At 48.6% G+C, this 288,358-nt stretch overlaps 1 protein-coding gene across 1 annotated transcript; it reads right to left on the bottom strand.

The window, feature by feature from the left end:
* Positions 1 to 77,441: 77,441 nt before the first annotated feature.
* Positions 77,442 to 207,430, bottom strand: LOC144773672 (NXPE family member 1-like). The gene is made up of 7 exons (XM_078658826.1): positions 207,266 to 207,430; positions 194,849 to 194,904; positions 130,326 to 130,471; positions 128,535 to 129,244; positions 118,183 to 118,244; positions 110,699 to 110,917; positions 77,442 to 80,188 (listed from the first exon to the last, which is right to left on the bottom strand). The coding sequence occupies exons 3-7, from the start codon at positions 130,413 to 130,415 to the stop codon at positions 79,650 to 79,652; spliced, it is 1,620 nt and encodes a 539-aa protein (XP_078514952.1). The 5' UTR covers positions 130,416 to 130,471; positions 194,849 to 194,904; positions 207,266 to 207,430; the 3' UTR covers positions 77,442 to 79,649.
* Between the last annotated feature and the right edge of the window lie 80,928 nt (positions 207,431 to 288,358).

Below are 288,358 nucleotides of genomic sequence, written 5' to 3'. Positions count from 1 at the left end.
AGTAAGTGTGCAGAGAGAGTGGTGAGAAATTGTATGGTATGCTTGATGCATAATCCTGGCAAGGGAATCCCCACACCTGCAGGTCACTTCGCTCCTCCTTCCTGCCCCTTTGAGGTGATCCAGCTAGACTTCATTCACATGGATCGTTGCAATAATCTGAAATACGTCCTAGTGGTAGTTTGTGCTTTCTCCAGATGGATCGAAGCATACCCACTGAAGGACAATACTGCCTTATCCACTGCCAAAATTCTTCTTAAAGAATACTTCCCCAGATACGGAATGCCACGGATTGTATGGTCAGACAACGGAAGTGAGTTCGTAGGGAAAGTTATGCAGAGTGTGTGTGCCGGCCTAGGGATTAGACAGAAGTTTCATAGTGCGAATCATCCCCAGTCCGCGGGTTTAGTCGAGGGTTACAATGGTACCCTTAAACTGAAACTTGCTAAGATACAAGCATCCACGGGTTTGTCCTGGCCAGACGCATTGCCTTTGGCTTTGCTATCAACAAGAGCGACTGTACATTCTAGAGTAGGGCTTAGTCCTTATGAAATAGTTTTTGGTCGTCCTGCAAATGTTTGGGGGGTACCTAGACCGAAAGAATTTAAGCAGCTGGAATACCCAATGTTAATTGATTACCTTTTCGACTTGACTGCTAAATTGAGTCTTATTCACCAACAGGTTTTCGATGCATTGCCAAAGCCACCGGAGAGTCCAGGCCATCAGCTGAAACCGGGTGATCAGGTGGTCATCAGAAATTTTGCAAGAACAAAAAATCTTCAGCCCAGATTCATTGGCCCTTTCCAAGTCCTGCTAGCAACGAGAACTGCTATTCGTGTGGCCGGAAGGAAAAATTGGATCCATACGACACATGCTAAACGTGTGCCTCTGCCACTTCCTTACGACAACTGGGTAAAGAAAGGAATCGGTGCCTCTGAAACGGAACAAGTCCCCAGGTTCATACCTTTCAGCGATGCAGAACTAATCACGGATTCACCAAATTCTGACTCTCCTCCTGAAACTGCTCTTTTGAACCCTGAACATTTGTCATCCACACCCAATGAACATTTGCCATCTGCACCAAAAGAACATTTGCCATCGGCGAACATGAACATTGCAACGTCAGCTGAAAATACATTGTTTCCAGATCAGACAGCTCCTGCAAAACTGAGATACAACTTACGTTCTCGCAATATGGACAAATAAAGCAGGAAACTGCCTATTTTCAGATTTGAATTTGCTATACATTGCCTCCAGCCAGGAAGTTTGCTAATACTTTGTATTGTTTCTTTTTGTTTTAAAATTGCCTTGCCGTCTGGGTAGCCGTAGGGTCGTGGCTGTGTGCCTAGTTGAATCTGCGGGGGTCAGACACAAGGTCGATCTTTCTGTTAGTTCTGGGAACTCCCAGGGCTGATAGAGGCATTTTCATCTACGTACACATCATCAGTGGTCGCGAACGGTCGTAGAAGATGGAGCTTCCTGAGCTACAACGAGAAAATGTAATTTATGTTCGCAGAAATAGACTGTACAGAATACTTCACAGCAGATGCTTTCTAATGCAATGTGCAGTTACATTTTTAATTGTTTTGATAACGTTGGTGGGTGGAATCATCTTTGGTGTACATTTGATTTTTATGCCAGTAACTACAGTACCTCCCCTTGATCCTACTACTTCTACGGTTTCTTCTATGCATTCTTTTCACTCATTTCCTGAACACGAACAAGCTCGACGCTCAGAATTTATTAACAATACATTTGTACAGCTCTTGCATCAACACCAACTGATAGTTAATACTACAGACTGCTGGGTGTGTGGCTTGATACCCCACACTATGGATAAAGGCATTCCCTATCTAGTCTTGCCTTTCAGCTATAATGGATCATTTCAGGCCTTTCAGACCATTTTTTCATATGCCCTTGAAACCTATCCTCCGCGTCCACCACGGTCCACTAAATACAACTCAGCCAACAAAGCTTTAGTCCAGGGAATTATTGACATGATTAAAGACGTCAATAATACTCCATCTTATCCTAGAGGTGAATTACTGGTGTATTTGAGTTGGAACTCTACAGAGTATCGCCTTAGTTTGGGAGAAAACAAGCGTAAAAGCTCCACTTCAGTTTGGGTCGTGCCTCACCAAGGGCAGGTCTGTTTGCAAGGAAATGGGAGAAATCCGAGAGCTCAGCTAGGGAGGAGTGAGTGCGTTGAGACTTACGTATTTCCGTCTAACTCCTCCCCTGCCTTTCTGACTGCTAGGGGTACCTACTTCATTTGTCAGGACAGAGCATATACATGGCTGCCTGCTGACTTTTCAGGTTCATGTTATATTGCTCGATTGTTACCCCCGACATACACTGCTTCTTCAGATTATCACAAAACCAGAGTAGCAAGAGGTGTCTTCAGCAAGGAAGATACCGCTGGTCAAGAAGCTGGAGACTTTTTCAAAGGTTTCCTTCCGTTTTGGGGGCCTATGGCTAATAGTAGAAATCTTCGTCAACTAACACGGGTAGTTGAATCTACTATTACAGAAACTGCAGGTGCCCTTAGTAACTTAACAGCTGAGCTTCAGGCGGATCGTCTCATGACGTTGCAGAACCGTATGGTTCTAGACGTAATACTTGCAGATCGAGGTGGGGTATGCAGAATGATCCAATCGAGCTGCTGTGTCTTTATTCCAAATAATGCTCCAACAGTCTATGAAGCAATCTCTAAGCTACATAAGATTTCCGACTCTATACACGTAGATAAGGGAAACTGGTCCTTCATGGAGTGGTTTTGGACTCTGGTATCAGCGTGGGGATGGAAGGTTCTGATGGTTATTGGTGTCATCCTAGTATTTCTGTTCTCGTGCTGTCTTATTATCCAATGCGGTCCCGCTCTGTGTAGCCTCTGTGCTGCAACCTGTTTCAGAAAACCACCTGCATTAGGAGAAAAGGCACGAGACAGGATGATGATACAACGACATGTCACTGACCTAATGAGCATAGAATTAGACTCTGACTCTGATATAGACTGAGTAATTGCCTATGTAAGGGCAAAAGGAGGGTCTGAGGTTCCGTGACGATTTTATTCGTGTTTGTAACATTGTCGTAAATACATAATTTTGGTATCAGTGAACCGCAAATGATCCATTTAGTATATCCTGGTGTTTTCGCTATGCTACGAGCAAGAGCACTCCTGTTACCAACACATTTGTGATTTACCCATGGCATCCATCTTAGAACACGGAAGCCATTTTGTATTCCTTGCCCTCACATAGTCAATGGACACGCAATGACTTCTTCTTATTTAAGGACACGTAGGCCTTAACCGGCGATTCACCTTGCGAGTGACACGTGCACCTTAGGCCAGCAACGCTGTAGCAGCATGACTCGGCAAGAACTGCCTCCCCAGCCTGAGGCCAGTCCTGCTATACTGGTTCTTGTGTTCGTTGGCCTGATCATGATTAGGCGGCCGAAGCTGGTAACCGTGCCCATTTACGACCCACAAACATTTCTTATCCTGTCTTTCTATCTTCTGCACCTGGCTCTGCTCCTTTCCTTCTGGGCCTTTATTAGGGGGAGGTAACGAAATTTACGATGAGGCGGTCCGGGTCTTGAATGAAGAATTGACATGGGATTATGATGGACTAGTGGGAACCCCTCATTCGTAATGTTTTGACATCAGATACTGTTGACGATTCCTGTGCAACGCCAAATATTTATTGTTTAAGACACGAATGTTTAGAACTGTGGTAACATGTAAAGAATTTGCCTGAAGCCCAATATTTAGTATATAAGGAGCAACCCTCTTTTTACAAATTGAACAGGCTCCTAGATACTGCCCATGTGTAGTTTCTGTGACTTCTGTGTCCCTGCAGTAATAAACCTTTGGTCTTTGACGCCACCATCGAGAAGCCCGTGTTTCTGTTTGTTTTGTGCACCGAGACAGGTGGAACTCCGGGGTCTTTGGGTGTTATCCCTGACACCTCTGGACGGAACCAAAAAGTCCAGAACTCCAATTGGAAGCACACAGAAGAGCCTTCGGTTCACACTTAGGGGTTTGGATAAAAAAAAAATGTCGATGAAAGCCAGAGTCCACGTCCGAGCACAGCCTTCTAACGGTCACTGTGCAAACATTGCAATCAAAACGTGCACCATAGCGCCTCTGGGAATATTAAAACCAACATTTTTGTTTAAGCTAAAAATGTATAAATAAGATTATTTGTTAGTTTGGGGGCTGGAAAACGGATAAACTTGAAGCAAAAGTTTCCTAAAGCTTCTTCTCAACCCCTCCCCCCTCGCCCCCATGCTCGGGAAACAAAATGCAGAGTTTGCCAACCTTTCATAGCTAAAAGTCCCTATGAAAAGCCCTAATGCCCTGCGAAAGGCGGCGCTGAAGGCGGGAGGATGCTGCAAGCCGTCAAGAGGGCAGTCGAACACCACCATCTTTCTCCAAGCTCATGCGGAAATGCCTCGGAGAAAGGCACCGTCATTTTGGGATTCGGCGTGTTTTTCTTTCTCTCCTCTTTCCCATTGGCTGGAATGTAAAATTCCATCCAATGGGAAGAGGAGAGAAAGAACATGAAAAAACATGCCCCCGAATCCCAAAATGACGGGGCTTAAACTGACAGACGCCCCTCTCCTCCAATGGCTGGCCTCCATTTAAGAAGCCAGCCAATGGAGAAGAGTGGCGGGTTCAAACCCCACTCTCTAAGACATAAAGTCTCAGAGCGAGACTGCGCAAGCGCAGCCATTCGCTAGCCGAGACCTAAAAAACGTAGTTGGATGCGAGGAATGCAACGGAGGAGGGAGGGGTGGGGGGAGCACACGCAGCATTTCCCTTGCGGGAGCGATCAAGGGCATCATCTGTTTGAAAGTTAATTACAAACAGATGGTGTCATAGCTCGCTCCTGCAAGGGAATTGCCAAATGTGCACGCGTTGCCATTGAAAGCAATGCAATGTGTGCATGTTTTTGGCCTCAAAACTTAATCGATTACAAGAGGTCTCCTCCTCTGCAATGCATGCGCACTGCATAGGCGAGACGTAAAAACATCACCTAACAAGTCAACTGTGATAACGTATCACAGACCAGACCAGCTGCTCTCACAGGAGCTGGAACAAGGTAAGCATGGACCTCTGGACTGACTCCCTCTGGCCCCCACCCCACACACTGCCCTCACGCGGGAGACCATCAAAAACTCCAACGCCTGGATCTCCAAGTGCGTAGGCGAGGTCGCCCCTCTCAAACCAGCCAAACTAGGCAAACCCACCAAGCACACCATCCAGCTCACCCCGGAACTCAAAGACGACGAAACACATGCAAACAACGAGAATCGATATGACGCGCCAACAAACAACCCAGCACCGAGCCATCTCAAAACGGGCTCTAAACCAGTAACCCACAAACCTTAAAAAAGCAAGAAAAGACACCCTTACAACTCGCCTCGAAGCCAGCTCCAACCACAGCAAGGATCTCTCAGTATCATCAAAGAGTTCTCTAGCCCACAAGCTTCCGAAAACCCCATCCCCCCTCCCCTCTGTGGCATCCTTGCAGAGTTTTTCTTTAACAAGATCTCATACTTTCAGAAACACTTTGACCCCCAACCACCGATCACCAGCATTTACAACCAATCTGACCTCACGGACTCCACTTCAACCCCAAGAATCAGAGCGTGGAGTCCACTCACCATCAGACCACCACCACCATCATGAGATCCATCCACTCAGGAGACCCCAGAGACCCCTGCCCCCACCACATGTCCAACCTGGGAAACAACATCATCAGCAAAGAGCCCACCTCAATCCTCAGGGAAACAACCTTTACAACGCAACTTTTACAACGCACTACCTTTACAACAAAACTTTTACAACGCAACATCCATTACATCACATGCCATTACAACGCAAACATTACAACGCATGACACTACAACGCATACCGCAACAACGCATGTCATTACAACGCATACCATTACAACGCATAACATTACAACGCATAGTACCATTACACTTTCCAACACTTACCCTACTGTTGCACCCCTGGAGTTAGAATAGTCATTTTTACCCCTACACTATCCAATACTTACCATACATGCAATGTAATGTTATGCATTGTAATGGTATGTGTTGTAAAGGTAGTATGCGTTGTAATGGAATGCGTTGTAAAGGTAGTTTTTTAAAATTCGTTGTAATGGCATGCGTTGTAATGGAATGCGTTGTAATGGAGGTTGCCTGTAAAAAATACGTTGTAAAGGTATGCATTGTAAAAGTATGCGTTGTAACGTCATACATCCCTTACGGAGTGTAGGCCCACAATCTTTGGTGCTAATGGTGCTCGGGGCTTGGACTACAAGTAGCCCAATGCACAACTTCGGGAAAGCTCAGAAAGTTGATGCACTAGCAAATGTGCACGGTGTCCAGGAGTTCTAGTCCCACATCACTCGTGAGGGCTGCTGGTCTCAGCTTTGCTGGGATCTCGTGTCAGCCTCTGAGAAGCATGGACGTCCATGTCCTGAGTCACACATACTTCGGAGTCCGGTGGGAGCTTCAAAAATGCAAACCGGCAAGATGCTTCTTTGGTGCCTGTTTAATCAGGGGAGTCACTCCTTGCCCCCAAGGGAGATTCTTCCGTCTTCTAGTCGTGTAGAATATCGAAGTTCCAGGATTCAGTGTTAGAGTTTTGTCCAGGTATAATCTAAAGTCCTGTTGCCAGGGGTTCCTTACTTATACTGAAGAAAGGGGTTGGACATACTCTGGAGACCCACCTATGGGAGGATCTAGGGAGAGGGGTGGCTACACCCCTTTCCCTTTGTCCAGTTTCACGCCAGAGCATGTGCCGAGTGTCCCTGTAACCGCTTTGAACTGGGGTATGCACAGGGACACCAAGTGTGCCCTGAGCACAGTCTGAAAAGCATTCTCTGAATGCACCCACCCAACCCCAATACACTGAAGTCTGTCTGGGAGGTGGTTACACCTCCCTGTGACAGGAAACCTATTGTCCAGGCCTCCCCTGCTGGAGTTTCATCCAGAAGCAGGAGGTCTGTGGCTGCAGCATCCATTTTGTGATGCTAGGGTTCTTTTAAACTATTACCGGTTAGGTTAGTGTGTACATGTCTCTCCCTCTAGAAGGATGGAATTCTACCCCGCTGCCAGGAGTGGCGGGGGGGGTAGGATTCCAAAGTGTTTGACACCAAACACGACATGTTTCCATGCAGCCATTCCAAAGTTAGCATTTACCGCGAGGTTATAATGCACTTAAGAGTATATAGTCTGGCTGCATCACAGAACAGCCTCAGAGAATAGGCTCCGAAAGCTGCAGACGGGTCCAGCTCATGCAGGGGCACCCTCTCACACAAAACCAAGCACTCTGCTTTCAGGATTGATAAGGCCTGCCATAGGAGTGACTTATAGGTTTATATGTGTCAGTGATTAAAGGAAGATATAGGTAAACTATATCTTAGTAAAGGGTGCATGCACCACCTTACCCAGGCTGAAGTAGCACAGACCTGTGGTTCCATTTTGGAAGGCTTCCCATGGGTGGCATAATACATGCTTCAGCCCCTGGTAGGCCTCTTGGGTACCTATGCCCTTAGTACCTAGTGTACCATATACTAGGGACTCACAAGGGTAACCCAGTAACCGATCTGGAGTGTACCTAGAGTACATGCAATCATTTTAGAGAGGAAGCAGCTAGTCTGGGGTCCTGGTTAGCAGGGCCCCAGCCAGACAAAAGTCGAGAAACAGTGAAACATCAGCAAAAAGTTGGGGTAACCATAGTAAGCTGATTCTACTCTCCTACAATCACCTCCGGCTTAATGAAGGCAAACGGCCTCCCCCAGATGGACAATGTTTGCTATGGGCCAGCCAGAGTATGTGCACACGGGCGCTTTGGCAATGTCTGACCTGCAATGGCAGGTCAGACAAATGTTTAAACTCACAGTCCATGTGAGTGCGCACACCGGTCTGCCTTAGCAGGTCAGACACGTAGGTGAACCATACCAATTGCGTAAGTGCACAACCCGGCTGTAAGGGAAGTCCTGACTTATGTTTACCAGCATCGTGTTTCAACCACTTCCTAACATGTGTCAGAAGGGCTAATGCACTTGCACACTGCATACAGTGGGAAAGGACCCAGAGCCTTAGGACTCCACTTGGGAACCAGCACGCACACCGGCCTGCAGTGGCAGGCCCGCCGCCTAGAACTCCAGGACACCTGTGGTGTCTATGCGCTATCCAGCTAACAATGGCAGTCCGGATTCATGTTAAGCACTTCCATGGTGCAAACGCTAGAACCAGCTGATGGCGGGGGCCTATAAACATCACTGGTGCAAGGGATAAGACTGACCAGTACTAACAGGGCGGACACAGGCCCAGCACAACCTTGGTGCTAGCGCACCCACCGCTTGTCATGAAAGGTGGACAATCCATTTCATCTCCTCAACTAAGCGCCGCTTCCTACGAGAGATAGAAAGGGCGCATGCCCTTCCACACTGCACCACATGCAGATAAGGGCTCTGGCCCTAGAGCCACACCGGGGCCTCAGAAACCTCTAGAGTTGTCCCATGGGAGGACCTGAGCTTCGAGGTAGGGGGACAAAAGGTTTCGGGGACGTTCCCCTAAGAAGCGCATGTCCTGCAACTCCGTAAGTGGGAGGCACAATGAGTCCTGCAGGTTCACTAGTAGCATTTAATTCACAGGCCCGGGGCATATGTAGTGCACTTTACTAAAGATGTATCAGTAAATTAAATATGCCAACTGGTGATGAGCCAATATTACCATGTTGAAGGGAGAGAGCAAAAGCACCGTAGCACAGGATAGCCGTTTTAAAGAGCACCGATGCCTAAAGCCAGCAAAAACAAAGTCAGAAAAGGTGGAGAAGAAAGAAAGAAGATTCGGGCGTGATCCTGCAGAGTGGGCCATTTCCAACAGAATGGCCGTACTGCTGCCCCCATAAAGGTGCCATCTCCCCCAGCATCAGCTGGGGCTTGTACAGTCCAAGTTTTTACATCAAATGAGCAGCGCTCCTGCGAAGTTGCTACAGTGGATCCTGAATAACGACTCCACTCGTCTGCGCTGCCACACTCCGGATGCAAGCTTCATTCCCCTAGCATGGTCCGGCCACTAGGTTTACAGTGATGAGGTCAAAATATTTATATATATTGTAAACGGTTGAGGCAGCTTTGTCCCCATCACCCGTGGTGGCATTAGTGCGCTGCACACGCAAGGGCCGATTCACTACGATTTTGAAACAAGGTTGCGTCACTTTTGTGGTGCAGCCCGACGCAAAATCATTTTTGTTATTGACTAAGTCATGCAAAGAGACTTTGCGTTGCTCGGCATGGTTTAGTAAATACAAAGTAACACGAGGCAACGCATAGCGCGATCTTGCTTCACCATGCTTTGGGAAGGCGTTTCATGAGTGGGACATGGACGTTCCCGCGCACCCACCCAGGGATTCTGCCTCAATACCAGATTTCGAAGGACTTGTAAACCTGGGAATGTATCAAAATGTTACGCCTTCCCCAGTGAAGCATAACGAGGAGAAACAGCTTTATTTCTCTTCATGATTTCTGTTTTCCACATTTGCTGTAATTTGCAGTGCACACACACAAAGATGAAAATGCTGTTAATAATTATTTTTGTACTAGAAGGTGTTCCTTCCGGCAGAAAAGCATTCCTGCCTCCAACTCAGGCGCTGCTGCACCCTGCTGCAATGGCGCCTGCATTGGCGCTAGGCAGCACCTAGGGCCAAAGTTATCAAAAAGCTGCGTACCCCTTGCGCCATGCAACGGGGCGCAGGAGAGACGCAACTCTTCTGCAACGCAGAGCGAATCGGTGCGTTGCGTTACTTTTCCCCAGGGAAGCGTTCCATGGGTGAAGCCTGCGGTTCCCGTGCATCCGCCCGTGGATTTTGGCGCAGTCGCAGATTTACCTTCAGTGGTAACCCTGCGAATGCGTCAACATTCTACGCCTTCCCAGGTGAGCCGTAACCAGGAGATATATCTGTAGTTCTCGTGGTTTTCCCTTTCTATGTGTGATGTATTCTTCAGCACACAGAAAAGGAGGAAGATACCTCAGGGGATTGTTTTTGTGCAGTAAGGAGTAACTTCCTATACAAACAATGCTGCTTACAAAGCAGCCACCCTCGTACAAGCGCCTGGATACCCTCACAGGTGACAAGCAGCGCTCTACAATCCCTCTAGCATTACATTACATTGCGTTAGCCTTAGCGGGGGTTATGTACAAGAAGCTTGTAGTGTATAGTAGACGCATTGCTTGTACCTTCAAACGTTGTCAGACTAGAGTGATTGGTCATTACGACAAACTTACCACGTCATTATTCATGCACAGTGCTGTCTGTGTGAAGTTCATGATTTTTTAATATAAACATGTTCACTGTATCTTTCTTTGGTCCTGTAAAAACAATATAAACAGTGTTTTTAAGTAGAAAACCCCCACGGGCCAGAGAAGAGGAAGGCTGCACAGATGTCATATTTCAAACCCCTTGAGGGAGAGAACCCTGGGTCCCCAATCACTGACGCGCGAGAACCCTCCTTATGAGTCGTGAGATCAATGCGGTCAGAGCGCGCTCATCGCAAAAGCCGTACAGGAATCAATGACCACATCTTTATATTTCATTTACTACACAGGTAGTAGTTCAGTCTGCTTGTTTGTAAGTGTTCATGTAAGAAAACAAAAGCATGAGTTGATAAGTTGTTTGCCCAAGATCACACAGTGTTGTGGGGCTAGGGAGAAGATATTAGAGGCCTCATTTATGAAGCCCTATCGGCACTTTTGTGCCGCCGAAGCATCGCTTTTTTTTAGGTTCCAATGGCGCAATGTTCCACAGTATATTTATAAGGCCACGTAAAGCAACTTTACATGGATTTTCATGGCACTATAAATATGTGCCCCTTTCATGCAGGAAACTGGGTGAAAGAGGCATCCCATGGGTGTTGCTGTGAGTGTTCCCACCCAACACTCATGGTGCCGGACACATACCCAGATATACGAGAAATCGTAAACCTGGTAATACGTCAGAACCCGATGCCACCCCAGGGGTGGCGTTAGGGAGGCGCAACGTGAGAAATGTTTTTATTTATCTTCGTGCTTTCCTTTTTCTATGTCTGCTGCATTCAGCAGCACACATAGAAAAAGGACATCACCTCTTGTGATTGATTTTATGCAGGAAGGCGTCCCTCTCTGCACAAAGTCAATCAGCACAGCATCGCAGGCACCCTGAGGCCATCGCAGGCACCTTTGCACCATGGCACAAGGGTGCCTGTGTTGGCACATGGCAGCCCTCTGTGTGCCGGCGAAAAGGACAGGAATGTGCCGTATCACATAGATACGGCGCATTCCTGCCCTTTTGTTTTCACGCAGGGCAGCGCAGGAAGATTCCTCGCGGCGCTGCCCTGCGCCAACACCACATAAATGAGTCCCTAGATCTGAGGGGCTTTTTTTTACACAAACAAATGCAGATCACCTCTCCCCTGCCACAGGGACCCAAGGGCGGGGGCTGCTAAAAGTTCTATGATTGACTTGAGTGGAGGCCGCCCATGTGGATTGTCCTGAATACCAATGCTGCCGTCATTTTGTCAACCTTTTGTTCTATGGAGGTTAAAGTTATGTGAGCACACGGCAACATTATTAGAATAACTTATTCAGGACATCAGGATTTCAGGGTAATTTGTGCGAAAAACTGTACTGTAAAATACAGAATTTAAACCAGTTTTTTTCTAAAATTGCTTGGGGGAAACCCCCTGATCCTCACTTAAACCCTCTAGACAAATTCAGCCTCACTGAATTATATATAACAAGGGTTTTTGCTCCGCACGACTTCCAAAGTCCACAGGCCACCAACAAAACCGGTCCTGGGATGCTTTTTTCCGGTCCAGGGAAGGCATGGCTTGGCAGTTCGGGCTGGACTGTTCCCATGAGGCACAGGGTCAGACTGATTTGCATATGGCCATGTCTGAACTGGGGTGGTGGAGTGAGCTAAAGAACTGTGATGGATTAAACCCAGATCTCTTGAAGGTTGGTGAATGTTTTAATTTTTTCTGCATTCCGTCCATCAATTGTGTGTCTTTTGCTTTCTGGACGTTGGAAGGGTAGAACAACAACCACTGGGCTGTTCTTCTACGGCAGCCGCATGCATTCAAGAGGTTAGATGTCCGGCCTCTAGCTATTCTTATAATGCACACTAGGACCAATTCTGCTCCCGGTGTAAAATGTTGACTCTGAAGTTTACAAAAGCGATGGGATCGAAATCTTAAATTAATCTCAGACACAGGTTATCACTCTGCAACATCCCAGTCTGTCGTTATTTTGCACACCGTGCCACCTCAATTTGGACCCACTCAGCCATGTGAAAATGAGTCTTGACCCCGGTCTTCATGGTAACAGTCCATCCCAAACTGCCAGACTAGGTCCATCTTGAACCCGTGGCCCCTGTGGCCCCAGCCTGCTCCCCGCTTGCAGCAGGAGCCCGCATTGCTCCTGCTGGTGGGAGCTGCTACTAATACAGGCTGGGAAAGTGTCTGCCCCAGCGGATGGAAGCATTTTCAAAGCTCCCGCCCACTGGGAGCAGACCTTGTGTTTGCTCCCACATGGCAGGAATTTTCAAAATGGTCTCACCGAGCGAGAGCAAACACAGGTTTGCCTGCTGGCACCGGTCCAGCAGGGAAACTGTTATGCCCTAGGGGTGGGCTCACCGGGACATAGCATTGGAGCGGGCCTCGGGGATAAAGTCCCTGGGCCATTAATGGCTCAGTGAGAGAGACAGCTTGGACCCCCTCCCTCAAAATAATCGCACCCGGTGAAGGGCTCACCAGGGCCTTTAACCCCATGGATGCTCAGCATATTCCCCTCCTGTGCTGAGAATTTGTAAATCCCTTTATTCATGACGAGCTGGGCTCGTCATGAGCGTGCGAGGAGGCTACTTCATGACGAGCCCAGCTCGTCATGAGTGTGGAAGGGGTTAAAGACCCCCTTACACTATTTTTCTTTTTTTACTTCAGGCAGCGGATGTCTCCCCCAAGTGCTGTAATGGCTGACAGCCACATTTTTTTCTCCTGCTGCTGGCAGCCAATCAGAATGCTCGCTCCTTTGGGAGTCTGACGAGATGTCCCTAGGAAAAAAAACGCTCCCTGAACCCAATCAGATCACTCCATTTTTTAGTTGGTGCTCCCACAAGACTCTCTCGAGCCTCTTGCGGACCCAACCATCCAGATATGCAATTATTTTGACCCTTTATATCTCAACAACTACTGAACAGATTTACATCAAAGCACAAAAACCACCGTCTGTGGACCAAGATCCAGCTTCCTGACAAATGTGGTGTAAATTCATTCAGCAGTTTGTGGTGTAGCCTTGTCTAACATAGTCTATGGATAATGCCTTTTTTCTCATCTCCTGCTTGACGGATTTCCCTGAAACTTGTCATGCAGAAACTCGTCAAAAAGTAACAACTTTTGGAAGGTTTTGTGGGGATTCATCAAACGGTGTCAAAGTTATTAGTGACACAAAAACACTTTTTCTGTGGAACAGCTGACCTAACTATAACTACCCAGTGGCCACAACATGTATTTTCTTGTGTCGGATACAGACTACTCGCCTTTGGTTTCATATCGGTCCTATGGCGCATGCATGAGTCTTTAGGCGAGGACTGTGGCGAGGAAGCCCCAGATCAGTGGTAATAAGGATGACCCGTAAGTAATACAGCGTTGAAGCCGCTTTTCTGGTAGCTGCACAGCTCCAGGCGTCGCAGAGGTCTTTTGTTCTCTCCCCCCCGCAGCAGGGGTTCTTAGTATTATAAAAAGAGACACCTAGTTGAGAGCCCGATCTCTCTCTCCACACATCGCACAGTCGGACAGCAGCAGCGGTTATCATACGCTGCCAGACCTGCAGCGCGTCGCTGTGCTCCATCGCGCAGTAGTAGCTCCCAGAGTCGTGGAAGCGGATGCTGCGCAGGCACTGCAGAGTTCTTTGTTTTAGTAATGCAGCTTTGAAGCCGCTTTCCTGGTAGCCGCGCAGCTCCAGGCTCCGCAGAGGTCTTTGTTCTTTTCCCCTCGCAGCAGGGGTTATCGTACACTGTCAGAGCTGCAGCACGGTGCTCTATCGCGCATTAGTAGCTCCTAGAGTCATGTACGTGGGTGCTGCGCAGGTACCGCAGAGGTCTTTGTTGTAGTAATGCAGCGTTGAAGCCGCTTTGCTGGTAGCTGCGCAGCTCCAGGCTCTGCAGAGGTCTTTGTTCTCTTCCCCCTGCAGCAGGGGTTATCGTACGCTGCCAGAGCTGCAGCGTGCCGCTGTGCTTCATCGTGCAGTATTTGCTCCCAGAGTCGTGGAAGCGGGTGCTGCGCAGGTGCAGTGAGGCGTGTTTCCTCCCCGTCCTCCTGGCTATGCCCGCTGCTGCTCCTTGACAGGATGTGCTGTACGGGGCATCCAGGGCTCTGATTGTACCACTGCAGGCTGTACTCCGTCCCTTTGTAAGTGCAGTTCAGCTGCACCGGAGCCCCTTCCAGGACAGTCACAGCGTCACCTTGCTGGACTCTGTACTGTCTCAGGACAGCTGTGGGAAGAGAGACAGGGATTCAGGGCAGGAGCATATCCAGGAGGGAGGGGTGAGTGCATGAGTGAGTGAGTGAGTGAAGGGGGTAAGAAGGGCAGAAGGGAGGCTGAGGTACTGGGTTTTTCAGAACCGGTGCCGAACCGGTAACCCAGTGGTGTCAGGGTACACCCTAAGACCTCGGGTACTTTCCTGCTTAGACCACAGAAACTCAGAGTCTTCTAGGTGAAGTCAAAGATCGAATTTATTGGCTGCAACCAAGTAACAGGCGTCCTAGAAGTACAACAACACGGTGTGTATATTCTCAGGAGACTGCTCCATCTTACAAAGCCAGGCTTCTCTTTTTATACAAAATATTAAGCTCCAGGCAAAATTTCTTAGATTTACAGTAGACTATTCACATATTTTCACTACAAAGAAAAAGCAGAGTCATGATGACAAACCCACATATCAGTTCGTCCAGCCCACAACAAATTATCCGGCAAGGCCCAACATTTTCATCAGATATCGGTGGACCCCCAATAAAAACGGGCACCTCCTCCTCGTAAAGCAAGACATAGGTAAAGAAACAGGGACAGGTGTGAGCAAGATTAGGCAGGGTGTGTGTGCGATGAAAAGGTTTATGGCATGTTGTGCCTTGATGCTATCTCGCTCGGCCACTGGGAGAGGAACTGAACGAACAGGTTTGGCCTGGGGCAATGGTTCCAGCTTGCCCAGGTCACAGAGAGGTCAATTAAGGTGTACGTGTCCTTTGATATCGAATTTGGCTGTAGTTATAAGCCTATGTGAGGGCAACTCACAAAATGGCTGTCGTACACAAAATGGAAGCCAAGGGTTCAGGACGAAAATGACAATTTCGAGGTGAAATCGTCACTCGAATATGCCGAAAATGCTTTTACATAGTGTACTAGCCATTCTCGGTCTTTTGATATAAAAATTATCATGCTACGACGAAGTTTATTACACGAGTCCAGAATTTTCAGAACCACAAGGGAGGGAGAGAAGGGGGACGGAGGGAGGGAGTGTATCAGTGAATGTGCTCCCTTCAGGTGCTGCATGTCTGGACTCAGTGTTCCACACATAGGCGTTCACAGCCTGGAGAATGTTAAATGGAGTCCGGTAATACACTGTTGTTATGTCGAAGTAGCAATAAACACCACTAGTCAGGTAAGACTGTTCAATATCCTGTCCACACCAGGATCCTTTTATTTAGTAATTAAACCCCACCCCCAATTAGTCAAATTGCTATCACGTGATAAATATACAACCTGTGGTCTGCCACTACCCTTTCCGGGTTGCTGACAATGGCGGGGACCACATCACACTCCTCCACAAAATCAAAGTGAAAACAAACAAAATAATACGTACGGCCTGAGTCCATTTCAAAAAGTTACATAGTTCTTCAAATTCTAACTGTTTGGTGTACTCCACCCACAAATCTAGATACAATATGGCACTTATGCCATGCTTTTGATACATAAAATGACCTGGACTGTCCCTAGGTGGGACAGGAACTGCTTCTTCTAACAGACCTTTTCTAGTTTTTAACTGACGTAACTTGGAAAACAATGGCATGACTGGGCTGGAGTCTAGACACAATACAATACACAATGAACACGATAATTACTGAGGAACACCACTTTCATACCACGACATTGAAATACATGAATGACATTTAAAATAACAGTTCGGACTGAATACTACCTGGAATACTGAAAACAGAATACATGAATTTCTCGAGAACAGAACGGACTAGAACAGAAACTAGATGCACTGCTAAAACAGTACGAAACTTACCGGTCTCATAAAGAGACACGTCAGGACCCGCATCCACCTAAGTGGACACTTCGTGTTGGATCTGTGTACCCAAACCCACGGACCAGAGACAATGCAATTGACCCTGTCTAGATACTACCCCAGCAACGGTACTCACCGGGCAGCAAGAACGGAAGGCCTCGGACTGGACTGGACGGCTACGACGCCGGACGGACGAACTTCGGACTTCAGTTACGGGTGGGCCTCCGGATACCTCGGACCTTGGACTCTCGGCTTGGGCTCTGGTCGGGACTCGCCGCGTTCCTCCACCGCCTCGTCTGGATGCTGGACCGCAACCTCCGTCTCCTCCGTGGGCCTGAGGGATACTTGAAGCAGAAATATCTGCACGTGCACGGTATGGTTCCGTCACGGCTGCAGAGGGTCAGGGGGCTGGCGTGGCTTCTCCGGCGCGTGGGGAAAGGGCAAGTCCCTATTCGGGCGCCATTATGTGGTAAATAAATAAATAATACCTCTATTTTTGACTAGACATACAATAACAGATAGCTCAATAAATAAGAGTCAAGATTCGAGGTAGCTGGAGTTTGCAGGTTTTAATACAGCATAAAGGACAGGAACAGGACAACCTGCACGGGAATAGGATGGCAGCTGCCGGGGGCAGGATCTGGGCAAGAGTGGCAACTTTTAATAACAGTGCACAAGTATATATACTTAAACAAAATACATGGTGTTCAATACAATAGGCGTAGCAGTGGGCAGGGCCTGTAGCAGTCGCGAAAGATAAGGCAGAAAGTAGGTGTAACGAGAGGCGTGAACAGGGCGTATACATAGACATGTGATGTAAACGTAACAGAATATGTCATAAATGGGGCGGAAACATGGAGGGGGCTACCTAAGGAGCCGGGACCTCTAACCTAGTGGTGCGCGCAAGCTGGCAATGACGTGTTACTAGGGAGAAGCTGGGGGCTATGACTTCTGCGCTAGAAGGAGAGACTGAAGTCTGGAGAGTCAGAGCGACATGCACCTAAACACTATCTAGTATCTGATGTTTAGAGAACATGTTGATAGAAACTAAAAGTTATCAGGGTAAAGGCTAACAGACATTAAGACTGGTGCATGCATAATTCTACATGTAGTGCGTGTTGAGGAATATTAAATGACCATTAATACAGTATTTCTCTCACATGGAGACGAAAAGGCTAGACGATGACTGAAACTATTGATGCGATTCAGTAGCTTAGGAATGCAAGGAAGGAGAGCTGGACTGATAACTAGAATCATAACATACTCTTGGCAGACTGGCAGGCAGAGCCAGGCCGAGCCGGGCACTGTGAGGCAGGAAGTAAGTGAAGGGTCAGGAATACAGGTGGGGGCTGTATCGCTCCTCAGCGAGGGTTCAGGAGACAGAAGCTGAATCTGAGTCCGGGCCCTTTTGAGGCCTAGAAACGGGGACTTTACAATGAAATAACGTGAACACTGTGAAACGTGGCAACGTAGCTTTACATAGGCCTAATACTCGTAGTTTTCACGAGAACTGGAAACTGGCATACTAGAGTTGGACACAACTGGAATTGCGTCTTTAATCGATCATAAGGGAATACGTATGCATATTAATCATGCACATATAACATAAGATGGGGAACACGTAGGGACACAGAACATGGCAAAATTTACTTTTCCACACAACAATGGAGCAAAAGAGCCGCAAGGGGCTTCTAAATCAGCCCCTACAGACTCAAGTCCAGTCCTTCCTTTGTACACATGGCGATAAGAAGAAATAGTGGTGGTGGATTGATAGTTTGAGTATTCACTGATCTGCAATCACGATGGACTTTGTCTGTCACTTCGCGTGCTGCGGACTGCTGCCTGCCAGTCCTAGGCAAACCTTTTTAGTAGTTTGTTTAGTGAGTTACATAAGAACTTTTCAAGTCGACGGTCCGCAAATCAAGCAATACTAATAACGTAGTAGACCACATGAGATCGGTCAATATATCCCGTGGAATAGTTGTCTATTTGCTATTTCGCCAAAATATTTTGTTATTGTTCTTTTGAAATGTTTGATTTGGCTGACAAATATCATCCATGTTTTCTGGTCTTTCTTTCTTTCATGTTGTACATCAGCTCCCCCCGGGGCAAGAGGACACAGGAGGAGGAGGAGGGTGCTGTTCAGGATGCAGGCCAGGATCGGGCAGGCGAGGCCTCCTTTGCTGGCCCCAGTAAGTTTTAATTTTAATATAGAGTACCTATTTTTTCCTAGGGTTCCTCATTCGATTTTTTCTAAATCGTCTTTGATCTTCTTGTAGACTGGATCTAAATTCTTATACTGCCTCGACTATGACTCCCTGTGGTATTACTAGAATATTCTTATTAGTCTGTCTGTGTAGCTAACTAAGATTGCACATTTGGCAATTCCATTGGACTCCCATTCTAGTCAGCAATAGCTCTATGCACTGAGTGCAGTCCTCTGGGATTGTCCATAATGTCTTTTCAAGTCTTCTAAATGTTTATGCTTTGACAATTGCCAACAATAAAAAGGTGAATGACCACCAAGAAAGAATAAGATACTACTTTACTTTTGGTTTGGATAGTAGGACAATCCATTCTACTACTGTTGCAGGGACAAATCTGCACAAACAGAACTATGGACACTAAATAATGCATTGCTTAGCTTATCAATTATAATAGGTGCTGTTAGACTTTCCACATACCTCAGTGATAACAGACTTTGTAGTTGAACCCCCAATCTCCTTACTGACTAGATAGTGTGGCAGAGTGATTTAGCTCCCAAAGTCACAGATGATTGATCCCCAATGATGATTAGATTATCCAACGCAGGACAAGAGTACGGAGTCAGAGTCAAGAAGTGTCAGAGGCACGGACTCATGCTTGCAAAAATTCCAAAACCTTTAGCTCATCCACTCTAGTCTGAAGGACCAAAAACCACAGAGTCTATTTAAGTTTAAAAGCTTTATTAAAAGTAAACACATCTATTAAAATCAACTTTGTCATAAAACTAAATGTTTAACTGAAAATGGAAAAGTGCTTAGTGCTGACGATTAATTGGACACATTTCTTGTGATCGAGCCGAGCTCTCACCTGGTTTGAACTTGATCCTGCTCGTGTTCTTAGAAGTCAAGCTTCTGTCTGTTAGGAGAAAAAGTGGTGCGTGTTAAAAATAAAAAGCAAGCATTCATCAGTTGTGCCAAAAAGTGCAGCAAGACAACAGCCTTCCCTGGAAAAAGGGAAATTTTTACTTTAGAGTAGAGACAGTCACAAATTATTACATTGTATTCTGTTTTTTTCACATTTCTTTATTCCTCCTAGACCAAATATTATATAGTAGTGAGTGGTGTATTCTAACATTCTTAAATGTACTTTGTAGGTGGAACATCTGGTGGCGGGGCCAGCGCGGAGGTGGTGGTATTGGACGAGGGGAACAACTCTGGGGAGGAGGCGGTGCAAGTGCCGGACGTGCCTGTGAGGGTTCACACGGTGGTGGCGGGCAGAGGTAAGCTATATATTCCTTACTTATTGAGATTGAAGACTGCAGAGTGTGCTTTCTGCACGAGTGTATTATAAATCAACCAGGTAGTAGCCTCCTCTAAATGTACTTCGACTTAGCTGTGAAGTTTTTGGCGAGAAGAATCCCAATCAGATCTGAGATGAACTTGATGGATGGGATGAACGAAAAGCGAAACAAGGGTGAAAGTAAGTGTGGAAGGACGAGAAATTTAATGATGACTGGCAAAGAAGAATGATATGTGTTTGCTTGGTCCCCGAGGTGGCTGGGAAGGAAAGAATATGGTATGGTGCATGGCTGGGTGAATGATGAAGCAAGGATGGGTGGAAGGAGAACAGCCTGGGTGGGTGAAACAGAAACTGTATGTGTGCATATACTTTGAATGGATGGATGCCTGGATCATGGTATTATCTGACTCTTAGATAGCATATGTGTATCTAGAGAGAGTAGACGGTCACTGGATGAACTAAGTGTTACTTTGAAGAGCATGTAACACCGCACCCGCACGTCCGTTCCAGTGTAGGAAAGGCAAGGAAAAGAAGTTGTAATTTTGTCCTAATACTACCATGAATAGTAGCAGTAGTTTGTATTGCAACCGCAAGCACAGCATATATCCGGTTATTACGGTGGACACTCCCTACCTCTCTTAATAACTTTAGTTTAGTAGTAGTACGTCATTCATGTGTGGGTGTATCACTGTTCACTCAATAATAAGCAAAGCACCTAAAGTCATCCCATATGTCATCAAATACATCCCATGTGAAGTGATAGATAATCAGATTATTTAGCTTCTTCATTTTCCTTTTCTAGTACTCATTTGCACTGTAGGGTGAAAGCTAAATTAATTAAGCAGTAGCCCTTTTAACAGAGTATTCTCAGTGCCACCCGTAATAGAAAAGTAAGAGCTTCACCACCTGCATGTACTGGACCGGTACAGTAACGCAAGTCTGTCTCACTCATCATGGTGTGCGTCTGTTTTTCTCGGGTGCAAGTTCACTGCACTGGCATTATGCTGGCTTGCATAAGATAACGTACCAATTTTCCTAAACAAGAGAGAAGAAGAAGAATAAGACTGGTGTACTGTCATAGTCGACTGTAATGGAAGTCCATAGTGCTCGTAGAATTTGTTCCTTAAACTCCCACTAATGTTAGAGCAAGGATGAAGAAGTGGGAGGTTAGATAGATACTGTCCTCAATAGTTATGTACTGTGCTTTCAATTTGCTACTTGTACTGTGACACAACTTTCTGCTCAATCATTTTGTGTTAATCTTAAGGAGCATTGGTTACAGACTATGTCTTTCTTTCTTCATATAGTTGCTCCTTCCAAATCAAACAGACCATCAAGGAGGGAGCTGGCTCGAATGGCCCGGCAACGGAGGCTGGATGCCACTGTCGCCGAATATCGGCGGCTGGTGGCCCTGGAGGAGGAGGACACGCAGTCTACCGGTACAACAACAACATCCACTGGGACAGCTGCATCCTCCTCCGTGCCCCCACGGGCTGCCAGCCAGCGCAGTGCTCCAGCGGTACGGAGCCGGGCTACCAAAGCCAACCGCCACCGCCGAGCAGCAAAGACAGCAGCTGCCCCCCACAGGAGTTGCAAGGCACGCCAGCGCCGCTTATGCCTCAGAGTGTCCTACCTGGAGCAGGAGGTGCATACCTATAAGAACTTGGTGGAGGGCCTCCGCTTCGACCATGCCACCCTCCGCAAGGAGTATGATGCCCTGGCCGCTAAAGTCAACAGCACCCTGCCGTAGTGTCCCTTGCCCCTTTTTTAGAGACTTTTGGGGGGTGGGAATTGGGAGTTGGGTTGTTTTTGGGACTTTTGAAGGACAATCGTTGGGGTTAGGGAGGGTCTTGCGGGAGATTATTTTGTTAGGGCTACAAAAATATACTTTTTGAAACTTTATCTGACCATACCTGTTTTTTACTGCTTTTGAGTCTGGTGGGTGGGGGTTTAACAGTAAGTTTGTTTTCCTGAAGAGTCCTAGGACTTTAGTAGTACTACCGTCAATCTCTCGTCTAGTCCTAATACTCCATTATACTACCTCCCACCAAACGCTTATCTTACCTGTAATTTGTGTTTGAAAGTAGGGCTAGGCCCAGGGCTGGCTCCACGGGAAATGGCGATTAAGGTTGGCAATCCTGGGCGGATGAAATGTCCTCATTGCGGTGGTACTAGTGGTGTGACACAGTGGCAGTTGCATGCCTATGGAAAAAAAGAAAATGAAACCTGGTTTGTCCTTACTGTAGCATTACAACGGTACGATAGAGAATATAGCAGGTGACAGTACACTAGAACAGTGCCACAATGTAGCCTAACAAATGGTAAAGTATTGAAAGTATAACTAGTACTTGCGTTGAATTTCTTTGACATTGGCTACTACTACAAGAAATAGTACTGAAGCTGAGTAAGTCTAGAATATATCCTCGGATTCCTTCACCAGCCTGTTGCTATGACCTTATCCTCCCCAGCAAGTGTGTGGAATTATTGATGTCATTTAGTCACACATCAAGCAAAACCACACAGCCCGGGGGAAGAGGGTTAGGGTTTGGAAAATGGATGGGAATGGGGGTTTCTTTTTGGGTAGGTTTTGTTGAGAGAAGAAAAAAAAAGCACAGCATGGACAAACAATAATTGAAGATAAAGAAATCTTTGGGTACAAAGCTAACCATAAATCTTTTAAGTGACATAAAGGAAGTGCATGCCCTACTGCATGCATTGTTACTGAAAAGTAAGTAGTACTAGAATGCGACAGTACAGGGCTGCAGCGTTTTCACTTGCCTATCTCTGCACTCAGAGAAACACTTCTTACATTAAATTAGGTTTAAAAATTAGCCGAAGTAAAACCTATAGAATGGCTGTAGGGATCAATTTAGAAGCAGAGAGAGATCCAAGAAATGCAGTCACACTCATAGAAGAAAACAATGGATACTGTATCTGTATGTTGTTGTAGTTGTCCTGTTGAATTTGGTAAGTAAATTGCATGCAGCAAACAATTCCTCTTATTAGCGGCACTCCTCCATTCCAGCTGACGCTTCGTCCATCAATGTTGGTGACCAGAAGACACCCTGTCCACTGCCTGCCTGGCGGATACTGAATTGCGGCTCGCTAATGTGAAGCCTGACTCCATCCTTTTTTCCCCCATTGCACAGACTGAAACCCGGCCTGTAATTATTGAACGAAAAACAGGAAGTGCTATTACAACACCACTGATAAATAAATATAAGGTATGTACGCTGTGTAGTGCAAAAAGTCACACTTTGATTTTCCTAATAGACAGTACAATATTTTTGAAAGTGCGTACTCTGTCTGAGTCACCTTTTGAAGGATAAATAAGTATGGGCAAATTAATTTAGCGGATCTTTCCCCTCAAGCTAGGTGTACTGTAAACTGTGTTTTAGAACAAAATTAGACCTTCCCAGCAGTGCTCCCACCCAGACCCTTACTAAAGCCAGTCACAAAAATGTAGAAGACCCCCAATCAGATCTCAAAAAACGAGGCCTAGCAGAAAACTGGTGACAAAACGTACTTTGAAAGTAAAAGTAGGCCCAAATACCCCCTTACCCACCGTGGATTGTATTCAAACCACTTGCAAGCAAGCAAAAGTATCCATAGCCAGCATCGCTCCAAGACTCGAAAACCCCCCCACCCAAACACATGCAATAGAAATACTGCTAACCCTAACGAGCCCTAAGTTAAGAATAGTGACAAAGGCTTTCTTTAACTATGCCAAATCCCCCCTTTCCCACCATGGATTTTCTTCTAATGACTTGCAACCAAAATTACACATTCTCACGAGTGCTCTAAGACCCCAGAACTCAGTTGCAAAAATCTAGAACACCCCGAAACACATGCAATCCTGCTGCTAGGGCTAACCCTAACGAACCCTAAGTTACAAAAAGTGCCAAAAGGCTTTTCCTTATGGATTTTGTCCAAACCACTTCTATCCGGTATTAGACCTTCCCAGGAATGCCCCAAGACCCGCCAACCCACCCGCAAAAAAGCACAACACCCCCAAACAGCCAAAAAGGAAAATCTCATACTTACAATATTTCTCGGCCTTCGGTCTAAACGCGCTGTGCAGCTAGGTCATAACTTCCGTTTTCCACCACGGATTTCCTGAAAAGCAAATGCAATCAAGATTAGACTGTCCCAGCAGTGCTCCCAGACCCCAAAACTCACCCACAAACACCCGGAACCCCGCCAAAGAGCACCTCAAAGGCAAGCAAGTCAGCAAAAACGGCAAATAAATTCCGCCTCCGATTTGGTCCAAACCACTTTTATCCGGTATTAGAGCTTCCCAGCAATGGCCCCAGAGCCGTCAACCCAGGAAAAAACTAGTAGAAGACCCCCAAACAGCCAAAAAGCAAAAGTACAAAAATGGTCACTTAGTCATTTTCTTGCCAATTTCCAAAGTCACTCCGCCCGCGCTCTGCAGCTAGGACCTAACTCCCCTCTGCCACCATGGATTTGCTTCAAACCTCTTGCAAACTAAAGTATCCATAGCCAGCAGTGCTCCCAGACCCCGAAACCCACCCACGAACACCAGGAAGCCCCCAAACAGGCCCCTGAAAACGCTACATTGAGCAAAATGTCAGAAATAGCACAAAAAAAATTCTGCATGGATTTTGTCCAAACCACTTCTATCCGGTATTAGACCTTCCCAGGAATGCTCCAAGACATGCCAACCCACCCGCAAAAAAGCACAACACCCCCAAACAGCCAAAAAGGAAAATCTCATACTTACAATATTTCTCGGCCTTCGGTCCAAACGCGCTGTGCAGCTAGGTCATAACTCCCGTTTTCCACCACGGAGTTCCTGAAAAGCAAATGCAATCAAGATTAGACTGTCCCAGCAGTGCTCCCAGACCCCAAAACTCACCCACAAACACCCGAAACCCCGCCAAAGAGCACCTCAAAGGCAAGCAAGTCAGCAAAAACGGCAAAAAAATCCGCCTCCGATTTGGTCCAAACCACTTTTATCCGGTATTAGAGCTTCCCAGCGCCGTCAACCCAGGAGAAAACCCAGGAGAAAACTAGTAGAAGACCCCCAAACAGCCAAAAAGCAAAAGTACAAAAATGGTCACAGTCATTTTCTTGCCAATTTCCAAAATCACTCCGCGCGCGCTATGCAGCTAGGCCCTAACTCCCCTCTGCCACCATGGATTTGCTTCAAACCTCTTGCAAACTAAAGTATCCATAGCCAGCAGTGCTCCCAGACCCCGAAACCCACCCACAAACACCAGGAAGCCCCCCAAACAGGCCCCCAAAAACGCTACATTGAGCAAAATGTCAGAAATAGCAAAAAAAAATCCTGAATGGATTTTGTCCAAACCACTTCTATCCGGTATTAGACCTTCCCAGGAATGCCCCAAGACCCGCCAACCCACCCGCAAAAAAGCACAACACCCCCAAACAGCCAAAAAGGAAAATCTCATACTTACAATATTTCTCGGCCTTCGGTCCAAACGCGCTGTGCAGCTAGGTCATAACTCCCGTTTTCCACCACGGATTTCCTGAAAAGCAAATGCAATCAAGATTAGACTGTCCCAGCAGGGCTCCCAGACCCCAAAACTCACCCACAAACTCCCAGAACCCCGCCAAAGAGCACCTCAAAGGCAAGCAAGTCAGCAAAAACGGCAAAAAATTTCCGCCTCCGATTTGGTCCAAACCACTTTTATCCGGTATTAGAGCTTCCCAGCAATGGCCCCAGAGCCGTCAACTCACCCGCAAAGAAGTAGAACACCCCCACAAGTGCTGAGTCTTTCTTCATTGGGCGTAATCCAGCCCTCAGCTTTGAGGGAAATAGGAGTCTGGAGGAGGAGGATAGAGGAGCATGTTCTTCTGAACTTGTGAACCTGAGGAATGCAGACTGCGGCACCTTCAAATCAATAAGCAAACAAGTGAAGACAGTTCTGCTGATGGGCTTGTTTTTGTGATTAGGTGATTAAAGTTTGAATTAAATTAACTGTGCAAAACAAAGAAAGACAGACACACAGGAATAAAAGTGAATAAGGACGAAAAAGAAAGTTATTGATTCATTGTCTCATTTTCAAGAGCTCGGTGTCAGGGAATAAGAATAAGAGTTCGCCATCATACTCTGCGAATTCAGGCAGGGTGAGGTCAGTGCCACCGAACAGAGAACAAATTCCCTCATCTACGTTGCTGTCCTCCTCGTCTTCATGCGGCGTGCTTTCTCGTACTTTGTAATCTGGTGGTATGAGGTGCTGATTCATCTTGATCATTGTTAACCTCTCCACATTTTTGGGCGGGAGGCGGCTTCGTTTGGGAGTTTTAATGCCACCAGCAGCACTGAAAACACATTCAGAAGACACGCTTACGAGTGGGCAAGACAAGTAGTTTATAGCCAGGTTGGAGAGCCGTGGCCACAATTCTTTTTTCCCATGCCAATACGCCAATGGGTCAGCATTAACATAGAACTCTGTTGAGTCATTCAGATAGTCCTGCACCATCGACTCAAGGTCCTCAAAGGTTCCTCCACTTTGCTTACTTTTTGCTGTGACCTTTTGAGAACCAAACCCAAGCCAAGTTAGCCAATCCTCTTCAGCATCCAATGTTACTGTTGTGTCTGGTGCAGATGATCCGGTTGCCGGTGTTTTTAACGGCTGAGAGGTCACTTGTGCCACAGGTGCAGAAGTGGATTGTTTTGACTGGGGATAGCCTGCTGATGCTGATGCTGATGTACTGCCTTTTCCTTCAATATCCTGCCGTTCTCTTTCAAACCTCTTGGCTGACAAGGCTAGCCAACCTTTGTACTTTGTAACATCTTCATCAGCAAAAGGAAAGAATGCTTGGCCTGCCAGCGCCTTTTTGTAGCGTGGATCCAGAATAGTAGCACAAATGTAATGCTGTTCTGAGTGGATCATTTTAAGACGTTCATCACCACGTAGGCGCTCTAATAATTTCTCCGCCAAAACAAAAGGGTCTTGTTTTTTTTCATCTTTTTGAAACACAGAAGACACCGCCTTCAGTTGGTGCTCCGGCATGCACAACAATGGGATAGCTTTTCCCAAATTACAGTCCTCCTTGCTGACTGCACGCGTGAAGACCTCAAAAGGACGAAGCATGTCTGTCAGGCTTTTAACTAGGTCCCATTGCGCCGCATCCATCCTCAGGTCTTTCTGAGCTGTACCCTGTTTTAAGAAATAGTGATCGAGTACCGTATACTGCTCATACAGACGCTCAAGCATGTAGAAGGTTGAGTTCCAACGTGTTGCCACCTCCTGGATGAGTGCTTTCACTGGCATTCGACGTTCATGTAGCAGGCTCCTCAGATGCTTCCCGGCCTTAAAAGAATGGCTGAAATGGTTGCACATTTTTCGGCAGGTGGCCATTACCTCGCACGCTGGACTGTCTTCATCACTCAAGAATTTTTTAACAACCAGGTTTATACAGTGCGCCAAACACGGCACTCTGAAATAGTCACCCAGCTCCATGGCCTTAACTACATTGGCGCCATTATCTGTGGAAACATAACCAATCTGGCATTTTTTTGGGGACAGCCAGTGAAAGACCTTTGTGTTAAACTCATCCAAAATGTTTTGTGCTGTGTGACGTTTCTCCAAGCCAAACATGGCTAGTGTTGCATGTTTCCGAGCAGCTTTAAAAACTTGGTCCGGGTCAACACCTGCATTTAGCTTTGCTTTAACCCCTGAAAAAAAAAAACAGTGTGTAGTGATGCACATGTAATCAGCGCCTGCGCCACTGGTCCACATGTCTGTTGTCAGATGTATAGTGTGAACAGCACTCTTCTGCAAAGCTGCCCCAATCACCTCCAGCACATCTTCATGTAGTGCTGGAACCGCAACTCTGGCAAAATAGAACCGGCTAGGAACCTTCCATTTAGGGCAGAGCGCTGCCACTAATTCTAGAAAACCAACCCCTTCTACAAAAGAAAAACGGAGAAGGTCCAGAGCTAGCATTTTAGCCAGCTTAGTGTTATACAGACGCGTCAGTGGGTGGTTGCGTTCATATGGCGCGTCTGAACAAAACATGGTTCTAATGTTGCCCTGGACCAAGCATTTACGGGATGATGATGACTTCTTTGACCCAGTTATGCTCGCTGATGAACTTTTTCGCATTGGTGTCTCACTCGCTCCCACACTCTTATTGTGGCTCACGGTGTACAGTCATAATATCGAGTCAATTATTTCGACTGGACAGAATATCGAGTAAAAAATATAGAATGGACATAATATCGACTAGACATAATATAGACAACAAAAATATCGACTAGAGAAAATTAATATCGAATAGAATGGACATAATATCGAATCAAAAATATAGAATGGACATAATATCGACTAGACATAATATAGACAACAAAAATATCGAATTTAAGGTAAGTTAATAATAATTTTTATTTTTTGTGTAATATAAGTCTGTAGCGGGTTGTGGGTTTATAGGGGAATAGGGTGGGAAGTAATTTAATTCTAATTAATTAAATATGTTAATTTATTTATTGATATATATTTAGAATTAATTGTTAATTAATTATTAATTGGTAATTAATTAAAATATAATTGGTAATTAATTATAATTGATTAATTGATAAATATTTTAATTTTAGTAATTTATTTTCTGTAGCGGGTTGTGGGTTTATAGGGGAATAGGGTGGGAAGTAATTTAATTATAATTAATTAAATATGTTAATTTATTTATTGATAATAATTTAGAATTAATTGTTAATTAATTATTAATTGGTAATTAATTAAAATATAATTGGTAATTAATTATAATTGATTAATTGATAAATATTTTAATTTTAGTAATTTATTTTCTGTAGCGGGTTGTGGGTTTATAGGGGAATAGGGTGGGAAGTAATTTAATTATAATTAATTAAATATGTTAATTTATTTATTGATATTTTTTAAAAATTAATTGTTAATTAATTATTAATTGGTAATTAATTAAAATATAATTGGTAATTAATTATAATTGATTAATTGATAAATATTTTAATTTTAGGGTTCAGGGTCAGTTTTCAGTTTTTGGGTAAAGGGGTATTTTTAGGGTTCAGGGTCAGTTTTCAGTTTTTGGGTAAAGGGGTATTTTTAGGGTTCAGGGTCAGTTTTCAGTTTTTGGGGTAAAGGGGTATTTTTAGGGTTCAGGGTCAGTTTTCAGTTTGTAGGTAAAGGGGTATTTTTAGGGTTCAGTGTCAGTTTTCAGTTTTTGGGTAAAGGGGTATTTTTAGGGTTCAGGGTCAGTTTTCAGTTTTTGGGTAAAGGGGTATTTTTAGGGTTCAGGGTCAGTTTTCAGTTTTTGGGTAAAGGGGTATTTTTAGGGTTCAGGGTCAGTTTTCAGTTTTTGGGGTAAAGGGGTATTTTTAGGGTTCAGGGACAGTTTTCAGTTTTTGGGGTAAAGGGGTATTTTTAGGGTTCAGGGTCAGTTTTCAGTTTTTGGTTAAAGGGGTATTTTTAGGGTTCAGGGTCAGTTTTTCAGTTTTTGGGTAAAGGGGTATTTTTAGGGTTCAGGGTCAGTTTTCAGTTTTGGGGGTAAAGGGGTATTTTTAGGGTTCAGGGTCAGTTTTCAGTTTGTAGGTAAAGGGGTAATTTTAGGGTTCAGGGTCAGTTTTCAGTTTTTGGGTAAAGGGGTATTTTTAGGGTTCAGGGTCAGTTTTCAGTTTTCGGGTAAAGGGGTATTTTTAGGGTTCAGGGTCAGTTTTCAGTTTATGGGTAAAGGGGTATTTTTAGGGTTCAGGGTCAGTTTTGGGTTTTTGGGGTACAGGGGTACTTTGTAAAAATAAAGTAAAATTACATTTAAATTACATTTATTTAATAAAATTAAATTATATTAAATTATATTATAATATTTTTTATTAATTTATATTCAAAAAATTATTATATACTTACCAATACTTATGTTGTAATGGTATGCGTTGTAAAGGTATATGCGTTGTAAAATCTTGCGTTGTAAATGTATGCGTTGTAAAAGTTTTTGCGTTGTAAAAGTTTTGTTGTAATGGTAGGCGTTGTAAAAGTATGCGTTGTAACGTCATACATCCCTGGAGTGGGAATAGTAATTTTAACCTCTACGCTATCCAGCGCTTTTCCTACTGTTGCACCCACTGGAGTGGGAGTAGTAAATTTTACCTCTACGCTATCCAACACTTTTGCTAATGTTGAACTCACTATAGTTGTAACAATAAATTTTAAACATTTTCTAAAATGTCATATATGTTTATTTAATAATATGTTTAAATATATATATATTCACTGAAAAAACCATAGGTTATAGACCATATATAGTTAGGAATTAGCATTTACAAAACCTTGAAAATTCACTGAAAAAACCATAGGTTATAGACCATATATAGTTAGGAATTAGCATTTAAAAAACCTTATTTTACTCACACAAAACCATTGAAATTCCATATATAGTTAGTTGCACTAACTATATATTGCGCACCCGCAATCCACTGCTGATGATGTCACATATTACATCATTCATGACATGGTCAGTGACATCACTGATGACATCACTGATGACATCTCAAATGACATCACTGATGACATCACTGATGACATCTCATTTGACATCAATGACCACATCACTGATGATATCATTCATGTGACAATACAATGCATCTCCTCACATTTTAATATAACCTCTGTTTCACCCAGTGTTAAAAACAGAGTATAATTTTTGAAACCATTGACACACCAATACTAGTTACTACATACGTACTCACTGATTCCTACGTCTACACACACATTCACTCATTCACCCATACAATCATTCATACATACAATCACTCATGTTTACAACACAATCATATGCACTCATACACCTATACAGACACTCACACTCTGCCACTCATCCATGGAGTTACTCACACACCTAGTCAGTCCTGTAAAGAATCAATCACACTTCCATTTTCTACTCTATACAGTTAAACATAGAGCACCTTACGTTTTCAACCATATACTAACACATACTTACTCTCTTATACAATCATTGATACAAGTACACATTGATCTGTACAGAGTCACACACCTCCCATCCAGCCACACACACACTCAGTCTCCCATGCAAATACTTGGGCAATCAATCAATAACCCATATAGTTACTCATATAGCTACTGATCAACACATGCAGCAGTTTACAGAACAACAGACATAATGATGCACAAATTAAGACAGTTTAGTCACTAACCCATGCACTCAGTGAGACACATTTAATCACTCACTCATACATTCAGTCATGCACCTACTAAATCCTTCGTCCAGACACTTATACATCCACTCATTCTTCAATATGTAAGACATATTTTAACTTTACAGAAACATAGTCACTGGATGTTGTCATCAGTGATGTCATCAGTGATGTCATTTGAGATGTCATCAGTGATGTCATCAGTGATGTCACTGACCATGTCATGAATGATGTAATATGTGACATCATCAGCAGTGGATTGCGGGTGCGCAATATATAGTTAGTGCAACTAACTATATATGGAATTTCAATGGTTTTGTGTGAGTAAAATAAGGTTTTTTAAATGCTAATTCCTAACTATATATGGTCTATAACCTATGGTTTTTTCAGTGAATTTTCAAGGTTTTGTAAATGCTAATTCCTAACTATATATGGTCTATAACCTATGGTTTTTTCAGTGCATTTCAATGGTTTTTTAATAGCAAATATCATAAGCTGTCGAATGTCAAGTACGTGGTAAGAATTTTTTTTTTTCGTGTTTATGCACACTGATCTGCTTTGATTGCTGCCCCCCACCCCTCATTTCTATTAGGAGTACTCTCTCTTTGCAGATAGTGAAGGGTAGTTAACGCAGCCCTTTCCCCCTTTGTAATCCGTCGTGCCTGCTTCTCTCTCCATTTGATTGATTGTTCTCTTTGGTTCATTCTCTATTTACAAACAAGCACAGAGTCGCAATACTCTGTTTAGTCTTTGCAGATAGCGAAAAATCGTGTAAAAAAACAAAAGGAATCGAGCAAAATCAGTAGGCCACTAATGGAATCTCTTTTGACCTCGCTAAAATAGAAACATTAGGAACAACCTGTTGAAAATAGCAATGCGTATGTATATAAGCGGCGTTCATTTGTGTTCACAGTACCCCTTGTTGATTGTTTCAATCGAGCATTGAATTGTTCGAAGTTAATTCTCTTAACGATCTTCTCTACCTGCAAACGAGGAAGAATAGGAATATTCTATCTCCCTTTGCAGATAGTGAAGGGTAGGTAACGCAAGCCTTTAACACGTCGTACCTATTTCATTCCTCATTGATTGATTGATTGTCCGAACATTGACTGTTTGGGAATTAGTTCTTTTTGGAGGTATTCCCTGTTTGCAAATAAACGTAGGAAAATCTTTGCAAGTAGTGAAAGGGTACGTAATGCGGACCGTTCTCCCCCGTTGTAATCTGTCATGCCTATCTACTCCCCACTGATTGATGCACCTTTTTCACCCGGACCATTTACTAGAGATACGTCATCTGGCCCGACCAGAGAGCACCCCTAGTGAAAAGGACATATGCAATAATAACGAAGTGATCACTGTATCCTGTTAACAGAAACTTTACCATGAAACAACCTGGAAAGAAAAAAATAGGAAAACGAAAATCAGTAGGCCACTGATGAACATGAACTTTTATTAAACAACGAACAAAGAAACGATAACATAACGTAATGATAAAACCTATTAATGTCCTAGAAACAAGAAAACGTTAAAATATGCCAGTGGTGAGAGACCAGAAAAACAGTAAGAGAAACCAAATCACCCCTCGCTGTCCCACCGCCTGCCACGCCAAAAAAATCGATAGACTAGGGAAAATGCAAGTCAGTAGAACATCCACCCCCACTCTGGAAACTTCCAAGGTGGGGCAGGGTTCCGGCTACGCCCAGCCGGGAGCAGCCCATATAAGGCAGGTCCTGCTGCCACGCCTCGGCCAGGAGATCCTAACGTAGGGTGTAGCCGGAGGAGAGGCCGAGACCAGCGGGACCCGGCCAGGGGATTGCCTTTACAACGCTGAACAGTTGCAGGGGGGGGGAATGTCTCCTCGACCCTCCCCTCTCTCTCCCAGTCCGGCCGCGGTGGCCCTTGAGAGTTGCAGGTAGTCCCGCCACATGCTCTTCCGGTCCGACCACCAACGGTCGGGGGGCCGAGGCCGACGGGATCCGGCTGCAGCCGATAAACCAAGAAACCCGTTCATGGGGCCAGAGCCAGGGGCGTCCGGCCGACATCCACCGGAAGCCCGGCCCGAAGACGGACGGGACACTTCTTTCTTTTATAATGGCTGCGACAACACTGGAGGGGGATGTCTTGCACATGCCTCCGACCCCCCCCTCGTCCTCATCGCCTGGTCCGGCCATAACAAATCTCAAGCGAGACGCCGTGGGGTGCACTGGGAGGGAGAGACGGTGCGAACAGGCCTCTCCCGCCTCCCCAGGTGGAGGCTTCCCAGCTGCACCCTCAGCGCTCCAGGCGGTGGCATCCTAACAACTACAGTGCTGCACAGTTTCGGAACGACCTAGATAACGGTTCTTCCACTGTGGCCATGCTGCAACGTCTCGCCCGGCAGGGTGGAGCCCGTCCGCTCATGTGACCCCGCGATCGCCGGTAGCTGCCGAACTCTCAAAATGGCGGTCGACCTGGCAAGAGCGGGCCCAACATAAAGAAATGGCCCGGTCACTGGTTGACTCCACCACCGTAGTCCTCCACGACCTTGAAGATTCTAGAGGAGCCGCGGGAGTCTCCGACCCCCGATGGGGAATGACTGCCATGATCGCCCGTGGAGTGACGAAACTGTATCCGCGGGACGTCGGCGCTCCCATGCTGGCGCCAGCCTCACTTTGAATTACTACAATCCTGCAGACCTCACTTCCGGTGAAAGCACAGTGTGACCCGGTAGGAAAAATTATTGCACCCCCTCCCCTTTTTGACTGATAGTTCAAACCACCGATCCTTTCCTTTGCCCTTTTAACGGAACTTTGGACTGCCTCCCCCTCTTTTACATTTTCTAGAGAAAACAAAACATTAACCACTACATTAGCATAACAGTTGACACCAGAACTGTTTTCAAATTGAAAACCAACAACATCTTCAACAGAATCCTTTTTGTTTCTGCTGTGACCCTGCTACAGCACAGGCATTGTCCCCAGCAGTAATTCTGCAATGCCGGTAAGAATAGCTGTGGTGCCTACTGGACTCACTCACCCCCGCGGCGCCCCACGCCGTTTTTTGCTGGGCGGCAACTTACTAGACATCACTTTCGTGCCATCTAGATTTCAGCGCGTTCTGCTGCCTTGGAACTATTCGCACAACAGACCGCTACTGACAAGAATATTTCATTATTGGTGCTGTCAATTTCAATAAATCTATTGGATAATTAAAAAGAAATTGCCACGGTCTCTTCGTTGTTTAAATGTTTTTACTGTTTTTGTTTTGTTGTATATATTTATATGTTATTAAAGTTTTATATTCCTACTACTTTGTTGGAGTGCTATATATTTTTAATGTGACACATAATTGTAAAAACTTTGATGTACAAAGAGTCATTCCTGGAATCTTCCGCTTCAGGCTCGGTCCCCTCCCCAATCACAATACAGGATGGTTTTCAGATAGTAGGAACGCGTGTGCTGTGACGGATCACATCGGGTGTGGGCCTTGATCTACTATAACTCCTTTGAAGAGGGGTGATTCTTTACAGCTGGGGCCATAAACTACATCTGCAGGGCTAGCTGATAGCCTGGACAATCGGACACAGAGGAAGAGGAGTGTCAGAGGGTGCGGTAGTGAATAGGGCGAAAGGGAGGTGTCGGGCGGGCACAGAGTGTGATTCTCAGGGAAGAGCAGCGCAGATGGGGGAAGGTTTATTGCCCATGCATAAGACAGAGAGCGGTGGTGACCAGTGCCTGGGGGAGATGCTTACGAGGGTGAGGAGCCATGCTACGAATCGACAGCGTGCAGAGAGTGGGTCTGGTCAAGACATCTAAAATGGCTGCCGTGCACGACAAAAGTGTGGCATTTCAAAAAAGGCAAGATGGCGCAGACAATGTTTTTCAACACTTCCTCATTTCCTTCGAATCGAATGTTAACAGACGTTGGGGCATATTACCAAAGTTAAGCGATATTTATCGCTAACGATGCTTACCAACCAATTTTTTACCACTAAGCATCGTCAGAAATTATCGAAGATAAACCTTACTATTATCAAGGTTTATCGCAAATGCGATAATAAACGGCCGCAATGCATGAATATCGCTAAAAACTCAGCGATATTCATGCATTACCGAGCTAATACTCTTAGCCATGTTATCCACCTCCCATTGGATAACATGGCTAAGAACTGCTCAGGGCAGGTGTTACTTTTTGGAGATATTCGCGCTTAGCGCGAATATCTCCAAAAGTTGGTAATAGGAGATAGATATCTTGCATGTTGTAATGCAAGTTATTGTGGTATATGGAACTCATACCATAATCTCTCAGGAAAGCAGAAACTGATCCTTTTGGGACCGCCTAAAAAGGCCTAGGGGGTGAGGAGTACTCTACTTTGCCCCCTTTTCACGTTCCGAACTATTTTATTTTACTCTCTTCTGTAATTACACAAAATACCAGCGATAAGATGCATCGGAGACACACACTGAGAGAAAGGAGGCCGGAGATGAAGAAGACATGTCAAATACACTTTGGAGATAATATAGTGGCAGAAGGGAAGTAAATATGAGTAAACTTACCATGTAACATAAAAATGTTGCACTCTATACTATAAGTCTCATTTTATACTACAATCACTTCGCTACAACCTCATAAATTAAAAATAAAAATAAATAATGTCTCAAACAATTTTTGATTTCTAAATATAAATTTATTCTTCAGAATTTTCTAAATTTGAAACAACTAGTAACATGTCCTCATCAGTAATTTCCTCTTCAATCATCTCATCTGGAATCTCCTCATTAAAAGTCTGCAATGATGATTCTTGTAACTCTATGGTCTCCAAACACTCGATAAATTCGCCATCAAGAGATTGATCAAAAAAATCATTCAAGTCATCTCCTCCTTCTGACAATATTTCATTATTGGTGCTGTCCATTTCAATCAATGTAGTGGAATCATTCAAGTCATCTCCTCGTGACAATATTTCATTATTGGTGCTCTCAATTTCAATCAATGTAGTGGAATCATTGAAGTCATCTCCTCCTTGTGACAATATTTCATTATTGGTGCTGTCCATTTCAATCAATCTAATGGAATCATACAAGCCATCTCCTCCTTGTGACAATATTTCATTATTGGTGCTCTCAATTTCAATCAATGTAGTGGAATCATTCAAGTCATCTCCTTGTGACAATATTTCATTCTTGGTGCTGTCCATTTCAATCAATCTAATGGAATCATACAAGTCATGTCCTCCTTGTGACAATATTTCATTATTGGTGCTCTCAATTTCAATCAATGTAGTGGACAATTCAAAAGAAATTGCCACGGTCTCTTCATTGTGAGCCATTTTATTTTGAAATTGCTTGCTGTAAATTGCAGAAAAAAATAATCACTTTCATTTATCGTTTTTAGTAATACATAATATAAAACTAACTTCATCAAGTATTTAGTATAACAGAAGGACTGCAAATAAATAACAGAAAACATTTTTCAAATTATCTTCAAGTGTACAACATAGTTCCCCTTACAAATTAACAACTCACCTTTTTAAAAGTAGCAGAAGTGTTAGTACTGTGTAAATCAAACACCAGAAATTCACCACCAAAAATTCCTCACAAATGTACCTCAGACAGTAGTATCACAAAATGGCTGTGGTTTCCTCTCATTTGACATATATACATAACCAATTAACTTTCATCACACACAAATACAAAACCAAAGTAACATTTTAATTGGTTCTAAATTTCAACACTTTCAAATGTGTTTTCCCCATGCAATTTTCCATAGGACATTTACATACGTCTACAGCCTGAATGGCTGAACGGAATTACACCAAACTTGGCAAAATGGTACATCAAACCTAAGAGGTCAGGAAGGATCTACTATGCCCCCTTATGGTCATTTCCCCCTTCGCTTTGGCCTCCTCTTGTCTCTCAATCCTACCGAGGGACAAGATGGCGGCCGCTACGGACTGTTTGGAATGTTGACAGACGCCGGAGAACCAATCAGCTTCGCAAAGCTCCGTAACGCGAAAAGTACGCGAAGCGGAGCGCTGTTACAGATATATATCTTTTTTTCAACGTTAATTTCTCAAAATCCACTGGAGCACATATATTGAGACCTAGCAAAGGCACATCGGGCTACCAGTCCCTAATATTTTGCCAAGTTTCGTGCAAATCCATTCAGCCGTTCGATTATTATTATTTTGTTTTTTTTTTGCCCCGCGGGGCCCTTTTAAAACCTCCACATCAAACCTAGGGGGTCAGCGAGGATCTACTATGCCCCCTTATAGTTATTTCCCCCTTTGTTTTGACCTCCTCTTGTCTCTCGATCCTACCGAGAGACAAGATGGCGGCCGCTACGGACTGTTTGGAATGTTGACAGACGCCGGAGAACCAATCAGCTTCGCTTCACAAAGCTCCGTTGCGCGAAAAGTCCGCGAACCAGAGCGCTAACCGGTCCGCTGTTACAGATATATATCTTTTTTTAAACGTTAATTTCTCAAAATCCACTGGAGCACATATATTGAGACCTACAAAAGGCACATTGGGCTACCAGTCCCTACAATTTTGCCAAGTTTCGTGCAAATCCATTCAGCCGTTCGGGCTAAAAGTGAGGCCAACCGCCCTATGGAAAACTCAATGTTAAAAACACGTTTTGGGACCCCCCTTTTTTCTCGGCCCCCACTGGACGAACCCCCCCCAAATTTTCAAGGGCTGCTCAGAAACAAAATGTGCCATTTTCCTGAAAATTTCAGCCGATTCCGTCCACAAACGCCAAAGTTATTAGACATAGAATTTTCAAAAAACCCATAGAGAAAAAATCCTAACTATATATACCTACTGGCGACCGCCAGTAGGTAATATATATATATATTCACTGAAAAAACCATAGGTTATAGACCATATATAGTTAGGAATTAGCATTTAAAAAACCTTATTTTACTCACACAAAACCATTGAAATTACATATATAGTTAGTTGCACTAACTATATATCGCGCACCTGCAATCCACTGCTGATGATGTCACATATTACATCATTCATGACATGGTCAGTGACATCACTGATGACATCACTGATGACATCTCAAATGACATCACTGATGACATCACTGATGACATCTCATTTGACATCAATGACCACATCACTGATGATATCATTCATATGACAATACAATGCATCTCCTCACATTTTAATATAACCTCTGTTTCACCCAGTGTTAAATACAGAATATAATTTTTGAAACCATTGACACACCAATACTAGTTACTACATACGCACTCACTGATTCCTACGTCTACACACACCTTCACTCATTCACCCATACTATCATTCATACATACAATCACTCATCTTTACAACACTATCATATGCACTCATACACCTATACAGACACTCACAGTCTGCCACTCATCCATGGAGTTACTCACACACCTAGTCAGTCCTGTAAAGAATCAATGACACTTCCATTTTCTTGTCTATACAGTTAAACATAGAGCACCTTACATTTTCAAACATATACTAACACATACTTACCTTGTTATACAATCATTGATACAAGTACACATTGATCTGCACAGAGTCACACACCTCCCAGCCAGCCACACACACACTCAGTCTCCCATACAAATACTTGGACAATCAATCAGTAACCCATATAGTTAATTATATAGCTACTGATCAAAACATGCAGCAGTTTACAGAACAACAGACATAATGATGCACAAATTAAGACACTTTAGTCACTAACCCATGCACTCAGTGAGACACATTTAATCACTCACTCATGCATTCAGTCATGCACCTACTAAATCCTTTGTCCAGACACTTATACTTCCACTCATTCTTCAATATGTAAGACACATTTTAACTTTACAGAAACATACAGTCACTGGATGTTGTCATCAGTGATGTCATCAGTGATGTCATTTGAGATGTCATCAGTGATGTCATCAGTGATGTCACTGACCATGTCATGAATGATGTAATATGTGACATCATCAGCAGTGGATTGCAGGTGCGCGATATATAGTTAGTGCAACTAACTATATATGTAATTTCAATGGTTTTGTGTGAGTAAAATAAGGTTTTTTAAATGCTAATTCCTAACTATATATGGTCTATAACCTATGGTTTTTTCAGTGAATTTTCAAGGTTTTGTAAATGCTAATTCCTAACTATATATGGTCTATAACCTATGGTTTTTTCAGTGAATTTCAATGTTTTTTTAATAGCAAATATCATAAGCTGTCGAATGTCAAGTACGTGGTAAGTGAAAACATTTTCATGTTTATGCACACTGATCTGCTTTGAATGGTGCCCCCCCCCCCTCATTTCTATTAGGAGTACTCTCTCTTTGCAGATAGTGAAAGGTAGTTAACGCAGGCCTTTGCCCCCGTTGTAATCCGTCGTGCCTGCTTCTCTCTCCATTTGATTGATTGTTATCCAAGTATTTACTGTTTTAGAATTAGTTCTCTTTGGTTCATTCTCTATTTACAAACAAACACAGAGTCGCAATACTCTGTTTAGTCTTTGCAGATAACGAAAAATCGTGTAAAAAAAAAGAAAAGGAATCGAGCAAAATCAGTAGGCCACTAATGGGATCTCTTTTTGACCTCGCTAAAATAGAAACATTAGGAACAACCCCTCATGACAAATACAAAACTAGTGAGATGAACTGAACTCCACACAATGATGGCTGCAAAACAGCTCGGCTCCGCCACCCACCCCGCCCAAAATAACGATAAAGAGCGGCTGCCATGATTGGTTGCGGAATGGCCACGACGGAGCTACGAAATGATGCTGCTCTCATGCTAACCCCAGCTTCAGTCTGAAACATCCAGAAACACTGTAGACTACCAATTCGATCAGTTCCGGTAGCGCCCCAATGTAACCCGGTAGAGAAGAACTAGCCCTCCCCTCTTTCACTGATGGTTCTTGTTGCCTGTCCCTTCTGTTCTCATTTAACAGAACTATTTAGCCTGCTGAAAGGGGTTGTGTTCCGACCGCTGGTTGGTGGAGACATTTTGACTATATTCTGGACCTGCGTTGTCGCGTAATGCGTCATATGACGCGCCGCGTTAGCGCATCCGGAAGTCATCCGGGGCGCGCAGCGCGTAACGTAAGCATAACAAGTCATGTGACTTGTTAATAAAACTTTTCATTGGTTCATTTTACTTTTCTTATTGTAATGATGAAAGGCTTGCTCATATGACCTAAAAATTACGCTTTTCATTACTTCCGAACATTATTTTTTCTTAAATATATGTTATAATGTTCCAGGCTAATGTACTTTCCCGGAAATTTTACAACTGTCCTGCAAGTAAAATATATTCTTTTTTCGAGAAAAAGAGCGTTTCTTCGTCCCATGACGGAGCCGTTGAGCAAAAGAGGGTCGACCTGCTGTCTTAGTCGCCGATACGCCTGAATATGAGATTCTTATCGATCACTTTATGTTGCAGGAATAGAAAACACAACAGCCCTTGACCATTTATCTTTACTGCGTTCCTTCGTATTATACCTTTTACCCTTCATGTAATTGGTCTGCTTTATTTCACTTGCCTTTTAATGATTCTAAAACAGTGACTATTATTACAAACTTTACCAATGTATATACTACTACCATGTTTTCTTTTAAAAACCTTTATTGTGAAAATTTCATTATACAAATACGAGCCTATAACCACGTGGGCCGGCCACGGAGCAAACTGTAATCGTATGTGATGAGTAGACATTTACACTGTAGAGGAACGTAACGGGCGGGCCATTAGGTTGCAAGAACTAAGGTGTCTAACAGTTACGGAATCGGTGGACGTACATTTTATAATTAAAATACGACAGGGCCAGTTACAATAAAATTATCTAGATATACATTTGCGGGCAAGTACCATGGGTGACGTTAATTCGAACTTTCAACAGTACAGTAATCAATAACACATCAGAACTTAATATCAATAGGGATGTCGAAATATTCAATCAATTCTCGTCCCCGCCCGCCATGTGCTTCAAAACTGCATACGTATCTCGTGATTTCAAGGTTCTGCAACCAGTACACAACAAGGAGTTACGAGTCCCATTTATTCCGGCGCCATTTTGGGCGAGGACGGGCAGGTCCAGGATATAGTCAAAATGTCTCTACCAACCATCGACTATGATGATGTTCATATGCTGTATTTATTAGAGTAACACTCATCTGCCCACATGAAATTAATTTACCACAATCTAAACATGTCATTTTAATCTTTCCAAAGTTCTTCTAAATATTTGGGACCGTTTCCCTTGCCTCTGAAGCTCTCAGTGCCACTTCTTTGATGAATGTACTAGCAGGTCAGGGGTTCTCCTCCAAATCTCTCTTTTATGCAGCACTATAATTAATTGGTGCCACCTCTCCATATGACGATGCATGGTATAGTTACCACAACTATATATTTTTTCGTTTCCTCTGGAGAGTTCATCGTGGCAGATGAAGCGTGTAACATACCGGGCATTTACCTTTTTTTGCATGTACAGGAAAGGAAAAAAAAATCGAGCGTTCGAGTTCTTAGGTGTCCCAGGGCCATTTTAGTGGACCAGGCCCAAATCCAAAGAACAGCTATCTCACAGGCTAATGGGGCGACCCACGCCGAGTTTCAGCATTGTAGGATGACCACACAAGTACAGCAACTTGCTAGACATCACCTCGGTGCCATCCGGATCTCGGCGCCCCACTGCAGATGAAGTGCCTCTCAACTATGAAACCACCAGAAAACGCTTGAGTCAGCTTTGTGTGAAGCCGCCATTTTGATTCAATCAATAGCGTCCCCCTGCACACATTCAGGGACCTGGTCGTGTCTTCAGGTCAAACGAATTTGGGACAAGATGCAGAAAGGAAAAGGAAAAAAGTTCCGCCGGACCCCGGGAGGTGGCCGCCTATGTCATGGGCGATCTTAGGCCACACCAGGGCAATAGTGAAGCTGCAGCAGGTGCAAATAAGCTTCAGACAGTGTTACAAGCGCTGCTCAGAACTCTCAACTATGACACCACCTCGGTGCCATCCGGATCTTGGCGCCTTGTGCTGGTTCCGGCCTATTCACACATCGGTCCGCTACTGACGCCACCTCACAGGCCAACGGGGCACCCCACGCCGACTTTCGGCGCAGCATTGTAGGATGGCCACACCAGTGCGGCAAATTGCTGGACACCACCTCGGTGCCATCCAGATCTCGGCGCGTTGTGCTGCCTTCGGCCTATTCGCCACAAGTGCGCACGCAACTCAGCTGCATAGCGAGTGAAACACCAAGGGGCGCCCCACTGCAGCCGAGGAACCTCCATCTTGGGGGCGACGCACAGCATCACATTGCTTTCCAATGCAGTCAGATCCTCAAACAGCCCCCACTGACTGACGCGAACTCACAGGCCAACGGGGCGCCCCACGCCGACTTTCGGCGCAGCATTGTAGGATGGCCACACCAGTGCGGCAAGTTGCTGGACACCACCTCGGTGCCATCCGGATCTTGGCGCGTTGTGCTGCCTTTGGCCCCATTCGCACATCAGTCCGCTACTGACGCCATCTCACAGGCTAATGGGGCGCCCCACGCCGAGTTTCAGCATTGTAGGATGACCACACCAACTTGCTAGACATCACCTCGGTGCCATCCGAATCTTGGCATCTCAACGCCTAGTGGTATCTTCCATACAGAAAATATTGTTACGCTACCTTTGGCCCCATTCGCACATCAGTCCGCAACTTAGACATCACCTCGGTGCCATCCGGATCTTGGCATCTCAGCGCCTTGTGGTGTCTTCTCGTCAGAAAATATTGTTGCGCTGCCTTTGGCCCCATTCGCACATCAGTCCGCTACTGACACCATCTCACAGGCCAACAGGGCGCCCCACGCCGACTTTCAGCATTGTACGATGGCCACACCAGTGCGGCAACTTACTAGACACCACCTCGGTGCCATCCGGATCTTGGCGCGTTGTGCTGCCTTCGGCCTATTCGCACATCGGTCCGCTACTGACGCAAACTCACAGGCCAACGGGGCGCCCCACGCCGACTTTCAACATTGTAGGATGGCCACACCAGTGCTGCAACTTGCTGGACACCACCTCGGTGCCATCCGGATCTTGGCGCGTTGTGCTGCCTTCGGCCTATTCGCACATCGGTCCGCTACTGACGCCGCCTCACGTGCCAACGTATTTTCTCCGCATTTTATACCCTATGCCGCATAACAGGTCATGTGACTTGTTTATACAACTTTTCATTGGTTCATTTTACTTTTGGTTTCCTAATGATGGAAGGCTTGATCATATGACCTAAAAACAACACTTTTCATTGGATGAAAACTTTTTTTTTTTCCAAACGATGAAAGCCCCACCTTGTTTCTGGATGTTTCAGACTGAAGCTGGCGTCAGCATGAGAGCACCACCATCTCGTAGCTCCGTCGTAGTCATTCCGCGAGCAATCATGGCAGCCGCTCCCCACCAGAAGCCTGCAGGAGTCGGGGCCCCCAAAACTTTTGATGAATTCTCAAGGCGGAGGGGACGCTTTCGAGAATGGGGTCCAAGACCTAGCAGACAAGCGTCCGATTTCCAAGGTGTCCCAGGGCCATTTCAGTGGACCAGGCCCAAAAAGGAAAGAGCCTGCCGCCATTTTGAGAGTCCTGTGACAGCCGCCTATCGCTGCACCGCAAGAGTGGGCGCAACTCAGCTGAATTGCGGCTTTTGACACAGTGGACCAAAAACGGACGGAATGGCAACTGAAACGGTAAAGGGGCGCCCCACTACAACAGATGACACTCCACCTGGAGAGGCCCGTTCACGCCGCCTCCCCCGGGGCGCCCCACGCCGTTATTCGGAGCAGCATTGTAGGATACCAAAACCAGTGCGGCAACTTACTGGACATCACCTTGGTGCCATCGTTCTGCTGCCTTGGAACTATTCGCACAACAGTTTGCTACTGAAGACCCACCCCCCGCGACGCCCCACGCCGTTATTTGCTGGGTGGCAACTTACTAGACATCACTTTCGTGTCATCTAGATTTCAGCGCGTTCTGCTGCCTTGGAACTATTCGCACAACAGTTTGCTACTGATGACCCGCCCCACGCCGGAAATCTGGACGTTGTGCTGCGTTGGGACTATTCGCACAGCCGACCGCTACTTCGTTGTTTTTCCCTAAAAATGTTTATATGTTATTACTATTTTTGTTTTCTTGTATATATTTATAAATTATTAAAGTTTTATAATCTTACTACTTTGTCGGAGTGCTATATATTTTTAATGTGACACATAATTGTAAAAACTTTGATGTACAAAGAGTCATCCCTGGAATCTTCCGCTTCACGCTCGGTCCCCTCCCCAATCACAATACAGGATGGTTTTCAGATAATAGCAACGCTTCTGCTGTGACGGATCTCATCGAGTGTGGGCCTTGATCTACTATAACTCCTTTGAAGAGGGGTGAATCTTTACAGCTGTGGCCATAAACTACATCTGCAGGGCTAGCTGATACCCTAGGACCAGCCTGGACAATCGGACACAGAGGAAAAGGAGTGTCAGAGGGTGCAGTAGTGAATAGGGCGAAAGGGAGGTGTCGGGCGGGCACAGGGTGTGATTCTCAGGAAAGAGCAGCGCAGATGGGGGGAGGTTTATTACCCATGCATAAGACAGAGAGCGGGGGTGACCACTGCCTGGGGGAGATGCTTGCGAGGGTGGGGAGCCATGCTAAGGATCGACAGCGTGCACAGAGTGGGTCTGGTCAAGGCATCTAAAATGGCTGCCGTGCACGACAAAAATGTGGCATTTGAAAAAAGACAAGATGGCGCAGACAATGTTTTTCAACACTTCCTGATTTCCTTCGAATCGAACGTTAACAGACGTTGGGGCATATTACCAAAGTTAAGCGATATTTATCCCTAACGATGCATTGCAAAGATTTTTTTACCGTCAGAAATTATCGCAGATAAACCTTGCTATTATCAAAGTTTATCGCAAATACGATAAAAACCGACCGCAATGCATTAATATCGCTGAAAACTCAGCGATATTCATGCATTACCGAGCTAATCCTCTTAGCCATGTTATCCACCTCCCATAGGATAACATGGCTAAGAACTGCTCAGGGCAGCTGTTACTTTTTGGAGATATTCGCGCTTATCTCGAATATTTCCAAAAGTTGATAATAGGAGATAGCGATGTTAGCGACTGTTTCCAGTCGCTAACATCTTGGCATGCCCACTTTGCATGTCATTAGTGATAAATATCACTCACATGCAAAGTGGGGCCCAAGATGGTCGCTATCTCCTACTAGCCGTCGCTAACTGGTGTTAGCAACAGCTAGGTAATACAGATATAATTTTATCTCCGCGAAGCGGAGCGCTGTTACAGATATATATCTTGTTTTTGAACGTTAATTTCTCAAAATGCACTGAAGCACATATATTGAGACCTAGCAAAGGCACATCGGGCTACCAGTCCCTAATATTTTACCAAGTTTCGTGCAAATCCATTCAGCCGTTCGATTATTATTATTATTTATTTTTTTTGCCCCGCGGGGCCCTTTTAAAACCTCCACATCAAACCTAGGGGATCAGCGAGGATCTACTATGCCCCCTTATGGTCATTTGCCCCTTCGCTTTGGCCTCCTCTTGTCTCTCGATCCTACCGAGAGACAAGATGGCGGCCGCTACGGACTGTTTGGAATGTTTACAGACACCGGAGAGCCAATCAGCTTCGCTTCGCAAAGCTCCGTAACGCGAAAAGTACGCGAAGCGGTGCGCTGTTACAGATATATATCTTTTTTTGAACGTTAATTTCTCAAAATCCACTGAAGCACATATATTGAGACCTAGCAAAGGCACATCGGGCTACCAGTCCCTACAATTTTGCCAAGTTTCGTGCAAATCCATTCAGCCGTAAGATTATTATTATAATTTTTTTTTTTTGCCCCGCGGGGCCCTTTTAAAACCTCCACATCAAACCTAGGGGGTCAGCGAGGATCTACTATTCCCCCTTATGGTCATTTACCCCTTCGCTTTGGCCTCCTCTTGTCTCTCGATCCTACCGAGAGACAAGATGGCGGCCACTACGGACTGTTTGCGGCCACTACGGACTGTTTGGAATGTTGACAGACGCCGGAGAACCAATCAGCTTCGCTTCACAAAGCTCCGTTGCGCGAAAAGTACGCGTCCTAGGCCGCTGCCCGGTCCGCGCTTACAGATATATATCTTTTTTTAAACGTTAATTTCTCAAAATCCACTGGAGCACATATATTGAGACCTACAAAAGGCACATCGGGCTACCAGTCCCTACAATTTTGCCAAGTTTCGTGCAAATCCATTCAGCCGTTCGGTCTAAAAGTGAGGCCAACCGCCCTATGGAAATTAACATGGGAAAAACGCGTTTTGGGACCCCCCTTTTTTCTCGGCCCCCCCTTGACGAACCCCCCCCAAATTTTCAAAGGCTGCTCAGAAACAAAATGTGCCATTTTCCTGAAAATTTCAGCCAATTCCGTCCACAAACGGCAAAGTTATTAGACATAGAATTTTCAAAAATCCCATAGAGAAAAAATCCTAACTATATATACCTACTGGCGACCGCCAGTAGGTAATATATATATATATATATATATATATATTCACTGAAAAAACCATAGGTTATACACCATATATAGTTAGGAATTAGCATTTAAAAAACCTTATTTTACTCACACAAAACCATTGAAATTCCATATATAGTTAGTTGCACTAACTATATATCGCGCACCCGCAATCCACTGCTGATCATGTCACATATTACATCATTCATGACATGGTCAGTGACATCACTGATGACATCACTGATGACATCTCAAATGACATCACTGATGACAACATGCAGTGACTGTATTTTTCTGTAAAGTTAAAATATGTCTTGAGTGGATGTATAAGTGTCTGGATGAAGGATTTAGTAGGTGCATGACTGACTGTATGAGTGAGTGATTAAATGTGTCTCACTGAATGCATGGGTTAGTGACTAAACTGTCTTAATTTGTGCATCATTATGTCTGTTGTTCTGTAAACTGCTGCATGTGTTGATCATTAGCTATACGAGAGGCTATATGTGTTATTAATTGGTTGCCCAAGTATTTCTATGGGAGATTGAGTTTGTGTGGGGGTGGCTGGAAGGTGTGTGACTCTATGCATAGATGTGTGAGCAGTTTATTCACTAGGTGTATGAGTTCAAGAGTGCATGTGGAAACAGCTACATGGGCAGTTGACTGTGTGCATGAGTGTATTGATGAGTGAATGGATATCTCAATGCTACATGTCATAGTAAGTACATATGTAAAACACAGTACATGTGAGAGTTGGCATATATAAATAACTGTGCATGAGAGCCACTGAATGAGTGAGTGGTTGTATCGATCATTGTGAACTTGTATCAGGGATTGTATAAGAGAGTAAATATGTGTTAGTATATGTTTCAATAAGTAAGGTGTGTTTAACTGTATAGTTGAAGAAATGGAGGTGAGATTGTTTCTTTGCATGACTGACTGGGTGTGTGAGTAACTCCATGGATGAGTGGCAGTGTGTGAGTGTCTGTTTACACTGAGTGTATCTAAGGTTATATTAGAGTCTGAAGAGGTTTATCGTATTAGCACAAGAATGATGTCAAATGAGATGTCATCAGTGATGTCATCAGTGATGTCATTTGAGATGTCATCAGTGATGTCATCAGTGATGTCACTGACCATGTCATGAATGATGTAATATGTGACATGATCAGCAGTGGATTGCGGGTGCGCGATATATAGTTAGTGCAACTAACTATATATGGAATTTCAATGGTTTTGTGTGAGTAAAATAAGGTTTTTTAAATGCTAATTCCTAACTATATATGGTGTATAACCTATGGTTTTTTCAGTGAATTTTCAAGGTTTTGTAAATGCTAATTCCTAACTATATATAGTCTATAACCTATGGTTTTTTCAGTGAATTTCAATGGTTTTTTAATAGCAAATATCATAAGCTGTCGAATGTCAAGTACGTGGTAAGTAAAAACATTTTCGTGTTTATGCACACTGATCTGCTTTGAATACTGCCCCCCACCCCTCATTTCTATTAGGAGTACTCTCTCTTTGCAGATAGTGAAGGGTAGTTAACGCAGCCCTTTGCCCCCTTTGTAATACGTCGTGCCTGCTTCTCTCTCCATTTGATTGATTGTTCTCTTTGGTTCATTCTCTATTTACAAACAAGCACAGAGTCGCAATACTCTGTTTAGTCTTTGCAGATAGCGAAAAATCGTGTAAAAAAACAAAAGGAATCGAGCAAAATCAGTAGGCCACTAATGGGATCTCTTTTTGACCTCGCTAAAATAGAAACATTAGTAACAACCTGTTGAAAATAGCAATGCGTATGTACATAAGCGGCGTTCATTTGTGTTCACAGTACCCCTTGTTGATTGTTTCAATCGAGCATTGAATTGTTCGAAGTTAATTCTCTTAAGGATCTTCTCTACCTGCAAACGAGGAAGAATAGGAATATTCTCTCTCCCTTTGCAGATAGTGAAGGGTAGGTAACGCAAGCCTTTAACACGTCGTACCTATTTCATTCCTCATTGATTGATTGATTGTCCGAACATTGACTGTTTGGGAATTAGTTATTTTTGGAGGTATTCCCTGTTTGCATATAAACGTAGGAAAATCTTTGCAAGTAGTGAAAGGGTACGTAATGCGGACCTTTCTCCCCCGTTGTAATCTGTCATGCCTATCTACTCCCCACTGATTGATGCACCTTTTTCACCCGGACCATTTACTAGAGATACGTCATCTGGCCCGACCAGAGAGCACCCCTAGTGAAAAGGACATATGCAATAATAACGAAGTGATCACTGTATCCTGTTAACAGAAACTTTACCATGAAACAACCTGGAAAGAAAAAAATAGGAAAACGAAAATCAGTAGGCCACTGATGAACATGAACTTTTATTAAACAACAAACAAAGAAACGATAACATAACGTAATGATAAAACCTATTAATGTCCTAGAAACAAGAAAACGTTAAACTATGCCAGTGGTGAGAGACCAGAAAAACAGTCCGAGAAACCAAATCCGAGAAACCAAATCACCCCTCGCTGTCCCAACTCATGCACTCTGAAAGTTCAAAGTTTTGAGGAGTGCTTGTAACATTGTCTGAAGCCTATTTGCAATTGCTTCATCTTCACTATTCTTAAAGTAAGTGGGGGCTGTTGTGATGCGGTGCCACCCTGAACCGCTTGACGGAGGCCCCCGAGGGACGGTGTCATGTCGCGGACTCGGAGGGGGCGCTTGGCTCCGGCCCCCTCCCCAAGTCGTGTTGCCCTGGTGTGGCCTGAGATCGCCCCCGACATAGGTGGCCGGCTCCCGGGGTCAAGCGGAACTTTTTTCCTTTTGGTGACTCTTCCATTCTTCACCTTGTCCCACAATCCGTTTCACCTAAAGACACGCTGTAGTGGGGCACCCCTTTTCCGTTTCATTTGCCATTCAGCCCGCTTTTGCTACACTGTGCCTCTTCCGCTATTCAGCTGTTTACCGCCCGCTCTTTCGACTACAGCGTCTCGCTCACCATGTACTTGAGTTGCTCCCGCTCTTGCGGCGCAGCGATAGGCGGCTGCCACAGGACTCTCAAAATGGCGGCCATCTCTTCAGATTTGGGCGTGGTCCACTAAAATGGGCCTGCGACACCTTGGAACTCGGACGCTTGTCTGCTAGAGCTTGGGCTCCATTCTCGAAAGCGTCCCCTCATCCTTGAAGATTCTACAAAAGTCTTGGGGGGCCCCCGACTCCCGCAGGCTTCTGGTGGGGAGCGCCTAGCATGATTGCTCGTGGAATGGCCACGACGGAGCTACGAAATGGTGGTGCTCTCATGCTAACGCCAGCTTCAGTCTGAAACATCCAGAAACACTGTAGACTACCAATTCGATCAGTTCCGGTAGCGCTCCAACGTGACCCGGTAGAGAAGAACTTGCCCTCCCCTCTTTGACTGATGGTTCTTGTTGCCTGTCCCTTCTGTTGTCATTTAACAGAACTATTTAGCCTGCTGAAAGGGGTTGTGTGCCGTCCGCTGGTTGGTGGAGACATTTTCACTATATTCTGGACCTGCGTTGTCGCGTAATGCGTCATATGACGCGCCGCGTTAGAAAGTTTAATAAATTATTAAACACAATAAACAATCCTTAAAAAATAAAAGTCTATCATTCATTTTTCATTGCAGTACGCTGCCCAGAAAGCTTCCCGGTTCCCGGACCGGGCGCTACCCACGCAAAAAAACAAAAAAAAAATTATTTTTTTTTGCCCCGCGGGGCCGTTTTAAAGCCTCCACATTAAACCTAGGGGGTCAGGGAGGATCTACTATGCCCCCTTATGGTTATTTGCCCCTTTGTTTTGGCCTCCTCTTGTCTCTCGATCCTACCGAGAGACAAGATGGCGGCAGCTACGGACTTTTTGGAATGTTGACAGACGCCAGAGAACCAATCAGCTTCGCTTCACAAAGCTCCGTTGCGCGAAAGGTACGCGTCCTGGAGCGCTGCCCGGTCCGCTGCTACAGATATATATCTTTTTTTAAACGTTAATTTCTCAAAATCCACTGGAGCACATATATTGAGACCTACAAAAGGCACATCGGGCTACCAGTCCCTACAATTTTGCCAAGTTTCGTGCAAATCTATTCAGCCGTTCGGGCTAAAAGTGAGGCTAACCGCCCTATGGAAAAATCAATGTTAAAAACACGTTTTGGGACCCCCCTTTTTTCTCGGCCCCCCCTTGACGAAACCCCCCCAAATTTTCAGGGGCTGCTCAGAAACAAAATGTGCCATTTTCCCGAAAATTTCAGCCAATTCCGTCCACAAACGCCAAAGTTATTAGACATAGAATTTTCAAAAAACCCATAGGGAAAAAATCCTAACTATATATACCTACTGGCGACCGCCAGTAGGTAATATATATATATATATATATATATATGTGTGTGTGTAATTTTTGGTGATATAATTTTTTTAATTATATAAATTATTTATTAAAATTATATTTTTTTAATAATTATTTCTAAGTTTATATTAAATATATTTATTACTATATTAGTTTTAACTTAATTTTAAGACATTTTAAAAAATCGATATTTTGACAGTCTATATTTTTGTAAGTCGATATTTTGAAGTCGACATTTTGGTACTTACCTGTTTGAAGATAGGGAGTCGATATTTTGTCAATCGATATTTTTGACTCGATATTTGTGTATCTCGATATTTGTGTCGTCGATATTATGTCAGTGATCCGTGGCTCACATGGGGTGTGCTGCTGACAGGGGTACTGGGTGTAAGTGAAGTGTTTGACACATCTTCTTCCTCCTCGTCATCATCAGATGAAACATCAACGTTTTCTTGACTTCCAATTCGGGCTTCCTTGATCTCCTTTAGGTGCGCAAACCATTGGACAGCGCGCTGTCTCCTAAGATGACCTCTCTGGCCTCCGGTACCATAGTTGGTACCAAACTTACCACGACTAACTGCAAGCTTACAAATGCTACAAATGGCGAAGTTTTCCTTTTTTGGGCAAACACTAAAGAAGTCCCAAACTGGGGACTTGAATTGTCTGTTGGGGCCGGAGGAGGCGGCGATACTGGTGGTGGTGGTCATGCTGCTAATGCCACATGAAGTGGAGGATGTGGATTGCCGAACTTTAGTACGTTGTGCACTTTCACCACCATTAATTGAGGTCGAGGTGGATGGAGGTCCCTTCTGGCGAGGAAGAAATATGGAAGCGGTACGTGTTGGTGTACTAGTTAACTCCAATGATTGTGGTGTTTCCACTGCCTCCTCGTCGACAACATCATCATCACGCTCAGCAGCTTTTCGGGCTAGGGTCAAAATGTCTGTTTGCTGCATGCCCGCTGGGGCTACAGTGACCTTTATGATGACTGGGTCGTCGTTGTGAGAGTTGCAAAAAGCAAAAGTACAAAAATGGTCACTTAGTCATTTTCTTGCCAATTTCCAAAATCACTCCGCGCACGCTCTGCAACTAGGCCCTAACTCCCCTCTGCCACCATGGATTTGCTTCAAACCTCTTGCAAACTAAAGTATCCATAGCCAGCAGTGCTCCCAGACCCCGAAACCCACCCACAAACACCAGGAAGCCCCCAAACAGGCCCCCGAAAACGCTACATTGAGCAAAATGTCAGAAATAGCAAAAAAAAATTCTGCATGGATTTTGTCCAAACCACTTCTATCCGGTATTAGACCTTCCCAGGAATGCCCTAAGACCTACCAACCCACCCGCAAAAAAGCACAACACCCCTAAACAGCCAAAAAGGAAAATCTCATACTTACAATATTTCTCAGCCTTCGGTCCAAACGCGCTGTGCAGCTAGGTCATAACTCCCGTTTTCCACCACGGATTTCCTGAAAAGCAAATGCAATCAAGATTAGACTGTCCCAGCAGTGCTCCCAGACCCCAAAACTCACCCACAAACACCTGAAACCCCGCCAAAGAGCACCTCAAAGGCAAGCAAGTCAGCAAAAACGGCAAAAAAATCCGCCTCCGATTTGGTCCAAACCACTTTTATCCGGTATTAGAGCTTCCCAGCGCCGTCAACCCAGGAGAAAACCCAGGAGAAAACTAGTAGAAGACCCCCAAACAGCCAAAAAGCAAAAGTACAAAAATGGTCACTTAGTCATTTTCTTGCCAATTTCCAAAATCACTCCGCGCGCGCTATGCAGCTAGGCCCTAACTCCCCTCTGCCACCATGGATTTGCTTCAAACCTCTTGCAAACTAAAGTATCCATAGCCAGCAGTGCTCCCAGACCCGGAAACCCACCCACAAACACCAGGAAGCCCCCCAAACAGGCCCCCGAAAACGCTACATTGAGCAACATGTCAGAAATAGCAAAAAAAAATTCTGCATGGATTTTGTCCAAACCACTTCTATCCGGTATTAGACCTTCCCAGGAATGCCCCAAGACCCGCCAACCCACCCGCAAAAAAGCACAACACCCCCAAACAGCCAAAAAGGAAAATCTCATACTTACAATATTTTTCGGCCTTCGGTCCAAACGCGCTGTGCAGCTAGGTCATAACTCCCGTTTTCCACCACGGATTTCCTGAAAAGCAAATGCAATCAAGATTAGACTGTCCCAGCAGGGCTCCCGGACCCCAAAACTCACCCACAAACACCCAGAACCCCGCCAAAGAGCACCTCAAAGGCAAGCAAGTCAGCAAAAACGGCAAAAAAATCCCGCCTCCGATTTGGTCCAAACCACTTTTATCCGGTATTAGAGCTTCCCAGCAATGGCCCCAGAGCCGTCAACTCACCCGCAAAGAAGTAGAACACCCCCACAAGTGCTGAGTCTTTCTTCATTGGGCGTAATCCAGCCCTCAGCTTTGAGGGAAATAGGAGTCTGGAGGAGGAGGATAGAGGAGCATGTTCTTCTGAACTTGTGAACCTGAGGAATGCAGACTGCGGCACCTTCAAATCAATAAGCAAACAAGTGAAGACAGTTCTGCTGATGGGCTTGTTTTTGTGATTAGGTGATTAAAGTTTGAATTAAATTAACTGTGCAAAACAAAGAAAGACAGACACACAGGAATAAAAGTGAATAAGGACGAAAAAGAAAGTTATTGATTCATTGTCTCATTTTCAAGGGCTCGGTGTCAGGGAATAAGAATAAGAGTTCGTCATCATACTCTGCGAATTCAGGCAGGGTGAGGTCAGTGCCACCGAACAGAGAACAAATTCCCTCATCTACGTTGCTGTCCTCCTCGTCTTCATGCGGCGTGCTTTCTCGTACTTTGTAATCTGGTGGTATGAGGTGCTGATTCATCTTGATCATTGTTAACCTCTCCACATTTTTGGGCGGGAGGCGGCTTCGTTTGGGAGTTTTAATGCCACCAGCAGCACTGAAAACACATTCAGAAGACACGCTTGCGAGTGGGCAAGACAAGTAGTTTATAGCCAGGTTGGAGAGCTGTGGCCACAATTCTTTTTTCCCATGCCAATACGCCAATGGGTCAGCATTAACATAGACCTCTGTTGAGTCATTCAGATAGTCCTGCACCATCGACTCAAGGTCCTCAAAGGTTCCTCCACTTTGCTTACTTTTTGCTGTGACCTTTTGAGAACCAAACCCAAGCCAAGTTAGCCAATCCTCTTCAGCATCCAATGTTACTGTTGTGTCTGGTGCAGATGATCCGGTTGCCGGTGTCTTTAACGGCTGAGAGGTCACTTGTGCCACAGCCACAGGTGCAAAAGTGGATTGTTTTGACTGGGGATGGCCTGCTGATGCTGATGCTGATGTACTGCCTTTTCCTTCAATATCCTGCCGTTCTCTTTCAAACCTCTTGGCTGACAAGGCTAGCCAACCTTTGTACTTTGTAACATCTTCATCAGCAAAAGGAAAGAATGCTTGGCCTGCCAGCGCCTTTTTGTAGCGTGGATCCAGAATAGTAGCACAAATGTAATGCTGTTCTGAGTGGATCATTTTAGGAGGTTCATCACCACGTAGGCGCTCTAATAATTTCTCCACCAAAACAAAAGGGTCTTGGTTTTTTTCATCTTTTTGAAACACAGAAGACACCGCCTTCAGTTGGTGCTCCAGCATGCACAAAATGGGATAGCTTTTCCCAAATTACAGTCCTCCTTGCTGACTGCACGCGTGAAGACCTCAAAAGGACGAAGCATGTCTGTCAGGCTTTTAACTAGGTCCCATTGCGCCGCATCCATCCTCAGGTCCTTCTGAGCTGTACCCTGTTTTAAGAAATAGTGATCGAGTACCGTATACTGCTCATACAGACGCTCAAGCATGTAGAAGGTTGAGTTTCAACGTGTTGCCACCTCCTGGATGAGTGCTTTCACTGGCATTCGACGTTCATGTAGCAGGCTCCTCAGATGCTTCCGGGCCTTAAAAGAATGGCTGAAATGGTTGCACATTTTTCGGCAGGTGGCCATTACCTCGCACGCTGGACTGTCTTCATCACTCAAGAATTTTTTAACAACCAGGTTTATACAGTGCGCCAAACACGGCACTCTGAAATAGTCACCCAGCTCCATGGCCTTAACTACATTGGCGCCATTATCTGTGGAAACATAACCAATCTGGCGTTTTTTTGGGGACATCCAGTGAAAGACCTTTGTGTTAAACTCATCCGAAATGTTTTGTGCTGTGTGACGTTTCTCCAAGCCAAACATGGCTAGTGTTGCATGTTTCCGAGCAGCTTTAAAAACTTGGTCCGGGTCAACACCTGCATTTAGCTTTGCTTTAACCCCTGAAAAAGAGACCCAGTGTGTAGTGATGCACATGTAATCAGCGCCTGCGCCACTGGTCCACATGTCTGTTGTCAGATGTATAGTGTGAACAGCACTCTTCTGCAAAGCTGCCCCAATCACCTCCAGCACATCTTCATGTAGTGCTGGAACCGCAACTCTGGCAAAATAGAACCGGCTAGGAACCTTCCATTTAGGGCAGAGCGCTGCCACTAATTCTAGAAAACCAACCCCTTCTACAAAAGAAAAAGGGAGAAGGTCCAGAGCTAGCATTTTAGCCAGCTTAGTGTTATACAGACGCGTCAGTGGGTGGTTGCGTTCATATGGCGCGTCTGAACAAAACATGGTTCTAATGTTGCCCTGGACCAAGCATTTACGGGATGATGATGACTTCTTTGACCCAGTTATGCTCGCTGATGAACTTTTTCGCATTGGTGTCTCACTCGCTCCCACACTCTTAGTGTGGCTCACATGGGGTGTGCTGCTGACAGGGGTACTGGGTGTAAGTGAAGTGTTTGACACATCTTCTTCCTCCTCGTCATCATCAGATGAAACATCAACGTTTTCTTGACTTCCAATTCGGGCTTCCTTGATCTCCTTTAGGTGCGCAAACCATTGGACAGCGCGCTGTCTCCTAAGATGACCTCTCTGGCCTCTGGTACCATAGTTGGTACCAAACTTACCACGACTAACTGCAAGCTTACAAATGCTACAAATGGCGAAGTTTTCCTTTTTTGGGCAAACACTAAAGAAGTCTCAAACTGGGGACTTGAATTGTCTGTGGGGGCCGGAGGAGGCGGCGATACTGGTGGTGGTGGTCATGCTGCTAATGCCACATGAAGTGGAGGATGTGGATTGCCGAACTTTAGTACGTTGTGCACTTTCACCACCACTAATTGAGGTCGAGGTGGATGGAGGTCCCTTCTGGCGAGGAAGAAATATGGAAGCGGTACGTGTTGGTGTACTAGTTAACTCCAATGATTGTGGTGTTTCCACTGCCTCCTCGTCGACAACATCATCATCACGCTCAGCAGCTTTTCGGGCTAGGGTCAAAATGTCTGTTTGCTGCATGCCCGCTGGGGCTACAGTGACCTTTATGATGACTGGGTCGTCGTTGTGAGAGTCTTCATCAGCAGCAGCATCCGCCACTTCTTGTTGAGCCTCATCACACTCCATAACTCTGAGACTTTGGACGAGCTTCCTTTTACGCTTAACTACCTTTGTCAGATCATGGTGTGCCTCACTCTCAGACGGCAGTGGTGCTGGTTCCCAATTTTGATCCGTATCATCAGAAGGAGGTGTGCTTGAAGAAGATGTAGACACCACCCTTGATCTCTTCCTTGCTAGGGGTGTGGAAGACAATGAATGATCATCAGGAGGAGTGGCTTCCTCAAATGATACCTCGCCTTGATTGTCGATTTCCTGATGTGCCCCTACTTCGGGAGGAACAACTATTGTGGGCACTTGTGACCCTCCATGCACCTCTGCTTGCGCATCTCCTTGCGCTGCCTCTCCTTCCACATGTACTTGGGCTTGTACTTGCACATGTGGTTTTTGTTGCGTCTGTGGTTGTTCAACACTCGTCAGATGAGTTACAACAACCTGTGTTGATTGAGGGACATTGCTGCTACTTTCTTGCTATGAGCCAACATCACTGGTCGATGGTGATTGAACAACTAGACTAAGTGCCTCTGCAGCACTCAAGGGCTTGGACTTAAGTTGGCGTGGTGGTGGTGGTGGCACTGAGCCCAATGGAGCGGGGGTGCTGCTCCCAGCTTGGTACCCAGCAGATCCCGCTGCTGCTGCAGGCGTACTTTTTTTTTTTACTCCCAAAAAATGTGGCGGGCGGCACACCAGTCTCCTTGGTAACTTGCTTCTTCTGCTCCTTACTGGCAACTTTCTTGCTAGAGGAGCTAAGGGGAACTTTTTTTGGGGCCATCTTCTTTAGAGCAGGTCAGAACAGCAGGCCGCAGTTGCACGAGTTGCAGAGTTGTCTGTGGCCAGACGTGACGTCGCGTGACGTTATGCTGCACACACACACCGCTGCAGGACTTCTTCCTGGCACTGGTGGTTCTCTTGAGTCTTGTGCACCTAAAAGCAATGGAAGACAGAGGAACATCAGTTCAGTTATACACCCCAAAAAATCGAAAAACACAGAAAAATCAGCACAATCCCATGCCATCTATGATGTTTAAATTCAAGACACCCCACAGAAAGACTAGGCCCATGCACCACTCACTACCCCTGGTGAAAAGGCCACAACAACAGCCCAAAAAAACGAAAATCACAGAAAAATCAGCACAATCCCAAGTCCTCCATGATGTTTAAATTCAAGACACCCCACAGAAAGACTATGCCTATGCACCACTCACTACCCCTGGGCATAAAGGTTAAAAGCTAGGCAAAATGGTTGCAGACCTAAGAACACTGCCTGCATTCAAAATGGCCCCCTGCCTCCCAGCACATGGCCAGGGCCTGCCTGTAGCAGCACTCACAATGGCCCCCACCCACATGGCCTGTCCCCATGAACACCCCAAAAAATCGAAAATCACAGAAAAATCAGCACAATCCCATGCCATCCATGATGTTTAAATTCAAGACACCCCACAGAAAGACTAGGCCCATGCACCACTCACTACTACCCCTGGTGAAAAGGCCACAACAACAGCCCAAAAAAACGAAAATCACAGAAAAATCAGCACAATCCCAAGCCATCCAGGCCCTCCATGATGTTTAAATTCAAGACACCCCACAGAAAGACTCAGTCCACCCACCACTGAGTACCCCTGGGCAAAAGGCCCCAACAACAGCCCAAAAATCGAAAATTCCAAAATTGTAGTTGCAGCAACTGTAATGCCCCAAACAAACTTACTTGTGAAATTTCTAATCCAAAAGTGATCCAAAGAAAGTCAAAAAGGCCTCAAATCCAAATATCCAGCAGCATCCACAAAAAGTAATCCTTCCAGGTGAAGAATCCGAATGAAAGTGACCAGCACATGAAGAAAGCACTGGGAGGAGCCTGCTGGACCGGAACAGGAAGTTGGAGACTGTGGGGCACTTCCTTTCTCCCCCCCCCCAAATGGACTCCTTGCCAAAAAAAGTGCAGGCAAATGTCAACCTGACAAGTTATTCTGATAAAAATCATCATTTCCAGAAGGTTTATGCTGCTTGCTGGTGGATTTCTTGTGCAGAATTCCAAATTTTGTATTTTCGCGAGTGCGAGATTGTTGCTGCCCGCCGCATCTACGGGTTCGCAATTGCGAACTCCCGCGATACGTGATCACGGCGTACTCGCGTTGACAAACTCTCGCTGTGCAAGGTGGCGGGCGCGATGACGTAATCGCGGTCGCCAAACTCCCGCGGGATCTCGCAGCAAGATCCAAAATGGCGCAGCACTCGCAAAATATCGAGAAAAACAACTCGGCAAACGCTGAATGACGGTAAGTGAACGCCGCGCGCAGCAAAATTGTATCACCAAGAAAAAAAAATCCGCTGCATGCGAATTTACGGATTTTCGGCAAATTCGCTAGAGTTCGCGGATTGCGAATTTGCCGAAAATCCGCAAAATCCGCGAGCGGAACGAATTTTCCGCCCATGCTTAATTGGCAGCGTGGATGGATTTGATCCGGTTCTCCCGGCACACCAGGGATCCCTTGAATGATGCATGCAACAGCAGACACAGGCAGGAGAAGGTAATGCGTGCGCTGAACAGAAAGATTATGTGCAGGAAGGGACACTTTCATACACATACACAATCTTCCCCTGCCCGCAGACACCTTTGCACTATGGTGAAAGGGTATCTGCATTGGTGCTAGGCAGCTAAAATTAGCGGCAACGCAGGAGGAAACGGAGACACGCAGCATATTCTTGAAAAATATAGTGCAGTCCTGCATTTCTAAAGTGACAGAACGTGTGGTTAGCCTTCTTGTCCTAAGGACACGCTTCACCACTTTACTAGTAAAGATGCCCCTTGATTTGCACCATCAGACCCTGCATTCTGGCTGACTGCGCCGACTGCATTATCTGGAATGAGAGCCCTTTGGATGCAGCTTGCTTCAAGAGGAATTAAGAGCAGGCTCCCTGCAAGCTACAGGTTAACAGAGCTCACCTGCATCCAGTGCACCTTTAGGGGGTTTCTCCAGGTGCATTGTGGGAATTGTGGTCCCAACCTTTCCAGGACCATCTTGGAGCTTCCAGATCCTTGGGTTGTGTTCTGGAGCTTTTGGACCCTCGAGAGGAACTTCAGGAAGAAGTTCCAGAAGTTTTAAGGTTTGAAGCAACTTTGGACAACAAACTCCATATGGGTGACTAAGTGCTAGAAAGTGTTTATTCTTTAATAATGTATATCTCCGGTTCCCTACATTGGATTTATTTCCCCATTTTGGCGTCATTTTGAAGATCCAAATATTTCCTATTTTAGAGATTGGTGTTTGATTTTTATTGTGTGTTGTGTCTTTGGATTGGTGTTTTTAAGTGCTTTATATACCCGTCTCTGAAGTTAAGCCTGCCTTCTCACAGCCAAGCTACCAAGGGTTGAGCGTGGGAATACTTATCTGAGACCTATTCTGTGTCCGTGCCCTTACTACCTGTGGTAGATGGATATTTACCACTACTCATAATCCACTTTCCAACACTATCACTGTCTCTCTCTGTGTCGTTCTATACTCTTCCTGTCTCTTTCTATCTGCACACCGTCTCGCTCCCATGTCTTCTCTGCCGATCCCTTTGACTTCTCTGACTGCCCTGTCTTTCACTCTCTTCACTCTCTCATCTCCACATCTCTCCCTATGTTTCTGTCTACTCCTGTCTTCAGGCCGCTCTACTTTTCTTCCTCTGCCTCTTAATGTTCTCTCTCTAGCTTTCTCTGTCTTTCTCTGTTTTTCTAGGTCTCTCAATGCCTATTTCTTATTTCCCTCATTCGTTTGCTGTCTGACCGTGTCTTTGTTTCATTTTCCTTGCCGGCTCCTTTCACTCCGTGTCTCTTTCTTTCTTGCTTATGACCTTTGTTTCCATCTTCTCTTGTTCCTCCATGCTCATCTCTTCCTGTGTTTCTCTGACTTGGTTTTGGCTATGTCCAAGAATTTCCCCGGATCTTTGGGGTGTTCCGTTCAGTAGCGTAGCCAGTGCCCTGGTGCAAAGAGAGACATGATCCCTACCCCCCCCCCCTCCATCCCACCCCTACCCCCCTCTGTTTGAATTACACAGCAATATTCAGAAGTTAGGGCTCAGTGGACCCCTCAGGCCTGTGAGTCCAGCTGCCACTGCACCCTCTGCACCATGGAAGCTACACCCAGTTGTGTCTCTGGAGACAGGAGGGACTTGCTTACAGTTTGGTGATGTTGTTGCCTTTGCTCTGGAGATTAAACACATTAACACATTTGGGACTGAGTCTTGATTTAGCAATGGCAGAGTTGATAACAGTATACCAGCATCATCGCAGACTGCATCCCCTCTCAGCCCCGGTGCCACTAAGTCTGTGACCCAACATTTATGGACACTCTCTGGTTGAACTTTGGTGGCGTCTGAGTCTATGGACTAGGTGGTAGTTTTCATCCTCATGTAGGTGATACCGAATTGGTGGTGGCAACCAGGCTGTTGCTTTCCACTCCTCCATTTGCTGCTTCCGGATAACATCAGACCTTCCTCATCATGGCCTGGAGGACACCTTCCACTGTCCCCCGCAACCCTATGCCTCATTCACCTTCAACATCGATGAGGACTTGCTCAGTCTGCGTGGCCCTACCTCGGTGGATCGCAAGTCACCGTCCTGTGGTGGGGTGCCTGTGCCGGCCGCTGTGCATCCGGGCTACTAACTCTGTGCCGGTCGAGTCTGGGACCCTTTCTTCTGTGATATTGGATGACCTCTGAGACGGTGGTCTTGGAGTCATCGACGCCATGTGTGAGACACCTGGGCCGTTGTTCGCAGAGCCATTGTGGTTGTGTGACTGATATTTGCGTGCCCCTGGGCCTGGTTCTGTACTGGGAATGTGCATCTGCATGTGTCACTAAGGCAGTGTGGGTCACCTTTGTGGGGTGTAGGTGGTCCCTGAAGGATAATACACACCCACATATGTGATCTAGTTCACCTTCCATGGGTTCAGACCCCACCCGCACCTGTTCGGCCACCTCCCTTTGGCGTTCTGACACCTTGCATTGGGGTGCCATGTGTGGGTGTGCAGTGTGTTACACAATGTTGTGCATGTATGCCATTTTGCCCATCTCCCCCGTCTCCCTAGTCCCTGGTTGTTACTCACTCTGTTGATGTTGTGTCAGGTCTTCCCGAGCTGTGTCCGCACTCGCGAATCCTTGCACCGTCTCCACACTGATGACTGTGGCCTCCATTTCCTCCAGATCCTCCTGTGACACTTGACTCCCACCTTCTGTTGCCGTTGCTGCCTTCCTGTTGGCAGTGGGTTTTTCCATGGTTTGGTTTTCACATCATGCCAGCGCCTCTTGGTCTCCTCGATTGGCCTCGTCGACACTCCGACTGCATTCCCAGTGGTCTACTTGTGGGTCAGTTGCTGGTTGTGTTCTGTCACCTCCGTGACGCAGATCTGGTTTTGCTGCGGTCTGCACCCGGTCGTCCTCTCCCTCTCCTCCTTGGCCGTCCCAGTACTTGTGTTCCTTGCTGGTGGTCTGAGGGCTTGTGAGGTTCGTGTTGGCCTCTGTGCTCGGTCAGGGTGCACCCATGTTGCTACGCACTTTGGATTGTTTCTGATGTGTTATTTCTGTAGTTTTTATCGTGCCTTTTCCCACCAGATGTGTGGGATTTGCAGGCCTGTCGCTGGTTTTCGCTGCTTTTTGTACCGCGATTGGCCTCCTCACAGGATTTCTTGCGCTGGCGTTTCGCATTATTGCAGTATGGTGTTGATTTTAACACGGACATTTGACGCGTTATCTGGAGACTATTGCATTGTACGGCGGTGTTGAGAATGCTTCGTTAACAAAGCGTAATTTCCCCACCATAGACTGCAATGTTGGAAGTTGTGTTAAGTTACTTTTGCAATGGTTATCACATGTTCTTGAGAATATGCGCTAATGTCTTCTTGGTGATATAGAAAAGAACAAAATAAAATTAAAACACTTTTATCTCAACATGCTGCACAACAGCCTCAATACTCTACAACATAGCTAAACAAACATTGGAAAAACCAATAGCACTAGCTAAACACTTATAAGTTCTCAAAGGTGAGACCTATTTTCTATGCCATACTTGTTTTTATACTGTTCGGTTGTGCAAATTGACGAAGTGCCGACTGCATTTCTGCAATTGACAGCAGGTCTTTGTCCGAGACTCTTTTCCCACTGCTCAAAGTCTGCTGTTGCAAGGAGTAGGTGAACCGTTCAGGCCCATACTAAACTTTCTTAGCTATGTAAAGGTAGAAAGCCCTTCAAAATGTTTGGCGATACTGCAAGCTAGGACTCAGGTTTGTTATAAACTGACACCAACTAACACAAGCTCTCAAACATCAGCGAGGCACTTTTGCAAGGCCACTAATGTCTAAACAAAGCTGAACAAGGCCTTTATCCTTTTAAAGTGTTTATTTCCATAATTGGGCAAGGAACCCGCACCCGCAAAAAACTCCAGAAAGATTCATTTATATCTGTACACATGGACCTGTTTTAATTCTTACATTTAAAAAAAACACAAGCAGTTTTCGCTCTTTACTCTTCACCATTTTTTCGCTTTAAAGAAACCTGAATTTGGGTAGCTAGTAATAATCCAATTTTGTTGATTTAAAAAAAATCTATTTACATATTAAATATATTTTTTTCTTAAACCAAAATATTACAACTAGGAACATATTTATATACAAATCAGTTTGATACTTAAAACACACTGGCAAAGCCAATGGTTCTTGCATTGGCGAGACCTACTGGCTTTGCCAATGTCTGTTATTTAGGTATACAACGTTTACAACGCAACTTTTACAACGCACTACCATTACAACGAAACATTTACAACGCAACATCCATTACAACGCATGCATTTACAACGCAGTCATTACAACGCATGACACTACAACGCACACTACTACAACGCATACCATTACAACGCAGTCATTACAACGCATACCATTACAACGCAAAACTTACCATCCAATACTTACCCTATTGTTGCCCCCCCTGGAGTTAGAATAGTAATTTTAACCCCTACACTATCCAACACTTTCCCTACTGTTGCACCCCCTGGAGTTAGAATAGTAATTTTAACCCCTACACTATCCAACACTTACCTTATATGCAATGTAAAGAAATGCGTTGTAATGGTATGCGTTGTAAATGTAGTATGCGTTGTAGTGGAATGCGTTGTAAAGGTAGTTTCTAAGAATTCGTTGTAATGGTATGTGTTGTAATGGTGTGCGTTGTAATGGATGTTGCGGTGTAAAAAATGCGTTATAAAGGTATGCGTTGTAAAAGTGTGCGTTGTAACGTCATACATCCTTTTATTTAAAACCCTGCCACAAAGAAATTGGCAACAAGTAGAAATGTGGCAGCAAATCTGTTCTGCTTAATTGGTTGCAAAGTCTGCATTTTGAAATAATGTATCGGCTTAAGGCAGCTCCTGCAGAGATCTTTGTGTACAGACTGATTTAAATCTACCGTCGTCCCACCCCAGCGGTGGTTCACGTACTCCATTGAGCTGTCTGCCACCGTATTTAGAAATTGTGAAAATAGACAGTGTCCCGTGTTGGTGGCGGTCTTCTCTGCTGGCTAACAGTACTCCATTACTGTCAGGCCGACAGACTTGCGCCGAGCCAATATAGATGTTCCTGTAGTGCTGGTGGTGTCCTGGCAGACTCAAGGAGATGATGGACGGGTGCTGAAACTTTTCAGACACTCACCCCCAGTCACAGATCTGGGTTGAATCCATCACCATTCTTTCGCTCACTCAGCCACCCCAGTTCAGACATGGCCATATGCAAATCAGTCTGACCCTGTGCCTCATGGTAACAGTCCAGCCCGAACTGCAAGCCAAGTCTTCCCTGGTCCTGTTGGTGGAGTCCTGACAGAGTGAGGCCATGGTGGTGTGGAGACAGGTAAGTACTACTCGTTAATATCTTACTACACATATATTTTATTTATTTATTTATAAAGTTTTATATAGCGCGAACGTGACCCACGAGGGTATCAGAGCACTTTACAGTAGAGGAATAACAATGGCTGAGGTAGTCAACACAAACAAAATTGCCAATTTGTCATAATAGAAATATAAATGAAAAGTATATACATAGAAAAAGTAGAGGACCAGCAATAGAATCTGCAAAATGTTGTACATTAGACAGTTACTGGAAGTAAGGACATTGTGCTATCAGACAAACATACTATTCCTTTGATCGATTAAAAGTAGATATATAAAAGTTTATATGATCAAGCAGATCTACATCCAGCCAAACATTAAGTTGCATACAATTGTAGAGTAACAGGGGTTGTGATGAAAAGTCTTACACTTAAATACAACCCATACTTAAACTTAGGGGATGAATTTGTTCGATAGTAGACTTTTCACTTCCTTTTTGAAAACAGTAAAGGAGGTGATTCCATGCACAAGTGGTGGTAGAGAGTTCCAAGTCTTTGGGGCAATCCCTGAGAAAGCTCTGCAGCCTGTTCTCTTCTTCCGGAAGTATTGGGGTTTCAGAAGTAAAGTGCTCGCACTTCGTAGTTGTCTACAGCCTCCAGATTTTTCCAACTTTAGCACCAAGTAACTGGTTGTATTGTTGTGAATTGCTTTGTGCGTCATGCAGGCCACTTTAAGGTGTATTCTTGCTTCATAAGGCAACCAGTTCAGTGCTTTCAAGGTTGGTGAGATGTGACTGTTTCTTATGGTTCCTGATACTAGTCTAGCCGCAGAATTCAGAGCTGCTTTCAGAGGTGCAAGCCTGTATTTAGGGAGACCTGAGATGGTGGAGCTTCCGTAGTCTAGTCTTGGTAGGACTAGAGCTTGTACAGCAATTTTTGGATCAGCCTGAGGGAGGAAGGGTTTGAGTTTCCTTAATATACTCATATTGTGATTAGCTCCCTTGGTAGCAGTAGAGATGTGTGACTGTATATTTAAATGTTTGTCAGTGGTGACATGTTGTATTCCTTTTACTTGTATTTTATCCTATCTCTTTAAGATGTACATTCCATAATAGCTGATGTCATGTAGTGCTTTGGACTGTCTTGATTCTGGCTTATCAGTTAGCTCCCTGGCTTTCTGATGGGAACACCAGTTCTTCTCTGTAGCATTGAATAAATACCATTTTACTACCATTACATTGGTATCCGCCTCTCTACTTGGATTATTACACATGGCGACGATGAGCTATACTTGGATTATTACATGACACCAAGGGATTTTACTGAATCTATGATGAGGGGGACACAGTCAAAGGAGGTTAGGTGTTTTAACCAGAGGTCAACTTTGGAGTGTGGTTTGGAGGTGAGATGAGAATGAATTCCGTTTTTTGGGTGTTCAGCATCTGGTGGTTGTTGGTGAGCCAGCTTTGCACGTTCAGAAGCGTAGTATTAAGAGCAATGAAGTCATATGGCGAGGTGATTTTAAGGTATAGCTGGGTGACATCCGCATATAGGTGATATAGAATGTTCGCAGATTTCAATGCATTCGCCAGGGGCTCCATTAACGGATTGAAGAGAATGGGTGAGAGGAACGATCCCTGAGGCACACCAAGAGTGACCATGGATGGTTGCGAGAGTGAATTCTTCATCTTGAATTTTTGCGATCTGTTCTTCAGGAAGGAGGAGAACCATTGCAGCACAGTGCCCGAGAGGCCCATTCTTCTTTCCAATAGGGACAGGAGGTTGTCGTGCTTGACCGTTTTAAAGACGGAAGACAGATCAAGAAGTATCAAAAGTCAAGATTCATTTCGGTCAAGCATGATTAGTATATCATCCATAATGTGTGTGAGTGCAGATTCTGTGCTGTGTCCACGTCGGAAGCCCGATTGGTGACTGTCTAAAAGGTTGAAGTTCTAAATGTGGCTGCATAATTGAATTTGAACACATTTCTCCAATAATTTTGCCCAGGGGGGAATATTGGTTATAAGCCGGCAGTTGTTAGGATCAGACGGAGAGGGGTCAGCCTTATTTAGTATAGGAGTGACCTGTCCTATTTTAAGACAGTCCGGAATGACACCTTGTCTCAGGGAGGCGTTTACAATTTTAGACCATAATGGTAGTATAGAGGTTTTTAAAATCTTGAAAAGGGCAGGAGGCAAGGGATCCGAGAAATTATTGGAGGGGTTGATTGCTTGGAGAGTGTTGTCGATAGTTTGTTGAGAGATTGGCGAGAAGGTGTGCCAGGAGGCATTGTTTTTTGTGATTTCCCTTGGGTTTTTAAAATGAGTTTCGGATAAAGCACCCAATTTGGGATCTAGTACCATAGGTAGGGGGGGGGGCAACTTTGATTGGATGTCTAGCTCAATAGTTCTAGTCTTTTCATGGAAGAAAATGGCAAGCATGTCACATGTAGGAGTGACCAGGTCATTTAACTGTGTGGCTCACTGGTTAGAGGAGGCAGACCCAGAAGCAGAGGTCAGACCCGGAACCAGGGTTCAATTCCCGACGCGGCATGGTCTTGAGCCCAAATATCCACGGACTCGATAATTCTCGTTTCGGTGCCTACTCGAATCATGGGTTCACACTCTGCAGCTCTGGGCATTAGCCTGCTTAATCTCCACTATGGCCCCCCCCGCGGCGGGATGCCTGGCTTTCACCTTGGGGAAGCCAGGACGGGTTCCCAAGGCAAGCGCCGAGATGCCTACGGGTAATCGAGCGCTATATAAGTACGCATAATAATAATATTAATAATAATAACTCACTATAGTTAGTTGTATTGCAAGATTGTTGCTTGACGATTTAAAAGAGTTTTTTTGGTCGGTTGCTAGCTTGGTTCAACTGAGTTCGGAAAAAAGTCTGCTTTTGCCTTAAGAATCTTCCTATCATAATAATTCCTTAACTTTCTAAGGGGCATATCAGCAAGGAATGGTGATGAATGACACAAAGCGCGCTTAGCGCTTTGTTATTCATCGCCATCTATCTCTGGAATTCATCGCCCTAGTAGCTCGTTATCAACAACGCATTTCCCCAGGGCGATAAAAATTCCAGAGATAGTGGGGGAAATCGCCGTTTTGCAGGGAGCACCGCTGATTTTCCAGCGATGTTCCCTGCAAAAGGGCGATAACCTTGCTGATACGACCCTGTGGTTGTATCAGCAGAATCCACCCCCTATGTTATGGGTGGCTAAGTCAAGAATTCAGCAGATGTTAGTTTTTGGAGAAAACAGCAGTTTTCTCCAAAAACTAACGTCTGCTAAAATGCTAGGGCATCCTTGCTGATAGTGCAAAGCCGCACTATTGATGTCCTGACATGTAGTGTATGTCAGGAACGCCCACTTTGCATCTCATTAGAGATGCAAAGGTAGGCGTAGTGCAAAAGGGTGCTAACATGCAAATATGCATGTTAGCACCCTCTTGCTGATAAGGCGATGGTTTTATCTCTGCTTTTATGGCTTTTCAAGCCAAAAAAGCAGAGATAAAGCCCTTGCTGATATGCCCCTAAGATGCTCCAGGTTGAGAGTGTTGGGAGCCAATTTCCACAGACTTTCAGCAGCTCTTAGCTGTCTACGCTCCAAGTTCAGATCTTCATTGAACCAAGGCTTGGAAATCTTAGAGGAGACATTTTTTTCCTGTAGCGGCGCTATGGAGTCCAGAGTGTCGAGTATCGTGGCATTGTAGAAGGTTGTAAGCTCATGTACATCAGTTATGTCCATCATGAGGGTCAGAGCGGAGTTGCACTGGTTTACCAAGGAGTTGGATTGATATTTTGTAGATTCCGTTTCCATTTTGTGAATAACTTCAGTATTGATGGAGAAGAGGATGCAGTAATGATCAGACCAATCATAAGATGTGATGGATTCAAGTAGGATGATGCTTGATTTTGCAATGATAAGGTCCAAAGTCTCTCCCTTGTTATGCGTTGGGCTGTCACAGAATTGGGATAGCTCCTGCTCTGACAAAACAGCCTACAATATGATCACTTGCATTGTTCAAATGGAGGTTAAAATCACATAGGAAAATATGAGGAACTAGGGAATTGGAATTGGATGCCAAGATCTCCATAATCTCATCAATACAAGTCAAATTATCACCTGGATGGTGGTAAAATATGTGTAACTTACTGGTGATACGCTTAGGATCTGAGATATTGATGCAAAGATAATCGCACGAAGATAGCTCAATGGAGTCCGCTTGTTTGACTGATAGTGAGTTACGATAAATGCAGGCTTCCCCTCCACCAAGTTTCCCAATCCTATCAAGTTGGATTAGATCATGGGAGGACGGAACCAGTAAATCAAGAACGGGAGATGAGGAGCTATTTAGCCAAGTTTCTGTGAGGACAAAAATGTCTAAATCATCATCAAATAGGAGATTGAATATATCAGTAGCATGTTTGCTGACAGATCTGCAGTTTAAAAGCCCACACTTCAGCTTGTTAATCGAGGGGATTAAGGTAGACTGTTCTAAATTGATGATTGTGAGGTTATATCTATTCACCGCTCCGTTATTAAGTGTAGGTTCTCTGAGGGGGTTGGTTACAATGGTTTGAATAGTGTCACAATGAGACTTACTATTGTCAGAATTCAGGGCATAGGATATAAGAAGGTCTTCTATGTCGCTGTCTGAAAGATGATCGCTTGATCTCTTTGGCCCGAGAGGGAGGATAAACTACCAGGAGTGGTGTTTATAGGGAGTGAGACATTGGGTAAAAATCTACTAGGTTGGGCATAGTTTTGGTTGTGTTGAATAGAGTTGTCAATGGGAGCATTCGTCGGGCAATAATTTCTCGTTTGGAGACTGATTAGATTCACTGTGCCATTGGTGGCTCTGTGTAGGATAAGAAGATCTTTCGTGATGGTTGAAAGGTTAAGCATATTGTCCTTAAGATGAGGTAGGCCAGTAGCTAACTCATTAATTTGATCGATCAGGACAGAGATGGGAGAGTATGTAATAGGTGTTGGCGTGTGAACTGTTTGGGAATGCGAACTCTCTGTAGTATCAATATGCATGTCCATTGTAGGAGTGGTATAGTAGCTGGGGAACCAGGTAAGGTCTCCCACTTGAGGTTGGGGAAGGTTCACTGAGTTCAGTGATTGGAACAGCGAGATGAGTGAAGCTGCTGTAGGGGTTCCCCCAGATACTGTGGCAGGTGGTAGGTGAGTGGAGTCTAGACCGTCCTCTATGTGTGATTGGATAGGCCAGATGAGTGCAGCAGATGTAGGAGTTCCCTCAGATGCTGCAGTGGATGGTAGGTGAGTGGGGTCTAGGTGATCCCCTGTGTGTGAAGGAGGGGGGAAGGGGACAGTGTTGGAGATATCCAATTTAGTGCGATCCAATGAGGATGGCCAAGAGAACTTTGGAGTGTCAATCAAGATGTGATCGGTATCAAGGACTAAGTGTATATCTTCTGATCTGAGGGGACCAGGAGTGGTTTCAGCCAGATGGACTAGTTGGAAGTGATTACTGGTGGTTTCAGTCCTACTGATGACACGGGCTGAAAGCAAACCAAACACGCATGGGCCAGGAGACCCATTTATAACTGTAACAGAAGTGTCTGAAGAGATAGGCACTAAGTATGGGCGAAATTTGCGAATTCACTGCCACCCTCTGGTTCATCACAGCACCCTCTGGTTCACCACTGCCACCCTCTGGTTCATCACTGCCACCCTCTGGTTCATTACAGCACCCTCTGGTTCACCACTGCCACCCTCGAGTTCATCATTGCCACCCTCTGGTTCATCACTGTCACCCTCTGGTTCATCACTGCCACCCTCTGGTTCATCACTGCCACCCTCTGGTTCACCACAGCCACCTTCTGGTTCATCACTGCCACCCTCTGGTTCATCACTGCCACCCTCTGGTTCACCACTGAAGATTATGGGGAGAAAGCTCACCTGCCCAGCCAATTTACCGCCAGTCAATCTCCATAAGCAGATTCCGAGGCAGGATCGAGCACTTAGCAGAGGTCAATCAGCGTCACAGGAACCCCTCTGCAATGCGTAGGAGATGATCATACACTGATCAATCCCTAGTAAGACTGTTCACTACGGACCCGATAGAGACAGGACGCCGCCATTTTAGGGGTCCACCCCCACTATCTGTATCTTCTGGCATCAAACAGATGCAAAGTAGGATCCACCCGCAACTCGGAAAAAAGCGAGTCCCAGAGTCGCACGGGCAGCAGTGAGTCCAGCTCACAGGTCGAGATGTGCCGTCCAGGAATCAAGCAGAGTCAAGCCGCCCAGGTCACAGGTAACGAGGCTGCAGATCGGGGTCATCGATGGATGCCTGCAGCATTTCAGGTAAGGAGCCATTCATCACCCAAGTATCCATTCAGGGAATTGCCCAGTTTATGTACCCAGTCCAAGCAAGAGGCAGGCCAGTGTTGGGCTAGTTTAATAAGGGATATCCACCAAAAGGTGATCCCAGAAAACAGGAGCTCCGGCAGGAGGCTCCTACACGGTGGTCATTATGTTGTGAATGTGTCATAATGTATTTGTGGGTAATGTGTTTTGGCCTTTTTTTCATATAGCACTGCACACCAACAACATACACACACTACTGAATGTACACCCACAGGAACCACAAGCACAACACCCACAACCACCTCCACCAAAATAACAAAATATGTGTCAATACAGGTGTGTGCATTTTACCATAATAGGTTGTAGGATGAACACTTATGCAAGACACAAAAATATTGCATGTGAGAGCAATGTAAAAATACACGAGGTGAAAGCAAATGTTGCCATACAATTCATAGCGAGACAAGTGGCACTGAATCCTACCTTAGATTCCAGCAACAACGCGGTTTGCTGAGCAGCGTTGTAAAGTAAAAGCAACACAGGCAGGACCCAGACAATGGGGTTCAAGATAGGAACGGAAGTGGGAACCCCCCAAAAAGTATGTTCTTACCTCTTTTTCTTCGATTCTGCCAACTCGAGTTTGGAGGTTTCCCTGCCACAGTTGTCTCAATGGAAAGGCAGATTGTTATCGGGATGGCGGTATTCTTTGTGGGACCCCCTCCGACAGCTGCTTCTGCCTCTGATGCAGTCGATGTGGGCGCAAGATCCCGGCAGCGGCGGCTGGATGCCGAGGGTCTTCCCTCCAGAGATCCGCAAACACCTAAATACAGCAGGCGGACTGCCAAGTCAATGGGGGGGGGGGGAACCGTCGTAAAAACGATGGCGGGACTAGATCCACCAGCATCGAAATCAGGCCTAAAATCCTAGGGAATAATAATAATGCTAAATAACTCTGGAGGTTAGCGCACTTGAGAGATCTGTATTTTGTGTAGTTTTGAATCAAAGTAGCATTGAGGGTTAAAATATCTCCTGTAAAGCACAATAGGTAACACGCAAATGACAGGTTTGTATTTTATGTAAGCGGGTTGCTGCATTTTAACAAGGCGATCCCTTTGTTACTAGCAGTTTATGAATTGTAATATTTTGAATATATCACGGGGAGCTACGAAGCACATTTAGCTTGTCTTACGTAACACATCCTGTACATTCATTTACACACATGATTTATTGTCCATGTATGATATGCACATGTGATGTAAAGCGCTGTGACGCCTTGCAATGGGATGAGTAGCACCGTGATGCTATAAAAGAATGGAAAAATGCTGGTATTTCAACTGTTATTTTGTGTAAATACTGGGACAGACCAACACATCTGACATTCTTAGAGTGCATGCATATCTATGATAAACAGAGACTGAACAAAGTCACAAGCTGCCTCTCTTAAGCACCCGTGAAGTCATAACAAGCTGTGAGCCTTCGTTTCCTCTTCTGACTTCAGTTAGGTGTGAGGCTCCAGACAGCCCCAGCCACGATACTCCAACACAAGGAGGCCTGATGGCCCTTAACTTTGGCCTTTGTTTTGGGCGCAGCTGGAGTCTGATAAGCCCCTCCCGCCTGCACGTTGCTGCTCGGAAGGAAAGCAGAGAACATGCAGGCGCTGCTGAGTGTGTCCCGAGGTCTGAAAATGTAACCGGGACACGTGTAGCATGTTTCTGAGGGGCCCAGCCTCCTGGTAGGAGGGACGGCGTCCACCCTGTGAAAAGAGTGGGTGGACGCCGTCCCCAGAGTGTGCCCTGGACTTGTGCCCGGCCTTCTAAACTAAACAACGACTCACTCTCCCCATCATAAAGCTAGCAAGAGCACACACTGACACTGCCTGAGCCGCAGAGCTGTGGACATTGAGATAAGGCTGCATTTACCATGTTTACACCTGATAATAAAATCAGAATAAACAAGAGGGCAGAGCACCTTGGCTCTCTCTTCACAAGTGAGAGGTGTGTCTCAAAAGGACTGCAACATCTCAAACAAGGCTGAAGAGAGGAAGAAAACTACCTGTGCATGCACAAACAGAGAAAAACACACCGACATACAAAGTACAGACAAACACAGACACGCACACACAAACATTCAAACACAGCAACACTCACACAGAAATGCAAACACAGACATACACACTCAAACATACACACAGCAACGCATGCACAGACACAGAAAACACACAGACATACAAAGTATAGACAAACACAGACACACGCACACACAAACATTCAAACACAGCATCACTCACACAGAGATGCAAACACAGACATACACACTCAAACATACACACTCAGCAACGCATGCACAGACACAGAGAAAAACACACAGATATACAAAGTACAGACAAACACAGACACACACACATTCAAACACAGAATCACTCACACAGAGATGCAAACACAGACATACACACTCAAACATACACACTCAGCAACGCATGCACAGACACAGAAAACACACAGACATACAAAGTATAGACAAACACAGACACACGCACACACAAACATTCAAACACAGCATCACTCACACAGAGATGCAAACACACACATACACACTCAAACATACACACTCAGCAACGCATGCACAGACACAGAGAAAAATACACAGATATACAAAGTACAGACAAACACAGACACACACACACACACACATTCAAACACAGAATCACTCACACAGAGATGCAAACACAGACATACACACTCAAACATACACACTCAGCAACGCATGCACAGACACAGAGAAAAACACACAGACATACAAAGTACAGACAAACACAGACACACACACACACAAACATTCAAACACAGAATCACTCACACAGAGATGCAAACACAGACATACACACTCAAATATACACACTCAGCAACGCATGCACAGACACAGAGAAAAACACACAGACATACAAAGTACAGACAAACTCAGACACATACACACAAACATACACACTCAACAACGCATGCACAGACACAGAGAAAAACACACACGGACATACAACGAACAGACAAACACAGACATGCACACACAAGCATTCAAACACAGCAACGCATGCACAGACACGCATACACAAAACCACACACACACAAACATAGAACCACAGCAACACCAACACAAAGAGATGCAAATACAGATATACACACTCAGCAACACATGCAAAAATACCAACAGAGAGTACGTACAGACATATACACACAGATATACAGACATACACCGGGACGCCCCGTTGCTGGGGCAGCTGTGCGCTTTACAAGTATACTACATTTACATTTTACATTTTACATTTACATTTACAAACATACAGACACACAACACACACAAACAGATGCGCATACAGACTCACACACAGCCATACACTAATGCAAAAATACAGACACACACCTATAAACACACAGATATACACAATCAGAGACATATGTAGCAAGTCACCTGTGTACTGTGTCTGTGTGAGGGGAGCACTGCACTGCTCCTTCCTGCCTGAGGAATGCACAGCATGTCATCTATGTATTGTGTCCAGTGTGAGGGGAGCTCTACGCTGCCCCTCCCTGCTTCAGGCGTGTGGAGTATGTCATCTTGTATTGTGTCCGGGCTCCCCTGGTGAGGCTCTCCCTCATGGCCTACATGATGGTAAACCTGTGACATATAAACAAACAATCCACACAGTTTTCATGTAAAAGCCTCTAGACATTGAGTAAATTGCTGAGAGAGAGGTGGGAGAAGTATTGGTGGGGCGGTGCCCTGATGTCTCCTACTGGCCAGCTGCTATGGGTGCATCCCCAACGCTGCTGGGAAGTGTCGGCCATGCTTGGCCCACCATAAAAGTAACAGGATATTTAATGAGTGCCTCTTCAGAACTACCAGTTCCAAATCCATGGTCCCGGTTCACAAATAGTAAATTTAACTATTCCTAAGTCCAGCACCCCTACAGCGCAAGTCGTGGTAACGACTTGCGTTGTAAAAGACGCGTTGTAAAGTACCGCAATGTAATACATCGCGTGGTAACAACGTACATCCATCTGCTGACCTTCTGGCAGATAAGAACAGCCAAAACAGTAGTTTAATCAAGCATAGGAAAAGAGAGCCATGAAAGAAAGGAAGAAAAAAAATGAAGACCCTACTATGGCCTTATAGCACGCCGTACCGGATCATACCAGCTATTAAAGGCCCGCTCCAGCGTTAAAGGCTCGAGGGAGCGGGACCTTAATAGCCGGTTTAGCCCAGCTACAAAGGGCTATAAGGCAATTCAAACATTCTGCCACTATATTCTAACAAATAAAAGAAAGGATTGGAATCCCTCAGGCTCGCTGAAGCCTTTGTTTACAGCCAGAGCTGTGAACAAAGAAACATTGGAATGTTGGAGCTCCAGGCTTATACCAGCCATTAGAAGCCCCGAGCACGCCATTGTTTTCAATGGAGCTCCCAACATTCCAATGCTCTAATAATTATTAAACAGCCATGTTTTAAGAGTCTTGTGAAAGGTAAGTAGGTTGTTGATGCATTATAGTTTGAGAGTCATTGAGTTCCATAGTTTGGCAGTAGCCACAGCAAAACTCTTGCCCTTCTAAGTGGCTTATTTGATTTTAGGCACAACCAAATTAGCCAGAGAGGATGATCTTAAAGTCTGGACGGGGTGCACCATTGTCTGATAGATTCTGGACCCTCGAGGTGAACAGCCTTAAAGGTTATGCAAAGGATTTGAAAATCACCTGCTTTTTGACCGGGAGCCATTAAAGTGAGGACAGAGATTGGGAGACCGACTGATGTTTGGGTATCCCAAGAAGTCATCTTGCTGATGCATTATGGACCATCTGAAGCTTATGCAGTACTTTCTTATGGGCGGTAAGAATCAGTGCATTGCAATAGTGTTTTTAAGAAGACGAGTGCATTGATCACTGCTGTGCGTAAATTCAGAGCAATGAAGGGAAGAACCTTCCTGAGCGACTTGAACAACAAGAAAGAGGAGGAGGTGATAGCATTAGCGTGACCCACAAAGGAAAGTTTCTCGTTAAATTGGACTACCAAATATTTCAATTTGGGGACGGGAGAGCTCTCACTTCCTGAGGCCACCATTTGGGAGACCAGAACGATGGACGATTACCCAAGAGAAGAACCTCGTTTAGTCTGAATTCAGCTTCAGACAGTTGTTAGACATCCAGAGCCCCTGGTGTGTTGCATGCAGTCATGGAAGCACTTGGCCGTCCTACCTAAATCTTCGATGAACGACACAATCGGGGTGTCTTCAGCATATGTAACAATGGAGAAGCCAAAACTTTTAACGTAAAGATTAAAAAGAGTTGGACTCAGTGCCGATCCTTGTGGGACACCACAGGGAAGTGTAAAAGATGACGAGCTGTAGCCGCTGGATTCCACAAACTGAACTCTAACTGTGAGTAAAGATTGCAAGAGCTTGAGGGCAACACCCCGAATTCCTAACTCATGCAGACAGTTGATGAGAACTCCATGGTTAATGGTGTCAAACACTGCCGAGAGGTCTAACAAAATTAAGGCAGCGTTGCCTCCGTTGTCACAGTTTATGGCATTCTCCGCCCCTCCACCGAGCGGCGGTGCTGCTTTCAGCTGCCGTGTGCCAGGCACACACCTTCTTGCCATAATGCTAGGGGGCATGCCTGAATCCAGCAGAGGTTTTATACAGGAAGGGGACCCTTCCTGCACAAAGTACTATGCCTAAGCAAGTTTGAATCCTTTTCCTACTTTGAAAGTGCGCTGTGCAGCGCGCATACAAAGTAGGAAAAGAGAGGAGAAATTAAAATATTTCTACTTTTAACGCCAGCTTTCCAGTGGCATTAATTTTGGGCACTAAACCCTGTCTACTATTGATAGTAGATTTGGGTTTAGTTTTAAAAATAGTAAATACATGAGTGGTTGCATGTTAGCGCCCATGTACCACACATGTAACGCCCCCTTAACTCAAAGTAATGCAAAGCAGCGTATCGCGGTGCTTTGCGTTACTTTTCCATACAAACCAATGCTAATACCAATTACGGTTGGGTTGTTAATCCCCAAATATGTTTAGCGCCAGGTTAGGGTTACAAAAGTAATGCTCACCTGACCCTAGACCTTTGTGAATCTGGGCCTGTGTATGTTGTTGGTGTGCAATGCAACATGTAAAAAATAAAGGGCATTACTCGTCTCCTACATATACATATTGACAGTTTCTCAACACGTGTAGAGAGATAATGATAAGTAGTACCTACCTGTCTACACGGATGTATGACGTTACAACGCAGGCTATTACAACGCCTGCCTTTACAACGCGGTTTTTACTTCGCAAACCTTTACAACGCATAGCGCTTAGAGGTGCTGGATAGTGGTAAGTTTAATTTTCTATTCCAACTCCAGTCCCCGTGGACACTAGGGAAGGTGTTGGATAGAAAATTAAACTTATACCCTATCCTAGAGCGCCCCCCAGCGCAATGCGTTGTAATGGTTTGTGTTGTAATGACCGTGTTGTAATGGTAGTGCGTTGTAAAAGTTTCGTTGTAAAGGTTGTTCACCTGTCTACACACCACCATGACCTCACTCTGTCAGGACTTTGCCAACAGGACACCGCCAGCGCAACGGGAACATCTAAATATGCTCAGTGCAAAACCGCCGGCATGACGCCGACGGAGTACTGGTAGCCAGCAGAAAAGACCACAGACGCACCGATTACCCAGTCTGTTGATGCCACATCTAAATATGGCAGATGAAACGCCGTCCGCTTGACAGAGTACTTGGAACCACCGCCACGGAACGACTGTCATACTGGCAAGTTCTAAACTAGGCCCTAAGTCAAAAGTAAGTCACACATACTCACTAGAAAATCTTTATTAACTGAGCCCATGGCTTATCACACAAATTATTTGAAATGTTTGTGGCAAAATTCATAACAACCCTTTTTTTGTAAAATGTGTTTGGTGGAGAAGTAAACTTTGCTGGTTGGGTGCGCTTACTTCACTCTCTTGCCTGATACTATTCCAGGCGCCTCTTTTCCCGGTACCACTTTCATAGTTCACCAGTTACCCGAGTGATGTAGAACCCCAGCAGGTCTGGGTTTACTCTGGGCTTTTAACAATTTACTGTAGAGACAACTTGGGCTCCGCTGAGCCAGCTCAAGTTCAACTTAAATTAATTCCGCATTATTGGATTCAGCGGCAGTAAATCTTTCAAGCACAATGAGGTTGTACCCTTGGTGGCAGAAACCAGAATATTGAGATCTAAATGTGGTACACAAATCTGGTGTCCTTACATCAGTTACAAAAGCCTTGCCCCGTTGGAATTAATACTAGAAAAGCACCAGGGAGTTGAGCAATATTTTTGTAAATGTGGTCACTGTGGAAGAGGTTTTCAAAAAATTCTAAACCAAAAGAGCTCAAGCCCCTCGTTACGTCTTCCTGAACCAGAGGGCTAGATGTGCATTTCAGGCATGCGTTGTATCATTAGAGCAGAGGAAGACAGGGCACTGGGTACCCACTCGGGTGCATAATGTATGCAAGAATTTGAGCATCACTTTTGTACAGGTACAGAGGATGGTCACCAGTAACATGGGGATGCGGTCGCCTTTATTAACGGGTAATATTTTGGACAAACTGTAACCTCTGCGGTACTTACATAAACCTAAGTTGGTACTGTCAGCACCATCTGGACAGGATTAAGGACCAGGACCCTATGCTGGAAAGAAACAGGACCTTCATCGAAGCTAACACCGTCCTGGACATCTCCCAATTCGGATTCTGCAACAACCACAGCACTGAGACTGACCTACTCGCCGCCACCGATGACATCCACTCCTTCCTTGAACAGGGTGAAAAGACAGCCCTCATCCTCTTAGACCGCGCCGCTGCTTTCAACCACATCACCCTCCACACCCTAGCCACCAGACTCCACGATGCCGGCATCCGTGGCAAGGCCCTCAACGGCAGAACTCAGCGGGTCAGACTCCATCCCTACCTCTCAGAACCGACAGAGACCAACTGTGGAGTGCCCCATGGCTCCTCCCTCCACCCCACCATCTTCAATGTATACATGGTGCCCCTCGCAACCATCATCAGGAACCATGGGCTCAGTATCGTCTCCTACTCCAAAGACACCCAGCTAATTCTCTCCCATACCAACAAATCCAACGTCACCAAACACAACTTCCAAAGGTGGATGAAAGCCGTTGCCACCTGGATAGAGAACAGCTGCCTGAAACTCAACTCAGAGAAAACAGAAGTCCTCATCCTTGGCTCCACCCCCTCCACATGGGACGACTCCTGGTGGCCCCCCACATACGGGAATCCCCCTACCCCAATGGACCATGCACAACCCTTCAACGTCATACTAGACTCATCACTTACAATGAACCGCCAGATAAACGCCATATCTGTGACCTGCTTCAACACCCTCTGCCTGATTCAAAAGATGTCCAGATGGAACCCAACCGAATCCAGAAAAACTGCCACGCACACTCATCAGCAGCAGACTGGACTCCGGCAATGCTCTCTATGCCGGAATCAACAAGAAACTCCTTCGCAAACTCCAGACCGTCCAGAATGCCTCAACAGCCCCATCGCAGTCACAACACTCAACACCTCCACGATCCCCACTGGCTCCCAGTCAAAAGAAGAATAACTTTCAAACTCCTCACTCAAGCATACAAGGCCCTTCACAACACCGGACCCACATACCTGACCAACCGCCTCTGCTTCCAGCAGCCCAAAAGACAACTTCGATCAGCTGATCTCTCTCTGGCCACCGTCCCACGTATCTACAAGACCAGAAGAGGAGGGAAGTCCTTCTCCTTCATTGCAGCCAAAGCCTGGAACGACCTCCCCCTCCACCTTGGCAAGCTCACACATTACCCCAGCTCAGGAAAGACCTCAAGACGTGGCTCTTCCGATAACCCAGCACTCAACAGGCGCACACCCCTTCCCCCCTCAGCGCCTTGAGACCCTCACGAGTGAGTAGTTGTGCTTTAACAACACTGATTGATTGATTTGGCATGGCTAGAAAATAGACCTTTTATCAGGTGCTCAAGGTTAACACATGTATGTTAACAACATGTTGAGCTGGTTCTGGATCACATGCTCGGGTGGGTGACCATTCTGAGTAGCCAAAGCCACAGTCATGTCCCAGGCATCAACGACCCCGACATTGAGGCCCTTGAACACTTGCGTCATGACGAGGTACTGGACGTAGCCATGGAAGTCGCTGTTGGTCTCCGCGTCGGTATGAAGCTCCCTGGTGTTCTCCGTCTTCACTATGACTTTCGTTTGGGGGCTTCGTCGCAATAAGCGCTCCACGGCTGAGCGGACTCTGACTACTCGCCTGATGAAGACCTCTAACGGGAACCCCCGGAAGTGGAGGGCCAGGGTTATGACGACTGCAGTGTAGGAGTTTCCGATCAGCTCATTGATCTGATTAACGAGACATGCATCATTGGGGATGGGGAAATAACTCATGCTAACAAATGGGTGTCCGTGCTTCTTCCAGAGGATTCTGAGGTTTCTCTCCGCGTCCACAGCCAGGTAGTTCCTATGCCATTCACCGCCATTATGGAGGTCGAAAAACCTTAGACCTGAGCAGGGGAACAGAACATTCAAGCATTAAACAAAGGATGGATTAACGACTCTCAATGGCTGTTCTGAATTAGCATAACATAACGCGTAATTGTAAAGCGCGAGTTTACCGCGACAGGTAACTTGGCGCTGAATATCAGATGTTTATTGCATTAGGTAGCTGGCGTGTATATGGGATGACATTTCAATAATAACTAAATCAAAGCACGTGCGACCTTGGGTAAGTTGAAGATCCATTGACAATGTGTTTTATGTTTAAAGTATTTCAGTACGCCCGCCCCCCAAAGGTAGGCTAGTGATGCTATACAGTAATGTAAAAAATGTAAGGTATTTGCATTACAGGCTGCATTACCACCATTCATCTCAGCATAAAAATGTGATCACATCGAAACCAGAAAAGATAAAACAGCCAATGGCAAAGCCAGCCGTGTTCGATTATTGGCCTTTCCAATGCTTTAGACCCATGCTATTCTGCCCTGGCAAAAAAAGCTCTAGTGTGATGTTGTAAACATGTGCATGCGTTATGATGCATGTACTCATACGTGTGCATTAGTGATCATGCATGTATGCATACATGTGCATGTATTACAATTCATGTATTCATTCATGTGCATTCATTATCATGCATGTACTGATACATGTGAATGTGAATGTGTTACAATTTATGTATTCGTTCATGTGCATTCATTATGTTACATGTACTCATACATGTATTATGATGTATGTATTCATACATGTACATCCATTATCATGCAGGTACTCATACATGTGCATGAGTTATGATGCATGTACTCATATGTCAGCATTTGTTATCATGCATGTGCTCATACGCCTAATGCCGCTATGTCAGCCCCAGCATGATGATGTATATGCGTCTGTGCATCATCACGCATGTGCAAGTATGCATCATGATGAGGCAGTAGCCTTTTATTATTTTAATTAACCATCACAATATAGCAGACACCCGCCTTGGAGCAATAAAGGAGATTAAAATAGAACACATGTGCATAATTTAGAAAGGAGCAGCCCGGTTGCAAATATCAGCTGCCTGACCTTCCAAACAAGGAAAAAGGTGAGGAAAAAGAAGCAATGGTGAGCACAGGACAGCAATGATGGAGCAGTCTGGCAACTGTGAGCGGCAGGACAGCAATAATGGAGCAGTCTGGCAATGGTTAGTGGGGGACAGCAATAATGGAGCAGTCTGGCAATGGTTAGTGGGGGACAGCCATAATGGAGCAGTCTGGCAATGGTTAGTGGGGGACAGCAATGATGGAGCAGTCTGGCAACTGTGAGCGGCAGGACAGCAATAATGGAGCAGTCTGGCAATTGTGAGTGGGGGGCAACAATGATGGAGTAGTCTGGCATTGGTGAGTGGGTGTCAGGGTTCGTTGGTACTCACTATGCCGACACTCCCAGGAGCAGAATGAAGAGATTTTCCTAATTCCCACCACAGACCTTCCCAGTGCCACCAAACAAAACTAGTGGCCGTGTGAACCCAGTCGGGGGAAAGGGGAAGGGGACAAAGAAGAGACTGCCTAGCTTCCCTGGTATTTAACATATAAACTTTCTTCCCCTCCGATCCTTCAGCATCTCATCTCTCCCTATGTGCCAGCTCGCACTCTGAGGTCCTCTGCTCTTCATCTTGCTATTGTTCCTCGTTTTAAGAGATCCAGGACTGGCGGACGTTCCTTTCAAGTTCTTGCCGCCAAGCTGTGGAACTCTTTGCCTGTACATATTCGTGCCATCGAGGGGCTTTCCGCCTTCAGGAAGGCAGTAAAAACCTTCCTTTTTCCCCTGGTCCCTTAGTTATGTTTGCTGTGTTGTGTTCTCTGTCTCTGTCCGGTTTTTGGTTGTGGTCTCGCGCCAGGACGCCCCTTTGCTGGGGCATCTGTGCGCGTAATAAATCCGGTTAACATAACATAACATTTCCAAACTGCTTTCTTCTTCTTCTTCCTTCTGTAAGCTCTTTTCTTTCTTACTCTCTCTCTCTTCTTGCACTAATGCGGAAATTACTGTGACAGAAAGAACACCGTTATTACTTCTCTTGCAATCCCTCCCCCACTCTCTCTCTCTTAACACCTTCTCTCTCCTTCTTCCTTACCCAGTTTTTCCTTAGGCTTAAACTCCTCTTTTATTCTTTTATGCAAGATAGTAACGTCTGCATCCTGTATTTACAAACAAAAGCTTAGTATTCTCAAATACTAGTAACCGTTCTATCTATATATGTATATATGTATCTTTCAAACACTCTCTCTCTTACTTGCTTTCTTCTGAATTCTTCTTTTCATTTTCTTCCATAGGTGTTCTTCGAGAGTCTCCCCCGCCGACTGGCCAGCAGCGAAGAACAGAAACTGAAGTACCGGTTTGTGAGTGCTGAACTATAGTTTTTCTTTGAACTATTTCCTATTTATTAAACTACTGAGAAATTCCTATTTAAATGTGCTAAAAACCTATTTAACTAACCGACGCTACGAGGCACTCTAACCTACGCCTAAGCCTGGCTTGAAAACTCTAATCTATTTCCTGACTAACTGAATACTAAATATCTAACATCTTCTCTCTGAAATTCTGTTGGTGAAGTGCGCGGTTTGGAAATCAACCGACACACTTCACAGCTGGTCTAGATCTCATGTGCAGGTGCATGAAACTTGACCGGCAACTGCCAATGCTGTTCTCCCTTTTGAGAGTACTCAGTAGACTGCTTTGTTGCGTGCTCCGATCACCCACGATTTATTTCGACCGGGTGATCTTTTCAGGACTGGCTCACTCAATGATAAGGAGGCACATTGGAATTTGTGAACTCCTTTTCTCAGAACCCTGACAGTGGGGGACAGCAATGATGGAGCGGTCTGGCAATGGTGAGTGCAGGACAGCAATGATTGAGCAGTCTGGCAATGGTGAGAGGGGGACGGCAATGAAGGAGCAGTCTGACAATGGTGAGAGGGGGACGGCAATGATGGAGCTGTCTGGCAATGGTGAGCGGGGGACGGCAATGATGGAGCAGTCGGGCAATGGTGAGAGGGGGACGGCAATGATGGAGCAGTTGGGCAATGGTGAGAGGGGGACGGCAATGATGGAGCAGTCTGGCAATGGTGAGAGGGGGACGGCAATGATGGAGCAGTCTGGCAATGGTGAGAGGGGGACGGCAATGATGAAGCAGTCTGGCAATGGTGAGCGGGGGACGGCAATGATGGAGCAGTCGGGCAATGGTGAGAGGGGGACGGCAATGATGGAGCAGTCTGGCAATGGTGAGAGGGGGACGGCAATGATGGAGCAGTCTGGCAATGGTGAGAGGGGGACGGCAATGATGGAGCAGTCTGACAATGGTGAGAGGGGGACGGCAATGATGGAGCAGTCTGGCAATGGTGAGCGCAGGACAGCAATGATGGAGCAGTCTGGCAAGGGTGAGAGGGGGACAGCAATGATGGAGCAGTCTGGCAACGGTGACCGCAGGACAGCAATGAAGGAGCAGTCTGGCAATGGTGAGAGGGGGTCGGCAATGATGCAGCAGTCTGGTAATGGTGAGAGGGGGACGGCAATGATGGAGCAGTCTGGCAATGGTGAGTGCAGGACAGCAATGAAGGAGCAGTCTGGCAATGGTGAGAGGGGGACGGCAATGATGCAGCAGTCTGGTAATGGTGAGAGGAAGACTGCAATGATGGGGCAGTCTGGCAATGGTGAGCGCAGGACAGCAATGAAGGAGCAGTCTGGTAATGGTGAGAGGTGGACGGCAATGATGGAGCAGTCTGGCAATGGTGAGAGGGGGACGGCAATGATGTAGCAGTCTGGCAATGGTGAGAGGGGGACGGCAATGATGGAGCAGTCTGGCAACGGTGAGCGCAGGACAGCAATGAGGGAGCAGTCTGGCAATGGTGAGAGGGGGACGGCAATGATGGAGCAGTCTGGCAATGGTGAGCGCAGGACAGCAATGATGGAGCAGTCTGGCAAGGGTGAGAGGGGGACAGCAATGATGGAGCAGTCTGGCAACGGTGAGCGCAGGACAGCAATGAAGGAGCAGTCTGGCAATGGTGAGAGGGGGACGGCAATGATGCAGCAGTCTGGTAATGGTGAGAGGGGGACGGCAATGATGGAGCAGTCTGGCAATGGTGAGCGCAGGACAGCAATGAAGGAGCAGTCTGGCAATGGTGAGAGGGGGACGGCAATGATGCAGCAGTCTGGTAATGGTGAGAGGGGGACTGCAATGATGGGGCAGTCTGGCAATGGTGAGCGCAGGACAGCAATGAAGGAGCAGTCTGGTAATGGTGAGAGGGGGACGGCAATGATGGAGCAGTCTGGCAATGGTGAGAGGGGGACGGCAATGATGTAGCAGTCTGGCAATGGTGAGAGGGGGACGGCAATGATGGAGCAGTCTGGCAACGGTGAGCGCAGGACAGCAATGATGGAGCAGTCTGGCAATGGTGAGAGGGGGACGGCAATGATGGAGCAGTCTGGCAACGGTGAGCGCAGGACAGCAATGACGGAGCAGTCTGGCAATGGTGAGCGGGGGACGGCAATGATTGAGTGGTCTAGAGTTGTTGGGTTGGAAGCAAATCTTGCAAAGGAGACAAAACAAAATGGAACCGGGAGGGGTGGGGGGGCAATGGTGGTGGTGGGTATTTTATTTTTAAAGCCAAGTGAGATAGTTGGCTTCAGGGGTAGCAATGTACAAGGCTTGCAGGTGTGGAGCTATACAAAATGAACTGGAGGAGATGGATTTATTTTAGTGAAATATAATCTGCCGGTTGCACGCGCATCTCTGACCGGTGCATTCACATGATGATGCTGAGGTTCGCAGGTTGCACGCGCATCTCTTTGACCGGTGCATTTACATGCTGACCCTGAGGTCTGAGGTTGCACACGCATCTCTTTCTCCGGCACCTTCACATGCTGACCCTGAGGTCTGAGGTTGCACACGCATCTCTTTCTCCGGCACCTTCACATGCTGAAGCTGAGGTCTGAGGGTTGCATGCGCATCTCTGACTGGTGCATTCACTCGCTGACCCTGAGGTCTGAGGGTTGCATGCGCATCTCTGACAGGTGCATTCACTCGCTGACCCTGAGGTCTGAGGGTTGCATGCGCATCTCTGACAGGTGCATTCACTCGCTGACCCTGAGGTCTGAGGGTTGCATGCGCATCTCTGACTGGTGCATTCACTCGCTGACCCTGAAGTTTGACGATTGCAGAACCCAGAGAACCCCAAGAACCCCAAGAACCCAGAGAACCCCAAGAACCCAGAGACCCCGAGAACCCAGAGAACCCAGAGAACCCCAAGAACCCAGAGAACCCCAAGAACCAAGAGAACCCAGAGAACCCAAGAACCCAGAGAACCCCAGAGAACCCCAAGAACCCAAGAGCCCAGAGAACCAAGAGAACCCAGAGACCCCAAGAACCTAGAGAACCCCAAGAACCCAAGAACCCAGGGTACCAAGAGAACCAAGAGAACACAAGAACCCAGAGAACCCCAAGAACCCCAAAATAACAATTATGTGTCGTGTGCAGAAGCAGCAAAAGGTAAAATGGCGTTTAAACATTTAATAAGCTCATGCTAACTTAACACGGTATATAGGTAAGCAATAACTATATGACAAGGGAACCCAGAGAACCCAGGGAACCCCAAGAACCCAGAGAACCCAGAGAACCCAGGAACCCAAAGAACCAGGAGAACCTGAGAACCCCAAGAACCCAGAGAACCCAGGGAACCAAGAGAACCCCGAGAACCCCAAGAACCAAGAGAACCCAGAGAACCCAGGGAACCCCAAGAACCCAGAGAACCCAGAGAACCAAGAGAACCCCGAGAACCCCAAGAACCCAGAGAACCAAGAGAACCCCAAGAACCCAGAGAACCAAGAGAACCAAGAGACCCCGAGAACCCAAGAACCCTGAGAACCCAGAGAACCAAGAGAACCCGAGAACCCCAAGAACCCAGAGAACCAAGGAACCCTGAGAACCAAGAGAACCAAGAGAACCCAGGGACCCCCGAGAACCTAGAAAACCCACAGACCCAGAGAACCCAGGGACCCCCGAGAACCCAGAGAACCCCGAGAACCTAGAGAATGCTGAGAACCCAGAGAACCCATAGAACCAAGAAAACCCCAAGAAACCAGAGAACCAAGAGAACCCAGAGAACCCCAAGAACCCAGAAAACCAAGAGACCTAGAGAACCCAGAGAACCCAGTGACCCCCGAGAACCCAGAGAACCCAGAGAACCCAGAGAACCCCGAGAACCCCAAGAACCAAGAGAACCCCAAGAACCCAGAGAACCAAGAGAACCCAGAGAACCCAGGGACCCCCGAGAACCCCAAGAACCTAGAGAACTAAAAGAACCCCGAGAACCCCCAAGAACCCAGAGAACCCAGGGAACCAAGAGAACCCCGAGAACCCCAAGAACCAAGAGAACCCAGAGAACCCAGAGAACCCAGGAACCCAGAGAACCAAGAGAACCCCGAGAAAACCAAGAACCCAGAGAACCCAAGAACCCAGAGAACCAAGAGAACCCCAAGAACCCAGAGAACCAAGAGAACCCCAAGAACCCAGAGAACCAAGAGAACCAAGAGACCACGAGAACCCAAGAACCCTGAGAACCCAGAGAACCAAGAGAACCCGAGAACCCCAAGAACCCAGAGAACCCAGGAACCCTGAGAACCAAGAGAACCAAGAGAACCCAGGGACCCCAGAGAACCTAGAAAACCCACAGACCCAGAGAACCCAGGGACCCCCGAGAACCCAGAGACCCCCGAGAACCTAGAGAATGCTGAGAACCCAGAGAACCCAGAGAACCCAGAGAACCCCAAGAACCCTGAGAACCCAGAGAACCCCAAGAACCAAGAGAACCCCAAGAACCCAGAGAACCAAGAGAACCCAGAGAACCCAGGGACCCCCGAGAACCCCAAGAACCTAGAGAACCAAAAGAACCCCGAGAACCCCCAAGAACCCAGAGAACCTAGGGACCCCCGAGAACCCCAAGAACCTAGAGAACCAAAAGAACCCTGAGAACCCCCAAGAACCCAGAGAACACCAAGAACCCAGAAAACCCAGAGAACCCCAAGAACCCAGAAAACCCTGAGAACCCACAGAACCCCGAGAACCCTGATAACCAAGAGAACCGAGAGAACCATAGAGAACCCCGAGATCCCGAGCAAGTGGAGCAAGTGAGGCTCACTTGAGGAACCAGAATTAGATCTGGGCCTAGTAAAACATGTAGGTATTGTCAGTAATTAGCGTGGTGTAGCTATTATACAGATACAGGGATTCAAACACTAATAAGTCTGCCCACATAACCGCTTGGGGATTCATGTACACTTTGTTGCACGTTTTTTCTCGTTATACGCACACACAGCTTAACTCGACCAGCGCCATTTTGTGGCCGAGTCTGCTTCCAGCACTAACGTAAACCTTCCATTTCCCTGACCAAAATACGTTCCTTTGTGAAATAGTACGACTGTAGCAACCTGCTGCTTCTGCACGTTAGGCCTGTCAAGGTTATAGGTGGGGGTAGATAGGGTAAGCACATTCCAGGGGAGAGCTGTGTGGACTCTCTCGGAGCTAAACGGGAGGGAGTCACCCCTCGACCTTGCTATAATGAGCTGAACTATACTGAGGACGTTTTTGTGTTCCATATATTGTCTTTCCTTCGCACCAATCTGTACCAGCCTGTACTTTTCCATCTTAGGTAACGGTTTCGAAATGTAACAGTATATATGTGATTTGCTGATAATCTGCCAGCAGTCTTCTTGGCGAACCTCGTGGGTTAGGTCGCAAGGAGCTCCTCTGGCAGAGTTTGTTTGTTATAATAAACAATTGACCTTCTACACTGCCAAATGACTAATTATTGGTAACTGGTATAGAAGCTATTTGTAAGTATGGCTCTATTTGGGTTGTAATATAATTTTCGGTACTTCACAGTGAAGACTGACAGGTGAAGAAAAGATGAGCAGACTCCTATCGATCAATCTCCCTGCTTAATTCCGATTATAAAATCTTTATGGGTATTTTAGCAGGGAGATTGTCCAAATTGGCTCCTCGATTTGTGGTATATAAATAAATAATACCGGATCTATTTTTGGATGAATGAATGAATAACAGATAGCTCAATAAAATAAGAGTCAAGATTCGAGGTAGTGGGAGTTTCTGCAGGTTTATTACAGCATAAGGACAGGATCAGGACAACCTGCATAGAATGACCCAGCAGCTGCTGGGGCTTGGTCTGGGATGAGCGCGCTAACTTTTAATAACAATGCATTGACTTATATACATAGCGCAAACACATAGCATTACATTGCAGTAGGCGTAGCAGTGGGTGGAGCAGAAGGCGTGACGCGTAGCAGTCGCGAAAGATAACAGTAAAAAGAGGTGTAACTGGGAGTATACTTAGACATGTGATGCAAACGTAACAGAATATGTCATGAATGGGCGGAAACATTGGAGGGGGCTACCTAAGGAGCCGGGACCTCTAACCTAATGGTGCGCGAAAACTGGCAATGACGTGTTACTAGGAGAAGCTGGGGGCTACGAACTCTGTGCTAGGAGCAGAGACTAGAGTCTGGAGGGTCGGAGCGACATGTGCCTGAACCCTATCTGGTATCTGATGTTTAGGGAACATGTTGATATAAACTAGAAGTCATGAGGGGAGAGCTAACTTGACTCTAAGACTGGACCATGCATTATTCTACATGTAGTGCGTGATGAAGAATATTAAATGACCATTAATACAGTATTTCTCTAACGTGGAGACGAGAAGGCTAGACAATGACGGAAACTATTGATGCAGTTCAGTAGCTTAGGAATGCAGGAGAGGAGGACTGAACTGATAGCTGGAACTATAACATACTCTTGGCAGACTCAGAGGCAGAGCCAAGCTGCACCGGGCACTGCGAGGCAGGAAGTAAGTGAAGGGTCGAGGATACAGGTGGGGGCTGTATCGCTCCTCAGCGAGGCTTTCAGGAGACAGGAGCTGAATCTGTGGTCCGGGCCCTGTTGAGGCCTGGAAACGGGGACTTTATAATGGAATAACGTGCACACTGGGAAACGTGGCAACATAACTTTACATAGGCCTGATATTCGTAGTATTCACGAGGACTGGAAACTGACATACTAGAGGTGGACACAACTGTAATTGCGTCATTAATCGGACATGGGGAATAACATATGCATATTGGTCATGCACACATAACATATGATGGATGAGGCGTAGGGACACAGAACATGGCAAAATTTACTTTTCCACATTCCCTCCTTGTCACTACGTTTCCATCAGGAAACATCAATTTTCATGATACCGTCTATCATTTCATACAGTACCATTTGCTCGTCTCTAATTGTCTTGGAACGGGATTTAGAACGGGGCTTGGGACTAGGAATACAAGAGGTAGCACACATGCTGCAAATCGCAGGGCCACATTGTATACAGAGGCAGCAGCTGAATATGATCGCTACTGCAATACCTAGAAAGGACAGGACTTTCCATCCCCATACGGAAATTATATTCCAGAACCAACCGGACCATGTCCAGGTGCCTGGGTCTTGATGTAACAGATGGGCAATTTTATGGAGTCTGGTTATAGCTGAATAAACAGACGGCGCGTTATTTGGAATGAAAATGCAGCAACTAGATCCGATGACTCTACAGGCCCCGCCCCTATCGGCCAGTATGACGTCAAGGACGAGACGATTTTGCAAAACGACAAATCTCATAGCAGATTGTTCTTCGGTTAGGTTACCTAGAGCAGAGGCAGTCTCATTTACTACAGCTTCAAGGGTTCTTGTTAATCTACGGATCAGTTTACTATTCTGGACAGGTCCTACAAAGAAGAAGAAGCCTTTATTGAAATCTGTATACTGTTCTAGAGTAGTTTCAGTATAATCGACAATTGGGGACTCCCTTCTATGTCTAATGTGTACTAGATGTGTGTTTCTGTGATAATCAGATGGGGCTAGGAAAACAGGTGGCAGTAGGAAGGCAATGTAACAGGTTCCCTCCCAATCGAGGGGCAGACGGACATATGCGGTCTGACCACAAATAAAATAAGAGTGACGTGAAGCTTTGAAAACAGATTTCCCACTGTCACTATACTTGATAACAGTAGTACATTCACTATGACCTACATGTACGGAACCATAACTACGGACACATAATTCGCCTTTGACAGGTAGTACTGAAATAGCAGGTAAGTCTGGAGTAGTATCAGACTGAACATTCAGGACCATGAAATTCGACGAATAATTACCTAAATTATAAACTTCATTTTCTAGATCTAAACCTGTTCTGTGGGGGAAACCTTGCTTGTCTGGAAAACATGTACTGTTAAGAAAAGACATATCTGTTGAGGATGACGTTAACGTGGACCATGCTCCACACGAACCATTGTGTGAGAATGGATAAGGAAACAGTGGCAGAACTCCTTTCGGTGTCTGGAAAGGGGGGAGTCGACCACACACCCAACAATTAGTGGCATTGCTGGTCTGGTGTGAGTAATGTAACATACGGATAAATGTGTTGTTACGCATAGCGAGGCGGTAAGAATATTCGTGAGGAGGCAGATCACTAAACGTGTGCTCTACTGTAGTATTAGCAGACATATTTACATGAGGAACTGGACAATACAGATAGAACGCATAGCTGGTGCAGGAAATCATAATGCTGATGAATAATATGAAACTCAGAAAAACGATACATCTGATTGAACTTTGACTGACTCTCTCACTATGGGGGTCTATTTTATACATGTCAGAAACAGTCTAACCGTTTCACCTAGGGGAGGACTTATACAATCAAACTGACTGACTTATTTTACTAGACCTGAGCTTTAACTTATACTCCTGCTGCGGAGTTTTCTCTAACAAGGGAGGGGTTGTAATAATGTCTTGTGCGGGACAGTCCTTTAAAACAATGTCTTGACAGTCTTTCGAATCTTGGGAATCCTTGGAAATGTTCTTGGAGACTGGTTTTAATCCATTGAAAAGTTTTACATGAGAAAGATGGACCCACCCCTTCCTGCCTTCCAACTTGACGGCAGTACGGGTGGTCAAGAGGACCTGACGTGGCTCCTTCCAACGTGGTTCCAGCGGACTTGATCTGTCAAAATTTCTGATCATCACCAAGGAGCCTGGAACGATCTCGTGCGGTGCCACCTCGGTATTGTCTGGAAATGCGGCAGCAACCTGTGAACGACATGAGTTGAGGGCAGACATCAAGGAAGCTAGGTAATCTGTCAGCATATTACATGAAACATCGGTAATACTTCGGGGTCTAGGAGTACCCCACATGTTAGGGGGGCGGCCGAATACGACCTCATACGGGGATAGACCTGATCTGGAATGTGCGACCATGCGCATATAAAACAGAGCGACTGGCAGAGCTACTAGCCAGTCCACACCTTTTTCTTTACAGACTTTAGCAATACGGATTTTCAGGGTCTGATTATGTCTCTCTACGAGACCGGCTGCTTCAGGATGGCGTACACAATGGAACTTCCACTGGTACCCTAACAAAAGGGAAACGTGCTTCATGAGTTCGGATGAAAATGGCTGGCCGTTATCAGAATATACGACTCTAGGGAGTCCATATCTAGGGAAGAATTCACGAACCAACTGCTTGGCAGTGGTCGCGGCTGTGTAATCTGGGACTGGATATGCTTCTGTCCACCTGGACAAAGCGCATACAACTACAAGGACATACTTGAAACCTCGACATCGCTCCATCTGAATATAATCCATCTGGAGGACCTCAAAAGGGTGGTCAGGGGGCTGGAAACCACCTTGTTCCACCGGGACACTTTTACCTGGATTAAACTGACAACATATCATACAGGTACGGACTTTCTGCTTGGCTGCAGCTCGTAAATGCTTGTTGAACCAAATGTTCTGAATACTGTCTAACATAGCTTTTTCTCCTAAATGGGCTGGACTATGTGCGGTATTGATAATGACTTGAACCATAGAATCGGGGAGAAACCATGTGGCTCTACCCTTCGTTAACCATCCCTGATCTGTCTGGACCCCTCCTTGTTCGGACCATTTCTTGATTTCTTCGGGAGTAGCATGTAACTGGATATCTATGACATCTTGTGTAGGGTCCTTAACTGTCATGCATGTAGTCAGATCTGGAGTATGTGTCTGTTTAACCGGAATGTCTGGAGTCTGTGCTGTAAGCTTGGCTGTGCGGTCTGCTAGATCATTACCTTGGGAAATAATGTCAGTGAGTTTCGTATGTGCTTTGCATTTCATGATAGCAATAGATGTCGGTAAATGTATGGCATCTAACAGGGCTTGAATAAGGAGACCATGCTGAATCTTGGTTCCATGAGAAGTCATGAAACCTCTCTCCTGCCAGAGCACTCCGAAGTCGTGTACAACTCCGAATGCATAACGTGAATCTGTATAAACATTAACTTTCAGGTTCTTGGCATGTATACAGGCTTGTGTCAGAGCGACTAGCTCTGCTGCTTGAGCGGACAGGGTATCAATACGGTGTGTTTCAATAACTTCAGTGTCAGTAGTCACTGCATACGCGGCGACTAGTTCTCCTGTATTAGTTCTCATACATGAACCATCCACATAAAGTGTCAAGTCGGGATCTGGTAACGGAATGTCTGTCAGGTCTTGTCTTGGCTTTGTCGTAATGTTAACTACTTCCACACAGTCATGTGGGTCAGGATTTGAACTAACTGATGGTAACAGTGTAGCAGGATTCAGAACGTTGCAGCGTCTAATATCTATGTGTGGCTGGAACAGTGTCAATTCATAGCCTGTTAAACGTGCAATTGTCAAGTGCTGAGTTTGTGTTCGATTTAAAAGAACTTCTACTGAATGTGGAACATGTACTGTCAGGGAATGCCCTAAAACTATGGAATCACTTTGTCTGATAGCTAGTGCTGTGGCTGCAACTGACTTGAGGCACGCAGGCAACGCCTGGGCGACTGGATCTAATGTGCTCGAGAAATAAGCACAGGGCTTGTATTGTCCTGCTTGGTCTTGTGTGAGAACAGATAATGCTGTACCTTCGCGTTCAGTAACGAAAAGTGTAAAAGGCTTACTGTAGTTCGGTGTAGCTAGAACTGGAGCTTGACATAGAGCTTTCTTTAACTCGTTGAAACTAAGTGTATGTTCAGATGTCCAAGGGAGGACAGTCGATACGGCTGCCTCCTGTGTCGTTAACTGTATCAGTGGCTTGGCTAGAAATGCATACTGGGGAATCCATTGTCTACAATAAGAAGTAAGGCCGATAAAGGCACGTACCTCCTTCTGGGTTCTGGGCTGGGGAAGACTCGCTATTAACTGGATACGGTCTGGTGTCAACTGCCTACCCCTCTTGGACAGCAAGTGTCCTAAGTATACCACTTGCTGGACACAGAATTGAAGCTTCGAAGGTGACACCTTGTGCCCCATCTCGGCTAGGAAATACAGAACTGTAAGGGATGCTCGCTCACAGGCACGTTCAGAACGGGCTGTGATCAGTAGATCATCGACATACTGGAGCAGGGCAGTGTCAGTTGGCATGTGAATGTTGTCTAGTTGTCTCTTGAGTGCTTGACTGTAAATACTAGGACTTTCTGTGAAACCTTGAGGAGCGCGTGTAAACATATAGCTCCTTCCATTTAAACAAAATCCGAAAAGAAACTGGCTGTCTGGATGAATTGGAACACTAAAAAATGCATTCTTGAGGTCTATGACAGTGAAAAACATGGCTTCAGAATCAATGGCTGTTAACAGGGAAGAGATGTCTGGGACAACTGGGTACTGAGGAATAATACATTTATTAAGCTCTCGTAAATCAATCACTAATCGATATACTGGGGGTGCATTTGGATCAGTACGTTTCATGACTGGAATGATCGGAGAATTGCATACATTGGAGTCAGTTTCTACAACTACTCCTTGAGCCATGAGCTCGTCAATAATTTTGGATAAGGCTGCTACAGCCTCAGGTGGCAATCTGTACTGTCTGATTCGGGGTAACACTACACCTGGTTTGAGAGTCACACGATGGGGTGTGATTTGCATGTAACCTACATCAGTTGGACCTTGCGCCCATAAATGCTGTGGAACTTTAGACAATCTTGAATCAAAATCTCGTAATACATAGTGACCCTTGAAGTCACGTAGGAACAGACGTATTCCCTCTGGGGAACAGCAAATAACTGCACCTAATTCTTTCAGTGTCTTAATGCCTAATAGGTTTTCTGGACATGACTTAGTAAGTAACAGATCAGTAGTACGGGACAATGGACCTACTTCTAGAGTAACTGGCTTTGATATCTCATTAACTATTGGCTTTCCTGAAAATCCAAGGGAAACATTTCTTGAGCCTGAGAGCGGAGCCCCTGGAACTTCGGCGTGACTAATTGTGGTCCTACTTGCCCCTGTATCGATCAAAAACTTTCTATCTTTCCCTAATACTTGACTGTGAACATAGGGACCTTCTTGATCTACAGGTATCTCGATGAGAGGCAAGCCTACCTCCCTCTCTAGGCTGTTTCATGAATATGACTGGTACTCTGGATACTCAGACTGCGCATACTGGTACATCTGCGATGTAACGTGCTGTGTTGCAGCGATAGGCTGCGGTACTGTAACTGTCTGTGGTGCATTCTGTGGCTGAGGAATCTGTGAAACTTGTTCTTGTCTAGGCGGACGTGGTCTTTCTTTAGTCTTACCAGTAGCTATGTTATGTTTCAGAACTGCACACTCGTTTATAAAATGACCTGGCTGTTTACAATAATTGCAGTTCCCTTTAACGGGAGCTGCAGGATGACTGGCTTGATTCGGACCCCTCTTCTGACTGTCTTGAGGAACAGTTTGTGCAACTAGCACTTTCATTTTCGTGTCTTTCATACGTTTTCTCTCGTGTTCTTGCTCTTCTCTGATTCTATTCTGGTGGTACTGGAGCATCTGGAGCATCTGGGACGGGGTATTTGCTTGCCAGGTGCTTTCGACTTTCAAAACTCGATTTTTAATTTGTGGGCTTGAATTCTCGACTAATTTGGTAACGAAAAGATGAGGGTATGACTCACTACTTGTCTTGAGACCACTGTTGATACTGAAACATTTTTCAAATCTAGAATAAAAATCACTAATATCTTCATCTTGTTTCTGTTTACAGGCTGAGATTGCATCCCAGTCTTCTTTCCTCGTTGTCAATAATCTGGGTAAAACTTGAATCAGTAATTCTGGTAATTCTTTACATTTATCTCCAAGACCGGTACCTGGTACTCGTGCCTTGTCTTCAGCTTCTAGAGCTGTCCAATCGATCTTTTTCTCTCCCACCTCCCATTCTTTTTCCTTTAACTTTTCATATACCCCTGCGGGTAACAGGACCTTTAACATTTTAATGATATCTGGGTAAGTGTATTCTCCCATACGGAGCATGTCTTTTAATTCTCTATGGAACCCTGCTGGATCTTTGTCATGACAGGGAATTAATTTCTTCATTTCAAGAAGTTCCATCTTTGATATCGGAGTGTATACAAACACTCGTTGCATTACGCCACCCGCCCCTTGGACTGGGTGGACTTCTCGTAACGGATTCTGTCTGTCTATGTAGAATGGCTTATTTTCTGGGGGTGAGACATGAACAAAATGCGGATTCAGGAACGTTCTATATTTGTGACGCTGTTCTAGAATGACACTAATTAAATCGGTACCTAGACCTCTCCATCTATACTGGAGTAACTCGTTCAGGATGTCATGCAACGGACCTGGATCAGAATGTTGACCCTCATACAGAGTAATGAGGTGCTGAATCATATACATACCCACCAGTCGTTGCTCGGCTGGGGGCAGTTTCAGAAACATTTGTGCCACTATTTCGTCTGGAAAAGTGGTAGAATCAGTAATCCATCGGACTGCTGATCGGGCTAGTTCTTGTTCATGCATAGTACTTAATTCACTGTAACCGACTCGTGATTTCAGAATGTGATCGGTAGCTTGAAATACTTGTTCTAGGGAACCTTGTTCTGGTGCTGGATGATGAAAAATAGACTTGTGTTCTAGGCGTAAATGGCGATCTGGAAATCTAGATTTTCCTACATACGCAATTCTGGCGGGATTCTCGTCCTCTTCTTCAGGATCAGAGATACTTTCTTTCTCGCTTACTTGTGCTGCTTTACGCTGTTCGTGTAACCTTATTATTTCTTTACGAATTTTCTTGTACATACTCTCCATGGCACCGACGGTCTTGTGCTTACCCTCGGCTATATTATCACTCCACCTTGTCAGGATTCTCATTTCGGCGGGATCTTTAGACGGGTAATCTTGTTCTCTTATTAGACAATTGATCAGGAACTTTAATATCATGAGCTGGATCTCGGCTTTCCTTTGAGACATAATCTCGCCAATACTTTCTGGATCATCCCCTGTACGGATGAAACGATATATTCTGTCTAGATCTTCTTTCATATTCGGTAAGGTGACTAGATACTCGGTCACTCTCCTTACACGTACGGAATATAAAACCATATTATACTCGCCTGGGACTGGATCATAGACACATTCGCCAAGGGCTTGTCTGATTTCTGTGACAGACTTATTACTTTTAGGAGTACGCTGTGATGCTTGGGCATGTAATTCGAGTGCTGATAAACGCTTGTGTGGCGGCGGGGTTTGAGGAAGACCTCCTCCCGCGGCCCCTAGACTGGAATCGTCGACTGACATTCTTCGTCCTGGCAGAGTCGGTAATTGTAACGTGGGCTGGACTTGTATGGCGGACTGGACCGGGGGAGCTGTTAAGGGCACCCCGGTGTCTGGAAGAGCAGGAAGTGCCTGATTTACAGGGACTGGCGGAGCGCGAACAGGATTTGCATATTCTGGGACTGTGTCGTCCAAATAGGACGAAATAAAAATATCAGCTGCGGTCTGTTTGTGACGTAGCTTGGTCGGAACTAATGGTGGCGGGAAATTACTGGATGCCTCTGGGGTCGCTTTTGGCAAACCTTCGGCAAGGAGAGGATACATACCCTTAATGAGGGCATGCCTCTGTCTGTCTGACTGTTCGGCTTTGACTTGTTCACCTATCTCGATTAATTCTCTTTCTTGGGCTCGTTCCTGGGATTCTCTACTTAACTCTGACTTTCTGACTTCCTTTTCCGTTCTTCTGTGCGCTTCTTTACGCCATAACTCGATGGCATCTTTCTGTGACTGTCTGGCTTTCTTTTTCCATAATGCTTCTTCTACTCGCATGATACATTCGGCATCCCATGTACCCGATACGGGCCATCTATACTTTTCTTCTAACTGTTTGGTATACTCTACCCATAAATCTAGATACATTATGGCGCTTATGCCATGTTTCTGATACATAAAATGACCTGGACTGTCCCTAGGCGGGACAGGAACTGCTTCCTCTAACAGACCCTTTCTAGTTTTTAACTGACGTAATCTTGAAAAGAGCGGCATGGCTGGACTGTAATCTGGACACAATACAATACACAATGAAACACGGAATCACATCACACTCATACCACAACATTAAAATACATAAAGAACATTATAAAATAAACAGTTTGAACAGAATATTACCTGGAATACTGAGAACAGAAACAGAACAGATTTTCTCGAGAACGGAACAGACTAGAGTTACTGGATGCACTGCTGTAACAGTACGGAACATACCGGTCCCAAAAAGGGACGCATCAAGACCCGTATCCACCTAGGTGAACACTTCGTTTGTGAGTCTGGGCACCACCAACCCACGGACCAGGAGTCAATTTAGATTGGTCCTGTCTAGATACTACCCCAGCAATGGTACTCACCGGGCAGCACGGAACGGAAAGCCTCGGACGGGACTGGACTGCTACGACGACGAACTTCGGACTTCGGACTTCAGTTACGGGTGGGCCTCCGGATACCTCGGACCTTGGACTCTCGGCTTGGGCTCTGGTCGGGACTCGCCGCGTTCCTCCACCGTCTCGTTCGGATGCTGGACCGCCTCCTCCGTCTCCTCCGTGGGCCTGAGGGATACTTGAAGCAGAAATATCTGCACGTGGCCGGTATGGTTCCGTCACGGCTGCAGAGGGTCAGGGGGTCGGCGTGGCTTCACCGACGCGTGGGGAAAGGGCAAGTCCCTGTTCGGGCGCCATTATGTGGTATATAAATAAATAATACCGGATCTATTTTTGGATGAATGAATGAATAACAGATAGCTCAATAAAATAAGAGTCAAGATTCGAGGTAGTGGGAGTTTCTGCAGGTTTATTACAGCATAAGGACAGGATCAGGACAACCTGCATAGAATGACCCAGCAGCTGCTGGGGCTTGGTCTGGGATGAGCGCGCTAACTTTTAATAACAATGCATTGACTTATATACATAGCGCAAACACATAGCATTACATTGCAGTAGGCGTAGCAGTGGGTGGAGCAGAAGGCGTGACGCGTAGCAGTCGCGAAAGATAACAGTAAAAAGAGGTGTAACTGGGAGTATACTTAGACATGTGATGCAAACGTAACAGAATATGTCATGAATGGGCGGAAACATTGGAGGGGGCTACCTAAGGAGCCGGGACCTCTAACCTAATGGTGCGCGAAAACTGGCAATGACGTGTTACTAGGAGAAGCTGGGGGCTACGAACTCTGTGCTAGGAGCAGAGACTAGAGTCTGGAGGGTCGGAGCGACATGTGCCTGAACCCTATCTGGTATCTGATGTTTAGGGAACATGTTGATATAAACTAGAAGTCATGAGGGGAGAGCTAACTTGACTCTAAGACTGGACCATGCATTATTCTACATGTAGTGCGTGATGAAGAATATTAAATGACCATTAATACAGTATTTCTCTAACGTGGAGACGAGAAGGCTAGACAATGACGGAAACTATTGATGCAGTTCAGTAGCTTAGGAATGCAGGAGAGGAGGACTGAACTGATAGCTGGAACTATAACATACTCTTGGCAGACTCAGAGGCAGAGCCAAGCTGCACCGGGCACTGCGAGGCAGGAAGTAAGTGAAGGGTCGAGGATACAGGTGGGGGCTGTATCGCTCCTCAGCGAGGCTTTCAGGAGACAGGAGCTGAATCTGTGGTCCGGGCCCTGTTGAGGCCTGGAAACGGGGACTTTATAATGGAATAACGTGCACACTGGGAAACGTGGCAACATAACTTTACATAGGCCTGATATTCGTAGTATTCACGAGGACTGGAAACTGACATACTAGAGGTGGACACAACTGTAATTGCGTCATTAATCGGACATGGGGAATAACATATGCATATTGGTCATGCACACATAACATATGATGGATGAGGCGTAGGGACACAGAACATGGCAAAATTTACTTTTCCACAGATTGGTCAGCTCCGAACAAAAGGGGTTTATTAGCGGGTGGTTCATCCAGGAACAGACACAGCTCCTCATTGGCTCAATTTCTGACGGAGGTAATGTGCTGGAATATAACACACTAAACGGGGCAGATCAGCACTGTGTTTAAAAACCTAGGCATTACAATAGTCTGTGAGCTCGTAAGGTCGAAGAATCTCCCTTTGACTATCTTCGGCAAGGTAAATTAAGTTAAAATTACTGTCCTCACTAAGCTGACATATATCTTTAATGCTGTTCCCCTGAGGTTCCCTCAACATGATATCTCGAAAATACAGGGAAAGATCGGGAGTTTTATATGGGGGGACAAAGGAGTGAGGCTCTCCTGGAGGAAATTGAGGCAGAGGTTGCTCAAAGGTGGGATGGCTCTTCCGGATATTAGTTGGTATCTGGTAGCATTTCAATTTAAAGCCATCCGGATGCTTTTAACAAAACCAATACTTTCAGCTTGGGGGTTCCTGCTCAGTGAATTGACAAGCAGTGTTGAAGGGGGCAGAACAGAAGGGTTCCTCTATAAATTTGGAGCACCAACATTTTTTAAGAAGGTGCGCCTGAAGGTCCTGAAAAATGCACTAGAAATCTGGTGCAAAGTTAGGACTAGGTGCGAGATAGGTTACTACTCGGACCACGCCCCTATTTGGGATTCCCCGGGGACTCCTCTTTGCCTTAAAGATAGGTTGGCTGCTCCTATTAAGGAGGCTGGAGTTTCCATTTGGTCTGATCTGGGGGATACTGATGGGTGTATCCGTGGGAAATATTGGAAGCTAAGATAGGCCCTGGACTCTCCAAATTTTAAGTTTTTACAACTGAGGTCATGGTTTGAGGCAGAGAGCGGTGGTATAAGGGGAGACTGGGAAACTGAGCTCCTCGTTATGTCAGACAATCAGCCAAAGAGAGAGGTATCAGTTTGGTACAAGAAATTGGTTGAAGCAGACGACAAAGTTATTCCATCTCAGGCTTTGGTGTGGAGACAATATCCCTTTGAATCTGTTATAGAGAAGTTATTAGAGCCCTCCTTAAATCTTCTCTATAAATATATAAAATCTGCCAGCCTAAAGAAAAAACATTTCTTTGTTACCAATCGTATCTACTATAGCCCAGCAAAAATAGCAACATTTTCCCCTACCCCTGAGCCGAAATGTCATAGATGCATGGCCCCGAAGGCAAATGACATCCATGTTTTTTTGAATGTGCAATGCTTGTAACATTTTGGAAAGGGATTGGGAGATACCTGCGCAAGATTTTTGGTATAAATATCATGGTCAATGGGACTCTAGTCTTTTTTGCCAATGACTGTTCTTCAACAAAGAACCTGGAAGCGAAAGACAGAGGACTTTTATTGTGTCTCATTCTACTAGCGCGCAGGGAAATCTGCCGTAATGGAAAGACCCTAACCCCCCAAGAAGGGAAGAATGGTTGAACTCCGCATTTGCAATGACTCGTCTCGATGTCGCCAGTGCTGGTGACATCTCTAATAGCCTCTGGCAACCTCTTATCATCATGGGTAGAGATTTGAGACTGTGTAGAGAATGAAGTTTGAAGGCTCCCGGTCCTATGATTACACCTTTAAAACTCCAGTGTAAGGAGTTGGTCGGGAGACCTAAGCATGTGCAGTCGGCCGGAAGGAGCCCAGGTCCAAAAAACGGCTGTAACATTCTGCAATTTGCTTAAAGGTGAGATGAGGACAAAAAAAAAAAAAGAAAAGATGAGCAGACACTTGTGGGCTGGAAAAAAACAAGGACAGAGCATAGAGGGATGAATACTGAGAAGTAGATTTTAGTCTGGGGTAAATGGAGTAGGAGAGCGTGGTGAGGGGAAGAAGAGAAAAGTACCCCTGCGAGTGGAGGAAAGGAGGAGTAAGAAGTACAGAGGGGAATGAAGAAAAGGAGGAGCGAGCGGCCCTGAGGTCAGTGATGAAACATGAACGGTAACAGAGGAGGAGCAGGGGAAAGAATGGGTGCACAAAACGAGGAGCAGAAATACTGAGATGATTGGAGAAGAGGAGGAGCAGAGACCAAAGAGGTGAGCAGGACAGCAGGAGACATTGCTTCACCCCTATATACCACCAGCATCTCAAATGCTAAACCTAAAAAACATACAGAGAGAAACCATGTCCAAATCAGGCAGCGAACATGTGCGCTTGTCCTAGAGTTGGAGCACATCTGAGAAGATGGAGAGATAAACAAGACTCTAAAATACCCAGAGTTCAAGACTGCAGCCATAAACAAGACACTAAAATACCCAGGGCCTCATTTATGAAAAGTGACGCATCGCTGCGTGAAAACAGCGATGCGTCACTTTTCACTGTGTCCTAAAAGTGGTGCAGTGAAATCACATAGATTTCACTGCGTCACTTCTACGACCCTTTCTTGCGTCAATACGCCCCCCCTTGCATACATTATACCTGGCGCAGGTATAATGTGGCGCAGGGGTTTACAAAGTGACGCATCTACCTGGATGCGTCTCTTTGTAAATATGGCGCAACAAGGCGCATTTTTTACACCACTGATTCGTCACAAAAAGTGACGCACCAGCGGCGTAAAAGTAACGCGCAGCCTCATAAATGAGGCCCCCAGAGTTCAAGACTGCAGCCATAAACAAGACACTAAAATACCCAGAGTTCAAGAGTGCAGCTGTTGGACTTGGCCCTTTTGGCAGGTTCACCCCTGAACTTTTAGCCTTTTAATATTACATAATTATAGTGATTTCTGGTCTTTGTGCACTTTAGCACTATGGCCCAGTGTAAAGTTTGCGCTTTCTGAGTGCGTGTGTGAGATTGGCCTGCCCTCCCATAGGAATGCATGGGGGATATGTGTGTTCATGGTAGTTCCTGATGTGTGGGGAGTGCAGGAGCGAGTTTGGTATGTGCGAACTCGTGAGATTAAATGCTGCGCGATGATGTGCCCAGATTTAATGTGTCTAGTGTGGAAGTGCCACTTTTAGAAGTTGGCATGTCTGTACAGTGAATGTGGATTGCATGTCTGGCTTGTGATTGGCTGGAGCTGGTTGGTGTCCTTGGCTCCAGGAGTCAGAATGGGTCTGCTCGGTGGTGAATGGGGAGATCTGCATGTTGATGGGAGGGAGGAGTGCACCTGGGACCTGAATAGAGCTGGGCCTGCCCTCCACAATCCTAGCTCCACCCCCTGTGGTGTGTCTGCTGTCCCTGGCCCATGCTGTGAATAAGAAGAGGGGCTGAGAAAAACAAAGTGCTCAAGAACCAGTTGCATCTGGTTCGCCCCTTGCCTGTACCTTTGGAAACAAAGGATTTCTGTGTATAAAAGAGGGGCTGTGACCCCATGAAAATGGTCTTGTTTCTGACTTGAATCTACCAGGGGCGTGCTGCTGCTGGGGCCCAGGGTAAGGCTTGCCTCCCTGGGCCCTGCCCAGCCCCTGGATGCCTTATGGACTTTCTTTTGAACCTATTGTCTTCTTTGTGGACTTTACAAAGGCTTGTTACAGCCTTCCTGTGCTTCATTTCCAGACTGGGCGTGCTCCTGATTCACTCCCCCCCAGCGAGGAAGAGCCTGGGGGCTGAGCGGCGCGGCGCAGCAGCTCTCGCCGAGGGAATCCCCTCGTAGGGATTCCCCCCTCCTTGTGGGCTTATTGCGGGTGCCACCACGCTATTTAACTATTTTTGTGCACGGGTGCCCACCCCGTTTATGGGAGCCTAAGCAGATGCCCACCCTGCTCCTAACTTTATTCCGTTTACCGAGGGAGCCTACCCCTCAATGGCAGCCCCGAAAGAGTTACTGGTCCGCGGCCCGCCTGACTGTGGGTGGGGGTGCTGGGCGGAAGTGACGTGTGAGGCCGGAAGTTTGTCAGGAAACTGGTGCTGTGTGGGGATAATGAGAGCCTACCCCGCCTTCCCGAGTGGCCACGAGCAGTCCTGGGTCCCAGGGGGGGGGCCCGGGAAAAGAACAAGCTCTGCACCTAAGAAGGATGCTGGTGCCTGCCCGTGCGGGGCTCCCAATGCTGAGGGAGAGCCCGCGGGCGCCAGCCAGCAGCGGTAAACAGCAGAGGGGGCGCGAGGCACATTGCCGGTTCCTGCACCCACCGCGAGCACAGTAGATGTCCTGCCACCTGCCCGGAGGAGCCCTGCAGAGGAGAGCAGCCCAGTAAGTGGAAACAGGCTAGGGACTCCAGGCGGGTGTTGGTGCCAGTGCGCTACACAGTGGCAGGGGTGTATTTAGGGCGGCCCCGGATGGCAGTGGGCCGCCCCAACGTTTTTACCGAGCCCAGGCTTGGCTCCAACGGTCGGGCATCTTTATTTCAAGAGCCAGATGGCTCCGGAAGCCCCCAGTGATTTCCCAAGGCCCAGTGGGCCCGTGCTGCCCATGAGGGGCATTTGTCACCCACCTTATTCCAAGAGGTACCTTATTCAGTTATTGAGTCCCGTGTGGCTCCAACGTTTGGCGCATTATTTCTTTTAGAGCCTAGATGGCTCCCATGCTGGGCACATTTGTTTTAAGAGCCTAGAGGGCTCCAATGTGTGCAATATTGATTACAGAGCCTAGAGGGCTCCAAACCTGTGGCACAGTTCGTTCGAAGGGCCAGTGAGAGCCCATGCCGCAATTTACTTTCCAGCTGCCCAGCAAGTAGTGGGCAGCTGCACCGTTTAGTGCCCCTAGCTTGGTCTTCCACAGCTGCACAGCACTTAGTGCCAGCTGCAGCGTTTAGGCCCCAGTTCACTGTTCTCAGCTGCCCAGCAAGTGTTGGGCAGCTGCAACTTTTAGGTTTTGCGCAATGGCGCAACCTTGACTTTTGCTGCCTAGGCAGCAGCCCTGACTCTCTGGACATAGGGCATTTGAGCCGCCTTATTTGAGATGGCCAGTTGGCCAGGGGGATGGTTACTTTCATAGGGCGCCAGGCCCTAAGGTGATTTTATGTGCTAATGTGATTCATGTACTAATGCTGTTGGGTGCTAGGAAATGTATTGTGTATAGCCTGTTTTGCGCACCCTGTTTTGATACCTCTAGATATGGTTTATGCATAGGAGGTTTTTTTTACCTGTGTAGGTTTGTATTAGGGAGATTATACTTCCCTGTGTGATTTACATCCCTAGTGTAAGGTTTTACTTAAGTGGCGAGGGTCTAATGTAGTTAGACTTGTGGGATACTGTGCATGATGGATTTCATGTGACAGACTGTTGCAAGTGCAGTGATTATCAGTGTTTACTGACTGTACGTTCTATGACCTATTTTTACTTGTGTGTTTTAGTTCACCTTTACCAAGTTCACTTTGTGATGATCCTGACAGTGGTCCTTGTGGCCCTGTCAGGTGTAGTGGGTTGGTGTGGCTCACTGGTTAGAGGCGGCAGACCCGTAAGCAGAGAACGGCCCGGGACCAGGGTTCAATTCCCGATGCGGCAGGGTCGTGGAACAGGGTCAAAACGGACTCGATAATTCTCGCCTTGGTGCCTACTCTAACCAGGGATCACACTCGGCAACTCTGGGCATTAAGCTTGCCTCATCTCTACAACGGCCCCCCACAGATGCCAGGGATGCCTGGTTTCACCCTGGAGATACCCAGAATACTCCATGGAGTCGCAGTGCGCTTTACAAGTACACCCACATTTACATTTACATTTACATAATCCTTTGTAAATATTGCCCATGCCAGATGGCACAATGTATATTGTGTGATTACTATCTGATGTGTTTTTCAATACAAAGGCTATTTTTGATATACCCTTGTGTGGAGTTCCTTTTGTGGGGGCCTGGGATGTTGTTGCTGCTGTGTGTGTGTTGCGCAAATGCTTTACACATCGCCTCCGGGATAAACTTTACTGCTCGTGTCACCTTGCCAAGGGGGTGAGCAGGGGTTATCTTTGGCGTGTAACTCCCTCGCCCTGACTAGAGTGGTGGTTTCTACCTGGCTTTGGCGCCAGCCTCAGCCAACCAGAAATCCCATTTCTAACAGCAGCCATTAACAAGACACTAAAATACCCAGAGTTCAAGAGTGCAGCCTGCCATGGCTCCCACGCATGCCATATTTAAATGTAAATATGTAATTTGCCATGTAAATTTTCCCACAAGGACATTTTATCATATATATGACATTGCTGGAGTCACATGTAGCTGTTGCTCTTACTGAGATTTTATGACCTTTCATTGGATGATTAATACTGGTTCCTTTTATCACGCTGTTGCAATGTTTACATTGGACAAACGGAGAGGAAGATCAAAACTAGATTGAATGAACACAAATCTAATATAAGGACAAAGGCCTTGAAGTCTACAGTAGCTCAACATTTCATAGAAGCAAACCACAATATCAGTCAGATGAAATTTTGCGTGTTAGAAAAGATCGAGAAAACTGAGGGAAGAGACAACCACAGCTTTCTACTAAAACGGGAGAACTATTTGATTTTTTTGCTAAACTCGCTGAAACCTTATGGATTAAATGACCGTACTGAATTTCTTTGTTATCTGTGACAACTCAACAATACACACAGTTTAGACATACTAGTACCACTATGCTTAGCGTTAGTTACTATTTCGCACCCACGCGCAACAGCAATTTATTCTCTAAGTTCGTTCCCTAACACTACGCATCTATGATATAACATCTCCCACATTAGCGTATATATGGCCTTTCCTATTTCATGGTTTTCCACTTTACACCTCATTTAGGTACACAAGTACCAACATACATAGCGATATCTAACCAATCAGCACGCATGCCATTCGGCAACTAACGCTCGCGCGATAACTTTACACACCCTTTGTACGTTCTCTAACAGAACGCGCCAACCGAACAGGAAAGCAGTTTACGAACACCGTCCATATGATACAACCGCGGCTAGGTAAGTGCGTAGGAAGCATATTTTAACATCATTCTATAACGCTTTTTCACACCTCAGCAAGGCGATAGTTACGTTCTCGTCATCATATGTTGACAAATGTTTGATAACGATGAACCGTTAGACCCAGGGTTTATGCTTCACAAATGCATTTACTTTTGTAGACATCACTGAATGTTTTATTAGTCGAATATTATCATGTTTTGTTTACTTCTTAATTGCTGATAATTTTTGTCAGTAATATCATGTGACCTCTGAGCTTACACAGTATTTTTGTTCACAGAATTTCCCCAGATGAAGGCTACCCAGCGAAATGCATTGGGATTTCTAAAATATGGTTTAAATCATAAGGATTATCATGGATGCTATGAACTCTAAAAATGAGAAAACCAAGTGAAAGATTACTCGTTTGATTTAACAAATAAAAGAAAATTGAGAATTATATAAAAGACTTCATACATTTTTCGAATATCATTGCACTTGAAAAAAGAAACCTTTTATTAGGACTTCAGATCCAGTGCCCAGGGGACATTCCCCAATGGTTTTGGGGATGCATCCATTTTGATTTCTATCATTACACTCACATCGGAGAGTGATACCCCGGAGCACGGTACAATCAAACAACCTCACCAGAATCTGTAGTGCGCCAACATCCCACCTATAGCTGTCATTCTTTGCCACTTTATGGATGGAAATCTGTAGTCCTGCCTCAATTTTTGCTAAATGTTCTGGTTTTTGGGTCGCATGATCTAGTCACCCTATTTCGACCGCAATTTGTACGATTCACAAACCTCAAGTTTTGTGGAACACAGACCCATTTTAGAGAAAACTAGCCCCTCCCCTTCCTGCTGTAAGAGCCAGTCCCTCCCTTTCCTGCTATAAGAGCTAGTCCCTCCCTTTCCTGCAGTAAGAGCCAGCCCCTCCCCTTTCCTGCTGTAAGAGTCGGCCCCTCCACTTCCTGCTGTAAGAGCCAGCCCCTGCCTTTAGTGCTGTAATGGCTAGCCCCGCCCCTTCCTGCTGTTAGAGCCAGTCCCTCCCCTTCCTGCTATAACAGCCTGCCCCCCCTTTCCTGCTGTAAGAGCCAGCCTCTTCCCCTCCTGCTGTAAGTGCAGCTCCTCCCCTTCCTGCTCTAAGAGCTAGCCCCTCCCCTTTCTACTATAAAAGCCAGCCCCTCCCTTTAGTGCTGTAATAGCTGGTCCCTCCCCTTTCTGCTGTAAGTGCCAGTCCCTCCCCTTCCTGCTGCAAGAGCCAGCCACTTCATGCTGTGAAAGCTAGCTCCACCCCTTCCTGCTGTAACTCCCTGTTAGCACTTTGGCCAATATCTGCTCTTCCTCAGCCCCCCTACTTTATTCATTTGTAGGTGCAGTTTCCTGAGCACAGAGCGCTTTATAATATCTGAGGAGTGGACGAGGCTTCTGATGAACCTTTCAGTCTCAAGCTGGTGACCATTCTTAACAATACCTACCACAAGGTGGCGCTATAAGTGGGGTTCACATACTGGCCAACATTATACGACCAACGAGAAGGGATTTCAGGGTGCAACACGATATAAAGCTTAATGATGTCACCACGTAAATATTAAAGAAACACTGAGGCGATCATCATGAGTGGACGTGGAGGTGGCACAGAGCTTCGTAACCGGGGGCGTCAGTAACTCAAAGGGTGGGGAAACATGGGCCACTGCAAGTTGGACCCTGAAGGTACCTTTAAAAATGGGGAATTACGTCTAGGCCCGGCTTCCTGGTAATTACTCATCTTCCTCCAGATTTTAACGAGTTGCTGGCATTGCTCCACCCTTCACAGGCATGTAAAAATTGTTGGGAAGAAAAGCTGAAATCTGTACATGGTAGAGGGCTTCATCTGAAGTGGTGGCCTACTGCCTGAATGGGTAGGGTTGGCCAACATGGAAATGAGCACGTCTCAGGTCCTTCTAATGCACTCCACTTACCTTGCCACCACAAGTCACGATAGACAGAGGCACGCTATTCACCTTGCTACCACAAGTCGTGATAGACAGGTGAACGCCACTCACCTCACCACCACCAATCGCAATAGACAGAGGGACGCAACTCACTTCGCCACCACCAGTCGCAATAGACAGATACACCCCACTCACCTCACCACCACCAGTCGCGATAGACAGATACACACCACTCAGCTTGCCACCACAAGCCGAGATAGACAGAGGCACACCACTCACCTTGCCACCGCCAGTTGCGATAGACAGGTACACACCACTCACCTCGCCACCACAAGTCGCGATAGACAGGTGAACGCCACTCACCTCGCCACCACCAGTCGTGATAGACAGAGGCACGCCACTCACTTTGCCACCACCATTCGCAATAGACAGATACACATCACTCACCTCACCACCACAAGCCGAGATAGACAGAGGCACACCACTCACCTCGCCACCACAAGTCGTGATAGACAGAGGCACGCCACCCAACTCGCCACCACCAGTCAAGAGGGACAGAGGCATGCCACTCACCTCACCACCACCAGTCATGATAGACAGAGGCACGCCACTCACCTCGCCACCACAGGTCGTGATGGACAGAGGCACACCACTCACCTCCCCACCACAGGTCGTGATGGACAGAGGCACACCACTCACCTCACCACCACCAGTCAAGAGGGACAGAGGCATGCCACTCACCTCACCACCACCAGTCGTGATAGAAAAAGGCATGCCACTCACCTCGCCACCACCAGTCGCAATAGACAGAGGCAAGCCACTCACCTCGCCACCACCAGTCGCGATAGACAGAGGCACACCACTCACCTCGCCACCACCAGTCGCAATAGACAGAGGCACACCACCCACCTCGCCACCACAAGTAGCGCTAGACAGAGGCACACCACTCACCTCGCCACCACCAGTTGCGATAGACAGAGGCACACCACTCACCTCGCTACCACCAGTCGCGATAGACAAAGGCGCACCACACACCTCGACACCAAAAGTAGCGATAGACACAGGCATGCCACTCACCTCGCCACCACCAGTCGCGATAGACAGAGGCACGCCACTCACCTCACCACCACCAGTCGCTGATAGACAGAGGCAAGCCACTCACCTCGCCACCACCAGTCGCGATAAACAGAGGCACACCACTCACCTCGCCACCACAAGTAGCGCTAGACAGAGGCACGCCACTCACCTCGCCACCACCAGTCGCGATAGACAAAGGCACACCACTCACCTCGCCACCAAAAGTAGCGATAGACACAGGCATGCCACTCACCTCGCCACCACCAGTCGCGATAGACAGAGGCATGCCACTTACCTCACCACCACCAGTCGCGATAGACAGAGGAAAGCCACTCACCTCGCCACCACCAGTCGCGATAGACAGAGGCACACCACTCATCTCGCCACCACAAGTAGCGCTAGACAGAGGCACGCCACTCACCTCGCCACCACCAGTCGCGATAGACAGAGGCACGCCACTCACCTCGCCACCACCAGTCACGATAGACAGAGGCACACCACTCACCTCGCCACCACCAGTCAAGAGAGACAGAGGTACACAACTCACCTCGCCACCACAGGTCGTGATAGACAGAGGCACACGACTCATCTTGGCACCACAGGTCGTGATGGACAGAGGCACACCACTCACCTCACCACCACCAGTCAAGAGGGACAGAGGCACGCCACTCACCTCACCACCACCAGTCACGATAGACAGAGGCATGCCACTCACCTCGCCACCACAGGTCGCGATGGACAGAGACATGCCACTCACCTTGCCACCATAGGTCGTGATGGACAGAGGCACGCCACTCACCTCACCACCACCAGTCGCGATAGACAGAGGCACACCACTCACCTCGCCACCACAAGTAGCGATAGACACAGGCACACCACTCACCTTGCCACCACCAGTCAAGAGGGACAGAGGCACGCCACTCAGCTCGCCACCACAAGTAGCGATAGACACAGGCACGCCACTCACCTCGCCACCACCAGTCAAGAGGGACAGAGGCACACCACTCACCTCGCCACCACAGGTCGTGATGGACAGAGGCACGCCACTCACCTTGCCACCACAGGTCGTGATGGACAGAGGCATGCCACTCACCTCGCCACCACCAGTCAAGAGGGATAGAGGCACACCACTCACCTCGCCACCACAAGTCAAGAGGGACAGAGGCATGGCACTCACCTCACCACCACCAGTCGCGATAGACAGAGGCACGCCACTCACCTCTCCACCACCAGTCAGGATAGACAGAGGCACGCCACTCACCTCGCCACCACCAGTCAAGAGGGACAGAGGCACGCCACTCACCTCGCCACTACCAGTCAAGAGGGACAGAGGCACGACACTCACCTCACCACCACCTCGCCACTCACCTCACCACCACAAGTCGCGATAGACATAGGCACCTACCGGGCACAAGTTTTGGGAAGTGCAGGATCCACTGGCGTAGGGTGGAGTCGCCCATGAGGTAGATCAGCTTCCCCTTCACGCACGGGTCCAGCTCCTCCGCCCGCTCATAAGAAGACATCTTGCAGAAGAGCGGCCGCCACACGTTCTGCAAGAAGAAGCCGCTGGGGAATGGAGAGCTCATCCCGGTCCTACATTTGTCTTGAGAAAGCTTTAACGTTCCTGTTAAAAATCACAACAAAAATGAGAAAATGAAACAATCATGCATTGAAGATACTGAAAATGTGAGAAACCAGCCCTCCCTCTGTAGGGTGATGGCAGAATATTGTCCAACATAATTATTGTTCCCTAAATATGATCAGTAGAACTATTACCCATTGGCAGTAAGAACTGAACATCTATTTGTGTGGATGTGCTCAGGCACACAATATTTGGGTGAGGTGATACGCATGAGTAATTTATTTTTACATTCACTCCACTCCTCAGTACCACTGTGCAGGGGCCACTTAAACCTAAATCACCCAGAAACAGCCATCAGATTCCATTATCTGCTGTTTCTACAGAAAGGTGCCGGCCACCCTCAAGGCCCCCATCAGCCAGACGGTAGGTGGGGCTGTAGAGACCCCCTCTGTCGATGGACCGCTCAGGGGTCACTCTCCCTATCTCAAGACTCTGTTCCCTGTATTCTTAGGTAATGCATATCTCACAGGATGGAGAAGGACTGGCAAGGCTCACCTGATGCCATGAACCTGTCACAGTCTTCAGCCTTCTGCTGCTCTTCTCAATGTGTTTCCATGGTCACATATGGGAGCTGTACATCCTCCCACAGGATAGAGGAAGCATGGCAGAGGTCACAGTGTGTTCCTGTGGTCACGTATGGGAGGTGTACAGCATCTCCCCGGATGGAGCAAGCATGGCCCAAGTGTAGGATGCTGTCTCTCTATATAGTGGACAAAAACAAAGTACACCACACCTAACACACATACAGCACCACAGCAGCTTTCTTCCAACCACCTCCTATCCATTAGACAATTTAGAACCTTACTGTATTACCCACATGCTGCACCACCACCTCTAACTCATACACCTTCCGCTCTAAACAGACACAAACCAAATAATCAACATGCCACTCTTCAGAGCATCGCATCTCCATGTCTACTGTACAACAAGGTTACACTACAAAAACAAACCAGTGAACCAACTTACTCTCAAACACCGTCTCCACCACCTACACACGCAGACCCATCCAAATGCCTTCTTAGCCTGCTGGACGAGGAACACAATACAGAACAGCTACACGATTGCTATCCTCATACATCTAATACCAACACTAAGGACACACCTACTACAAGCCCACAAAACACTGCTCACTCTTCTACAAGACAAAGTCACACTACCCCCAAAGCACATCTCTAAACTGTCTACTAAAATGCTCAATCACTCGCTAAAAACAAACATCCCATCTGCGAGCTTCTCGCTGATGCAAAAACAGAGTTCACAGACAAACTGGCAAATCATTACACGGACAAAGCAGACACATTGGCGTCGTACTTAAAACAGAGACAAAGCATCAGCACTAACCCTTTTACGAAGCTAGAATCCAAGAATACTCTAACCCAGCCTCTCTGTTCCTTCCAACACATCTCACACAATGAATTTATGGACAAAGCAAGCAGGCCTGCCAGCAGCCCTTCTGACCCGTGTCCACCACAAACCTTCATGACAATTCTTCTAACAACCTCTGCTGCCACTGCAGTAAGAAGAATCATCAACAATTCCTTAGGTACTGAAATATTTCCAGAAGGGCTCAAAAAGTCATACAAACACCCATTAAGGAAGAAAACAAACTTGGACCCACTGAACCCTGACAACTACAGACCCATTACAAATGGACTTTTCCTGGGCAACTGATATAAGGAGCAGTGTTCACCTAGATGTCACAAGTCATTGAAGAGAATGACATACTCTCAGACTTCCAAACAGGATTCCATCCAGGAAGAGGCACTGAATCTGCCCTACTTGCCATCTGGTATGACCTGAAGAATACAGTTGACCGCAACGGGGTTGCTGCGCTACTCCTATTGGACCTCTCAGCTGCCTTTGACACGGTTGACCATGACACTCTGAAACAAAGACTCTATGAAGCCGGCATAGAGGAAACTGCTCTAGACTGGACCGTGTTCTACCTTCACAACAGAACTAATGTCATCCACACTCCACCTTTCTCGTCCAAACTATACTCCACAAAACCATGGGTCCCTCAAGGTTCTATCATCTCGCCCATGCTTTTCAACATTTACATGAAGTCTTTACCAGCACTGATCAATCAATTTCACCTCACGTGCTACAACTATGCAGATGACACACAAATACTCCTTCAACTGGAATGCCTCAAAGACATTGGAAAATCCCCAATTTCCAGTTGGCCCAGAGCCGTGGATCAGTGGATGACTTGGAGCCATCTCAAATTGAATGCTTCAAAAACAGAAATACTCACGTGTGGGGACTGGAAAAATTATGACCCGCTCGCCTTAAAGTTTGATGATCTGGGTTCACCGCCTTAAGTATTGAAGGAAGTATTGGGAGAGAAGTTGGCCTAACGGCTAGGGCAATCGACTTTGAATCTGGGGAACTGGGTTTGAATCTCGGAAATGACGCTGAACATCCTGTGATTCTGGGCAAATCACTTAATCTCCCAGTGCCTAACACAAATGAATGCGTCCTCATGTAATGCAACTGGTGCTATGTAAAGGGCTCTGATACCTGATTTGGGTCGAGATTGCCCTATATAAAACGCTGTTAAATAAAATAAAATAAAAAAGTAAGAAACCTCAGAATGACCATGGACTCCAAGCTGTTGATGAATGCCCAAGTGGACAAACTAGCAAGATCAAGCTTTGTTATTATAAAAACTCTGCAAAAACTCTTCCCCCATCTTGGATTTTCACTCAAGGTCCAGGCTACCATCTCCCTTGTTCTGTACATACTCGATTATGCCAATAGCCTCTAGCACGGATCACCGTTAATGACTATGAAAACACTACAATGGATTCAGAACTCGGCTGCCATACTACTCTTACATATAAAGTCACAAGCCCACATCTCCAGTGCATTGAAAGCCCTGCATTGGTTACCGGTTGCCAGACGATCCATGTTCAAGCTGCTTTGTATCACCCACAAAGCAAAACATGGACAGGACTGTTTTTCATCGGGAATAAAATCACCAAACACATTCCACAAAGGAACCTCTGCTCTAAAGGGGCATCTCGCCTCAAAATCCCAAGATACAAGAAAAAAACCATGGGTGGCACGTTCCTCTCTGTTCAAGCAGCCAAACTATGAAACTTGTTACCCCCTACATAAGATCCACCCACAACCACCTTGTTTTCTGAAAACTACTCAAGAATTGGCCGTTCCCCTACACAAGCTCCATACGCAAACAAATATTCAGCATATCACTCTGTATATAAGCATTTGTTTGTACTATAGATATGCACCTATATATGTGTACTGCTTTGTATAAACACGTATAACACATAGGTTTTTAAAAATAAAGATATTCGTTAGTTCTGCTTAACAAATGTACATTAATGATAGTTACATTTTTCTAGGTTTTTAACATGTATATATGTGACTGCATAAATAAGTAAATATTTTAACATAAATATTTAGCTACAATTGCTTCACTATTGAGTTATAAAATATAAAAAAACACATCAATTAAAGTACAATAACATTTGAAAGCTAGAGTTTATTAACTGCATCTTTAACCTACATATACTACCTTCCTTATGCATATATATACATTCCATGGGCCCGATTCACAGAACTAACTTAAGACAAAATCCTAAACTTTCGGTATTCACAGAAGTTAGGACTCCTAACTTCTGTGAATATCAAAATGAGTAAGTGCCCTCTGTGAATACCAAAATGGTAGTAAGTTTAGGATTTTGTCTTAAGTTAGTTCTGTGAATCGGGCCCCATGTACTTATGTATCTATATATTTATTACTTTCTCCTAATTCAGCATATCTAATGCACTACCCTATTTCTCACCCTGTACCGCTCTCAATATATCTTCAACCTCAACTCACAGACTCATCTCAAACTTCTTTCTACTACTCTTTTAATGCACTACCCTATGTCTCACCCTATACCTCTATCAATATATCCATTACATCCACTCTCTCATTCATCCAAAACCCCATACCACTACTATGATCCCCAAAATAATCCTTTCTAAACTCTTCCCTCCTCTACCCTCCTTTACTATTCAAACCTCCTTTACTATTCAGATCCCCCAAACAAGCCTTTCCAAACTCTTCCCTCTGACTCTCCCCCTCCAACTCCCCTTTATTCATTCCAGGCTCCCTCCTACTGTTATTATCCCAAATTCGAGCATTGGATGAGTTGCTTGATCTCAGGAGGGCCATTAAAACCCATCTGTTCCCTTCAGTTCTTTAGCATTCTGTTCTCCTGCTATCTGATTCCCTGATGTCCATTGTGTTGTGTTTTGTGCTTGTCCAAAGCGCCGGGACGCCCCTTTGCTGGGGCAGCTGTGCACTATAACAGTGCTGATAACATAACATAACATAACATGAACTAAAAACAAATAGTCTAGAAACTTCCCTCTTCTATCCCTCCTTTCCTCTTCTATCCCTCCTTCCCTCTTCTATCCCTCCTTCCCTCTTCTATCCCTCCTTCCCTCTTGTATCCCTCCTTCCCTCGTCTATCCCTCCTTCCCTCTTCTATCCCTCCTTCCCTCTTCTATCCCTCCTTTCCTCTTCTATCCCTCCTTTCCTCTTCTATCCCTCCTTCCCTCTTCTATCCCTCCTTCCCTCGTCTATCCCTCCTTCCCTCTTCTATCCCTCCTTTCCTCTTCTATCCCTCCTTCCCTCTTCTATCCCTCTCCTATCCCTCCTTTCTCCTTCTATCCCTCCTTCCCTCTTCTATCCCTCCTTCCCTCGTCTATCCCTCCTTCCCTCTTCTATCCCTCCTTTCCTCTTCTATCCCTCCTTCCCTCTTCTATCCCTCCTTCCCTCGTCTATCCCTCCTTTCCTCTTCTATCCCTCCTTCCCTCTTCTATCCCTCCTTCCCTCGTCTATCCCTCCTTCCCTCTTCTATCCCTCCTTTCCTCTTCTATCCCTCCTTCCCTCATCTATCCCTCCTTCCCTCATCTATCCCTCCTTTCCTCTTCTATCCCTCCTTCCCTCTTCTATCCCTCCTTCCCTCGTCTATCCCTCCTTCCCTCTTCTATCCCTCCTTTCCTCTTCTATCCCTCCTTCCCTCTTCTATCCCTCCTTCCCTCTTCTATCCCTCCTTCCCTCGTCTATCCCTCCTTTCCTCTTCTATCCCTCCTTCCCTCTTCTATCCCTCCTTCCCTCGTCTATCCCTCCTTCCCTCTTCTATCCCTCCTTCCCTCGTCTATCCCTCCTTTCCTCTTCTATCCCTCCTTCCCTCTTCTATCCCTCCTTCCCTCGTCTATCCCTCCTTCCCTCTTCTATCCCTCCTTCCCTCGTCTATCCCTCCTTCCCTCGTCTATCCCTCCTTTCCTCTTCTATCCCTCCTTCCCTCTTCTATCCCTCCTTCCCTCGTCTATCCCTCCTTCCCTCTTCTATCCCTCCTTTCCTCTTCTATCCCTCCTTCCCTCATCTATCCCTCCTTTCCTCTTCTATCCCTCCTTCCCTCTTCTATCCCTCCTTCCCTCGTCTATCCCTCCTTTCCTCATCTATCCCTCCTTTCCTCTTCTATCCCTCCTTCCCTCGTCTACCCCGCCTTCCCTCTTCTATCCCTCCTTCCCTCTTCTATCTCGCCTTCCCTCTTCTATCCCTCCTTCCCTCTTCTATCCCTCCTTCCTTCGTCTACCCCTCCTTCCCTCTTCTATCCCTCCTTCCCTCTTCTATCCCTCCTTTCCTCGTCTATCCCTCCTTCCCTCTTCTATCCCTCCTTCCCTCATCTATCCCTCCTTCCCTCTTCTACCCCTCCTTTCCTCTTCTATCCCTCCTTCACTTGTCTATCCCTCCTTCCCTCTTCTATCCCTCCTTCCCTCTTCTATCCCTCCTTCCCTCGTCTACCCCTCCTTCCCTCTTCTATCCCTCCTTCCCTCTTCTATCCCTCCACTATTCCTTTTCAATCCAGAAAACAGAATAACATGTCCACCACTAAAATTAATTTAATATTTTCCTATACTAACTGCCCTTTACCTCCCTTTTACTCATCCCAAATCCCCGCCTACGGCCATAAACTCCACCCAAAAAATCTAGACCCTTCCCTCTTCTATCCCTTCACTATTCTTTTTCAATCCAAATAAGTTATAACAGACTAATATGTCCACCGCTCAAACTAATTGCATATTTCCCTAAACTAATTCCCACTAATCCTTTTGGGTTCTGGAGTAACTTGCTACTCACTGAAAAGCTCTTCACCACCTCATCAGGGGTAGCAAGCGCTATATAAATGCAAACCTTTTCCCTCTTCTATCCCTCCAATACCCTTCCCATACCAAATAACAGACTAACATATCCACCACTCAAATTACTTCACATTTCACTATACTAATTCCCCATTAATCCTTTAAGGGTTCCAGCGTAGCGTGCTAATTGCCAAAAAAGCGCTTAAACACCTCATCAGGGGTAGCAAGCGCTATATAAATGCAAACCTTGTTTCTCTTCTATCCTTCCGCTATCCTTCTCAATCTAAATAACTGACTAACATATCCAGCATTCAAATTACTTTCAGATTTCACTATACTAATTTACCAATAATCCTTTATGTGTTCCGGAGTAGTGTGCTACTCGACAAAAAATCACTGTGATGCCTCATCAGGGGTAGTAAGCACTACATCAATGCAATTACAATACACTACATGAACATACACATGCATTAATGTAAACAAGACAAGAGCCTGGACACACATGGACACACACACAATGTAAACAAGACAAGTAAGAGCCTGGACACACACAGACACACACAATAATGTAAACAGGACAAGTAAGAGCCTGGACACACACGGACAAACACACAATGTAAACAAGACAAGTAAGAGCCTGGACACACACGGACAAACACACAATGTAAACAAGACAAGTAAGAGCCTGGACACACACGGACAAACACACAATGTAAACAAGACAAGTAAGAGCCTGGACACACACAGACACACACAATAATGTAAACAGGACAAGTAAGAGCCTGGACACACACGGACAAACACACAATGTAAACAAGACAAGTAAGAGCCTGGACACACACGGACAAACACACAATGTAAACAAGACAAGTAAGAGCCTGGACACACACGGACAAACACACAATGTAAACAAGACAAGTAAGAGCCTGGACACACACGGACAAACACACAATGTAAACAAGACAAGTAAGAGCCTGGACACACATGGACACGCACACAATGTAAACAAGACAAGTACGAGCCTGGATAGACATGGACACACACAATAATGCAAGCAAGGTAAGGCTGGTACTTACGGTTGCAACTTGAAACCGTGATGGCGTCAAACAGGGGTTTGATCTCAACACCATTATTGGAACTTCAGGTTTGTGTGAAACAAAGACAAACAAGAGCAGAGAATTACAAGAATGCACTGAACCCACGGACCAGAATTAGCAGGAGCCCACCCCACACCCTTATATCACCCCCAGCACCCTTTTCATGCCAGTCCAGCCCCAAACTAAAGGTACATGTGAGGTGTAAATAGTGTGGTTAATGCCTGCTGCTAAAACTTTACTCTGTGTCATGTGTGTACATGTATGTATGTGTTGAATACAGATATATGATTAAAAACAGATCTACTCCCTTCAACCGTTGCCTCACTCCTCTACTCTCAAACCCATCCCAAATGTTTCTGGCTACCATGAACCCCCAAATATTCCTCTCTGATGCTCACTTTTAGCCAATTCAGCCAACTAACGGGCACACAAGTCCACTACTCACGCTACCAACATGCAACTCCCCTTTTCTAATCTATTTCCAATCATTCGATCTCTACTCGAAACACTATTAAACACACAAGAAATCAAGGGCACAAACTTACCACAACTGATGCACGAGGGGAAAAAGAAATCTCAAATACTGAACTGACTATTGGACACTAATCTTGGATTCCGGACTACCGTACTACTCGCCACAAGTGCCTCATCGTCTTGTCTGGGGCATTAACTCCTTAATCGTGGCACGAATTTCGCCGCGGAAGTTCTAAAGAGTGGGAGGGGCTGCGTCTGCCAACGGTCGTGCGCATTACTGGGCAGGTAGTGCTCGCGTTGGTTGTTGGCAGACGCGAGCACGGAAAGGGTTAAGTACTAAAACTCAGTGGCCTATGTATGAGGAAGTGGCAGAGTGAGACGTTAGCCTTCTTGGCTTAACTTCAGAAACGCAAGGCTGCACCATATTTACAAGAATGCGCTGCAGCCCTGTCTCCCCCACACTGGCGCTACTCTTAGCAGCCCAGCGCTAACGCATGCACCCGTGCACCGTAGTGCAATGCGTTGCATGGGTGCCTGTGTTGAGGGGAAGATTGTTTATGTGCGAGAAGGTCTCCCTTCCTTCACATTAAGAATCTTTGAATGGCGTTTTGTAACTTCTATGTGTGCTCTTTAATGCTTCAAACAGAAGTTACAAAACTGCATTAAAAAAATGATTGTTGATGTGCAGGAAGGGACACCTCCCCCCCCCCCCAATGCGGTCTAAGAGAGCCGAATCCATGGGGGGGGGCTGTCTCAACAGGGAGAAGCTGCACCATGTTTAAATGTTTAAAAAAGGCGTGTGGGGTGAATTAAGAAGTTAGCAAATAAAAGAACATAAAAGTGTGTTTATGTAAACAAACCCCCTGACGTAGGGACCCGTGACCCAGGCCAGAGATCACAGCGCGTGCAGTCAGGACCCTGTCAATGGAAGGGTCCCGGGGTTCACGGATGTCCGAGGGGTCGTGCCCGCCACATCATCGCTTAAGAGCAGCCTCGAGTTTATCATCAAATGCAGCAGGTACATTGGTGGCAGCGCAGGAAAAAGAAATAACAAGCATTTGCAATGCAATAGGTCTCGCATTTACATGAGTTTGAGCTAGTGACATTGCAAATTACAATGCCTTTTTACTTTAAAAAAACATAAATAAGAGCCTTTGTCATTTACAATGCAAACGTGCGTAAATGTGAGACCTATTGCATTGCAAATGCTTGTTTCTAGTTGGTCTTAGGACCCACAGCATCTTTGCTACCCCTCTGATTTTGATGGCTTGCTGACTGACATACTTATATATTAAGTTGTTGCTTGTCTAAGGTGCACGAACCTTAGCCGCGGTGCGTGGAGCACCTTTATTGCCGCACACACAGGACAACATTCAGAGGGAGCATTGATTGGACGGCAGGGAGTGGATTGGGATTATGTGGAGTGGAATGTCCTGGAGTGTTGTGTGGAGTGGCATTGCATGGAGTGGCTTTGTGTGGCGTTGAGTGGCATTGAGTGGTGTGGAGTGGCATTGTGGAGCATGGGATGATGTGGAATTGTGTAGAGTGGAATTGTGTTGCATGGAGTGGAGTGAAATCCTGTGGCAAGATTGTAATTGGTGAAGTGGCGTGAAATGGAATTGTGTGGGGTGGAATCGAGTGGAATTCTGTGGCATGGAGTGGATTTGAATGGAGTGGAATCAAGTGAAATGGCATGCAGTGTCATTGTGTGGCATGGAGTGGAATTGCATGGTGTAGAGATGAATTGTGTAACGTAAAATATGTACTGTGGAGTGGAGTTGTGTGGAACTGTGTGGACTGGAGTGGACTTGTGAGGCGTGGAGTGGAATCGTGTGGCATGAAGTGTTAATCTGTGGCGTGGAGCAGCCTTGTGTGGTTAGAAAGTTGTCGCTGAATTGCCCTATTGAGCTTCAAATACTTGTGCTATTTAAATGCAATTATAATCCAAATGTTAGTATCTCAGTTACAATCTGTGTACCCATCTGATGCCTTTGATCTGAGGCAGGAGCTTGATAGGAAATAAAACGTTTCTGTGAGAAGTGGTTTGTTTAGAAATACATGGGTTTCAGACAGGGAGGGGCGAGTGGGCAAGGAAGCAACACACATAACCCCTGCTGGGGATAAGGCAGAAGGAGCCATGTGGAAAGCTATACATTTTGAAAGCTTTTCCAAACATTAGCAGTAGATGAGCACAATACCCAATCACGACACAGAATGATGGTGAGTAACAGTTACCTGGCTGTAAAAAGAGGACAACAGACCAGACATTCCAGAGTTGTAAATGGGGGGCGCCATGGCCGCTCCATCGGATGTTGGGGTGAGGAGGGAGAAGCGACAAGGAGAAGAGGCGGGCGTAAGGGGGAAGGTGCACCCCGGACTAGCGGGGTCAGAGGGGAAGAAAAAAGAGTACTTCAGTCACAGCACCAGGACCAGACAGACACCAATTAAGATAAATCAATATGTGCTTGGCGCGGCAGTGCTTAATTTGTGCCGGTGCTTTCCGGTGTTCAGCACCGGCACTTAATCACCAGCACCGAGGCTTATGACTGTCTGCCACGTGGTAGTGGTGTCTGCCAATTTAGGTACGAGCACAACAACAACTGTTTAATATTTCAATTTCAATTTCCAATTATTAGTATTTACCTCCAAAGCCATTCTTACAGTATGTGGCTTAAAATGCGTAATTTTAGTAATTTCACAGCAATTTCATATTTGACAGGTAGCAACATCATGGGATGTATGACATTACAATGCATGCTTTTACATCGCATGCCTTTACAACGCGGTATTTACAACAAATACCTTTACAACGCATAGTGCTTTTAGGCGCTGGATAGTGAATTGTTTAATTTACTATTCCAACTCCAGTCCCCGTGGATAGTAGGGAAGGTGTTGGATAGTACATTAAACCTATTCCCTATCCTAGAGCGCCCCCCAGCGCAATGCGTTGTAATGGTTTGTGTTGTAAAAGTTGCATTGTAAAGGCACTGCGTGGTAAAAGTTGCGTTGTAAAGGTTGTTTACCAACATCATGCCATATTCTGCCTTTCCTTCTTTGGGACAGGTTTTTCCCTGTTTTGAGTGAGTTTTTTTTCCCATGCCAGTTCAACTGGCTTTCTAGCTTTGCATGAAAATCCAGGCCAAAGCCTGTTTGACTAAAAAGCCAGGCCTGGCTCAAGGCGTCACACTCCGTGTGCGCGCTCGTGACCGGTACACTTTACTTCCCAATATTTTAAAAGTCAGATCGCTTTCTGCGTGACAGGACCGCGCAAGCCTGCACTCTGAAAGAGAGAGAGCGGTCCCAATGAGCGCCCTGACACCCTGCGGTGAGAGCCACCGAGGCGCGGCATTGTCGTGGGCATCCGCTTAAAGTAGGCTAGCTCCCCCGATGCAGTGTGAGCAGGTTATCCCACGCTGCAGGGCAGGCATGGGTTTTTAATCTCACCTCCCCGGGCCCCCCACCGAGCAGGCTGTGTCGCTATAGGCTGCAGGCCTCGCGACAGGAGAACGTGCCACCTTTCACCCCTGATGATCCGGAAGGCACAGGGCACTGGTTATCTACATCCCCTGCAGAGCAGCAGGGAAGGTGGTAAAATAGCCACATATTTTGCAATAAGCCGCAGATGGCGAATGAGACCCCATAAAACCACATTATCTGTTCTGGCGCAGGGGCCGCATTGCCTTAATTGAATCAGAGTCTGCTTGAGTGGCAACAAAAGCCAGTGAGTGTCGTAGAACCCCAAAGGGCACCCCAATGCCGAAAGTACTACGAGATTAAATGAACGGTGCTGACGCGCAATACAAACCTACTTTTTATTTTAGTCTTTTTAAAAATAAAGTTTCAAATAGAGGAAAAGACTAAAAAACAAAGGGCAGCATGAACTCGTATACCTCAGTTAAGCCCCGTGCATTAAGGTGTTCAGCAGTTTCTTACATGGGTCGTATTATCACAGTACGTTTCAGGAGGTCGAAAACAAACACAAATGTACCAGTTCCCATCTGTCCCTTGAAAATCATGTACTTCAACCATGTCGCCAACAATTTTCTCGTCATCATCAACTTTACTGTCCATTCTCTGTCAACATACACATCTCTTCTGCTGCTGGTCATGTCTTTGCCCACAATGTAATAATCAGGCCATCTTCAGTTTTGCTAGAACAAGCCACTACTGGACGCACTGCATTGGGGCGAATACGGTCATATTCCCCACTGCTTTTTAACAAACGCATGCGCGCACCTCGTGGGGGAGGTGGGGGGGCCTGCGTGATTCACTTGCGGGAATGATAATTGCTAGTGGCGCTCACTCCCACAAGTGAATCGCCAAACGTGCACGTGTTGCCATTGAAGGCAATGGAACGCACGCACGTCTTTGGCTGAAAAGCCAAAGCGATTGGAAAAGGTCTTTTTGCCAATGCAGCGCATGCGTGCTGCTTGGCGAGACCTAAAAACTGTAAGGCCGTTTGTTTTAATCATTTTCTTCAGGCCCGCCAATGGGACTGGTTGAGGTTTGCATCGCGTCTTGATTACAGAAGGTAGTTACACTGGGGTCACTGGGTCATGGTAGTACCAGGCATGGGGCGGAGGGTTTCACCTTTGGATTATCTTCTGTCTGTTAAACATTGACTCACTCGGGCCAGGGCAAACACACCCCGCAGGTGCTACAATGGCGCTGCACCCACAGGTTTACTGCTTTCCTGCGGTCACTGCTGTGTTAGTCCAAAGGTTGGCACGTGTCTCTAAGCCTCCTGCAGCTCAGTGATAAGGGGCCTTCTAGGAACTGTGGAAACATTCCTGAAAGTTTAACTCCTGAACATTATTACTTCACCCTCAGTGGTTGAATCTACAGGAGCTTTAGGCAGAGTATTCTCTTCATTTACATACGTTGTATGACCTGAAAGCATGTTCACACTGACCTTAATTTCATTCATTTGCATCTGATGTGTAGTTCCCTCATGTTGCCCCCTGAGACTGTCCTTGGCTTGTGGCACTGCTCACCAAACTCTGCAGATCTGTCAGGGCAGGGGGCTTTACTAATGGAGAGCTCTGTTCTTTGCCAGCATTGGTGCAGGCCACCGATGCACCACAGACTCTAGCCTGTCTCTCCAATGACTGAAAGAAGCAGGGGATGTTACGAAACGTCCTACCCGGAGCTGGTGTGATTGTAATGTTTGTTATTCTGCCGGATGTTCCTTCTCTCTGCGATATGACTTCAGCTGATTATTTCCATTTAATAATTTCCAGGCATCTCTGCGCATCTGGCTCCGGCTGGTACAGACCTCGCTCATAAAGACAACCAGTCCGACGGTCACGCCTTCACCTACATTGCTTCTTAAGCGTGGAACAACCCGCCACTATACATCAGAGCCTCCCCCTCCCTTCTTACTACCCGCCACTACACATCCGACCCTCCGCCTCCCTTCTTACGACCCGCCACTACACATCAGACCCTCCCCCTACCAACTTACTACCCGCCACTACACATCCGACTCTCCCCCTCCCTTCTTACTACCCGCCACTTCACATCCGACCCTCCCCCTCCCTTCTTACAACCCGCCACTACACATCAGAGCCTCCTCCTCCTCCCTTCTTACGACCCGCCACTACACATCCGACCCTCCCCCTCCCTTTTTACTACCCAGCACTACACATCCGACCCTACCCCTCCCTTCTTACAACCCGCCACCTCACATCAAAGCCTCCCCCTCCCTTCTTACTACCCGCCACTACACATCCGACCCTACCCCTCCCTTGTTACAACCCACCACTACACATCAGAGCCTCCCCTCCCTTCTTACTACCCGCCACTACGTATCTGACCCTCCCCCTGCCTTCTTACAACCCGTGCACTACACATCTGACCCTCCCCCTCCCTTCTTACTACCCGCCACTTCACATCCGACTCTCCCCCTCCCTTCTTACAATCCGCCACTACACATCAGAGCCTCCTCCTCCTCCTCCCTTCTTACGACCCGCCACTACACATCAGAGCCTCCTCCTCCCTTCTTACGACCCGCCACTACACATCAGAGCCTCCTCCTCCCTTCCTGAATTCCACAAGGAGCTGAAGAGCTGGCGTTGCGAGTAGCCCCACTAGGCCCTGTGTCAGGGTACCCCCCGGGGGATTAGCCCCGCTCTACAAATCAACATTAACGTAACATAAAAGACACTAGGTTCGACCTTGAAGGATATTCAAAAGTAGATAAAAAAATCAAGAATTCTGTTGGAAGTTTGGCGTTCCTAACTGTGGGCCATATTCATCAACAATTCACGCAGCGCAGCAAGCCCCCTTGCTGTGTGAAAGGTAAAGGGCAGGAATGCGCCGTACTTACCAGTATACCTCGCCTTCCTGTCATTCCCTAGCGCTGTTGCACAACGTGCTTCCTACAGCCAATGCAGGCACTTGCGTCATGTTGCAAGAGTGTCGTTGCACGCAGGATTGTTTTTGTGCAGGCATGGAACCCCTTTCTGCTCCAAAACAATCCTCTGAGGCTTTCTCCACTTTCTATGTGTGCTGCAGAATGCTGCACACATCGAAGGAAGAAACAACGAGGAGATATAAAGATTTTCTACTCCTTAAGCCTCCCCTCGGAAGACGTAGCATTTTTACGCATTCCGAGGTCTACCACTAATGGTTAATCAGGAAATGCGCTAAAATCCATGGGTGGATGCCCGCTCCACCCAAGGAACACCCATGGAACACCCATGGAACGCCCATGGAACACCCATGCTCCACCCAAGGAACGCACAAGCTCCACCCAAGGAACCCTCATGCTCCACCCAAGAAACGCCCGTGCTCCACCGATGGAACACCCACGCTCCACCCATGGAACACCCATGGAACACCCATGCTTCACGCATGGAACACCCACGCTCCACCCATGGAACACCCACGCTCCACCCATGGAACACCCAAGCTCCACCCATGGAACGTCTATGCTCCACCCATGAAACACCCACAATCCACCCAAGGAATACCCACGCTCCACCCAAGGAACACCCACGCTCCACCCGAGGAACGCCCACGCTCCACCCATGGAACGTCTATGCTCCACCCATGGAACGCCCATGCTCCACCCATGGAACACCCACGCTCCACCCAAGGAACACCCACACTCCACCCGAGGAACGCCCACGCTCCACCCATGGAACGCCCACGCTCCACCCATGGAACGCCCACGCTCCACCCATGGAACGCCCACGCACCACCCATGGAACGCCCACACTCCACCCATGGAATGTCTATGCTCCACCCATGGAACGCCCACGCACCACCCATGGAACACCCACGCTCCACCCGAGGAACACCTCCCGGGGGCACAGTAACGCAAGGCAGTGCCTTGCATTGCTTCAGATTTACTAAACTTGGCCAAGGTGGCCTTGCGCTGCGCAGTCATTCTGACTTGCTGATTGCGTTGCTGTTGTGACACCATAAGTGATGCATGGCAACGCAGTTCCTTGATAAATCTGTATGGAGGAGGATTCCACTATTCAAATGTAGCAAAGGGCAGATTGTATCTAAAATGTATGAAATCGATTACTATATAGACCTTGAATAGCAACTACTATTAAATATAGGGCCTGATTATGACTCTGACATGCGGAGGTAAGCCCTCGTGATGTCGGAGAACTTTAACCTGCCATCACTTTGGTATAGTATATACAGAGCCGGCATCCCACAGCAGCCCTCTTCCTCTGTCAGCAGCCATCTTCCTGTCAGCAGCCATCTTCCTGTCAGCAGCCCTCTTCCTCTGTCAGCAGCCATGTGTAATCTGTAAGCAGCCATCTCTGTTTGTCAGCAGCTGCTATATGGCCCTGAGGGTCATTTTCGACATTGCGAAGTCAGTATGAGCTTTGCTGCCATGTTGCTGCTTTTGCGCACGTTACTACATGACTTAATTTTGTAAGCCTCTGTTTGAGTCTTTCACATGAGAACTGTCTGCTTACTGCGTTCTTTGCTGTTCCTGGAGTTTAGTCTGAACACGATGTTCAAGGTTGAAAAACATGCCCCTTGTTATTCTGTTCTGGTCAGTCCCTCATACCTAGACAAAACATGCTACACACAGCTGCACTGCCGGAGAGCTTGTGCTTTGATATTACGGAGTTGCATGTGGTTCACACACTCTTGGAGGGAAACCTTTCCTTGGAGAAGAGCTAAGCTGTTTCTATGCTGTAAAGCTGCCATCTAGGCTCTAAGGTATGGGGTCTGCTGACAAAGCCCAGATATCTTCCTTTATATAATAAACTTCAACTTACCAAGGGGAGGGTGGTTAGGCCTTATAGTCCTTATAGTCCCTTTTCCCACTGTCTGAATATGATGACATCCCCCTTGATATTCTACGGTATTGTAAGAATGCTAACTGTGCTCGGTTTATACATTTTGCTGCTGACTGTGGCTCGTATACTGCATTATAGAGCACGATAGTTAAAGTAAACATTTTGAACTATACAGTGACTCTGGCAATCCTAATTGTGGACAAGTACGAGTGAGTGAGTGAGTGAGTGAAAGGGTATGTCCGGCTACCGCGATTTCTGAGCGAGTCAGGAGTGTTGTGTTCTGGGTTGTCTAATCATTTGTAGCTTTGTGGTTTTGAGAAGAACAAATGAGACACTAAACTAGTCGGTTTGGGATTTTGGGTACTAAGGTGATAGGTTGGTACACCCCTATATATCGAGGTCTTGTTTTCCTGCACATAGTTCTGTGTTTGAGCAGAATTCCCGCAACATGGCACCGCCAACGTTTGGTCTGGTTCTTATCTGCGAGACTCCTGAGTAGTGCTTGTGCTAGTCCACAATCCCCTCTCTTCTGTTTCCTGAGACAGCTGTGACAGTGTAGCCTCCTATATTGTGATATTTTATATTGGTTTTTCAAGCTTGAATTTTGAAAGGTCTTTCTCTTTCTATTAACCCTTCGTTGCGCTGGTTGTTCTTATATACTATTGATTATGGCGGTTGCCATAACTGCTCCTAACTGCGCCCGCTCTGGGTTTATTTACAAAAATGCGGGGTAGCTGATGCAGGGGTTGCACTTATCTTTGTAATGGAGGCAGATCCAGCCTTCCGCTTTGGGATATTTTATTCTTGGGTCACCTTTCCGGCAGTCAATGGAACAGACTATTTGTTTCAAGAGTATACTGCCACCGCGCTTCCACAGGAATATTAACCATATAGTACTCTTGAGGTTCCGCTCACAGCTTGCAACACCAAATATGGTTTAATGGCGCCCTTCCACACCCAATAACTCTGGTCCGTTTAAGCCCTTTATCGATAGAAGAGGCCAAATGGCCATTTTTGGCTGGGTATACCCCACACCCATGCTATCTAACAACTGCTAAGATTGCTAAACTACATATATTACATACTTCCTTAACACATACTAATAGGGCAGTTATTCCGTTTATGTAGCACAACTTCCAGGTGGGACCACCTGGGGCTGCTGCGCAACCACCTGCACCTATTGGTGTGACGGTCAGTCCTTTGATGGTCAATTCCATAATGGGCAAGTGTCTCCAAAATTAGGATGAACTTCCGTATTGGCTTGCCGAGAAATTTGGGCAACTCAAAGCTGTTTTTCCAAATACCACACCTGTGGAAAAGCACAGGATTTTTACAATAAGACTACCGAAAAATGTGATGAGGCAAATAAGGGGAAACGGTGTAGGGTATGGGAAAAGAGACACAATTAAACTTCAGGCCTAGTGGGTTAGAGTGAATGTGAAAACAGTTATGCAGCACACAAAATGATATTTACTGGCCGAGAGCACATTATCAAGATCATTTCTTATGTGTGTGGGAGGACAGCCTATTCCACTCTGCATGCAGCCGCTGCACAAATACAAGCCCAACTCATTGACTCCTTACTTGTCAAAAAGACTCTTTTCTAAGTCGCTCAGGTAGGAATGTTTTCGATATCTGGCGACCATGGCTTTTAACTCATCGCATGGCACACGTGAAGGCCTGAGGCAGTAGAAGACCTCGCCGTGGCAGTGGTGAGTGTATTCACATAACTCCTCTGTCGAGTTCATTTTTAATCCACATTCGGCTTGGACCTCTTTCGTCCCGTTGACAAACTTGCCAATCCAGTAAAGCTTCTCGTAGCCTTTGTTTCGGGCTCTCCAGAGGGCAGAGACCGCCTCGCTGGAGTGCATCAGCAGGATGGAGACCCGCACTTTGCCTTCCCAAAAGAGCGTGAAGTGGATATGGTAGGTGCCGTTGTTCAAGTCCTCAATCGCCCCCGAAGCTCCTGCTTTGAGCTCCGGAGAGTAAATCCGGGCTCTTAAATAGTCGCCCCCATGTTCCTTTTGGTTGCCGGAGAAGTCGTAGACCTGGACCTGGACTGTCAGGTTGTCACCAACGCAGTATGAGTTTTGGGGGTTCAGTATCGTGGCCCGGCTGTGGCTGGCACTGGTGGTCTGGTTCTTCCCAATGAAAAGGGCCTTGGGCATGCCGGCATCGACTCTGCTGAAGATTTCAATGGTTTTCAAGTCTGTCTCAGTCGGGCGGGCTTCGGTCTCCACCTTCTCCTCTGGGGCATCCTTGCAGCTTTCGTAAAAATACCTAAAACTGGGAATCTGAAGAGAAAAAAGGAGGATATTATGGTCACATGTCAAGGCTCGTCCTGAAACATTCGATGGATTCATACTCCAAGACAAATGGTTATTTGGACGAAATTCGACCTCCTCCCCTCAACGGAGCCACGTTGAGGGGAGGAGGTCGAATTTCGTCCAAATAACCATCGCCCAATTGTGCCTGATGGAACCCTCCAAAAACGTAAAAGGCTCATGAGGCACTCTACCCTTGTACATTGAGTCTTCACTACTCGCCTAATTGGCTAAGAAAGACTACGTTAATGATTCTGTGACTAGGTACTTTACACCTTTAGTTCACTTTCTTCTATTTTTTGTATAATACACTTTGATCCATAAATACATGTGAGTAAGGTGGGTCTATATGCAAATTCCCGTCCTGAAGAAGGAGGCTTTGAACTCCGAAACATGTTCATGGAGACGCACAAACGAGGTTGGTGTACTTAACTATACACTTACAAACCTCTCTCTGCACCCTTTTAACAATATCAGCCGGGGGGGTTAATAAAGATTTTTATTTTCCCACCCCACGAGCCAGGTATTTTTAAACTCTCACCCACTTTAGACTCACCACTCACATACGTCCTTTATCCCACACACATTTACACATATTCCAATAGAAAGTGCTCCCACGTAGTCGTCGGTCGCAGCACGCCGCATCCCGTAGAGGAGTGCGAAGACCCCGATGATGAAGTATGACACCAAGGGGCCTGTTGGTGTGTGAGGGGTATTTAAACAATACTGAGTGTTCCCCATCACAATAGGGACCACCTCAAACTGCCCTAGTGGATTCCACTTTGTTTTTGTACTATACTCGGGGAGACTGAATCCACTTTTTTCTCTCCCTCCCTCCTTTGTTAGAAATAATGATCCAGTAGGGGGTCATCCCGGGGGGGGGGGCAAAGCTGGGAACACACAAGGGGGTCCAACTGAGACCCAAACAGGGGGCTTGAAGCAGTCACAAACCTAGAAAACAGACCGAAGATGGGCTGCACCTGACAGAGTTTGAAAACAATAATAAGGCAGATTAAAAAGTGCCCAATGAAACATGAGGAAAGGAACACACCTGTGCGAATAAAGGACTCGCTTGGAGCATGTAGTAAATCAGAAAAATGAGCGTAGTAATGATCACTCCCACCACGACTATCTTCTTCATCGTGGCTCACAGAAGCAGTGTGTGATCCTCGGCTGATCTCGTACAGATGCTCCTTGCTGCAGGGATAAAACACAACACATCAATGACACTGGCATTTTAACTTTGTCTTAAACCATTTCTTTAAATTTGTTTGAACAAGGGCAGTAATTTCCTGACCCCCAGACTAAGCAGCTACGACTGTCTATCAGATGACACAACAGCCACTGTGGAAGGAAGAGGACCCCTTTCCCTGGTGACTTTATTCCATATTCATGGAAGTTGCCTAAGCCTTTCAGCATAATCTTTCAGCTGTGAATGTTCACCTCTGTGTCCTTGCTGAAGTGTATCCTCTTCGCACGGTAGGTCTTTATTTACTTCGTATTATAGGTCTTGTTGAGATTGATAAATATCATAGCAATGTACACCCTGATGTATGCACGCATAGCAGCTGCAGCACCAATAAATGCAATATCGATTTATGATGTAATCTATGCACGCCCATGATGTCAATGCCAGTAAATGCAATGCCAGTGTACGCTCTAACCTATGCACGCACAGTGATGTCAATGCCAGTAAATCCAACATCGATGCACACTGTAACTTATGCAAGCATAATGACATCCATATCAGTAAATGTAATGTTGATGTATGATGTAACAAGTGTACGTATAATATATACGGTAAATGTGATATCCATGACCGCCACGTTACGTGTGCTCAAACTCACGCATTCGTATCACTGCTGCCAGATTTATCCGAGATGACCTCTACTGACCTGGTCAGAATCGGTCGCTCCTCCCACTCCTTGGTTTGCCCGGAAGCGTCACTGGTGTGCTTGGTATCGTACCATCCTGGATATTGAATTTATATCTGCCCCCTTAACTGTTGATTATATTTAATTTGCCCTCTGAACTGTACTTGGTTTGCCCGGAAGCGTCACTGGTGTGCCTGGTATCATACCCTACTGGATATTGAATTTGTATTTGCCCTTATAACTGTTGATTAGATTTAATTTGCCCTCTGAACTGTATTTCTGCCAAGTGACCTCCTGATTGTGCCCCGATCCCGTCTGCCTTGTTGTTGTTGCTGCCATTTTGTTGTGCCTCTCAGCCCGTCTGCCGCTGCTCCCCCGCGGCCCCACCCCCGTTCCCTCCAGCATCCAGTCCGATACCCTTCCCACTCGCCACCCCGCTCCCGCCTCCCAGCTGCTCCTCCCTCGCTCAGCCCCCCTCAACTCTCCAATTATGACAGAGACACATACGCGCAGCGGACGCGCCCTATGCGTGCCGAAGGCGTGCCAAAGCTAAGCCCGTCTACGCCCGTCCGCGCCTGGACCTCGCCCAGCGCCAGGCCCCCTGGACCCCGCAAAGGCCAACCCTACCGCCTAACATACGACGCCGCAACCCTCACTGCACTCAACACTGACTACCTCCAGGACTGCCACCGAGCCGCCCCAGGACGCACCCATGGTCCTTTCACCTGCCAATCCTGCAAGTTCTGCAGCATTAGGACCTTCACTACATCCGCACAAGCCATGCCATGCACCAACAACAACTACCTGAAGTGCATCCTGCTCAACACCCGCTCCGTCCACAGACCGCATCAACAAAACAGGAGGAGGCATCGCCATCATTCACAAGAACACCATACACATCACGACCAGCTCCGACGACACCCTCATAACCACCGAAAACCTCCACTTCCAGATACACACCGACCCCAAGACCACACTCAGAGGCACCCTTATTTACAGACCCCCAGGACGCCGCACACAATTCAGCGAAGACATCGCTGACTTTGTCAGCCCACACGCCCTCCCCTCTGATGACTAGATCCTCCTAGGGGACCTCAACTTCCACCTAGAGAATAACAACGACAACAACACCACCACCCTGCTGGACAACCTCTCCAATCTCGGACTCAAACAACTGGTGACACCCCTACCCACTACGCCGGACACACTCTCGACCCAATCTTCTCCTCCAGCAAGTACATCTCCTTCAATCACGCCACCGGACTCCACTGGAAAGACCACAGCTGCGTCCACTTCACCTTCAGAAAGACCACGACCCACCACCACCCGCAACAAGTTCCCTGCAGAATCTGGAACAAAATCACCACCGACCAACTCACCACATCTCTGAACCAAACCCCCCCCGCCAGACCAACGGACCCAAATCAAGCAGCCATCAATCTCGCACAATGGATCACCCACTGCGCTAATGAACTAGCACCCCTGAAAAACCCTCCCAAGATGCCAGGAAGCAAAAAAGCCTCTTGGTTCAACGACGACCTCAAGATCTCCAAAAAGAACTGCCACACCATCGAGAAAGCCTGGCGAAGAAACCCAACCACAGACAACATGACCGCCCTCAAGCACGCCACCCGCAAACACCACCAGCTGATCCGCACGACCAAGAAATCAGCATTCAAGGATCGACTAGACTACAATGCCCACAACAGCAAAGAACTCTTCAGCATTGTGAAAGAGCTCACCAATCCCAGCGCCGGCAACAACGACATCACTCCCTCTCAAGACCTTTGCGACTCTCTAGCCTCATTCTTTCACAGCAAGATCGCTGACATACATAACAGCTTCGGAGACCTGTCTGCTCCCCAACCACAGAACTTAAGCCCCCCACAGCCACCCTTCGCGCCTGGACCCCGATCAACACCGAAGACACCATCCGCATAATGAACTCCATCCACTCCGGATCGCCAACCGACCCATGCCCCCATCACATCTTCAACAAGGCAGACTCCATCATCGCACCCCAACTCCTGGACATCATCAACTGCTCCTTCAACACCGCTACCTTCCCGGAAAATTGGAAACATGCCGAACTCAGCGCCCTCCTGAAGAAACCTACAGCAGACCCCACCGAACTTAAGAACTACCGCCCCATCTCGCTCCTCCCATTCCCCGCCAAAGTCATAGAGAAGACCGTCAACAGTCAGCTCGCCGCCTTCCTTGAGTCTAACAATTCCCTCGTACCCTCACAATCTGGTTTCAGAGCCAACCACAGCACCGAGACCGCCCTCATTGCAGCCACAGACGACATCCGAGCACTGCTCGACAACGGAGAAACAGTGGCTCTCATCCTCCTGGACCTCTCCGCAGCATTCGACACGGTCTGCCACCACACCCTTGTACAACGCCTCAGGAACGCCGGGATAGAAGATAAGGCTTTGGATTGGATCATCTCGTTCCTCGCCGGAAGAACGCAGAGAGTCCGCCTCCCCCCTTTCAGATCCGAAACCACCGAAGTCATATGCGGCATACCACAAGGATCATCGCTCAGCCCCACCCTTTTCAACATCTACATGAGTCCCCTCACATCCATCGCTCGCCAACACACCCTCAACATCATCTCCTATGCAGTCCACACCCAGCTGATCCTCTCCCTCACCAACGACCCAGCCACCGCCAGAACCAACCTACACAAAGAAATGAAAGACGTAGCCGAGTGGATGAAGAACAGCCGTTTAAAACTAAACTCAGACAAAAAGGAAGTCCTCATCCTAGGATCACCTCCCTCTGCCTGGGACGACTCATCGTGGCCCCCGGCTCTAGGCAGCGCTCCCAAACCAACGGACCATGCTCGCAACTTGGGATTCATCCTAGACTCCTCCCTCTCGATGACCAGACAAGTCAACACCGTCTCATCATCATGTTTTAACATCCTACGCATGCTCCGAAAGATCTTCCGATGGATCCCCACCGAAACAAGGAAGACGGTCACCCAAGCACTGGTCACCAGCCGACTGGACTACGGAAACACCCTCTACGCCTGGAACCACAGCCAAATTACCGAAAAGACTTCAATGCATTCAGAACGCCTCTGCTAGACTCATCCTAGACATACCTCGCCACAACCACATATCCGGTCACCTGAGAGATCTGCACTGGCTCCCCGTCAACAAGAGAATCACGTTCCACCTCCTCACCCACGCACACTAAGCCCTCCACGACCTAGGACCCAGATACCTCAACTTTCGCCTGACCTTTTACACCCCCACCCGCCAACTACGATCGCCAAACCAAGCACTCGCCGCGATTCCACGCATCCGGGGAGCCACCATGGGAGGAAGATCCTTCTCCTACTTGGCGGCCAAGACCAGGAACTCCCTCCCCATCCACCTCCGCCTTACACAGAACCACCTCTCCTTCAGAAAGCAACTCAAGACCTGGCTGTTCGATCAGTAGCGAACCCCTCTTCCCTAAGCGCCTTGAGACCCTCTGGGTGAGTAGCGCGCTTAACAAATTTCTGACTTGACTTGACTACACCAACCGCAAGTCAAAGATACATGGTCAGACAGGCTCTACGACCCAAACCAAAGCACAACAAAAAGACAGGTCACAGGTGGGGTTACACTTAGCCCAAAGACTAACGTGCACCCAGGGAACTCCTGATTGATCTCACAGAAACAATAAACGGGACCGAGGAGACTGGCCAGTGGCGGCTCCTTCATTGGGGCATCACCCCACTGCTTTCGCGCAGTGCGGGAGGGCGGAAACATAAAATGGTATCACTACCATTTTATGTTTCTGCTTCTCGCACTGCGAGAAAGCAGGAGTTCCAGGACTGCCTGGTTGGGGGCGGGCGGGTAGGTGGTCCTGCTTGAGGGCAGGGGGGTAGTGGCTTCTCCCCTGTTGTGGGTATTGACTGCTTTGTTCGGCCCCTGTTTGGTCGGCCCCAGGGCCGAACAATGCAGTCACGCGCACTCCCCCTTGTTCTCTGTGTAGCCTGCTGCATGCAGCCGACATAGAGAAAATGGCCCGGCTGGGGTGCTCTCCGCTGCACCTCACCAATCACAACGCTGCCATTGTAGTGTTGTGATTGGCTTAGGGGAGCAGGAGGAGGGAGGCTGCCTAAAACATGCCAGGAGCTGAGGTGGCGTGTGATGGGATCGCGGAACTGGTGGAAGGAGGTTGTCAGAGAGCGTACCTGAATTCCTTTGAATCCGTGGGAGCAGATGACCAGAAGGTTCTTGCTAGGTGAGAATTTCCCAACTCCCCTACACCCCTGTACCCAGAGAACTCTGAGCCCAGGAATGAAAGGGAAAGGGGAAGTGGATAACAAACAGAGAGACTGCCACACATATAATCTTATTTACTCTTCGTTCAGGAAGATCATCTCCTGTAAAAGTAAGTAAAACATTACTACAGTTCCCCACTACTTTCTGGCACTATCTCCTAACTCTCCCTTTATAATCTACTTGCAAGTACCTGAATGTGTGCGGACTTAGCCCCTCTCTATAAATGAGTCTGGAATGTGGAAGTCCAGATAAGTAGGAGTAAATCCAGTTTTGAGTGGAGTTCAGACAGTTCTTGGAGTATCAACCACTGCTACAAAATTCACGGTGGTATACTACTGTATAATTAATATGCATATCAAAATATACACTACTATACTTGAAGTCATCTAGGCTCAGGAAGGATGAAGAACAATTGCTGCTTGATCATGCTCCACAAATGAGTCTCTAGCTCTCGAAAGTTATAGTAACTCTCAAATGCAGTTGATAGTCTGCCATAGGCTGTTAGCCAAATCACATACACTGTAGTTCATTTGACTTAGACGAATTACGAATTCTAATGCAGGTTCAGAGTGCCTTGGAGAACACTCGCACTGAAGATTCACAGGAGAATACTGGATACTGAACTGGAACAGCGTAGAACAGAACTCTTACCTCCTTCTAGCAGACTATGACACAAAGGAAGTATAGTCCTACCAGGTCCGTGAGGCAAGATAACTGCGCAGCTGCAGAAGAGAAATATCAGGAACAGGATAGGTAACGCGCTAACAGACTAACTAAGGTCTTTAACGCTAGGTAATGCTGAGGGACAAAGACTTTCTCAAACATAAATTGAACGGACTGGATTAACTCGAAAAGACGCGCTAAAACGGAAGCGTCTTATCCTCAGGAATATGACCGTTGAAGTGCGCTGAGAAAAAGGCTCGAGCGCACAAAATGGCCGCAACAGAAAGACTAGAGCGTTAAAGCAACTAGTCAGTGGCACAATCAGGAAATGTATCTTTGCATCTAGATTGAGCTACTCGTTGCCTCCAATGACAGACAGAAAGCGTGTGATTGGAACCTGTCTTGATCTTATAACGAAATCTTGGTGCAGAACTTTCCACCACCCGCTGGGACCTGACAGAGGTATGTTTTTGTATTTTAGAACCCCATCCCCTACGCACACCCCTGCGCAAACCCACCCGCCCATGTTGCCGGCCGCGACTGAGATTTGTGTGATGTTGGATTGGGGTTGCTCCTGGTTAGACATTGCCTCTCTGCCTGCAGTCAGAGAAGGGGTATTAACGGAGCGGAGCTGCCCAGGCCGACAAAAGGAGGTCCATGGGTTAGTAAGAGGCAGTTGTGTTAAAAGAACAAAGTACAGAAAGAGTGAAAATCATTTCTGCAAAATCGTGTGATTTTGGTATTTTATGCTGTAGAGGTGATCACAGCACTAACAGCTGTAAAAGGCCGCTGATGAGAAATTGTAATATTCCCACAGGTTTAGGAAATTTTCTAATAGTAGCGCCATCTATTTTTCACCTAGGGTATACTTTTCCACTTTTTCTACGTAACTCTATTGACCCACTAGCTGCTGTTATGTCCTCTACCTCTCCTATCTCTCTCTGTCGCTCCCTTTCCACCTATCTAGCTTCCGTTAAAAAAATAAAATAAATATGATGTAGATCTCTCCATTCCAGTCCATCGTCCGGCAATTTGTTTCCATAGGAGTATGTTCGCGTGTGATCTAGTGACGCAGCTACTATCACCCCCTCTCTCTAAAGCTGTTGCGAAAATAAGTTTGCCCCACATGTCTTTGATGTTCAAAGTGTTACCCATCTACTAGATGTTTCTGACTCATTTATGGGCGTTGTTTAGTCGTTCATTTCGAAGCTACGCGTAAAAAAATATGGGCCTTATTATCAAGGAATGGCGATAACATTATCGCCGCTAAAGCGGCAGGAAACTGCCGCTAAAGCGGCGATAATGGGCTTGATAATACGCCCTTGTGAATTCCCATAGAAGACCAGGTTCTGGTGTGAAGGACATCAGACCTGGGCTTCTATGGGAATTCTCCAGGGCATATTATCAAGCCCTTTATCGCCGCTTTATGCTAGTTTCCTGCCGCTAAAGCGGCGATAATATGGACTAAAGCTGCGCTTCAATTGAAGTAAAACGTATACATTAGTATTTCATATTCCATCCAAGCATCGGACCAAATAACCCACCACATTCAGCCACATACAGTCAGTTGAGCTCGGGAAGTTTGAGTTTCTGCTGTGTGCTCTTTTTCTATCTTGGACTGGTTGTGCGTGAGAGAACATCGCACTGCTGCTGTCCACGGCACATGTGTTGCTCCGCTCAAAGCTCGCATCACATCTCCCTGTTCTCCATTTTGTAGCTCCGCTCACATGTTTCCTCTGCTTTGAGGGAAGCTTGTGCTGCAGCAGCTTTCTGTTCTGTGTCTTCTGTGTCTCGTTGCTGCTACCGGGGTCTACCTGTTCTGTATGTGAAGGAAGCTTGTGCTGCAGCAGCCTTGTGTTCTGTGTCATCTGTGTCTCTGTGCTGCTGCCGGGGTCTACCTGTTCTGTATGTGAAGGAAGCTTGTGATGCAGCAGCCTTGTGTTCTGTGTCATCTGTGTCTCGGTGCTGCTACCAGGGTCTACCTGTTCTGTATGTGAAGGAAGCTTGTGCTGCAGCAGCCTTGTCTTCTGTGTCATCTGTGCCTCAGTGCTGCTACCCGGGTCTACCTGTTCTGTATGTGAAGGAAGCTTGTACTCCAGCAGCTTTGTGTTCTGTGTCATCCGTCTCTCGGTGCTGCTACCGGGGTCTACCTGTTCTGTATGTGAAGGAAGCTTGTGCTGCAGCAGCCTTGTGTTCTGTGTCATCTGTGTCTCGGTGCTGCTACCGGGGTCTACCTGTTCTGTATGTGAAGGAAGCTTGTGCTGCAGCAGCCTTGTGTTCTGTGTCATCCGTCTCTCGGTGCTGCTACCGGGGTCTACCTGTTCTGTATGTGAAGGAAGCTTGTGCTGCAGCAGCCTTGTGTTCTGTGTCATCCGTCTCTTGGTGCTGCTACCGGGGGTCTACCTGTTCTGTATGTGAAGGAAGCTTGTGCTGCAGCAGCCTTGTGTTCTGTGTCATCTGTGTCTCGGTGCTGCTACCGGGGTCTACCTGTTCTGTATGTGAAGGAAACTTGTGCTGCAGCAGCCTTGTGTTCAGTGTCATCTGTGTCTCAGTGCTGCTACCGGGGTCTACCTGTTCTGTATGTGAAGGAAGCTTGTGCTGCAGCAGCCTTTTGTTCTGTGTCATCTGTGCCTCAGTGCTGCTACCGGGGTCTACTTGTTCTGTATGTGAAGGAAGCTTGTGCTGCAGCATCCTTGTGTTCTGTGTCATCTGTGTCTCGGTGCTGCTACCGGGGTCTAGCTGTTCTGTATGTGAAGGAAGCTTGTGCTGCAGCAGCCTTGTGTTCTGTGTCATGTGTGTCTCGGTGCTGCTGCCGGGGTCTACCTGTTCTGTATGTGAAGGAAGCTTGTGCTGCAGCAGCCTTGTGTTCTGTGTCATCTGTGTCTCCGTGCTGCTACCGGGGTCTACCTGTTCTGTATGTGAAGGAAGCTTGTGCTCCAGCAGCCTTGTGTTCTGTGTCATCTGTGTCTCGGTGCTGCTACCGGGGTCTACCTGTTCTGTATGTGAGGGAAGCTTGTGCTGCAGCAGCCTTGTGTTCTGTGTCATCTGTGTCTCAGTGCTGCTACCGGGGTCTACCTGTTCTGTATGTGAGGGAAGCTTGTGCTGTAGCAGCCGTGTGTTCTGTGTCCTCTGTGCCTCAGTGCTGCTACCGGGGTCGACCTGTTCTGTATGTGAAGGAAGCTTGTGCTGCAGCAGCCTTGTGTTCTTTGTCATCCGTTTCTCGGTGCTGCTACCGGGGTCTACCTGCTCTTTATGTGAAGGAAGCTTGTGCTGCAGCAGGTTTGTGTTCTGTGTCATCCGTGTCTCGGTGCTGCTACCGGGGTCTACCTGTTCTGTATGTGAAGGAAGCTTATGCTCCAGCAGCCTTGTGTTCTGTGTCATCCGTCTCTCGGTGCTGCTACCGGGGTCTACCTGTTCTGTATGTGAAGGAAGCTTGTGCTGCAGCAGCTTTGTGTTCTGTGTCATCCGTCTCTCAGTGCTGCTACCGGGGTCTACCTGTTCTGTATGTGATGGAAGCTTGTGCTGCAGCAGCTTTGTGTTCTGTGTCATCTGTGCCTCGGTGCTGCTACCGGGGTCTACCTGCTCTGTATGTGAAGGAAGCTTGTGCTGCAGCAGGTTTGTGTTCTGTGTCATCCGTGTCTCGGTGCTGCTACTGGGGTCTACCTGTTCTGTATGTGAAGGAAGCTTATGCTCCAGCAGCCTTGTGTTCTGTGTCATCCGTCTCTCGGTGCTGCTACCGGGGTCTACCTGTTCTGTATGTGAAGGAAGCTTGTGCTGCAGCAGCTTTGTGTTCTGTGTCATCCGTCTCTCAGTGCTGCTACCGGGGTCTACCTGTTCTGTATGTGATGGAAGCTTGTGCTGCAGCAGGTTTGTGTTCTGTGTCATCCGTGTCTCGGTGCTGCTACCGGGGTCTACCTGTTCTGTATGTGAAGGAAGCTTATGCTCCAGCAGCCTTGTGTTCTGTGTCATCCGTCTCTCGGTGCTGCTACCGGGGTCTACCTGTTCTGTATGTGAAGGAAGCTTGTGCTGCAGCAGCTTTGTGTTCTGTGTCATCCGTCTCTCAGTGCTGCTACCGGGGTCTACCTGTTCTGTATGTGATGGAAGCTTGTGCTGCAGCAGCTTTGTGTTCTGTGTCATCTGTGCCTCGGTGCTGCTACCGGGGTCTACCTGTTCTGTATGTGAAGGAAGCTTGTGCGGCAGCAGCCTTGTGTTCTGTGTCTTCTGTGTCTCGGTGCTGCTACCGGGGTCTACCTGTTCTGTATGTGAAGGAAGCTTGTGCTCCAGCAGCCTTGTGTTCTGTGCCATCTGTGTCTCGGTGCTGCTACCGGGGTCGACCTGTTCTGTATGTGAAGGAAGCTTGTGCTGCAGCAGCCTTGTGTTCTGTGTCATCTGTCTCTCGGTGCTGCTACCGGGGTCTACCTGTTCTGTATGTGAAGGAAGCTTGTGCTCCAGCAGCCTTGTGTTCTGTGTCATCCGTCACTCGGTGCTGCTACCGGGGTCTACCTGTTCTGTATGTGAAGGAAGCTTGTGCTGCAGCAGCTTTGTGTTCTGTGTCCTCTGTGCCTCGGTGCTGCTACCGGAGTCGACCTGTTCTGTATGTGAAGGAAGCTTGTGATGCAGAAGCCGTGTGTACTGTGTCTTCTGTGTCTCGGTGCTGCTACCGGGGTCTACCTGTTCTGTATGTGAAGGAAGCTTGCGCTGCAGCAGCTTTGTGTTCTGTGTCTTCCGTCTCTCGGTGCTGCTACCGGGGTCTACCTGTTCTGTATGTGAAGGTAGCTTGTGCTGCAGCAGCCTTGTGTTCTGTGTCATCTGTGCCTCAGTGCTGCTACCGGGGTCTACCTGTTCTGTATGTGAAGGAAGCTTGTGCTGCAGCAGCTTTGTGTTCTGTGTCTTCCGTCTCTCGGTGCTGCTACCGGGGTCTACCTATTCTGTATGTGAAGGAAGCTTGTGATGCAGCAGCCTTGTGTTCTGTGTCATCTGTGTCTCGGTGCTGCTACCGGGGTCTACCTGTTCTGTATGTGAAGGAAGCTTGTGCTGCAGCAGCTTTGTGTTCTGTGTCATCTGTGCCTCGGTGCCGCTACCGGGGTCTACCTGTTCTGTATGTGAAGGAAGCTTGTGCTGCAGCAGCTTTGTGTTCTGTGTCATCTGTGCCTTGGTGCCGCTATTGGGGTCTACCTGTTCTGTATGTGAAGGAAGCTTGTGCTGCAGCAGCCTTGTGTTCTGTGTCATCCGGCTTTCGGTGCCGCTACCGGGGTCTACCTGCTCTGTATGTGAAGGAAGCTTGTGCTGCAGCAGCCTTGTGTTCTGTGTCATCCGTGTCTCGGGTCTGCTGCCGGGGTCTACCTGTTCTGTATGTGAAGGAAGCTTGTGCTGTAGCAGCTTTGTGTTCTGGGTCTTCTGTGTCTCGGTGCTGCTACCGGGGTCTACCTGTTCTGTACGTGAGGGAAGCTTGTGCTGCAGCAGCCTTGTGTTCTGTGTCATCTGTGTCTCGGTGCTGCTGCCGGGGTCTACCTGTTCTGTATGTGAAGGAAGCTTGTGCTGCAGCAGCTTTGTGTTCTGTATCATCTGTCTCTCGGTGCTGCTACCGGGGTCTACCTGTTCTGTATGTGAAGGAAGCTTGTGCTGCAGCAGCCTTGTGTTCTGTGTCATCTGTGTCTCGGTGCTGCTACCGGGGTCTACCTGTTCTGTATGTGAAGGAAGCTTGTGCTGCAGCAGCTTTGTGTTCTGTGTCATCTGTGTCTCGGGTCTGCTGCCGGGGTCTACCTGTTCTGTATGTGAAGGAAGCTTGTGCTGTAGCAGCTTTGTGTTCTGTGTCTTCTGTGTCTCGGTGCTGCTACCGGGGTCTACCTGTTCTGTATGTGAGGGAAGCTTGTGTTGCAGCAGCCTTGTGTTCTGTGTCATCTGTGTCTCGGTGCTGCTGCCGGGGTCTACCTGATCTGTATGTGAAGGAAGCTTGTGCTGCAGCAGCTTTGTGTTCTGTCTCATCTGTCTCTCGGTGCTGCTACCGGGGTCTACCTGTTCTGTATGTGAAGGAAGATTATGCTCCAGCAGCTTTGTGTTCTGTGTCATCTGTGCCTCGGTGCTGCTGCCGGAGTCTACCTGTTCTGTATGTGAAGGAAGCTTGTGCTGCAGCAGCTTTGTGTTCTATGTCTTCTGTGTCTCGGTGCTGCTACCGGGGTCTACCTGTTCTGTATGTGAAGGAAGCTTGTGCTGCATCAGCTTTGTGTTCTGTGTCATCTGTGTCTCGGTGCTGCTACCGGGGTCTACCTGTTCTTTATGTGAAGGAAGCTATTGCTGCAGCAGCCTTGTGTTCTGTGTCATCCGTTTCTCGTTGCTGCTACCGGGGTCTACCTGCTCTGTATGTGAAGGAAGCTTGTGCTGCAGCAGCCTTGTGTTCTGTGTCATCCGTCTCTTGGTGCTGCTACCGGGGTCTACCTGTTCTGTATGTGAAGGAAGCTTGTGCTGCAGCAGCTTTGTGTTCTGTGTCATCTGTGTCTCAGTGCTGCTACCGGGGTCTACCTGTTCTGTATGTGAAGGAAGCTTGTGCTGCAGCAGCCTTGTGTTCTGTGTCATCCGTCTCTCGGTGCTGATACCGGGGTCTACCTGCTCTGTATGTGAAGGAAGCTTGTGCTGCAGCAGCCTTGTGTCCTGTGTCATCTGTCTCTCGGTGATGCTACCGGGGTTTACCTGTTCTGTATGTGAAGGAAGCTTGTGCTGCAGCAGCCTTGTGTTCTGTGTCATCTGTGCCTCGGTGCTGCTGCCGGGGTCTACCTGTTCTGTATGTGAAGGAAGCTTGTGCTGCAGCAGCTTTGTATTCTGTGTCATCTGTGCCTCGGTGCTGCTACCGGGGTCGACCTGTTCTGTATGTGAAGGAAGCTTGTTTTGCAGCAGCCTTGTGTTCTGTGTCATCTGTCTCTCGGTGCTGCTACCGGGGTCTACCTGTTCTGTATGTGAAGGAAGCTTGTGCTACAGCAGCTTTGTGTTCTGTGTCATCTGTGCCTCGGTGCTGCTACCGGGGTCCACCTGTTCTGTATGTGAAGGAAGCTTATGCTCCAGCAGCTTTGTATTCTGTGTCATCTATGCCTCGGTGCCGCTACCGGGGTCTACCTGTTCTGTATGTGAAGGAAGCTTGTGCTGCAGCAACTTTGTGTTCTGTGTCATCTGTGCCTCCGTGCCACTACTGGGGTCTACCTGCTCTGTATGTGAAGGAAGCTTGTGCTGCAGCAGCTTTGTGTTCTGTGTCATCCGTCTCTCGGTGCTGCGACCGGGGTCTACCTGTTCTGTATGTGAAGGAAGCTTGTGCTGCAGCAGCCTTGTGTTCTGTGTCATCTTTGCCTCGGTGCTGCTACCGGGGTCGACCTGTTCTGTATGTGAAGGAAGCTTGTGTTGCAGCAGCCTTGTGTTCTGTCATCTGTGCCTCGGTGCTGCTACCGGGGTCGACCTGTTCTGTATGTGAAGGAAGCTTGTGTTGCAGCAGCCTTGTGTTCTGGGTCATCTGTCTCTCGGTGCTGCTACCGGGGTCTACCTGTTCTGTATGTGAAGGAAGCTTGTGCTCCAGCAGCCGTGTGTTCTGTGTCTCGGTGCTGATACCGGGGTCTACCTGTTCTGTATGTGAAGGAAGCTTGTGCTGCAGCAGCTTTGTGTTCTGTGTCATCTGTGCCTCGGTGCTGCTACCGGGGTCTACCTGTTCTGTATGTGAAGGAAGCTTGTGCTGCAGCAGCCTTGTGTTCTGTGTCCTCTGTGCCTCGGTGCTGCTACTGGGGTCTACCTGTTCTGTATGTGAAGGAAGCTTGTGCTGCAGCAGCTTTGTGTTCTGTGTCATCTGTGTCTCGGTGCAGCTACCAGGGTCTACCTGTTCTGTATGTGAAGGAAGCTTGTGCTGCAGCAGCTTTGTGTTCTGTGTCCTCTTTGCTGCTACCGGGGTTTACCTGTTCTGTATGTGAAGGAAGCTTGAGCTTCAGCAGCTTTGTGTTCTGTGTCATCTGTGTCTCGGTGCTGCTACCGAGGTCTACCTGTTCTGTATGTGAAGGAAGCTTGTGCTGCAGCAGCTTTGTGTTCTGTGTCCTCTGTGCCTCGGTGCTGCTACCGGGGTCTACCTGTTCTGTATGCGAAGGCAGCTTGTGCTGCAGCAGCCTTGTGTTCTGTGTCATCTGTGTCTCAGTGCTGCTACCGGGGTCTACCTGTTCTGTATGTGAAGGAAGCTTGTGCTGCAGCAGCTTTGTGTTCCGTGTCTTCTGTGTCTCAGTACCGCTACCGGGGTCTACCTGTTCTGTATGTGAAGGAAGCTTGTGCTGCAGCAGCTTTGTGTTCTGTGTCATCTGTGTCTCGGTACTGCTACCGGGGTCTACCTGTTCTGTATGTGAAGGTAGCTTGTGCTGCAGCAGCTTTGTGTTCTGTGTCTTCTCTGTCTCAGTGCCGCTACCGGGGTCTACCTGTTCTGTATGTGAAGGAAGCTTGTGCTGCAGCAGCCTTGTGTTCTGTGTCATCTGTGTCTCGGTGCTGCTGCCTGGGTCTACCTGTTCTGTATGTGAAGGAAGCTTGTGCTGCAGCAGCCTTGTGTTCTGTGTCATCTGTGTCTCGATGCTTCTACCGGGGTCTACCTGTTCTGTATGTGAAGGAAGCTTGTGCTGCAGCAGCTTTGTGTTCCGTCTCATCTGTCTCTCGGTGCTGCTACCGGGGTCTACCTGTTCTGTATGTGAAGGAAGCTTGTGATGCAGTAGCCTTGTGTTCTGTGTCATCTGTCTCTCGGTGCTGCTACCGGGGTCTACCTGTTCTGTATGTGAAGGAAGCTTGTGTTGCAGCAGCCTTGTGTTCTGTGTCTCTGTGCTGCTACCGGGGTCTACCTGTTCTGTATGTGAAGGAAGCTTATGCTCCAGCAGCTTTGTATTCTGTGTCATCTGTGCCTCGGTGCCTCTACCGGGGTCTACCTGTTCTGTATGTGAAGGAAGCTTGTGCTGCAGCAACATTGTGTTCTGTGTCATCTGTGCCTCCGTGCTGCTACCGGGGTCTACCTGTTCTGTATGTGAAGGAAGCTTGTGCTGCAGCAGCTTTGTGTTCTGAGTCATCCGTCTCTCGGTGCTGCTACCGGGGTCTACCTGTTCTGTATGTGAAGGAAGCTTGTGTTGCAGCAGCCTTGTGTTCTGTGTCATCTGTCTCTCGGTGCTGCTACCGGGGTCTACCTGTTCTGTATGTGAAGGAAGCTTGTGCTCCAGCAGCCTTGTGTTCTGTGTCTTCTGTGTCTCGGTGCTGCTACCGGGGTCTACCTGTTCTGTATGTGAAGGAAGCTTGTGCTGCAGCAGCCTTGTGTTCTGTGTCATCTGTGCCTCGGTGCTGCCGCCGGGGTCTACCTGTTCTGTATGTGAAGGAAGCTTGTTTTGCAGCAGCCTTGTGTTCTGTGTCATCTGTCTCTCGGTGCTGCTACTGGGGTCTACCTGGTCTGTATGTGAAGGAAGCTTGTGTTGCAGCAGCCTTGTGTTCTGTGTCTAGGTGCTGCTACCGGGGTCTACCTGTTCTGTATGTGAAGGAAGCTTGTGCTGCAGCAGCCTTGTGTTCTGTGTCATCCGTCTCTCGGTGCTGATACCGGGGTCTACCTGCTCTGTATGTGAAGGAAGCTTGTGCTGCAGCAGCCTTGTGTCCTGTGTCATCTGTCTCTCGGTGATGCTACCGGGGTTTACCTGTTCTGTATGTGAAGGAAGCTTGTGCTGCAGCAGCCTTGTGTTCTGTGTCATCTGTGCCTCGGTGCTGCTGCCGGGGTCTACCTGTTCTGTATGTGAAGGAAGCTTGTGCTGCAGCAGCTTTGTATTCTGTGTCATCTGTGCCTCGGTGCTGCTACCGGGGTCGACCTGTTCTGTATGTGAAGGAAGCTTGTTTTGCAGCAGCATTGTGTTCTGTGTCATCTGTCTCTCGGTGCTGCTACCGGGGTCTACCTGTTCTGTATGTGAAGGAAGCTTGTGCTACAGCAGCTTTGTGTTCTGTGTCATCTGTGCCTCGGTGCTGCTACCGGGGTCCACCTGTTCTGTATGTTAAGGAAGCTTATGCTCCAGCAGCTTTGTATTCTGTGTCATCTATGCCTCGGTGCCGCTACCGGGGTCTACCTGTTCTGTATGTGAAGAAAGCTTGTGCTGCAGCAACTTTGTGTTCTGTGTCATCTGTGCCTCCGTGCCACTACCGGGGTCTACCTGCTCTGTATGTGAAGGAAGCTTGTGCTGCAGCAGCTTTGTGTTCTGTGTCATCCGTCTCTCGGTGCTGCGACCGGGGTCTACCTGTTCTGTATGTGAAGGAAGCTTGTGCTGCAGCAGCCTTGTGTTCTGTGTCATCTTTGCCTCGGTGCTGCTACCGGGGTCGACCTGTTCTGTATGTGAAGGAAGCTTGTGTTGCAGCAGCCTTGTGTTCTGTCATCTGTGCCTCGGTGCTGCTACCGGGGTCGACCTGTTCTGTATGTGAAGGAAGCTTGTGTTGCAGCAGCCTTGTGTTCTGGGTCATCTGTCTCTCGGTGCTGCTACCGGGGTCTACCTGTTCTGTATGTGAAGGAAGCTTGTGCTCCAGCAGCCGTGTGTTCTGTGTCTCGGTGCTGATACCGGGGTCTACCTGTTCTGTATGTGAAGGAAGCTTGTGCTGCAGCAGCTTTGTGTTCTGTGTCATCTGTGCCTCGGTGCTGCTACCGGGGTCTACCTGTTCTGTATGTGAAGGAAGCTTGTGCTGCAGCAGCCTTGTGTTCTGTGTCCTCTGTGCCTCGGTGCTGCTACTGGGGTCTACCTGTTCTGTATGTGAAGGAAGCTTGTGCTGCAGCAGCTTTGTGTTCTGTGTCATCTGTGTCTCGGTGCAGCTACCAGGGTCTACCTGTTCTGTATGTGAAGGAAGCTTGTGCTGCAGCAGCTTTGTGTTCTGTGTCCTCTTTGCTGCTACCGGGGTTTACCTGTTCTGTATGTGAAGGAAGCTTGAGCTTCAGCAGCTTTGTGTTCTGTGTCATCTGTGTCTCGGTGCTGCTACCGAGGTCTACCTGTTCTGTATGTGAAGGAAGCTTGTGCTGCAGCAGCTTTGTGTTCTGTGTCCTCTGTGCCTCGGTGCTGCTACCGGGGTCTACCTGTTCTGTATGCGAAGGCAGCTTGTGCTGCAGCAGCCTTGTGTTCTGTGTCATCTGTGTCTCAGTGCTGCTACCGGGGTCAACCTGTTCTGTATGTGAAGGAAGCTTGTGCTGCAGCAGCTTTGTGTTCCGTGTCTTCTGTGTCTCAGTACCGCTACCGGGGTCTACCTGTTCTGTATGTGAAGGAAGCTTGTGCTGCAGCAGCTTTGTGTTCTGTGTCATCTGTGTCTCGGTACTGCTACCGGGGTCTACCTGTTCTGTATGTGAAGGAAGCTTGTGCTGCAGCAGCTTTGTGGTCTGTGTCTTCTCTGTCTCAGTGCCGCTACCGGGGTCTACCTGTTCTGTATGTGAAGGAAGCTTGTGCTGCAGCAGCCTTGTGTTCTGTGTCATCTGTGTCTCGGTGCTGCTGCCTGGGTCTACCTGTTCTGTATGTGAAGGAAGCTTGTGCTGCAGCAGCCTTGTGTTCTGTGTCATCTGTGTCTCGATGCTTCTACCGGGGTCTACCTGTTCTGTATGTGAAGGAAGCTTGTGCTGCAGCAGCTTTGTGTTCCGTCTCATCTGTCTCTCGGTGCTGCTACCGGGGTCTACCTGTTCTGTATGTGAAGGAAGCTTGTGATGCAGTAGCCTTGTGTTCTGTGTCATCTGTCTCTCGGTGCTGCTACCGGGGTCTACCTGTTCTGTATGTGAAGGAAGCTTGTGTTGCAGCAGCCTTGTGTTCTGTGTCTCTGTGCTGCTACCGGGGTCTACCTGTTCTGTATGTGAAGGAAGCTTATGCTCCAGCAGCTTTGTATTCTGTGTCATCTGTGCCTCGGTGCCTCTACCGGGGTCTACCTGTTCTGTATGTGAAGGAAGCTTGTGCTGCAGCAACATTGTGTTCTGTGTCATCTGTGCCTCCGTGCTGCTACCGGGGTCTACCTGTTCTGTATGTGAAGGAAGCTTGTGCTGCAGCAGCTTTGTGTTCTGAGTCATCCGTCTCTCGGTGCTGCTACCGGGGTCTACCTGTTCTGTATGTGAAGGAAGCTTGTGTTGCAGCAGCCTTGTGTTCTGTGTCATCTGTCTCTCGGTGCTGCTACCGGGGTCTACCTGTTCTGTATGTGAAGGAAGCTTGTGCTCCAGCAGCCTTGTGTTCTGTGTCTTCTGTGTCTCGGTGCTGCTACCGGGGTCTACCTGTTCTGTATGTGAAGGAAGCTTGTGCTGCAGCAGCCTTGTGTTCTGTGTCATCTGTGCCTCGGTGCTGCCGCCGGGGTCTACCTGTTCTGTATGTGAAGGAAGCTTGTTTTGCAGCAGCCTTGTGTTCTGTGTCATCTGTCTCTCGGTGCTGCTACCGGGGTCTACCTGGTCTGTATGTGAAGGAAGCTTGTGTTGCAGCAGCCTTGTGTTCTGTGTCTAGGTGCTGCTACCGGGGTCTACCTGTTCTGTATGTGCAGGAAGCTTATGCTCCAGCAGCTTTGTATTCTGTGTCATCTGTGCCTCCGTGCCTCTACCGGGGTCTACCTGTTCTGTATGTGAAGGAAGCTTGTGCTGCAGCAGCTTTGTGTTCTGTGTCCTCTGTGCCTCGGTGCTGCTACTGGGGTCTACCTGTTCTGTATGTGAAGGAAGCTTGTGCTGCAGCAGCCTTGTCTTCTGTGTCATCTGTGCCTCAGTGCTGCTACCGGGGTCTACCTGTTCTGTATGTGAAGGAAGCTTGTGCTGCAGCAGCTTTGTGTTCTGTGTCTTCTGTGTCTCAGTGCCGCTACCGGGGTCTACCTGTTCTGTATGTGAAGGAAGCTTGTGCTGCAGCAGCCTTGTGTTCTGTGTCATCTGTGTCTCGGTGCTGCTGCCGGGGTCTACCTGTTCTGTATGTGAAGGAAGCTTGTGCTGCATCAGCCTTGTGTTCTGTGTCATCTGTGTCTCGATGCTTCTACCGGGGTCAACCTGTTCTGTATGTGAAGGAAGCTTGTGCTGCAGCAGCTTTGTGTTCTGTCTCATCTGTCTCTCGGTGCTGCTACCGGGGTCTACCTGTTCTGTATGTGAAGGAAGCTTGTGCTGCAGCAGCCTTGTGTTCTGTGTCATCTGTCTCTCGGTGCTGCTACCGGGGTCTACCTGTTCTGTATGTGAAGGAAGCTTGTGTTGCAGCAGCCTTGTGTTCTGTGTCTCTGTGCTGCTACCGGGGTCTACCTGTTCTGTATGTGAAGGAAGCTTATGCTCCAGCAGCTTTGTATTCTGTGTCATCTGTGCCTCGGTGCCTCTACCGGGGTCTACCTGTTCTGTATGTGAAGGAAGCTTGTGCTGCAGCAACATTGTGTTCTGTGTCATCTGTGCCTCCGTGCTGCTACCGGGGTCTACCTGTTCTGTATGTGAAGGAAGCTTGTGCTGCAGCAACATTGTGTTCTGTGTCATCTGTGCCTCCGTGCTGCTACCGGGGTCTACCTGTTCTGTATGTGAAGGAAGCTTGTGCTGCAGCAGCTTTGTGTTCTGAGTCATCCGTCTCTCGGTGCTGCTACCGGGGTCTACCTGTTCTGTATGTGAAGGAAGCTTGTGTTGCAGCAGCCTTGTGTTCTGTGTCATCTGTCTCTCGGTGCTGCTACCGGGGTCTACCTGTTCTGTATGTGAAGGAAGCTTGTGCTCCAGCAGCCTTGTGTTCTGTGTCTTCTGTGTCTCGGTGCTGCTACCGGGGTCTACCTGTTCTGTATGTGAAGGAAGCTTGTGCTGCAGCAGCCTTGTGTTCTGTGTCATCTGTGCCTCGGTGCTGCCGCCGGGGTCTACCTGTTCTGTATGTGAAGGAAGCTTGTTTTGCAGCAGCCTTGTGTTCTGTGTCATCTGTCTCTCGGTGCTGCTACCGGGGTCTACCTGGTCTGTATGTGAAGGAAGCTTGTGTTGCAGCAGCCTTGTGTTCTGTGTCTAGGTGCTGCTACCGGGGTCTACCTGTTCTGTATGTGCAGGAAGCTTATGCTCCAGCAGCTTTGTATTCTGTGTCATCTGTGCCTCTGTGCCTCTACCGGGGTCTACCTGTTCTGTATGTGAAGGAAGCTTGTGCTGCAGCAGCTTTGTGTTCTGTGTCCTCTGTGCCTCGGTGCTGCTACTGGGGTCTACCTGTTCTGTATGTGAAGGAAGCTTGTGTTGCAGCAGCCTTGTCTTCTGTGTCATCTGTGCCTCAGTGCTGCTACCGGGGTCTACCTGTTCTGTATGTGAAGGAAGCTTGTGCTGCAGCAGCTTTGTGTTCTGTGTCTTCTGTGTCTCAGTGCCGCTACCGGGGTCTACCTGTTCTGTATGTGAAGGAAGCTTGTGCTGCAGCAGCCTTGTGTTCTGTGTCATCTGTGTCTCGGTGCTGCTGCCGGGGTCTACCTGTTCTGTATGTGAAGGAAGCTTGTGCTGCATCAGCCTTGTGTTCTGTGTCATCTGTGTCTCGATGCTTCTACCGGGGTCAACCTGTTCTGTATGTGAAGGAAGCTTGTGCTGCAGCAGCTTTGTGTTCTGTCTCATCTGTCTCTCGGTGCTGCTACCGGGGTCTACCTGTTCTGTATGTGAAGGAAGCTTGTGCTGCAGCAGCCTTGTGTTCTGTGTCATCTGTCTCTCGGTGCTGCTACCGGGGTCTACCTGTTCTGTATGTGAAGGAAGCTTGTGTTGCAGCAGCCTTGTGTTCTGTGTCTCTGTGCTGCTACCGGGGTCTACCTGTTCTGTATGTGAAGGAAGCTTATGCTCCAGCAGCTTTGTATTCTGTGTCATCTGTGCCTCGGTGCCTCTACCGGGGTCTACCTGTTCTGTATGTGAAGGAAGCTTGTGCTGCAGCAACATTGTGTTCTGTGTCATCTGTGCCTCCGTGCTGCTACCGGGGTCTACCTGTTCTGTATGTGAAGGAAGCTTGTGCTGCAGCAGCTTTGTGTTCTGAGTCATCCGTCTCTCGGTGCTGCTACCGGGTCTACCTGTTCTGTATGTGAAGGAAGCTTGTGTTGCAGCAGCCTTGTGTTCTGTGTCATCTGTCTATTGGTGCTGCTACCGGGGTCTACCTGTTCTGTATGTGAAGGAAGCTTGTGCTCCAGCAGCCTTGTGTTCTGTGTCTTCTGTGTCTCGGTGCTGCTACCGGGGTCTACCTGTTCTGTATGTGAAGGAAGCTTGTGCTCCAGCAGCCTTGTGTTCTGTGTCTTCTGTGTCTCGGTGCTGCTACCGGGGTCTACCTGTTCTGTATGTGAAGGAAGCTTGTGCTGCAGCAGCCTTGTGTTCTGTGTCATCTGTGCCTCGGTGCTGCCGCCGGGGTCTACCTGTTCTGTATGTGAAGGAAGCTTGTTTTGCAGCAGCCTTGTGTTCTGTGTCATCTGTCTCTCGGTGCTGCTACCGGGGTCTACCTGGTCTGTATGTGAAGGAAGCTTGTGTTGCAGCAGCCTTGTGTTCTGTTCCTCGGTGCTGCTACCGGGGTCAACCTGTTCTGTATGTGAAGGAAGCTTGTGTTGCAGCAGCCTTGTGTTCTGTGTCATCTGTCTCTCGGTGCTGCTACCGGGGTCTACCTGTTCTGTATGTGAAGGAAGCTTGTGCTCCAGCAGCCTTGTGTTCTGTGTCTTCTGTGTCTCGGTGCTGCTACCGGGGTCTACCTGTTCTGTATGTGAAGGAAGCTTGTGCTCCAGCAGCCTTGTGTTCTGTGTCTTCTGTGTCTCGGTGCTGCTACCGGGGTCTACCTGTTCTGTATGTGAAGGAAGCTTGTGCTGCAGCAGCCTTGTGTTCTGTGTCATCTGTGCCTCGGTGCTGCCGCCGGGGTCTACCTGTTCTGTATGTGAAGGAAGCTTGTTTTGCAGCAGCCTTGTGTTCTGTGTCATATGTCTCTCGGTGCTGCTACCGGGGTCTACCTGGTCTGTATGTGAAGGAAGCTTGTGTTGCAGCAGCTTTGTGTTCTGTGTCTCGGTGCTGCTACCGGGGTCTACCTGTTCTGTATGTGAAGGAAGCTTATGCTCCAGCAGCTTTGTGTTCTGTGCCCTCTGTGCCTCGGTGCTGCTACTGGGGTCTACCTGTTCTGTATGTGAAGGAAGCTTGAGCTTCAGCAGCTTTGTGTTCTGTGTCATCTGTGTCTCGGTGCAGCTACCAGGGTCGACATGTTCTGTATGTGAAGGAAGCTTGTGTTGCAGCAGCCTTGTGTTCTGTGTCATCTGTGCCTCGGTGCTGCCGCCGGGGTCTACCTGTTCTGTATGTGAAGGAAGCTTGTTTTGCAGCAGCCTTGTGTTCTGTGTCATATGTCTCTCGGTGCTGCTACCGGGGTCTACCTGGTCTGTATGTGAAGGAAGCTTGTGTTGCAGCAGCTTTGTGTTCTGTGTCTCGGTGCTGCTACCGGGGTCTACCTGTTCTGTATGTGAAGGAAGCTTATGCTCCAGCAGCTTTGTATTCTGTGTCATCTGTGCCTCGGGGCCTCTACCGGGGTCTACCTGTTCTGTATGTGAAGGAAGCTTGTGCTGCAGCAGCTTTGTGTTCTGTGCCCTCTGTGCCTCGGTGCTGCTACTGGGGTCTACCTGTTCAGTATGTGAAGGAAGCTTGAGCTTCAGCAGCTTTGTGTTCTGTGTCATCTGTGTCTCGGTGCTGCTACCGGGGTTTACCTGTTCTGTATGTGAAGGAAGCTTGTGATGCAGCAGATTTGTGTTCTGTGTCTCCGTGCCTCAGTGCTGCTACCGGGGTCTACCTGTTCTGTATGTGAAGGAAGCTTGTGCTGCAGCAGCTTTGTGTTCTGTGTCCTCTGTGCCTCGGTGCTGCTACCGGGGTCTACCTGTTCTGTATGTGAAGGAAGCTTGTGCTGCAGCAGCCTTGTGTTCTGTGTCATCTGTGTCTCAGTGCTGCTACCGGGGTCTACCTGTTCTGTATGTGAAGGAAGCTTGTGCTGCAGCAGCTTTGTGTTCTGTGTCATCCGTGCCTCAGTGCTGCTACCGGGGTCTACCTGTTCTGTATGTGAAGGAAGCTTCAGCTTCAGCAGCTTTGTGTTCTGTCTCATCTGTGTCTCGGTGCTGCTACCGGGGTCTACCTGTTCTGTATGTGAAGGAAGCTTGTGCTCCAGCAGCTTTGTGTTCTGTGTCATCTGTGCCTCGGTGCTGCTACCGGGGTCTACCTGTTCTGTATGCGAAGGAAGCTTGTGCTGCAGCAGCTGTGTGTTCTGTGTCCTCTGTGCCTCGGTGCTGCTACCGGGGTCTGCCTGTTCTGTATGTGAAGGAAGCTTGTGCTGCAGCAGCTTTGTGTTCTGTGTCCTCTGTGCCTCGGTGCTGCTACCGGGGTCTACCTGTTCTGTATGTGAAGGAAGCTTGTGCTGCAGCAGCCTTGTGTTCTGTGTCATCTGTGCCTCGGTGCTGCTACCGGGGTCTTCCTGTTCTGTATGCGAAGGAAGCTTGTGCTGCAGCAGCCGTGTGTTCTGTGTCCTCTGTGCCTCGGTGCTGCTACCGGGGTCTACCTGCTCTGTATGTGAAGGAAGCTTGTGCTGCAGCAGCTTTGTGTTCTGTGTCATCTGTGCCTCAGTGCTGCTACCGGGGTCTAACTGCTCTGTATGTGAAGGAAGCTTGTGCTGCAGCAGCCTTGTGTTATGTGTCATCTGTCTCTCGCTGCTGCTACTGGGGTCTACCTGTTCTGTATGTGAAGGAAGCTTGTGCTGCAGCAGCCTTGTGTTCTGTGTCATCCGTCTCTCGGTGCTGCTACCATGGTCTACCTGCTCTGTATGTGAAGGAAGCTTGTGCTGCAGCAGCCTTGTGTTCTGTGTCATCTGTGCCTCGGTGCTGCTACCGGGGTCTACCTGTTCTGTATGTGAAGGAAGCTTGTGCTGCAGCAGCCTTGTGTTCTGTGTCATCCGTCTCTCGGTGCTGCTACCGTGGTCTATCTGCTCTGTATGTGAAGGACGCTTGTGCTGCAGCAGCCTTGTGTTCTGTGTCGTCCGTGTCTCGTTGCTGCTACCGGGACTACTTGTTCTGTATGTGAAGGAAGCTTGTGCTGCAGCAGCCGTGTGTTCTGTGTCCTCTGTGCCTCGGTGCTGCTACCGGGGTCTACCTGTTCTGTATGTGAAGGAAGCTTGTGCTGCAGCAGCCTTGTGTTCTGTGTCTTCTGTGTCTCAATGCTGCTACCGGGGTCTACCTGTTCTGTATGTGAAGGAAGCTTGTGCTGCAGCAGCCTTGTGTTCTGTGTCATCTGTGCCTCGGTGCTGCTACCGGGGTCTACCTGTTCTGTATGCGAAGGAAGCTTGTGCTGCAGCAGCCGTGTGTTCTGTGTCCTCTGTGCCTCGGTGCTGCTACCGGGGTCTGCCTGTTCTGTATGTGAAGGAAGCTTGTGCTGCAGCAGCCTTGTGTTCTGTGTCCTCTGTGCCTCAGTGCTGCTACCAGGGTCTACCTGTTCTGTATGTGAAGGAAGCTTGTGCTGCAGCAGCCTTGTGTTCTGTGTCATCTGTGCCTCGGTGCTGCTGCCGGGGTCTACCTGTTCTGTATGTGAAGGAAGCTTACTATCCCGCACCTGTCTAATGTATGAGAGAAGCTGACCCTTCTGTTCTCAGACACAGCACATGTTCTCAGTATAGGGGTGAGGTGAGCAAGTGCTCTTAAATACACAGGCACCTCCCTCGGTCCCCTACAGTTTAAACTCAGATCAAGGCACCCTGTTATGTTTCCATGGTGACGGTCAGGCGTGACTGAGAATAATGAGTGACAGCCACTTAGTGCTCGACACTGAGGAAGTCACTCAACCTGCGGGTGCTGCAAAGAAAAGCGTTTTAATTTGCATGAAATACCCCTTAAAGAGGAACATGCATTTCACAGTGTTGAATAGGGGCCATGACGATGAGGGAAGTCAGGATCGCTCATATATTGTTGACTGCTTGTTCCTCGTTAGTATTGATGCATGTTGGGAAGGTAAAAAACAGTTCTAATAAGTTCTAGCAGTGCAGCACATTCTAAGCGCTAGTGTCCAAGTGCGTTCACCACCCTGTCAAGCCTGGTATTAAACATGTTATTTTCAAGTGATGTGATGGCAGCGAGGGATGATTAAAGCCGCACTCACCCTTTAATCACGATATGTGTTTTGAATTTTAAACAAACAGGTGCCCACCTCTAAGGTCCACTGCCACAAGACCTAGTACAATGATAAATACAAAATACAAAGAGAGGCACAAGATAAATAGCATATAATGTGCAAAATTGACTAATCTTTCGGGGTCTTCAGTGTGGAGAATTCTTCTTTATTGATATCATAAATTGACAGATACACACAGCCTCAGTCAACGCTTCCGATCTTAAGTTTCCAATAGAACTTCCGATCCGATTGCCGTGTTTATCAAGTCCTTGGCGAAGGACTTGATAAACACGGCAATCAGATCGTGTTTCTATTCGTGAGGCGAAGACAGACTAAAACTCGGTACATACTGGTGAGTGCACGAGTTTTTCAAGGAATCAGCCATTTTGTTCCTTTGACGTATTATTTCTCCTAACAAATTTGGCCCATTGCCTAAAACCGCAATAAGAAAAAGTGAAGTGCTATTGGAAACTTAAGATCGGATTTCAATCCTTAGACTTTGAAGTGAGGTGTTCGATTTTCAGCCCTGAGGAAGCCCTTTATGGGTGAAACGTGTTGGCTGAGGCAGTGTGTATCTCTCAATTTGTGATATCAATAAAGAAGAATTCTCCACACTGAAGACCCCGAAAGATTAGTCAATTTTGCAGATTATATGCTATTTTTGTGTGCCTCTCTTTGTTTTTTGTATGGTACATGTTAGCTTGTGGTTCTGTCCAGTATGATAAAGAATAGTTGTGCTACTGCGGTACCTGTAAATTGTTGTTCATTTTAGTACCATATTCCCTGAGCATTCTCATTGTGTGTCAAACTTCAAGTCAAGTCAAGTCAAGAGTTCTTTATACGGTGATTAAAAAGCACCATAAAAGCACATATATACAACAAATTAAAAATTCAATCAAATTTATCAGAACCCTGCTTGTAATACAAACTGATTTTAAAATAAGTTAACAATAAAAATTCATTGGAATCAATCCTCCCCTGTGGTTACCCTCAATCGCACCGCCACTTTGATGAAATTCAAGATACAACATAGTGTCAGGGGGTCAGTCGCTTGTTGCAAAAAAAGTAAAGCAGCTTTGGCATGTGTCAGTTTAGCCTGTTTTAAAATTCCAACCAAGAATCTACGCCTGGGCATTGAATAAAAGGAACACTGTAATACAAAATGAAGGGAGTCCTGCGGAGACCTATTGTCGCAGCCGCAGGCTCCCTTCTGCTCAATCGGAGATATAAAACCTGGTGGATATGCCAATAAATATGGTAATAAATTGAGCCTAAAACGGGACATTAAAAACCTATCCTGGGCGTTATACCTAAGATATAGGTATGGTTCCATTCCCTCTGTACTTTTAACAAGACTATGGGCGCTCACAGTACATTTGAACCCTTCAGCCTCAGCTCTACGTGTTATTCTCTGGGTCAAAAAAGCTCTCTTTATAATCACTTTATCCTGGGAAACTGAAGACCCCGAAAGATTAGTCAATTTTGCATATTATATGCTATTTTTGTGTGCCTCTCTTTGTTTTTTGTATGGTACATGTTAGCTTGTGGTTCTATCCAGTATGATAAAGAATAGTTGTGCTACTGCGGTACCCGTTGTTCATTTGAGTTCCATATTCCCAGAGCATTCTCATTGTGTGTCAAACTTATATAAGGTTTCTTAACTCCCACAACTCTGAACGGTAGTATTGAGTGAGCTGTTCTTCACACCTTCTGGTTTGCTTGAAAATACACCATTTGCCCACTCTTTTTTCAATATTTTCTCAGGGGAGAACCCCCCCGAACCCTCTGTAGGTGGTTAAGGCTCGTTTGCTCCGTTCGCTCACCACAGTGAAGTAGACAATTTTTTGCGCCTCACCACATTCAAATGTCACCAGCCACCACTGAGACTGGCCCCCATAAAACACATTTGACCAAAGGCGAACAGTCAAAAAAATACCACAACAATTAGATACCACATGTAGTTGGGAACACTCAGCTAATCAAGACGTGACATGCACACCGCGCAAGGTGACCACGTGCTCACCAGACATCTGGAGGGCACACACTGGCCCACACTAGCTCTCCTTGAGGTTGAGAGTCATCTGTGTCCCCCTTATCTGATGTTTTTTTCTTGTTATTTATGACTATGATGCTTTTCAAAGAATGTCAGTGTTTTGTTGCACCCACAAAATGAATATATATGAGATGCCCAAACTTCTGTACCTTGACTGTCTTCAGACGCACCTCTGTCGATACTCTTCCGGACACTGTGTTTAATTAAACCCAACTCTTTCCTGTTTTCCCATCGCCTCCTATCTTTTCATTTATTTAAGGTAAAATTATATTTGAGCAACATTTTGGCAAGCCAGATAGGAGAGATGAGTTAATCGAGCCTGACTGCTGATGAAGGAAGGACTCCCTGCCCGAAGGATTCACATTTGCGCAGAGAGATTGGCGAGCAGATGCCATGATTGAGTAGAAGTTCTGCTGAATCCACAGGGCGGAAGTCCATCCGGAGGCCAATGACACAGGGTGGGAGACTACATCTGATCCTTAGTCCCAGTATGTGGCATGTGGCAAACCAGGACAAGCGCGTAGATCACTTTTGCTTTTCCTCTCATCAGCATCAGGAGGTGGCTGCAGTGTTGTCTCTTGGGCCCTTGTGTGGGATGAAGGAAGTATACCCAAGGAAATGCAGGGGAAATTATACCTGGCATTCATGGACCTATCAGCGTCATTTGACTGTGCTGCACATCGCCATCTGTGGAGGAGAATGGCCAAATGGGCATCGTTGAGGCAATAATCATTTTTATTAGACAGCTCGATTCTTCGGCCTCGGCCTGTGTCCATTACGGGAAACAGCGGGAGTGCACCAGGTTGTTCCCAATTAGTAGGGGAGTTTGTCAGGGCTGTGTACTCACCCCATTTCTCTTTTCCATTGACACAAATAGGGTAGAATCACTCCTGTCGGACTCACCCCTGCACGTCCCCAAGAGTAATAATGTGCGCACCCCAATGCTGCTTTATGCAGATGATGCTGTGTTAATAGCCTGGACGGGCCGAGCCTTACAGCAGCTATTAGAAACTTATGTAAGCCCTACGAACGGCCTAGACCTAAAAATTAATGAGGCAAAGTCTTTTATTTTAATCACTGGGCGTAATGAAAGGAGGGTCCCACACTTCTATGTAGCAGGACGGAAGATAGCTCACGCTGACACCGGCTCCTACCTTGGGATAACCTTTGACAGTAAATTATCTTGGACCGATAAGATGACTAACAGGGGTTTATCGCTGGAAATACAGCATTATCATGTTAAACTATTTTAAGAAGAAACTGGGCCTGAAGCCCCTCGAAACGATCAAAAAGGTCTATTCTGCCAAATCAATATCAGTTGCAACCCACGGGGCAGGGATTTGGGGGTCAGTAACTCCAATCGCCTTCGGACCGTCCAGGATATCTTTTGGAAAACACGTGTTGGTCTCCTAACAAGTTGCTCTAACTTCAGGCATGCAGGATTGGATGTCCCTTATATCAATGACATAATGAGATCGGTGCCAATACTATTATGGCATTCGATATGGAGCAAAGGATCAATGCTCCTTACCCAGCGGCTAATGGAAGACTGTTTATCCCTCCAAAACGTGCAAAGGATCCCATAGAAACTGATATCAGACAAAAAGGCAGCCCGGAGCCATAGTTGGGATTATCTGACCAAGAATTTAGGAACAATAATAGATGCTTTGATGCCTTAGAAATCAAAAGAAGGTCATTATAATGGACCTGGTTTAACTGAAGCAAGCACAACTGTACATGGAAAGAAAAGATCCTTTGGCTTCCCCAGCCTTTCAACAAAAAATATAGTGACCCCAGCACCAAAGACAGCATCCTGGCACCCTGTGTCCGTCGGACAAGACGGAGATCCTCATCCTGGGCTCCTCACCCTCCGCCTGGGACGACTCCTGGTGGCCTCCCGCCCTGGGCACCGCACCCAAACCGACAGACCACGCACGCAACCTGGGCTTCATCCTGGACTCCTCCCTCTCCATGACCAGGCAAGTTAACAAAGTCTCCTCGACGTGCTTCAACATCCTACGCATGCTACGGAAGATCTTCTGGTGGATCCCCACCGAGACCAGGAAGACCGTCACCCAGGCCCTCGTCACCAGCCGTCTGGACTACGGCAACGCCCTCTACGCCGGTACCACCGCCAAGCTCCAGAAGAGACTCCAGCGGATCCAGAACGCCTCAGCCAGACTCATCCTCGACATCCCACGAACCAGCCACATCTCCGGACCTCTGAGAGACCTTCACTGGCTCCCCGTCAACAAAAGAATCACCTTCCGCCTCCTCACCCACGCACACAAAGCTCTACACGACCGAGGCCCGAGTTACCTCAACAGCCGAGTCAACTTCTACGCTCCCAAACGCCACCTCCGCTCAGCCAACCACGCCCTCGCCGCCGTCCCCCGCATCCGAAGAGCGACTACAGGAGGACGGTCCTTCTCCTACCTGGCCGCCAAGACCTGGAACTCCCTCCCCCCCGACCTGCGCCTGACCCAAGACCACCTCTCCTTCAGGAAGAAGCTGAAGACCTGGCTGTTCGAGCAGTAGCGGAAATCCCCCCCCCCCCCCCCCCCAGCGCCTTGAGACCCTACGGGTATGTAGCGCGCTCTACAAGTGTCATTGATTGATTGATTGATTGATTGTGCACAACGCTGCTTTAAAGAGGCTTTTGTACGGAGCCGCCTCGGAAAGATGAAAGTCTGTGGCTGGTACGTAGGAGCTGCCCTGGTGCTGGACAGGTCAAACCCTCTGCTGGTTGCAAGAATTTTCTATTGGAGCAGACCAAACTGTGGCAACCTGGCAGACATGAACCCTGTGTTGATAAACAGTACAAAATTAGGGAACAAGAGCGGACACAGTTTGCCCACATAAGATGTGACCACAAGACAGAAAGCTGAGGGGAAGCTTCATGTCGCAACAAGGACAGTGTGAATAAAACAAGTAGCTTGAGAAATAGCTCACCACTAGCAGAGAGCAGGTCAACTTCCTCACTTATCTTATTTATATACTTTAGGTAGAACCAGTAAAAGACAAGATGGGTGCGCATTTTGTCTCCTGCTCGTACAAACAATATAGGTGTCTCCTGCTCGTACAAAGCATACAGGTGTCTCCCACTCGTACAAAGAATACAGGTGTCTCCCGCTCGTACAAACAATATAGGTGTCTCCTGCTCGTACAAAGCATACCGGTGTCTCCCGCTCGTACAAAGAATACAGGTGTCTCCCGCTCATACAAAGCATACAGGTGTCTCCCGCTCGTACAAAGCATACAGGTGTCGCCCGCTCGTATAAAGCATACCGGTGTCTCCCGCTCGTACAAAGCATAAAGGTGGCTCCCGCTTGTACAAAGAATACAGGTGTCTCCCGCTCGTACAAAGAATCCAGGTGTCTCCTGCTTGTACAAAGCATGCAGGTGTCTCCCGCTCGTACAAAGCATACCGGTGTCTCCCGCTCGTACATTGAATACCGGTGTCTCCCGCTCGTACGAAGAATACAGGTGTCTCCCACTCGTACAAAGAATACAGGTGTCTCCCGCTCATACAAAGCATACAGGTGTCTCCCGCTCGTACAAAGAATACAGGTGTCTCCCACTTGTACAAAGCATACAGGTGTCTCCCGCTCGTACAAAGCATACCGGTGTCTCCCGCTCGTACAAAGAATACAGGTGTCTCCCGCTCGTACAAAGAATCCAGGTGTCTCCCGCTTGTACAAAGCATGCAGGTGCCTCCCGCTCGTACAAAGCATACCGGTGTCTCCCGCTCGTACATTGAATACCGGTGTCTCCCGCTCGTACAAAGAATACAGGTGTCTCCCACTCGTACAAAGAATACAGGTGTCTCCCGCTCATACAAAGCATACAGGTGTCTCCCGCTCGTACAAAGAATACAGGTGTCTCCCGCTCGTACAAAGAATCCAGGTGTCTCCCGCTTGTACAAAGCATGCAGGTGTCTCCCGCTCGTACAAAGCATACCGGTGTCTCCCGCTCGTACATTGAATACCGGTGTCTCCCGCTCGTACAAAGAATACAGGTGTCTCCCACTCGTACAAAGAATACAGGTGTCTCCCACTCGTACAAAGAATACAGGTGTCTCCCACTCGTACAAAGAATACAGGTGTCTCCCGCTCATACAAAGCATACAGGTGTCTCCCGCTCGTACAAAGAATACAGGTGTCTCCTGCTTGTACCAAGCATGCAGGTGTCTCCTGCTCGTACAAAGCATACCGGTGTCTCCCGCTCGTACAAAGAATACAGGTGTCTCCTGCTCTAACAAAGCATACAGGTGTCTCCCGCTCATTCAAAGAATACAGGTGTCTCCCGCTTGTACAAAGCATACAGGTGTCTCCCGCTCATACAAAGAATACCGGTGTCTCCCGCTCGTACAAAGAATACAGGTGTCTCCCGCTTGTACAAAGCATACAGGTGTCTCCCGCTCATACAAAGAATACCGATGTCTCCGCTCGTACAAACAATATAGGTGTCTCCTGCTTGTACAAAGCATACCGGTGTCTCCCGCTCGTACAAAGAATACAGGTTTCTCCTGCTCGTACAAAGCATACAGGTGTCTCCCTCTTGTACGAAGAATACAGGTGTCTCCCGCTCGTACAAAGCATACAGGTATCGCCCGCTCGTACAAAGAATACAGGTGTTTCCCGCTTGTACAAAGCATACCGGTGTCTCCCGCTCGTACAAAGAATACAGGTGTGTTGGAAATGGGATCCCTGGCTGGCCAGGGCTTTCGCCAAAGTCAGTCAGAGACCACCACTCCCAAGTCAGGGCAAGGGAGTTACACGCCAAGATAACCCCTGCTCACCCTCTAGGTAACGTGGCGCGAGCAGCGAGGCTAAACTTGGAGGCGATGTGAGTTAAGTATTTGCGCACGCACCCCAGCAACAACACCCAGGACCCACCACAAAGGAAACTCCACACAAGGTTATATAAAAAATAGCCTTTGTATTACACCAAAACACATTAGATAAAACACCCACTTTATAATGTGCCAGAGGCACGGGCAGAATTTACAGGGGATATGTACAAGACAGGGCCACCTGGACCACTGTCAGGAATCAGCACTTTTAGAAGTAACACTTTTAGAACATAGCACATAGAATGTAGAATGTAAAATCACTGTAGCACAAAATAGCACACAACCAGTAATCACTGGTAACCAGGACCTCACTAGCACCACCTGTACTAGGACAAAAACAACCACCTAAGTATCACAATACCTGTAGGGGTGTAAGCACATAACACATGATGCAATGCATAACATTCATTCAGAGGTGTAAGGAAGGAAAGCACATGACGCATAAAAACACATTCAGAGGTGCAGCAAAGGAACAATTGCGCCAAACTGACTTAAGTCACCACCTGTGACTGTCCCTAGGCCAACTGGCCTTGTGGGGGCTAGGACGCCCTGTGTCCCAGTGTCAGGGGGCCTAAACGTGGCAGCTGCCCACGAAGTGCTGGTCAGCTGAAAGAACAATGATGGGCCAACACGATGGGGGAGCCTCACAGGCTCTGCAGAAATGACTGTCCCCTTGGAGCCTCGCTGGGCTCTGAATAAACAAATGGCCCCTGAGCCTCTCTGGGCTCTCAGTCAATAAAAATGCCCCCTTGAGCCTTTCAGGCTCAAACACAAAAGGCGGGCAAAATCGCGGAGTCCCCCTCCTGGGGACTCAACTGACAATGGCCCCGGATGGAGCCTCTCTGGCTCTGGAGATATGCCCCCGCTCGTTGGAGTCCCCCACTGGGGACTCTAAAAACAACTGTGCCAACCGAGAGCCTCTCAGGGCTCTAAATTAATATGCCCCGGGATGTTGGAGCCTCTCGGGGCCCGTAAAACAGATGCGGCCGGTCTGAGCCTCTCTGGGCTCTCAATCAACAATGGCCCCTGAGCCTCGTGGCCCCAACAACAAATGCCGCCTTGCTTGGAGTTCCTCCCGGACTCGAGACAGCAAAATACCCCGCGGGAGTCCCCCAGCCCTTCTACACTCACCGGGCTATCCTCGGGGGACTCTGCAGGCGTTGGGGTCCTTCTCTGCGGGGCTCTTCTTCTCCCCGGGGCTCTCCCTTCACATGGGAGCCCCGGCAGGCAGCAGCTTCCGGCTGCCTCTCTGTCCTGCCCCCGGCCTGCCTGACTTCCGGGTCGCGGCTGCGGGGGCGGGACTTCCGTCGGGCCGCGCTCTGATTGGCCGGCCTGACAACCACTCCCGGGTCGTCGCAGGCAGCGCGGCGGCCCGGCGGTGGACACAGTATCGAACGCCGGGTGGGCACCGGCTTTCTTTTTAAACAGGTAGATCGAGGTGGGCACTCGATCGGGGGGGGCGTAAAAACGGCACCAGGTCCCTGGCGAGGTAGGCACTCGCCGGGGATACCAAAAATTGGCAAAATAAGCAGAGTGGGCTCCCGCGCCGAAAATAGGCAAAACAGGGGGATCCCCACGCCGGGGAATCCCTCGAGGGCGGCAATTCAGCGGCCCAGTGCCGGGTGGGCACCGGCAGAGAGATACAGCGCTCCCAAGCGCTGTAAGTCACATAGAAGCGCTTCCAGGCGCTAGAGCGGGAAATAAAGCACTTCCAAGCGCTAGGAGGCAATTCCAGCGGTAGAGGACAGCACAAGTTCAGGGAAAGTCCTTGGAATGCAGCAAGGCAGGGGCAAGGCTGGGCCAGGGGCCAGCTCACTGGCCCTCCAGGCAGGGAGGCAGTCCAAGTGGCGGTTCCTCCTGGCCCCAGCAGCAGCAGCAGCCCCCCCTCAGGATCCTGGAAGAGAAAAACTTCTGTGGGGACACAGCCCCATTTTTATACAGTAAATCCTTTGTCTGTAGGTGCAGGGTGGGGGCAGAACCAGTCGCAGCTGGTCTGTGAGCACTGTTGATGGGCTCAACCACCCTCTCTATTCACTGGCAGGGCTAGGATCATTAGACGCACCACAGGGGGGCGGAGCCAGCATTGTCAGGGGAAAACCCAGCCTCATTCAGGACACAGGTACACTCCTCCCCAGCCATCAGCATGCTAATCTCCCACTCACCACCGGGCAGACCCATCCAGACTTCCTGGAGCCTGGCATGCCAGCCAGCTCCCGCCAATCACACTCCAGCACCCTCACTGCACACGTACAGCCATGTCTAGGAATGGCACTTCCCTACTAAACACATAAAAGCTGCACATACCGTTGCGCAGCATTCACTCCCACGAGTTCACACATACCAAACTTGAGCCTGTACACCCCACGCATCAAGAACTACCAGGGACACAGACATTCCCCATGCATTCCTATGGGAGGGCAGGCCTGGCTCAGCACATGCACTCAAAGTGCGCACGCACTTTACACTGCGCCACAGTGTCAAAATGCGCAAAGACCAGAAATCACTATAATTCAAGGCAAAAAGTTCAGGGGTGAACCTGCCAGAAGGCCCAAGTCCAACAAGGTGTCTCCCGCTCATACAAAGCATACTGGTGTCTCCGTCTTGTACAAAGAATACAGGTGTCTCCCGCTCGTACAAGGCATACAGGTATCTCCCGCTCTTACAAAGAATACATGTGTCTCCCGCTCGTGCAAAGCATACAGGTGTCTCCCGCTCATACAAAGCATACCGGTGTCTCCCGCTCATACAAAGAATACAGGTGTCTCCCGCTCGTACAAAGCATACATTTGTCTCCCTCTTGTACAAAGAATACAGGTGTCTCCTGCTCGTACAAAGCATACAGGTATCTCCCGCTCGTACAAAGAATACATGTGTCTCCCGCTCGTACAAAGCATACAGGTGTCTCCCGCTCATACAAAGCATACAGGTGTCTCCCGCTCATACAAACCACACAGGTGTCTCCCGCTCATACAAAGCATACAGGTGTCTCCCGCTCATACAAAGTATACAGGTGTCTCCCGCTCATACAAAGCATACAGGTGTCTCCCGCTCATACAAAGCATACAGGTATCTCCCGCTCGTACAAAGCATACAGGTATCTGCCTCTCTTAGAAAGCATACAGGTGTCTCCCGCTTGTACAAAGCATACAGGTGTCTCCCGCTCATACAAAGCATACCGGGCCTCCGCTCGTACAAAGAATACAGGTGACTCCCTCTTGTACAAAGCATACCGGTGTCTCCCGCTCGTACAAAGAATACAGGTATCTCCCGCTCCTACAAAGCATACGGGTGTCTCCGTTTTGTACAAAGAATACAGGTGTCTCCTGCTCGTACAAAGCATACAGGTATCTCCCGCTCGTACAAAGAATACATGTGTCTCCCGCTCGTACAAAGCATACAGGTGTCTCCCGCTCATACAAAGCATACCGGTGTCTCCCGCTCGTACAAAGAATACGGGTGTCTCCCGCTCGTACAAAGCATAAAGTTGTCTCCCTCTTGTACAAAGAATACAGGTGTCTCCCGCTTGTACAAAGCATACTGGTGTCTCCTGCTCGCACAAAGAATACAGGTGTCTCCCGCTCGTACAAAGCATACAGGTGTCTTCCTCTTGTACAAAGAATACAGGTGTCTTCTGCTCATACAAAGCATACTGGTGTCGCCCACTTGTAGAAAGCATACAGGTGTCCCCCGCTTGTACAAAGCATACAGGTGTCTCCCGCTCATACAAAGCATACCGGTGTCTCCTGCTTGTACAAAGAATACAGGTGTCTCTCGCTCGTACAAAGCATACAGGTATCTCCCGCTCGTACAAAGCATACAGGTATCTACCTCTCTTAGAAAGCATACAGGTGTCTCCCGCTTGTACAAACCATACAGGTGTCTCCCTGTAAGCCTCGTAATAGTGACGCAGGGAAATCTATGAGATTTCACTGCGTCGCTTTTAGGACGCTGTTGCGTCAAAATCTTGCGCCTGCCTCACAGCAGGCGTAAGACTGACGCAAGCCCTTTCACATGGGGCCTTCTCCATGTGAAAGGACACATTGCTGGAGTTTTGTGACACACTCCAGCAATGCGTCACTTTTGCGCCTACAGATACGTCAGAAATACTGACGTATCTGTAACTCCTTGCGACATGATGCGTCATATTATAAATATGACGCATCAATCATGTCGCAGGGAGAGCGCAGTGAAAAGTGACGCATCGCTGTTTTTCACGCAGCGATGCGTCACTTTTCATAAATGAGGCCCCCAGTTCCCACACGGTGCGTTGCGGCGCTGCACCCCGGGCTTCTCATCATGGCGCACAGTTTGGGAAGCACTGCTCTGGACTGTGCCCTAAAGCCGTGTTTAGTTCGCATTGAAACGGAGGTGATTTCGAAAATGTTGGTGCCGTTCCTGTCTGTTATTTTCATCTTGGATAGTCCAGCGAAGCTGAAGCTGGACCACCCAAGATGAAAATAACAGACAGGAACGGCACCAACATTTTCGAGGACCCCAACGAACTAAGGCGATACCTAACTGGACCAGATCCGGAGGAAATGGAACTACACGGACCAGGTGCAAAGAGAAGAGCATCGTCAGACGCCGAAGAAGGCGGCGCGGAATAAAGACAGCGAAGATAACCAAGGGCAACCAAGGGCAACAACACAGACTACTCTTTTTGCAAACAACCGACGGAACCTTTGCCACATACCAACCGGTACCCAGAAGGAAGAAGTGTTATGACACCTACGAACTTCTGCTAACATACCTACCTCAACCCCAATCAGGAAGAAAGAAATGTTACGCTTATCATGTTATGCCCAAGGGGGGTCTTGCACAAGGTACACAAGACAACTATATCTACCTCAGTTTCCATACAATCACAAGCGTGCTGGCTATAACCACCCCCTGTTGCAAGCAGTAGAGAGACGGGAAGCTGCAACCACCTCAAGACATCAACGGCGGAACGGAAGTCACTACAATGCAACTATATCCTTTTTTCTGTGTCCCTTACAATCGGGAGCGAACTAAGAGGGGGGACCCACTATGCAAAGGCACAAGTGACTAAACATCCATACCTTCCTAACGGACAGAGACTTGGGGGGAGGGGGAGTGGGAAGACCCTTGCTGTCGCACGCTCACATTTTCAAAAGGCGGAGGGAGGGAGTATGTATTTTCTTTTCTGTATATCTTTATCTCATCTATACCCACAGTTTCACTACCCCACAGCCGGGGGGGGCACCTGGAGAGGGAGCTACCCAACAATGCTGCCAGAAGCCGGACACCTAACTACTAACCCACCGACGAGCGGCGATATACCAAAACCACCATGACATCGCCAACACAAGCCAGTCCGGACACAGACCTCAAGATAGTGTCCATGAATGTCAAAGGCCTCAACCACCCTATCAAGCGCAGGAAGGTGCTAGACTACCTAGCAAAACTGAAAGGAGACGTCTACGTACTTCAAGAGACCAAACTAACACAAGAAGAGGCCTCACACCTGAAGGCAAGGTGGATAGGGGAAGTAGTTTGCTCACCAGCCAAGCAAAAAAAAACACGGGGTTATCACCATAGTGAGCAAGAGAGCCAACCTAACCCTGAAAACAACACACAAGGACGATGAAGGAAGAATACTACTCACAAGCCTGGCAAGAGGAGACAAACAAATACACATAGCCAACTTATATGGTCCAAACTCAGAAGACAAACAGTTCTGGCAAGAAGTCGACACAATGCTGTCCGAAGTTCCCCAGGATGAGCTTCTCCTAGTAGCAGGAGACATGAACCAAGTCCTAGATCGAGCAACAGACAGACACCCACATAGAACAAGCCACGACTCCCACAACGCCAACACCCTGAAAAACCTATGCGCCAAACTCCACCTTGCGGACCCATGGAGGCTGCAGCATCCAAGTGAACGGGAATACACCTTTTACTCACACCCACACAACTCCTACAGTAGAATAGACTACATATTGATGTCCAGCACGCACACACACCTGATAAACCACACTGAAATAGCACCGATCACCATATCAGATCACCCGCACATCACGCTCTCACTGAGCGGGAGACACAATGAGGAACCAACCAGCAGATGGAGAATGAACAGCAATATCCTGCAAAACCCCAGCAATGTGAAAGAAATCGAAGATACAATACGAGAATACTTGGAACACAATGACAATGGTGAAGTGGAGAAAAGCACCTTCTGGGACTCCCTAAAAGCAACAATGAGAGGAAAACTGATAAATATCAAGGCAAGAATGAACCGGAGTAGAAACAAGAAAATCAAAGAACTGGAAGAAGAAATCATTCTTCTCGAAAAGGGACACTGCGCAAACATAACAGACAGGAACACCCTGACGGCCCTAACAAAAAGGAAATACGAGCTGAACAAGATCCTAAGCGAAAGGGCAGGCACATGGATAAATAAATTCAAGGCCATTAACCTATGCGCAGCCAACAAGGCAGGGAAACAACTGGCGTCGTACCTAAAAGCGAAGCAGAGGCAGCACACAATTGCAGCCATAATGGACAGATCAAACAAACCACAAACTACAAACAAGGGGATCCTAGAGGTCTTCAGACAATTCTACCAAGAGCTTTACAGCGCAGACAAAAATCTAGACGCTGACGGAGGCACAGCCCTACTCAGCAAAACGAACCTGCCGGCACTAACAGCGGACCAAAGAGACACACTCGAGGAAGAAATAACAGATGGGGAAATCGACGCAGCAATCAACCAACTCAAACCAAACAAAGCACCGGGGCCAGACGGGTACACGGCAACCTTCTACAAGACGTTCATCGAACAACTAAAACCCATCATGGCGGCGACCTCCACTCACTGCATCCGTAGGGGCAAAATGACAGACTCCATGGCCGAAGCCAACATCATAGTGATCCCCAAGGAAGGGAAAGACCCGCAACTCCCACAAAACTACAGACCCATATCACTCATCAATGTAGACTGCAAGATCTACGCAAAGATCCTGGCAAACAGACTAAACAGGGTCCTATCACTCCTCATCCACAGCTCACAAGTAGGCTACATCAAACACAGACTATCCCAAGACAACACACGTCTGCTGTGCCATCTCATCAACCACACGACACACAGCGAAGACCAGGCAGTGATGATAGCACTTGACGCAGAGAAAGCGTTCGACAGAGTATCCTGGCGATTCCTGGATACATGCATGGACAAGTTCGGATTAGGGCCCAAATATAGAACAATGGTAATGGCCCTGTACAACAAACCAAGAGCAAGGGTGGTGGTGCATGGGGGCACATCGGAGACGCTAATGCTGGAAAGAGGAATGAGACAAGGCTGCCCCCTATTACCGGGACTTTTCCTCCTGGCGCTAGAACCACTACTGGCCAGAATAAGAGACAACAACGAAATAACAGGCGTCACAATCAAAAACAAGACAGTGAAGCTCGCAGCATATGCGGACGACATCCTCATCACCACCACCACACCAACCACATCAATCACAGCCCTAATGGACACAATAGGGGAGTACGCAGCAGCCTCTGAATACAAGCTCAATAAGGAAAAATTGGAGTGCAAGCCAATGAACGTACACACCACAAAAGAGGTACTGGGAGACTCGGGTCTCGCATGGAAAACAAAACCGCTCAAATATCTAGGCCTACTCTTCGGCAGAGACCTAAAAGTCAACCCTAGAACACAATGAAGAAGCCACCTTGAACAAGATAAAGGAAAGACTGGACCTTTGGTCACCCAAGAACATCAGCTGGTGTGTGGAAAATGACTAAAATTAGGTATATATAAGCAGCGTTCATTTCTGTTCACCACAGCCACTGTTGAAAGTAAAGTGAAAATCGTGAAACAGTGGCCACGCCATCTTGTCCCTTTTATGCCCCTTCATGTACGAAAGTAGCAGCCATTTTGTGTGCCTTGACCTCTCTGCCCACTGCCAATAGCCTGCACGTCTCTCCCCCCACTCCCCGGCCTCGCAAGCTTCCCCCGCGCCCTGCCAGCCCCCGATCTCTCCTGCCTGGGCCATAAATGCACCTCCAGCGCGACCCTGCCTCAGAGCCACATCCCGTGCTGAACCCCCACACTCCTTTCATCTCACTCCTTTTGATAACCTCTTTCTCCCTGCCCGATTGTCCGGCCTGATCCCAGGCCATCACCTAGCCCAACAGATGCAGTTTATTGCCCCCTACAGTAGGACCTCGCCTCACGTCAAAGGAGCGGGGTTAATCAATACCTTCACACCTCTAGATCCGACCGATCGCCCACTTTCCCGTTCCCAATGGAATGTCCAGCTGCGCGATAACCACCACATGCTGGGATCGGGGTGGGAACTCTACTGTAGATATGTGTGGGAACGGGCCTGGACCGGGGATTCCGAGGATGTCTTTTCTGTCCTTCAAAGAAACATTACGGATGCAATGTATGTAATAAAGCCATAAACCTGTGTATAAGAGGCCAGGCCTCAGAGATGCGGCTAGAGCACCTCGAGAAGATACCCTGTTGTCTGATTTGACGTGTTCTGCTCCGTCGGAATAAACTCCTGTTTCCTGCCTTCCTGTCTCCAGCGCCTGCCTCTTTGTTTGGTAATCTCGAATGGTATGAGAGGCGGCTAACGCCGGGCAAATACTGAAGGGTTCTTGGTCGAATTCGGCCCTACCTTTTCACAATTGGCAACCAACGTGGGGCCCATCAGCGACACGTGGATCCAGTGGGAGAGGTCCCAACGACAGAGTGAATGACTGCAACGATCGGGAAGTGCACCTGCCCGATAGACCCTCGTCTGGCAGCCGATCATCCGAACTTCACTGGTTCCGAGCAGACCTCTCTCGAGTGATCTACGGTCCTGACTGGGAACCATCAGGAGTGCCACAGCAATTACGGAGAATAGAGGACGATCAGGCGCTGGAAGCGGAAGACGAGAAACTGTCCATACGGTCCGGGTAAGGTCGTGTAACACGACGAATTGCGAATTGATTGTTTGATTGTTTGAAAATACTAGTATTACTCATTTGATTGTTTCTGAGAGATTCTCTGTCTGCAAACAGGGAAGAATAGGAGTATTCTCTCTTTGCAGATAGTGAAGGGTAGGTAACGCAGGCCTTTGCCCCATTGTAATCCGTCGTGCCTGCTTCCCTCTCCATTTAATTGATTGTTATCCAAGCATTTACTGTTTTGGAATTGGTTCTCTTTGGATCATTCTCTATTTGCAAACAAGCACAGAATCGCAATACTCTGTTTAGTCTTTGCAGATAGTGAAGGATAGGTAACGCAGGCTTTTGCCCCCGTTGTAATCCGTCGTGCCTATTTTTATCCCTCATTTGATTGATTGTTTGTCCGAACATTGACTGTTTGGAATTAGTTCTCTCTTTGGGTATTCCCTATTTGCGAATACTGTAGAATAGAAGTATTCTGCCTAGTCTCCGCAAAGTAGTGAAGGATAGGTAGTGCAGACTTTTGTCCCCATTGTAACCCGTCATGCCTATCTTCTCCCCATTGTTCAGTAGTTGGTTCAGCCCGGACCGTTATTAGAGGTAGATCATCCGGCTCCACCGGAGGACACCCCTAATAAAAAGGACATGTCTATAAAAATACGGATTAGCCGCTGTATCGTGCTAGCAAACTATAACATAAAAATCGTTAGGAAAAACAAAAGGAATCAAGCAAAATCAGTAGGCCACTGATGGGATCTTTTTGACCCCGCTAAAATAGAAACATTAGGAACAACCCCTCATGAGAAATATGAAACTAGTGAGAAGAGCCGAGCTCGACGCCATGATGGCCGCAAGACAGCTCGGCTCCGCCACCCACCCCGCCCAAATAACGACAAACCCTATGCAAATATTGTAAATATATACAACACTCCAGCAAAGTAATATGTTAAAACGTTTTATTATACAAATATTTACATGGCAGCCGGCTGCAACATCAATCCCAATGCATTCGCCGTCTGCTTGACGCTGTTCCTGTCCCTCCTTCCTTAAAGTAGCAATGTTGGGCTACTTTGGGCTACTTTTTAGTTGGCTTTGGGCTATAGAAAGTCTACAAAAGCCATCAGCCGGCGAGGTAGCATCGGTGGCGGCCTGGGGTGGAGGACCGTTGTGCGAATAGGCCAGAGGCAACACAACGCGTCGAGGCCCGTCCCCGGATCGTCCAGAGGTGGTGTCCAGCAAGTTGTGTGCGGGGGATGCCTCGCTTATGGCTCCCCCCCCTTTTGTTGCCTGGTCCAGCCATTTTATATACCTGCGCCAGGAGATGGCGTGGGGCGCCCGCGGAGAAGCGGCACGGACGGCCACCCCTCCCCCTTCTGGTGGAGGTTCCTCCCCTGCACCGAGATTGCCATTAGCGTTCCACTCAACGAGCCCCCGCGGTTGACTGGCCGGGGGACCCGCTCCGGTGGCCGTGGTGGAGGACGGCTGCTGGGGGGACTCTCAAGATGGCGGCCGGCTCCCCGGATTTGGGCCTGGTCCACTAGGATGGCTCTGGGCTACCATGGAACTCGGATGCTTGCCTGCTCGGGCATGAGCCCCACTCTTGAAGACGTCCTCAGTTTTAAAGATTCTACGAGAGTCGTTGGCCCTCGACTCCCGCGGGCTTCCGGTGGGGGCAACCGCCACTGTTGCTCGACTATCCCCCATGGATATGCCGCTGCCCCGGGTGGCCCCTGCCTTACCCACATCTGGTGCTGTAGGAAAGACTGATTCAGTGCATCTGTGGAGGGATACGCCTGCTGTCCCGCTCTCCGGAGTGGCCACAACGTTGTCACAAGATGGTGGTGCTCTCATGCTGACACCAGCTGTTGTCCGAATTAATAAAAGACACTGTAGACTGCCAACTCGATCAGCTCCGGTGGGACCTCAGCGTGACCCGGTAGGGAAGATTTTGCCTTCCTCGACTTTAAGTCGCGGTTCATGCCGCCTGTCCTTTCTGCTGGCGTTAACGGAATCTTTTTGAGCTGCCGAAAGGGATTCTGGTCCGGCTGCTAGTTATTGGAGGCATTTGAACTATACTCCGGACCCGCCTGGCCTCGACCAAAATGGCACCAGTATGGGCGGGACTTGAAACTCCTTATGACGATTCTAGTTACTTAGCCTTGATGTTATGAGGGATGTATGCGGTCTTTGTGCACATGGCGGGCGGGGAAGGGTACTGACTGAGCATGCGGACAACCCTATTGATGTCGGGTTTTTTACTATTGATTATTGTATTATTAAAGCTCCGAAGTAATGTCACTCATGATACTAGCCTATGGTGTGCGTGTGGACGATTTTATTGTAACTGATCCTGTTATACTTTCAATTATAAAATCAACCTTCACTGATCATGCAACCGTTTGTCACGTTTAGTTTTCTTCAATTAAATGGCTCGCTCGTTACATACTCCCATACTACAGTGTAATCTCTCCTTACCTCATGCGTTTCCCGTCTGCCCCGTGACCGGCCTGTATGGTTGGAGGCCCGTATTTGAATGCTGACATTTTTACAATCAAGGTTTTAAAAGAAAAATATATATGGAACTAGCATCATAACAGTCATTTAGATTGATAGGGTTTTTTAAATACCATGCTCTGCGAACAGGAACGACCCTATACCACCGTAAACCATTCCTTTTTCCTCGAAAGAAACATGAATCTGTCATCCCCCCACCTTATACTGAATACCCCTGGCCTTTGACCCTCTCCTACACGCGGTCTGTACTACCGCCCTCGGGCGATCTATGTAATGAACAGACTACTATTGGTTATCCTTGCCGCACTACCAGTTCCTCTGGGCTTCAATGCCGAGACATAAGGGACTGCATCCCAGAGAGATAAGTCAAGTACGTGGTAGGTAAAAACATTTTCGTGTTTATGCGCGCTGATGTGCTTTGAACGCTGCCCCCCCCCCTCTTTTTCTTTTTGCAGGTTACATCGGAATTTCAGCTGAAGTATGGAGAAGACCTAAAACCGCACCGTGTTCCAAGCGAGGAAAATAGGATAGCTCTGTGAGACGGTACATTATATGTAGGAGCTATCTCTGGGAGCGTGAAAAAAAAATGGTATGGTATGAATGTGCGCATGGGCCCTGATTTGTACGGTATGAATGCGTATGTGTGGCGCACGCCTGGGTCCATAAAAGAATGCTTTTTGTGTGATTGTGGCGTTGATCGAACGGTTAATGGGATAGGAAAATTAAGCCCGAACATGGTACCTGCATGTGAAAGACCAATAAAAATATAGCACTTTCCTTACTTAGGAACGACTCTCTCTGGAGCTAGCGAATGGGAGAGTGGCCTACACCAGAAACTTGAAGGCTTATTTCAGTACGACGAACCCAACCCCAACCGATATCCCAAATGTACCCCCAAAATAATGCGCACCAGTGAGTCAATTTATGTGCTGACTAAATAAGAAAAGTTAGAGTACCCCGGGTTGGGTTTCATCCAAAATCCCTCTCAGCCCAGATATTAGGGATATTGTTATTTTTAGATTTTACCCCTTCTTCTTCCACCCTCATAGAAAAGTCAGAATTGTACCATCGCACGTCCGACTGACACCCCTCCTTTGCCTCAGCTTGGATCATCATTTGCTAGATGTTGGAAGACCCCACCGTGAGTATACGCGCGACTGGACTAGTGTCCGACCAATTAAAAAGGAGTAAGTATTTTTGAAGCGAGGTTCAATCAATCAATCAATCAAAGACATTTATAGAGCGCACTACTTACCCGGAGGGTCTCAAGGCGCTAGGGGGAGGGGGGTGCTGCTACTGCTCGAACAGCCAGGTCTTGAGCTTCTTCCTGAAGGAGAGGTGGTCTTGTGTCAGGCGCAGGTCGGTCGGGAGGGAGTTCCAGGTCTTGGCGGCCAGGTAGGAGAAGGACCTTCCTCCTGTTGTCGTTCTTCGGATGCGGGGGACGGCGGCGAGGGCGTGTCTGGCTGATCGGAGATGGCGTTTGGGAGCGTAGAAGTTGATGCGGTTGTAGAGGTAGCTCGGGCCTTGATCGTGTAGGGCTTTGTGTGCGTGGGTGAGGAGACGGAAGGTGATTCTTTTGTTGACGGGGAGCCAATGCAGGTCTCTCAGATGTCCGGAGATGTGGCTGTGTCGTGGGATGTCGAGGATGAGTCTGGCTGAGGTGTTCTGGATCCGCTGGAGTCTCTTCTGGAGCTTGACGGTGGTTCCGGCGTAGAGGGCATTGCCGTAGTCCAGTCGGCTGGTGACGAGGGCCTGGGTGACCATCTTCCTGGTCTCGGTGGGGATCCACCGGAAGATCTTCCGTAGCATGCGCAGGATGTTGAAGCATGACGAGGAGACGGCGTTGACTTGTTTGGTCATGGAGAGGGAGGAGTCCAGTATGAAGCCCAGGTTGCGTGCGTGGTCTGTTGGTTTGGGTGCGGTGCCCAGGGCGGGGGGCCACCAGGAGTCGTCCCAGGCGGAGGGCGAGGAGCCCAGGATGAGGACTTCCGTCTTGTCTGAGTTCAGTTTCAGGCGGCTGGTCGTCATCCACTCGGCTACGTCTTTCATCCCTTCGTGAAGGTTGGCTCTGGCGGCGGCGGGGTCGTTGGTCAGGGAGAGGATCAGCTGGGTGTCATCAGCGTAGGAGATGATGTTGAGGTTGTGTTGGCGTGCGATGGCCGCGAGGGGGCTCATGTAGACGTTGAAGAGGGTGGGGCTCAGCGAGGATCCTTGAGGGACGCCGCAGATAACTTCGGTGGCCTCTGACTTGTACGGTGGTAGACGGACTCTCTGTGTTCTTCCGTCTAGGAAGGAGATGATCCATTCCAGTGCCTTCTCCTGGATTCCGACGTTGCTGAGGCGCTGCACTAGGGTGCGGTGGCAGACAGTGTCGAATGCCGCGGAGAGGTCTAGGAGGATAAGGGCCGCTGTTTCCCCGTTGTCCATCAGGGCTCAGATGTCATCGGTGGCAGCGATGAGGGCGGTCTCGGTGCTGTGGTTGGCTCGGAAGCCAGACTGTGAGGGGTCGAGGGATCCATTCGTCTCGAGGAAGGCGGCCAGCTGTTTGTTGACGGTCTTCTCGATGACTTTGGCTGGAAACGGGAGGAGCGAGATGGGGCGGTAATTCTTGAGTTCGGTGGGGTCCGCTGTAGGTTTCTTTAGTAGGGCGCTGAGTTCGGCGTGCTTCCAGCTCTCCGGGAATGTGGCGGTGTTGAAGGAGGTGTTGATGATGTCCCGTAGGTGGGGTGCGATGACAGCGTCGGCCTTGTTGAAGACGTGGTGAGGGCAGGGGTCGGTCGGAGATCCGGAGTGGATGGAGTTCATCATGCGGACGGTGTCTTCGGTGCTGATCGGGGTCCAGGCGCGGAGGGTGGTGGTGGGGGGGCGGTGGTTCGGTCGTGGCGTGCGTCGGTTGAGTGCTGAAGCTGTTGTGTATGTCCGCGATCTTGTTGTGGAAGTAGGAGGCGAGGGAGTTGCAGAGGTCTTGCGATGGGGTGATGTCGTTGTTTCCGGCGTTGGGGTTGGAGAGCTCTTTCACGATGTTGAAGAGTTCCTTGCAGTTGTGCGCGTTGTTGTCCAGCCGGTCCTTGAATGCAGTTTTCTTGGTGGCGCGGATTAGTTTTAGTTTTAGAAGCCATAGAAGAATAGAGTAGAAGTAGATTATATATTGATGCAATTCTTGTCCACAGGTCTTCGGCATAGAGGTCTGCAGGACGGACTACCGAAGAAACCCACCAGAAACGTCTCTTCTCTCTTTCTCTTTTGTTATTTTATCCAATATCCCCCTTCCCCCATAATAGCCTCTTTGGAGACTTGTTACACCAAGCTCCAGGTTGCTGTTGGGGTGGATTTGGGAATTAGCATCTCTGTTCCTGTGTAGTAAAAAACTGTCTAGAGTCTGACAGAGTGAAGTGCCCAAGTTGCATTTTACACCCGAACAGAGATGGCAGAAGGTATAGACTTGCAAAGTTTAGGAACCATATTGGATACTATACAAAAAGAGTTGAGTGCAGTCCGGGAGGAAAACCAGAACCTTAGATTGGAGATAGTAAACTCAAGAAAAGAAACTGCAGAATTAGCGCAAAGAGTTAGACAGCCTTTTGGTTCTGGATCAGACACTCACACTCCTCTATTAGAAGGGACAACTAGAACGACTACTCAGGTAATTCATTCCCTATCTCCCGTCATTCCTTTAGCGGCACCAGAGCGTTTTAGTGGGGATCCACAAAAGGCCCAGATATTTATTACTCAATGTTCTTTGCACTTCCTGTGCCGTCCTTCCATTTTCCCAGATGCGCAGTCTCGAGTTGCCTTTGTGCTATCATACTTAAGTGGGGACGCAGCCTCTTGGTCTTTGCCTTTAATTACAAAGAATGATCCAATATTGCGAAATTACGAGAATTTCAAGGAAGAGTTTCTTCGTATATTCGACAGAAGGCGGATATCTCAGGCTGTTGACAACGAACTGCTTGATTTGAAACAAGGGAATCGTGATGTGGTCTCTTATTTGGCTCAATTCAATAAGCTTGTGGTGGAAACCAACTGGCCAGAGAGTAAGAGGGCAGCAGTATTTTATCGTGGGTTGAAGGACGATTTGAAGGATGTGTTAGCAGGAATACCAAACAGACCCACAGAAATCTCCGCATTAGTTGACTTGGTATTGGAAATCGATTTCCGTCAAGGGGAAAGAAAAGGTGAAAGGAGAAAAGATTTCAGATCAGTAGTTCCCAGATTTGATCGAGTCAGATCGGAAGGAGGACGAAGTTATGAAGGGGCACAGGGTGTTGAACCTATGCAGATCGGAACAATACGGGGCCCACTCTCTAAAGAAGAGAAGGAAAAAAGAAGAGCCAGTAATCTTTGCATGTACTGTGGATCTGGAGGCCATTTCGTGCGTAATTGTCCGAAGAAACCTAAAGTGAACTTCAAGCCGAAGGAAAACTAGCAGCACCACCTGTTGGAGGAGTTGAACAGGTGGATGCGATCTTGGACCAAACTCCAAAAGAACACAGAGTGGCAAATACCCTGCAATCCGCGGCTCCACATTTAACCTTATCTATGGAGATCAGATTCCGACACGTGACGCTGATGGAAGTTTCAGTGATGGTTGATTCGGGAGCCACCGGAAATTTTTGCGATCTAAAATTTGCGAGTAAGGTGGGAATCAAGGCCATCAAGAAGTTAAGGAGTGAACCAGTCAGAGCAGTGGATGGCACCAACTTGTCTTCGGGTCCGATTGTCAGTCACACTGAGTTAATACATCTGATCTCTAATGATGGACATGAAGAAAAGATCCAGGTTAACTTAATAGATGCTCCCCAATTCCAATTGATTCTAGGACTACCCTGGCTCACAGAGCATAACCCGAACATTAACTGGAGTACAAGAAGTGTCAAAATGGAATCGAACTACTGTTTGGAAAACTGTTTTGGAGATCAACAAGCAGAACGAGAGGTAAATCCTGCACACTTGTTATGTCAGACCGGGGAGTCCATCTGTGTGAGCCATGTACAAGAAATACCTGAAGAATACCAGGATTTCGAAGATGTCTTCAATGAGGTGGAGGCTGAGCAACTTCCACCACACAGACCTTACGACTGTAAGATTGAATTGGAACCAGGTTCAAACTTGCCTTGTAGTCGAGTATATGCCCTTACGGAGAAAGACATCACCATCTAAGGGAATATTTGGACAAATATTTAGCAAATGGGTTCATCCGGCCTTCGCAGTCCTCAGTCTCCTCGCCTCTGTTTTTTGTGCCAAAGAAGGAAGGAGATTTGAGGACATGTATTGACCACAGAGCAATCAATAAAATCACCAAAAAGAATCGTTACCCATTGCCCTTGATATCCGTTTTGCTCGACCAAGTAAAAGGGGCAAAAATCTACACAAAACTAGACTTAAGAGGGGCATATCATCTAGTGAGAATGAAAGAGGGTGATGAATGGAAAACAGCCTTCAGAACAAGATTCGGCCTATTTGAATATCAAGTAATGCCCTATGGTTTATGCAACGCACCAGCAGCCTATCAGCATTTCATCAACGATGTTCTGAAGGAATTCATCGATCAGTGTGCCATCGTATACATCGACGACATCCTGATATACTCCATGGATGAAGAAAAGCATCAGGATCAAGTCAGAGGGGTTTTGCAAAAGCTGAGAGAAAACAAACTGTTTGTAAAGCTAGAAAAATGTGCCTTCGGAGTGGTGCAGGTCGAATTTTTAGGTTTTGTAATCTCACCCACTGGCATATTGATGGACCGAAAGAAGATCGAAGCTGTGACTAATTGGAAGTCTCCAGAGAGTGTCAAGGAAGTGCAAAGTTTTATTGGCTTCGCCAATTTTTACCGGAGATTTATTAGTGAGTTTTCACACAAGATTCTGCCTCTAACCAGGCTGTTGAAGAAAGGGACTAAATTTGAAAGGACAACTAATGCAGAAGAGGCTTTCAAAACCCTGAAGGAAAGTTTTACCACAGCCCCAATCCTACAACACGCAGATCCAACTGAACCTTTCTATGTGGAGACGGATGCCTCTGATCAAGCCGTGGGAGGAGTCTTATCTCAATGAAGCAAGTTGACGGGGCAGCTACATCCCGTTGCTTATAGATCAAGGAAGTTAACCCCAGCGGAAGTTAATTATACCATAACAGAGAAGGAGTTGTTGGCCATAAAGGATGCATTCAAGGATTGGAGACATCACCTGATGGGAGCACAGCATCAAGTCACTGTGTACACGGATCATAGAAATTTAAAATTTTTGAAAACGGCAAGAACTTTGACTCCAAGACAGTTACGATGGTCACTGTATTTCGCTGATTATGACTTCATCATTACTTATCAACCAGGGGCCCAAAATGGAAAGGCAGACGCTCTCTCCCGAATTGATACGGAAAATCAAAAGACACCAATAAGAGATCAGTCCATTATTCCCAGTGAAAAAATTATTGGAGCAATCACTTCAGTTGATCTAGAACAGAGTATCTCAGAAGCAATGGATGAGAAGGCCATGGAAGATTGGGCAAGGAAGGAAGGAGGAGAGATTCGTGATCAGTTACCATACTACCAAGGAGCCTTATATATTCCCACCAAAGAATTACAGCAACAAATTATGAAAGAATGCCATGATGCAAAATTAGCTGGACATAAAGGGGAGGCAAAGACCAAGGAACTGGTCCAGCGACACTATTGGTGGCCTGGAATGTCTAAGGATATTGAGCAGTATGTTAAGACTTGCGAGATTTGCGCTCAGGGTAAATCTGAAAGACAGGCCCCAAAAGGGTTGCTTTTACCCCTACCCACTCCACCCTATCCTTGGCACACTGTCACGCTGGATCTCATCACAGACTTACCACTTAGTCAGGGATATAACACCATTTTAGTAGTGGTAGATTCTTTTTCTAAAATGGCTCACTTTACAGCTCTGAAAGGGGTGCCGACAGCCAAACAATTGGCGGCTCATTTCAGCGCTCAGATAGTGAGAATCCATGGGATCCCGAAAATAGTGATAACGGACAGGGGTCCCCAGTTTATTTCCCACTTTTGGAAATCATTCATGGAGCGGTTGGGTACTGAAGTCCGGTTTTCCACCAGTTATCATCCAGAAACTGACGGTCAAACCGAGAGAGTGAATCAAGAACTTGAACAGTACTTGAGATTGTTTCTTTTGAAACAAGGAGGTAACTGGTTGGACTACCTTTGGGCTGCAGAGTTTGCCCATAACAATGCAGGAAATGTTTCCACTGGGTTTTCCCCTTTCTTCATGAACTATGGTAGGCACCCAAACTCAACCCTCAGACAGGTGGAAATCTCAGTTCCAGCTGTAGAGGAGGTGGTGGCACAGTTAGAGCGAGTGCATCAGAGTGCAATCGAAAATCTACGAAAAGCTAAGGAAAAGTACAAAGTCTATGCAGACAGAAAGAGGCGTGTAGGGCCTCAGTTGGAAGTAGGAGACAAGATATGGTTAAGTACTAAAAATCTAAGACTAAAAGGGAACCGGAAATTTCAACCGAGGTTTATAGGTCCATATCAGGTAGAAGGAAAAGTAAACCCGGTGACCTATCGAATTCAATTACCATCCAAGTTGAAGATCCATCCAGTTTTCCACATATCCTTTCTAAAAAAGGCACCGGAGAACTTGCGAAAAGACTTACCACCGAGACCTCTGCAACTAGAGACTGGTACCGAGTTTGAAGTCAAAGAGATCCTGGATTCGAAAAAATGAAGAGGAGAATTGTATTACCTCATAGACTGGAAAGGTTATGGGCCAGAGGAAATATCTTGGGAACGAGAAGAAGATGTTCATGCTCCAAGATTAGTTAAGGTTTTTCATCGACAATTTCCAACCAAACCCCGGAGGGGAGAATCTACCTTGTTGGAGGGTACTGTCAGGGCTCCCCAATTGCAAATAGGGTTGGTAACGCAGAAAAGACCCAGGAATGCTGATTCCCAGACTATGAAGAAAACCTGGTCCGATTTAACTCGAAAATGGCGCCTGAGTAAGCCGCCAGATTCGAGGGGTCAGTAGCGTTCTAGTCTCTGCAGAGAACGCTGGTGAATCCTGGTGAGGCTCGCGCACAGCTTGAGAACTGCGCACTTCACCGAGGATTTGACCGAGCACAGAAGTAATGCTTTAGTGTCCGTAATTTTAGTCAGAGAGTTCAAGTTGGTTATTGTTGGACCTGGGCCTCTTGGCAGGGTCATCCCTAAACTTTTTGCCTTCCTCCAATACTCTCTCTGACCTATTTTTGTTGGTTTAATGACTCTGGGCACTTTACCACTGCTGACCAGTGCTAAAGTGCATATGCTCTCCCTACTGTAAAGTGTACATGTGATTGATGTCCATGATTGGTTCATTGGATTTACTGTTAGTCCCTAGTAAAGTGCACCAGGAGTGCCAGGGCTTGTGAATGCCAACACTGCTAGTGGGCCTGCAGCGCTGGTTGCGCCACCCACAGAAGCAGCCTTAAAATGTGTCTAGGGTCTGCCATTGCAGAACCTGCGTGCAGTCTGGTACTGTCATGCTGGCTGGGCAAGTGCACACACTTGCCAGCCCCCAAACCTTCCCTTAACTTCATATTAGTCACCCCTATGGTAGGCCTGAGGGCAGGGTGCATTGTAAGTGTAAGGTAGAACATGCCCTGATGTGTGTGGCATGTTCTAATAGTGAATTACTGCCAAATTCGTTTTTCACTATTGTAAGGCTACCAGTTCCCTTCTAGGCCAGTTGGGCTGCTGGAATTATTACACTCTATAATCCCAGCAGGCTCAGGGAGCATGGTAGAAATTAATGTTTAGTATGCCTGAACTCAGAATAATAAAAATACTTCTTTTAGTAAAGTTTATTTTAATATCCTGTGTTTGCAAATGCTACTTTTAGAAAGTTAGCATTTGCTGGCCTAACCATTTCAGCCCGCCTCTGCTTGGATGTGGATCTGACTGTCTGGTGTGTGTGAGTGACAGGGCTGGGAGTTGACAGGTAGTGAATAGCCAGATGACACCTTAGTGGGTGGTGGGAGTTTCCCCTGAATGATGCATCAGGCTGTTCTCTGCCTCCACAATGCTGGCTCCGCCCTCCTGGGGAGCGACTGATGACTCAGCCTGCACCTGGCCCAGGAAGGACCGAAGCTTGTCAACAAAGTGCTCAAGCTGCCCCTGTCTTCACAATGCCGGCTCTGCCCCCCTGGGGAGCGGCTGATGTGCCTGCCCTCACACTGCATGCAGAAGCCAGAAGTACCCACAACAAGTGCTCAGAGACTGGAGCAGTTATGCAGAGGCCCCCCTGGCTTGCTAGAACAAAAGAAACTGGGTATAAAAGTAGGAGCCCTGCTCCTTGTAAATTAGATCCTGTTTGCGCTACAGAAGAAACTCTGCCCGAAGAGAAGGACCTGGAAGGACAAGGAGGAGTGCTGTCTCTGGCCTGTGTCTGGTGCCTTGCTGCCAAAGGAGAGGAAAGAAAAGACTACAAGAGACTTTTGCTTTATTGAAACTTTGTGCCAAACTCTGCTGAAAGATCTCCAAGGGCTTGCCTGTGAACTTGCCCCCTGACCAGCGCCCCAGGAACAGTGGGCGCTACCCCCTGACAGAGGAACCACTGCAAGACGCTGTTCTCCTTTTGCGAGCCTCTCCAGGAAAAGCAGAGCGCGCTCTGACAATCGCGCTTTCTAGCACCACTCTGGGAGCTGCCCTCGCTCTAAACAAAGTGACTGCCGCCTGCCTGGCCCAGAAGCAACGTGAAGACCAGCCCAGCTGATCCAAGCACCGTGACTGGCCCCGAGCTGCAGCTCGCATCGTGAAGAGGTGGTGGTGCCCGGTGCCTGCTTGCACCCCTTCGAGTCTTGTGCCCCTGAACGCGCCGCCGCTGAAACAGCTGTTGCGTGGGGCGCCTGATCGTCGCCTGGATCAAAAGAGGCCTGCGCCGAGGATCACTGCCCTCTGTGTGTGCTCTCCCGTCAGGAAATCCCGAGGCGCTTGTCCAGTGCAAACCCGGCCCGCGCCGCACCACCAACCCCCGAGCCAGAGCCGAGCCGCCGCTCGCTCCTGACATCGGACGGAAGACAACGCGACGCGGACTACAGCGCTGACCTGCGCCCAGCCAACTCCCCAGCAAGGTACTGTTTCTTTCCCTCTGTCCCCCCCAGCCCTCGGAGCTGCGTGTGGAGCGCTCCCAGGGCCCCCGCTCTCTCCCCCTGTCAGCCGTGCACAGCCGCGCAGCCCGCCCGGAGAGGCAGGCGCTGATTCCCCGGCCGCCGCTCCCGCCAGAAGCGTGAGAGGGGGCAGACCGGGCCCGTTTTTCTATCGCGGGGTAACCTAGGGGCACAGAGAGGCCGCGGACAGCGGGGGGAATCCTGGTTGACTATCAGGACAAAGAAAAGTACTGTGAGGAGCCTGGAATCCCCGTTTTTGGGGGAAATAAGCCGAATAAGAACTGTTTTGAAACCACTGAACAAAGGATTGCTTATTGCTAGAAAGAACAGTGGCAACCTAATCTAAAGTACACTGGAACCGTTTTAAAGTGAACCAAGACTGTATTTACAAGCCTGCTTGAAATTTATATAAAGAGAATATATTTTTACAAAATACAGTTTGGTGTCATTGTGTGGTGGGTTGGTGGTGATGGTGTAATATTGCAAATGTTTAACCCTATGTGCCCCAGAGATTAGCCTAAGACTGCTTAAGCCACACTACCTAGAGGGTAAGCAGAGGTTGTCTTGAAGGTAACCCTCAGCCCTGACGGGGAAGAGAGAGTCCCTGCTTGTCGCCAGTGCTGCACTACGCCAACTAGAGACTCCCCCTTCCTACATTGGACGCAGCGGTGAGGATCGCGAATTTACATTTGCAGTGTTTTACCTTAGCTACTGACCATTGCATAGTGATTACAGTCCAGTAACTTAGCCACAGACTTTTTTTATGTTTTACTGAGAGAATCCCCATTTGTTGTGAAGTCATGCCTAGATCAGCAGGAAGCATCATGGATTTTGGTAGAGCCCTGTCGCCAGAGGAGTTGACGGACAGGAAGGAGGCCAGAATACATGAAATGAAGTTGGCGGAGCTGAAATTGAATTGCCAACTAGAGCTAGAATCTAGGAAGTTAGCCCTGGAAGAAATGAAAATGGAGCTTGCGCATGACTTAAGAATGAGGAAACTTGACTTGGAGCTCGAGGGGCTTGAGGCCAGGAGGGCGTCAGCCCAGCAACAAGAAATGTGTGTAGCTCAGAGATTGAGCTTTGCTGAGTTGGAGGTGGAGTCCAGCTCAGATGGTGGCAGCAACATCAATGTAACCAGTGCAGACAGCATAGCGCGCGCACCTAGAGGTATGGCACCTGACTTGGAGGGGGTTAACTTACACCAGGAGGTTCAAGGGCATGAGGTAGCTCCAGTAGTGCGCAGCGTCCCTGAAGGGAATAGGGTGGCTGGCGTAGGAGTTCATGGTCCTAGTGGTGGGAGGGATTCCCCCATAGTTGAGGTCCTGGTGGGTGAGTGTAAGGACCGCCCAGTAGAGTGTGGGTTGTGTGACAGAGACAGTTCGCTACTGTCTGGCCAGTCTCAGAAGAATGGTGTGGAGTATGTGTGTGAGGCGCTGGATGGTGAGGTGAAGGATAATTTGGTTAACCCTGCTAGGGGGCTGTGTACTCCATTTGTGGGAGAGCATACTTTAAGTCCCAGTTTTCCAGAGCTATGCCAACACCTGTTTGAGAGTGAGTTCTCTGACCCCAGGGAGCTCACATTGGAGGCAGACCTTGTGGTGGATTCCAGAGGGTCTGGAGAGGCATTGGGGTGTGATCCTGTGGGGAGTGGCTCAGGTATCTTCCAGCCCAGAGTGGTGGAAATGGCGCAGAGTAGCCCAGCTAGGTCCTGTAGTAGTGAGAGGGGTGTAGGGCCTCACGTCCTGTCCTTAAGGGGAAGGAGTGAGAATGGGTTTTGCCCCGGTAGTGCCCAACCTCAGTCTCAGAGCCTGGATGGTTCTTTAAGGGAACACCAGGTGGGGAGCCTAGGCTGTCCGGATGAGTCACCCTTTGAGGGGGATCCCCCAGTGGCTAGAGAACATGGAGGCTCTGTAAGCAGAGCTCCAGTAGTTCTGGTGTCTGGCAGTCCCGCTCCAGTTGGGAGGGTGCAGAAGTCCAGAAAGAGGGGCGAGAGGGGGAAAGAGTCCCCAGTGGAAGAACCAGTGGGTCAGGGGCCAGCCAGCAGGGCTGTGTCCCCAGTGAATGACCAGGGGGACACCACTTCTGTCCTGGGGGATCTTCCCGCACTGTCAGAGGGACAGGGGTTGGGAGATCTGCGCCAGGCAGACTGTCGCACGACACATGAGTTATGTGCCACCGTCAGGGGGGGCAGGCGTGCTCCCCGGGAAGTCCTGGTGCGCCAGGCAAGTGTTCAACTGCAGGGTTGGGTCCCTGAGTTGAGAAGCCAGGGTCAGGTGTTGTCTGACCTGGAGGGCAGGACCACTGTAATCAGTGTCCTGGCCCATGTCGCTTCTAGGGGTACCACTCCGGTTGGGAGTGGGCAGTACTCTGGAAAGGGGTGCAGAGGGAGGGAGTCCTCGCCTCTGACCCCGGGTCAACTTGAGGGTTTAGACCCTAGGTTTAAGGGCCAGGTGCAGGGTGTCCCCCCTGACCTGGTGCCCCAGTTGCAGGATAGCACCCCTGAACTGGTGGGAGAATTGTGCAGGTCACCTGCCACAGGTGCCCTGACAATTCTGGAAGGGGGTACCACTCCAGGTGGGAGGGTACAGAGCCCCAAGGAGGAGGACCGGGTGTGGGAAAGGCCACCCCAGTCTTTGGTACAGCCGCCTGGTACAGACCTGGGGCTGGTGGGTCAGTGCCAGGATGACATACCTGACCTGACAGGAGGGAGAGTGGACAAAGGGTGCCAAGCACCTGGGGCTACTGCCCCCCACTCTCTAATGCCACAGAGGTTTGAGAGCCCTGAGAGGCATGAGGCCTGGGTCTCCTCTCTGACTACTGTCAGTGGCCGCTATGACTTGATGTCTGTCTGTTGGGACACACCTGTGAGCAAGTTAAGGTTAGAGGCTGCACAGATGGTGTCCACAGAGGAAGAGAAGGGTGCCCCATGGATTGGCTTGGTGGACCCTGAGAGTATGAACAGAGGATTTGAAGTAGGTGCAGATTGGCGTAGAACTGGAATGTGCCCCTGCTTTTGCGGGCCAGGTCCAGGTTCTATCGCCCAAAGCAGGGAAGCCCATCACAGTGGTGATTGGTCTACCCTGCGTTTTGGCTGGAAGGGGGTTGTGTTGGACCTGGGCCTCTTGGCAGGGTCATCCCTAAACTTTTTGCCTTCCTCCAATACTCTCTCTGACCTATTTTTGTTGGTTTAATGACTCTGGGCACTTTACCACTGCTGACCAGTGCTAAAGTGCATATGCTCTCCCTATTGTAAAGTGTACATGTGATTGATGTCCATGATTGGTTCATTGGATTTACTGTTAGTCCCCAGTAAAGTGCACCAGGAGTGCCAGGGCTTGTGAATGCCAACACTGCTAGTGGGCCTGCAGCGCTGGTTGCGCCACCCACAGAAGCAGCCTTAAAATGTGTCTAGGGTCTGCCATTGCAGAACCTGCGTGCAGTCTGGTACTGTCATGCTGGCTGGGCAAGTGCACACACTTGCCAGCCCCCAAACCTTCCCTTAACTTCATATTAGTCACCCCTATGGTAGGCCTGAGGGCAGGGTGCATTGTAAGTGTAAGGTAGAACATGCCCTGATGTGTGTGGCATGTTCTAATAGTGAATTACTGCCAAATTCGTTTTTCACTATTGTAAGGCTACCAGTTCCCTTCTAGGCCAGTTGGGCTGCTGGAATTATTACACTCTATAATCCCAGCAGGCTCAGGGAGCATGGTAGAAATTAATGTTTAGTATGCCTGAACTCAGAATAATAAAAATACTTCTTTTAGTAAAGTTTATTTTAATATCCTGTGTTTGCAAATGCTACTTTTAGAAAGTTAGCATTTGCTGGCCTAACCATTTCAGCCCGCCTCTGCTTGGATGTGGATCTGACTGTCTGGTGTGTGTGAGTGACAGGGCTGGGAGTTGACAGGTAGTGAATAGCCAGATGACACCTTAGTGGGTGGTGGGAGTTTCCCCTGAATGATGCATCAGGCTGTTCTCTGCCTCCACAATGCTGGCTCCGCCCTCCTGGGGAGCGACTGATGACTCAGCCTGCACCTGGCCCAGGAAGGACCGAAGCTTGTCAACAAAGTGCTCAAGCTGCCCCTGTCTTCACAATGCCGGCTCTGCCCCCCTGGGGAGCGGCTGATGTGCCTGCCCTCACACTGCATGCAGAAGCCAGAAGTACCCACAACAAGTGCTCAGAGACTGGAGCAGTTATGCAGAGGCCCCCCTGGCTTGCTAGAACAAAAGAAACTGGGTATAAAAGTAGGAGCCCTGCTCCTTGTAAATTAGATCCTGTTTGCGCTACAGAAGAAACTCTGCCCGAAGAGAAGGACCTGGAAGGACAAGGAGGAGTGCTGTCTCTGGCCTGTGTCTGGTGCCTTGCTGCCAAAGGAGAGGAAAGAAAAGACTACAAGAGACTTTTGCTTTATTGAAACTTTGTGCCAAACTCTGCTGAAAGATCTCCAAGGGCTTGCCTGTGAACTTGCCCCCTGACCAGCGCCCCAGGAACAGTGGGCGCTACCCCCTGACAGAGGAACCACTGCAAGACGCTGTTCTCCTTTTGCGAGCCTCTCCAGGAAAAGCAGAGCGCGCTCTGACAATCGCGCTTTCTAGCACCACTCTGGGAGCTGCCCTCGCTCTAAACAAAGTGACTGCCGCCTGCCTGGCCCAGAAGCAACGTGAAGACCAGCCCAGCTGATCCAAGCACCGTGACTGGCCCCGAGCTGCAGCTCGCATCGTGAAGAGGTGGTGGTGCCCGGTGCCTGCTTGCACCCCTTCGAGTCTTGTGCCCCTGAACGCGCCGCCGCTGAAACAGCTGTTGCGTGGGGCGCCTGATCGTCGCCTGGATCAAAAGAGGCCTGCGCCGAGGATCACTGCCCTCTGTGTGTGCTCTCCCGTCAGGAAATCCCGAGGCGCTTGTCCAGTGCAAACCCGGCCCGCGCCGCACCGCCAACCCCCGAGCCAGAGCCGAGCCGCCGCTCGCTCCTGACATCGGACGGAAGACAACGCGACGCGGACTACAGCGCTGACCTGCGCCCAGCCAACTCCCCAGCAAGGTACTGTTTCTTTCCCTCTGTCCCCCCCAGCCCTCGGAGCTGCATGTGGAGCGCTCCCAGGGCCCCCGCTCTCTCCCCCTGTCAGCCGTGCACAGCCGCGCAGCCCGCCCGGAGAGGCAGGCGCTGATTCCCCGGCCGCCGCTCCCGCCAGAAGCGTGAGAGGGGGCAGACCGGGCCCGTTTTTCTATCGCGGGGTAACCTAGGGGCACAGAGAGGCCGCGGACAGCGGGGGGAATCCTGGTTGACTATCAGGACAAAGAAAAGTACTGTGAGGAGCCTGGAATCCCCGTTTTTGGGGGAAATAAGCCGAATAAGAACTGTTTTGAAACCACTGAACAAAGGATTGCTTATTGCTAGAAAGAACTGTGGCAACCTAATCTAAAGTACACTGGAACCGTTTTAAAGTGAACCAAGACTGTATTTACAAGCCTGCTTGAAATTTATATAAAGAGAATATATTTTTACAAAATACAGTTTGGTGTCATTGTGTGGTGGGTTGGTGGTGATGGTGTAATATTGCAAATGTTTAACCCTATGTGCCCAGGAGATTAGCCTAAGACTGCTTAAGCCACACTACCTAGAGGGTAAGCAGAGGTTGTCTTGAAGGTAACCCTCAGCCCTGACGGGGAAGAGAGAGTCCCTGCTTGTCGCCAGTGCTGCACTGCGCCAACTAGAGACTCCCCCTTCCTACATTGGACGCAGCGGTGAGGATCGCGAATTTACATTTGCAGTGTTTTACCTTAGCTACTGACCATTGCATAGTGATTACAGTCCAGTAACTTAGCCACAGACTTTTTTTATGTTTTACTGAGAGAATCCCCATTTGTTGTGAAGTCATGCCTAGATCAGCAGGAAGCATCATGGATTTTGGTAGAGCCCTGTCGCCAGAGGAGTTGACGGACAGGAAGGAGGCCAGAATACATGAAATGAAGTTGGCGGAGCTGAAATTGAATTGCCAACTAGAGCTAGAATCTAGGAAGTTAGCCCTGGAAGAAATGAAAATGGAGCTTGCGCATGACTTAAGAATGAGGAAACTTGACTTGGAGCTCGAGGGGCTTGAGGCCAGGAGGGCGTCAGCCCAGCAACAAGAAATGTGTGTAGCTCAGAGATTGAGCTTTGCTGAGTTGGAGGTGGAGTCCAGCTCAGATGGTGGCAGCAACATCAATGTAACCAGTGCAGACAGCATAGCGCGCGCACCTAGAGGTATGGCACCTGACTTGGAGGGGGTTAACTTACACCAGGAGGTTCAAGGGCATGAGGTAGCTCCAGTAGTGCGCAGCGTCCCTGAAGGGAATAGGGTGGCTGGCGTAGGAGTTCATGGTCCTAGTGGTGGGAGGGATTCCCCCATAGTTGAGGTCCTGGTGGGTGAGTGTAAGGACCGCCCAGTAGAGTGTGGGTTGTGTGACAGAGACAGTTCGCTACTGTCTGGCCAGTCTCAGAAGAATGGTGTGGAGTATGTGTGTGAGGCGCTGGATGGTGAGGTGAAGGATAATTTGGTTAACCCTGCTAGGGGGCTGTGTACTCCAATTGTGGGAGAGCATACTTTAAGTCCCAGTTTTCCAGAGCTATGCCAACACCTGTTTGAGAGTGAGTTCTCTGACCCCAGGGAGCTCACATTGGAGGCAGACCTTGTGGTGGATTCCAGAGGGTCTGGAGAGGCATTGGGGTGTGATCCTGTGGGGAGTGGCTCAGGTATCTTCCAGCCCAGAGTGGTAGAAGTGGCTCAGAGTAGCCCAGCTAGCTCCTGTAGTAGTGAGAGGGGTGTAGGGCCTCACGTCCTGTCCTTAAGGGGAAGGAGTGAGAATGGGTTTTGCCCCGGTAGTGCCCAACCTCAGTCTCAGAGCCTGGATGGTTCTTTAAGGGAACACCAGGTGGGGAGCCTAGGCTGTCCGGATGAGTCACCCTCTGAGGGGGATCCCCCAGTGGCTAGAGAACGTGGAGGCTCTGAAAGCAGAGCTCCAGTAGTTCTGGTGTCTGGCAGTCCCGCTCCAGTTGGGAGGGTGCAGAAGTCCAGAAAGAGGGGCGAGAGGGGGAAAGAGTCCCCAGTGGAAGAACCAGTGGGTCAGGGGCCAGCCAGCAGGGCTGCGTCCCCAGTGAATGACCAGGGGGACACCACTTCTGTCCTGGGGGATCTTCCCGCACTGTCAGAGGGACAGGGGTTGGGAGATCTGCGCCAGGCAGACTGTCGCACGACACATGAGTTATGTGCCACCGTCAGGGGGGGCAGGCGTGCTCCCCGGGAAGTCCTGGTGCGCCAGGCAAGTGTTCAACTGCAGGGTTGGGTCCCTGAGTTGAGAAGCCAGGGTCAGGTGTTGTCTGACCTGGAGGGCAGGACCACTGTAATCAGTGTCCTGGCCCATGTCGCTTCTAGGGGTACCACTCCGGTTGGGAGTGGGCAGTACTCTGGAAAGGGGTGCAGAGGGAGGGAGTCCTCGCCTCTGACCCCGGGTCAACTTGAGGGTTTAGACCCTAGGTTTAAGGGCCAGGTGCAGGGTGTCCCCCCTGACCTGGTGCCCCAGTTGCAGGATAGCACCCCTGAACTGGTGGGAGAATTGTGCAGGTCACCTGCCACAGGTGCCCTGACAATTCTGGAAGGGGGTACCACTCCAGGTGGGAGGGTACAGAGCCCCAAGGAGGAGGACCGGGTGTGGGAAAGGCCACCCCAGTCTTTGGTACAGCCGCCTGGTACAGACCTGGGGCTGGTGGGTCAGTGCCAGGATGACATACCTGACCTGACAGGAGGGAGAGTGGACAAAGGGTGCCAAGCACCTGGGGCTACTGCCCCCCACTCTCTAATGCCACAGAGGTTTGAGAGCCCTGAGAGGCATGAGGCCTGGGTCTCCTCTCTGACTACTGTCAGTGGCCGCTATGACTTGATGTCTGTCTGTTGGGACACACCTGTGAGCAAGTTAAGGTTAGAGGCTGCACAGATGGTGTCCACAGAGGAAGAGAAGGGTGCCCCATGGATTGGCTTGGTGGACCCTGAGAGTATGAACAGAGGATTTGAAGTAGGTGCAGATTGGCGTAGAACTGGAATGTGCCCCTGCTGTTGCGGGCCAGGTCCAGGTTCTATCGCCCAAAGCAGGGAAGCCCATCACAGTGGTGATTGGTCTACCCTGCGTTTTGGCTGGAAGGGGGTTGTGTTGGACCTGGGCCTCTTGGCAGGGTCATCCCTAAACTTTTTGCCTTCCTCCAATACTCTCTCTGACCTATTTTTGTTGGTTTAATGACTCTGGGCACTTTACCACTGCTGACCAGTGCTAAAGTGCATATGCTCTCCCTACTGTAAAGTGTACATGTGATTGATGTCCATGATTGGTTCATTGGATTTACTGTTAGTCCCCAGTAAAGTGCACCAGGAGTGCCAGGGCTTGTGAATGCCAACACTGCTAGTGGGCCTGCAGCGCTGGTTGCGCCACCCACAGAAGCAGCCTTAAAATGTGTCTAGGGTCTGCCATTGCAGAACCTGCGTGCAGTCTGGTACTGTCATGCTGGCTGGGCAAGTGCACACACTTGCCAGCCCCCAAACCTTCCCTTAACTTCATATTAGTCACCCCTATGGTAGGCCTGAGGGCAGGGTGCATTGTAAGTGTAAGGTAGAACATGCCCTGATGTGTGTGGCATGTTCTAATAGTGAATTACTGCCAAATTCGTTTTTCACTATTGTAAGGCTACCAGTTCCCTTCTAGGCCAGTTGGGCTGCTGGAATTATTACACTCTATAATCCCAGCAGGCTCAGGGAGCATGGTAGAAATTAATGTTTAGTATGCCTGAACTCAGAATAATAAAATACTTCTTTTAGTAAAGTTTATTTTAATATCCTGTGTTTGCAAATGCTACTTTTAGAAAGTTAGCATTTGCTGGCCTAACCATTTCAGCCCGCCTCTGCTTGGATGTGGATCTGACTGTCTGGTGTGTGTGAGTGACAGGGCTGGGAGTTAACAGGTAGTGAATAGCCAGATGACACCTTAGTGGGTGGTGGGAGTTTCCCCTGAATGATGCATCAGGCTGTGCTCTGCCTCCACAATGCTGGCTCCGCCCTCCTGGGGAGCGACTGATGACTCAGCCTGCACCTGGCCCAGGAAGGACCGAAGCTTGTCAACAAAGTGCTCAAGCTGCCCCTGTCTTCACAATGCCGGCTCCGCCCCCCTGGGGAGCGGCTGATGTGCCTGCCCTCACACTGCATGCAGAAGCCAGAAGTACCCACAACAAGTGCTTAGAGACTGGAGCAGTTATGCAGAGGCCCCCCTGGCTTGCTAGAACAAAAGAAACTGGGTATAAAAGTAGGAGCCCTGCTCCTTGTAAATTAGATCCTGTTTGCGCTACAGAAGAAACTCTGCCCGAAGAGAAGGACCTGGAAGGACAAGGAGGAGTGCTGTCTCTGGCCTGTGTCTGGTGCCTTGCTGCCAAAGGAGAGGAAAGAAAAGACTACAAGAGACTTTTGCTTTATTGAAACTTTGTGCCAAACTCTGCTGAAAGATCTCCAAGGGCTTGCCTGTGAACTTGCCCCCTGACCAGCGCCCCAGGAACAGTGGGCGCTACCCCCTGACAGAGGAACCACTGCAAGACGCTGTTCTCCTTTTGCGAGCCTCTCCAGGAAAAGCAGAGCGCGCTCTGACAATCGCGCTTTCTAGCACCACTCTGGGAGCTGCCCTCGCTCTAAACAAAGTGACTGCCGCCTGCCTGGCCCAGAAGCAACGTGAAGACCAGCCCAGCTGATCCAAGCACCGTGACTGGCCCCGAGCTGCAGCTCGCATCGTGAAGAGAAGGTGGCGCCCGGTGCCTGCTTGCACCCCTTCGAGTCTTGTGCCCCTGAACGCGCCGCCGCAACAGCTGTTGCGTGGGGCGCCTGATCGTCGCCTGGATCAAAAGAGGCCTGCGCCGAGGATCACTGCCCTCTGTGTGTGCTCTCCCGTCAGGAAATCCCGAGGCGCTTGTCCAGTGCAAACCCGGCCCGCGCCGCACCGCCAACCCCCGAGCCAGAGCCGAGCCGCCGCTCGCTCCTGACATCGGACGGAAGACAACGCGACGCGGACTACAGCGCTGACCTGCGCCCAGCCGACTCCCCAGCAAGGTACTGTTTCTTTCCCTCTGTCCCGCCCAGCCCTCGGAGCTGCGTGTGGAGCGCTCCCAGGGCCCCCGCTCTCTCCCCCTGTCAGCCGTGCACAGCCGCGCAGCCCGCCCGGAGAGGCAGGCGCTGATTCCCCGGCCGCCGCTCCCGCCAGAAGCGTGAGAGGGGGCAGACCGGGCCCGTTTTTCTATCGCGGGGTAACCTAGCGGCACAGAGAGGCCGCGGACAGCGGGGGGAATCCTGGTTGACTATCAGGACAAAGAAAAGTACTGTGAGGAGCCTGGAATCCCCGTTTTTGGGGGAAATAAGCCGAATAAGAACTGTTTTGAAACCACTGAACAAAGGATTGCTTATTGCTAGAAAGAACTGTGGCAACCTAATCTAAAGTACACTGGAACCGTTTTAAAGTGAACCAAGACTGTATTTACAAGCCTGCTTGAAATTTATATAAAGAGAATATATTTTTACAAAATACAGTTTGGTGTCATTGTGTGGTGGGTTGGTGGTGATGGTGTAATATTGCAAATGTTTAACCCTATGTGCCCCAGAGATTAGCCTAAGACTGCTTAAGCCACACTACCTAGAGGGTAAGCAGAGGTTGTCTTGAAGGTAACCCTCAGCCCTGACGGGGAAGAGAGAGTCCCTGCTTGTCGCCAGTGCTGCACTGCGCCAACTAGAGACTCCCCCTTCCTACAGTTATTTAAAAATAACAATTCTGGAGTGAGAGGAGTTTTTCGAAGTATTCTGAGACACTGTGCCCGAGAGGTCATCAGAAGAACGCTCGTTTCCGTGTATTTTTGAAGAGGCAATTCCGAGCTACGAGCTTTTCAGTCAGCTGTCATAAGGAAAGCTCGAGAGTGACGAAAACCAGAGCTAAGTGGCAAATAGATAAACTTAGTCAAAGAAATGTATGTACTTTGTTAGCAAATGAAAGCGTAACAAACTGCCTTAAGTACCAATTCATGTCAGAAAGAATTAAATACAGAAAAGTCTTGCATAATTAGAGAGAACTGAGGAATATAAAGAGAAAAAGGAACACGTTTATTATTTAATCGAAAATAGTAATCAAAATAAAAACAGATACTTACCCAAGTCAAGAAGTAATCTTTTTCAGTCAACTTCACGAACTATATATGAACAGATTCTGAAAAGAGAAATAAATAAAATACAGAAGGATTAATATCAATAAGAAAAGAACCCCAAGGCAAGCAAATAAGTTAAAAGATAGAGAGATACATTTAAGCAACAGGATTAATAAGAAGGTGAGGGTTAACCTATTGTTATTGTTATTGTTAATATGTGCTTGTATAGCGCCAACTCACCGACAGGTCTCAAGGCGCTTTGACCATAAAAAACATAACAACTTAATCAACAATCTAGGGGAGGGAGCAGACTAAACTGATTTCCACGCTGCCTTAAACAGGATGGTTTTTAAAGTTTTCCTGAAATGGAGCCTATTACCATCCCTGCGCAGGGCTTCAGGTAATTCATTCCAGATTTTTGGTAACAGTACTGAAAATGCTCTGCCTCCTTTTGTTGCTAGTTTGAACCGGGGGCATACTAACAGTTGTGCTTCCGCCGATCTCAGTCTTCTCTCAGGTCGATAGATCTCCAACCTTCCCTTAACATATGCAGGGGCTTGGCCATAGATGGATTTATGGGCTATGCAGAGACTTTTAAAGATAGATCTTTGTATCACTGGTAACCAGTGTAAGTTCTGTAGCAGCGGAGAGGCATGGGAGTTCCGCGGCAGTTTGAAAATGAGTCGTGCTGCATCATTTTGAACCACCTGCAGTCTGTTAGTTAGTGTCTTCGGTAGGCCCAGGTAAAGAACATTCCCGTAATCGAGTCTCGAGAGTATGGTAGCCGAGACTACAGTACGGAGCATGGATTGGGACAAAAGTGGGACTAGTTTCCGCAACTGTCTCAAAAGACCATTGCAGACTCCTACCACGGTAGAGACTTGGCATTTCATAGATAGCGCACTATCTATCTTGATGCCAAGACTTTTTACCGCGTCAGCTGGTTTAGGAGTGGAGCCCAGTTCCTGTGGCCAATACAGGTCGCTCCAAGGCGAACAAGTGGAAGAAACGATCAACACCTCGGTTTTCTCGGGGTTGATCTTAAGGAGGTTACTTGACATCCATTTGACTGTATATCGAAGCACCTCCTGTGCTTGTAGTTGGGCTCGTTCTGTGTCCTCCATACTTAAAAGCAGCTGAGTATCATCCGCGTAATTAAATACGCGGCAACCCATCTCAGTCAAAGTTTTTATTAAGGGTTGTAGATACAGGTTAAATAGGAGAGGGGACAATGCAGAGCCTTGAGGGACCCCGCAGGTAAGTTCTCCCACTCCTGAAACCATATCTCCCAGCTGAATTCTCTGGGTCCTCCCTAACAAGAAGGATTCTAGCCAGGCATATGCTGAGTCTCTAAACCCAAAGCCAGCCAACCTGTCCAAGAGTAGCGGATGGCTGACAGTATCAAACGCTGCTGACAGATCTAAAAGTATCAGTGCGCTAGGTTTTTTACTGTCAGCCATCATTCTTAGATCGTCCAGCACCGAGAGCATGACTAACTCGGTGCTGTGATGTGCACGAAACCCTGCCTGCATCTCATGGAGAAGATGGTTAGTATCCAGAAACGAGGTCAGCGATATCAGCACATGTTGTTCCAAGACTTTGGACAGGTATGGCAGCTGAGAGATGGGTCTATAATTTTTCAGCACTTTGGGGTCAGCCCCAGCTTTCTTCAAAAGTGGTTTCACCCTAGCTTCCTTAAAGCTGGCTGGTAGTCGGCCTGTGTCTAGTGATTTGTTCAACATCGCTAGGATGTGATCCTCTAGACTAAGGCGAGCTAGGCGAAATACACTTGGGGGACATGGATCCGCTGGAGATCCAGACTTTACTTTCCTCATCAAGACTTCCAGGCCCAGTGCATCTAGCTGAGGGAAATTAGACATATAGGTTCCCACTGGAGTTTGGAATGTCCGTTGACCTGTGGAGCCAGGGATGGCATTTGTTATCTCTTTTAAAATAAGGTCAACCTTGTCCAGGAAATATGACAAGAAGACATCACAACTGATGGTAGTGTCTATAACTTGAGCTCTCTTTGTCAGTTCAGTGAGTATCTTAAAAATTTCCTTTTGGACATTGTCAGCTTCATTAATCCGTTTCTCGTAATAAGAGGCCTTAGCTTCCTGTATACATTTTTTATAGACGTGAAACAACTTCCTATAGTCCTCATGGGAAGTATCGTCTTTTTTCCTCCTCCAGATTCTTTCAACATTCCGTAGCGCTTTCCTATGTTCCCTCAGAGCAGGGGTAAACCAAGGTGCACCTTTCCCCCCACTGTTGATTTTTATAGGTTTCTCCGGGGCAATCTGATTTATTGCTCCAGTTAAACAATCCATTAGAGCATTACACTCCTGATCTAAGATAGCATCAGGAATTATGGGTTGCAAAAGATCCGCAAGTTTGATGGTCAGGGATGCTGAGTCCACATCTTTCCATTTGCGGCCCATTTTAACGTTAGACCCTGATTGCACAAGTTTTTTATCAATAGGGACCTCGCAATAAATCAGATGATGATCTGACCATATGCATGGAAGTATTTTCGTAACCCTAATCTTGGGATCTAAGGTCCATATCAGGTCAAGAATATGACCCTTTATATGCGTAATGGAATTTACCAATTGTCTAAAGCCAAAAGAGGACATCGTAGTCTCTACTGATTCCGCTGCAGAGTCTTTCTTTTCCTTGTCCCAATGAAGGTTAAAGTCCCCTGTGACAATTATATTTTTATACCGAGAGCACAAATCTGACATAGTAGCCATGAAACCATCATTAAAAGCCGAAGTAGAGTTGGGTGGACGATAAACAGTAAAGATGGTTAAACACAGGTTATTAAGCATAAATTTTACGGCCAGCGTGTCGGCCCGATCGAAGGTATGTGCCAATATTTTGGTTGCTGTGAGATACTTTTTAAACAGGATTGCCACACCACCTCCACGGACATTTCCAACGCGGTTATGCCAGTGTATATCATAGCCAGGCGGAACAGCGGCTATTATGTCGGGTAGCGAGTTATCCCCAAGCCACGTCTCAGTCAACGTCAGAATATCGATATCTTCGTCTTGGAGCAGAGTGAAAATTTCAAGACAATGACATTGCATGGATCTTGTATTTAGACTAACCAGTTTCAGAGTATGGTCCGTAGTTGATTTACCTACATTCGAAGTATAAATACCCAGATCGTTCAGTATGGCTACCGTAGCGGAGTCTAGGGAGTGGGTCAATCCATTCAAGCGGACCAAATCGTCCCGCGTAAAGGGGGCCCGATTGCCAGAGTTCCCTGCCCCTGCGCCCGTTCGTGCGCGGACGGGCGCAGACGGGCTGGACTCAGGCGTGACTCCGGCGTGCTCACGCTGCGCGCGAACGCTGCGCGTTAGCATGGCCGCCCTTAAATAGCGCTGTTTGAGACGCTAGTGTGGCAACAAAGATGGCGCCGCCAGACGTCCCAACCTCCCTACCCAAGATGGCCGCCGGGGGAGAAAAGGACCCGCAAAATGCGGTGTTTCACGATTATAGTGAGGGTAAGTGGGTTAAAAACAGGGTAAAAGGCACATAAGTTAAATCAAATGACAAAACGGGTATTTAAACCAACATTAGATCGCGTTGTGAAATGCATGCGCCAGCGCTATCTCAAAACGCGCTTTGTGGCTCTTAGCGCTCGAGACTCCCTGGCGATGTAAATGAGTGGTCTGTCTTCGTGGTCAAGACAGAGCTGATAGTTTGCCCGCCCTAAATAGCGCTGTTTGAGACGCTAGTGTGGCAACAAAGATGGCGCCGCCAGACGTCCCAACCTCCCTACCCAAGATGGCCGCCGGGGGAGAAAAGGACCCGCAAAATGCGGTGTTTCACGATTATAGTGAGGGTAAGTGGGTTAAAAACAGGGTAAAAGGCACATAAGTTAAATCAAATGACAAAACGGGTATTTAAACCAACATTAGATCGCGTTGTGAAATGCATGCGCCAGCGCTATCTCAAAACGCGCTTTGTGGCTCTTAGCGCTCGAGACTCCCTGGCGATGTAAATGAGTGGTCTGTCTTCGTGGTCAAGACAGAGCTGATAGTTTGCCCGCCCTAAATAGCGCTGTTTGAGACGCTAGTGTGGCAACAAAGATGGCGCCGCCAGACGTCCCAACCTCCCTACCCAAGATGGCCGCCGGGGGAGAAAAGGACCCGCAAAATGCGGTGTTTCACGATTATAGTGAGGGTAAGTGGGTTAAAAACAGGGTAAAAGGCACATAAGTTAAATCAAATGACAAAACGGGTATTTAAACCAACATTAGATCGCGTTGTGAAATGCATGCGCCAGCGCTATCTCAAAACGCGCTTTGTGGCTCTTAGCGCTCGAGACTCCCTGGCGATGTAAATGAGTGGTCTGTCTTCGTGGTCAAGACAGAGCTGATAGTTTGCCCGCCCTAAATAGCGCTGTTTGAGACGCTAGTGTGGCAACAAAGATGGCGCCGCCAGACGTCCCAACCTCCCTACCCAAGATGGCCGCCGGGGGAGAAAAGGACCCGCAAAATGCGGTGTTTCACGATTATAGTGAGGGTAAGTGGGTTAAAAACAGGGTAAAAGGCACATAAGTTAAATCAAATGACAAAACGGGTATTTAAAACAACATTAGATCGCGTTGTGAAATGCATGCGCCAGCGCTATCTCAAAACGCGCTTTGTGAACCTATGAATACTAATATATTACATGGGGTGCCAGAACAGAACATAACAAGATAAGGCAGAGGGCAAGAAATAGAAGAAACAAAAGACACAAAGAAAAGATATATAAGTAAGTAAAGGTCTAGAGGGAAATACAAGGCAGATAAGGAATAAACAGTCATTTAATAAGTGTTTTCTCTGTAATTGCAGACAGAAGTCTCCTGCCCTTAGAATAACAGCACGCATTAAGAAAGCACATAAAACCTAGAAGAGAAGCAGAGTTCTGGAAGTCATAGGGTAAGATAGTGAGAGATAAGAGTTTTAGAAGCCATAGAAGAATAGAGTAGAAGTAGATTATATATTGATGCAATTCTTGTCCACAGGTCTTCGGCATAGAGGTCTGCAGGACGGACTACCGAAGAAACCCACCAGAAACGTCTCTTCTCTCTTTCTCTTTTGTTATTTTATCCAATATCCCCCTTCCCCCATAATAGCCTCTTTGGAGACTTGTTACACCAAGCTCCAGGTTGCTGTTGGGGTGGATTTGGGAATTAGCATCTCTGTTCCTGTGTAGTAAAAAACTGTCTAGAGTCTGACAGAGTGAAGTGCCCAAGTTGCATTTTACACCCGAACAGAGATGGCAGAAGGTATAGACTTGCAAAGTTTAGGAACCATATTGGATACTATACAAAAAGAGTTGAGTGCAGTCTGGGAGGAAAACCAGAACCTTAGATTGGAGATAGTAAACTCAAGAAAAGAAACTGCAGAATTAGCGCAAAGAGTTAGACAGCCTTTTGGTTCTGGATCAGACACTCACACTCCTCTATTAGAAGGGACAACTAGAACGACTACTCAGGTAATTCATTCCCTATCTCCCGTCATTCCTTTAGCGGCACCAGAGCGTTTGATTTGGGAATTAGCATCTCGGTTCCTGTGTAGTAAAAAACTGTCTAGAGTCTGACAGTGTGCACTGAATAGCCTATTATTATACACGTTTTTCTCTCTCTCTCTTTGTGTTGTACGTGTACTAATTGCCTCACGACGCTCTCTCCCTCTGAGGGCTCCCTTGCTCCCTTTTGAGTAAATGACGACACTGTACCTCGCCGGCACAGGTATAATTGGCTTTAGAGACGACAGTGTTTGAACAAATTGACAGAAACAAAACGATCGTATTTTGCAATATTACTACCTCTCCTTTCTGTAAAATGATGGAACTTAATTGGCTGAGAAAGAAAGGACAGGTAAGACGACTAATGTCCCCTAATCTGACCCTTAAAAGGGAACTATATGTCAATGGCTTTTGTTTTAGTGCTTTAGTAACACCACCCTCATCATTCGGATTACCACCGCCCATTGCACAAAAGTAGAATGTCCGAAACGTCCCCGTTTTTCCAGAATGGTCCCAGTTCTGTAACCAGCCGTCCCAGAAAATCTTAAAGACTGTAGCTGATGACCTTGTTTTTAAAGATAAATCGTCTAAAACTGATAAAAGTTAGCCGTTGCTATCAGAAAAGAAAAAAAAAATGCTTAACGTACATCCTTCCCTGGAAAAAGTAGCGGTAAGCCCATGATAATAAGCACTTCACACTTTTTATGAATTAGCAGACCTTGAAGAAAAATATAGCTCATCAGGATTTGTTTTAGAAAAACACAAGTCTCTACTGGAGGAGCTGGTTTGAATTCGATGAACCATGTAATTGTTGGATATCAGACTTCTTGCCACGCTCGCGAATATAACAGGAATAAACGCCAGACAGACATGATGTTTGAAAATAGAAAGATACTTGCAGACCTGCACCACAGCAATGATGCATGAGTTAACAGCATACACCGATGTAAGGATCACTAAGCATCCACCCTATCGTGACCAATAAACGTTTCCCCAACTACTTGGGGTTGGGAGAGAAATTAAAGTGTGTAAACATCTTCCCCTGCCAGTTCTCTAAGACTTGTTTTTTTTGTAGTCATTTAAAGATAACGTGCGGTCGTCGGAGGAGAGGGGCCGGACGTGACGCACAGCCTGGCTGCAGATCGGGGAATATCTATGACCTCGACCAAGGTGGAGCCACAGAGCAAAGAGTTGCGGGACAAGGCACCATTCTCAACGTGGAAAGTGAAGGAAAGAAGGGCTGTCCAGAAGCCCCTGCATGTTGATGAGCTCGTGCCCAAAGTCCCAGCCCATTGTGCCCGATTGATGGACCCACTTGCTTGAAATTTCTGCCCTCCTTGATCCGTTTCAGACCTGATCCAACTCCACCCTCTTTTCCCTCGGCCTCCCAAAGCACGCCCCCATTACCCCTTTTTCCATATGGAGTTTTGAACTTGACTTAAAGAAGAAACACAGCACAAAAGATAGAATAGGGTTTGTCCCGAAAGAAGAACGGAATACGGGTACCCCGACTAAAGAACCTATGGTAGATTAGTTAGGTAACAGGACTAACAGGACTGTGGTCCGAGAGCAAAGAGTGGCCACACCCTGCATCGCGAAATCTGAATCCGAGCTGGACGCATAGCTCCACCGCCGGTGCTCAACAGTGCCAACGAAAGAAGAAGAATAATGAGAGCCTACCAGTGATGGCTTGCTATAATAAGACACTGGAAAGACGAACCCTTTTTTTTTTTTAACATTTCCACCCCTTGACTGTCACTTGTATTAATTTGAATTCCTCTCCCAACCACTTTGTATTGATTAATCACCCGATTGAGCTTTCGAAACCTTACATCGGTCACTTTCAACTGTGCATGAGTAACTAAGAAAGCGTTAACTCTGTATCTTGATGATTGTAGAACACCAGTCATACACACGAACATGCTGTTGAGTTTTGATCCCCATGAAGTCCAAACGTCAAGTAATGTACTTAGTAGCTTTTATTCTGCCAAGAACATTTTCGTATGACATCATGTTTGTATTCGAACGAATCTCCTACATCGTCTAAAGTAATGTCCCCGCCTCCAAGGTCTAACGTATGACGCAGCTAATGTAATTTTGTATGCACTGCCTCCCCGCCCATCACATTGACTACATATGGTTATGTGCGATTCTGTCTGCATTGATAGCAGAAGTATTTCCATCTGCCTGTAATGCATATGGGCTACCAAAGCGGATTGTATCACTAATGTCAGCTTGTACATCCTCACCTATGACGTGAACAGGAATGAACTAACTTATGATAAAACCTGGGGACTGTGGAAAATGACCAAAATTAGGTATATATAAGCGGCGTTCATTTCTGTTCACCACAGCCACTGTTGAAAGTAAAGTGAAAATCGTGAAACAGTGGCCACGCCATCTTGTCCCTTTTATGCCCCTTCATGTACGAAAGTAGCAGCCATTTTGTGTGCCTTGGCCTCTCTGCCCACTGCCAATAGCCTGCACGTCTCTCCCCCCACTCCCCGGCCTCGCAAGCTTCCCCCGCGCCCTGCCAGCCCCCGATCTCTCCTGCCTGGGCCATAAATGCACCTCCAGCGCGACCCTGCCTCAGAGCCACATCCCGTGCGGAACCCCCACACTCCTTTCATCTCACTCCTTTTGATAACCTCTTCCTCCCTGCCCGATTGTCCGGCCTGATCCCAGGCCATCACCTAGCCCAACAGATGCAGTTTATTGCCCCCTACAGTAGGACCTCGCCTCACGTCAAAGGAGCGGGGTTAATCAATACCTTTACACCTCTAGATCCGACCGATCGCCCACTTTCCCGTTCCCAACGAAATGTCCAGCTGCGCGATAACCACCACATGCTGGGATCGGGGTGGGAACTCTACTGTAGATATGTGTGGGAACGGGCCTGGACCGGGGATTCCGAGGATGTCTTTTCTGTCCTTCAAAGAAACATTACGGATGCAATGTATGTAATAAAGCCATAAACCTGTGTATAAGAGGCCAGGCCTCAGAGATGCGGCTAGAGCACCTCGAGAAGATTCCCTGTTGTCTGATTTGACGTGTTCTGCTCCGTCGGAATAAACTCCTGTTTCCTGCCTTCCTGTCTCCAGCGCCTGCCTCTTTGCTTGGTAATCTCGAATAGTATGAGAGGCGGCTAACGCCGGGCAAATACTGAAGGGTTCTTGGTCGAATTCGGCCCTACCTTTTCACAGGTGGGGCGGGACTGAAACAATCAAAATGATGGTCACACCAGCCATCAACTACACACTCAGCATGCTACCCCTGGCAATGACAGAAAACTTTCATAAGAGTCTGGACAAAATAATAAACAATTTCATCTGGAGAGACAAAAGACCAAGAATCAACCTACAAAAGTTGAGACTAACAAAGAACCTGGGAGGTCTCAACCTGATGAACTTCAAGAACTTCCAAACAGCATGCTTAGCAAAGCAAGGTATCTTCTGGCTGACTAACACGCAAGACTATGAACCAGAGTGGATGAAAGTAGAAAAGAACATCCTGGGGGGGCTCAACCCCATAGCACTGCTCACAGCAAACAAACATCCTCAGAGACTCAACCGAAGCTTCAGACATACCAAAGAGGCACTACTGAAAATAGACAAACGGATGGGACAGAAAGTGAAAGGAACTGCCTGGGAGTCAATCTGGCTAAACACAAGGATGGTCTACCAAGGGAAGACACTAAACAACGGAACATGGATAGAAAAAGGGATCACCACACCCAACCAGCTAGAAACGAAAAGCTCACCAATCACATTCCCGACTCTGAAACATCTGCACGATCTCCCAGAAAGTGAGCTATACACATTCCTGAAAATCAAAACCGCCATAACAAAGGCAAACTTAAGCAAATTTCCGCCAACCATCATCAAGTACATGGAAAGTCTCAACACGACAGGCCACCACACAGCAAAAATCTACAAGCTCCTCAACCCCCAGACATCCACGCTAAACAAGAAAGTGATGAGTACATGGGAAACACTCCTTGGGAGGCAGCTAAATGAACGCGAAAAGAGCAAACTGTGGCGGTCAGCGACAACGAACAAAGTCATGCCACAACTGGCACAAACAAAATTCTGGCTCCTTCATAGGGCATACTGGACCCCGGCGAGGCTCTACAAGGCAGGCACAAGAGGCACGGAGACATGCGGGAACTGCGAAAAAGAGACCGGAAGCCTAGAACACCTCATTTTCGAATGCCACAAAGTTAGGAAATTCTGGGCGAAAGTGAGCAATTTCATTTATGACATCACCAGCAAGAACATAACGATCAGCTCCGTGAGCCTCGCAACGGGCTTCATGACGGAATGCCTAAAAAACAAAGAGGAGAGAGACCTAGTGAACATCCTACTAACGGCAGCATTAAACATAATTCTAACGAACTGGAAGAACACAGCCAAAGCAAACTTCAAAACTTGGATAAACTGGGTCACCTTGCTCAGAGGCGCAGACAACATCAGCAGCAAGTTCTCGAAGGAACATAATGCCAAAGACGGAATGGGGGAACTTCTCGACACATACCTGGAATCACGCCCCCCTCTCTCTTCTCTCTTCATTCTCTCTTTGCATTACAATGTACTGTATGTAACTTCTGATGTGAAACTTATTTTTCAATAAAAACATTTGAGATAAAAAAAAAAAGAAACGGAGGTGAATTCTGTCAGGGCCCAGACCCTTCCATACTGGTCCTCATGAGAGCTCTCAGAGAGTCATGAAACGTGCGTGACTTACGAGGACACTACAGTAAAACCCGCCTTCGATTGGAGCGCAATGGATCCTTCGCATCTGAGGTTTGAAGAGATGAGATGCAGGGTCCATTCAGGCTTCGTTAGGAGCAAGGCTGGAGGCGCAGCTGTTTAAAGCAGTCTAGGATGACCCTGGGGGCGCAGGTGTTTAAAGCAGTCTAGGATGACCCGGAGGGCGCAGCTGTTTAAAGCAGTCTAGGATGACCCTGGGGGCGCAGGTGTTTAAAGCAGTCTAGGATGACCCTGGTGGCACAGGTGTTTAAAGCAGTCTAAGATGACCCTGGGGGCGCAGGTGTTTAAAGCAGTCTAGGATGACCCTGGTGGCACAGGTGTTTAAAGCAGTCTAAGATGACCCTGGGGGCGCAGCTGTTTAAAACAGTCTAGGATGACCCTGGGGGCGCAGCTGTTTAAAGCAGTCTAGGATGACCCTGAGGGCGCAGCTGTTTAAAGCAGTCTAGGATGACCCTGGGGGCGCAGGTGTTTAAAGCAGTCTAGGATGACCCTGGTGGCTCAGGTGTTTAAAGCAGTCTAAGATGACCCTGGGGGCGCAGGTGTTTAAAGCAGTCTAGGATGACCCTGGGGGCGCAGCTGTTTAAAGCAGTCTAGGATGACCCTGAGGGCGCAGCTGTTTAAAGCAGTCTAGGATGACACTGGGGGCGCAGCTGTTTAAAGCAGTCTAGGATGACCCTGGGGGCGCAGCTGTTTAAAGCAGTCTAGGATGACCCTGGGGGTGCAGCTCTTTAAAGCAGTCTAGGATGACCCTGGGGGTGCAGCTCTTTAAAGCAGTCTAGGATGACCCTGAGGGCGCAGCTGTTTAAAGCAGTTTAGGATGACCCTGAGGGCGCAGCTGTTTAAAGCAGTCTAGGATGACCCTGCGGTCACAGGAAGTCTGCTGCAATCTTTGCAGGCTCGTCTGCGGCTGGAAGGAGGGCGCAGGGGCTGGGAACTGAGGTGAACCTGCACCTACAGACACACATGGAGGCTCTTCAGAGATGAACAGAGGGGCCAAAACTGGCCGAACGTGTCTCATTTAAAGCAGCCAAGGTTCCTTTGTGAGCCGCCGTCGCTGAAGCAGCTTCCCAGACCATCCGTCGCGGGGGGGGGGGGGCTCGGTCTGTGTCCTGGAGGGGCCCTGTGTCCTCCTGTCCTGGGCATGGATGGACGGACGGGTTCCTGCAGCGAGGGCCGCGGGGTATCTTATCTCGTATAATGCGCCGCTGGTGACGCTCAGAGCTCAAGGGCGGCCCAGGGGTGAAGCCTCCGAGCAGGGAGCAGGGCTTGCATTGCCTGATGCATGTTGCTCAAAGGTCATGATTCGCAGATCATCCGTCGGTGCTCGACCCCCCTGAGCTGAGGCAGGGGAGCGGGCTCGGTCTGAGTCTCTGGAGGGGGTGCCCTCCCTGTGTCCTCCTGTCCTGGGCATGGATGGACGGACGGGTTCCTGCAGCGAGGGCCGCGGGGTATCTTATCTCGTATAATGCGCCGCTGGTGACGCTCAGAGCTGAAGGACGGCGCTGGCTGCGGCCCAGGAGTGAAGCCTCCGAGCAGGAGCAGGGCTTGCATTGCCTGATGCTTGTTGCGCAAAGGTCATGATTCCCAGACCATCCGTCGCGGGGGGGGGGGGCTCGGTCTGTGTCCTGGAGGGGCCCTGTGTCCTCCTGTCCTGGGCATGGATGGACGGACGGGTTCCTGCAGCGAGGGCCGCGGGGTATCTTATCTCGTATAATGCGCCGCTGGTGACGCTCAGAGCTGAAGGACGGCGCTGGCTGCGGCCCAGGAGTGAAGCCTCCGAGCAGGAGCAGGGCTTGCATTGCCTGATGCATGTCGCTCAAAGGTCATGATTCCCAGATGATCTTGGATTTGCGTTCGCGCCGCCATCGGTGCTCGACCCTCCTGAGCTGAGGCAGAGGCGGCTGGAGCTCCGCGTCTCTGGAGGGCCCGGTGTCCTCCTGTCCAGGCGCGGACGGACCGCGGGAGGGCGGGCTCCTGACCCATGACATGGGCCATCAATGTGACGCTCAGAGGGTCCCAGGGGCGAGGCTTGCATTGCAAACGCTTGTTTCCTCCCCCGTGAAGCCCCGGGGTCAGGACAGCGCAGGAGGGCGCGCGGGGGGGGGGGGGGGGGGGTCGTCACTCACCTCTCAGGGGGGGGCTCCTCCCCCAGGGCCGGAACCAGCGTCGATGCAGGCGGAGGTCAGACCGGGCCAACCACTGACCGAGGGACGAGCCGAGCCCTGGGCTCACCGCAGCAGAAACAGAAGGACAGAGCTCCTCTACACCTGCAACGCAGGAGGCCCCGCCCACTCGGGGGGGAGGTGCAGAGAGCAGAGGGTCGTGCAGGAGAGGGAGGAGGAGAGGGAGGTGCAGGGGGCAGAGGGTCGTGCAGGAGAGGGAGGTGCAGGGGGCAGAGGGTCGTGCAGGAGAGGGAGGTGCAGGGAGCAGAGGGTCGTGCAGGAGAGGGAGGAGGAGGAGAGGGAGGTGCAGGGAGCAGAGGGTCGTGCAGGAGAGGGAGGAGGAGAGGGAGGTGCAGGGGCAGAGGGTCGTGCAGGAGAGGGGGGGGAGAGGGAGGTGCAGGGGGCAGAGGGTCGTGCAGGAGAGGGAGGAGGAGGGGAGGGGAAGTGCAGGGAGCAGAGGGTCGTGCAGGAGAGGGAGGAGGAGGAGAGGGAGGTGCAGGGGGCAGAGGGTCGTGCAGGAGAGGGAGGAGGAGAGGGAGGTGCAGGGAGCAGAGGTTCGTGCAGGAGAGGGAGGAGGAGGAGAGGGAGGTGCAGGGGGCAGAGGGTCGTGCAGGAGAGGGAGGAGGAGAGGGAGGTGCAGGGGGCAGAGGGTCGTGCAGGAGAGGGAGGAGGAGAGGGAGGAGGAGGAGAGGGAAGTGCAGGGAGCAGAGGGTCGTGCAGGAGAGGGAGGAGGAGGAGAGGGAGGTGCAGGGGGCAGAGGGTCGTGCAGGAGAGGGAGGAGGAGAGGGAGGTGCAGGGGGCAGAGGGTCGTGCAGGAGAGGGAGGAGGAGGAGAGGGAAGTGAAGGGAGCAGAGGGTCGTGCAGGAGAGGGAGGAGGAGGAGAGGGAGGTGCAGGGGGCAGAGGGTCGTGCAGGAGAGGGAGGAGGAGGAGAGGGAGGTGCAGGGGCAGAGGGTCGTGCAGGAGAGGGAGGTGCAGGAGAGGGGGGAGGAGGAGAGGGAGGAGGAGGAGAGGTGCAGGGGGCAGAGGGTCGTGCAGGAGAGGGAGGAGGAGGGGGGGTGCAGGGGGCAGAGGGTCGTGCAGGAGAGGGAGGTGGAGAGGGAGGTGCAGGGAGCAGAGGGTCGTGCAGGAGAGGGAGGAGGAGGGGAGGGAGGTGCAGGGGGCAGAGGGTCGTGCAGGAGAGGGAGGAGGAGAGGGAGGTGCAGGGGGCAGAGGGTCGTGCAGGAGAGGGAGGAGGAGAGGGAGGTGCAGGGAGCAGAGGGTCGTGCAGGAGAGGGAGGAGGAGAGGGAGGTGCAGGGGGCAGAGGGTCGTGCAGGAGAGGGAGGAGGAGAGGGAGGTGCAGGGGGCAGAGGGTCGTGCAGGAGAGGGAGGAGGAGAGGGAGGTGCAGGGAGCAGAGGGTCGTGCAGGAGAGGGAGGAGGAGAGGGAGGTGCAGGGGGCAGAGGGTCGTGCAGGAGAGGGAGGAGGAGAGGGAGGTGCAGGGAGCAGAGGGTCGTGCAGGAGAGGGAGGAGGAGAGGGAGGTGCAGGGGGCAGAGGGTCGTGCAGGAGAGGGAGGAGGAGGAGAGGGAGGTGCAGGGGGCAGAGGGTCGTGCAGGAGAGGGAGGAGGAGGAGAGGGAGGTGCAGGGAGCAGAGGGTCGTGCAGGAGAGGGAGGAGGAGGAGAGGGAGGTGCAGGGGGCAGAGGGTCGTGCAGGAGAGGGAGGAGGAGGAGAAGAGGTGCAGGGAGCAGAGGGTCGTGCAGGAGAGGGAGGAGGAGGAGAGGGAGGTGCAGGGGGCAGAGGGTCGTGCAGGAGAGGGAGGAGGAGGGGGAGGTGCAGGGGGCAGAGGGTCGTGCAGGAGAGGGAGGAGGAGGAGAGGGGGTGCAGGGTGCAGAGGGTCGTGCAGGAGATGGGGGAGGAGGAGAGGGAGGTGCAGGGGGCAGAGGGTCGTGCAGGAGAGGGAGGAGGAGGAGAGGGAGGTGCAGGGGGCAGAGGGTCGTGCAGGAGAGGGAGGAGGAGAGGGAGGTGCAGGGAGCAGAGGGAGGTGCAGGAGAGGGAGGAGGAGGAGAGAGGGAGGTGCAGGGGGCAGAGGGTCGTGCAGGAGAGGGAGGAGGAGAGGGAGGTGCAGGGAGCAGAGGGTCGTGCAGGAGAGGGAGGAGGAGAGGGAGGTGCAGGGAGCAGTGGGTCGTGCAGGAGAGGGAGGAGGAGGAGAGGGAGGTGCAGGTAGCAGAGGGTCGTGCAGGAGAGGGAGGAGGAGAGGGAGGTGCGGGGGCAGAGGGTCGTGCAGGAGAGAGAGGAGGAGGGGAGGGAGGTGCAGGGAGCAGAGGGTCGTGCAGGAGAGGGAGGAGAGAGGGAGGTGCAGGGAGCAGAGGGTCGTGCAGGAGAGGGAGGAGGAGAGGGAGGTGCAGGGAGCAGAGGGTCGTGCAGGAGAGGGAGGAGGAGAGGGAGGTGCAGGTAGCAGAGGGTCGTGCAGGAGAGGGAGGAGGAGAGGGAGGTGCGGGGGCAGAGGGTCGTGCAGGAGAGAGAGGAGGAGGGGAGGGAGGTGCAGGGAGCAGAGGGTCGTGCAGGAGAGGGAGGAGGAGGAGAGGGAGGTGCAGGGAGCAGAGGGTCGTGCAGGAGAGGGAGGAGGAGAGGGAGGTGCAGGGAGCAGAGGGTCGTGCAGGAGAGGGAGGAGGAGGGAGGGGCAGGGAGCAGAGGGTCGTGCAGGAGAGGGAGGTGCAGGGGGCAGAGGGTCGTGCATGAGAGGGAGGAGGAGGAGAGGGAGGTGCAGGGAGCAGAGGGTCGTGCAGGAGAGGGAGGAGGGGAGGGAGGTGCAGGGAGCAGAGGGTCGTGCAGGAGAGGGAGGAGGAGGGAGGGGCAGGGAGCAGAGGGTCGTGCAGGAGAGGGAGGAGGAGGAGAGGGAGGTGCAGGGAGCAGAGGGTCGTGCAGGAGAGGGAGGAGGAGAGGGAGGTGCAGGGAGCAGAGGGTCGTGCAGGAGAGGGAGGAGGAGGAGAGGGAGGTGCAGGGGGCAGAGGGTCGTGCAGGAGAGGGAGGAGGAGGAGAGGGAGGTGCAGGGAGCAGAGGGTCGTGCAGGAGAGGGAGGAGGAGGAGAGGGAGGTGCAGGGGGCAGAGGGTCGTGCAGGAGAGGGAGGAGGAGGAGAAGAGGTGCAGGGAGCAGAGGGTCGTGCAGGAGAGGGAGGAGGAGGAGAGGGAGGTGCAGGGGGCAGAGGGTCGTGCAGGAGAGGGAGGAGGAGGGGGAGGTGCAGGGGGCAGAGGGTCGTGCAGGAGAGGGAGGAGGAGGAGAGGGGGTGCAGGGTGCAGAGGGTCGTGCAGGAGATGGGGGAGGAGGAGAGGGAGGTGCAGGGGGCAGAGGGTCGTGCAGGAGAGGGGAGGAGAGGGAGGTGCAGGGGCAGAGGGTCGTGCAGGAGAGGAGGAGGAGGGGAGGGAGGTGCAGGGAGCAGAGGGTCGTGCAGGAGAGGGAGGAGGAGAGGGAGGTGCAGGGGGCAGAGGGTCGTGCAGGAGAGGGAGGAGGAGAGGGAGGTGCAGGGAGCAGAGGGTCGTGCAGGAGAGGGAGGAGGAGAGGGAGGTGCAGGGAGCAGAGGGTCGTGCAGGAGAGGGAGGAGGAGGAGAGGGAGGTGCAGGGAGCAGAGGGTCGTGCAGGAGAGGGAGGAGGAGGGGAGGGAGGTGCAGGGGGCAGAGGGTCGTGCAGGAGAGGGAGGAGGAGGAGAGGGAGGTGCAGGGGGCAGAGGGTCGTGCAGGAGAGGGAGGAGGAGGAGAGGGAGGTGCAGGGAGCAGAGGGTTGTGCAGGAGAGGGAGGAGGAGAGGGAGGTGCAGGGAGCAGAGGGTCGTGCAGGAGAGGGAGGAGGAGGGGAGGGAGGTGCAGGGGGCAGAGGGTCGTGCAGGAGAGGGAGGAGGAGAGGGAGGTGCAGGGAGCAGAGGGTCGTGCAGGAGAGGGAGGAGGGGAGGGAGGTGCAGGGGGCAGAGGGTCGTGCATGAGAGGGAGGAGGAGGAGAGGGAAGTGAAGGGGGCAGAGGGTCGTGCAGGAGAGGGAGGAGGAGGGGAGGGAGGTGCAGGGGGCAGAGGGTCGTGCAGGAGAGGGAGGAGGAGGAGAGGGAAGTGAAGGGGGCAGAGGGTCGTGCAGGAGAAGGAGCAGGGGAGGGAGGTAGAGGGAGCAGAGGGTCGTGCAGGAGAGGGAGGAGGAGAGGGAGGTGCAGGGGGCAGAGGGTCGTGCAGGAGAGGGAGGTGGAGAGGGAGGTGCAGGGGGCAGAGGGTCGTGCAGGAGAGGGGGGAGGAGGAGAGGGAGGTGCAGGGGGCAGAGGGTCGTGCAGGAGAGGGAGGAGGAGGAGAGGGAGGTGCAGGGAGCAGAGGGTCGTGCAGGAGAGGGAGGAGGGGAGGGGGGGTGCAGGGAGCAGAGGGTCGTGCAGGAGAGGGAGGAGGAGAGGGAGGTGCAGGGGGCAGAGGGTCGTGCAGGAGAGGGAGGTGGAGAGGGAGGTGCAGGGGGCAGAGGGTCGTGCAGGAGAGGGAGGAGGGGAGGGAGGTGCAGGGGGCAGAGGGTCGTGCATGAGAGGGAGGAGGAGGAGAGGGAGGTGCAGGGAGCAGAGGGTCGTGCAGGAGAGGGAGGAGGAGGGGAGGGAGGTGCAGGGAGCAGAGGGTCGTGCAGGAGAGGGAGGAGGGGAGGGAGGTGCAGGGGGCAGTGGGTCGTGCAGGAGAGGGAGGAGGAGAGGGAGGTGCAGGGGGCAGAGGGTCGTGCAGGAGAGGGAGGAGGAGGAGAGGGAGGTGCAGGGAGCAGAGGGTCGTGCAGGAGAGGGAGGAGGAGGGGAGGGAGGTGCAGGGAGCAGAGGGTCGTGCATGAGAGGGAGGAGGAGGAGAGGGAGGTGCAGGGGGCAGAGGGTCGTGCAGGAGAGGGAGGAGGAGAGGGAGGTGCGGGGGCAGAGGGTCATGCAGGAGAGGGAGGTGGAGAGGGAGGTGCAGGGAGCAGAGGGTCGTGGAGGAGAGGGAGGAGGAGGGGGGTGCAGGGAGCAGAGGGTCGTGCAGGAGAGGGAGGAGGAGAGGGAGGTGCGGGGGCAGAGGGTCGTGCAGGAGAGGGAGGTGGAGAGGGAGGTGCAGGGAGCAGAGGGTCGTGCAGGAGAGGGAGGAGGAGGGGGGTGCAGGGGGCAGAGGGTCGTGCAGGAGAGGGAGGAGGAGAGGGAGGTGCAGGGGGCAGAGGGTCGTGCAGGAGAGGGAGGAGGAGGAGAGGGAGGTGCAGGGAGCAGAGGGTCGTGCATGAGAGGGAGGAGGAGAGGGGGGAGGAGAGGAGGGAGGTGCAGGGGGCAGAGGGTCGTGCAGGAGAGGGAGGAGGAGAGGGAGGTGCAGGGAGCAGAGGGTCGTGCAGGAGAGGGAGGAGGAGAGGGGGGAGGAGAGGAGGGAGGTGCAGGGGGCAGAGGGTCGTGCAGGAGAGGGAGGAGGAGAGGGAGGTGCAGGGAGCAGAGGGTCGCGCAGGAGAGGGAGGAGAGGGAGGTGCAGGGAGCAGAGGGTCGTGCAGGAGAGGGAGGAGGAGGAGAGGGAGGTGCAGGGGGCAGAGGGTCGTGCAGGAGAGGGAGGAGGGGAGGGAGGTGCAGGGGGCAGAGGGTCGTGCAGGAGAGGGAGGAGGAGAGGGAGGTGCAGGGAGCAGAGGGTCGTGCAGGAGAGGGAGGAGGAGGGGGGGTGCAGGGAGCAGATGGTCGTGCAGGAGAGTGAGGAGGAGGAGAGGGAGGTGCAGGGGCAGAGGGTCGTGCAGGAGGAGGAGGAGAGGGAGGTGCAGGGGGCAGAGGGTCGTGCAGGAGGAGGAGGAGAGGGAGGTGCAGGGAGCAGAGGGTCGTGCAGGAGAGGGAGGAGGAGGGGAGGTGCAGGGAGCAGAGGGTCGTGCAGGAGAGGGAGGAGGAGGGGAGGGAGGGGCAGGGAGCAGAGGGTCGTGCAGGAGAGGGAGGAGGAGGGGAGGGAGGTGCAGGGAGCAGAGGGTCGTGCAGGAGAGGGAGGAGGAGGGGAGGGAGGTGCAGGGGGCAGAGGGTCGTGCAGGAGAGGGAGGAGGAGGAGAGGGAGGAGGGGAGGAGGAGGAGAGGGAGGAGGAGAGGGAGGAGGGGAGGGAGGAGGGGAGGGAGGTGCAGGGGGCAGAGGGTCGTGCAGGAGAGGGAGGAGGAGGAGAGGGAGGTGCAGGGAGCAGAGGGTCGTGTAGGAGAGGGAGGAGAGGGAGGTGCAGGGAGCAGAGGGTCGTGCAGGAGAGGGAGGAGGGGAGGGAGGTGCAGGGGGCAGAGGGTCGTGCAGGAGAGGGAGGAGGAGAGGGAGGTGCAGAGGGTCGTGCAGGAGAGGGAGGAGGAGAGGGAGGTGCAGGGAGCAGAGGGTCGTGCAGGAGAGGGAGGAGGAGGAGAGGGAGGTGCAGAGGGTCGTGCAGGAGAGGGAGGAGGAGAGGGAGGTGCAGGGGACAGAGGGTCGTGCAGGAGAGGGAGGAGAGGGAGGTGCAGGGAGCAGAGGGTCGTGCAGGAGAGGGAGGAGGAGGGGAGGTGCAGGGAGCAGAGGGTCGTGCAGGAGAGGGAGGAGGAGGAAAGGGAGGTGCAGAGGGTCGTGCAGGAGAGGGAGGAGGAGAGGGAGGTGCAGGGGACAGAGGGTCATGCAGGAGAGGGAGGAGGAGAGGGGGGGTGCAGGGAGCAGAGGGTCGTGCATGAGAGGGAGGAGGAGAGGGAGGTGCAGGGGGCAGAGGGTCGTGCAGGAGAGGGAGGAGGAGAGGGAGGTGCAGGGAGCAGAGGGTCGTGCAGGAGAGGGAGGAGGAGAGGGAGGTGCAGGGAGCAGAGGGTCGTGCAGGAGAGGGAGGAGGAGAGGGAGGTGCAGGGAGCAGAGGGTCGTGCAGGAGAGGGAGGAGGAGAGGGAGGTGCAGGGAGCAGAGGGTCGTGCAGGAGAGGGAGGAGGGGAGGGAGGTGCAGGGGGCAGAGGGTCGTGCAGGAGAGGGAGGAGGAGAGGGAGGTGCAGGGGGCAGAGGGTCGTGCAGGAGAGGGAGGAGGAGGAGAGGGAGGTGCAGGGGGCAGAGGGTCGTGCAGGAGAGGGAGGAGGAGAGGGAGGTGCAGGGGGCAGAGGGTCGTGCAGGAGAGGGAGGAGGAGGAGAGGGAGGTGCAGGGAGCAGAGGGTCGTGCAGGAGAGGGAGGAGGAGGAGAGGGAGGTGCAGGGGCAGAGGGTCGTGCAGGAGAGGGAGGAGGAGGAGAGGGAGGTGCAGGGAGAAGAGGGTCGTGCAGGAGAGGGAGGAGGAGGAGAGGGAGGTGGGACCGCTGCATAGATGATATATTGATGATTTGGACTGGGAACTCCATGGACCTAAGCAGCTTCCACACTTGGCTTAATGGAAGGAGCCCAGACGTCCAGTTCACCACGCACGCAGGACATTGATTTTCTGGACATCACAATGAAGAATGAAGACAGCCATCTCAACTTTACTACTACTAAATTGAGAAAAATCCTAATTTTAAGACTTTCGGTATTCACAAAAGGCATTTAGAAGTCCTAAAGTTAGGATTCCTAACTTCTGTGAATACCGAAATGAGTAAGTGCTTTCTGTGAATACCGAAATGAGTAAGTGCCTTCTGTGAATACCGAAATGAGTAAGTGCCTTCTGTGAATACCGAAATGAGTAAGTGTCTGCTGTGAATACCGAAATGAGTAAGTGCTTTCTGTGAATACCGAAATGAGTAAGTGCCTTCTGTGAATACCGAAATGAGTAAGTTCTTTCTGTGAATACCGAAATGAGTAAGTGCTTTCTGTGAATACCGAAATGAGTAAGTGCCTTCTGTGAATACCGAAATGAGTAAGTGCCTACTGTGAATACCGAAATGAGTAAGTGCCTTCTGTGAATACTGAAATGAGTAAGTGCTTTCTGTCAATACCGAAATGAGTAAGTGCTTTCTGTGAATACCGAAATGAGTAAGTGCCTTCTGTGAATACCGAAATGAGTAAGTGCCTTCTGTGAATACCGAAATGAGTAAGTGCTTTCTGCGAATACCGAAATGAGTAAGTGCTTTCTGCGAATACCGAAATGAGTAAGTGCCTTCTGTGAATACTGAAATGAGTAAGTGCCTTCTGTGAATACCGAAATGAGTAAGTGTCTGCTGTGAATACCGAAATGAGTAAGTGCTTTCTGTGAATACCAAAATGAGTAAGTGCCTTCTGTGAATACCAAAATGAGTAAGTGCCTTCTGTGAATACCAAATTGAGTGAGTAAGTGCCTTCTGTGAATACCGAAATGAGTGAGTAAGTGCCTTCTGTGAATACCGAAAGTGCCTTCTGTGAATACCGAAATGAGTGAGTAAGTGCTTTCTGTGAATACCGAAATGAGTAAGTGCCTTCTGTGAATACCGAAATGAATAAGTGCCTTCTGTGAATACCAAAATAAGTAAGTGCCTCCTGTGAATACCAAAATGAGTAAGTGCCTTCTGTGAATACCAAAATGAGTAAGTGCCTTCTGTGAATACCGAAATGAGTAAGTGCCTTCGGTGAATACCAAAATGAGTAAGTGCCTTCTGTGAATACCAAAATGAGTGAGTAAGTGCCTTCTGTGAATACCGAAAGTGCCTTCTGTGAATACCGAAATGAGTAAGTGCCTTCTGTGAATACCGAAATGAGTAAGCGCCTTCTGTGAATACCGAAATGAGTAAGTGCCTTCTGTGAATACCGAAATGAGTATGTGCCTTCTGTGAATACCAAAATAAGTAAGTGCCTCCTGTGAATACCGAAATGAGTAAGTGTCTACTGTGAATACCGAAATGAGTAAGTGCCTTCTGTGAATACCAAAATGAGTGAGTAAGTGCCTTCTGTGAATACAGAAAGTGCCTTCTGTGAATACCGAAATGAGTAAGTGCCTCTGTGAATATGAAAATGGTAGTAAGTTTAGGATTTTGTCTTAAGTTAGTTCTTTGAATCGGCCTCTGTGTTTTCTACTATCGATCATGGCTATGAAAAAGTTCTTTGATATTGTGTGAATAACTTGGCTTTAAATATGAGCCTTCATATTGTGTAAATTGTGGATTTTGTGAATCACACTTACCTTTTATTCACTCCCTCATCCTCACTTCAATCACTATTACCCCCACCCTTCCTCCCCCTTCTCCTCCTGGTAGCTGTTTTTATCACTGTGCTAAAAGTGTTATGAATCATCGCAGTTCAGATTAAATAACACTGTACACAAAGCTCAATACTTTTTTCTCATCCTTTGTACAATATTTTCCACTTTATGTATATTCGATGGTTCGCCGGGGACGCCGCTCCAAGGTACCATCCGACTCGAGGGCGCGTTCGTGTTGGGGGGTTGGGGGGAGGGTATCCCCCAAGGTTTTGGGAAAGAAGTCTTTTTCCTGTTTGCTCCAGTTGATTTCATTGGGACCCCACACAACCCCATCTGCTTCTTGCCAAGACTGGGGCCTTGAGGCCAGCCTTTGCCGGAACGCGAAGGCACTGGCGTAGGGTCTGTCGCCGTCGATGGTGGCGGCGAAAGACTTTGACGTGGGGGGCAGGGGAGTGATCAGAGGGAGTGACTGGCACATTTGGCCTTTGCTTGCCAAACAAGTTGTGATGAAATTGTTTTAATGCCAAGTTGGTTCCTTGATCTGTGCATCACTGGGCGGTGTTAATCCTGCGAGATCCATGACGTGCATTCAATGCCCTGTTTGAGGAGCTACATTACTTAGAGTTTCAACTTTTCAGCCTTTGGACTACACTAAAATGGGCCACAGTCTGCCCTTGTAAAGCTCGATCATTAATGCCAGGTTCAGGTTTGGGTTTGTGGTGAACAAAGTAACCGGTCCTCACGGGGAGCGATCTTCAAAGTCAGTAGTTACTAATATAATCAGTAACCCGGGTGGAGTTGGCGGAGTGCCACTATGCGGAGTTCTACGGAGTTCGGAAAAAACTCTGTAACTCTGCTCCGCTCCCCTCCTCCACCCTCCCTAATAGAAAATCGAAATAAAAAAGCGTTTAAAGAAAAAACCACTTCGCTCTGCTGTGGTGTCTCCGGGCTGGCCTCTTCCTCCTCGTCGTGGCCTCTCTCGCCATCGCCTCATCCACATACACCTTGCAAGAACGGCGCAGTCCTACCAAGACATACGTCCGATGTAGGGGTTTGCGTCGGTGGACGAGGAGACGGCGAGAGAGGCCACGGCGAGGAGGACAAGGAGGGCAGCCCAGAGACGCCACCGAAGAGGGAAGTGCCTTTTTCCCCCCTTTTTGTGCTGGCAGCTGGCTAACTCCGCTCCGCTGCAGAGTCGGAGTGTAGCCTGAACTCCAGTCGCAGCGGAGTTGGCAAAACTCCGCAACCTCCACTGGCGGAGCGGAGTTCTTTGCCCGGGCTTGGTAATTAGGACATGATTGCAGATGTGCCTAGGCGCCCATTGAACCTCCAACCACTGTAATCACAGTGAATAGAAATTAGGATTATTTGCAAAATGTTTCCTGAAGGCAGATTTTGCATAAATTGAGGGTGACAACTTTGCACTGGTTTTTGGGCAGAAACCGGTCGGCATTGGGCAGAATTTCGGCTAGACTTGGACAGCATTGGGCTTGGGACGGGTATCAAAATCTGGCAACCCTGCTCCCAGCCCCATGTCTTAGTGGTGCACGGTGGCTTGTAGAGAGGAGAGCGCGTTTATCTGTGTTTGAGGCCTCCGGGCGTTCGGTTGCGGGTATTTACTCCAGGCCCGCTGTGAGACGTCGTCCGCAAAAGAGCAGGTGGACCAGGCCATGCGGCTTCTTGAGGAGGCCTGGCGGCCTGACTTGCTGGCACCAATGGGCGAGCGAGAAGGACGCCCAATGAGGAGAGCTCCGGCAGGGGTCGCAGCGGCGGTGTTTGCCTGTTTATCGCCGGGCCGGCGCCCGCTGCCGCGGTGACTGAGGGAGAGAGGCTGCTCTTGCATGCGGAGAGCAGCTCGAGAACAGGAGTTGAGCGCCTTGAGATCCTCACGGGTGAGTAGCGCGCTTTATAAACCCCTGATTGATTGATTGAGGAGAGCTCCGGCAGAGGTCGCAGCGGCGGTGTTTGCCTGTGTATCGCCGGGCCGGCCCCTGCTACCGCGGTGACTGAGGGAGAGAGGCTGCTCTTGCATGCGGAGAGCGGCTCGAGAACAGGAGTTGGGACCCTCACGGGTGAGTAGCGTGCTATATAAACCCCTGATTGATTGATTGAGGAGAGCTCCGGCAGGGGTCGCAGCGGTGGTGTTTGCCTGTTTATCGCCAGGCGCCCCCCGCTGCCACGGTGACTGAGGGAGAGAGGCTGCTCTTGCATGCGGAGAGCAGCTCGAGAACAGGAGTTGGGACCCTCACGGGTGAGTAGCGTGCTATATAAACCCCTGATTGATTGATTGAGGAGAGCTCCGGCAGGGGTCGCAGCGGTGGTGTTTGCCTGTTTATCGCCAGGCGCCCCCCGCTGCCACGGTGACTGAGGGAGAGAGGCTGCTCTTGCATGCGGAGAGCAGCTCGAGAACAGGAGTTGGGACCCTCACGGGTGAGTAGCGTGCTATATAAACCCCTGATTGATTGATTGAGGAGAGCTCCGGCAGGGGTCGCAGCGGTGGTGTTTGCCTGTTTATCGCCAGGCGCCCCCCGCTGCCACGGTGACTGAGGGAGAGAGGCTGCTCTTGCATGCGGAGAGCAGCTCGAGAACAGGAGTTGGGACCCTCACGGGTGAGTAGCGTGCTATATAAACCCCTGATTGATTGATTGAGGAGAGCTCCGGCAGGGGTCTCAGCGGCGGTGTTTGCCTGTTTATCGCCAGGCGCCCCCCGCTGCCACGGTGACTGAGGGAGAGAGGCTGCTCTTGCATGCGGAGAGCAGCTCGAGAACAGGAGTTGGGACCCTCACGGGTGAGTAGCGTGCTATATAAACCCCTGATTGATTGATTGAGGAGAGCTCCGGCAGGGGTCGCAGCGGTGGTGTTTGCCTGTTTATCGCCAGGCGCCCCCCGCTGCCACGGTGACTGAGGGAGAGAGGCTGCTCTTGCATGCGGAGAGCAGCTCGAGAACAGGAGTTGGGACCCTCACGGGTGAGTAGCGTGCTATATAAACCCCTGATTGATTGATTGAGGAGAGCTCCGGCAGGGGTCGCAGCGGTGGTGTTTGCCTGTTTATCGCCAGGCGCCCCCCGCTGCCACGGTGACTGAGGGAGAGAGGCTGCTCTTGCATGCGGAGAGCAGCTCGAGAACAGGAGTTGGGACCCTCACGGGTGAGTAGCGTGCTATATAAACCCCTGATTGATTGATTGAGGAGAGCTCCGGCAGGGGTCTCAGCGGCGGTGTTTGCCTGTTTATCGCCAGGCGCCCCCCGCTGCCACGGTGACTGAGGGAGAGAGGCTGCTCTTGCATGCGGAGAGCGGCTCGAGAACAGGAGTTGAGACCCTCACGGGTGAGTGGCGCGCTTTATAAACCCCTGATTGATTGATTGATTGATTGATTGATTGATTGATTGATTGAGGATTGGCAGGTCGGGCGGCAGAGCTTAGGCCTAGAAGGCCGGCTGAAGCCCTGCTGCGGTGTGGGGGCCAGAGGCTCTGGGGACATTCAGAGATGGGGAGAATCCCTGCAGACCTAATACGTATCACAGACATCTTTTTGAAGAGATGGCTCCTACATGTCAGGAGAAGAGAACGAGGCACATGTTGACATGATAGACTGGGGGGGGGGGGGGGCGGGTGGTTGGAAACACGTATGCCACTTCAAGGCGGGGTTGAAGGAGTGACCGGGGAGATGGGTGGAGTACAGATCAGGGCTTGCCGGCACACTAGCAGGCATTGCTCTCATGGGGAAGCTTTTGTGGGGCTCCAGCCCGTCAGCAGGAGAGCTGGGCACCAGAGTACTGGAGGGATGGGCCAGGGAGGCTGGGCGACCGAAGCTCAGGAGGTGGCCTTTAACCTGGGATGTATTCATTGAGGTAATCAGGCCTTTACAAGGCAAATGTTCTAGTGAACACAAACACATTTTGTTCGTGACTCTGATGGCATGGATGTTTTCTGGGCATTTCAGGTGTCTGAGCGTGGGGGGTAGGAGGGTGCGTGGTGACCCTTGGGAGGAAGTTTGTCCATGTGCACTGGGGTCACAGGTATGGCTGCACAGGTCTAAAACAGATCAGAGGGGTCAGGGGAGTTCACTTTTGCTGCATAGATCCCCAATGGACAGTGCTTGACCTGTAAAGTGGGCTCCCACCCTAAGGACTTCAGATGTGGTAGGTCTGGGCTTTGCGGCACTGCGATGACAAGCAGGCGTCGGCCTTTCAACTTCTGTCTGTCTTAAGAAAACGGTTGGTACCGGTGGGGGTTGATGCTAAAGGTTTTGCCACACAGTGATTTTGCATAGACATGGCAATGGAGGCAGGTAGGCGGGATGGAGAAGGTTTTTAATGCTATATGCGGGACAGGGAGGGGGGTTGCTAAGCCATTTGGTTGCCTGGTGTGCTTTTTTGTTTTTGAGGTGAGGCTCCAGGCCCATAGGTAGGGTATTAAGTTGTATTAGAACATTGGAATGTAGAGCTCCGTTGCAGACAATGGAGTGCTCCGGGCTTCTAGGGGCTGGTAAAGGCCCGCAAAGCAACATTCCAATGTTGTTTTCACAAAGGTCTCTCGGAGCCTGAGGGGATTTAAACCCTTTGAACTCAGAGGCCTTTGTTTTATATGTTAGAACATTCTGCCCTCTAGTGGCAGAATGTTCTAATAGCCTTATGGCCCTTCAAAGCTGGGAAATACCAGATATTAAAGTCCTGCTCCCTTGTTAAAGTTCCTCGCCTTCGGCTCAGGCCTTTAATGCTAGAGTGTGCCTTTAATAGCTGGTTTAGCCCGCTACGGTGAGCTATAAGGCTCTAATAAATATGTATCCCCGTTAATGTACCAGAGGCCCTCCTCTCAGCACAGTACTCACCAGCGCGAGGGAGCCTTCGGGTAGCCATGCACTTTACAAAACATAAACATATTATTAAGTGGTCAGAAAGACAGACAAAGCAGACCAGACTCGGGTCCAAACTGGGATTTGCCCCCACAGGTTTCATCTGCAAAGGAATGGTAGGGGTGAAGCGGTAGTCGACGTTGGATAGGTTGATGGCAGGTGGGCGGCGCCCGGACATCTTGTAGCTGCATCTGGGAGAGAAGGATTCAATCGTTGAGAAAGGGGCGATCTTTATGAGGGCACGAAGGGTGACTTGCCGGGGAATGAAAAGGCAGTGGTCAGGTGGTCACACTATGTGGAGGGATTTCATGCCTCGGCGGGGATGGCCGGGGTCCTCCGAGGCCTGCGGTGAGTGAGCGAGCGAGGAGGAAGGTCCACAGAGAGATGAGGGGATCTTGTAGCGACAAGAGTGTAAGGAAGATGGAGCGTACGGGTCTCAGATCTGAGGATCTGGCGTTTTTCCGGAGAGATGTTGTTCATTTGTCATATTATGGGATGGAACACTCTCTGTTGCGGGTTCAGATGCACTGGCTTGGGCACTGGATGTCTGTTAGTGTCCGGCTGGGTGTGGGGGCTCAAGGGGGGGAGGCAGAAAACGTTGGTAAGGCCTTTTTTTCTGGGTGGCAGTTGGCAGACAGGTTGGCATGGTTTAGCCAAGTTCATTGTTGTTGACAGCGGTAATGCAGGCTGAAAGACAACCTCACAGCTGGACGAGCCGGGAAGTTTAAGGTTCATTAGGAAGTTCAGTTAGTCAGAAGCACAACTAGCGCTAAATTTGAGGGGGAGCTAAATCTTCCAGAAATAGGCAGAGTGGAGAAGCGATGGCTCGAACAAGGGGTGCAAAAACACCAAAGCCTCGTTAACAAGTAAATGGTCTTTTAAAGGCCTGTGAAGTGCTTGGGTGTGGCTGCGATAAGACGCCAGACCGGCCTCCCCACAGCAGCTCAAGCCCTGTCTATGTGTGTGTGGGAAGCAGTCTCAACTCGGGCTGACACACACCACAGGGGGGGGGCTGATGCCCTTGGAGCCCCATGGGCGTTGCGCGCCTGGTTTCAGGGAGGGAAGCAGTGTCAGCTGGACTAACAAACACCACAGGGGGCTGGAGCCCTTTGAGCCCCATGGGCGTTGCGTGCCAGGTGTCAGGCCGGGAAGCAGTCTCAGCCCGGCTGACACACACCATGGGGGGGATGGAGCCCTTTGAGCCCCTGGGCGTTGCACACCTGGTGTCAGGGAGGGAAGCGGTCTCAGCCCGGCTGACACACACCACGGGGGGCTGAAGCCATTGGAGCCCCATGGGCGTTGCGCGCCTGGTGTCAGGGAGGGAAGCAGTCTCAGCCCGGCTGACACACACCATGGGGGGGATGGAGCCCCTTGAGCCCCTGGGCGTTGCACACCTGGTGTCAGGGAGGGAAGCGGTCTCAGCCCGGCTGACACACACCACGGGGGGCTGAAGCCCTTTGAGCCCCATGGGCGTTGTGCACCTGGTGTCAGGGAGGGAAGCGGTCTGAGCCCGGCTGACACACACCACGGGGGCTGAAGCCATTGGAGCCCCATGGGCGTTGCACACCTGGTGTCAGGGAGGGAAGCGGTCTCAGCCCGGGCTGACACACACCACGGGGGGCTGAAGCCATTGGAGCCCCATGGGCGTTGCACGCCTGGTGTCAGGGAGGGAAGTGGTCTCAGCCCGGGCTGACACACACCACGGGGGGGCTGAAGCCCTTTGAGCCCCATGGGCGTTGTGCACCTGGTGTCAGGGAGGGAAGCGGTCTCAGTCCGGGCTGACACACACCACGGGGGGCTGAAGCCCTTTGAGCCCCATGGGCGTTGCGCGCATGAAGTTAGTCACAGGTTAGTTGCTGTAAACACGTTGGTGGTTAAAGGCCTCAGGGGCGGAGCCCAGGGGGAGGAGGAGAACCACGGGTTTAACTTTTGTGGGGGCGGGGCTTTCAGGGGTGGGGGCGCTGTAATGTAGGTACCATACTATAAAGTGGGGTTTCAGTTCTGTAAGGCATTAGGGCACCGGGGGGTACATTCGTGATGTGCTCTGTGTCAATAAAAGCTCCCCCCCCCCCCAAATCCGGTGCCAGAGGTTTGTGCCCCCTCATGGCCCCCCATGGCCCCCGGTTTGGAAACAAGGCCATTATTTCAGGTTTCACGCCCCCTCTGTTATCTGAAGGAAGACCCCCATTACTGGAAATTCTATTCTCCATGACCTTGGAAGCGTCTTCCCCGTGTGTTCTTGTGCTTGAGTGTCCTCCATTGATTGCAGTATTATCCTTATACCTGTGTCTGGTTCTCTTTGTAACTTGCACCCGTCACTTTTCTCTTGTAACTCACTGTTTGCTACCTCACACATGTTTGCTTTCGATACTTGCACAAGTGCCACCACTGCCTACGTCACGTCTGTTCTTGTGCTTGAGGGCCCTCCATATATGACAGTATTTTACCTCTATGTTTATTGTGTTCGCTTTTGTAACCTGCGCACGTCACTCTCTCCTCCTGTAACGCACCGTTCGCTCCGCTTGTATTTTGTTGGCTCACAATTGTCACTTTTGCTTTTGTATTTTGTTCACTTCTCATCTCTCCTCTTGTATCAGTTCTGTTCCTATTGTGAAGCCTCCGACGCCTTCGGGGAAAGTCCGCGCCAGAGAAACACGCAAAAATAAATAATAAATAAAAAACTGATGGGGGTTGTGGTGGTGCCCCCCCCCCCCCCCCCCCCGCTCCTGCTGCCGGTTCGAGGCGCTCACACGGCGGATCGGCGCCTCAGGGCACACGGCAGGTCTCACCCATGGGGGGGCCCGGGCTACTGGGTGGGGGGGGGGGGGGGGGCAGAACCAGACGAGCGGCATTCTGAGTGTGATTCAAAGGCATCTGTGTCAGAGGATGAGCGAAGCCCGAGGGTCACACGAAGCGTCAGGTGACAAGGAGCTGAGCAGAGCAGAGGTGCACAAGATCACACGAAGGGTCTGTGCAGAGCAGAGGTGCCCAGGATCACACGAAGGGTCTGTGCAGAGCAGAGGTGCACAAGATCACACGAAGGGTCTGTGCAGAGCAGAGGTGCCCAGGATCACACGAAGGGTCTGTGCAGAGCAGAGGTGCACAAGATCACACGAAGGGTCTGTGCAGAGCAGAGGTGCACAAGATCACACGAGGGGTCTGTGCAGAGCAGAGGTGCCCAGGATCACACGAGGGGTCTGTGCAGAGCAGAGGTGCACAAGATCACACGAAGGGTCTGTGCAGAGCAGAGGTGCACAAGATCACACGAGGGGTCTGTGCAGAGCAGAGGTGCCCAGGATCACACGAGGGGTCTGTGCAGAGCAGAGGTGCACAAGATCACACGAAGGGTCTGTGCAGAGCAGAGGTGCACAAGATCACACGAAGGGTCTGTGCAGAGCAGAGGTGCCCAGGATCACACAAGGGTCAGGGCAGAGCAGAGGTGCCCAGGATCACACGAGGGGTCAGGACCAAAGGAGCAGAGCAGAGCAGAGGTGCCCAGGATCACACGAGGGATCAGGGCAGAGCAGAGGTGCACAAGATCACACGAGGGGTCAGGACCAAAGGAGCAGAGCAGAGCAGAGGTGCCCAGGATCACACGAGGCGTCAAGCAAGAGAGAGAGGGTGAGTGTACATGGGGCCCCCTTTCTCAGCAGTGAGTCCAAAGCTCAGTGTCCTGGGGGCTTCGGGAGACGAGGGTCGCTGGGTCACTGCCAGGGGTCGGTGGGTCACTGCCAGGGGTCGGTGGGTCACTGCCAGGGGCCGGTGGGTCACTGCCAGGGGTCGGTGGGTCATTGCCAGGGGTCAGTGGGTCACTGCCAGGGGTCGGTGGGTCACTGCCAGGGGTCAGTGGGTCACTGCCAGGGGTCGGTGGGTCACTGCCAGGGGCCGGTGGGTCACTGCCAGGGGTCGGTGGGTCACTGCCAGGGGTCGGTGGGTCACTGCCAGGGGCCGGTGGGTCACTGCCAGGGGTCGGTGGGTCACTGCCAGGGGTCGGTGGGTCACTGCCAGGGGCCGGTGGGTCACTGCCAGGGGTCAGTAGGTCACTGCCAGGGGTCGGTGGGTCACTGCCAGGGGTCGGTGGGTCACTGCCAGGGGCCGGTGGGTCACTGCCAGGGGTCGGTGGGTCACTGCCAGGGGTCAGTGGCTCACTGCCAGGGGTCGGTGGGTCACTGCCAGGGCCAGTGGGTCACTGCCAGGGGCCGGTGGGTCACTGCCAGGGGTCGGTGGGTCACTGCCAGGGGTCGGTGGGTCACTGCCAGAGGTCGGTGGGTCACTGCCAGGGGCCGGTGGGTCACTGCCAGGGTCGGTGGGTCACTGCCAGGGGTTGGTGGGTCACTGCCAGGGGTCCGTGGGTCACTGCCAGGGGTCGGTGGGTCACTGCCAGGGGTCGATGGGTCACTGCCAGGGGTCAATGGGTCACTGCCAGGGGTCGGTGGGTCACTGCCAGGGGTCGATGGGTCACTGCCAGGGGTCGGTTGGTCACTGCCAGGGGCCGGTGGGTCACTGCCAGGGGCCGGTGAGTCAATGCCAGGGGTCAGTGGGTCACTGCCAGGGGCCGGTGGGTGACTGCCAGGGGTCGGTGGGTCACTGCCAGGGGTCGGTGGGTCACTGCAAGGGGTCAGTGGGTCACTGCCAGGGGTCGGTGGGTCACTGCCAGGGGTCAGTGGGTCACTGCCAGGGGTCGGTGGGTCACTGCCAGGGGTTGGTGGGTCACTGCCAGGGGTTGGTAGGTCACTGCCAGGGGCCGGTGGGTCAATGCCAGGGGTCGGTGGGTCACTGCCAGGGGTCGGTGGGTCACTGCCAGGGGTCAGTGGGTCACTGCCAGGGGCCGGTGGGTCACTGCCAGGGGCCGGTGGGTCACTGCCAGGGGCCGGTGGGTCACTGCCAGGGGCCGGTGGGTCACTGCCAGGGGTTGGTAGGTCACTGCCAGGGGCCGGTGGGTCACTGCCAGGCGTCGATGGGTCACTGCCAGGGGTCGGTGGGTCACTGCCAGGGGTCGGTGGGTCACTGCCAGGGATTGGTAGGTCACTGCCAGGGGCCGGTGGGTCACTGCACCCACCTGCACTTTCAAAAGAGATTAGAAATCCCCTTACAAGTGGGTACAGTGAGTGACTGCACCCACCTGCACTTTCAAAAGAGATTAGAAATCCCCTTCCAAGCGGGCACAGTGAGTGACTGCACCCACCTGCACTTTCAAAAGAGATTAGAAATCCCCTTACGAGCGGGCACAGTGAGTGACTGCACCTGCCTGCACTTTCAAAAGAGATTAGATATCCCCTTCCAAGCGGCCACAGTGAGTGACTGCACCCACCTGCACTTTCAAAAGTATTAGAAATCCCCATACGAGTGGGTACAGTGAGTGACTGCACCCACCTCCACTTTCAAAAGGGATTAGATGTCCCCTTCCAAGCGGGCACAGTGAGTGACTGCACCCGCCTGCACTTTCAAAAGGGATTAGAAATCCCCTTACGAGCGGGCACAGTGAGTGCCTGCACCCACTTGCACTTTCAAAAGAGATTAGAAATCCCCTTACGAGTGGGTACAGTGAGTGTCTGCACCTGCCTGCACTTTCAAAAGAGATTAGAAATCCCCTTACGAGCGGGTACAGTGAGTGACTGCACCTGCCTGCACTTTCAAAAGAGATTAGAAATCCCCTTACAAGCGGGTACAGTGAGTGACTGCACCCGCCTGCACTTTCAAAAGGGATTAGAAATCCCCTTACGAGCGGGCACAGTGAGTGACTGCACCCACCTGCACTTTCAAAAGAGATTAGAAACCCCCTTAGGAGCGGGTACAGTGAGTGACTGCACCCGCCTGCACTTTTAAAAGGGATTAGAAATCCCCTTACAAGCGGGCACAGTGAGTGACTGCACCCAGCTGCACTTTCAAAAGAGATTAGAAATCCCCTTACAAGTGGGTACAGTGAGTGACTGCACCCACCTGCACTTTCAAAAGAGATTAGAAATCCCCTTGCGAGTGGGCACAGTGAGTGACTGCACCCACCTGCACTTTCAAAAGAGATTAGAAATCCCCTTACAAGCGGGCACAGTGAGTGACGGCACAGTGAGTGACTGCACCCGCCTGCACTTTCAAAAGGGATTAGAAATCCCCTTACAAGTGGGTACAGTGAGTGACTGCACCCGCCTGCACTTTCAAAAGGGATTAGAAATCCCCTTACAAGCGGGCACAGTGAGTGACTGCACCCACCTGCACTTTCAAAAGGGATTAGAAATCCCCTTACGAGCGGGTACAGTGAGTGACTGCACCCACCTGCACTTTCAAAAGAGATTTGAAATCCCCTTCCAAGCGGGCACAGTGAGTGACTGCAACCACCTGCACTTTCAAAAGAGATTAGAAATCCCCTTCCAAGCGGGCACAGTGAGTGACTGCACCCACCTGCACTTTCAAAAGAGATTAGAAAAACCCTTACGAGCGGGCACAGTGAGTGACTGCACCTGCCTGCACTTTCAAAAGAGATTAGAAATCCCCTTACGCGCAGGTACAGTGAGAGACTGCACCCGCCTGCACTTTCAAAAGGGATTAGAAATCCCCTTCCAAGCGGGCACAGTGAGTGCCTGCACCCACCTGCACTTTCAAAAGAGATTAGAAATCCCCTTACGAGCGGGTACAGTGAGTGACTGCACCTACCTATACTTTCAAAAGAGATTAGAAATCCCCTTACAAGTGGGTACAGTGAGTGACTGCACCCACCTGCACTTTCAAAAGAGATTAGAAATCCCCTTCCAAGCGGGCACAGTGAGTGACTGCACACGCCTACACTTTCAAAAGGGATTAGAAACCCCCTTACAAGTGGGTACAGTGAGTGACTGCACCCACCTGCACTTTCAAAAGAGATTAGAAATCCCCTTCCAAGCGGGCACAGTGAGTGACTGCACCCACCTGCACTTTCAAAAGAGATTAGAAATCCCCTTACGAGCGGGCACAGTGAGTGACTGCACCTGCCTGCACTTTCAAAAGAGATTAGAAATCCCCTTCCAAGCGGGCACAGTGAGTGAGTGCACCCACCTGCACTTTCAAAAGGTATTAGAAATCCCCTTACGAGCGGGCACAGTGAGTGACTGCACCCAGCTGCACTTTCAAAAGGGATTAGAAATCCCCTTACAAGTGGGTACAGTGAGTGACTGCACCCGCCTGCACTTTCAAAAGGGATTAGAAATCCCCTTACAAGTGGGTACAGTGAGTGACTGCACCCGCCTGCACTTTCAAAAGGGATTAGAAATCCCCTTCCAAGCGGGCACAGTGAGTGACTGCACCCACCTGCACTTTCAAAAGAGATTAGAAATCCCCTTACGAGCGGGCACAGTGAGTGACTGCACCCACCTGCACTTTCAAAAGAGATTAGAAATCCCCTTACGAGCGGGTACAGTGAGTGACTGCACCTGCCTGCACTTTCAAAAGAGATTAGAAATCCCCTTCCAAGTGGGCACAGTGAGTGACTGCACCCGCCTGCACTTTCAAAAGGGATTAGAAATCCCCTTACAAGTGGGTACAGTGAGTGACTGCACCCGCCTGCACTTTCAAAAGGGATTAGAAATCCCCTTACGAGCGGGCACAGTGAGTGACTGCACCCACCTGCACTTTCAAAAGAGATTAGAAATCCTCTTCCAAGCGGGCACAGTGAGTGACTGCACCAATCTGCACTTTCAAAAGAGATTAGAAATCCCCTTCCAAGCGGGCACAGTGAGTGACTGCACCCAACTGCACTTTCAAAAGAGATTAGAAATCCCCTTACGAGCAGGTACAGTGAGTGACTGCACCTGCCTGCACTTACAAAAGGGATTAGAAATCCCCTTGCAAGCGGGCACAGTGAGTGACTGCACCCACCTGCACTTTCAAAAGAGATTAGAAATCCCCTTACGAGCGGGTACAGTGAGTGACTGCACACGCCTGCACTTTCAAAAGAGATTAGGAATCCCCTTACAAGCGGGCACAGTGAGTGACTGCACACGCCTGCACTTTCAAAAGAGATTAGAAATCCCCTTACGAGCGGGTACAGTGAGTGACTGCACACGCCTGCACTTTCAAAAGAGATTAGGAATCCCCTTACAAGCGGGCACAGTGAGTGACTGCACACGCCTGCACTTTCAAAAGAGATTAGAAATCCCCTTACGAGCGGGCACAGTGAGTGACTGCACCCGCCTGCACTTTCAAAAGAGATTAGAAATCCCTTTACGAGCGGGCACAGTGAGTGACTGCACCCGCCTGCACTTTCAAAAGAGATTAGAAATCCCCTTACGAGCGGGCACAGTGAGTGACTGCACACGCCTGCACTTTCAAAAGAGATTAGAAATCCCCTTACGAGCGGGCACAGTGAGTGACTGCACCCGCCTGCACTTTCAAAAGAGATTAGAAATCCCCTTACGAGCGGGCACAGTGAGTGACTGCACCCATCCAGCCATTTACCTTTTCTCCCTTCCATCCTTCCACTCACTCATCAATCATCCATCCTCTCTCACTATCCATCTATTCAATCTTTCATTCATTCATTCACCCTTTCACTAATTCATCCAGCCATCCACTCATATAAATTTTGAGCGGAGCCTTTTTGACAAGAGGCCCATCAAGAACTTCACCCTCGCTGCATGAGCCACTCCAGGACTGGGACAGAAGCCACCCAGGGCAGAGACAGGATCCACCACAGGAGGGGGACAGGAGCCATCACAGGCGGGGGCAGGTGGGGGGGACAGGAGCCATCACTGGGGCGGGGCAGGAGCCATCACAGGAGGGGGACAGGAGCCATCACAGGCGGGGGCAGGTGGGGGGGACAGGAGCCATCACTGGGGCGGGGCAGGAGCCATCACAGGAGGGGGACAGGAGCCATCACAGGCGGGGGCAGGTGGGGGGGACAGGAGCCATCACAGGCGGGGGCAGGTGGGGGGGACAGGAGCCATCACTGGGGCGGGGCAGGAGCCATTACAGGAGGGGGAACAGGATCCACCAGAGTGGGCACAGGGGTGGCCATGCAGTATTCTAGTATAATCTTGGCCTCTTCCAGGGTGGGGTAGGGCTCCTCACCCCCTCCTGGACAAGACAACGAGAAGACAGGCTCTTTCCAAAATGTTAGTTTTGCCCCCCACACACAAACTGATGTACAGTACTTACAGGAGATGCTCCAAGAGAACTGATTGAACTGATTGTCATCCATACTTTGTTAATCGGTGTGGGTGTGATTGTGCCATTTCTTAATGTTATTACATTAAGACTGCATGTTAGAGGGGGGCGTGGCTTGCGCGCCGCTGTGATATGGCGGGTCGCGCTTGAGCTCCGGGGAGAGTTGGTCCCGTCGAGCGCTTATCTCCGTCTCTTCTTGCCCTCCTGACCGGCAAAACCACACAACAAAAGCGGAACGTGTGCGGACCTCCATGACGCTGTTTTTCCGCGGTTTGTAATCTCGGAACTATGACTTTGGCTTCATTCCTCACAGGCGCCCGCATTCCTGAGGAGCGGCCGCCATTTTACCGCGTCTGATGTTCCGGGCGTCTGATGTTCTGGACAGCTGGCTTCTGAGGCGCCGCCGCGGATACAAGTTAGCAGTCTTCAGTGTCTGAATGAGGGTTTCTTCACACGCTGTCTATTATGGTAACATTTAGGCTTTTTCTTTTTTCTAATGTTACTCTATTGCTGCTTGGCTGGGTTTGAAGCTGCTCACAGTTTTTTTTTTTTTTATTATTTTTTTTTTTTTTCTTCATTGGCTCAGTGAGAAGTTTCTATTGCTTCCTTGAAGGGGTCTCATGCCTATCTCTGCTCATACCTGATCCGCTAGATTTGCGTAGCGTGTTTTGAGCGTGAACTGCCTCTTTTTTTGTTTTTTTCTCCACTGTACCTGAATATTTTGAGTGTCTTTGGTGCTATTCTCTACTCCAGGGGTCTTTTGATAGCCTTTTGCTACCACTCTGTCAATATGAATCGATCCATGAACACCAAAGACTCTAAGGACCAGGGCGCATCTTTGAAAAGACTTAAGTCAGTCTCTCCGTCTCCTGAATCTCCACAGGCGGACAATTCTTCCACATTGGACACCATTTTGGCGCGCCTCAATGAGGTTCACGATATTGCGCAGTCCACTAAAACTAACACTGACTTACTTCAAGTGGAAGTGTCTGCTATCAGGAATGAGTTTAAAGCCCTTTCTCTACGTGTATCAACGGCTGAAACACGGATCAGCTCTGCAGAGGATGGTATCCACAAGCAATCTAGGTCCCTCTCTCAAATGGAGCGCTCTATGGCGGCGCTGCGCAGAGACCTCACGGAGCAGGAGGACCGTAACAGGAGATCTAATCTGCGTATTTTTGGTATGCCGGAAGACTCAGAGAAAACATCCTCCTCCATGATTGAGTTCTTATCTAAGTGGATTCCGGATACGCTTCAATTATCTTTCCTCAGAGATTTTGAGATTGAAAGAGCACACCGTGTTCCAACGTTCCGTTCTAAAGCAGCTACCCAGCCAAGAGCAATTATTTTTAAGCCTTTACGGCATCAACACACTGAGATGATTTTGTCTCATATGCGCAAGATTAAGCAACTCATTTGGGAGGGCCATCGCATATCTATTTCCCAAGACTTTGCTAGAGACACGGTCATACGACGGAAAGGTTTCTTGAATCTTCGAAAACGTCTCACTGACTTGGGTATCCCTTTTTCCTTTTCTGGTCCGTCCAAGTTTCGCATTACATATAAAGGGCGTTCCAGAATCTTCGACGAACCGGCGGACTTGGCAACGTTCTTGGATAACCAGGAGGAAATAGAGATGGAAATTCAAAGATCAACTTCACAGGCTCATGGTGCCTCAGGGACCTGATTTGTTGTTTTCTCTACTTCTGGTTGTATCTTTTTTTTCTGGATGGTTACCTCCTCTTTTTTCTCCAGCCATGTTTCCATGTTAATCTAATCCTCTGCTATTGTTCGTCTTATTTCTTTTCTCCTTTCCATACTATTCTGTAAGTGCTCCTTCTTTCTCGTATCCTGCCTTTCCGTCTTTTTCTCTTCTTTTTCTTTCGAAAAAACTTTTTTTAGATCCTTTAAATTTTTTCTTCTTTTTCTTTTACCCGTCTTCTCTGCTCTCGTTAGTTTTTTGTACCTCTTTTTCTGTTCCCTTTTTATTGCTCCTATCTATTTTTCTTACGGTGTGTCTCACTTATATTGTTGCTGTTACCATTTACAGACTACCTGCATTTTTATAGATATTGGTGTCAGATTTATTGTCTATCAATTAAGTATTGTTGCTTCTTTCACTAGCTTTTTGTATTACATTTGCATTATTCTATGGTTCATTGTAGTATGGTTGTGTAGATTTCTCCTTCTTCTTTCTGCTCTTCTGCATCTTCCCTCTCTGTCTCTTCCTCGTTTCTATATACTGCTTTCATGCACCTTTTTCTCTTTCTTATGTCATTCCACTATATAGTATAGTTACAATTCAGTGTTTTTGTATTATTCATATGCGGATTCAATACATGTCTGTTCTTGTATTCACAAAATGATATATGTTTTTCAAAATGTTTCGTACATAATTACGCTTTGCTTACATTTTATATTATTGTTATTTACTTCACGAACTTGCTCTCGTTGTGGTATTGTTAATCTACTTTGAGTGGTTTTAGTCTTCTAATAGCAATTTAGTACTTCGTTATCAAATGTATTTATATGAGTATGGTTTTTCTATTGCTTTTTAGCTCACTGACAGTTGTCTTTTAATATTGGGCTATTCGTCTTTACCAACTTTTGCTCCTAGTACGGGTCCCCTACTCGCCTTTTCCACGTTCCCCCTTGCATGATATGGGTCTCTTTTAGACCTCCCCCTCTGCCTCGTTTCTTTCTCTTTTCTAGTCTTTCTTCTCCTCTTCTAGCTTTTCTTTTTTCCTGGTTCTCCCACATGGATGCTCCCGTACCGTCTATTTTGCTTAGGGGTTGGTCTTCTATATTTTTGAGCTCCGCCCCTTCTTTGTTATCAATGTTGTCTTCGTTTGTATCCCCTTCCGTTATATGCCAGGTTTAAATGTATTATCCCTTAATGTTAAGGGTTTGAATCACCCGGTGAAACGATCTAAAATCTTAGATTATTGTAAATCTCTCTCGGCGGACTTGGTTCTATTTCAGGAATCTAAGATCGCTAGTAGAGAAGCGTTATTTTTAAAGAAAGAGTGGGTGTCGGATGTGTCTTGTTCGGATGCTCTTGGTAAACGCAATGGTGTGGTTACATTAGTTTCGAGGAATTCAGGTTTATCGATTCTCTCCTCTGAGCATGATTCTGAGGGTCGCTGGCTCTTATCTAAATTATCGGATGGACAACATGATTTGTTTGTTATGAATATCTATGCTCCGAATGTTGATAACCCTGCTTTTTGGAAATCCATCTCTAAAAAATTGCATGACACCCCACATGCTGGAAATCTTATTGTTGGTGGTGATTTTAACTTACCTATGGATCCTTTATTGGACAGGAATTCTGCATTTCAGTTTCGTCCACCTAAAGCACACAAACAGATGCTTAACATGTGTTCCATTGCTCAATTGCATGATATTTGGCATCTCCATAATCCCACTGCTAGTGACTTTTCTTTCTTTTCCTCCCCTCATTCCTCATTCTCTCGTATTGATTATCTCCTAGTTCACTCTTCTCTTGTCTCAGCTTCTTCTTCCCCACTCATACATCCCATTGTTATCTCGGACCATGCTGCGGTCACTTTTACGCTTTCGTCCTTTGCTCCGAAACCACGCGGTCGTTCTTGGAGACTTAATACGGAAGTGTTACATGACTCTGCCCAAGTGGAAGATTTTTCAACGGATATAAACAATTTTTTCCGTGAGAATGAGGATTCTGTATCTTCTCCGATAGTTTTATGGGACTCTTTTAAATGTACTTTCCGGGGGCAAGTTATTGCATGCATGTCCAAACGCAATTTAGCGATTAAAAAAGAACTTACTGATTTATCGTCTGAGATTAAAACTCTGGAGGCTTCCTTTAGACATACTAAAGACCCGACTATCCTGCAACAAATTAAGCTTCTAAAATACAAATATAATACAATTGTCACTAAAAGAGCTCATATTGGTTTCCAAGCACAAAAGTCCAAAAAATTACTCTTAAAGAATCGGGCTGGTAAACTTTTGGCTGCTACATTAAAATTCCAAGATTCCTCCTATAAATCCTCTCAGATCTCTTCTATTACAGATCATACTGGCTCTAAAAAATTTCAAACTGAGGACATTCTTGAAGTTTTTCGTGATTTCTATAATAAATTGTATACCCCCTCTAACCAAGCTTCTTTTGACAAATGCCAAGATTTTCTAAAATCGATTCCGATTCAATCAGTATCAGAAGAAGATCGCTCCACTCTGAATGAACCTATCTCACCTGAGGAAATAGTTTCTGCTATCAAGGCCACCCGATCGGGGAAAGCACCTGGCCCAGATGGATACCCGATATTATTTTATAAAACCTTTCTCCCGTTGCTTGTGCCTAAGTTGCAGGCTGTCTTTGACGCGTTTGTTCGTAATGGTTCTGTTTCGGGTACGGCTGCTGAAGCCACCATAGTAGTGCTTCCAAAGGAGGGGAAGGATCATTCGGACCCTAAGAATTTCCGCCCTATTTCGCTTCTCAATATGGAAGCGAAGATCTTTGCTAAAATTCTGGCTAAACGTCTAGAATCTTTCATTCCCAATCTAGTCCATCCCTCCCAAACTGGTTTTGTTAAAGGTAGGCTGGCAAGAGACAATATTCGCACTTTTTGCCATATTATTGGGGCGGCTAAGCGATCCCAACTACCTGCCGCGGCCTTGGCCCTCGATGCGGAGAAGGCCTTCGATAAGGTCTCTTGGCCTTTTCTTCGAGCTGTCTTACATGCACATAACCTTGGGGACTCTTTTATTAACATGGTAATGTCTTTATACTCCCAACCTAAAGCTAATATTCGAGTTAATGGTTCTACATCCTCTTTTTTTAATCTTTGCCAGGGCACGAGACAGGGATGTCCCTTATCCCCTCTTTTGTTTTTGTTATCTATTGATCCTCTCCTTCGGTTGATTGATTTACATCCTGATATCAAAGGGTTTTCTTTTGGCCCTCATTGTCTTAAAACTGCAGCCTACGCTGACGATGTTCTCATTTTCTCGGATGACATCGCGTTAGCCATTCCTGCTATCTCTGACACCATTTCTTTGTTTTCTAAGGTCTCGGGATATACCCTAAATAAAGATAAGACAGAACTGTTCCCCTTAAATGCCTACTGCTTTCCTGCTCATATGGGTTCGGCTGGCTTTAAATGGCAAGCTACCCATCTCAAATATCTAGGCATTTATTTTTGTTCTACGCTCCATACCACGGTTACTTATAATGAATCTCAAACTCTTGCTAAAGTTCGTCGTCTTCTGGACACATGGTCTCCAAAGCATATTTCTTGGTGGGGTCGCCTACAAACCCTTAAAATGATGATAACTCCGATTATCAATTTTGTCTCTTCCATGATTCCGATTAAATTATCTGACTCTTTTTTTCGGGAAATTGATGGTATCACCTCCAAATTCTTATGGAGCGGCAAACGTGCTCGGTTAGCATATAAATATTTACGTAGACCTTGTGATATGGGGGGTTGTAATTTCCCGGACTGGGAAAAATACCAGACTGCTTTTTTGGCCTCCCAAGGTGCCCTATGGTTTTCTCCACCAACCCGTCATATTCCTCTATGGCTACTCATAGAACAGGATTTAGCTGCTCCTCTACCACTTGCCTCTTTTTGTACTACTTCCACTTTACATATTCTGTTCTCCCGATCTATCATTACTGATACAATTGTCGCACTTAAGAAAGTGGATAGAAAGATGGCATTTCCTCTGCACAAAACTAGATGGTCTTCCATTTGGCACAACTCCAAAATTAAACTCAATATCACTCCCACACTTATGTCGTACTGGGCGACGAAAGGTATCTCTCTTGTACAACATCTGTATGATGATTCTGGTGAGCCCTTACCTTTCTCTACTTTAGCGCTCAAACATTCTCTAACAAATCTAGACTTTTACACTTTTCTTAAAATCAAGGTTGCGATCTCGAAAACTCGTCTTCACCCCTCCTCTTCCACCGTTTCGCTGTTCTCTGTTTGGCTCAAAGCGGGTCATGTTGCTTCCCACATATATAGGTTTCTATCCTCTACTTTGCTTCCTGATCAGACGGTTGCACAACAAAAATGGTTGCGTCATTTTGATCATAATATTACGGATCATATTTCCACCGAAGCTTGGCAATCCATTGGCAAATTAGCGTTACGTAATAAAATAGCTCCCTCCTTAATACAGTCCAAGTTTTTCTCGATCAATCTACTCCACTGGACTCCGGTACGTCTTCATTCCCTCAACCTTAAAGAGGATGACCTCTGTTGTAGTTGTGGCGTTGAGGCGGGTGATTTTCCACATATGTTCTTTAACTGTTCCTTACTTAAACCTTTCTGGGTCCTTATTCAGCAACATTTGTCTCTTATCTTTGACATTGAGCTCCAGCTCTCTTTTCCTTTAGTTCTATTAGGCCCCTGGGCGGCTCCTACGCCTCTTCCCCTTGATCCATTACAATTACAACTCTTAGACCTTCTTCTATCTGTAGCGGTCAAAGTTATCCTTATGGAATGGAAATCTTTCTCGTCTGTCTCATATCATACTTGGTGGGCATGGGTTTCCTTTTTACGCAGTGCTCACACCTCAGTAGATCTAGCACACCTGTCGCCTTCCATCTCTAAGGGGGTTTGGGCAACTCTGGATGATTATATGGAACTCTCTGCGAAAGGTGTAGTCCCTCAATTTCCTGTTGTTTTGTCTACCTAATTTTTGTCTGGTAGTTGCGGTACTGGGTTCTTCCTGTGGGATTCCTTCCTTCTTTCTTTCTTTCTTCCTCTTTCCTGTCCTCTCATCCCGTTCTTTCTTTCTGTTGCTTTTTTCCTTTCTCTCCTTCCTTCTTCCTATGGTTCTTTTTCTCTTCCCTTCCCCATATCCCCATATTAGGGATTGATACGTTCTAAGTTCTGAACAATGTACTCCCTTATTGGCTCATTTCATTACCTTCATATTGTTTGCCTGTTTTCCACTTTTACTTACATTGAGCTTAGTTATTGATCAAATGATGCCCATGGTTTCGCGTTCCTCTCATATTGGAATGTATCGCCTCTTTGTATTCTGTTTGCTATTATTTGAATCACTATTTCTCTTAATAAAATCTTCTTGAAATCAAAAAAAAAAGACTGCATGTTAGAAGAACCCAGGTTTGTTTAAAATTTAGTGACAGTAATTAAGCTCTGTGAAGCGAACCAGGGCTGCGCAGTGTAATCAGGGCCGGTTCTAGGATGTTTGGGGCCCTGGGCAGAAATGTATGTGTGAAGGCCTTCTTAATCGCAGAGACATGGCGCATTCAGGGCTGTTTGCATGTGAATAGATGCCCCTGCCCCTGCAGCCCCCCCTCTCAGTCACCTTCGAAGCGCCTCTTAACAGCTCATCAAGGGCTGGAGGTGTGAGGGTTGCCCCCCCGCTGCGCCTCTCCCATGCTGCGGGGTATCTGCGCTTTGCATCAGAGTCATGAAGGGAGGGACCCAGCCCTCCCCGCCTCCAGGGACCCGGCCCTCCCGGCCTGGGTCCCTGGAGGCCGGGAGGGCTGGGTCCCTGTCAGAGGCCGGGAGGGCTGGGTCCCTGTCAGAGGCCGGGAGGGCTGGGTCCCTGTCAGAGGCCGGGAGGGCTGGGTCCCTGTCAGAGGCCGGGAGGGCTGGGTCCCTGTCAGAGGCCGGGAGGGCTGGGCCCCTGTCAGAGGCCTGGAGGCCGGGAGGGCTGGGTCCCTGGAGGCCGGTAGGGCTGGGTCCCTGTCAGAGGCCGGGAGGGCTGGGTCCCTGGAGGCCGGGAGGGCTGGGTCCCTGCCAGAGGCCGGGAGGGCTGGGTCCCTGTCAGAGGCCGGGAGGGCTGGGTCCCTGGAGGCCGGGAGGGCTGGGTCCCTGTCAGAGGCCGGGAGGGCTGGGTCCCTGTCAGAGGCCGGGAGGGCTGGGTCCCTGTAGGCCGGGAGGGCTGGGTCCCTGTCAGAGGCCGGGAGGGCTGGGTCCCTGTCAGAGGCCGGGAGGGCTGGGTCCCTGGAGGCCGGGAGGGCTGTGTCCCTGTCAGAGGCCGGGAGGGCTGGGTCCCTGTCAGAGGCCGGGAGGGCTGGGTCCCTGGAGGCCGGGAGGGCGGGGTCCCTGTCAGAGGCCGGGAGGCTGGGCCCCTGGAGGCTGGGAGGGTTGGGTCCCTGTCAGAGGCCGGTAGGGTTGGGTCCCTGTCAGAGGCCGGTAGGGCTGGGTCCCTGTCAGAGGCCGGTAGGGCTGGTCCCTGTCAGAGGCCGGGAGGGCTGGGTCCCTGTCAGAGGCTGGGAGGGCTGGGCCCCTGGAGGCCGGTAGGGCTGGGTCCCTGGAGGCCGGGAGGGCTGGGTCCCTGGAGGCTGGGAGGGCTGGGCCCCTGGAGGCCGGTAGGGCTGGGTCCCTGGAGGCCGGGAGGGCTGGGTTCCCTGGAGGCCGGTAGGGGTGGGTCCCTGGAGGCCGGGGGGGCTGGGTCCCTGGAGGCCGGTAGGGCTGGGTCCCTGGAGGCCGGGAGGGCTGGGTCCCTGGAGGCGGGGAGGGCTGGGTCCCTGTCAGAGGCCGGGAGGGCTGGGTCCCTGTCAGAGGCCGGGAGGGCTGGGTCCCTGTCAGAGGCCGGGAGGGCTGGGTCCCTGTCAGAGGCCGGGAGGCTGGGTCCCTGTCAGAGGCCGGGAGGGCTGGGTCCCTGGAGGCCGGTAGGGCTGGGTCCCTGGAGGCTGGGAGGGCTGGGCCCCTGGAGGCCGGGAGGGCTGGGTCCCTGTCAGCGCTCCTGGCTTCAGCTGCTCATTCATCACTTCGGAGTGAAGGGACCCGGTCGGTGCTTCGAGGCGGTGAGCGGGGGGGGGGGGGGGGGGGGGAAGGGGGGTCTTTGTGCCACAGAAGCTGAAAGACGCGTTTAAGTGAAATAAAGAGGGAACGCTGCGAAGAGCTCGATGAAGAGAAGAACCGGTCCTCATCTTTAATAGATCAAACTTTCTGGTTCAACGAGAGTCTCCGGCGGGGCCCGGGGTGTCCGGTGTCTGTCCCCCCTCCTTGGCCCCGGGGCCCCGGGTGTCCGGTGTCTGTCCCCCCCTCCTTGGCCCCGGGGCCCGGGTGTCCGGTGTCTGTCCCCCCTCCTTGGCCCCGGGGAATCGGGGTGTCCGGTGTCTGTCCCCCCTCCTTGGCCCCGGGGCCCGGGGTGTCCGGGGTCTGTCCCCCCTCCTTGGCCCCGGGGGCCCCCGGGTGTCCGGTGTCTGTCCCCCCCTCCTTGGCCCCGGGCCCGGGGTGTCCGGTGTCTGTCCCCCCCTCCTTGGCCCCGGGGATCGGGGTGTCCGGTGTCTGTCCCCCCCTCCTTGGCCCCGGGGATCGGGGTGTCCGGTGTCTGTCCCCCCCTCCTTGGCCGGGATCGGGGTGTCCGGTGTCTGTCCCCCTCCTCTGCTGGGACCGGCGCCGAGGGAAGGACACGGATCCGTCCCTCTGTGGCACTGAGAGTGCGCTGGGAGCCGGGCGAGCACCGGCTCAACGAAGCCTGGGCTGCATCTCTGGTGGGGTCACCTGGCCCCCTCGCCCCCCCCTCCAGGCTCCTGCCCCGGGGGTCGCAGCGCGTCGGAGGGGCCCTGAGGGGGCCCGGGTCATCCAGGTAAGAGCGGAAGAGATGTTTGCAATGCCCCCCCCCCAGGAGTGGCTCGAGGCTCAGAGCGGACGCACGGGGGGGGGGCCTCACCGGACCCCAGGGGGCAGGGCGCCCGGGGCGGCCGCACAGGGCGCCGAGCGGCAGAGGGGGCGCTGCCCCGGGGGGGCCGGGGAGGGGCGAGCAACTGGCTGGGCGCAGATTCAGGACACATCTTTGGGCAAAAGGAGCGTTTTACAGACACCTCCGAGGCGCCCCGCGAGAATACACAAGTAAAGAGACCCGACGCGAGTTGAAGTCACAATATGTTTATATAAGGCTGAGACCATTGAGGATTTCACTCAACTTTGATGAAATGCGCCGGTCTTTGTGGCATTTCATCTGCTCGTGGTCTATTCATATGGTCGCTGCTCGGGGTGTCTTTATGTGGCAATAGTGCCTCATGTGTCCCGTGTGTGGCCCGTGTGTGTCCCGTGTGTGTCCCGTGTGTCCCGTGTGTATCCCGTGTGTATCCCGTGTGTCCCGTGTGTGTCCCGTGTGTGCCCCGTGTGTGTCCCGTGTGTGTCCCGCGTGTCCCGTGTGTGTCCCGTGTGTGTCCCGTGTGTCCCGTGTGTGTCCCGTGTGTGTTCCGTGTGCCCCGTGTGTATCCCGTGTGTATCCCGTGTGTCCCGTGTGTGTCCCGTGTGTGCCCCGTGTGTGGCCCGTGTGTGTCCCGTGTGTGTCCCGTGTGTCCCGTGTGTATCCCGTGTGTCCCGTGTGTGTCCCGTGTGTGCCCCGTGTGTGTCCCGTGTGTGTCCCGTGTGTGTCCCGTGTGTCCCGTGTGTGTCCCGTGTGTGTCCCGTGTGTCCCGTGTGTGTCCCGTGTGTGTCCCGTGTGTGTCCCGTGTGTGTCCCGTGTGTATCCCGTGTGTATCCCGTGTGTCCCGTGTGTATCCCGTGTGTATCCCGTGTGTCCCGTGTGTGTCCCGTGTGTGCCCCGTGTGTGTCCCGTGTGTCCCGTGTGTATCCCGTGTGTATCCCGTGTGTCCCGTGTGTGTCCCGTGTGTGCCCGTGTGTGTCCCGTGTGTGTCCCGTGTGTCCCGTGTGTGTCCCGTGTGTGTCCCGTGTGTGTCCCGTGTGTGTCCCGTGTGTGTCCCGTGTGTCCCGTGTGTGTCCCGTGTGTGTCCCGTGTGTGTCCCGTGTGTCCCGTGTGTCCCGTGTGTGTCCCGTGTGTGTCCCGTGTGTCCCGTGTGTGTCCTGTGTGCCCCGTGTGTGTCCCGTGTGTGTCCCGTGTGTGTCCCGTGTGTCCCGTGTGTATCCCGTGTGTCCCGTGTGTGTCCCGTGTGTGCCCCGTGTGTGTCCCGTGTGTGTCCCGTGTGTCCCGTGTGTGTCCCGTGTGTGTCCCGTGTGTCCCGTGTGTGTCCCGTGTGTGTCCCGTGTGTGTCCCGTGTGTCCCGTGTGTGTCCCGTGTGTGTCCCGTGTGTGTCCCGTGTGTCCCGTGTGTCCCGTGTGTGTCCCGTGTGTGTCCCGTGTGTCCCGTGTGTGTCCTGTGTGCCCCGTGTGTGTCCCGTGTGTGTCCCGTGTGTGTCCCGTGTGTCCCGTGTGTGTCCCGTGTGTGTCCCGTGTGTGCCCCGTGTGTGTCCCGTGTGTGTCCCGTGTGTGTCCCATGTGTGTCCCGTGTGTCCCGTGTGTGTCCCATGTGTGTCCCGTGTGTCCCGTGTGTCCCGTGTGTGTCCCGTGTGTGTCCCGTGTGTGTCCCGTGTGTGTCCCGTGTGTCCCGTGTGTGTCCTGTGTGTGTCCCGTGTGTGTCCCGTGTGTGTCCCGTGTGTGTCCCGTGTGTCCCGTGTGTGTCCCGTGTGTGTCCCGTGTGTGTCCCGTGTGTCCCGTGTGTCCCGTTTGTGTCCCGTGTGTGTCCTGTGTGCCCCGTGTGTGTCCCGTGTGTGTCCCATGTGTGTCCCGTGTGTCCCGTGTGTGTCCCGTGTGTCCCGTGTGTGCCTCGTGTGTTTCTCATACATATCTTTAACAGGTCGAGCATGTTTCTGAGACATTGTGGACGCCGCTTCTGCGGGGATGCCTCCGGGTCACCAGGCGCTTTATAAATCGCTAAATAAATAATCTCTTAACTGCAATTGGTTTCTATTTCTTCAGTCCCAGTTATTGTTTGTTTCTAGATTTATTGGCCTCGCATCTCAGATCACCACTTTTAAAAGCTCCTGTGTATCTGCGCTGTATTATTTCGCATTCACCCTCAACCTTCTCAATAAGGCCGGACAGTGACTCTCCGTGTTGTGCCGTCTTACCCCCTCTGCCCCGGGCCCCGTCTTACCCCCTCTGCCCCGGGCCCCGTCTTACCCCCTCTGCCCCGGGCCCCGTCTTACCCCCTCTGCCCCGGGCCCCGTCTTACCCCCTCTGCCCCGGGCCCCGTCTCACCCCCTCTGCCCCGGGCCCCGTCTTACCCCCTCTGCCCCGGGCCCCGTCTCACCCCCTCTGCCCCGGGCCCCGTCTTTCCCCCTCTGCCCCGGGCCCCGTCTTACCCCCTCTGCCCCGGGCCCCGTCTTACCCCCTCTGCTCTGAAGGGGCCGCAGGAAGGCTGCCTCACATGCAAACCCCTCATATTGAAACAGGAAGTCCTTCGTAATAATGATGTATCCAGGTAATTACGAGTGCCATCTCTTCACAATTATTAGCAGGTTCTTGTACCCTCCAGAAGCGAATCACACTCATTTGATCCATATTCTGCCACGAAGAGCCCCCACCCCAGGCTTAGCCTGTGTCTTGGTGGGGTCCAGACCCCTGTCTGTCCAGAACAAGGCTTGGATTTCCCACCCACACCAGTTTTGTTTCTATATAAAACAGTTTCACCTAGAATTGATTCCCAAAAAGGCTACATCCGGCAGATACAACTGAAGGAGACATGTTTGCTGCACGCCAGCTTCCAGGAGAGACCCACTGTTAGAAACGGGATCCCCGGCTGGCCAGGGCTTGCGCCAAAGTCAGTCAGAGACCACCACTCCCAAGTCAGGGCAAGGGAGTTACACGCCAAGATAACCCCTACTCACCCTCTAGGTAACGTGGCGCGGGCAGCAAGGCTAAACTTGGAGGCGATGTAAGTTAAGTATTTGCGCACACACCCCAGCAACAACACCCAGGGCCCACCACAAAGGAAACTCCACACAAGGTTATATAAAAATAGCCTTTGTGTTACACCAAAACACATTAGATAAAACACACACTTTACAATGTGCCAGAGGCACGGGCAGAATTTACAAGGGGATATTTACAAGACAGGGCCACCTGGACCACTGTCAGGAATCAGAAGTAGCACTTTCAGAAATAGCACTTAGTACATAGAATTTAGCACAAAATAGCACACAACCAGTAACTACTGGTAACCAGGATCTCACTAGCACCACCTGCACTAGGAGAAAAACAACCACCTAAGTATCACAATACCTTGTAGGGGTGTAAGCACATAACACATGATGCAATGCATAACATTCATTCAGAGGTGTAAGGAAGGAAAACACATGATGCATCAACAATACATTCAGAGGTGTAAGAACAAGGCACATGACGCATAAAAACACATTCAGAGGTGCAGAAAATGAACAATTGCGCCAAACTCACATAAGTCACCACCTGTGACTGTCCCTAGGCCAACTGGCCTCTCATGGGCTAGGACGCCCTGTGTCGCAGTGTCCAGGGGCCTAAACGTGGCAGTTGCCCACAAAGTGCTGGGCAACTGTTGCAGATAAAGTTAGGACAACGTTGGAGCGTCGTGGGCTCAAGAACCACCACTGTGGCACTGCTGAGCCTCTCTGGGCTCGTGGATAAAGGCGGACAATGAGCCTCTCCGGGCTCTGGGCAAGAACTGGCGCCCTGAGCCTCTCTCAGGCTCTCAAACAGGAATTCCGCCTCACTAGGCAGGGGGGTCCCTCACGGGGGACCCAGGAACACTTAGGGCGCCGGGAGCCCCTCTCAGGGCTGTGAGCCTCTCGGGACTCAATAAACCACTGTGGGGCCCTGGAGCCTCGTGGGCTCTAAATGGACACGGAATGGCCCCTCGAGTCTCTCGGGACTCGTAAACAAATGTGGGCACGTTGGAGTGCCTCTCGGGGGACTCGGAGCAAGGACAAATGCCCCCAAGAGCCTCGCAGGCTCTACACTCGGCAAAGGTGCTGGTAGCCTCGCAGGCTCACGAACGGAATGGCCCCACGAGCCTCTCAGGCTCGTAAATCAAATGGGCGGGAGCCTCTCGGGCTCACGAACAAAGAACTGGCCCCACTCGTTGGAGCGGCCCTCTCCCAACGGGACCGCTCGAAGAACCAAAAGAACATGCCCCCGCACTCACCGGGACTTCACTGGTGCTGCGGGGGGCGGGGAACACTGCCGGCTTCTTCTCTCGTGGGCGGCGCGGGCTCCTCGGTCACAACGGAGCCCCGCCTGCACCTTCCGCCGCCGGGCTCCTCTCCACTCGGGGAGCCTTGCTTCCTGGTTCTCCTCTCCTCCCCCGATGACGCGGCAGGAGGCTCGGCCGCCTGGGCCAATCCCAGCGCGGCCGGGCTATGACGCGGGCGGCTCATTCGGCTTCTCCTCGGTGGCGAGGACACGGGCAATGCCGGGTGGGCACCGGCTCCGAAATTGCAATAATCCGAGGTGGGCACTCGGAAATCAAATAGCGAGCACCATAAAATCAGCAGATGCCGGGTGGGCACCCAAAGCGCTAGCAGCGCTAACAGCGAAGAACAGGCGCTCCCAAGCGCCACAGGACCAAATAAAGCACTCACAGGCAAGGGATTTCAGCGCTCCCCAGCGCTGAAGGACAGAGAGCAGCGCTCTCAGTGCTATAGGCACAGCAAAAGCTCCAGCAGGGTCTCGAGGCAGGCAGGGGGGGGCAAGGCTGGGCCCAAAGCCAGCACACTGGGTCTCCAGGCAGGGAGACAGTCCAAGTGGCGGTCCTCCTGGCCCCAGCAGCAGCAACAGCAGCCCCCTCAGGATCCTGGAAGAGAACAACTTCTGTGGGGACACAGCCCCATTTTTATACAGTACATTCCTGTTGGAAATGGGATCCCCGGCTGGCCAGGGCTTTCGCCAAAGTCAGTCAGAGACCACCACACCCAAGTCAGGGCAAGGGAGTTACACGCCAAGATAACCCCTACTCACCCTCTAGGTAACGTGGCGCGAGCAGCAAGGCTAAACTTGGAGGCGATGTAGGCTAAGTATTTGCGCACGCACCCCAGCAACAACAACCAAAGGCCCACCACAAAGGAAACTCCACACAAGGTTATATAAAAAAATAGCCTTTGTATTATAACAAAACACATTAGATAAAACACACACTTTACAATGTGCCAGAGGCACGGGCAGAATTTACAGGGGATTATTTACAAGACAGGGCCACCTGGACCACTGTCAGGAATCAGAAGTAGCACTTTCAGAAATAGCACTTAGTACATAGAATATAGCACAAAATAGCACACAACCAGTAATCACTGGTAACAGGACCTCACTAGCACCACCTGTACTAGGGAGAAAACAACCACCTATGTATTACAATACCTGTAGGGGTGTAAGAGGAAAACACATGATGCAATGCATAACATTCATTCAGATGTGTAAAGGCACATGACGCATAAACAATACATTCAGAGGTGCATAGAAAGTACAATTGCGCCAAACTCACGTAAGTCACCCTCTGTGACTGTCCCTAGGCCCTCTGGCCTTGTTGGGGCTAGGACGCCCTGTGTCCAGTGTCAGGGTCCTAAACGTAGCAGTTGCCCACAAAGTGCTGGGCAACTGGTGCAACAATGTTTGAGCCTGCCAGGGCTCAAGAACAACAGTGGGGGCTCAAGAGCCTCTCTGGGCCCTTCACAACCACTTTGGCGCCTGGGGCCTCTCTCCGGGCCCTAAGAAATAAATGTGGCCCTCCAGAGCCTCACTGGGCTCTAAACACGAAATGCTGCCTTGGTGGAGCCCCTCACGGGGGACTCAACTTTGCAAATGCCCCCTGAGCCTCTCTGGGCTCCAAGTAAATCACAGTGCCCTCCTTGAGCCTCTCTGGGCTCAAAACACAATTGTGGGGTTGTTGGAGTCCCTCACGGGGGACTCAGAAACACATCATGCCCCCCTGGACGCTTCGCAGCGCTTCTGTGCGCTTCAGCAGGGAGAAATCAACCACCCCTACCAAATCTCACGCATCTCGCGTGAGTCGCGTATCCCTCGAGGCACACTCACCGGGTCTCCTGCGGCGGGCGGCTGCTTCCCGAGAGCTCCCGCTCCTCGGGGCTCTCTGCAGACTTCTCCCCTGGGCTCTCCCTCGCTTTGGGAGCCTGGGGGGGACAAGGAAAGACGCCGGCTTCTCCCCTTACCGGAGCACGGGGTGGCCTCCCGTCTGCTTCCGGTTTCCTCTCTCCTGCCCCCGGCCTGCCTGACTTCCAGGTCGCGGCTGCGGGGCGGGACTTCCGGTCGCTTCCCCCGGGGCCGCGCTGTGATTGGCCGACGGGCCCTGCACTTCCGGGTCGTCGCGGGCAGCGCGGCGGCCCGTTTCAGGCACTTCTAGGCGGGGGATGAGTTTACCGAGGAGTGGGCTCCCTCGAGGTAAACTTAATATATAGCGGCAAGGTCCCTGGCAGGGTGGGCACCTGCCAGGGGGCAAATTAACCAAAATAAGCGAGGTGGGCACTCGCTAGGCAGGCAAAGCGCTCCTCAGCGCTAAAAGGCAATTTACAGCACTCCCTGCGCTAAATGCCAAATACAGCGCTCTCAAGCGCTAGAGGACCAAAAGAGAGCGCTCCCAGGCGCTATAAGTAAAATAAAGGTCCAGCAGAGTCCTTCAGCAAGGCAGGGGGGCAGGGCTGGGCCCAGAGCCAGCACACTGGGTCTCCAGGCAGGGAGACAGCCCAAGTGGCGGTCCTCTGGCCCAGCAGAAGCAACAGCCCCCTCAGGATCCTGGAAGAGAACAACTTCTGTGGGGACACAGCCCCATTTTTATACAGTGCATTCCTTTGTTCAAGGGTGTAGAGTGGGGGCGGAACCAGTCGCAGCTGGTTCTTGAGTACTCTGTTTACCTCAACCACCCTCTCTATTCACTGGCAGGGCTTGGGTCATTAGACACACCACAGGGGGGCGGAGCCAGCATTGTGTGGGGAAAACCCAGCCCATCCAGGACACAGGTACACTCCTCCCACACATTACTCATGCAGATCTCCCACTCGCCACCGGGCAGACCCATCCAGACTTCCTGGAGCCTGGCATGCCAGCCAGCTCCAGCCAATCACACGCCAGCACCCTCACAGCACACGTACAGCCATGTCTAGAAATGGCGCTTCGCTACTAGACACATACATGCTGCATACACCATCTCGCAGCATTCACTCTCACGAGTTCACACATACCAGACTCAAGCCTGTACACCCCACGCATCAGGAACTACCAGGGACACATACATTCCCCATGCATTCCTATGGGCGGGCAGGCCTAGCTCAGCACATGCACTCAGAGTGCGCACGCACTTTCCACTGGGACACAGTGAAAGTGCGCAGAATCCAAAAATCACCATCTCCAGGTCACCATTTCAAGCAAAAAGTCTAGGGGTGAACCTGCCCTAAGGGCCAAAGTCCAACAATTCCTTTGTCTGTAGGTGCAGGGTGGGGGCAGAACCAGTCGCAGCTGGTCTGTGAGCACTGTTGATGGGCTCAACCACCCTCTCTATTCACTGGCAGGGCTAGGGTCATCAGACACACCACAGGGGGGCGGAGCCAGCATGGTCAGGGGAAAACCCAGCCTCATCCAGGACACAGGTACACTCCTCCCCAGCCATCAGCATGCTAATCTCCCACTCACCACCGGGCAGACCCATCCAGCCTTCCTGGAGCCTGGCATGCCAGCCAGCTCCAGCCAATCACGCTCCAGCACCCTCACTGCACACACGCAGCCATGTCTAGAAGTGGCACTTCCCCACTAGACACATACATGCCACATACACCATTTTGCAGCATTCAATCACACGAGTTCACACATACCAGACTCAAGCCTGTACACCCCACGCATCAGGAACTACCAGGGACACATACATTCCCCATGCATTCCTATGGGAGGGCAGGCCTCTCTCACCACATGCACTCAAAGTGCGCACGCACTTTCCACTGGGACACAGTGAAAGTGCGCAGAACCCAAAAATCACTACTACTGGGTCACAAATAAAAGCAAAAAGTCTAGGGGTGAACCTGCCATAAGGGCCAAGTCCAACACCCACCCTCTGTGTCAGCCTTACCCTCACCTTACCCTCTCACCGCAGCCACATGGAGGGGCCCCATACCCTAGAGAGAGCCCCCACATGCACCCACCGCAGCCACATGGAGGGGCCCCATACCCTAGAGAGAGCCCCCACATGCACCCACCGCAGCCACATGGAGGGGCCCCATACCCTAGAGAGAGCCCCCACATGCACCCACCGCAGCCACATGGAGGGGCCCATATGCACCCACCCGCAGCCACATGGAGGGGCCCCATATGCTAGAGAGAGCCCCCACATGCACCCACCACAGCCACATGGAGGGGCCCCATATGCTAGAGAGAGCCCCCACATGCACCCACCACAGCCACATGGAGGGGCCCCATATGCTAGAGAGAGAGAGCCCCACATGCACCCACCGCAGCCACATGGAGGGGCCCCATATGCTAGAGAGAGAGAGCCCCACATGCACCCACCGCAGCCACATGGAGGGGCCCCATATGCTAGAGAGAGAGAGCCCCCACATACGGGATGATGGTTGTACTGGCTGCTTCACTCACGTCGAGTCGGCTCGGGTCGTGATGGTGGTCTCGATGGTCCAGCCGGACCAGAGTACTCCTCGAGCCGCGACGAGGTCAGCAGGGATCGGTCCGGAGAAAGTCTTGAGGAGCCGCGACAGCGTCAGCAGGGCTCAGGTGGTCACTAGTTCAAGCTCGAGCCGCGACAGCGTCAGCAGGGCTCCGATGGTCTTAGAGAGGACGAGCCGCGACAGCGTCAGCAGGGCTCCGATGGTCTTAGAGAGGACGAGCCGCGACAGCGTCAGCAGGGCTCCGATGGTCTTAGAGAGGACGAGCCGCGACAGTGCCAGCAGGGCTCCGATGGTTACGAGTTCAGCTCGAGCGGCGACAGCGTCAGGAGGGCTCAGGTGGTTCAGTTCCTGGTTGCGAAGAGGGAGCCGCGACAGCGTCAGCAGGGCTCAAGGATGCGAGGTTGAGTTCGTCTCAGGGTCAGCCGCGATTAGATCAGCAGGGCTTCAGGTCCAAGATACAACTGCCCGCTAGTTGTCGAGCGGGCCCAGATATAGTCCATCGGCCCTTTGATGTCCGGACCCTCATAGGCGGAGGTCTCATGCCCTGGGGGCTGGTCGTTGGCGAGGTCCGGCGGTTGGCTCTTTGATCCTTTGACGGTGGGTCCCAGACGCCAGCGGGTCTGGAGCCAGCACTGGGGGAGGCCAGAGGTGTGAACGAAACTGGCCCACAAGGGAAGGCCAGAGGTGTGACAGATACCGGTCTCTCAGGGGAGGCCGGAGGTGCCATCGAAACTCCCTGGCTTATCTCACTCGGGGAGCCCTTTACCCCCCAGCCGGGACTGGCGCTCCTTGGGAGTCTGGGTTTCGCTGGGGCCGGGGTCACGCTAGGCCTAGGGAGACAGGGATCTTGGGAAGGGAAAATGGCTGCCGGGCCTTGTGGGGCATGCAATGGTTAGGCGCTCGGAGCCGGGAGTGGGACGGGATAGTCAGGCCTGGTCGTGGGTTACGAGGGTCGGGGCTTATCGGGAGTAGGACGACCAGGCTGGGGGCAGGTTACGCTAACAGGGAGGCTGCGCAGGGGACTCAGGTGGCAGGCCTGCGCTCGCTGGGTGTGGAGGGACAGCAGCGGACCGCGCCACGAGGCCGGGTCCAACAAGGAGGCCATGAGGGGGAGTGGCTACGGAGAGATGACGGGCGCTGGTGGAGGGTGGCAGTGAGGGAAGCCGAGGAGGAGGTCAGGAGGAGGAGTGGCTACGGAGAGATGAGGGGCGCTGGTGGAGGGTGGCAGTGAGGGAAGCCGAGGAGGAGGTCAGGAGGAGGAGTGGCTACGGAGAGATGAGGGGCGCTGGTGGAGGGTGGCAGCGAGGGAAGCCGAGGAGGAGGTTATGGGGTGGGGGCAACTACAGAAAGATGAGGGGCGCTGGTGGAGGGTGGTAGTTTGGGAGTCTGAGGAGGAGGCCATGAGGGGGAGTGGCTACGGAGAGATGAGGGGCGCTGGTGGAGGGTGGCAGTGAGGGAGTCTGAGGAGGAGGCCATGAGGGGGAGTGGCTACAGAGAGATGAGGGGCGCTGGTGGAGGGTGGTAGTGAGGGAGTCTGAGGAGGAGGCCTTGAGGGAGAGTGGCTATGGAGAGATGAGGGACGCTGGTGGAGGGTGGTAGTGAGGGAGTCTGAGGAGGAGGCCATGAGGGGGAGTGACTATGGAGAGATGAGGGGCGCTGGTGGAGTGTGGCAGTGAGGGAGTCTGAGGAGGAGGCCATGAGGGGGAGTGGCTATGGAGAGATGAGGGGCGCTGGTGGAGGGTGGTTGTTAAGCTTTCTACAGAGAAGGAGGTCAAAAAAGAGGTCAACAAAACTTTTGCACCAGCACTAGAGCGCCCCTGTCATGGCCTTTCTGTTTTTGTTTATTTAATTATCAGTCAAGTGATTAGGACAACTGTGGAGCATACTCTAACATGCATGCTAATTACATTTACTGCTATATTCAATGCTTCAAGTTTGAAGGTGATTTTACTATTGTTTTTTACTGGGAATAATGAAAGTGGAACTGAATGGTGGCTGATATAGGGCAGGGGCCCAAGGTCAGCTGTGAGATAAAGTGTAATGGAGAGGGGTGGTAAAAAAGTGATTATCAAGTCTGTAAGGGAGTGCGTTGCAGAGTCCGGGGTCAGGTGGAGGTAGGTATGAAGAGGGATTCTCCCTGAAGGCTCGCACAGAGGGAGCCCGAGGAGAGTCACTTGCCAGATACTCCCACCTCAGAAACCTCCTCTTCCCATCAAAGGTGCATTACGTTACATGGAAGAAAAGCACTTTTTGAGAGTGATAACATTTAGAAAGAGACTTGGAAAAGAGTGCGTTTTAACGGGCCTTGTAAGTCTAAGGAGAGATAAAAGGAGGGCCCAGAGCAGGCCTGGCTGTATATTAGGCAATAAATCGGGCCCACCTGAATGTACCCTTGACCCACCCAAACAAAAATTCCTGGAGCCGGGCCGGGTGGAACCGAAGGCCTCGCAGGGCTTTCCCTGACACCTTCCACTCATTGTGGGTGCAGCGCTGGCAGACCAGGTGTATTTCCAGAAATCCCTGGATGTGGAGGCCCCGCCCAGGCTCAGATCTGGTTATTCAGCTCTAAAGTTGGCAGCTCCGGCCCTGACGTCACATGAGGATGCACACATTCTGGCACATTCTTCGATAATTGATGGAGCCCCACCCACCTCACGCTGAGTCACTTTCCTGGTGATGCTCACGGTGGACTTGTGATGCACATCAAATGATCCCAGACAATCTCTCCAGCGCCGGGGCTTTAAGAGTTAGTCAAATGCTAACAGCACCGAGGGGGTCTGTTTCTAGGATTTTATGCCATGTTTGCATCACAACAGTGAAGCAAACAATTTTTTCACCCATTTACTTTCCAGTGTAAACCCTGTTTTTTGCTGGAAAATCTCTTGAATTAACACAAAGCGGCGCTTAGCGCTGCTTTTCATTACTGAGCACCAAGGGGCGTACCATGGGTGGTGGCGGCGTACCATAGGTGGCAGGGGCGTACAATTTGTGGTGAGGCATACCATGGGTGGTGGGGGCGTACCATGGGTGGTGGGGGCGTGCTATGAGTGGTGTGGCCTTACCATGGGTCATGGGGGTGTACCATGGGTGGTGGGGGCGTACCATGGTTAGTGGGGACGTACCATGGGTGGTGTGGCCCTACCATGGGTGATGGGGGTGTACCATGGGTGATGGGGGCGTACCATGGTTAGTGGGGACGTACCATTGGTGGTGGGGTCGTACCATGGGTGGTGGGTCGCACCAAGGGTGATGGGTCGCACCGTGGGTGATGGGGCATACCATGGGTGGTGGGGGCGTACCATGGGTGGTGGGGGCGTACCACAGGGGATTGGGGCATACCATGGGTGGTGGGGGCGTACCATTGGTGGTGGGGGCGTGCCATGGGTGATGGGGGCGTACCATGGGTGGTGGGGGCGTACCATGGGTGGTGGGGGCGTACCATGGGTGGTGGGGGCGTACCATGAGTGGTGGGGGCATACCATGGGTGGTGGGGGTGTACAATGGGTGGTGGGGGCATACAATGGGTGATGGGGTGTACCATGGGTGGTGGGGGCGTTCAATGGGTGGTGGGGGTGTACCATGGGTGGTGGGGGCGGACCTTGTGTGGTGGGGCATACCATGGGTGGTGGGGTGTACCATGGGTGATGGGGGCATCGTACCATGGGTAGTGTGGGCGTACCATGAGTGGTGGGGGCGTACCATGGGTGGTGGGGGCATCGTACCATGGGTAGTGGGGGCGTACCATGAGTGGTGGGGGCGTACCATGGGTGGTGGGGGCATCGTACCATGGGTAGTGGGGGCGTACCATGAGTGGTGGGGGCGTACCATGGGTGGTGGGGGCATCGTACCATGGGTAGTGGGGGCGTACCATGAGTGGTGGGGGCGTACCATGGGTGGTGGGGGTATACCATGGGTGGTGGGGGCATACAATGGGTGATGGGGTGTACCATGGGTGGTGGGGGCGTGCCATGGGTGGTGGGGGTGTACCATGGGTGGTGGGGGCGGACCTTGTGTGGTGGGGCATACCATGGGTGGTGGGGTGTACCATGGGTTATTGGGGGCGTGCCATGGGTAGTGGGGGCGTACCATGGGTGGTGCGTGTGTTCCCATGCAACCACCCAAGGTTGCTGACACTAAGCCCTATTTACGTAGACAAGTTTTAGCGTCTGGAAAATAGCGCCCATTTCAGATAAGCACTATGAAGGAATAAGGCTTACATTTCTCTTTTCTTTTCCGACTCTGCATGAGTGCTGCACTCTACGGCACAAATGCAAGGTGGGAAAAGGTTTACACGAGTCTAAGCGTAGTATTTTGTACAGGAAGTGTATCCTTCTAGTACAAAACCTATGCTTGTCTCACGTAGACACCCTGGCACTATGGTGCAAAGGTGTGTCTGTGGTGCACGGCCGCACATGTCTGTGCCAGCATTAGTGAGAAAGGAGGAAAGTGGCCTATGTCTGTGAATATGGTGCCCTCCTGCTCTCGCCTACTCATGCAGTGCAGGGCAGCGTTTGCAGCCACTGCACGACAAACTAGTGTGAGAAGTTAGCCTGGCACATGATGTCCACTAGTTCTAGTGGGCACCTTGCACCAGTCTAAACGACCCTCATTGATGGTGGTTGTAAAGTCAACCTTATAGACAAGCTATCCTAGTGGTAGCATGGACCAGCAGTCTTAGGCTAAGACTTCAGAGAGCATGTGAAGCCAGCTGTTTTACGATATATAATCCCTTGAATACCAAATGAAAGGACACCACACAAGGTATATATCAAATATATATGTATTTATTTCTAACACAACCCCTCTGCACTCTTTATGAGATCAGAGTTCGAGATACGTTACAAGTTACTCATTAAGCATACTATAAGCTGCACAAATACAATTCTGCCATAGGGGCCTCAAGAACCATATACTAAGTAAGTTGTATAGGAACCACTTCAGAAATAGTGAATAGGCCTAGAGCCTAGGGAATCGCTGGGGCTACACTACGAAACCAAAGGTTAGGACGTAGGAGACGCGTGCAGTGTGGGAACACAGTCGCGAGTTAACATAGAGTTATAATGGGAACGTAAAAGGTACAAAGTAGTAGATTCAGGACACTTCCGGATGGACTACGGTAAAACCATTTTAAACTAGGACACTTGAAGAGTCAATACCCACAAGAGCACCGGAGTACTCGAGTTACCTCACCCAGGGAAGTCGGGTGCATAGGTGTCTTTTCGTGTCGGGTTTCGTCGCTGTTTCCTATGGAGAGCTGCAAAGAAGTGCTGCAGGCGACCAGGAGAAAAGTGTCCGGGTGGATCCAAGGGTGGATCCAAGATGTGAAGAACCTGAAAGCAGAGGGGACAGAGTCTGGGTCACTAGCCAGTGACCAAGAAGGAACCAGGAAGGAACCAGGCGATGTCGAGATGCAATCAGGTGAAGAGGTGAAGCTTGTATCTGCAGCCACGAGGACCAGGAGGTGTCGATGACAACCAGGAGCTGGTCACAAGCTGTCCCAAAAAGGATCTAGCTGACTGCAGCATCGGTATCCGGATTGCACCCAACAAGCCTTGGCAAACGCAATCCACACAGGAAGGGAAGATGGGCTTCAGTTCAGACCAGCAAGATCTGGGGAGCTTCTCCTCTGCAGGGAAGCTGGAGCAAGCCTGAAGCAACCAGGAAAGTGGTCTAATTTCAAAAGAAAGTCTTCAGAGGGCTAACTAGCCAACGGGCTAGCAACCGAGAAGACGCATCAAGCTTAAATGCAAAGGCAGGCCCCACGCAGCACTCATGGAGTGTGGAGGGCAGAGCTTCAGTGCAAATGGTGCTCGGGTCTGGGGCTTCTCAAACTTCAATGCACAACTGAGAGGGTGCCTCGGTAGTTGCACTTTTAGCAAAGTGCAGGTAGTCCAGGGTGTCTGGTCCCACGTCTCTTGTGTCCGCCACGGGTCTCAGCTTTGCTGTGGATGTGGATCAGAGTCGGAGAAGTCTGTAAGTCCAGTTCCTGAGTCGCTGAGTCTTCGGGTTCTGGCAGGAGCGTCAACAAAGCATACTGGCAAGTTACTGGTGGTGCCTGTTTGCACAGGGTGGTCACTCCTTGACCACAAGGGAGATGTCTTCCGTCTTCTAGTCGGTATGGAATGTCGAAGGTCCAAGAGTTTCATTTCAGAGTTTCAGTCCAGGATAATCTAATGTCTCTAGACAGAGCTCCTATCTTTATACTAATCTAAGGGGCTGGATTACCTGCTAGGTCCCTCCTATGGGTGGACCTGAGAAGGGGATAGTTACACCCCTTTCTCTTTGTCCAGTTTTGCGCCAGAGCGGGGGCTGGAGTGCCCCAGCAACTGGTTTGAACCGGGCTATGCATGGAGCACCTTGTGTGCCCCAGGCAGTGTCTCATTTTGCAGCCCACCCTGCCCCAAGACACTTATAGCCTGTCTGGTGTGGTGCTAGCACCTCCCAAGGCAGGAAACCTATTGTCCAGGCCTCCCCTGCGGGAGTTTCGTCCAGCAGCAGGAGGTCAGACTCGTGTCTGTGGCAGCAGCATCCATTTTGTGAGGCTGAGGCTCTGTTTAACTTTAACCGGGTAAAGCAGTAACTACATGTCTTCTCCCTCTAGAAGGGTGGAATGCTACCCCCGCTGCCAGGACTGGCGGGGGGGGGGGGGGGGGGTAGTATTTCAAAGTGTTTGACACCTTACACGACATGTTTTGATAAAGCCAAACGAAAGTTAGCATTAACCGCAAGGATTATAATGCACTTAAGAGTATATGGTATGGCTATATCATAGAACAGCTATAAGGAGGTGGTTCTGAAAGCTGCAGAGGGGCTCAGCTCATGCCAGAGCACCATCTCACATAAAACCAAGCACTCTGCCTCCAGGATTGTTAAGGCCTGCCATAGGAGTGACTTATAGGTATATGTGTCTATATTTAAGGGTAGATATGGGTATACTATATCTAAGCAAGGGGTGATTACACCACCTTGCCCAAGCTGAGTGATCAGCCTGTGGTGTCAGTTTGGAAGGCAAACCAGGGGTGGCATAATACATGCTGCAGCCCCTGGTAGGCCTTGGATGCACCTATGCCCTGGGTACCTATGGTACACTATACAGGGGCTCACATAGGTGACCCAATACCCAATCAGGTAAGTACCTAAAGTACATGGAGTCCATTTTACAGAGAGAGCAGATAGCCTGGGACCCTGATTAGCAGGATCCCAGGCCAACTAAGTCGAAAACCAGCTAAACACAAGGCAAAAAGTTGGGGTAACCATAGTCAGATATCCACCTTCCTACAACTAGTAAATCTGGCTTGCATGCACTGAGCTCCAGGCATGTTTCTAATGGTAAGGGGTTGCCTTCGTGTGTTGACTACTTTAATTATCCATTTAAAGAGGTGACGTTGTTCAGCGAGAGTAAAGCAAGAAGATAGTCACGCAAAGCCATATATAAAAATATACACTCAAATAGCAAACCGTGAAGACGTAAATGTGGATGTATGTTGGAACAACATTAGGCCTTTAAGCCTTTACAACAAAGGCTTTACGTCAATAAAGTCCTAACAATGCCTGCCATTACAACAAGTTTTTACCACAAAAATGTAAGTATTTATCAGGTAAGTATAAACCCTTCTTTGTTTTGCATTTTCATATATGTACAATTGGTTTATACTTGCCTGTAAAAAACGTACATTTCCATTGATATAGGTATATGTATGGTAAAAATAGGATATATTTATATATACATATATATATTCACTGAAAAAACCATAGTTTTTAGGCATGTTATAGTTAGAAATGAGCATTTAAAAAACCTTAGAAATTTCCTGAAAAAAACACAGGTTTCAGGGACATTATAGTTAAAAATGAGCATTTAAAAACCCTTTTAAATTCACTGAAAAAAACATATGTTTCAGGGACGTTATCGTTAGAAATAAGCATTTAAAATAACTTTGAAATTCACTGAAAAAACCATAGATTTCAGGGAAGTTATAGTTTGAAATTAGCATTTAAAAAACCTTTGAAATTCACTGAAGAAATCACAGGTTTTTGGAACGTTATAGTTTGAAATAGCATTTAAAAAACTTTAGAAATTCACTGAAAAAAACATAGGTTTCAGGGACTTTATAGTTAGTTGGGCATTTTACCTATACAAAACCAGAGAAATTTGGCCGTTATAGTTAGTTCAGCTAACTGTAACTCGCGCCCCCACAATGCACTGCTGATGACGTCACATATTACATAATTCATGACATGGTCAGTGACTTCACTGATGACATCGCTTATGACATCTCAAATGACATCACTAATGACAACATCCAGTGAATATGTGCTTCTGTAAAGTTTAAATACGTATTATATATGCCACAGTGTATTGAAAAATGAGTGGGTATGTAAGTGTCTGGATGGATGATTTAGTAGGTGCGTGGCTGACTGTATTAGTGAGTGATTAAACGGGTCTTACTAAATGCATGGGTTAGTAACTAAACTGTGTGAATGTCTGTATCAGTCTGTCAGTTGGCGTGTAAGTGGCTGCATGGGTTGGCGAGTAGCTACATGAGTGTCTATATGGGTTATTGATTGCTTGTGTGAGTATCTGTATGGGTGCCTGAGTGTCTGTGTGGGTAGGTGGGGGTGTGTGTGACCCCCCGCATGGATGTGTGAGTGGGTGTTTCACTGGGTGTATGGGTTCAAGAGTGCATCTGTGAGGGGTTGTATGGGTAGGTGAGTGTGTGTATGGCTGTGTTAGTAAGTGAATGGATGTCTCAGTGGTACGTGTGTGAGTAAATACATATGTGAAAGGCAGTATATACTGATTTTTAGAGTTTTCTATAGCACAAACAAGACGCCGGATAGGGTATCAGAGCGCTCTATAAAGAAACAGAGTAATAGTAGAGACATCTTGTACAAAACAGAGCAGACAAAGTATCAAAATATATGTAACAACGTTCAGCAGGCAGCAGACACCAAAAGGGAGACAAATTTGTTCAGAGTAGTATGAACAAGTTTGAGTAAGTGTAAGTCAAAGGGTGACTGTGTCATTAAGGAGAGTGAAGAGGCACGTTTGGAGTCGTAGACTGGTCCAGTGTCTTGCAGCTCAGTGAGAGCTGGTGTGGAGGTGAGGTCCCATAGTGTGAGGAATGTGCAGAGTTAGCGGAGGAATTTGCTCAGCAGGAATGATTTTGATTCCCTTTTGAATAGTGGTGTAGAAGAGATTTTACTGATGTGCGGCGGTAGCGAGTTCCAAATTCTTCATGCCACTCCGGAGAATGCTCTGTCAGACTTTTTTTCCTGCTGAAACGAGAGGCCAGGTAAAGTGAGTTTCTAGAATAGGTACTGGGGGGTGTTGTGGTGTAGAGCTTTATAGGTGATGCAAGCCATCTTTAGGTAGATTGCAGCTTCGTAGGGTAGCCGGTTGAGTGCCTTCAGGTGTGGCGATATGTGGTTGAATTTCCTAGATCCTGTTAGGAGTCTTGCTGCTGCGTTGAGACAGGCTTTTAAAGGGGCGTTTGAGATTTAGGGAAGCCTCGAAAGGGTAGTACATCCGTACTCCAAATTCGAAATGACTAAGGCCTGCACTGCCGTTTTGAGGTCGTGGTTCTTGATGAATGGTTTCACTTTTCTGAGATAACTGAGGTGAAAGCGGGCATTTTTAGCCGACAGGTTGATGTGTGTTTGCATGTTAAGGTTCTTATCCAGTATGATTACAAGCGATTTGGTGGAGTCCACCAGAGTCTGCGTGCAATTCAGAGCAGTGATCATCTTGGTCCATTCTTTTATCTCCAGAGAGTTTTTAGGGTGGGAGATTATGAGAAATTTTGTTTTTTGTGAGTTTAGCTTGAGGAAGTTGGTCGTTAGCCAATGGACGGTCTTTTCAAGAGCTTGATTCACCATCTTTATCTCTTCAACTTTGAAAATCTTGATGTAAAGTTGAGCATGTAAGCGTACATGTGGTATGAAATGTTTGCCTGCTGTAGTAGTTCGGTTAGTGGTTCGACATAGAGGTTGAATAGCGAGGGGGATAGAGTTGAGCCTTGTGGTACTCCTAGTAGGTTGGGTGAAGAGGGGGAGAGATTTTTGTTTACCATGAACGATTGTGTTCTGTTTTCCAGAAAAGATTTGAACCATTAAAGGACTGTGTCCGATAAACCCATCCTCATTTCCAGTCTTCTTAGAATTTCGTCGTGATTGACCGCGTTGAAGGCTGATGATAGGTCGAGCAGGACTAGGAGGCAGGTTTCATTACGGTCAAGAGCGAAGAGGGCGTCGTCTACTATGTGCAGAATGGCTGTTTCTGTGCTGTGACCGGGTCTGAAACCCGATTGGCAGTCGCTTAGTAGTTTGAAATTCATGATGTGTTGGTTCAGTTGTTGCTGAACACATTTTTCCAAGACCTTGGCTAGCATGGGAATGTTAGTTATAGGTCGGAAATTGTTAGGGTTGGAGGTGTTTGCTGTCGGTTTTTTAGGATAAGTGTGACTTGACCAGTTTTTAGGCAATTTGGGATGAGTCCTTGCGCTAGCGAGACGTTAATAATTTTAGTCCAGAGAGGGGAGATGATATGGTAGATACGGTGTAGGCAGTTTGAGGGGACAGGGCCATTGAAGTGGTTGTTGGGTTTGATAGTGGCTAATGTTTTAGTGATGTCACTGAAATCGTAAAGTTTGAAGGTGGACCAGTGAGAGTTATTTTTGGGCAAAGGTAGATCGAGTTGTTTAGGATTTTCAGCATGTGTGTTATTTGGGTGGCTGAGTTAGTTGCTGCTGTCCTTAACTCGAGTTGGAGGGTGTTGGTTTTTGCTGTGAAGAATGAGGAAAATTCATCACTACTAAACTGGGATTTCAAAGTCAAGAGTGGGGTTTTGGCCAATTTGTTAAATTGTTGTTTTAGCATTTCAATGAGTTTCTTCTGTCTATTTTTGGTATTGTCTAGTTCTGATCTGAAGAAGTCTTTTTTTGATTGTACAATGCTTTTGTTATAGGAGTTTTTAGATTTCCTAAGTAGTTTGAGTTGGAGGGGAAGGGATTTTGTCTCCATTTCTGTTCAGGTAGTCTTAGTTTGTGGCTCTCTTCATTCATGGCTCAGTTGAACCATTGGTTTTTGTCTTTATCCGGTATTCTTTTGAGTTTTGGTAGGGCTACTTGGTCAAAGACTTTGGTCATTGTGGAGTTGTAGTGAGCAGTGAGGTCATTGGCGTCAGACATGTTGGGAAGAGTGAGAGCGTTCTCACAGTGGGAAGCTAGTTTGTTCCAGTTGTGGTTTTTCGTGTCTCTTGTCCAGTGTTTGGGTTTGAGTTGCTGCGAGTACGTTTTCTTTTTAGCGGAAGGGATTTTGAAGGTAATACTGTGATGGTCTGACCAATCACAAGGTGTGATCTGTGAGAAGTTGGCCTGGCACATGATGTCCACTATTCTAGTGGGCACCTTGCACCAGTCTAAACGACCCTTATTGATGGTAGGTTTAGACAACCTTTATAGAAAGCTATCCTAGTGGCAGCTGTGGAGAGCAGCCTTCAGGCTAAGTCTTGAAGGAATGTAAAGCAGCTTGTTTTACCAGTCTATAATCTCTTGAATGATCAAATGAAAGAGCACCACACCAGGTATATATATAAAATACATGTATTTATTCTAAACACAACCCCTCTAGTCTCTTTATGAGTCTAGAGGCAAAAGTATAATACAAGAACTTAAATAGCACACAGTAAATTAGCACAGTAAACGTTTTGCCCTAGGGGCCTCACAAACCATATACTAAGAAAGTGGCTTAATAACCACGTGAGGGATGAAAGTTAGGCCTAGGGCCTGTAGAACAGCTGGGGCAACCAGGGACCACCCAAGGTAGGGACGCAGGAGACCCACGGGAATGCGTTGCATTGACTAAACACCGCCGCGAATCGCAATTGACTTCTATGTCAAAATTTAAAGTTACAGATTAGGGTCACTTAAGAGTGGACTACGGTAAAACCCTTTCAGTACTGGACACTTCAAAAGTCAAGACCCATGGGAGCACCAAAGTACTCGTGTTACCTCACCCAGGGAAGCCGGGTGCATAGGTGTCTTTTCGTGTCGGGTTTGTTTCGTTGTTGATTCCAATGGAGAGCTGCAAAGAAGTGCTGCAGGCGACCAGGAGTAAGTTAGGATTTTGTCTTAAGTCTGTCTTAAGACAAACTTAAGACAAAATCCTAACTTCTGTGAATACCAAAAGTAGTAAGTTTAGGATTTTGTCTTAAGTTAGTTCTGTGAATCGGGCCCTGTGTCACTAGCCAGTGACCTGGATGGCAACAAGAAGATGCCAGCCGATGTTGGGTGCTTTCAAGTGAAAGAGGTGAAGCTTGACTCTTCAGCCACGAGGTCCATGAGGCGTTGACGACAACCAGGAGCTGGATTTGAGGTCTACCATGACAGATGTCGAGTGCTGCAGCTCCGGTATCCAGATTGGACCCAACAAGCCTTGGCAACAGCAACCCACGCAAGATGACAAGATTGGCTTTGGTGCAAACCAGCAAGATCTGAGGGACTCACCCTTTGGAGGGGAGTCAGGGCACGTCTGGAGAAACCAGGAAAGCCAAAGAACCCACCAGTCGACGGACTAGGGTTCGCAAAGGCGCCTTGAGCTGAAATGCTGAAAGCGGGCCCATGGAACACTCGTGGAGTGTAGGCCTCTGAGCTTCAGTGCAAAAGGTGCTCAGGGTTTGGACTACAAGTAGCCCAATGCACCACTTTGAGAAATCTATGGAAGTAGGTGCACTAGCAAATGTGCAGGATGTCCAGAAGTTCCGGTCCCACGTCTCTCGTGATAGCTACAGGTCTCAGCTTCGCTCGTGTCAGCCTCGGTGATGTCTGGAAGTCCATGTCTTGTGTCGCAGATTCTTCGGGATCTGTCGGGAGCCTTGAAAATGCAGACAGGCAAGATGCTTCTTTGGTGCCTGTTTGAACAAGGGAGTCACTCCTTGACCCCAAGGGAAATTTCTTCCATCTTGCAGTCGATATGGAATGTTGAAGGTCCAAGATTTCTGTATCAGAGTTTCGTCCAGGGTAATCTAAAGTGCTAGGGACTGGGTTCCTATACTTATACTAAATTTAGGGGTAGGACTAACTCAAGGGTCCCACCTATGGGTGGACCTGGGGAGGGGGTGGGTACACCCCTTCCCCTTTGTCCTGTTTCATGCCAGAGCTGGGGCTGAGTGCCCCAGCAACCGGTTTGAACTGGGAAATGCATGGGACACCTTGTGTGCCCCAGGCAGTGTCTGAAAAGCATTCACTGAATCCAGCCCTCCCTGCCCCAATACACTAAAGCCTGTCTGGGGAGGTGCTGGCACCTCCCTGGACAGGAAACCTATTGTCCAGGCCTCCCGTGCCAGAGTTTTGTCCAGCAGCAGGTGGTCAGACTCGTGTCTGTGGCAGCAGCATCCATTTTGTGATGCTGGGGCTCGGTTTAAATTTAACCGGGTAAGTAAGTGTGTACATGTCTTCTCCTTCTAGAAGGGTGGAATGCTACCCCCGCCACCAGGACTGGTGGGGGGGGGGGGTGGGGGGGTAGGATTCCAAAGTGTTTGACACCAAACACAACATGTTTTGATGAAGCCAAACCAATGTTAGCATTAACCCCGAGGATTATAATGCACTTAAGAGTATATGGTATGGCTATATCATAGAACAGCTATAAGGAGATGGTTCCGAAAGCTGCAGAAGGGCTCAGCTCATGCTAGGGCACCATCTCACACAAAACCAACCACTCTGCCTTCAGGATTGTCAAGGCCTGCCATAGGAGTGACGTATAGGTTTACATGTGTCTATATTTATATAGGTACATATAGGTATACTATATCTAAGTAAGGGGTGCTTACACCACCTTGCCCAGGCTGCAAGTGTAGACCTGTGGTACCATTTTGGAAGGCTTCCCAGGGGTGGCATAATGCATGCTTAAGCCACTGGTAGTCCTCTGGGGTACCTATGCCCTTGGTACCTAAGGTACCATATACTAGGGGCTCACCAGGGTGACCCAGTAACCAATCTGGAGTGTACCTAATGTACAGGTAACCAATTTAAAGAGAGAACAGCTAGGCTGTGGTCATGCTTAGCAGGGCCACAGCCGGACTAAAGTCGATAAACCAGTGAAACACGGCAAAAAGTGGGGGTAACCATAGGAAGCAGACCCTACTCTCCTACACCATCGAGATAGATTCAATCATTTTTTCTTTAGAGATAATTCAGTCAAGTGTAGCGCCTTTGGAGTGAGTGGGCTTTGAGATGGCTTGGTTCGGGGAATGGTCTGCTAGGAAGATTTTGAGGGCATTGACCAGCTTGTCTTGGGGTCTTCCCAATGGAGATTGAGGTCACCAAGGAATATGTCATTGGAACAAGGGGTCAAGTTCGTTGTGATGATTTCCATAAGTTGGTCTGTGAAAACTGCGTTATTACCTGGGGGGTGGTAGAGTATGAGTAGTTTGTGGGAGTGGTTATCTGAGGATATTTTGGAGATTCCTAGGTATTCACAAGAATCCAGGGGTTCGGAGTACAACTTTAGGATGGAGATGTCGGATCGATGTATGCAGGCGATGCCTCCGCCCTTTTTGTGAGGTCTGTCTAGTCATATGATGTTGTAATTTGGAGGGACTAGAAGGTCTAGGCATGGGGAGTATGATTCAGTGAGCCAAGTTTCCATGAGGATGGTTATGTCCATTTTCAGGTTTAGGATGAGGTTGGCGATGTCCGAGGCGTGTTTTTGGGGCTGAGTGGCTGTTTAGAAGGAGGCATAAGAGCTGGTTTGAGGCATTCTCTAAAGACGGCTCGATATTTTTGGACGTGAGGGTTATTGGTTGAAGGATGTCGGGTTTATCCTTCTGTGATTCGGTTGGGATGTTCTGTTTGGGTTAATGGTGACTGGGAGAATGGATAATTCTTCCTTATTTGTGATGGGGGAAGTAGGAGTTTCATAGAGAAGTAGTAGAGTTTGGATTTCCAAGTCTGGTAAGTAATTAGGGAGTACGTGTATACGTAAATGTCGATTAGTCAAAGTCAGTGGGATAGTGTTTATCACGTTGTTGGCTGCAGCTAGCGAGTTTTGAAGATGACTGAGGAGTTTTCTGCAAGTTGTGAGATGTTTCTGATTTCTAGGAGAATGTTTTGTAGGTTCCAGGAAGTGAGGTTAGCTTGGGGTTTGAGTGAGTCCAGTTCAGATTGGTAAAGTGTTGGAGTATATAAATTACTATATGTTAGAGTGACTGATTGTGAGAGTGGCTGTATGTATGAGTGTGTGCTTTTGTCAGTTATTGTATAAGAGAGTAAGTATGTGTTAGTATCTGTCTGAATAAGTGAGGTGGCGTGTGTATAACTATATAGGTGAGTAAATGGGAGTGTGATTGATTCTTTGCGTGACTAGCTGTGTGAGTAACTCTATGGGTGAGTGGCGGTGTGTGAGTGTTTGTATAGGTGTATGAGTGCATATGATAGTGGCTGAATTGATGAGTGACTGCATGTATGAGTGAATGTATGGGTGAGTGAGTAGATGTGTGTGTAGACCTAGGAATCAATGAGGGGGCATGTAGTAACTGGTATTGTTGTGTCTATGGTTTCGAGCATGGCAGTCTGTATTTTAGAGTGGGTGTATCAAAGGTTATATCAGACTGTAAGGAGGTGCATCAGAGGATCATGTGGATGATGTCATCGGTGATGTCATTTGAGATGTCACCAGTGATGTCATCAGTGATGTCACTGACCATATCATGAGTGATGTAATATGTGATTTATTTATTTATTTATTGATTTTTGAGACTTATAAAGCGCTCAAATACCCGAGGGTGTCTCGGCGCTGCGGACAACGGCATATGCTAGTGAGATGAGTTATTAATTGAATAACCAGGTTTTGGACATTTTTCTGAAGGTTAGCCAAAAGACTGGCATGATCTGATGTATAGCGGGAGTGAATTCCAAAGTTTTGAAGTCGAGATGATAAATCGCTTATCGCCCCATGTGGCAGTCTTGATTCCAGGAACCTTTATCAGTAGCGCAGTGGCAGAGCGAAGGGCCCTATTAGGGGTGTAAATGACTAACTCCTTTATTAGAAATTGAGGACCAAAGTTACGCATGGCCTTGAAGGCAATGCACAGTGCCTTAAATTTAATGCGATTTCTCACAGAGAGCCAATGATACTGTCCACTTGGATGCTAATGACAAGGGTAACTCGTCATGGAGTGCCCATTCATTTCAATGGAAATTACAGTAGAAGCATGAGAGTACCTTAGCATCCAAGTGGTTAAGGACATGAGAAATTGGCTTGAACTTGGGAGTTCTGGATAACATTCTGGGCGCGGCGTTCTGGACAGATTGTAACTTTTGCGTGACCTTATTTTGTGCATTTACAAATAGTCCGTTACAATAGTCTAGAGGACAGGACTAGAGTACTGACCAGTGTTTTTCCGGCATTTAAGGGGAGGAATGGTAAGATTTTTTTTATCATTCGCAATTTCCGAAAAAGATGCCGATACCACTGAGTTGGCATGATGTACAAAGGTCAATCTGTCGTCAAATATGATGCCCGGATTACTGACCTTAGTGACTGGGGTCGGGGGGGCCCAGAGTAGGAGGCCACCAGGACTGAGAGCAGGCGGGGGACAGGTTGCCAATTGTCATGACCTCTGCTTTGTCAGAGTTCAACTTAAGGCAATTGCTGGCCATCCAGCTACTGATGGCCAGCATGCCCACTTGAAATTCAGCTGCCACCTGGTCACCGTTGTTGTTTATTGCCAGTACCAATTGGGTATCGTCGGCATAAGATGTAAGGTCCATCCCGTGTGATTTGATGATTCTCGATAAGTCCGACACATAGATGTTAAAGAGCGTCGCACTCAGCGATGAGCCTTGTGGTACACCGCACGGGAGGGCCAGTTGGGCGGAGTGGAAAATGTCCAAGTTTACCGACTGGGTGCGTGAGGTGATGATCCAGCGGGCTATAGAAAATATATCATAAACAACGCTACCCAACTTCATAACCTATAAACAAAATTCTAAACTAAATATGGACCCATTTATAAACCTGATATATTTTGGGCCTACTGAATCAGGTGGTCAGAATAAATCTATATACACATTATCTACAAATTATATACATATTTATACATTTGCAGAAAGAATATTGTCATTAGAATAAAACCCAACCATTTAAACGACCACCATAGGCGACGTGATCTAGCTAATAGTAACCTACACTTCTGAATAACCAAGACCAGCTTGTTTGTCAAAAGTAAGATTTTATTTACTAAATTATGGTATATAAGTTGAAAGTTTTATAATTGAATTTTATTAGCAATAATGCAAGCATGATTATAAAGAATTAAGAGAAAAATACAATTTAAGCAAATGAATCAAAAATCAAAGTGAATATTTAAAGTTTAGCATTTCTAAAACCTAAGTCCCTAAATAAGCTAAATAGATAGGAATTAAAGTAAAGTTCTTTGAGGATTCTTACGTGCTCCACGCAAAGTCCAGCAGCACTTCACCCTCATCGGAAAGTCAGAAAGCAGCAGCCAGCCCAACCCTAAGGGCATGACTTTTTATACCTTTCTACGCTAACTAAACTAGCAAAGGAAAGTTTTCAGAAATCCTCGACGTCCCATTGGCTAAGAGTGACAAGTGACATGTCACCCAATTCTCAAAAAGTTCCATAAAATCATATTTCATAGAGACCATTGTTCCTTCCACGTGAAGCCAGAAGCTTCCTGCGTTTGCAACTATGTATTAAGTCATCCTCGCAGCTTCCATAGACTTTCATTACACTTCCGCGGATGCCAAGTTAAGGACTGACAAAATGTTCACTTTCGACCTTGGCCATGTCCGACAGAATGATGTCAGCTCATCAGTTTTTGCTTTGTGAATGCAGCTTCAATAAACGTTTTAATTCAGAATGGGCGTCTCGTGACTTTCTGCAGAATTATATGTCAGCTCTTTTTCTGCGGTTCAAATGACTAGGCCCAAAAGCAGGCAACTTATGTTTTCTAGTATAAAACAAACACAAGAAAAGTATTAATGTAAGAAATAAAGTAGATTCTGTATCCACCCCATGGTTTACTAATTAATTAACCCACTCGATTAATCAAAATGTTACCTAGCCATTGCAAACAAATAAAGCAGCGTTTATATTTACCAGTCTCCGTTATTCCATGAGACCCATATGCACCTAGAATAGTAGAAATGACATCACACAGACAAGGAAAAGCAAAATAAGCACATGCTTCTTTTAAGTTTGCAGCAGTTAGTAATGACAAAAACGAAAACAATAAATTATTTTATTATTTTGCACGAACAAAAAGATGCAACATTTATGCACGATTATGAGCACACATGTTAGTCCCCCCACGTGTAAAGTTTAATCTAAGTTGTATTAGCATAACATATCACAAATCATTAATATTATTATTCATGTTATGGAAATGTGACTTTGCGAGTTTAAACAAAATTTTGTTTTCTATCTCGCTCCATCAACTCCCTCATCTGGTGATTAACAAATCACCACACCAGCACTCAAAATTTTGGTAAATTAAATTTTTAAGAAATCGATTCAAATTCATTTGTATCAGTAAACCTAAAAGTCTGTTTCTGCATAATCTTTGCAATTAACATGACGCTCTCTATGTAACTCCTGTAATTCGATCTCCCTTTCTTCTTCTTTTCTGAGTTTATAGATTCTTTTCTTTTCTTTCAATTGTTTCTTTCTTTTATGTAACAAACAACCTAATTTGGTCAAAATAAAAATGAATACTATTATAATCAAAGGTGCCAGAATCTTGCCAAGAATTGAACTTCCGATATTATGAAACCAGTTTTTAATTGCTTGAAACCTTTTTGAAAGTTTCCCTGTAAAATCTTCTTCTTCTAAAGGAATTATCTCTGAATGCATTTGAGTAATATTCTTAATATACATTTCAATATTCTTACTTTCATCAGGTATATATGTACAGCAATGTTGGACATGTAAAATGCCACAGACTCCTCCCTCTTTTGCTAGGAGTATGTCTAAAGCAAGACGATCTTGAATTACCATGGATCTAATTGCAATAACTTCAACATTCACTAATTGAAATCCATCAGCAGTGTCAGTTGATAATCTATCAACTATAGTGGACAATTTTCTAATTCTCCCAGCATTTAGGGTTATACCAACAAAAGGTATTACAGCTTGAAAAATATCTCCCAGAACTTCAGTAAAAGTTTCTCTTTTAGCTCTATTTACATAATTATGAATTTTAAACAATCCTTCTGAATCTCTGTCAACATGAAACACTTTAGGAAAAACAATTCCCACATAACAAGTTCCATACCAATGGTCTGGAAGGTTGTAGTAGGCCTTGTCACCACAAACAAAATAAATCCCAGGAAAGATAGGATCTTTTCCACCTTTAAATCCCCAACCTCCCATAATCTGATAAGTATCTTCACAGTTACTTGCACCTACAAAATAATTATCAAAAAGTGTGTTATCTCTTCTAATGCAAAGTTTTCCACTAACAGGTTTGTCTATGTGAATTGCAATATTTTCAAGCATTTTACCATTTAACTTCTCATCCTCTTTCTGCCAGAAAGCAGTTTTAGTCTGCTTGACTAATTCATTCCTTTTATAAATTGCTCTTCTCTCTTCAACCATATTCAAAAATTTCTTTCCTTCAGCACTTAATTTACATGTTAGATTATTCTTGTAAGCATACTCGTAAGTGAGTTCGTTAGTAACAAGGAAATATTCTCTCATTTGTTTTGCTTTCTTATGCTTATTTAAAGCATTATCAATCTTAACGTTAGCAAAAATCTCATCATAATTTGAATAGTAATATTCTAAACGACCAGTTTGATAAAATAAACTAGTTAATACACTACATGTTACAGCATAAGTGAGAGGAAGCATATTATATGTTACTCCCTCAGAAACAGAAGCAGGTAACTTAACACAGACATAACAGTCTTTTGCATCCATTACCTTGACATATTCACTCAAAAGCTTTGTGAATGTATTACTTGAAAAATCACCTATTGATTTATCTTGATGAATGTTATGTTGATGATCAATAACTTTTGCAGATGCACTATGTTTAGTTTGGCTAACCAGAGCTTTGCTTGTTAAATTAACTTTGTGTAATTCTCTATTCATTTCTAAAGGGATAATCACAGCTAGTACCAACCAGAGCAGAACTAGAATGAGCAGACACACCAGAGTCATCTTACAGCATCTTTTAAAAACAGAACATCTTGAAGTGTTCTCCTTAACATAAGGCATTTTTAGGTTAGTTTTAGCCTCAAAAATAAAAATAAATTTTAAAATTTATATACACCCCCCTTTTAAAATATATTTTTCTTTTATAACCCTAAACAAGATTTCTTCGACCTTATGTCATACATAAGTTTTCTTCAACTAAACAGTTTTTCTTCGACCTTGTGTCATCTAACAAGATTTCTTCAGCCTTTTGCCAATTTAATATTTCTGTACTTCAATCATTGTCACTAATTTCTTGGATTTCGTTTTCTTCTTCACTACTATCATATATGTCAATAACAGGTGGAATTACTAAGTAAGTCCACTCAGGAGACTTGTATTTTTGATTTGGTCTTATTATCCTCTTCCCTTTCCTTGATATCACTTCAATTTTTCTTCCAACTCCAACTTCTTTTCCAGGACTCTTTTGACTACTGATTTCTTCAACTTGTTCTATTGGCTTTTTGATCAGTCTGACTCTCAATCTTCCACCAGGCCAGTAGTCTGCTTTTCTCACGTACTTCTTCTTTGGTTCAGAATTATTTAATTCTGACTTCCAAGTCCTTTTCTTTCTCTTTTCACTTTCACCTTCCACGTCACTTTCTTCAGTTTCGTAGTCTGAAATTTCAATTGACTCAGGAACTTCTCTATTCAGCAATTTCACTCCTTCAGGAACTTCACTTTGTCTTCCATCACTGGTACTTGGTAATTCGTTCTCCTCCTCTTCTTCAATTACCTCCAACTTCCCAGATTTCGGATTTTTGTTCCTTACTTCAGAGTTTGTTCTCTGCCTTTCGATACTCTCCTGGTCTGAAACTTCTTTTGGTTCAGCTTTTTTGTCTTCAATAGAGACAACCGAATCCTCAGTTATCTTTCCTTTTAACAGATTCTCTTCACCTTCAGAATCTATTTCAATTATTTCTAAGTCTTTTCTTGTCAGATTTCCATTCACTGGCACAGTTTCCAGATGTCGACTTTCTTGTCGATCTTCAGAATCTGGAATTACTTCACCTTCTGTTCTGTCTTCTGCCTCAGAATCAGAATCATCTGTGGTATCACTTTCAACATCAGAACTCTCAGGAGTTGGTACTGGAATAGTATGACTAGGATGTATCCAGCGTTTCAATCCTCTGCACTTTACAGCATTAGTAGTGATCAAGATTATCTGCCTAGGTTTCTGCCATCTAGGAGCTAGACAATTCCTCCTCCGATGTACTTTCGTTCTGACCCAATCGCCAGGTCTCAGATCATGAGTCAAAACCTTTTCATTTGATTGTGCTTCAGTTCCCACCTGATTAGACACAGAAGTTACCATATCAGATAACCTTTTACAGTAATCCAAAATTGCACTGTCATTTATGCTCAACAGTTTACCTACAGGTACAAAAGCTTGCCTCATAACTCTTCCCATTAAAATTTCATGAGGACTCAAACCTGTCTTTTTATCTGGTGTACTTCTTAATCACGTCAAAACAAGTGGAAGAGCATCTGTCCACTTAATACCTGTCTCAAGACACATTTTTCCAATTCTGTTTTTGATTGTTCCATTTATTTGTTCAACTACACCTGATGCCTCTGGTCTGTATGCACAGTGTATTTTCTGCTCAATGCTCAAAGCTTCACAAATTAATTTCATCAGTTTGTTATCAAAATGGCTTCCTCCATCACTCTCAATAGTGACTGGAAAACCGTACCTTGGGATGATTTCTCTTAGCATTAGTTTTGCTACTGTAATTGAATCACAATGTCGTGTAGGGAAAGCCTCTACCCATCTTGAGAATAAGCATACAATTACAAGCACATATTTCAAACAGTTGTGTAAAGGCATTTCAATGAAATCTATTTGTAACCTGGTAAAGGGACCACCCTCTCGACCAATTATTCCTGTCCCCACCACTGATTTTCTGTTTGGATTCATTTGTTGGCATGACAAACACCTTTGACAAAAAGATTCAGCAATTGTTCTAAATTTGGTATTGAACCATGTTTCTCTAAAAAGTCTGACCATAGAATCTCTTCCTAGATGTGCAGGACCATGATATAATCTTGCCATGTCAGCAATCAAGCAATTTGGTAAGACTACTCTGCCATCTTTGTAAACCCACACTCCATCTTCTTCACGTGGTCTACAATCTGATCTTAACCATAGGTCTTTTTCTTCATCATCTGCTTCGTTTTGTAAATCTCTAATCTCATGCCATGTTTCTACAACAGTTGTTAGCATTAATGAATTTGAATCAGTTTCTTTACTCCTCTCCCGATTGTATGAATAATTTTTCCTTGCGCAGTACTTTGCTGTTTCGTCTGCGAAGGCATTTCCCTTGGAAATATAATCAGTTCCTCTAGTATGTGCTGCACATTTGACTATGGCAATTTCTTTTGGCAATTGTATTGCTTCAATTAATCTTCTAATGAAAACTGTATTTTTAATTGGTGATCCTGTTGATGTCATGTATCCTCTCTGTGACCAGAGTTGTCCATAATCATGTACAACTCCGTACCCATACTGACTATCAGTAATGATGGTAACTCTTATATCCTTTGATATTTCACATGCACGAATTAAAGCAATCAATTCAGCCACTTGTGCTGAACGAACTCCTTCAAGACATGATGCTTCTTCAACATCTACAACTGTACAAACTGAATATGAAGCTTTCAAGACACCTCCTTCGGATCTTAAGCATGAGCCATCTACAAAGTAGACAAAATCCGATTCAGACAAAGGTCTGTCTTTGATGTCTTTTCTTGGTTTAGTGCAGAATTCCATGACATCTAAACATTCATGTTCAGTTTCAATGTCATCAACAATTTCAGAATCAGGCAGTAATGTAGAAGGATTCAGATTCAAACATCTTGAAATCGAAACATTATCTGCTCCCAGTATGATTTTCTCATACTTTGTCAATCTGCTACTTGTTAAATGTTGAGTCTTACCTCTTGTCATTAATATTTCAACTGAATGAGGCACAAAAACTTTTACAGGAAATCCCATAATGATTCCTTCACTTTGTTCGAGGCTGATACTTGTAGCTGCAACTGCTTTCAAACAACCTGGTAATGCTTTTGCAATTGGATCAAGAACTGCAGAGAAGTATGCAATAGGTTTCTTTAAATTTCCATTTCTCTGTATTAATACAGATAATGCACATCCTTCTCTCTCACTGCAATACAGTTCAAAATCTTTCTCATAATTTGGCATACCTAAAGCAGGAGCTTGGCATAAGCTCTTTTTCAGGTTCTCAAAAGATTCCATCTCAGCATCATTGAGAATAATTGGATCTTTTACATCTGATTTAGTCAGTCTTTGTAGTGGTTTTGCAATTACTGAAAATCCACTTATCCATTGTCGACAGTAACCTACCATTCCCAAGAACATTCTGACCTGTCTTTGTGTTCTCGGTGGTAACATTGCTTGAATCATTTTTATTCTCTCTATTGTTACTTGTCTTTTTCCTTTTGCAATTCTGTGACCAAGATATTTTACTTCTTGTTTGCAAAACTGTAATTTTGCTGGGGACACTTTATGTCCTTCTTCTGCAAGGCGATTTAATAGAATTATTGTGTCTGTTACACAATTTTCTCTTGTCTTTGCAGCTATTAACAAATCATCAATATACTGCACCAGCGTAGACCTACCTGGTAAGTCTAAATCTTCTAATGATCTTTTTAACAGTTCGTTAAAGATTGAAGGACTTTCTGTATAGCCCTGAGGGATTCTTGTCCATCCAAGGGTCTTACCTTGGAATCTGAAAGCGAAGATTTCATAACTGTCTGGATGTAAGGGAACAGTAAAGAATGCATTGCAAAGGTCAATGACTGTGTACCATTCAGCATCATGTGGAATCTGAAATAGAATTACTGCTGGATTTGGAACCACAGGACAACATGGAACGACAATTTGATTAACCTTTCTCAAATCTTGTACGATTCTAAATGTTCCGTTAGACTTTTTAACTCCCATAATTGGTGAATTACAAGAGCTACTCTTCATTTCCTTTAATACACCTTGCTTGATCAATTTTTCAATTATAGGTGTAATACCTTCAATTGTTTCTGTTTTCATTTTATACTGTGGAGTGTTTGGAAATTCTATTCCCTGTTTCAATGCAATTTTTACAGGATCTACGTTTTTCATTAGACCCATCTCATTTCCAGTAAAATCCCATATCTCAGATTTCACTGTTTCTTTGAGTTCTTCAGGTAGATCTTTTTCTTCAAATGCAGGAAACAATTTTGTTTCTTCTGCTTCCATCATCATCATTGTCATTCTGTATAAACCATCTTCCTCCATTGTTTGTAACTCAACTCCATCAGGAGAACAATATATTCTACAATTCATTTTACATAGGATGTCTCTACCTAATAGATTTACTGGACTACTATTACAAACCACAAATCTGTGTTTATCTCTGTAATTTCCAATTTCAACTGGTACTGGATCAGTTAAGTCAGTTTTAATTTGCTGATTACTTACTCCGACAACTTGGATGGTATCCCCAGAGAGAGGTAGGTTTTCAATTTCCACTGATCTAACAGTAGAACGGGTAGCACCAGTGTCCACTAGAAAAGTGATGTCTACATCATTAACTTTCCCGTTTACATAAGGACCAGACTGGTCAACCTCAAGAGTGGCTCCAACAACACACTCTTCCTCCTCTCTCGGGCACCGTCAGCAATAATCATCAGAATCACTGTCTTGACTTTCTGCTAATAAAAATTGTTGTGAAGCATTTTGCGTTTGAACCCTTTGCTGCTTTTGCTGTTTTTGTGGTTTTATTACCTGTTCACTTCCCTGAAATCCCACGTTTGGATTATATTTTTGAACTCCCCCACAATTCGGAAAAGGTGGTTGTGGCAATTGGTCTTGACGATTATTCACCTGTTGTTGTTGCTGTTGCTGTAACTGTCGCTGAATATTAAATTCGTTTAACCCCTGTTGTATCTGTAGCTGTCGCTGCAGGTCAACACCATTCTGCATCTGTGGATTCAATAAGGGATTCTTTAAGTTTTTAGGAGGATGAGGACACTCGTCCCTCCAATGTCCAATTTCGCCACAATTAAAACAAGGTAATCTTTGCTTTAACTCCTCAATCTTTGGGCTAAATTTCTTTGGGAAATTATTACCTTTAAACTTTCCTTGTATTTGGTTTGTATTTCCAGTTTGAACAAAATTAGTGTTCTTATTTCCCATGCTGGCAATCTGTTGCTCAGCCACCTTTACCTGAGCCCACATGGCTTTCTCCTTCAGCTTCTTCTGTTTTACTTCTATTTCATCACTGCAATACTTTGCTTTTCTTAGAATATCATCTACAGATAGTGATTGCCATCCGACAATATTAGTTCTAATCATTTCTCCAATTTCAGGTTTTAGTCCATAAACAAATCTATAGACAAAATGACTCATGTCTTTTTCATCTAATTTTTCATAACCACTGTATTGTTTAAAGATTAACAATAGTCTTTCATAAAAAGAATGAACTGATTCTTTTGTTTCCTGTTCTGTTCTTTCTATTTTAACCCAATCGACTTCTTTGGGTGGAATTTTGTTTTTCATCCAAACAATTACTTTTTCATAGAAATCCATTACAATTGGATTTGGGGCACCTGTTTCTTTAATTCGCTCAGGTTCTGCTTTTGGCCAACTAATCGATATTTTGCATTCTGTCCAAAGATCAGATGGAACAACAATGTCAAAAAATCCATCTAAATCAATCCACAGAACTTTTGACACTTTGATAAATCTATCAACTTGCCTGTACCACTCAACTGGTTTTTCCCTCAATTTTGGAAAGTCATTTGTAAATAACAGAATGTCCTGTCTCGACCAAGGGATATGAACATATCCTCCACCTGCAACTTCTCTCATTGGAAATTGTTTTGACAATTTATCCAATCTTTCATCTTCCTTCTTTTTCGTCCATTTTACTCTCCATTTATTCAGTTCTCCTAGCTTTTTGATATAGACAATCAAATCTTTAATGTGAACTATTCTTCCCATTGAGTTCAAACTCTCAATGTCGTTTTCTGAAAAATCTAATCTGTAATGCTTTGCAAAATTCTTTTGTTTACTCACATCAATTTCAAGTTCTGCTGCTAGATCCTCTAATTGATCATATTTATTTTTCGTTTTCCACTGAATGCTTTTGCAAATAAATAGTAGTTCATCATCCCGATAGTAATTTAAACTATCTGGGCCAATTGTTCCAATTATTAATTCTTCGATATTCGCTTTTAATTTGGCCACATCAAGTTTTGGTGTGGTTACCCTGATTTCAGGACTCCCTACATCTGACATAGCACCCATTGGTGTTTTTGGAGATAAATCCTCATTAAAAGTTAAATCAGGCATTCTTGATTTAGAAGTGTTTAATTCCGTTAAATCTGAATAAAATTTTTCAGTAGCCTTTTGAATTTCTGTATTTAAAGGAATAGTTAATCCATTTTTGTTTGTATCCTTTTGATCAAATACAGGCTGAACAGGACCAATTGTTACTGGAACTGTGACAGCTTCCATGCCTTTTGTCATTCTTTTAATTAATTCTTCTTTAGATCTTAAATATTCATTATAATCAACATCCTCAACATTTCTTGTCTCTCTTGCATAATCTTTTGGAGGTTCCCTTGCTCTTGGAGTCATTGAAAAATGTCTACCTTCATTTCGAGCATTCTCAAATTCTGGTCTTCTAGGAGTTTCAGTGATTTCACAATTATTTGGATAAAGTTTAGGAGCTTCACTAATTGGAGGTGCACTCGGTGAAGTTTCAGTAGAAACCACCGGAGTAGACCATGATCTAGGAGGTCTCAAAGGCTGATTAGGCTGATTCTTTCTAGTAGTTGTATATATTTCTTCCATAACTGCATCCTCAGATTCACTTTCCATAGATTTCCCTGTAGGAGAACCCATTACCATTTCATGAATTAAATACAATCCTTCACTCATGTTTCCCTGTCTCCACATTCGCAATCTATCTTCATGAGTTTCTCTTTTCCAAGATGGATTTTTAGAAGGTCTTTTAATTCCACTAGCTTCTCTTTGTAACTGATACATCTCGTCTTCCCACTCAACTAAAGCTTCAAATTGAGTTGGTCTCGGTTTTGGAACAAGAGCATTCATTTTCTCTCGTAAGTTTCTTAAAACTCTTACATTAAATGAACCATCATCAGGCCAAGCTAAAACACCGTCGTTTTTAGTATAGCGTTTCCAACTGTCGAACCATAAGACAGTATGATATCCGTATTCACCTTCCATATACGCTGCAGGTGTTTTATACTTATGAAGTAGTTTACCACCTCGCGTTTCGATTTTCTTTCAGGTGAAAATAAATTCTTGAATTTCTGAAATAATGTTGACTTTTTCTCAACATGTTTAAAATGATAACTCATTTTTAAAAGTTAAATCTTATTCACAAAATTGTTCGTAAAATATTTCCGGGATGTTCCGTAAAACAACCAATCCGTGCGCGAAACACACCAACAAGCCAATAACAGTTGAGCTACGTCACTTTTCTGCTCAACCAATAAATTTGGAGATTTTCTGAAGTACCAATCAGCTCACTGGCCGTCAGAGACTCAAGAGCCAATCAGAATACAGCTTGTGACGTAGGTCACCCAATCCCAGCGCGGCTCTGTGACGTACACAGCAGCTGCGGTTTCTCGTTTCTCACTCCTGGCGCTTACCCCTCCTTCACAAAATCTTTTCACAGCGCCATTTTAAGGACACTTTTCAGTGTAAATTAATTCTTAACGATGACTATAAAGACAACATCTGTTCGTTTCACTATTTAGGATAGTTTACATACATTCAAGTATCCACACTTCGGAATAGACGGCGCTATTCACACTAAGGATAATATTCAATTGTCAGTAGAGTAACCTTACCCCACCCTTCTAACACGTATAATTATGAACTCGCTTTGCTCTGAACCCACCGCGAAGTGAAAGTTCTAAGAGTTCCACTTGAACATAAAATACAATTCAAACTCGCACTTTCATACGGAAAATTCCCTAATTTCAAACACACATGAAATCCGTACAGGACTCTCACCTGTTTATAGAAATCATGCACCGTTAGCAAAATAACGACGTTATCCGTACAGGGCTCTCACCTGTTTATAGATATGAAACATGTACCCGTACAGGACTCTAACCTGTTTATAGATAATCATGCACCGACGTTAATTTTACCCTTCACTCAAGCTCGGATATAACTAATACTCTCATCACAGTGAGTTTTATGGAAGGCGCTTTGTCCCTATTCTCATGCTGCTTTGATTTCTTAGAAAACCCTCACTATACAAGATTCAGACCTAGCCCTAAAACTGTGCTGCTCGGCGACAACACTATGGTACACGGCGATACCTCTTGTGATACTCGGCGATATCACTACAAACAGAACAGATGGCTTGCGTGACTAATTTCTCGCCACACAATCTATACCGGTATAGTTTACAGATAGGCACGAAAAACGAACTTAACATGTGTTAAAACATCGATCCTATTTCCATACCTTAACGCAACCCTTAGCAACCAACATATTACCTTGGTTACCCCTTAGCAACCATCAATTTCTGCTACCAGAGAATTGATCCAGCGGGCTATAGAAAATATATCATAAACAACGCTACCCAACTTCATAACCTATAAACAAAATTCTAAACTAAATATGGACCCATTTATAAACCTGATATATTTTGGGCCTACTGAATCAGGTGGTCAGAATAAATCTATATACACATTATCTACAAATTATATACATATTTATACATTTGCAGAAAGAATATTGTCATTAGAATAAAACCCAACCATTTAAACGACCACCATAGGCGACGTGATCTAGCTAATAGTAACCTACACTTCTGAATAACCAAGACCAGCTTGTTTGTCAAAAGTAAGATTTTATTTACTAAATTATGGTATATAAGTTGAAAGTTTTATAATTGAATTTTATTAGCAATAATGCAAGCATGATTATAAAGAATTAAGAGAAAAATACAATTTAAGCAAATGAATCAAAAATCAAAGTGAATATTTAAAGTTTAGCATTTCTAAAACCTAAGTCCCTAAATAAGCTAAATAGATAGGAATTAAAGTAAAGTTCTTTGAGGATTCTTACGTGCTCCACGCAAAGTCCAGCAGCACTTCACCCTCATCGGAAAGTCAGAAAGCAGCAGCCAGCCCAACCCTAAGGGCATGACTTTTTATACCTTTCTACGCTAACTAAACTAGCAAAGGAAAGTTTTCAGAAATCCTCGACGTCCCATTGGCTAAGAGTGACAAGTGACATGTCACCCAATTCTCAAAAAGTTCCATAAAATCATATTTCATAGAGACCATTGTTCCTTCCACGTGAAGCCAGAAGCTTCCTGCGTTTGCAACTATGTATTAAGTCATCCTCGCAGCTTCCATAGACTTTCATTACACTTCCGCGGATGCCAAGTTAAGGACTGACAAAATGTTCACTTTCGACCTTGGCCATGTCCGACAGAATGATGTCAGCTCATCAGTTTTTGCTTTGTGAATGCAGCTTCAATAAACGTTTTAATTCAGAATGGGCGTCTCGTGACTTTCTGCAGAATTATATGTCAGCTCTTTTTCTGCGGTTCAAATGACTAGGCCCAAAAGCAGGCAACCTATGTTTTCTAGTATAAAACAAACACAAGAAAAGTATTAATGTAAGAAATAAAGTAGATTCTGTATCCACCCCATGGTTTACTAATTAATTAACCCACTCGATTAATCAAAATGTTACCTAGCCATTGCAAACAAATAAAGCAGCGTTTATATTTACCAGTCTCCGTTATTCCATGAGACCCATATGCACCTAGAATAGTAGAAATGACATCACACAGACAAGGAAAAGCAAAATAAGCACATGCTTCTTTTAAGTTTGCAGCAGTTAGTAATGACAAAAACGAAAACAATAAATTATTTTATTATTTTGCACGAACAAAAAGATGCAACATTTATGCACGATTATGAGCACACATGTTAGTCCCCCCACGTGTAAAGTTTAATCTAAGTTGTATTAGCATAACATATCACAAATCATTAATATTATTATTCATGTTATGGAAATGTGACTTTGCGAGTTTAAACAAAATTTTGTTTTCTATCTCGCTCCATCAGTGAGAAAAGATGACAGCAGGTCTCGTGCCTTAAGCTGAATGCCCATTTTAGTGACACGGTCGATCAAGATGGAGTGACCGACCGTGTCAAAGGTGGCTGAAGGGTCTAGAAAAATGAGGACTGCCGTCCCGCCCTGGTCCAGGATGATTCTAATGTCTTCCGACGCCTTAATAAACGCGGTTTCAGTTCCATGCCTTCTGCGGAAACCAAATTGGGTATCAATGGTAGGAAAGTGGGACCGGTCAGCTTGGTTTTAAGTTGTCTAAGTGTTGTCGCAATCAACATGCCTTTTCTCTTTGTGGCCTCAAGGTGGTTTGAGAAGTGGCCTCCTTTGTCAACTGTAATGCCAAGATATTTGTATTCAAAGCAGTTCGCGATGGCCTTTGTTCCAAGGAGCCAGGAGTGGGACTTTTTATTCCCAGTTATTGACAGTACTTTAGTTTTGTCAATATTTACTTCAAGTAGGTTCGCTTCAGCGTATCCATGCAGTGTGTTGATGAGATGCTGTAGTCCTACTTTGGTGTGACTAACCAGGACCACATCGTCTGCATAGGATATGCTGGGCAAAGCTTAACCCCCTAATCGGGGGGCATGCGCATTGCAGGCTTGTAGAGCAGGTGGCAGATCGGCTGTAAATAAGTTAAAAAGGGTAGGCGCTAAAACGCACCCCTGCTTGAGGCCTTTTGTAGTTGGTATGCGCCTCGATAGATGGGTGCCATTCCCAAGCTTCACCTGAACCCACGTGTTAGAGTGCAGTTCGATCAAGAGGTTAAAAGAGGAGCAGGGATCCCCCAAAGGGCTAGTTTTCTCCAAAGATTGGCTCGATTGACGTTGTCGAAGGCCGCTTTAAAGTCCATAAAGCAAAACTGAAGGGATTGTTTGGTCAGTTTTGCTTTGTCTATAAGTAGTGATATTGCTAGGCGGTTTGATGTGGTTCCGGCGTCTTTGCAAAATCCAGTTTGGCTGGGTGGAATTATATTGTACTTGGTTGCCCATTCGCACAGCTGTGTCAGTAGAAGCCCCACAAAGTATTTTGCCTCAATGTCCAGTAAGGCTATCAGGTGGTCATTTTTTGGTAAGGTTCTATCCCCTGCTTTATATAATGGTGATATAATTGAGTCCTTCCATGATGCTGGGAGGCGCCCGGAATGGCTGACCGACATGTAAAGAGGGGTCAGAGATTTTGCCCAGTATTCCGGATCAAATTTGAAGAGGGCTGGGGGAATTCCATTTGGCCCGGTGCTCCGTCTTTCCTTCCTTTGGAAATTAGTTTTCTAATTGTAACAGCGTTGATTTCAATTTCCGCTTTTTCATATGGTTTTACTGTTTGTGAAGGATAGGCCTCCTGGACGTCCTGGAGCGTGTTTGTTCCAACAGCCTGTTGATTAAAGTGAGTGTCTAAAAAGGATTCCCAGGAGTTATCAGTTATATGTGATGTTAGTCCACCATGTTTTGGATTTAAAAATGTGTTCAGTGTGGACCAGAATCGGGCGCTATTGTTTCCCTTAGAGTCATGATGAAGTTTAGCCCAAAAATCTTCTTCGTTGGATCTTTTGATCGCCCACTTTTTTAAGATCAGCCGTTTTTTCGCAAGCACCAGGCTGATCTCCCGTTTTTTAAGATCAGCCTGGTGCTTGCGAAGCTGTTGGAGAAGACCGCTTTCCCCTGGGCTTATTCTCAGTAACCTTAGTGATTTGTTTATCACTTTTTTGTGATTTTTCAATGCCAATTTCTGAGTGCTTGAAGTCTTCCCTGTGACCGTAAGGCCAAGAGACGGGAGGTGCCGTACTGTAGTTGAATATGAATTTGCAAATTCGGCTGTAGAGGTTTCCCATAGAGTGATTGAGTTACCCATTAAGCTGTTTAGTTGTAATTTTGCTGCTAGAAGTACCTCCCTAGTATTTGCAACAGAAGATTTAGGGGCATATTACCAAGAAGTGCGTTAGTAAACGCACAACGCACATCCCCATATCGCTGGCTATCGCCGGATTTCATCGCTTTTTTAGCGCGCAATTATCAATGCGCATCACGTAGGTGATTTGAAATCCGGCGCTAGTCGGCGATATGGCACATTAGCGCGTGAAAACAAGCGCTGTTGTCAGGCGCTAATGTGTTCCTTGATAATATGGGGGGGTGGATTCAGCTTTATGATCCACACCCCCATGTTATCAATGCCCTAACACCTGGTCAGAGCAGGCGTTGGGAGACCTGCGATAAACGAGTTTATCGCTGATCTCCCTCTCCCAACGCCTGCCTAGGTAATAGGGTGTTCCCACCTCCAACCACATTTTACATGTGGTTGGACGTGGCAACACCCACTTTGCATGTCATTAGCGATGTTTATCGCCGACATGCAAAGTGGGCTTGCGCCAGGCTTTAAAATGCCCTTGTCAATAGGGCTCTGGCAGTATCGCCCCTTTCTCGGCACAATTCGCTGAAAAAGTGGCGATACTTGCCCTTGGTAATATGCCCCTTAATTCTTTTGAGATTTATGGTGTGACAGGCATGTGATCCTGTTGGATTGAGGAAAGTTAAATCCGGAGAGGCAAGAACGGAAACTTCCTGGGGACGATGGTCACTATCCCCCTTGTCTCCAAGGCTAAAGCCTAGTATGTGATGAAAAAATGGAAGGGACCCTAGCGTGTAATCTATAGTGGAGGTTGCGTTGCCTGAGTGGAATGAAGCAACAGATGGTGAGTCATCAGCAAATCTTCCATTTAAAACCCTCAGGCCGATATGCTCCAGGTCTTCTAACAGCACTTTCCCCAGCTTAGGAGTTTTCCCTGGCCACTAAAGGTTTGGGTTGGGATATTCCAATAGTAAGACTGGGCCGGTGTGACCTCGTTTGTGGAGGAGCCTAGAATATATTGGTTGAAGTCCCCAGACAGAATGAGATTGGAGGGAGTGTGCATAGTCATTAATTGATGTAGATGGTCCATTAGAGATTTCGACTCCTGTTTCTTCTTTTTTGGATTGATATAGATGTTAGTCAGCAGCTCCTCTTCTTTTTTCCCACTAAGATTTAGTTTAATCTGAACAGTGTTTATGGCCGGAGAGTGGGAAGTTAATTCCTGCGCGCTGTGAATTTTTGTGATTTTAATGTAGGTAGCTAAACCACCCGCTAGCCGGCCGTATTTGCTTTTCCTTATGGCTGGAGAGTGATAGCAGGTGTAGCCTTCTATGTGAACAAGCTCCTCCAGCCATGTTTCCTGAAATAGGATAATGTCAAATGATTTTACGTATTGAAGGAATTCGGTGTCTGCTGCCTTATTGTTGTGCCCGTTTAAGTTCCATGAGCACGATTTCAGTAGCGGAATATCCAAGTTCGAACCCACCCCTTTTTGGTTGCCCTGTCATTGTGGGTAACTCAAGGTGTTTATTGTTCTGAAAGGCCGAAGATTGTCTGGGTTGTGTGAATTAAAAGCCGTTATACTCTTTTGAGTATTCGTTGCCTCAGTTTTTGGTGGTGATCGTCCCAGGGCATTCCTGAGCACTGACGTGGTCTTGGAGGTTTTCTCAGTTGGTCCGTACCGTGGTCTCTCGAGCAGGGTGAACGGATATCCTGTATTGTGGTGTAGGGCAGATTGGATCCCCCATGCTTTGAGGGTGGTTTGCTCCTCCAGGATTTTGTTTGCAATTTCGGACGACCTTCAGGTTGCTTTTGTAGCTTCCAAATCCTGTGTTTTGTCAATTTTTATGAATTCTACTGAAAGGAGGTCAGCTGAGCATAGATCGTTTAAGGTTGGTATAGTGCAGAGGAGTCGAAGTAGGTTCCCTCTGTTCAAGATGTCAAATGGACCCATTGATTCATATTCTGGGGTAAAAAGAATAATGGTGGAGTTCCTGGTTTGGTCTACCAGCTGAACTATTAGGTACTTGCCCCCCAGTTGGATTCCTCTGTTATTAGTGATGGACTGTTGTGAGGTTCCATTGGAGGCATCATGAGTGGGAAATTTTCGAGGCTCGAGAACAGAGGGAGCTGTGGAATCACCAGCTGTAGAGGGATATAGTTGGACTTGAAAGCCCGAGAGTCCTGTTGTCTTTGGTTCTTCGGCCAGTGGTCGAGACGAGTAAAGCGAGGTCGTAGGTTCCGGTACCAAGTTGGAGCCGTGCGTGGGTGATGCCTCCCTTGATTGACTCACAGGAATGGGATCACAGGAATCGGCAGATTTAATCACTTCTTACACCCTGGTCACCCCGGTTAAACAACCTGTGTCCATAGTTGAAACTAACAACAAAAATCAGTGCACCAAACAGGTCTCTGATCAGGAGGTTATTCCCCCGAACTCAACAACTCGACAAAATCTTTCTGCCTCTTCTACATCCACCGGTCCCTCAAATCATCCACGGTCCCAATCTGGTATTCCAGTATCAAATGTGTCGAATACCTGGGATATTCCCCAACTTAGAACGCACCAGGGGGCGTGTTTGCAGAGTGGTGCAGGGTGGGGGCGGGGCCTCCAGCAAGATGCCAGCTTTTAAAAAATATATTTTTAGAAGGGGGTTGTGTGGCATCCCTTCTTTTAGTATTTTTGGGACCCTGGGGACCCCATTCCCCAGGGCCTGACCCTTTTTATAAAATAATAATAATAAAAAACAGGAAGGGGGCCGCAACCCCAAGGCCGATTTCGGCCCCAGGGTCCCTATCCCCCAGTGCATGGCCTCCTTTTTTAAATATATTTATAGGGACGGGGGTCACATGGCCCCCCTTCCCTCGGCCACTTTTGGCCCTGGGCACCCCATCCCCCAGTGCATGGTCTCTTTTTAAACAAAAAGGTTAATGGGGAAGGGGAACCCATGGCCCCCCTTCCCTAGGCCACTATTGGCTACCCCCCTCCCCAAGCCATCCCCATGGCCCGGTGTTAGAATTGGGGGTCTCTGGTTGGCACAGGTATGTACTTGTGACAAGCGGGGACCCTCTCCTCTAGTCAGGGCAAGGGACTTACTCTCAGAAATAACCCCTGCTCACCCTCTAGGCGGTGTGGCGCTAACAGACAAGGCTAAACTCCAGAACACATACGGTAAAGCATTTGGTATAACACACAATAAACCATCAACCCACCACACAGGGACACAAGACTGTTTGTTTTGTAAGTATATATATTCTTTATATAAAACTCTCAAGCAGGCTTTAGATACAGTTCTTAGTACTTAAAACGGTTGCAGTTACTGTTAAAATAATGCCACAGTTCGTATTTGCAATATTCAGTACTTGGAAGGGGTTAAATGCTTCTACAAATGGTTTCCCAGTACTGCAGGCACTCTCTATAGCTTTGTTGCACTGTTCGGCAAGGTTCGTGCGCTCCGTAGCGCTCCTGTATGTGCCGGAAGATGACAAAAGAAAGGCCTTGCTGAACCTCACGCGCCCCGCGTTAGACGCGTACGGCGCGGCTGATGCACAGGAAGGGTACGGGTCGTACAGCTGCCGTGCGGCTCGTACGCCGATGGTGAGACAGGCAATTAGAGTCTCACTGGTACGGTGCGTACAGCTTAGGGCTCGGATTTCTCAGAGGGTGCGCGTCGCAGCACTCTGAAATGTAGGGTTAGAAGGCACGGCTTGATCCGAGAGGGGGGGTGCGCCTCACGGACACTGCAGTCCGGGGCGCCGCGCTCCCCACAACAAGTTGGCACAGTACTTTTCTCTTCTTGGGTGAACGTTCGAGGCGGACGGATGCGGGGGTCAATCCTCCCATGTCGCGGTGTCTTCCCGGGGGCGATGCGAGCTACGGCTCGAGGCTGGTGTAGGCGTGGTGCTCCTGGGTTAACAATGCATTGTGGGGGCAGACAGACTTGCAGCGTACGCTTCTACCCTGGAGGGGGGCGGCTGCAGGTGGTGCGGGGCGGGAGTATGGGTCGCAGACACGGGACGCACTCATTCGCCTGACGCTCAGCAGCTGTTCACTTAACAGCGGCGGGGCGCTCTCTTCAGCGGGATCACAGCGGAAAGGTCAAGGCAGGGCGGGGGTCCGCCTTTACTTTACAAGCTGCAGCTCAGGGCCAGAAGCTCGTGGCGCTCGGACCGGACGGGTCCTCCTCACTTTGCGAGCGGCGGCTCGGTCTTGCCCACAGTTCACGGTGCTCGGACCAGCGGGGCTGGACTTTACTTTCTTCCTGCGGCGCGGCCAAGCTGGAGTCGCGTTGCTCGGGGGTGCACTGCTTTACAGAGTATGCGTTTAAGATTCCTTCCACACTCCGCTTCCCTGGATCAGCGCTGTAGGGTCAGACCACATGAACAGAAGCTCTTCCTGAAGGGGGGGTTAGCGCCCAATGTTCCTGGGGTGCAGTTCAGGGGGCAAGTTCACCAGCAAGCCATTGGAGATTGTCAAGATGCACAAGTTGAAATAAAAAGTCTTTTAGTCTTTTCTTCCTCTCTCCTTCTTGCAGCAAGACACCCACCACAGGCCAGTCTCCCAGGTCAGAGACAGTAGTACTCCATGCAGCTTTCCCAGGTCCTTCTCTTCAGGCAGAGTTTCTTCTTGGCGTCACCAGGATCTAATTTCTTAGGAGCAGGGCTCCTTCTTTTATACACCAATTCCTTTGTCTTTGCAGGCCAGGGGGCATTTGCCTAATCCAGTCAGTCTCTGTGCACTTCGTTTTTCAGGCACTGCATTCTTCTTTCAGTGTGTGGGGCAGGGACATCAGACGCTCCCCAGGGGGCGGAGCCAGCATTGCGATGACAAGTACAGTCAGGAGCACTCTGTTGACAGTCTTCCCTCTTCCTGGACCAGGTGCAGGGCAGAGTCATCAGTCACTCCCAGGGGGCGGAGCCAGCATTGTGGTGGCAGAGCACAGCCCTATTCAGAGTCAAGGGGCACTTCCCCCACCCATCCTGGTGTAATCTCTCTATTCATCACCGGTCAACCCCAGCCTGTCTCCCGGAATTCCCCAGCCCTGTCACACACAGAAACCAGACAGCAGATACACATCAGAGCAGAGGCGGGCTGAAATGGTCAGGCAAGCAAATGCTAACTTCCTAAAAGTAGCATTTGCAAACACAGGATATACAAATAAACTTTACTAAAAGAAGTATTTTATTATTCTGAGTTCAGGCATACTAAACTTGACCTTCTACCATGTTCCCTGAGCCTGCTGTGATTATAGAGTGTAATCATTCCAGCAGCCCATTCTGGCCTATGGAGAGTAGGTAGCCTTACAATAGTGAAAAACGAAAATGGCTGTAATTCACTATTAGGACATGCCATACACATCAGGGCTTGCTTATAATGCACCCTGCTCTTGGGCCCACCATAGGGGTGACTAATATGAAGTTAAGGGAAGGTTTAGGGACTGGCAAGTAGGTGTACTTGCGCAGTTAGCATGACAGTACCAGACTGCACGCATGTTCTGCAATGGCAGACCTTAGGCACATTTTACTAGGCCGCTTCTGTGGGTGGCACAACCAGTGCTGCAAGCCCACCAGCAGCATTTGTATTTACAAGCCCTGGCACTCCTGGTGCACTTTTCTGACAGTAAACCAATGTAGGAAGGTGGCTACCTGACTATGGTTACCCCAGATTTTTTGCCTATGTTTAGCTGGTTTTTTGACTTAGTTGACCTGGTTCCCTGCTAATCAGGGCCCCAGGCCATCTGCTCTCTCTGTAAAATGGATTCCATGTACCCTAGGTACATACCACAATTGGAAATGGACTCCTTGTCAGCCCCTGTATAATGCACTATAGGTGCCCAGGGCATAGGGGCCACCAAGGCCTACCAGGGGCTGCAGCATATCTTTTGCCACCCCTGGCTGGTTCTTAAATTGACACAACTGGCTGATCACTCAGCTGGGGTAAGGTGGTGTAAGCACCCCTTACTTAGATATAGTATACCTATATCTAAACCTATATCTGGACACATATAAACCTCTGAGCCACTCCTATAGAAGGCCTCATCAATCCTGGAGGCAGAGTGCGTGGTTTAATGTGAGATGGAGCTCTAGCATGAGCTGAGCCTGTCTGCAGCTGTCGGGAACAACTCCCTAAGCTGTTTCAGGATAATGCCATACCATATACTCTTAAGTGCATTATAATCCTCGCGGTTATATAGCAACTTTGGTTTGGCTTTATCAAAACATGTCGTGTAAGGTGTCATACGATTTGGAATACTATCCCCTCGCCAGTCCTGGCGACGGGGATAGCATTCCACCCCTCTAGAGGGGTAAGACATGTTACTTTACTTAAATGCGGTTATTTCTAAAAGGACCTTAGATCCACAAAATGGATGCCTCTGCCACAGACAAGAGTCTGACCCCCTGAAGCTGACCGAAACTCAGCCAAATGGGGCCTGGACAAAGGGTTTCCTGTCGCAGGGAGGTGTTACCACCCCCCAGACAGGAGATAGTGGATTGTAGCAGGGAGGTTTGAATGAAACCAGACACTGCATGGGGAGCACAAGGCTGCCCCTTGCATAATCCGGCCAAACCGGTTCTGGGGCACTCCAGCCCTCGTGCCAGGGCGGCCTGGATCAAAGGAAGGGGGTGTATCCACCCACTTCCTGGGTTCCACCCATAGGAGGGGACCTAGCAGGTAATCCAGCCCCCAAAATTAGTATAAGACTGGGAGCAGTGCCAATGCACTTCAGATTATCCTGAAGAAACACAAGAAATGAAATTCTGGACCCTTCGACATCCTACTCGACGTAGAATCCCGAAGAATCTCCCTTGTGGTCAAGAAGTGACCACCCTGTGCAAACAGGCACCATCCAGCCATCGACGTCTGCTTTGTTGCAGTTCCCGCCGGAACTCGAGCGACAGAGATCGACGAGATCAAGCTTGCCTGCCTTCCCACAGCCCGATCCACAGTCCCTGCAGAGCTGAGACCCGTGGAGGCGACCGGAAGCGTGGGGCACGCCATCTTGGAAAGACCACGAGACGCTGACCGTGCAGCCCACGAGTGACCCTCGAAGCTGTACTCCGGGGTCTGAGAAGCCCCAACCCTGAGCCACTCTTGCACCGAAGCTCACCCCTCTACACTCGCTGAGTGCTGCGTGGGGCCCTTCTGCTACTTTTGGCTCACGCGTTGGCCCGGTCACTTGCCAGCCGGCTAGTGGCCCCTGTGTCACGAACTTTGAAATTCGACCTGCGAATCTGGTTGCTCCAGATCTGCACCAGCTCCCCTGAAAAGGAGCCCCCACTCTGACCCTCCTGGTTCGAGTGAGAAGCAATCTCCCGGTTCCGCGTGGATTGCTCTTGCCAAGTGTTGTTTGCTCCAAACTTGAAGCCGACTGCGCCGACGGTGAGAGCCCTCGTGGGACAGATCGTGACCCGCTCCTGGACGTCGCAGATGCCCCAGAGCCCACGTGACAGCGGAGAGAAGCTCCTCGACGACCACCTGATTGCGCCCGACATTGC

Source organism: Lissotriton helveticus, chromosome 8 (genome assembly GCF_964261635.1).
Source record: "Lissotriton helveticus chromosome 8, aLisHel1.1, whole genome shotgun sequence".
NCBI lineage: Eukaryota > Metazoa > Chordata > Amphibia > Caudata > Salamandridae > Lissotriton > Lissotriton helveticus.
The sequence above is the reverse complement of the archived record's forward strand: the minus strand, read 5'-3'. Positions and strand labels throughout refer to the sequence as shown.

Excerpts from the sequence above, each read along its gene's own strand:
- LOC144773672 (XM_078658826.1), bottom strand. The coding sequence starts at position 130,415 with ATGAAGAAGATAGTCGTGGTGGGAGTGATCATTACTACGCTCATTTTT. Across the intron at positions 129,245-130,325 it reads CGAGTCCTTTATTCGCACAG|ATTCCCAGTTTTAGGTATTT; the intron begins GTGTGTTCCTTT and ends TTTTCTCTTCAG. Across the intron at positions 110,918-118,182 it reads CACGGTTTCAAGTTGCAACC|GAACGTTAAAGCTTTCTCAA; the intron begins GTAAGTACCAGC and ends GATTTTTAACAG.